The sequence below is a fragment of the Heptranchias perlo genome, chromosome 3 (genome assembly GCF_035084215.1).
Source record: "Heptranchias perlo isolate sHepPer1 chromosome 3, sHepPer1.hap1, whole genome shotgun sequence".
In the NCBI taxonomy this organism is placed as follows: Eukaryota; Metazoa; Chordata; class Chondrichthyes; order Hexanchiformes; family Hexanchidae; genus Heptranchias; species Heptranchias perlo.
In genome coordinates, this window is record NC_090327.1 from 2409632 (window position 1) to 2691467 (window position 281836).

The window sequence follows — 281836 nt, forward strand, 5'->3', positions numbered from 1 at the left end:
AGGAGCCAAGAATATCATTCATTTTTTTGCCTTTCATAAAACTTATCGGCATCCTATTGTACCTTCATTTTATTTGAATAATAAACTTTTTCACTTTCTTATTTATTTTTTGTATGAATGTTTGCTTCAAACCTGCTGTTCAATTTAACTATGTCAGTGCCTGGCTCTCTCTTGTCCCCAATTTCCCTCAACCCCCTTCCCCCTCCCGGAAGGAGTTGATTCTGGCTGGGTTAACATTCCTCAGGCACCAGGCAACTCCCTGCTCCGTAATTGGGATTGGACGAAGCCAAGTACAAGTGTTTCCCATCCTGCTACACACACTCACACACTCACACACATGTGCATATACACACTCACGAGTCAATGTCCTCGAGAAAAGAACTCACTATCATCGAATCATAGTAGATACGGCACAGGAGAAGGCCATTTGGCCCATCGTGCCTGTGCTGGCTCTTTGAAAGAGCTATCCAATTAGTCCCACTCCCCTCCTCTTTCCCCATAACCCTGTAAATTTTTTCCCGACGAGTATTTATCCAATTCCCTTTTGAAAGTTATTATTGAATCTGCTTCCACTGCCCTTTCAGTCAGCGCATTCCATAAGACCATGAGAGATAGGAGCAGGAGTAGGCCATTCGGCCTCTCGAGCCTGCTCTGCCATTCAATGAGATCATGGCTGATCTGATTTTTACCTCAACTCCACTTTCCTGCCTTTTCCCCATATCCTTTGACTCCCTTGCTGATCAAAAATTTGTCTAACTCAGCCTTGAATGTATTCAATGACTCGGCCTCCGCAGCTTTTTGGGGTAAAGAATTCCAAAGATTCACGACCCTCTGGGAGAAGAAATTCCTCCTCATTTCCGTCTTAAACGGGCGACCCCTTATTCTGAGACTATGCCCCCTAGTTTTAGGTTCCCCCATGAGGGGTAACACCCTCTCAGCATCTACCCTATCGAGTCCCCTCAGAATCTTGTATGTTTCAATAAGATCTCCTCTCATTCTTCTAAATTCCAATGAGTATAGACCCAACCTGTTCAATCTTTCCTCAAAAGACAACCCTTCCATACCCGGAATCAACCGAGTGAATCTTCTCTGAACTGCCTCCAATGCAAGTATGTCCTTCCTTAAATAAGGGCACCAGAACTGTACGCAGTACTCCAGGTGTGGTCTCACCAGCACCCTGTACAGTTTTAGCATGACTTCCCTGCTTTTATACCCCATCCCCTAGAAATAAAGGCCAATATTCCGTTTGCCTTCTGGATTACCTGCTGCACCTGTATGTTGACTTTTTGTGTTTCATGTACGAGGACACCCAGATCCCTCTGTACCGCAGCATTTTGTAGTATTTCTCCATTCAAATAATATTTTGCTTTTTTATTTTTCCTCCCAAAGTGGATGATTCACATTTTCCCACATTATATTCCATCGGCCAAATTTTTGCCCATTCGCCTAACCTGTCAATATCCCTTTGCAGACACATTGGGCCCGATATTACCAGGGAGGCAGGAAGGCAGCGTGGGTAACCCGCCCAGTGAAATCCTTCCATTGCCCACGTGATCGCGGGTAAATTGAAGCCACTTACCGTGGCTTCCGGGCTTCCCGTCGTCAACCTGCGCAGCGTGCGGTCTGCGCACCCGCGTCACAGGCTGTCAGCTAGAGGACCCCTATTTAAAGAGGCAGTCCTCCAATGACTGATCCTGCAGCAAACAATGACACAGGACCATGGAGCAGACCAGGGTAAAGGCTGCTCCCAGGTTTAATGATGCCTCATTCCAGGTCTTACTGGATGGGGTGAGGAGGAGGAGGGAGATCTTGTACCCGGTGGACGGGAGGAAGTGGCCTGTCTCTGCCACCAACAAGGCCTGGCTCGAGGTGGCAGAGGAGGTCACCAGCAGCAGCAACGTCTCCCGCACCTGGATCCAGTGCAGGAAACGCTTCAATGACCTAACTAGGTCAGTCAAAGTGAGTACACTTACTCATTCTCCTACACTCCATCTTCCACATCACCGCCCCCACCCCACAACTCCTTCTGCACTGTCAACACTACTCTATCACATCACTCCTCACACCCACTCAAACCTCATCCTCATCTTACCTGCACTTCCTCACCTCCCCAGTACTCATCCCACCACTACCACTCAACCCACTCCTCATACAATCTCATGGCTCTGTCTCATTCTCACCCTCTGATGCATCTCTTTCACGGTCAGCCTCACCCAAACCAATGCATTCAGCGGTTGGCCACGTCACCATCACTCACTCACGCCTCTCTACTTTCTCCCCTTATAGGAGAAGAGAGCCCAGAATGCACGGGAGAGGGCGAAGACCAGAGGGGGGGGCCGCAAGATCAGACCGTCCTCTCGGACGCGGATCAGGAGGCTCTCGAATTGAGTCGCACCCTCGAGTGCCTGTCTGTGGGGGATGCCGAGACTGCCACCCGACAAACGGCTGGTGACAGATCTTTAACATTCAGCACTCACAATAACAAATGATGTTAACATGCCTTGCCATCTTCAGCACCTCAACATCCGTCATCATGCTTGATATTGCCTTCTGTTCTTTTACAGGGCCTTTAGCGACCGCCGTGACGGCGGAGGGAGATTCCTCAGAGGACCTGCCGGCCTCTGAGGGGGCACCGTCACATCTGAGCGAGCCATCCACCAGCGCAGATACACACTCCTCGGTGGGTCCCCGTCCTAAGTTAGTTGGGGTCACACATGGTGAGTCACCACACACACGTGAGCACGAGCAGACACTGGTGGCAGGGGCAGCTGTGGAGAGTCCGTGTCGGTGGGAGCACTCTTCCCCAGGCTCTGCTCAGCTGGACACAGATGCTGAACCCTGGGGGCCATCCTTTAAAAGGAGAATGATCGAGGGGCAGCAGCACATTTGCGAGGTGCTGGAACAGGTGCCACGCGCACTCTCCACAATCGCACAGAGGATGGAGGAGTCCAACTCCTGCATCAGTGGAATAGTGGCACAGGTACAGGAGGGAATCTCTGAGATACTGTCACAGGGACGTGAGGGCATCTCTGAGATAGTGTCGCGGGTAAGTGCGGGAATGTCTGTGATGGAGAGAAGGCTAGCCTCCATCGAGCTCCAACAATGAGTCCATTGAGGCCCTGACAATGGTCCTTCAGACTCAAGGTGAGCAACTTTCTGCCTCCATAAACAGGCAGGCAGATACTCTGGCACTGGCCTTACAAGGCTTCACACATCCTCCAAACTGTCGTCCAGCAGAGTGGTAGGAGTGATGTGGGCCTGGCCCAGGGGAGGGAAGATGGCGAAAGGGGTTATGGAAGTGGGGACGCCACTCAAAGCGCTCCCACGTCTCACCCGTTGCCCCCCTCTGAACCAGTACCCGCAATGCTGCCTCCTCTCCGGGTGGCCGAGTCTGCCCCTGCACAGGTGCAGGTGGAGCAGTCTTTGGAGGGGCCCTCACGAGCACCGAAACCCAGAGGGTGTAGACCCAAAGCATCTAATCGGTCAGGGCATGACCAAGAGCAACCTGCCACTACCTCTGCTGCAGCCACAGGGGATGCACCACGTAGGAGTAGTCGGAAGTGAAAGGCAAAGGTTTTGTGAACACAAAAGGGATGCACAAGGGTGTTTGACGGTTTGTCATATTTTTTATTTATATTTCGTTTTTGTTCAACTCACATTAAATATTATTATTGTCACCACTACTGCCACGTCTTGGCCATTCTTGACTGGCTTGTGTAATAAGTCCCTTTCATGAGGTTCACCATGAACACCCACACTTGATGCCACCCATTGGGTCACCCTACAGTGGGTGTGTGTGTAGTTGCGGGACTATTTTGTGCAGGTGCCTGTGGTGCAGCACTGTGTTGTGGAGCTCCACGTGGCGGAGGTGGACGGCGTGCCTGGCGAGGCCGGTGATGTTGTTCGTCCTCGGATGAATTGATGAATGCAGCTATGGCGACCCCCATCCTGATGGTGTGAGTTTGAGGGGGTCCGCAAAGTAGGTAAATGTGTTTGCACAGCAGAGTTTAGGGTATAAATTAATAATTTTGAGTGGAAAGACAAAGGTGTTGCAGCCAAAACTTTGTCTGAAGTGACAGATTGCCCTAAATGAGGTTTTCCCCCCAACTGTCAAATAATCCTTTGCATCTCCCACTGGCTGCTGGCTGAAACACGTCTGCTCCAACAGGGAGTGTTTCCCACAGCACGGGAAACACGCTGAGGATCCTTCAAAATTGCACCCCTGCCGAAATCTCCACTCAATGAGTTCTCTCAAGTACCTCAACTGGGTAAATAAGTATCTAAATTATCATCCCGCCGGCTTTAATTCCTTCATCCAAGTCATTGATATATATTGTAAATAGTTGAGGCCCCATTACTGAGCCCTGCGACACCCCACTAGTTACAGATTGCCATTTTGAAAATGACCCTTTCATCCCGACTCTTTGTTTTCTGTTAGTTAGCCAATCCTCTATCCATGCCAGTATATCTCCCCCAACACCATGAGCTCTTACCTTGTGCAGTAATCTTTTATTTGGCACCTTATCGAATGCCTTTTGGAAATCCAAATATACTGCATCCATTGGTTCCCCTTTATCCACCCTGCCTGTTACTTCCACAAAGAACTCTCTAATAAATTTGTCAGACATGATTTCCCCTTCATAAAACCATGTTGACTCTCCTTGATTGTATTATGAGTCTCCAAATGTCCTGCTACTACTTCCTTAATAATGGATTCTATCATTTTCCCAATGACAGATGTTAGGCTAACTGGTCTATCGTTTCCTGCTTTCTGTCTCACTCCCTTCTTGAATAGGGGTGTTATGTTTGCAGTTTTCCAATCCGCTGGGACCTTTCCAGAATCTAGTGAATTCTGGAAGATTACAACCAATGCATCCACTATCTCTGTAGCTACTTCCTTTAAGACCCTTGGATGCAAGTCATCAGGTCCAGGGGACTTGTCAGCCTTTAGACCCATTAGTTTACCAAGTACTTTTTCTCTAGTGATAGTGATTGTTTTTAGTTCCTCTCTCCCCTTTGCCCCTTGATTTTCCATTATTATTGGTATGCTGAATTCCAGAGGTGAGGTGAGAGTGACTGCCCTTGACATCAAGGCAGCATTTAACCGAGTGTGGCACGAAGGAGCCCTAGTAAAATTGAAGTCAATGGGAATCAGGGGGAAAACTCTCCAGTGGCTGGAGTCATACCTAACACAAAGGACGATGGTAGTGGTTGTTGGAGGCCAATCATCTCAGCCCCAGCGCATTGCTGCAGGGGTTCCTCAGGGCAGTGTCCTCGGCCCAACCATCTTCAGCTGCTTCATCAATGACCTTCCCTCCATCATAAGGTCAGAAATGGGGATGTTCGCTGATGATTGCACAGTGTTCAGTTCCATTCGCAACCCCTCAAATAATGAAGCAGTCCGAGCCTGCATGCAGCAAGACCTGGACAACATCCAGGCTAGGGCTCATAAGTGGCAAGTAACATTCGCACCAGATAAGTGCCAGGCAATGACCATCTCCAACAAGAGAGAGTCTAACCACCTCCCCTTGACATTCAACGGCATTTCAATCGCCGAATCCCCCACCATCAACATCCTGGGGGTCACCTTTGACCGGAAACTTAACTGGACCAGCCACATAAATACTGTGGCTACGAGAGCAGGTCAGAGGCTGGGTATTCTGTGGCGAGTGACTCACCTCCTGACTCCCCAAAGCCTTTCCACCATCTACAAGGCACAAGTCAGGAGTGTGATGGAATACTCTCCACTTGCTTGGATGAGTGCAGCTCCAAAAACACTCAAGAAGCTCGACACCATCCAAGATAAAGCAGCCCGCTTGATTGGCACCCCATCCACCACCCTAAACATTCACTCCCTTCACCACCGGCGCACAGTGGCTGCAGTGTGTACCATCCACAGGATGCACTGTAGCAACTCGCCAAGGCTTCTTCGACAGCACCTCCAAAACCCGCGACCTCTACCACCTAGAAGGACAAGAGCAGCAGGCACATGGGAACACCACCACCTGCACGTTCCCCTCCAAGTCACACACCATCCCGACTTGGAAATTAATCGCCGTTCCTTCATCGTCGCTGGGTCAAAATCCTGGAACTCCCTTCCTAACAGTTTTGTGACATCTGCAAACTTTGAAATTATCCCCTATATACCCAAGTCCAGGTCATTAATATATATCAAAAAGAGCAGTGGTCCTAATACTGACCCCTGGGGAACACCACTGTAAACTTCCCTCCCGTCTGAAAAACAACCGATCACCACTACCCTCTGCTTTCTGTCCCCGAGCTAATTTCCTATCCACGCTGTCACTGTCCCTTTAATCTCATGGGTTTTAATTTTGCTAACAAGCCTATCATGTGGCACTTTATCAAATGCCTTTTGAAAGTCCATATACACATCAACCGCACTACCCTCATCAACCCTCTCCGTTACTTCATCAAAGAACTCAAATCAAGTTAATCAAACACAATTTTCCTTTAACAAATCCGAGCTGATTTTCATTTATTAGCCCAGACTTTTCCAAGTGCCAATGAGGATTGGAAGATTGTGGCCAGAGCCTCCGCAATTTCCACCCTTACTTCCCTCAGTAACCCGGGATGCATCTCATCCGGACTTTTCTATTTTGAGTACTGCCAATTTTTTAAGTACCTCCTCTTTATCTATTTTTATCCTCTCCGATATCGCTACGACCTCCTCCTTTACTGCTACAATGGCAGCATCCTCTTCTCTAGTGAAGACAGATGTGAAATATTCATTTAGTGCCTCAGCCAAGCCCTCAGCCTCCTCAAGAGGATCTCCTTCCTTTTTTGACCCTACTCGGTCCCACACTTCCTTTGACTATCCTTTTACTATTTATATGTTTATAAAAGACTTTTGAGTTCCTCTTTATGTTGGCCACTAATCTATTCTCATACTCTCTCTCTGTGCCCCTCTTATTCCCTTTAAGATCTCCTTGGTACTTTCTGTATTCAGCCTGGTTCTCTACTGTATTATAAGCCTTACATAGGCCTCCTTTTTCTATTGCATTTTAATCTCTATCTTTAGTCATCCAGGGAGCTCTAGCTTTGGATGCCCTTCCTTTCCCCCTCATAGGGGAAGAGTCTACTCTGTACCCGAACCAACTCCTCCTTAAAGCCTCCCATTGTTCAATTACTGTTTTGACTTCCAATTTTAGATTCCAATCCACCTGGGCAAGATCCCTTTTTAAACTCACTGAAATTTGCCCTCCTCCAGTTAAGTATTTTCACATTTGATTGTTCCTTGTCCTTTTCCACAACTATTCTAAACCTAATGATATGATGATCACTGTTTCCCAAATGCCCCCCCACCGAAACATGCTCCAACTGCCCCACTTCATTCCCCAGAACTAGATCCAGCACTGTTTCCTTCCCAGTTGGGCTGGAAACACATGGGGCCTGATTTTGCCAGGGGTGCGGGTTCCCGGCGGGTGGGCAAGCAGGCGCGTGGGTAACGCGCCCGGTGAAATTAGTGGGTTTCCCGCGCGATCATAGCAGGCAACGCACTAATTGGATCCACTTACCTGGTCCTCCGGGTTCCCCGCTGCTGATCTGCGCGTCGGGCGGGCTGCGCATGCGCAGTAAGATCTGTCAGCTGGAGGCGCTCAATTTAAAGGGGCAGTCCTCCACTGACAGATGCTGCAAGAAATAGCAAAGATGACTGCATGGAGCAGCCCAGGGGGACGGCTGCTCCCAGTTTAATGATCCCTCACCCCAGGTATCAATACATGGGGTGAGGAGGAGGGGGAGGACAGAGATCTTCCACCCGGCGGGCGGGAGGAAGCGGCCTGCCTCTGCCACCAGGAAGGCCTGGCTCGAGGTGGCAGAGGGGGTCACCTGCACCATCAACATATCGCCCACCTGCATACAGTGCAGGAGGCGCTCCAATGACCTCAGTAGGTCAGCCACGGTGAGTACACGTAGTCTTTCCCCTACATTCCGTCTGCCACATCACTGCCCCCACCCCACATCTCCTTCGGCACTGCCAACACTACTCTGTCACATCACCCCTCACACCCACTCAAACCCCATCCTCATCCTCATCTTACCTGCACTTACTCACCTCGCCAGTACTCATCCCGCCACTACCACTCAACCCAATCCTCATACAATCTCATGGCTCTATCCCATACTCACCCTCTCGTGCATCTCTCTCACGGTCAGCCTCACTCAACCTGCCACCACCTGTGCTGCAGCCACAGGGCATGCATCACATACGTGCAGTAGGCAGCGTAAGGCAAACGTGTCGTGAGCATGAAGGGGATGCACAAGGGTGTTTGAGGGTTTGTCATGGTTGTTACTTCTATTGAATTTCAGAACAACTCACATCACACATTATATTGGCACCACTACTGCCATGTCTTCGCGAATCCTGTCCGGTTTGTGCAATAAAGCCCGCTCCTCGGTATCACTATGAGGACCCACCACTGATGCCACCCATTGTGTCACTACAGAGTGGTTGTAGGTGTATTTGCAGGGCTCTTCTGCGCAGACGACTGAGAGACATCAGCGATGTCCCCAGTGGCACCCTGGAAGGCTGTGGAGGAGAAGTTCGGGAGGGCAGTGGTGACTTTGACACCGACAGGTAGGAAGATGGTGCACGGGCCAGCCAGGAGCAGCTGGGCATGAAAGAGGCTGCAGATGTCCACGGCTACATGTCGAGTGACTCTGAGCCTCCGTGTGCACTGCTGCTCAGAGAGGTCCAGGAGGCTGAGCCTCGGTCTGTGGAACCTGTGGCGAGGGTAGTGCCCTCTGCGACGCATCTCTCTCTGCGGTAGCCCTCCCTCCTGCTGTACAGGTGGATGTGTCACAGCACTGTGTTGTGGAGCTCCATGTGTCAGAGGTGGACGGCGTGGATGGCGAGGCTGGTGAGGCTGGTGATGCTGTTCGCCCTCTGAGGAGGTCATGACTGCAGCTACGGTGGCCCCCATCCGCAAGATGTACATCTGAGGGGGTCCGCAAGGTAGGTACATGTCTCCGGACCCCGGGGTAAGTGTGCTGGTTGGTGACTTTGACCATCAGGAGGAGGGTGGTGGGGGCCAAACTTTGTCCCAAGTGACAGAGTGGCCTCCTGCAATGGGTGAGGGTCTCCCCCCCTCCACCTGTCAAATGGACCTTTGCAGCTGCCACAGGCTGACGGCTGCAACACGTCCATTCGAGCTGGGAGTGTTTCCCCCAGTGTGGGAAACAGTCCCATGTTGCTCAAAAATCACACACAGTCCCTTAATCAGGTCAGTTAATGACCTGAAATAGCAAAGTAAATAGCGTCAAGTGGAACCCCGCTGGCTTTAATTGCCTGCGGGATTCCCACCAGCGGGGGCTGCGCGCGCACGCCGGCGCGTCAGCGGGGAACCCAGAAGTGGGCGGGATCGAGGCGCGATCCGGTCCCGCTCCTGGATTTCGCAATTTTCGAGGCCCCCCCGCCGAGAGCGGGTGCTAAAATCGGGCCCACTGTTCCAGGAAGTTCTCTTGAGCACATTTCAGGAATTCCTCCCCCTCTTTGCCATTTACACTGTTACTGTCCCAGTCTATATTGGAATAACTGAAGTCCCCCATTATCGCTACTCTATAGTTCTTGCATCTTTCTGTAATTGGCCTGCAAATTTGCTCCTCTATCTCCTTCCCACTATTTGGTGGCCTATAATATATACCCAGTTGCGTAATAGCTCCTCTATTGTTCCTTAATTCTAACCAAATGGATCCAGTCTTTGACCCCCAACCACATCATCCCTTTCCAGTGCTATAATAGTTTCTTTGATCAATAATGCCCCCTTTTCTTTCCGTCCCTTTCTTTCCTGAATACCTTGCAGCCAGGAATATTAAGTACCCAATCCTCCCCTTCTTTGAGCCAGGTCTCTGTTATTGCCACTATATCATAGTCCCATGTGGCGACTTGAGTTTGCAGCTCACCAACCTTATTTACCACACTATGTGATTTACACACATGCACTCCAATCTCATTTTAGACTGCCTCGCATTCGTTCCCTGCCTGATCCCTCCTATTTCTGAACTATTCTTTACTCTAGTGCTACTTGTCCTCCCAGTCCTCTGTGCTCCTCGCTAACGTTTCCTCCTGGTGCCCATCACCCTGCCAAATTAGTTTAAATCGTCCCCCACAGCACTAGTTAACCTCCCCGTGAGGACATTGGTCCCAGCTCTGTTGAGGTGCAACCCGTCCATCTTGAACAGGTCCCTCCTGCCCCAGAACTGGTCCCAATGCCCCAGGAATCTGAAGCCCTCCCTCCTGCACCGTTGCTCCAACCACACATTAACCTGTCTTATCCCACTATTCCTATACTCACTAGCGCGTAGCACTGGGAGTAATCCAGAGATTATGATCCACGATAAGAGAAAACATTGGACAGACTCTTCAGCAACGACCCAGACACCATTTGAGAGCAAAACTCCGACGTTGTGAGAGCAGTCGACCCTAGGGACTGGTGCCCAGGTTGGGAGAGGTCCCTGTACACTTGACATAGAAACAGAGAAAATAGGAGCAAGAGTAGGCCATTCGGCCCTTCGGGCCTGCTCCGCCATTCAAAATGATCATGGCTGATCATCTAACTCAGTACCCTGTTCCCGCTTTTTCCCCATATCCCTTGATCCCTTTAGCATTAAGAAATCTATCTATCTCCTTCTTGAATACATCTAATGACTTGGCCTCCACTGCCTTCTGTGGTAGAGAATTCCACAGGTTCACCACCCTCTGAGTGAAGACATTTCTCCTCATCTCGGTTCTAAACGGCATTCCCCGTATCCTGAGACTGTGACCCCTGGCTCTGGACTCCCCAGCCATCGGGAACATCCTCCCTGCATCTAGTCTGTTTAATCCTGTTAGAATTTTATATGTTTCGATGAGGTCACCTCTCATTCTTCTAAACTCTAGTGAATATAGGCCTAGTCGAACCAATCTCTCCTCATACGTCAGTCCTGCCATCCCAGGAATCAGTCTGGTAAACCTTCGTTGCACTCCCTCCATGGCAAGGACATCCTTCCTCAGATAAGGAGACCAAAACTGCACACAATACTCCAGATGTGGTCTCACCAAGGCCCTGTACAACTGCAGTAAGACATCCCTGCTCCTGTACTCAAATCCTCTTGCAATTAAGGCCAACATACCATTCGCCTTCCTAACTGCTTGCTGCACCTGAATGCTCGCTTTCAGCGACTGGTGTACAAGGACACCCAGGTCTCGTTGCACCTCCCCTTTTCCCAATCTATCACCATTCAGATAATAATCTGCCTTTCTGTTTTTACAACCAAAGTGGATAACCTCACATTTATCCAGTTATACTGCATCTGCCATGTTCTTGCCCACTCACCCAACTTGTCTAAATCACATTGGAGCCTCTTTGCATCCTCCTCATAGCTCACATTCCACCCCAGCTTTGTGTCGTCAGCAAACTTGGAAATGTTACATTCCGTTCCCTCATCCAAATCATTGATATATATTGTGAATAGCTGGGGCCCAAGCACTGATCCCTGCGGTACCCCACTAGTCACTGCCTGCCACCCGGAAAAAGACCCGTTTATTCCTACTCTCTGTTTCCTGTCTGTCAACCAATTCTCAATCCATGCCAGTATATTACCCCCAATCCCATGTGCTTTAATTTTGCACACTAACCTCTTGTGTGGGATCTTATCAAAAGCCTTCTGAAAATCCAAGTACACCACATCCACTGGTTCTCCCCGATCTATTCTACTAGTTACATCCTCAAAAAACTCCAGTGGATTTGTTAAGCATGATTTCCCTTTCATAAACCCATGCTGATTTTGTCCAATCCTGTTAATGCCCTCCAAGTGTTCTGCTATCACATCTTTTATAATAGACTCTGGCATTTTCCCCACTACTCTGCCATCATTGAGGATGGGACATGCCTGGGCAATTTTCCACATTGTCGGGTAGATGCCAGTGTTGTAGCTGTACTGGAACAGTTTGGCTAGAGGCGCAGCTAGTTCTGGAGCAAAAGTCTTCAGCGTTACAGCGGGGCCCATAGTCTTTGCTGTATCCAGTGCACTCAGCCATTTCTTAATATCACATGGAGTGAATCAAATTGGCTGAATACTGGCTTCTGTGATGGTGGGGATATCGGGAGGAGGCCGAGATGGATCATCCACTCGCCACTTCTGGCTGAAGATGGTTGCAAACGCTTCAGCCTTGCCTTTTGCACTCACGTGCTGGACTCTGCCATCATTGAGGATGGGGATGTTTGCAGAGCCTCCTCCTCCCGTTAGTTGTTATAATTGTCCACCACCATTCACGACTGGATGTGGCAGGACTGCAGAGCTTTGATCTGATCCGTTGGTTGTAGAATCGCTTAGCTCTGTCTATAACATGTTGCTTCCGCTGTTTAGCATGCATGTAGTCCTGAGTTGTAGCTTCACCAGGTTGGCACCTCATTTTTAGGTACGCCTGGTGCTGCTCCTGGCATGCTCTTCTACACTCCTCATTGAACCAGGGTTGATCCCCTGGCTTGTTGGTAATGGTAGAGTGAGGACTATGCCGGGCCATGAGGTTACAGATTGTGCTGGAATACAATTCTGCTGCTGCTGATGGCCCACAGCGCCTCATGGACGCCCAGTTTTGAGCTGCTAGATCTGTTCTGAATCTATCCCATTTAGCACGGTGGTAGTGCCACACATAGAAACATAGAAAATAGGAGCAAGAGTAGGCAATTCGGCCCTTCGAGCCTGCTCCGCCATTCCATATGATCATGTCTGATCCTCTATCTCAATACTATATTCCCACTCTCTCCCCATACCCCTTGATGCCTTTTGTGTCAGAAATCTATCTAGCTCCTTCTTAAATATATTCAGTGACTTGGCCTCCACAGCCTTCTGTGGTAGAGAATTCCACAGGTTCACCACCCTCTGAGTGAAGAAATTTCTCCTCATCTCAGTCCTAAATGTCCTACCCCGTATCCTGAGACTGTGACCCCTCGTTCTGGACCCCCCCAGCCAGGGGAAACATCCTCCCTGCATCCAGTCTGTCTAGCCCTGTCAGAATTTTATATGTTTCAATGAGATCCCCTCTCATTCTTCTAAACTCGAGTGAATACAGGCCGAGTCGACCCAATCTCTCCTCATATGACAGTCCTGCCATCCCAGGAATCAGTCTGGTGAACCTTCACTGCACTCCCTCTATGGCAAGTATATCCTTTCTTAGGTAAGGAGACCAAAACTGCACACAATACTCCAGGTGTGGTCTCACCAAGGCCCTGTATAACTGCAGTAAGACATCCTTGCTCCTGTACTCAAATCGTCTTGCAATGAAGGCCAACATACCATTTGCCTTCCTAACTGCTTGCTGCACAAGAGGCCAGAATTGGAGGAGCGCAGAGATCCCGGAGGGTTGTAGGGCTGGAGGAGGTTACAGAGATAGGGAGGGGCGAGGCCATGGAAGGATTTGAAAACAAGGATGAGAATTTTAAACTCGAAGCATCACAAAGGCAGCATCGCCTGAATCGTCAAAGAGATTGAATGTTTCCAAACCCAGTTCCGCCCCTTCATGCTTTGACTAACAGTGTGTTCCCACATCCAGTCCATGGGCAGCAGAAACAGATCAGGGCCATACTTGCTCTCGAGGCAGTACAAAGAAGGTTCACTCGGTTAATCCCGGGGATGAGGGGGCGGACATATGAGGAGAGGTTGAGTAGATTGGGACTCTACTCATTGGAGTTCAGAAGAATGAGAGGCGATCTTATTGAAACATATAAGATTGTGAAGGGTCTTGATCGGGTGGATGCAGTAAGGATGTTCCCAAAGATGGGTGAAACTAGAACTAGGGGGCATTATCTTAGAATAAGGGGCTGCTCTTTCAAAACTGAGATGAGGAGAAACTTCTTCACTCAGAGGGTGGTAGGTCTGTGGAATTTGCTGCCCCAGGAAGCTGTGGAAGCTACATCATTAGATAAATTTAAAACAGAAATAGACAGTTTCCTAGAAGTAAAGGGAATTAGGGGTTATGGGGAGCGGGCAGGAAATTGGACATGAAGCTGAGTTCGGATCGGTCAATGCCCTGTGGGTGGCGGAGAGGGCCCAGGGGCTATGTGGCCGGGTCCTGCTCCGACTTCTTGTGTTCTTTAGATTTGTGGTTGGGATCAGATCAGCCATGATCTTATTGAATGGCGGAGCAGGCTCGAGGGGCCGATTGGCCTACTCCTGCTCCAATTTCTTATGTTCTTATGTTCTTATGATGTGTCCTTGTCGGTCCTCAGACCCAGATCACGGGTATCATTGCCTCTGCACACAACTGAATGGACTTCCCACATGAGTCGAACGAGTCGGACCAATTTATCCAGAGCACTCACTCAGATACACTCTCTCGCACACTCACTCAGAAAGACTCTCTCGCACACTCACTCAGATACACTCTCTCGCACACTCACTCAGATACACTCTCTCGCACACTCACTCAGATACACTCTCTCGCACACTCACTCAGATACACTCTCTCGCACAGTCTCTCCCACAATCACTCAGATACACTTGTATGCGTACATCGCACATACACATTCACACACATGCACACACACACACACTCACTCTCACACTTACTTATGTACACACACACACACACACACACAAAGATGTACACAACGGCGACTTGTATTTAAACGCACTCTCACACATACTCCGCCAAACACGCGCGAGGAAGTAGAGTGATTGTAAAATGATTAAGTGGAAAGCAGGAGCTGTTGGAGTGGCCGGAGTGATTAACAGGAGACGATGGGAAGCCTGGTACCAGAAATAACAAAATCATAGAACCATAGAAAGGTTACACCATGGAGGAGGCCATTCGGCCCATCGAGTCCGTGCCGCCTCTCTGCAAGAGCAATCCAGCTAGTCCCACTCCCCCGCCCTTTCCCCGAAGCCCTGCAATTCTTTTCCTTTCATGTACTTATCCAGTTCCCATTTGAAAATCATGATTGAATCTGCCTCCACCACCCCCTCGGGCAGTGCATCCCAGATTATAACCATTCACTGTGTACATACTGAGATAAAACAAACACACTCACAAATAAAACAAGACAGACTGGTATAACCTTGGTGAATCGACACTGTAGATCTACGTTTGGAGTAAGGATACACCCAGCAATTATAGCCCAGTCAGTTTAACCTCGGTGGTGGGGAAACTTTTTAGAAACGAAAATCCGGGACAGAATTAACAGTCACTTGGACAAGTGTGGATTGATTAGGGAAAGGCCAGCATGGATTTGTTAAAGGCAAATCGTGTTTAACTAACTTGATAGAGTTTTTTGATGAGGTAACAGAGGGGGTAGATGAGGGCAGTGCGGTTGATGTTGTGTAAATGGACTTTCAAAAGGCGTTTGATAAAGTGCCACATAATAGGCTTGTCATCAAGATTGAAGCCCATGGAATAAAAGGGGCAGTGGCAGCATGGATAGGAAATTGGCTCAGTGACAGGAAACAGAGAGTAGTGGTGAACGGTTGTTTTACGGACTGGAGGGAGGTGTACAGTGGTGTTCCCCAGGGGTTGGTGCTGGGACCACTGCTTTTCTTGATATATATTAATGACTTGGACTTGGGTGTACAGGGCACAATTTCAAAATTTGCAGATGACACAAAACTTGGAAGTGTAGTGAACAGTGAGGAGGATAGTGATAGACTTCAAGAGGATATAGACAGGCTGGTGGAATAGGTGGTCATGTGGCAGATGAAATTTAATACAGAGAAGTGCGAAGTGATACATTTTGGTAGGAAGAATGAGGAGAGGCAATATAAATTAAAGGGTATAATTCTAAAGGGTTGCAGGGACAGAGAGATCTGGGAGTATATGTGCACAAATCATTGAAGGTGGCAGGACAGGTTGAGAAAGCGGTTAAAAAAGCATACGGGATCCTGGGCTTTATAAGTAGAAGCATTGGCCCCGATATTAGGAGGGAGGCGGGTTGCCAGCGGGGGGTCGACTGGGCGCGTGGGTAACCCGCCCAGTAAAATCGGTGGGTTCCCCACGCGATCGCGAGTAAATTGAATCCACTTATCTTGGCTTCCGGGTTTCGCGCTGGAAAGCTGCGCAGCGGGCGGACTGCACACCCGCATCATCGGCTGTCAGCTGGAGGAGCCCTATTTAAAGGGGCAGTCCTCCAATGCTGCTCCTGCAGCAAACAGCCAAAATTACAGCATGGAGCAGCCCAGGGGAAAGGCTGCTCCCAGATTTACTGATGCCTCACTCCAGGTGCTACTGGATGGGGTGAGGAGGAGGAGGGAGATCTTGTACCCGGCGGACGGGAGGAAGTGGCCTGTCTCTGCCACCAAGAAGGCCTGGCTCGAGGTGGCAGAGGAGGTTACCAGCAGCAGCAACGTCTCCCGCACCTGGATCCAGTGCAGGAGGCGCTTCAATGACCTAACTAGGTCAGCCGAAGTAAGTACACTTACTCATTCTCCTACACTCCATCTGCCACATCACTGCCCCCACCCCACACCTCCTTCTGCACTGCCAACACTACTCTATCACATCACTCCTCACACCCACTCAAACCTCATCCTCATCTTACCTGCACTTCCTCACCTCCCCAGTACTCATCCCACCACTACCACTCAACCCAATCCTCATACAATCTCATGGCTCTATCTCATACTCACCCTCTGATGCATCTCTTTCACGGTCAGCCTCACCCAACCTACCACTACCTGTGCTGCAGCCACAGGGGATGCATCAGATATGTGTAGTAGGAAGCGTAAGGCAATGATTTTGTGAGCATGAAGGAGATGCACAAGGGTGTTTGACGGTTTGTCATATTTATATTTGATTTTGGTTCAACTCACATTAAATATTATTATTGTCACCACTACTGCCACGTCTTGGCCATTCTTGACTGGCTTGTGTAATAAGTCCCTTTCATGAGGTTTACCATGAACACCCACCCTTGATGCCACCCATGGGGTCACCCTACAGTGGGTGTGTGTGTAGTTGCACGACTATTTTGTGCAGGTGCCTGTGGTGCAGCACTGTGTTGTGGAGCTCCACGTGGCGGAGGTGGACGGTGTGCCTGGCGAGGCCGGTGATGTTGCTCGTCCTCGGATGAATTGATGAATGCAGCTATGGCGCCCCCCATCCTGATGGTGTGAGTTTGAGGGGGTCCGCAAAGTAGGTAAATGTGTTTGCACAGCAGAGTTTAGGGTATAAATTAATAATTTTGAGTGGAAAGACAAAGGTTTTGCAGCCAAAACTTTGTCTGAAGTGACAGAGTGCCCTGCTGCAATAAATGAGGTTTTCCCCCCAACTGTCAAATAATCCTTTGCATCTCCCACTGGCTGCTGGCTGAAACACGTCTGCTCCAACAGGGAGTGTTTCCCACAGCACGGGAAACACGCTGAGGATCCTTCAAAATCACACCCCTGCCGAAATCTCCACTCAATGAGGTCTCTCAAGAACCTCAACTGGGTAAATAATTATCTAAATTATCATCCCGCCGGCTTTAATTGCCGGTGGGAGTCCCGCATGCGGGAGCTGCGCGTGAACCCGAACACGTCACTGGGGAACCCGGAAGTGGGCGGGTTGGAGCCGGGCTCCGAACCCGCTCCGGGATTCCCCGATTTTACAAGCCCCCCACTCCGCCACGAAAGCACCCACTTGGCCACCCGCAAATCGACCCCATAGAGTACAAAAGGAAGGAGGTTATGATGAACCTTTATAAAACACTGGTTTGGCCACAACTGGAGTATTGTGTCCAGTTCTGGGCACCGCACTTTAGGAAAGAAGTGAAGGCCTTAGAGAGGGTGCAGAAGAGATTTACTAGAATGGTTCCAGGGATGAGGGACTCCAGTTACATGGATAGACTGGAGAAGCTGGGGTTGTTCTCTTATCTCCCTATTTACAAAACCCAGAGTAATTGCAGGAGAATACAATGTTTATTCCTCTCTTCATTTAAGGAAAGAAAGAAAGACTGACTTGCATTTCTACAGTGCCTTTCATGACCTCAGGACGTCCCAAAGTACTTTACAGCCAATGAAGTGCTTTTTGAAGTGTGGGCACTGTTGTGCCTCTTGTCCGACTGACCTTCTGACTGTTTCCAGCCTTTTCTGTTTTTGTTTTCAAATAAAAATTGAAATGTTTTAGAAGGGGGACCCCTTTCTCACCTGACCCCCCCCATCCCTAGTCCCAGTAAGAGTTAACCATGTAGACCACAAGACCATGAGAGATAGGAGCAGGAGTAGGCCATTCGGCCCCTCCAGCCTGCTCCGCCATTTAATGAGATCATGGCTGATCTGATTTTTACCTCAACTCCACTTTCCTGCCCTTTCCCCATATCCTTTGACTCCCTTGCTGATCAAAAGATAGAGTGGGACTTGAGTCATGTATAGGCCCAGTCCGGGCAGGGTCCCTTCCCTGAAGGACATTAGTGAAACCAGTTGGGTTTTTACGACCATCTGACAGCTTTGTGGTCAGGTAGACAGATTTTTGGATTCTAGGTGAATCAAGGGAAATGGGAATCAGGCAGGAAAGTGGAGTTGAGGTCAAAGATCAGCCATGATCTTATTGAATACTGGAGCAGGCTCAGGGGGTGGGGGGCTGTATGGCCTACTCCTGCTCCTATTTCTTATGTTACTTTATTTGATTACCAGGTTTAATGAATTCAATTTCTCAACATGGCATAGATGGGATTTAAACCCACTGCCTTAATATTGCTAGTCCAGTACCATAACCACTAGGCTACTGGACCCATTCGCTGGACAGACCATTGTCCCCCCACTCCTCCCCTCTCTCCCAGTGGGCCGATGAATGGCAGATGGAGTTTAATTTCGATAAATGTGAGGTGATGCATTTTGGTAGATCAAATCGGGCCAGGACCTACTCCGTTAATGGTAGGGCGTTGGGGAGAGTTATAGAACAAAGAGATCTAGGAGTACAGGTTCATAGCTCCTTGAAAGTGGAGTCACAGGTGGATAGGGTGGTGAAGAAGGCATTCAGCTTGCTTGGTTTCATTGGTCAGAACATTGAATACAGGAGTTGGGATGTCTTGTTGAAGTTGTACAAGACATTAGTAAGGCCACACTTGGAATACTGTGTACAGTTCTGGTCACCCTATTATAGAAAGGATATTATTAAACTAGAAAGAGTGCAGAAAAGATTTACTAGGATGCTACCGGGACTTGATGGTTTGACTTATAGGGAGAGGTTAGACAGACTGGGACTTTTTTCCCTGGAGAGTAGGAGGTTGAGGGGTGATCTTATAGAAGTCTATAAAATAATGAGGGGCATAGATAAGGTAGATAGTCAAAATCTTTTCCCAAAGGTAGGGGAGTCTATAACGAGGGGGCATAGATTTAAGGTGAGAGGGGAGAGATACAAAAGGGTCCAGAGGGGCAATTTTTTCACTCAAAGGGTGGTGAGTGTCTGGAACGAGCTGCCAGAGGCAGTAGTAGAGGCGGGTACAATTTTGTCTTTTAAAAAGCATTTGGACAGTTACATGGGTAAGATGGGTATAGAGGGATATGGGCCAAGTGCAGGCAATTGGGACTAGCTTAGTGGTATAAACTGGGCGACATGGACATGTTGGGCCGAAGGGCCTGTTTCCATGTTGTAACTTCTATGATTCTATGATTCTATGAGAACGCAGTCTCTCACCCTAATTCTCCCGTCTGCCTTTCCCACACCCAGTACTCTCCTGTGCTTGACTTTACTTCCATATAAGGGAGGGAATGCTCAGTGCACCTGCTGCTTACATTGGCACAAGCTCCTGCCCCCCGGGCACTCTCAGTGGAACAACTCACCCCTCCCGTCTCACTGACTCGGGTTCAGGCCTGTTTTACAGTCTCCAACTTTTCAACATCTGCGTGCAGCTGTCTGCAGGGTTTCTGGGTGGGGTGAGGAGAGGGAGAAGTGTAGGGGTGGGGAGAGGGTGCTGTTCAATCTGGGTCATTGGAGTGAATGACAGACATAAGGGAAGGAGAGAGAGAGAGAGAGAGAGAGATTGAGAGAAGGAAGCGGAAAGAAACAGTGAGTAAGAAAGAAGAGTAGCATAGTGGTTATGTTACTGGGCTAGTAATCCAGAGGCCTAGACTAAAATCCAGAGTCATGAGTTCAAATCCCGCCACGGCAGCTGGCGAATTTAAATTCAATTAATTAATTAAATTCAATTAATTAAATAAAAATCTGGAATTAAAATACTAGTATCAGTAATGATGGCCATGAAACTACTGGATTGTCGTAAAAACCCATCTGGTTCACTAATGTCCTTTAGGGAAGGAAGCCTGCCGTCCTTACCCGGTCTGGCCTATGTGTGACTCCAGACCCACAGCAATGTGGTTGATTCTTAATTGCCCTCTGAAATGGCCCAGCAAGCCACTCAGTTGTAAAATCTCGCTACGAAACGTCATAATAAGAATAAAACCGGACGGACCACCCGGCATCGGACCACTAGGCACCGGACACGACAACGGCAAAACACCAAGCCCAGTCGACCCTGCAAGGTCCTCCTTACTAACATCTGGGGACTTGTGCCAAAATTGGGAGAGCTGTCCCACAGACTAGTCAAGCAACAGCCTGACATAGCCATACTCACAGAATCATATCTTTCAGCCAATGTCCCAGACTCTTCCATCACCATCCCTGGGTATGTCCTGTCCCACCGGCAGGACAGACCCACCAGAGGTGGCGGTACAGTGATATACAGTCAGGAGGGAGTGGCCCTGGGAGTCCTCAACATTGACTCTGGACCCCATGAAATCTCATGGCGTCAGGTCAAACATGGGCAAGGAAACCTCCTGCTGATTACCACCTACCGTCCTCCCTCAGCTGATGAATCAGTCCTCCTCCATGTTGAGCACCACTTGGAGGAAGCACTGAGGGTAGCAAGGGCACAAAATGTACTCTGGGTGGGGGACTTCAATGTCCATCACCAAGAGTGGCTCGGTAGCACCACTACTGACCGAGCTGGCCGAGTCCTGAAGGACATAAGCTGCCAGACTGGGCCTGCGGCAGGTGGTGAGCGAACCAACACGAGGGAAAAACTTACTTGACCTCGTCCTCACCAATCTACCTGTCGCAAATGCATCTGTCCATGACAGTATTGGTAGGAGTGACCACCGCACAGTCCTTGTGGAGATGAAGTCCCGTCTTCGCACTGAGGACACCATCCAACGTGTTGTGTGGCACTACCACCAGTGCTAAATGGGATAGATTCAGAACAGATCCAGCAGCTCAAAACTGGGCATCCATGAGGCACTGTGGGCCATCAGCAGCAGCAGCAGAATTGTATTCCAGCACAATCTGTAACCTCATGGCCCGGCATATTCCTCACTCTACCATTACCAACAAGCCAGGGGATCAACCTTGGTTCAATGAGGAGTGTAGAAGAGCATGCCAGGAGCAGCACCAGGCGTACCTAAAAATGAGGTGCCAACCTGGTGAAGCTACAACTCAGGACTACATGCATGCTAAACAGCGGAAGCAACATGCTATAGACAGAGCTAAGCGATCTCACAACCAACGGATCAGATCAAAGCTCTGCAGTCCTGCCACATCCAGTCGCGAATGGTGGTGGACAATTAAACAACTAACGGGAGGAGGAGGCTCTGCAAACATCCCCATTCTCAATGATGGTGGAGTCCAGCACGTGAGTGCAAAAGACAAGGCTGAAGCGTTTGCAACCATCTTCAGCCAGAAGTGCCGAGTGGATGATCCATCTCAACCTCCTCCCGATATCCCCACCGTCACAGAAGCCAGTCTTCGGCCAATTCGATTCACTCCAGGTGATATCAAGAAACGGCTGAGTGCACTGGATACAGCAAAGGCTATGGGCCCCGACAACATCCCAGCTGTAGTGCTGAAGACTTGTGCTCCAGAACTAGCTGCGCCTCTAGCCAAGCTGTCCCAGTACAGCTACAACACTGGCATCCACCCGACAATGTGGAAAATTGCCCAGGTATGTCCTGTCCACAAAAAGCAGGACAAATCCAATCCGGCCAATTACCGCCCCATCAGTCTACTCTCAATCATCAGCAAAGTGATGGAAGGTGTCGTCGACAGTGCTATCAAGCGGCACTTACTCACCAATAACCTGCTCACCGATGCTCAGTTTGGGTTCCGCCAGGACCACTCGGCTCCAGACCTCATTACAGCCTTGGTCCAAACATGGACAAAAGAGCTGAATTCCAGAGGTGAGGTGAGAGTGACTGCCCTTGACATCAAGACAGCATTTGACCGAGTGTGGCACCAAGGAGCCCTAGTAAAATTGAAGTCAATGGGAATCAGGGGGAAAACTCTCCAGTGGCTGGAGTCATACCTAGCACAAAGGAAGATGGTAGTGGTTGTTGGAGGCCAATCATCTCAGCCCCAGGGCATTGCTGCAGGAGTTCCTCAGGGCAGTGTCCGAGGCCCAACCATCTTCAGCTGCTTCATCAATGACCTTCCCTCCATCATAAGGTCAGAAATGGGGATGTTCGCTGATGATTGCACAGTGTTCAGTTCCATTCGCAACCCCTCAAATAATGAAGCAGTCCGAGCCTGCATGCAGCAAGACCTGGACAACATCCAGGCTAGGGCTGATAAGTGGCAAGTAACATTCGCGCCAGATAAGTGCCAGGCAATGACCATCTCCAACAAGAGAGAGTCTAACCACCTCCCCTTGACATTCAACGGCATTACCATCGCCGAATCCCCCACCATCAACATCCTGGGGGTCACCATTGACCAGAAACTTAACTGGACCAGCCACATAAATACTGTGGCTACGAGAGCAGGTCAGAGGCTGGGTATTCTGCGGCGAGTGACTCACCTCCTGACTCCCCAAAGCCTTTCCACCATCTACAAGGCACAAGTCAGGAGTGTGATGGAATACTCTCCACTTGCCTGGACGAGTGCAGCTCCAACAACACTCAAGAAGCTCGACACCATCCAAGATAAAGCAGCCCGCTTGATTGGCACCCCATCCACTACCCTAAACATTCACTCCCTTCACCACCGGCACACTGTGGCTGCAGTGTGCACCATCCACAGGATGCACTGCAGCAACTCGCCAAGGCTTCTTCGACAGCACCTCCCAAACCCGCGACCTCTACCACCTAGAAGGACAAGGGCAGCAGGCGCATGGGAACAACACCACCTGCACGTTCCCCTCCAAGTCACACACCATCCCGACTTGGAAATATATCGTCGTTCCTTCATTGTCGCTGGGTCAAAATCCTGGAACTCCCTTCCTAACAGCACTGTGGGAGAACCGTCACCACACGGACTGCAGCGGTTCAAGAAGGCGGCTCACCACCACCTTCTCGAGGGCAATTAGGGATGGGCAATAAATGCCGGCCTCGCCAGCGACGCCCACATCCCGTGAACGAATAAAAAAAAAGGAATGGGAATGGGAATTGGAGGCTGTCGAGCTGAAACCAGCTTAGAGTGAGTCAGTAGCTGTTCTGTTTGTGGTCTGTAACACACAACAGAGTCTAGTTTACACACCAGGGTCTAGTTTACACACCAGGGTCTAATTTACACACCAGGGTCTAGTTTACACACCAGGCTCTAATTTACACACCAGGCTCTAGTTTACACACCAGGGGGTCGATTTTCGGATGGCCGAGCAGGTGTGTTCATTGCGGGGGGTTTCCTAAAATTGGGGAATCCTGGAGTGGGGTCCGGAGCCCAGCTCCAACCTGTCCACTTCCGGGTTCCCCAATGACGCGAATCGGTGCGTGTGCAGCCCCCGCATGCGGGACTCCCACCGGCAATTAAAGTCGGCGGGATGACAGTTTAGATAGTTAGGGTGGTACTTAAGGTCGTTGACAGACCTCATTGGGAAGAGATTTTAGCAGGGATGTGATTTTGGACTCTCCTCAGCGTGTTTCCCATGCTGTGGGAAACACTCCCTGTTGTTGCAGACGTGTTTCAGTCAGCAGCCATTGGGAGATGCAGAGATTCCTTGACAGTTGGGGGGAATAGCTCATTCATTGCAGCAGGGCACTCTGTCACCTCAGACAAAGTTTTGCCTGCCACACCGTTGCCTCCACACTCAAAATTATTACATCATACCCTAATCTCTGCTCCAAACACATTTACCTACTTTGCGGACCCCCTCACACTCACACCGTCAGGATGGGGGGGAGGGGGGGGGGTTCCACTGCTGCATTCATCACTCCATTGGAGGACGAGCAACATCACCAGCCTTGCCAGGCACACCGTCCACCTCCGCCACGTGGAGCTCCACAACACAGTGCTATGCAACAGGCACCTGCACAAAGTAGTCGTGCAACTACACATACACCCACTGTAGGGTGACCCAATGGGTGGCATCAAGTGTGGGTGTTCATGGTGAACCTCATGAAAGGGCCTTATTGCACAAGCCAGTCAAGAATGGCCAAGATGTGGCAGTAGTGGTGACAATATAATATGTAATGTGAGTTGATCAGAAATCAAATATAAGTAAAAACCATGACAAACCCTCAAACACCCTTGTGCATCCCCTTCATGCTCACGACACGTTTGCCTTACGCTGCCTACTGCACATATGTGATGCATGCCCTGTGGCTGCAGCACAGGTAGTGGCAGGTTGAGTGAGGCTGACTGTGAAAGAGATGCATGAGAGGGTGAGTATGGGATAGAGCCATGAGATTGTATGAGGATTGGGTTGAGTGGTAGTGGTGGGATGAGTACTGGCGAGGTGAGTAAGTGCAGGTAAGATGAGGATGAGGTTTGAGTGGGTGTGAGGGGTGATGTGATAGAGTAGTGTTGGCAGTGCAGAAGGAGATGTGGGGTGGGGGTGATGATGTGGCAGATGGAGTGTAGGGGAATGAGTAAGAGTACTTACTTCGGCTGACCTGGTTAGGTCATTGGAGCGCCTCCTGCACTGTATGCAGGTGGGCGATATGTTGGTGGTGCTGGTGACCTCCTCTGCCACCTCGAGCCAGGCCTTCTTGGAGGCAGAGGCGGGCCGCTTCCTCCCGCCCGCCGGGTGGAAGATCTCCCTCCTCCTCCTCCTGCTCCTCCTCCTCACCCCATCCAGTAGGACCTGGAGTGAATGATCATTAAACCTGGGAGCAGCCTTCCCCCTGGGCTGCTCCATGCTGTAATTTTGGCTCCTTTCTGCAGCAGCAGTCAGTGGAGGACTGCCCCTTTAAATAGGGCTCCTCCAGCTGACAGCCTATGATGCAGGTGCGCAGTCCGCCCGCTGCGCAGCTTTCCAGCGCGAAACCCGGAAGCCACGGTAAGTGGCTTCAATTTACTTACAATCGCGTGGGGAACCCACCGATTTCACTGGGCGGGTTACCCATGCACCCAGTCGACCCCCCCGCTGGCAACCCGCCTCCCCCCTAATATCGGGCCCCAGGCTCTAGTTTACACACCAGGCTCTAGTTTACGCACCAGGCTCTAGTTTACGCACCATGGTTTAGTTTCCATCCCCGCTGCCCCGAATTAACCCAGAGATACTGCGGCAGGTCTATGATGGACATCGGACTCTGGGCAATTCACAAAGTGAATTACAGGGGAATGTTTTAAAAGGAAAGGGGATTGGGTTTGCTGGCCTGCATCCCCTTTCAATCCCTGTGCCTTCTCTGCCACTCCCTTAGGTCAGTGACCAGCACCTCTTACACTCACTACCCAGGGTCGGGGAACGTTACAGATCTGGAACTCGCTCCCCAGCCGAAAGGCTGTGATTACTGGGGGACAATTCAATCTTTCAAGACTGAGATCGATGGATTTTTGTTGGGTTGGGTATCGAGGGATATGGAGCAAAGGCGGGTAAATGGAGTTGAGGAGCAGATGAGCGGTGATCTGTTTCTCCTGTGCCTCAGTGGGCTGCATTCTCACCGCACAGTCTCCAGTTTGTGGGTTCCAGCCCCACGACAGAGACTTGAGCACCTAATCCAGGCAGACCCTGCAGAGCAATACTGAGGGAGTGCTGCACTGTCGGAGGTGCCATCTTTGAGATGAGACGTTAAACCGAGGACCTGTCTGCCCCTCTCAGGTGGACGTAAAAGATCCCCCGGCCACTATTTCGAAGAAGCGCAGGGGAGTTCTCCCCGGTGTCCTGGGCCAATATTTATCCCTCAACCAACATCATTAAAACAGATGATCTGGTCATTATCACATTGCTGTTTGTGGGATCTTGCTGTGCGCAAATTGGCTGCCGCGTTTCCTACATTACAACAGTGACTACACTTCAAAAATACTTCATTGGCTGTAAAGTACTTTGGGACATCATGAGGTTATGAAAGGCAGTGTATGAATGTGAGTCCTTTCTTTTATGATCTAATTGAATGGGGGATCCGGTTCGAGGGCCTCCTCCTGTTTCTATGTACAGCGGAGCCCTCTTTTATCTCTTTTACCTCTTCCTCTTCCTCTCCTGTTTCATGGCTGTGACCTGCAGATGGAGGTTGCTGCTCTGGTCCCCAATGTCACCGGTGGCCGCTCTCCGGTCCCCATAGTCAAGCAGGTGTGAGCCTGGGCAGTGAGTGGCAGCGGGCTATTCGACTGGGGAGGGCCTTGTCCTGTCCTCGTCCAACAGCCAGTTGTGCAGCTCCCAACTGGGCTCACTGCATCCGAAAGGCTCAACGTCACCCCTCCCCTCCGAGTGGGAGGGAGGGCTCAGAGGCCAGTTGGAGTGACCCCCTAACACCCACCACCATCCCCGTTGGACACTGTTGAGAGCTCGTGACTTCCTGCATTTGTTGTGGGGCTGAATCACTCAACCTCATCCTCCTGCCTCTCCCTTCCCAATCTCCTCCTTCTCCTCCTCCTCCACATCCTTCTCTCCTCTCATAGGAACAATTGTAAACAATTTTACAACACCAAGTTATAGTCCAACGATTTTATTTGAAATTCACAAGCTTTCGGAGGCTTCCTCCTTCCTCAGGTAAATGCCAGGAACTCCTCGAAGCCTACGCATTTATGACATTTACCTGAGGAAGGAGGAAGCCTCCGAAAGCTTGTAAATTTCAAATAAAATCGTTGGACTATAACTTGGTGTTGTAAAATTGTTTACAATTGTCAACCCCAGTCCATCACCGGCATCTCCACCTCATAGGAACAGGAATAGGCCATTTACCTCGTCAAGCCTGTTCCACCATTCGATGAGGTCATGGTTGATCTGTGACCTAACTCCATATATCCACCTTAGCCCCATTTCCCTTAATACCTTTGGTTAACCAAAATCTATCAATCTCAGATTTAAAATTAATAATTGAGCTAGCATCAACTGCCGTTTGCAGAAGAGAGTTCCAAACTTCTACCACCCTTTGCATGTAGAAATGTTTCCTAACTTCACTCCTGAAAGTCCTGGCTCTAATTTTTAGACTGTGTCCCCCAGTCCCCGACTCCCCTACCAGCAGAAATAGTTTCTCTCTATCCACCCTATCAGTTCCCCTTAATATCTTGAAAACTTCGATCAGATCACCCCATAATCTTCTAAATTCCAGAGAATACAACCCCAATTTGTGTAATCTCTCCTCGTAATTTAACCCTTGAAGTCCGGGTATCATTCTAGTAAACCTACGCTGCACTCCCTCCAAGGCCAATATGTCCTTCCGAAGGTGCGGTGCCCAGAACTGCTCACAGTACTCCAGGTGCGGTCTAACCAGGGTTTTGTATAGCTGCAGCATAACTTCTGCCCCCTTGTACTCTAGTCCTCTAGTTATAAAGGCCAGCATTCCATTAGCCTTCTTGATTATTTTCTGTTCCTGTCCATCACATTTTAATGTTCTATGTCAGTGCTTTTCAAACTTTTTTTCTCGTGTCCCAGTGAAAGAGAAACACTTCCCCCCAGGGACCCAAAACAATAATATCTTCTGACTGGAGTTTTTCTAAAATCACAGTAAAGGGCAGTACATGTTGGTTTTAACCCCCTCACTTCAAATAATAACGAAAATTAGACAGCGACATTACTGGAAAAACAGTTTAAATACAATCAAAAGGGATCAGGTCGAGTTTCACTCAATGATGAAGTCAAATTATCCGGATCTTTTTTTAACTGTATTTATACTGTATTTAAATATGACGGGTGGGTCAGCCTGTTGTCCATGATCTGGTTCCAATCTGGATCACAGGATGGAAAGCACCACACGCAGATCAGGTGCCCTGTGGGCTCAGTTTCTTTCTTTTGTTTCTAACCTGGTCAAAGTCGAAAATCCCAGTTCGCACATGCAGGTTGTTGTGAACGGCAGTGACAGAAACACTCATCTCATCAACAGTGGAGAGTCTTGAAAGCACTGATCCAAAAAGATGCTGAACAGAAAGCCTTGTGACGTGTTTTCAGTGTGTTATCACAGGGTGAGCTGCACCAGCTGGTTTTATTGCCCAGGGATCAAGTTTAGCTTCATTATTGATTCAGGATTAATTTATTAAAGTATAGATTTTTTTAAATAACCCAGGTTTTCCGTGCTGCTGGACTGCATCGAACTTTCTCAGTGATAAACATAGCTCTGTGCCCACATTTGGATAGGCACAGGGAGAGCTCCGCTCTTCCCCAATCTGGGAGGTGCATGTGGGACAATAGTACTCGATACTGCCAACTTGCTGCAGTCTCAAATCTCCACCAGCACAAAGCAAGTACAGGGGAACTGCAATATAATAGAACAAATAAATTATAATAGAACAAATAAATTATAGTAACTGAGGCAACATTGATGGTGGAGACTTGGACAGTAACTTTCGAAATACTTTTTTGAAGGGGTGAGCGAAGGGTTTGACGAGGGACTATGACAGTAATTTCAACTTGTAAATGTCAGATATGTTCACGTTTGCCAGGTCCATGTGGAAGAACGAAGTTTCAGGTTGTCATAAAAACCCATCTGGTTCACTAATGTCCTTTAGGGAAGGAAACCTGCCGTCCTTACCCGGTCTGGCCTATATGTGACTCCAGACCCACAGCAATGTGGTTGATTCTTAATTGCCCTCTGAAATGGCCTAGCAAGCCACTCAGTTGTAAAATCTCACTACAAAGTCATAATAAGAATAAAACCGGACGGACCACCCGGCATCGGACCACTAGGCACCGGACACGACAATGGCAAAACGCCAAGCCCAGTCGACCCTGCAAGGTCCTCCTTACTAACATCTGGGGACTTGTGCCAAAATTGGGAGAGCTGTCCCACAGACTAGTCAAGCAACAGCCTGACATAGCCATACTCACAGAATCACACCTTTCAGCCAACGTCCCAGACCCTTCCATCACCATCCCTGGGTGTGTCCTGTCCCACTGGCAGGATGGACCGACCAAAGGTGGCGGTACAGTGATATACAGTCAGGAGGGAGTGGCCCTGGGAGTCCTCAACATTGACTCTGGACCCCATGAAATCTCATGGCATCAGGTCAAACATGGGCAAGGAAACCTCCTGCTGATTACCACCTACCGTCCTCCCTCAGCTGATGAATCAGTCCTCCTCCACGTTGAGCACTACTTGGAGGAAGTGAAGGGATTCGCAAAATTTCACATGTTCCCCCCCCCCCGCCCCCCCCGAAGATTGATTGGAGTTATGAAAGAAACCCTGGTGTGACTGTGTTTTTAAAAATCCAGGGTCTCTCAAAATGGCTGCGGTCAGACACATGGCCTAAAAGCCTGCAGCATTTCTCTAACAGCTTGGCAGGCTCCGTGTCTCAGACAGGTTTCTTTGAACAATGCAGTTGCATTCAAGCCCTGAGGCAAGCCATCAACGTTGCCGGCCTGCACATCAAAATTCGAGCAGGAGAAATCCCAGGACAAAAGGTGAACCATCCAGGGACATTCGGAACAATGGAAAACAGTTATGGAACAGATCGATACAGGAACCGGCCATTTATGTAAATGGGCCAGAGATCAGGACCCCTTTTGTCTTACGTTTTCAGCCCAAATCGGACAATGGAGCAAACTGATGAGGCGCAAAAATAACCTGTTACCGGGAGGGTATAACTGGGGCTTCCCGGTATCTCTCTCTCTCTCTCTTCTCTCTTCGCCTCTTGGCCCGGTGTCCTGTCTGCTTGCCAGCAACTAAGAAGGAAGGCCATCCAGTAAACCTCGCAACCACATGTCGATGGCAGCAGCAGGGCACGGAGGCCAGGCCGTTTCATCTGTTTCACCGGTGAGCATTAATTTTCTGGCCGCCACAAGACAACCTAGCTAGGTGTAAGGGTGGGGGTTAAAGGGGTATTGCTAAAATTGTGATTTTAGAATTTTCCCTCGATGTGTCCGTTTCTTCCACCCTGTTAAGTGTAAGACTGTATTGCATCCATGGCGATTTTCTTTTTATCTTCTGTATAATACTGTTTACCTTGTAGTTTTAGTTTTTTTATTAATAAACATTGGTTTTCCTTGTACCAATCCACTGGTCTGTTTGTCTGTCCTTGTTACCGCCCGATAAGTCCTCAGCTCAGAATCAGGAAGGGGTAAGCGATTCGCAACCGCACTGCGGGCAGGGCAGCTCAGGAAAAACATAACTGGCTGACCTATAATAAGCCCGAGAAACAGTAAAAACCCCTTACAGAAGCACTGAGGGTAGCAAGGGCACAAAACGTACTCTGGGTGGGGGACTTCAATGTCCATCACCAAGAGTGGCTCGGTAGCATCACTACTGACCGAGCTGGCCGAGTCCTGAAGGACATAGCTGCCAAACTGGGCCTGCGGCAGGTGGTGAGCGAATCAACACGAGGGAAAAACTTACTTGACCTCGTCCTCACCAATCTACCTGTCGCAAATGCATCTGTCCATGACAGTATTGGTAGGAGTGACCACTGCACAGTCCTCGTAGAGATGAAGTCCCGACTTCGCACTGAGGACACCATCCAACGTGTTGTGTGGCACTACCACCGTGCTAAATGGGATAGATTCAGAACAGATCTAGCATCTCAAAACTGGGCATCCATGAGGCACTGTGGGCCATCAGCAGCAACAGAATTGTATTCCAGCACAATCTGTAACCTCATGGCCCGGCATAGTCCTCACTCTACCATTACCAACAAACCAGGAGATCAACCCTGGTTCAATGAGTGGAGAAGAGCATGCCAGGAGCAGCACCAGGCATACCGAAAAATGAGGTGCCAACCTGGTGAAGCTACAACTCAGGACAACATGCATGCTAAACAGCGGAAGCAACATGCTATAGACAGAGCTAAGCGATTCCACAACCAACGGATCAGATCAAAGCTCTGCAGTCCTGCCACATCCAGTCGTGAATGGTGGTGGACAATTAAACAACTAACGGGAGGAGGAGGCTACGCAAACATCCCCATCCTCAATGTTGTAACTTCTATGATTCTCTATGAATGATGGCAGAGTCCAGCACGTGAGTGCAAAAGACAAGGCTGAAGCATTTGCAACCATCTTCAGCCAGAAGTGCCGAGTGGATAATCCATCTCAGCCTCCTCCCGATATCCCCACCATCACAGAAGCCAGTCTTCAGCCAATTCGATTCACTCCACGTGATATCAAGAAATGGCTGAATGCACTGGGTACAGCAAAGGCTATGGACCCCGACAACATCCCAGCTGTAGTGCTGAAGACTTGTGCTCCATAACTAGCTGCGCCTCTAGCCAAGCTGTTCCAGTACAGCTACAACACTGGCATCTACCCGACAATGTGGAAAATTGCCCAGGTATGTCCTGTCCACAAAAAGCAGGACAAATCCAATCCGGCCAATTACCGCCCCATCAGTCTACTCTCAATCATCAGCAAAGTGATGGAAGGTGTCGTCGACAGTGCTATCAAGCGGCACTTACTCACCAATAACCTGCTCACTGATGCAGTTTGGGTTCCGCCAGGACCACTCGGCTCCAGACCTCATTACAGCCTTGGTCCAAACATGGACAAAAGAGCTGAATTCCAGAGGTGAGGTGAGAGTGACTGCCCTTGACATCAAGGCAGCATTTGACCGAGTGTGGCACCAAGGAGCCCTCGTAAAATTGAAGTCAATGGGAATCAGGGGGAAAACTCTCCAGTGGCTGGAGTCATACCTAGCACAAAGGACAATGGTAGTGGTTGTTGGAGGCCAATCATCAATGGCCCAGGACATTGCTGCAGGAGTTCCTCAGGGCAGTGTCCTAGGCCCAACCATCTTCAGCTGCTTCATCAATGACCTTCCCTCCATCATAAGGTCAGAAATGGGGTTGTTCGCTGATGCTTGCACAGTGTTCAGTTCCATTTGCAACCCCTCAGATAACGAAGCAGTCCGTGCCCACATGCAGCAAGACCTGGACAACATCCAGGCTTGGGCTGATAAGCGGCAAGTAACATTCATGCCAGATAAGTGCCAGGCAATGACCATCTCCAACAAGAGAGAGTCTAACCACCTCCCCTTGATCTTCAACGGCATTATCATCGCCGAATCCCCCACCATCAACATCCTGGGGGTCACCATTGACCAGAAACTTAACTGGACCAGCCATATAAATGCTGTTGCTACGAGAGCAGGTCAGAGGCTGGGTATTCTGCAGCGAGTGACTCACCTCCTGACTCTACTGAGGGAGCACTGCACTGTCGGAGGATCAGTACTGAGGGAGCGCTGAACTGTCCGAGGGTCAGTACTGAGGGAGCGCTGCACTGTCCGAGGGTCAGTACTGAGGGAGCACTGCACTGTCGGAGGATCAGTACTGAGGGAGCACTGCACTGTCGGAGGATCAGTACTGAGGGAGCGCTGCACTGTCCGAGGGTCAGTACTGAGGGAGCACTGCACTGTCCGAGGGTCAGTACTGAGGGAGCACTGCACTGTCGGAGGGTCAGTACTGAGGGAGCGCTGCACTGTGGGAGGGTCAGTACCGAGGGAGCGCTGCACTGTGGGAGGGTCAGTACTGAGGGAGCGCTGCACTGTCGGAGGGTCAGTACTGAGGGAGCGCTGCACTGTCAGAGGGTCAGTACTGAGGGAGCGCCGCACTGTCGGAGGGTCAGTACTGAGGGAGCACTGCACTGTCGGAGGGTCGGTACTGAGGGAGCGCTGCACTGTCGGAGGGTCGGTACTGAGGGAGCGCTGCACTGTCGGAGGGTCGGTACTGAGGGAGCGCTGCACTGTCAGAGGGTCGGTACTGAGGGAGCGCTGCACTGTCGGAGGGTCGGTACTGAGGGAGCGCTGCGCTGTCAGAGGGTCGGTACTGAGAGAGCGCTGCACTGTCGGAGGGTCAGTACTGAGGGAGCGCTGCACTGTCGGAGGGTCGGTACTGAGGGAGCGCTGCACTGTCAGAGGGTCAGTACTGAGGGAGCGCTGCACTGTCGGAGGGTCGGTACTGAGGGAGCGCTGCACTGTCGGAGGGTCGGTACTGAGGGAGCGCTGCACTGTTGGAGGGTCAGTACTGAGGGAGCGCTGCACTGTCGGAGGGTCAGTACTGAGGGAGCGTTGCACTGTCGGAGGGTCAGTACTGAGGGAGCGCTGCACTGTCGGAGGGTCAGTACTGAGGGAGTGCTGCACTGTCGGAGGGTCAGTACTCAGGGAGTGCTGCACTGTGGGAGGGTCAGTACTGAGGGAGTGCTGCACTGTCGGAGGGTCAGTACTGAGGGAGTGCTGCACTGTCAGAGGGTCAGTACTGAGGGAGTGCTGCACTGTCGGAGGGTCAGTACTGAGGGAGTGCTGCACTGTGGGAGGGTCAGTACTGAGGGAGCGCCGCACTGTCGGAGGGTCAGTACTGAGGGAGTGCTGCACTGTCGGAGGGTCAGTACTGAGGGAGCGCTGCACTGTCGGAGGGTCAGTACTGAGGGAGCGCTGCACTGTCGGAGGGTCAGTACTGAGGGAGCGCCGCACTGTCGGAGGGTCAGTACTGAGGGAGCGCTGCACTGTCAGAGGGTCAGTACTGAGGGAGTGCTGCACTGTCGGAGGGTCAGTACTGAGGGAGTGCTGCACTGTGGGAGGGTCAGTACTGAGGGAGCGCCGCACTGTCGGAGGGTCAGTACTGAGGGAGTGCTGCACTGTCGGACGTCTTTCGATTGAGACGTTAAACCAAGGCCCTGTCTGCCCTCTCAGTCCCTGTCAGTATTTCGAAGAACAGGAGCGTTCTCAGACTGTGTGTCAATGGTTGTGATGCTCTCTGGGAAGTTGGGAAAGGCACATTATGAACATAGGACACATATTCTCTACATAAAGTAATCAAAAATAAAAGCAGTTCCTGAGGTGAAGGGGAGTTTGCTTTAGTTCTGAAGAATCACTATATTTCTCACCTTCCAAAAGTGGAAGCTGAAATTTGGGAATATCAATCATAGAATCATAGAAAGTTAATGCACAGAAGGAGGTCATTCGGCCCATCGTGTATGTGCTGGCCGAAGAAGAGCTATCCAGCTTAATCCCACTTTCCAGCACTTGGTCCGTAGCCCTGTAGGTTTCGGCTCTTCAGGTGCACATCCAGGTATTTTTTAAATGAGTTGAGGGTTTCTGCCTCTCCCACCCTTTCAGGCAGTGAGTTCCAGACCCCCACCACCCTCTGGGTGAAAACATTTTTCCTCAGCTCCCCTCTAATCCTTCTACCAATTACTTTAAATCTATGCCCCCTGGTTATTGATCTCTGTGCGAAGGGAAATAGGTCCTCCCTATCCACTCTATCTCGTCCCCTCATAATTTTATATACCTCAATTAAATCTCCCCTCAGCCTCCTCTGTTCCAAGGAAAACAACCCCAGCCTATCCAATCTCTCCTCATAGTTAAAATTCTCCAACCCTGGCGACATCCTCGTAAATCTCCTCTGTACCCTCTCTAGTGCAATCACATCTTTCCTGTAATGTGGTGACCAGAACTGTACACAGTACTCAAGCTGTGGCCTAACTAGTGTTTTATACAGTTCTAGCATAACCTCCCTGCTCTTATATTCTATGCCTCGGCTAATAAAGGAAAGTATCCCATATGCCTTTTTAACCACCTTATCTACCTGTCCTGCTACCTTCAGGGATCTGTGGACATGCACTCCAAGGTCCCTCACTTCCTCTACACCTCTCAGTATCCTCCCATTTATTGTCTATTCCCTTGCCTTGTTTGCCCTCCCCAAATTCATTACCTCACACTTCTCTGGATTGAATTCCATTTGCCACTTTTCTGCCCACCTGACCAGTCCATCGATATCTTCCTGCAGTCTACAGCTTTCCTCCTCACTATCAACCACACGGCCAATTTTTGTTTCATCTGCAAACTTCTTGATCATGCCCCCCACATTCAAGTCCAAATTATTAATAAATATCACAAAAAGCAAGGGACCTGGTACTGAGCGTTGTGGGACCCCACTGGAAACAGCCTTCCAGTCACAAAAACACCCATCAACCATTACCTTTGCTTCCTGCCAGTGAACCAATTTAGGATCCAACTTGCCACTTTCCCTTGGATCCCATGGGCTTGTACTTTTTTGACCAGTCTGCCATGTGGGACCTTGTCAAAAGCCTTGTTAAAATCTATGTAGACTACATCAAACGCACTACCCTCATCGACCCTCCTTGTTACCTCTTCAAAAAATTCAATCGAGTTAGTCAGACATGACCTTCCCTTAACAAATCCATGTTGACTGTCCTTGATTACTCCGTGCCTTTCTAAATGATGGCTTATCCTGTCCTTCAGAATTGATTCCAATAATTTGCCCACCACTGAGGTTAGACTGACTGGCCTGTAATTACTCGGTCTATCCCTCTCTCCCTTTTTAAACAATGGTACAATGTTAGCAGTCCTCCAATCCTCCGGCATCACACCTGTATCCAGTGAGGATTGGAAAATGATGGTCAGAGCCTCCGCTATTTCCACCCTTGATTCTCTTAGAGCCTGCGATACATTTCATCCGGATCTGGCGATTTATCTACTTTCAAAGATGCTAAACCCCTTAATACTTCCCCTCTCACTATGTTTATTATCCAATATTTCACACTCCTCCTCCTTAACTACAATCTCTGCATCGTCCCTCTCTTTTGTGAAGACAGACACAAAGGGGCCGATTTTAGCACCCGCTCTCGGGTGCGTTCTCGGTGGGGGGGGCCTCGAAAATCCCGAAATGGAGGAGCCCGACCGGATCGCGCCTCGATCCCGCCCACTTCCGGGTTCCACGCTGACGCGCCGGCGTGCGCACGCAGCCCCCGCTGGTGGGAATCCCGCAGGCAATTAAAGCCAGCGGGATGCCACTTGAGAGTATTTACTTTGCTTGTTCAGGTCATTAACTGACCTGATTAAGGGACTGTGTGTGATTTTTGAGCAACATGGGACTGTTTCCCACACTGGGGGAAACACTCCCAGATCGAATGGACGTGTTGCAGCCGTCAGCCTGTGGCAGCTGCAAAGGTCCATTTGACAGGTGGAGGGGGGGAGACCCTCACCCATTGCAGGAGGCCACTCCGTCACTTGGGACAAAGTTTGGCCCCCACCACCCTCCTCCTGATGGTCAAAGTCACCAACCTGCACACTTACCCCGGGGTCCGGAGACATGTACCTACCTTGTGGACCCCCTCAGATGTACATCTTCCGGATGGGGGCCGCCGTAGCTGCAGTCATGACCTCCTCGGAGGGCGAACAGCATCACCAGCCTCACCAGCCTCGCCATCCACGCCGTCCACCTCTGACACGTGGAGCTCCACAACACAGTGCTGTGACACATCCACCTGTACAGCAGGAGGGAGGGCTACCGCAGAGAGAGATGCGTCGCAGAGGGCACTACCCTCGCCACAGGTTCCACAGACCGAGGCTCAGCCTCCTGGACCTCTCTGAGCAGCAGTGCACACGGAGGCTCAGAGTCACTCGACATGTAGTCGTGGACATCTGCAGCCTCTTTCATGCCGAGCTGCTCCCGGCTGGCCCGAGCACCATCTTCTTACCTGTCGCTGTCAAAGTCACCACTGCCCTCAACAACTTCTCCGCAGCCTTCCAGGATGCAACTGGGGACATCGCCGATGTCTCTCAGTCGTCTGCGCAGAAGAGCCCTGCAAATACACCTACACCCACTCTGCAGTGACACAATGGGTGGCATCAGTGGTGGGTCCTTATAGTGATACCCAGGAGCGGGCATTATTGCACAAACCAGACAGGATTCGCGAAGACATGGCAGTAGTGGTGCCAATATAATGTGTGATGTGAGTTGTTCTGATATTCAATATAGGTAACACCCATAACAAACCCTCAAACACCCTTGTGCATCCCCTTCATGCTCATGACACGTTTGCCTTACGCTTCCTAATGCACATATGTGATGCATGCCCTGTGGCTGCAGCACAGGTAGTGGCAGGTTGAGTGAGGCTGGCCGTGAGAGAGATGCACGAGAGGGTGAGTATGGGATAGAGCCATGAGATTGTATGAGGATTGGGTTGAGTGGTAGTGGCGGGATGAGTACTGGGGAGGTGAGTAAGTGCAGGTAAGATGAGGATGAGGATGGGGTTTGAGTGGGTGTGAGGGGTGATGTGACAGAGTAGTGTTGGCAGTGCCGAAGGAGATGTGGGGTGGGGGCAGTGATGTGGCAGACGGAGTGTAGGGGAAAGACTTCGTGTTCTCACTGCGGCTGACCTACTGAGGTCATTGGAGTGCCTCCTGCACTGTATGCAGGTGGGCGATATGTTGGTGGTGCAGGTGACCCCCTCTGCCACCTCGAGCCAGGCCTTCTTGGTGGCAGAGGCAGGCCGCTTCCTCCCGCCCGCCGGGGGAAAGATCTCTGTCCTCCCCCTCCTCCTCACCCCATCTAATGATACCTGGGGTGAGGCATCATTAAACTGGGAGCAGCCGTCCCCCTGGGCTGCTCCATGCTGTAATTTTTGCTATTTGTGGCAGCATCTGTCAGTGGAGGACTGCCCCTTTAAATTGAGCGCCTCCAGCTGACAGATCTTACTGCGCACGCGCAGCCCGCCCGCCGCGCAGCTCAGCAGCAGGGAACCCGGAGGAGCAGGTAAGTGGATCCAATTAGTGCGTTGCCTGCTACGATCGCGCGGGAAACCCACTAATTTCACCGGGCGCGTTTTGAACGCGCCCGCTGGCCCACTCGCCGAGAACCCGCTCCCCTGGTAAAATCGAGCCCAAAGTATTCATTAAGAACCATAGTGACATCTTCTGCCTCCACCCATAGTTTACCTTTTTGGTCTCTAATAGGCCCAACTCTTTCCTTAGTTATCCTCTTGCTCTTTATGTATTTATAAAACGTTTTTGAGTTTTCCTTGATTTTACTTGCCAGTATTTTTTCACGCCCTCTCTTTGCTTTCCTTATTTCCTTTTTAATTTCACCCCTGCACTTTCTCTACTCCTCTAGTCTTTCTGCAGTATTGAGCTCTTGGGGGGTGATTTTAGGGGGTAAAGGTGGGTGCTTTGGGGGTCGGGGGGGGGGCTCCGAAAATCACATAAATCCCGTTGGGTTCAGAAGCCGGCTCCAACCCGCTGACTTCCGAGTTTCCCAGGGACCCACCTGTGTGCGAACGGGCGACCCGAAAACAGAAGTCCCGCCGGCAATTAAAGCCACCGGGGTGACAGTTAAAGAGCCCAATGTACCTCATTGAGGTATTAAGGTATTTCACCTGTGACAGATGAAGTGATTTGAATGATTTTTAACTTACCCGGGCGACTTGCCCACCGCCTCTGATTCACACCTGGTGAAACCAGACCTGAAGGGCCGGATCAGGGAACAAGAAACAAAATAAATTAACTAAAAAAACATGCAATGAAGTGAAAACACTAAATGAACCGACCTTTGAAACCTGCTCCGATGTCTGATGTCTCCCACTCCGAGGTCCCCCTCTTCACCCTCCCGATCTCTCACTCCTGATGTCCCCCCGATGTCCTCCTGATCTTCCCCTCTCCCCCACGATCTTCACCTCTCCCCCTCAATCTTCCCCACTCCCCCCCCGATCTTCCCCTCCCCTCCCCCGATGTCCCCTCTCTCCACCGATCTTCCCCCTCTCCCCCCCGATCTTCCCCTCTCCCCCCAGATCTTCCCCTCTCTCCCCCGATCTTCCCCTCTCCCCCCCGATCTTCCCCTCTCCCCCCCGATCTTCCCCTCTCCCCCCCGATCTTCCCCTCTCCCCCCCGATCTTCCCCTCTCCCCCCCGATCTTCCCCTCTCCCCCCCGATCTTCCCCTCTCTCCCCCGATCTTCCCCTCTCTCCCCCGATCTTCCCCTCTCCCCCCCGATCTTCCCCTCTCTCCCCCGATCTTCCCCCCGATCTTCCCCTCTCCCCCCCGATCCTCCCCTCTCTCCACCGATCTTCCCCTCTCCCCCCGATCTTCCCCTCTCCCCCCGATGTCCCCTCTCTCCCCCGATCTTCCCCCTCACCCCCCGATCTTCCCCTCTCCCCCCCGATCCTCCCCTCTCTCCACCGATCTTCCCCTCTCCCCCCGATCTTCCCCTCTCCCCCCTGATGTCCCCTCTCCCCCCCGATGTCCCCTCTCTCCCCCGATGTCCCCTCTCTCCCCCGATGTCCCCTCTCTCCACCGATCTTCCCCCTCTCCCCCGATCTTCCCCTCCCCTCCCCCGATGTCCCCTCTCTCCACCGATCTTCCCCCTCTCCCCCGATCTTCCCCTCCCCTCCCCCGATGTCCCCTCTCTCCCCCGATCTTCCCCTCTCCCCCCGATCTTCCCCTCTCCCCCCCGATCTTCCCCTCTCCCCCCCGATCTTCCCCTCTCCCCCCCGATCTTCCCCCTCTCTCCCCCGATCTTCCCCTCTCCCCCCCGATCCTCCCCTCTCCCCCCTGATCTTCCCCCTCTCCCCCCCGATCTTCCCCTCTCCCCCCCGATCTTCCCCTCTCCCCCCGATCTTCCCCCTCTCCCCCCCGATCTTCCCCTCTCCCCCCCGATCTTCCCCTCTCCCCCCCGATCCTCCCCTCTCCCCCCTGATCTTCCCCCTCTCCCCCCCGATCTTCCCCTCTCCCCCCCGATCTTCCCCTCTCCCCCCGATCTTCCCCCTCTCCCCCCCGATCTTCCCCTCTCCCCCCTGATCTTCCCCCTCTCCCCCCCGATCTTCCCCTCTCCCCCCGATCTTCCCCTCTCCCCCCGATCTTCCCCCTCTCCCCCCCGATCTTCCCCTCTCCCCCCGATCTTCCCCTCTCCCCCCGATCTTCCCCTCTCCCCCCCGATCCTCCCCTCTCTCCACCGATCTTCCCCTCTCCCCCGATCTTCCCCTCTCCCCCCCGATCTTCCCCTCTCCCCCCCGATCCTCCCCTCTCCCCCCAACCCCGGTGACTTCTCGCTCTCTCTTTCTCTCCCCCACCCCCTTGCGTTGCAGCTCCTGACGGGAGCCAGACTGTCAATCAGACTGACTGCTGGGCGTGAAACCCGGAGAGGATATTAACCGCTATCAATCAACGTGCGATTGCGTCGGAAACGGTAAGTTTGGTTCATGCGGGTTTGCCACGTGCCCAATCGCCCCCCCCCACCCCCGCTGCCAACCCGCCACCTGGCTAATATCGGGGACTTGGTGTCTGACATGAGTTTCCCTTTTCTGCTTTTTCTTACCATGTATGCTCCTTGTCATCCAGGGGGCTCTAGATTTGGCAGTCCCACCCTTTTTCTTTGTGGGAACATGTTTACTCTGAACCCCTTGAATCTCCCCCTTGAATGCCTCCCACTGCTCTGACACTGATTTACCTTCAAGTTGCTGTTTCCAGTCCACTTTTGCTAAATCACTTCTCAGCTTAGTAAAATTGGCCTTTCCCCAATTGAGAACTTTAACTCCTGTTCTATCCCTATCCTTTTCCATAACTATGCTAAATCGAACTGAATTATGATCACTATCACCAGAATTTTTTTTTTTTTTTTTTTTTTTATTCGTTCACGGGATGTGGGCGTCGCTGGCAAGGCCGGCATTTATTGCCCATCCCTAATTGCCCTTGAGAAGGTGGTGGTGAGCCGCCTTCTTGAACCGCTGCAGTCCGTGTGGTGACGGTTCTCCCACAGTGCTGTTAGGAAGGGAGTTCCAGGATTTTGACCCAGCGACAATGAAGGAACGGCGATATATTTCCAAGTCGGGATGGTGTGTGACTTGGAGGGGAACGTGCAGGTGGTGTTGTTCCCATGCGCCTGCTGCCCTTGTCCTTCTAGGTGGTAGAGGTCGCGGGTTTGGGAGGTGCTGTCGAAGAAGCCTTGGCGAGTTGCTGCAGTGCATCCTGTGGATGGTGCACACTGCAGCCACAGTGCGCCGGTGGTGAAGGGAGTGAATGTTTAGGGTGGTGGATGGGGTGCCAATCAAGCGGGCTGCTTTATCTTGGATGGTGTCGAGCTTCTTGAGTGTTGTTGGAGCTGCACTCATCCAGGCAAGTGGAGAGTATTCCATCACACTCCTGACTTGTGCCTTGTAGATGGTGGAAAGGCTTTGGGGAGTCAGGAGGTGAGTCACTCGCCGCAGAATACCCAGCCTCTGACCTGCTCTCGTAGCCACAGTATTTATATGGCTGGTCCAGTTAAGTTTCTGGTCAATGGTGACCCCCAGAATGTTGATGGTGGGGGATTCGGCGATGGTAATGCCGTTGAATGTCAAGGGGAGGTGGTTAGACTCTCTCTTGTTGGAGATGGTCATTGCCTGGCACTTATCTGGTGCGAATGTTACTTGCCACTTATCAGCCCAAGCCTGGATGTTGTCCAGGTCTTGCTGCATGCGGGCTCGGACTGCTTCATTATCTGAGGGGTTGCGAATGGAACTGAACACTGTGCAGTCATCAGCGAACATCCCCATTTCTGACCTTATGATGGAGGGAAGGTCATTGATGAAGCAGCTGAAGATGGTTGGGCCCAGGACACTGCCCTGAGGAACTCCTGCAGCAATGCCCTGGGGCTGAGATGATTGGCCTCCAACAACCACTACCATCTTCCTTTGTGCTAGGTATGACTCCAGCCACTGGAGAGTTTTCCCCCTGATTCCCATTGACTTCAATTTTACGAGGGCTCCTTGGTGCCACACTCTGTCAAATGCTGCCTTGATGTCGAGGGCAGTCACTCTCACCTCAGGAATTCAGCTCTTTTGTCCATGTTTGGACCAAGGCTGTAATGAGGTCTGGAGCCGAGTGGTCCTGGCGGAACCCAAACTGAGCATCGGTGAACAGGTTATTGGTGAGTAAATGCCGCTTGATAGCACTGTCGACGACACCTTCCATCACTTTGCTGATGATTGAGAGTAGACTGATGGGGCGGTAATTGGCCGGATTGGATTTGTCCTGCTTTTTGTGGACAGGACATACCTGGGCAATTTTCCACATTGTCGGGTGGATGCCAGTGTTGTAGCTGTACTGGAACAGCTTGGCTAGAGGCGCAGCTAGTTCTGGAGCACAAGTCTTCAGCACTACAGCTGGGATGTTGTCGGGGCCCATAGCCTTTGCTGTATCCAGTGCACTCAGCCGTTTCTTGATATCACGTGGAGTGAATCGAATTGGCCGAAGACTGGCTTCCGTGATGGTGGGGATATCGGGAGGAGGCTGAGATGGATTATCCACTCGGCACTTCTGGCTGAAGATGGTTGCAAACGCTTCAGCCTTGTCTTTTGCACTCACGTGCTGGACTCCGCCATCATTGAGAATGGGGATGTTTGCAGAGCCTCCTCCTCCCGTTAGTTGTTTAATTGTCCACCACCATTCACGACTGGATGTGGCAGGACTGCAGAGCTTTGATCTGATCCGTTGGTTGTGGAATCGCTTAGCTCTGTCTATAGCATATTGCTTCCGCTGTTTAGCATGCATGTAGTCCTGAGTTGTAGCTTCACCAGGTTGGCACCTCATTTTTCGGTACGCCTGGTGCTGCTCCTGGCATGCTCTTCTACACTCCTCATTGAACCAGGGTTGATCCCCTGGCTTGTTGGTAATGGTAGAGTGAGGAATATGCCGGGCCATGAGGTTACAGATTGTGCTGGAATACAATTCTGCTGCTGCTGATGGCCCACAGCGCCTCATGGATGCCCAGTTTTGAGCTGCTAGATCTGTTCTGAATCTATCCCATTTAGCACGGTGGTAGTGCCACACAACACGTTGGATGGTGTCCTCAGTGCGAAGACGGGATTTCATCTCCACGAGGACTGTGCGGTGGTCACTCCTACCAATACTGTCATGGACAGATGCGTTTGCGACAGGTAGATTGGTGAGGACGAGGTCAAGTAAGTTTTTCCCTCGTGTTGGTTCGCTCACCACCTGCCGCAGGCCCAGTCTCGCAGCTATGTCCTTCAGGACTCGGCCAGCTCGGTCAGTAGTGGTGCTACCAAGCCACTCTTGGTGATGGACATTGAAGTCCCCCACCCAGAGTACATTTTGTGCCCTTGCTACCCTCAGTGCTTCCTCCAAGTGGTGTTCAACATGGAGGAGGACTGATTCATCAGCTGAGGGAGGACGGTAGGTGGTAATCAGCAGGAGGTTTCCTTGCCCATGTTTGACCTGATGCCATGAGATTTCATGGGGTCCAGAGTCAATGTTGAGGACTCCCAGGGCCACTCCCTCCTGACTGTATATCACTGTACCGCCACCTCTGGTGGGTCTGTCCTGCCGGTGGGACAGGACATACCCAGGGATGGTGATGGAAGAGTCTGGGACGTTGGCTGAAAGATATGATTCTGTGAGTATGGCTATGTCAGGCTGTTGCTTGACTCGTCTGTGGGACAGCTCTCCCAATTTTGGCACAAGTCCCCAGATGTTAGTAAGGAGGACCTTGCAGGGTCGACTGGGCTTGGTGTTTTGCCGTTGTCGTGTCCGGTGCCTAGTGGTCCGATGCCGGGTGGTCCGTCCGGTTTTATTCTTATTATGACTTTTCGTAGCGAGATTTTACAACTGAGTGGCTTGCTGGGCCATTTCAGAGGGCAATTAAGAATCAACCACATTGCTGTGGGTCTGGAGTCACATATAGGCCAGACCGGGTAAGGGCGGCAGGCTTCCTTCCCTAAAGGACATTAGTGAACCAGATGGGTTTTTACGACAATCCGGTAGTTTCATGGCCATCATTACTGATACTAGTATTTTAATTCCAGATTTTTTTTATTTATTTAATTAATTGAATTTAATTAATTAATTGAATTTAAATTCGCCAGCTGCCGTGGCGGGATTTGAACTCATGACTCTGGATTTTAGTCCAGGCCTCTGGATTACTAGCCCAGTAAAATAACCACTATGCTACCGTACCCCACTGATACTCCTTCCACCTGCCCAGCCTCATTCCCTAAAACTAAATCCAGAACTGCCACCTCTCTTGTTGGGTTTGCTCCGTTCTGGCTAAAAAAGTTCTTCTGAATGTAATTTAAGAATTCTGTACCCTCTATACCTTTTGCACTGATTGTATCCCAGTTAATATTCGGGTAGTTGAAATTCCCTACTATTACTGCCCTATTGTTCTTGTACTTCTCAGAAATTTGCCTACATATTTGTTCTTCTATCTCCCTCTGACTGTTTGGGGGTCTATCGCACACTCCTAGCAGTGTGACTGCCCCTTTTTGGTTCTTTAGCTCAACCCATATGGCCACATTGGATGCTCCTTCGAACATATCATCCCTCCTCACAGCCGGAGCTGTTTCTTTAACCAGTTGCTGTTCCATTGCTCAGCCGGCAGGTGGTGATGTTTGACCATGGCGAGCTCCTTCGATGTCCCTATAGGACATGAGCTTAACTGCAAGGAACCTGCTTCTGGCCAAACACAAATGGTGCTCGAATCTCCGGTCTAAGTGAACCTGATTAACTACGAACAACTCCATGTGCAAACTCAGACAGATCGAGGGAAAAGGCACGTGGTAGAGGAGAGGAAAATTGCATGCAAGTGAAATTTGAAGGAAAGGGGCAATTAAAGGGGAGTGTCAGAATGGGGGACAATTAATCAGCAGGTTTTTGGAGAGCCTTAAAAGGCACCTCAACCCACCAGCAGCTGGAGGGACAGGGATTAAGGAAAAGGAGAATAAATCTCAGGATTATCTCCCAGGGTCAATTGACACCCTAAAGTAGGAGCTGGATTGATAAATATTGAGGAGGTGCATTGAAGGTTAAACTTCGAGCAGCTGTCCAGTGAAGTTGGCGGTATCAGTCTTCATTGTTCCTTTCTCTCAATTACTATTTGACATCTCTTTCTCCTCTCTGAAGTGCCTTGGGGCATTTACGATGCGAACGGTGCTTTATAAACACACGTTATCTTGTGCAAATTCTTTAACTAAACCTGGGAAAAAACGTCATTCTCAATTCTTATTGAAAATGGAAGTTCTTCAATCTTCTGGGTACGGAAGGGTTAACACTGTGCTGATTGGTTGTAACCTTAACATCTGTGATTGAAAGAAAACCCATTTGTTTTTTGGCAAGTTATGTGGTGAATAGTATCGATACATTTAAAGAGAAGCACATGAGGGAGAAAGGAATAGAAAGATATGCTGATCGGGTGAGATGAAGTCGGGAGGGAGGAGGCTCGTGTGGAGCATAATCGCCAGCATAGACCAGTTGGGCCGAATGGTCTGTTTCTGTACAGTAGACCCGATGTAACTCGATGTATTGAGAGTTTGAGAGTTAAACACTGCCAAAATTAAACCTGTTGGGACACATTTTGCTGTAGAAGGGCATCGAATGGTGTCTGCCGTTAGTTAGACTCGCCCTTGCATGTTTAGGTTTTTAATTTTTTTGGGTGGCAAGTTGCTGAAAGTGCGAGCTGGTAACGGGGCAGTGAGGGTAAACAGGGCATCTGGGACCTGAGTGAACAGGGCAAGCAACTGGGTATCTCCTCAACCAATCGGAGTGAAGGATTGTGAAATGAACAGAGCAAGGGCTGAGAATGAAGTGTAAATTAGAGAGGGTGAATTCAATGTCAAATCAGGTACCGGAAGAGAAATAAAGAGAGGGAAAGGAAGATTGGATTAAGAGAGAGAGAGAGAGAAAAAAGAGACAGAAAGGAAAAGTTTAAAAAAGCTTTATTTTAAATTTAAAATGTCCAACAACAATTAAAACCTGAAGGAATGAGACTCCACATTGGTAATAGTTAATTTTCAGTGCCAGAGGTTGATTGTCAGTAATTAACAATTATCATGCCGTTAAAAGGGTACGGAGACTTGAAATGACTTGATAACTTTCTGTGCTGAGTTTAGTCCGTATCCACCTCGCAAATACAGCAACTTCACACCATCCAATCCATTTCAGTGGTGAGCAGACAGTGAGATGCCGTTCCCGTGAAGTTACCAGTGGAGTGGCCCGTCTCGGACAGCATCTTCTGGATATTCGCATTTAACGGCGCATCTGCCCCTCGCCTGAAGTTGCTGCAGCATTTTTCGTACAAATGCCGGTGAGCACCATTCGACTCACTGTTATTTTGACAGCAAATCCTGGCCCATCATATCCCAAGTTAATTCCTGTACCCATTAATGTGCAGCCTTTCTGTTCATTAAACTGTTATTTAGACCCACTTGTGCCTCAGGAGTCAGTGAATATTCAACAGGGTTCACATTCTGCACGTTTGTTTTTCTGCCGCCCATGTTTTAATATATAAACGGCATGGGTCACACAACTCGGGTTACCAACTCTGGTCGGACATATTCCTGGAGGTTTCATCACATGACGTCCTGCCTCCAACTGCCTCACTCGGTCAAACAGCCTTTTCTCCCCCATCTCCAATATTTTTATAACTAATAGTGTTCAAAGAAAATGGAAAAAAAGACAGTTTTATTTCCCGGGTTGTTCACAACAATGTCCAGGAGATTAATCTTTAATTCCTGGAGACTCCAGGACAATCCTGGAGGGTTTGGAAACCCTCTACACAACGCTGCCTCTTAATACGTGGTTGGGTAAAGATGCCAATCTTGTCTTGTTCCCCCCACTCAATTCTTCACCCCCAACTCCTTCCCACTAGTGTTTTATTTGTACCAATTCACTGCCTTTTTGTTTAATTGGACTCTGGAGTTTTTCCTTGATGGAGCCTGGGACTCTGAAAGTGCCACTGGTTCTTTGGCCAAATTCAGGTTTTACTGACCTGGGATTTTGGGATTTTGGGATTTAATTCCTGGAACTTTGGGGATCACATTTCAGAATTTCATCCACTTATAATTCCATCCACTGTAACTTTCAAAAGGGAATTGGATATATACTTGAAATGGAAAAATATGCAGGGCTATGGGGACGACGACGACAACAAGAACAACTTGCATTTATATAGCGCCTATAATGTAGTAAAACGTCCCAAGGCGCTTCACAGGAGCGATTATCAAACAAAATTTGACACCGAGCCACGTAAGGAGATATTAGGACAGGTGACCAAAAGTCAAAGAGGTAGGTTTTAAGGAGCGTCTTAAAGGAGGAGAGACAGGTGGAGAGGTTTAGGGAGGGAATTCCAGAGCTTAGGGCCCAGGCAGCTGAAGGCACGGCCGCCAATGGTGGAGCGATTAAAATCGGGGATGTGTAAGAGGCAAAAATTGGGGGAACGTAGCGAGGGTTGTAGGGCTGGATGGAGGAGGTTACGGAGATAGGGAGGGGCGAGGCCGTGGAGGGATTTGAACACAAGGATGAGAATTTTAAAATGGAGGCGTTGCCAGACTGGGAGCCAATGTAGGCCAGCGAGCACAGGGGGTGATGGGTGAACGGGACTCGGTGTGAGTTAGGATACAGGGCAGAGTTTTGGATGAGCTCAAGTTTATGGAGAGTGCAAGATGGGAGGCCGGCCAGGAGAGCATTGGAACGGTCGAGTTTAAAGGTGACTAAGGGATGGATGAGGGTTTCAGAGAGTGGTGAGAATGTGGAACTCGCTACCACAAGGAGTAGTTGAGGTGAATAGTGTAGATACATTTAAGGGGAAGCTGGATAAACACATGAGGGAGAAAGGAATAGAAGGATATGCTGATAGGGTGAGATGAAGTAGGGAGGGAGGAGGCTCGTGTGGAGCATAAACACCGGGATAGACCTGTTGGGCCGAATGGCCTGTTTCTGTGCAGTAGATTCTATCTAATTCTATGTAAGGTCCTGCACACAGCACCGTAGGTGGGGGGAAGCCCATTTATCAGCAGTACTTTGAGTAACAGTATTTGTTCTGCTTTATTCCATGAATTCATCCATTTTCTTTTTAAATTAATTTTTTTTCTTCTCACTCAAGCTTCGTTACTGGGGACCACATTGGGGTTGTCAGACGTTGATGTCCAGATGTGAGAAGATTCTGACCACTGGGATTGCAATCAGCTGGGATGAGAGGTCAGTACACTTCACCTCTTGGAAATATATCGCCGTTCCTTCATCGTCGTTGGGTCAAAATCCTGGAACTCCCTCCCTAACAGCACTGTGGGAGAACCTTCACCACACGGACTGCAGCGGTTCAAGAAGGCGGCTCACCACCACCTTCTCAAGGGCAATTGGGGATGGGCAATAAATGCCGGCCTCGCCAGCGACGCCCACATCCCGTGAACGAATAAAAAAAATCCATTGAGCTTGTGTCACCCTGAGAAACCGTTCTGTTCTCACTGGGATCTCTGTCCCCCGAAGGAACAATGGAACCATCGGGGGAGACTTTCCTCCAGGTTCTTCCTAATGGCGGTGGGAAGTTTGTGGCAAATTGGGCAGTGACCCCGTTTACCCTCCCCGGTTTCCGCAGGTCTTTATCTTCAAGTGGGGCTCAAGACTACAAAGGAAGCTTTTCTGCCTGTTCTGTTCTCACGGACTTTCCCCTCGGAAGAACTTGTAATCAGTTAATTACAGATCTCTGCTGGGTGCACGAGGATATCTTTTAATCATGTTTATTATCTAAACTGACCATTGCTTCAAGGCCAGTGCACCTATATTAAACATACACAGATATAATCTTATGATTACACTTTCTTTCTTCTAAATGAGACTTATGAGACTCACTGAACAGGCGAAAGTTAAAAGTTAATATTACTACAATATGAAGATTGAGCCTCTCCTTATATTGTGGGACTTTGTTCGGTTGTCCACTTAAACAGCGATAAAAACACTCGATGACCATGTGACAGAAGCAGGGCTCCGTCACACCCCAACCACAAACTCTTTGTTCTGGGGTTTCTTAGAATCAGCAATGTATAGACTGGAGTTGGGGAGCTATATTCTTAAAGAGAGAAAGAATTTGCATTTCTATAGTGCCTTTCACAACGGCAGGACGTCCCAATGCGCTTTACAGCCTGTACTTTTGAAGTAGAATCATAGAATCATACAGCACAGGAGGTGGCCATTCAGCCCATCGTGCCTGTGCTGGCTCTTTGAAGGAGCTTTCCAATTAGTCCCACTCCCCTGCTCTTTTCTTGTAGCCCTGCGAATTTTTCCCTTCGAGTATTTATCCAATTCCCTTTTGAAAGTTATTATTGAATCTGCTTCCACCGCCCTTTCAGGCAGCGCATTCCAGATCAGAACAACTCGCTGCGGCCAACCTGCAGGGGAACGCTTCCACCCACTTCGAAAACACATCTACCGCCACTAGACCACCTGGTGGTCGGCAGCGGCCCGATGTAATCGATTTGCAGGGACCGCCATGGCCCCTCTAGCCTTCTAACGTGGCCCAAAACTGCCTTCCTTCGCTGGGGGTCGGGGTTGTTCACCGCACGCACCTAACAGTGCGTGCAGAGCTCCCGTACGTCCCCTCTAAGGTGAGGCCGCCACCCGGCCTCTTCTACCTGCTTCCACGTTGTCTCTGGCCCGGGGTGCCCCGCTCCTGGTCCCCCGTGTGCCAGCTGGAGGAAATCCTCCCGGTGCTGCTCCGGGACCACCCATTTGACCCCCTTAAACAGCATTCCTTGCTTCAACATTACATCGGCCCCTCCATACGGCCCTTGTATATTTGTTCCTTCTTTCAACGCCGCTATGACCGCCTTGATCTCGGGGTCCTGCTCCTGCACCCGGTGCAGGTCTGGGGCTAACACTAACCCCCGTGTCCCTCCTTTGTCTCGAATCGCCCCTCCCGGGCCTACCGGGTAGGGGTCCCATACGTCTCCCTCTCTGGCCCCCTTCTTGGCCAGCTCCTCTGCCCTAGAATTCTTTGAGTGGGCCTTATCCTTATGGATATAAAACCCTTCCTTCCCCTCAACGGCGCTCCGGGTTCTCACTCTGCAGCCCGGACCCAATCCTCAGTCTCCAGTCCCTCGTTTTCCCAGTCCACCCGAGCTTCCCTCGGGATAACTAAGCTGACCATCCCTCTGGCTTTGGACAGGGCCTGTTTTAAACTGTGGATCTTTTCCTCGCAGGGTCCGTGGTCTAAATCCTCGCACCCCCTGTTCCTGCCCACCCTGTAGGCTATTCTCATGTCTTTCAGCTGACCCTCTAACCCGTCAACTTCACCCGTTAAACGAGCGTTTCCTTCCCTTACAGCCTGTTCATTGAGCTGGTCCTCGGTGACCTGGCCCTGCAGGTACTCCCTGGTGTGACGGGACGTTTCTTCTTGCGAACGTCTGTCCTGCCTTTCCTCGTGCAATTCCTCCACCAACCTGTTACACACTATCCCCCTCTCGTCTGACTTTTCTTCTGACTCCTTGAGCTCGGCCTGCAGCTTTCCAACCTGCTCCCTGAGCAGCTGGACCTGTTTCTGCCAGCACAGGAGCCAAATTGCCTTTTCTTTGGGGCTTTTATGGTCGTTGGACCCCATCCACACTCTGTTGTGGGCAGCTGGAGTGTACCAAGTCCAGAACCCACTGCTTAGCCACATTAATCTTCGTGTAGGCATAGCCGTTAATCCGCCTTTCCATCCCTTCCAATTCTACTGTGCTATGACTCAGTGATCCAACGGGCACACTGCCTGTTTCTCCTGGCTGGCTCGCCACTTCCTGTAGGGTGTTTTGGGGTTGTTCTCACCCTATTGATCGGTGCAGATATCTGGGTCCCCGGTCTAGCCAAGGAACAATTATACCTCACGGATCGGGGGTTCAGGAAAACGGGACTTATGCTAATGCACCTGGTGATGGATCATGTAGAATAGCACAGAGACCACACAAACTCGGTGTTTGAATTGAATTGGGATGTTGGTTTTATTATACCGTCAACACAAAGAAAATAACGATACAAACAGTCCTACACAGTACATTGAGTTACACACACCCACTACAGTACTTTATCCCGCTAAACTAAGAGGTTGGTGGGGACCCTGGAGACACCTATCACACACACACACACACGTATGGTCGAGGCTCACCAATCCTTTGCACTTGCAGGTCTGGCTGACCGGTTCTCTCACGTAGGGTTTGTTGGTTTCGCTGGAAGCTGCTCTCCTCCCTGGAGAGCTCGGGTGTAAAAAAAAAGAAAGAAGAGAGAGAGAGAAAGAGCTGGAAAAGAGGTAAGAGCTAAGAAGCAAGAACCAGAGACAGCAAAAGCAAGAGAAAAAAACAAGAGAGCAGAACAAGAGAATAGAACAAGAGAGCAGAACAAGAGGAGCAGAAGAAGAGAGAGTAAAAGCAAGACTCCAAAAAACAAGAGGGAGAGGGGTTTCGAGCTTCCACTTATATATCCCTCTCTGACAATGGTCTTTGTCGTTAAATGAGGCACTTCCATGTCTGTTTAAACAGTTCTTACAAAGTCCTTAAGAATCTTTGATGGCTTTTGATGGTCTCTCATCATGTTTCAATTGCTTCTCTCGATGGGCCATTGTTCATTCCGATTTGTTGAGCACTTGCCACACAAGGCTCCCTTTTCATCCCACGTCCTAGGTGTTGATCGGTTTTGCATCAGAACCGAGACATGGCCCCACCATGTCTGGAGCAGTTGCCTCTCTCAATGGCCGACTGCCTCTCTGATCATTGACCACCTGCTGTAGGTTTTGCATTAAAACAGAGACATGTCCGAAGCAGTAATTCTCCCACATTCCACTGTGTGTGTTGTTGATTCGTCTGGTGACCTCTCACCTATCCTTCCATCTTTAGGATTTTGGTCAATGGCCAAAGTTTTACATCCTCAGGGAAAAGGTGGAATTCCCAGAATTCTTACAATGATGAACATTTATAAAACACTGGTTCGGCCACACCTGGAGTATTGTGTCCAATTCTGGGCACCGCACTTTAGGAAAGATGTGAAGGCCTTAGAGAGGGTGCAGAAGAGATTTACTAGAATGATTCCAGGGATGAGGGACTTTAATTACGTGGATAGACTGGAGAAGCTGGGGTTGTTCTCCTTGGAACAGAGATGGTTGCGAGGAGATTTGATAGAAGTATTCAAAATCATGAAGGGTCTAGACAGAGTAGGAACATAGGAACAGGAGTAGGCCATTCAGCCCCTCGTGCCTGCTCCGCCATTTGATAAGATCATGGCTGATACCTTTGGTTGCCAAAAAGCTATCTATCTCAGATTTAAATTTAGCAATCGAGCTAGTATCAATTGCCATTTGCGGAAGAGAGTTCCAAACTTCTACCACCCTTTGTGTGTAGAAATGTTTTCTAATCTCGCTCCTGAAAGGTCTGGCTCTAATTTTTAGACTGTGCCCCCTAGTCCTAGAATCCCCAACCAGCGGAAATAGTTTCTCTCTATCCACCCTATCTGTTCCGCTTAATATCTTATAAACTTCGATCAGGTCACCCCTTAACCTTCAAAAAGCCAGAGAATACAACCCCAATTTGTGTAATCTCTCCTCGTAACTTAACCCTTGAAGTCCGGGTATCATTCTAGTAAACCTACACTGCACTCCCTCCAAGGCCAATATGTCCTTCCGAAGGTGCGGTGCCCAGAACTGCTCACAGTACTCCAGGTGCGGTCTAACCAGGGTTTTGTATAGCTGCAGCATAACTTCTGCTCCCTTGTACTCTAGTCCTCTAGATATAAAGGCCAGCATTACATTAGCCTTATTGATTATTGATTATTTTCTGCACCTGTTCATGACACTTCAATGATCTATGTACCTGTACCCCTCAGTCCCTTTGGACATCCACTGTTAGATAGAGAGAAACTTCCCATTGGTGGAAGGGTCAAGAACCAGAGGTCATAGATTTAAGGTCATTGGCAAAAGAACCAAAGGTGACATGAGGAAAAACTTTTTTACACAGCGAGTGGTTAGGATCTGGAATGCACTGCCCGAGGGGATGGTGGAGGCAGATTCAATCATGGCCTTCAAAAGGGAACTGGATAAGTACTTGAAAGGAAAAAAATTGCAGGGCTAAGGGGGATAGGGCAGGGGAGTGGGACTAGCTGGATTGCTCTTGCATACAGCTGGCACGGACTCGATGGGCTGAATGGCCTCCTTCTGTGCTGTAACTTTTCTGTGATTCTATGAATTGCCAATGTCACTCCATTATTTAAGAAGTGTGGGGGAGAGATAAACCAGGAAATTATAGAGTTATTAGTCTAACGTCTATTGTGGGGAAGTTATTAGAATCTGTCATTTGGAACAGAGTGACTGAGCATTTGGACAAATAGGAACTGATCAGAGAGAGCCAGCATGGATTTGTAAAGAGTACTTACATTCCAGGAGTATGAGGGAACTGAATTAACGTATGTAGTTGATGCTGAATAGCCTGTGTTTGTAACAACAACTTGCATTTATACAGCGCCTTGAATGTAGTAAAACGTCCCAAGGCGCTTCACAGGAGCGATTACCAAACAAAATTTAACACCAAGTCACTTAAGGAGATATTAGGACAGGTGACCAAAAGCTTGGTCAAAGGGGTAGGTTTTAAGGAGCGTCTTAAAGGAGGAGAGAGAGGGAGAGAGGCGGAGAGGTTTAGGGAGGGAATTCCAGAGCCTGGGAACCAGACAGCTGAAGGCACGGCCGCCAATGGTGGAGCGATGGGAGTCGGGGGATGCACAAAAGGCCAGAATTGGAGGTGCAGAGTTCCCAAAGTAGGTGTAGCTGGATCTACACTTCTAATAATGTAGTTGTCAGGAGTTAACTCCTTGACTGTAATACCCCTGATTACAGCACTTGTGTGGTAATAAGCACAGGCCTGCTCGATATATGGAGTCAGTAATACAGAGACAGACATAGAAGTTTCGCACTTTTAGGTTCACAGCAGTGCTGTGGCTTCATTTTCAAACTGTATTAACTTATTCCCAAAAGGAATTTTTAATACTGAAATTGAAACAGCCAATCATTTTTAATGAGCAACCCTTTAAAAACCAAAATTACAAAGAATTATGATAAACGTCTTTTTCAGTCAATTACTTGGAATTTTTTCCTTTAAACAATTTGAAGTCCTGGTTTGGGTTACTGAGCCTGGTGCTACGAGGGAGCTGAATCATCCTGGGTTTATAAATGCTTTGCTTCTAATGATAATTCAGCTTCCACACCGCAGTCAGTAACTCACTGTAAAAAAAAAATCAAGGTACAAAATGAATAGGACATTTTTTTTAAGATAGGTTTTTGTAAGTTTGATTTTATAAAAGCGATTCAGATGGCGAGTCTCCTGGCTGGGTTTTATGAAGATATGAAATGCCGTTTTTCTTTAATTATTAAAAAACAGGTTGCAGATGTAAACTCTACTCTATTTCTACATTGGCAACGCCTCGATTTTAAAATTCTCATTCTTGTTTTCAAATCCCTCCATGGCCTCACCCCTCCCTATCTCTGTAACCTCCTCCAGCCCGACAACCCTCTGAGATCTCTGCACTCCTCCAATTCTGGCCTCTTGTGCATCTCTGATTTTCATCGTTCCACCATTGGCGGCCGTGCCTTCAGCTGCCTGGGCCCTAAACTCTGGAATTCCCTCCCTAAACCTCTCCGCCTCTCTGTCCTCCTCAAAGACGATCGTAAATAGTAAACGGGTAGTAAGAGGAGGGGTGGGACTGATTAGGGACCAAAAAGGAGATCTACGCATGGAGGCTGAGGTACTAAATGAGTACTTTGCATCTGTCTTTACCAAGGAAGAAGATGCTGCCAGAGTCTCAGTAAAAGAGGAGGTAGTTGAGATACTGGATGGGCTAAAAATTGATAAAGAGGAGGTACTAGAAAGGCTGACTGTACTTAAAGTAGAAAAGTCACCCGGTCCAGATGGGATGCATCCTAAGTTGTTGAGGGAAGTAAGGGTGGAAATTGCGGAGGTACTGGCCATAATCTTCCAATCCTCCTTAGCTATGGTGCCAGAGGACTGGAGAATTACAAATGTTACACCCTTGTTCAAAAAAAGGCATAAGGATGAACCGGAGAACTACAGACCACTCCTATTTTTGATATATATTAATGACAGACTTGGGTGTACAGGGCAATCTCAAAATTTGCAGATGACACAAAACTTGGAAGTGTGGTAAACAGTGAGGAGGATATTGATCGATTTCAAGACGTTAGACAGGCTGGAGGAATGGGCGGACACTTGGCAGATGAAATTTAACATAGAAACATAGAAAATAGGAGCAAGCGAAGGCCATTCAGCCCTTCGGGCCTGCTCCGCCATTCAAAATGATCATGGCTGATCGTCTAACTCTGTACCCTGTTCCCGCTTTTTCCCCATATCCCTTGATTCCTTTAGCATTAAGAAATATATCTATCTCCTTCTTGAATACATCTAATGACTTGGCCTCCACTGCCTTCTGTGGTAGAGAATTCCACAGGTTCACCACCCTCTGAGTGAAGACATTTCTCCTCATCTCGGTTCTAAATGGCATACCCCGTATCCTGAGACTGTGACCCCTGGTTCTGGACTCCCCAGCCATCGGGAACATCCTCCCTGCATCTAGTCTGACTAGTCCTGTTAGAACTTTATACATTTCGATGAGATCACCTCTCATTCTTCTAAACTCTAGTGAATATAGGCCTAGTCGACCCAATCTCTCCTCATACATCAGTCCTGTCATCCCAGGAATCAGCCTGGTAAACCTTTGTTGCACTCCCTCCATGGCAAGGACATCCTTCCTCAGATAAGGAGAACAAAACTGCACACAATACTCCAGATGTGGTCTCACCAAGGCCCTGTACAACTGCAGTAAGACATCCCTGCTCCTGTACTCAAATCCTCTTGCAATGAATGCCAACATACCATTCGCCTTCCTAATTGCTTGCTGCACCTGAATGCTCGCTTTCAGCAACTGGTGTACAAGGACACCCAGGTCTCGTTGCACCTCCCCTTTTCCCAAACTATCACCATTCATATAATAATCTGCCTTTCTGTTTTTACAACCAAAGTGGATAACCTCACATTTATCCAGTTATACTGCATCTGCCATGTTCTTACCCACTCACCCAACTTGTCTAAATCACATTGGAGCCTCTTTGCATCCTCCTCACAGCTCACATTCCACCCCAGCTTTGTGTCGTCAGCAAACTCGGAAATGTTACATTCAGTTCCCTCATCCAAATCATTGATATATATTGTGAATAGCTGGGGCCCAAGCACTGATCCCTGCGGTACCCCACTAGTCACTGCCTGCCACCCGGAAAAAGACCCGTTTATTCCTACTCTCTGTTTCCTGTCTGTCAACCAATTCTCAATCCATGCCAGTATATTCCCCCCAATCCCATGTGCTTTAATTTTGCACAGTAACCTCTTGTGTGGGACCTTATCAAAAGCCTTCTGAAAATCCAAGTACACCACATCCACTGGTTCTCCCCTATCTATTCTACTAGTTACATCCTCAAAAAACTCCATTAGATTTGTTAAGCATGATTTCCCTTTCATAAACCCATGCTGACTTTGTCCAATCCCGTTAATGCCCTCCAAGTGTCCATTTATCACATCCTTTATAATAGACTCGAGCATTTTCCCACTACTGATGTTTGGCTAACTGGTCTGTAATTCCCTGTTTTTTCTCTCCCTCCTTTTTTAAATAGTGGGGTTACATTTGCCACCCTCCAATCTGTAGGAACTGTTCCAGAGTCTGTGGAATTTTGGAAGATGATCACCAATGCATCCACTATTTCCAGGGCCACTTCCTTTAGTACTCTGGGATGTAGATTATCAGGCCCTGGACCTTTATAAAACACTGGTTCTGCCACAACTGGAGTATTGTGTCCAATTCTGGGCACCGCACTTTAGGAAGGATGTCAAGGCCTTAGAGAGGGTGCAGAAAAGATTTACTAGAATGGTACCAGGGATGAGGGACTTCAGTTATGTGGAGAGACTGGAGAAGCTGGGGTTGTTTTCCTTACAGCAGAGAAGGTTAAGAGGAGATTTGGTAGAATTGTTCAAAATCATGAAGGGTTTAGATAAAGTAAATAAAGAGAAACTGTTCCCATTGGCGGAAGGGTCGAGAACCAGAGGACACAGATTTAAGGTGATTGGCAAAAGAACCAAAAGCGACATGAGGAAAAAATTTTTTTAAGGCAGCGAGTAGCTATGATCTGGAATGCTCTGCCTGAAAGGGTTGTGGAAGCAGACTCAAACATGAATTTCAAAAATGAATTGGATAAATATTTGAAGAGAAAAAAATTGCAGTGCTACGGGGAAAGAGCGGGGGGAATGGGTCTAACTGGATTGCTCTTAAAAAGAGCCGGTATGAGCTTGATGGGCCAAATGGCCTCCTTCTGTACTTCAACCATTAGAACCATAGGAAAGATACAGCACAGAAGGGGCCATTCGGCCCATCGTGTCCGTGTCGGCTCGAAGAACAACCAGGTGCCCATTCTAATCCCACCTTCCAGCACCCGGTCCGTAGCCCTGCAGCTTACAGCACTTTAGCTGCAGGTCCAGGTACTTTTGAAAGAGTTGAGGGTCCCTGCCTCTATCACCAATTCGGGCAGCGAATTCCATACACCCACCACGCTCTGGGTAAAAAAGTTTTTCCTCATGTCTCCTCTAATCCTTCCACCAATCAGCTTAAATCTCTGTCCTCTAGTTCTTGAACTCTCCGCTAGGGGAAACAGGTACTTCCTGTCTACTCTATCTGGGCCCCTCATAATTTTGTACACGTCAATCAAGTCACCCCTCAGCCTCCTCTGCTCCAAGGAAAACAACCCCAGCCTATCCAATCTCTCCTCGTAGCTGCAATTTTCAAGCCCTGGCAACATTCTTGTAACTCTTCTCTGCACTCTCTCCAGAGCAATTACGTCCTTCCTGTAATGTGGTGACCAGAACTGTGCACAATACTCCAGCTGTGGCCTTACCAGCATTTTATACAGTTCCATCATTACATCCCTGCTTTTGTATTCTATACCTTGGCTAATAACGGAGAGCATTCCGTATGCCTTCTTCACAACCTTATCTACCTGTACTGCCACCTTCCCTTTTACTGTTTGCCCTCCCTAAGTGCATTACCTCACACTTCTCCGGGTTGAACTCCATTTGCCACTTTTCCGCCCACTCCACCAACCCATTGATATCTTCTTGGAGTCTACAGCTATCCTCTTCACTATCAACTACACAGCCAATTGTTGTGTTGTCTGCAAATTTGCCAATCATGCCCCCTACATTCAAGTCCAAATCATTAATATATACCACAAACAGCAAGGGACCCAACACTGAGCCCAGTGGCACACCATTGGAAACGGATTTCCATTCGCAAAGACATCCATCGACCTTTACCCTTTGTTTCCTGTTACTGAGCCAATTTTGGATCCAATTCGCCACATTTCCCTGTATCTCATGGGCTTTTACTTTTCTGACCAGTCTGCCATATGGGACCTTGTCAAATGCCTTACTAAAATCCATGTAGACAACATCCACTGCACTACCCTCATCAATCCTCCTTGTCACTTCCTCAAAGAATTCAATCAGATTTGTAAGGCATGACCTTCCCTGTACAAATCCATGCTGACTATCCCTGATTAAACTATGCCTTTCCAAGTGACAGTATCTATCAGTATTGATTCTAATAGTTTGCCCACCACCGAGGTAAGACTGACCGGCCTATAATTGTTCGGCCTTTCCCTCGTACCCTTTTTAAACAATGGTACTACGTTTGCAGTTTTCCAGTCCTCCGGTACCTCCCCTGTATCTAGTGAGGATTGGAAAATGATCCTCGGAGCATCCGCTATTTCCTCCCTGACTTCCTTCAATAGCCTAGGAAACAATCCATCCGGCCCTGGTGACTTATCAACTTTCAAGGATTCCAGTCCCTCTAGTACTTCCCCTCTCGTTATGTTTTCCTTATCCAATATTTCACACCTCTCCTCTTTAACTACTACGTCCGGATCATCCCTTTCCTTTGTGAATACGGAGACAAAATATTCATTTAAAACCCTACCCACTTCCTCTGCTTCTACACAAGTTACCCTTATCATCCCTGATAGGTCCCACCTTTTCCTTAGCTATCCTCTTGTTCTTAATGTACTGATAAAACATCTTTGGGTTTTCTTTAATCTTACTAGCTAATATTTTTCCTGCCCTCTCTTTGCTTTCCTTATTTCCTTTTTTGCATCATCTCTGTACTCCCCTAGGCTTTCTGCAGTATTTAGTTTTCTGTGACAGTCATATGCTTTCTTTTTCTGTTTTATCTTGTCCCGTATACTTCTAGACAACCAGGGGGCTCTAAATTTGGCAGTGCCACCCTTTTCCTTTGAGGGGACGTGTCTGCATTGTACCCGTAGAATTTCACTTTTTAGTGTCTCCCCACTGATTTCTCCTCAAGTAGTTGTGTCCAGCCCACTTCTGCCAAATCACCTCTTAGTTCTGTAAAATTTGCCTTCCCCCAATTTAAAACATTTACTCCTGATTTAACTCTGTCCTTTTCCATAATAATGCTAAAACTAACTGAATTGTAAACAATTTTACAACACCAAGTTATAGTCCAGCAATTTTATTTTAAATTCTCCACATCATAACTGAATTGTGGTCACTATCCCCAATATGGTCACCCACTGTCACTTCACCCACTCGCCCATCTTCATTTCCCAGGACTAAATCTAGAATTGCATCCCCTCTTGTTGGGCTATGATCCATTCTATGATCCTAACTGTGCTGGTTGATATTTTCATAGAATCATAGAATCATAGAAGTTACAACATGGAAACAGGCCCTTCGGCCCAACATGTCCATGTCGCCCAGTTTATACCACTAAGCTAGTCCCAATTGCCTGCACTTGGCCCATATCCCTCGATACCCATCTTCCCCATGTAACTGTCCAAATGCTTTTTAAAAGACAAAATTGTACCCGCCTCTACTACTGCCTCTGGCAGCTCGTTCCAGACACTCACCACCCTTTGAGTGAAAAAATTGCCCCTCTGGATCCTTTTGTATCTCTCCCCTCTCACCTTAAATCTGTGCCCCCTCGTTATAGACTCCCCTACCTTTGGGAAAAGATTTTGACTATCGACCTTATCTATGCCCCTCATTATTTTATAGACTTCTATAAGATCACCCCTTAACCTCCTACTCTCCAGGGAATAAAGTCCCAGTCTGTCTAACCTCTCCCTGTAAGTCAAACCATCAAGTCCCGGTAGCATCCTAGTAAATCTTTTCTGCACTCTTTCTAGTTTAATAATATCCTTTCTATAATAGGGTGACCAGAACTGTACACAGTACTCCAAGTGTGGCCTCACCAATGCCCTGTACAACTTCAACAAGACATCCCAACTCCTGCATTCAATGTTCTGACCAATGAAACCAAGCATGCTGAATGCCTTCTTCACCACCCTATCCACCTGTGACTCCACTTTCAAGGAGCTATGAATCTGTACTCCTAGATCTCTTTGTTCTATAACTCTCCCCAACGCCCTACCATTAACGGAGTAGGTCCTGGCCCGATTTGACAATCTTTATTCCTGTACTTCTTCCCATTAAACAATCTTGACTTACTGGACAACCTCTGTACTTGACTTATTGGCCAAGACCCTCAACGAGCCCCTTCTCCCTCCTCCAAATGCAAATAAGACAACGGAGACTGATTTAAGAGTGAATCAGTGGTATTAGGTTACTGGTCAGAAGTGGTCTCCCAGCTGGTAAGCAGAGCAACAGGGACATCTATTGTTCCTGGGTACTGTTGACAATCTCATCCAAAACAGGTTCCACTCCCAGTCTGAAGATAGAGCAGATTCTGTTACATATCAAACATCCGTTGATGGTTGGGAGGCCTGGGTATGAAAATGGGTCCTTGCAGATCATGAGGGTATTGCTATGACCCATCGTAGTTGGAAGATACTTTTAGAATAGAGTCTAAAATTATTAAAGCTCATATCGCACAGAAGACAGCTTTATCCCTGCTGAGATTGTCCTGGACTCTAATCTCAAATACTATCCTCCAGAAACAAAAAAAAAAGTGAGAATAGGCACCAAACCCAGACTTAATCTTTGTATTTAAAGAAAGACAGACAGACTTATTTATACAGCACCTTTCGCAACCAATGAAGTACTTTTTTTTTGAAGTGTAGTCACTGTTGTAACGTAGTACATTCTGTCTCAGTGTTCCCCAGTACCAGATCCTGCATCAAATTATCATACACAATACAAAGCTGTCAGTTATAATTAGGACTACCAAAAAAAAACTTTGGATATAACCCTCGAATTCTATTAAGCAGCAATTTAACATTTTCTTTAGTAGCTGACAGTAACTCGCTATTTGTTCATGGCCATATTATGATCTGGAATGCACTGCCTGAAAGGGTGGTGGAAGCAGATTCAATAGTGACTTTCAAAAGGGAATTGGATAAATACTTGAAAAGGAGAAATTTGCAGGGCTATGGGGAGAGATCCAAGTTTGCTGACAATACAAAGCTTGGTTGGAAAGTAAGCTGTGAGGAGGACACAAAAACTCTGTAAAGGGATATAGACAGATAAAGTGAGTGGGCAAGAAGGTGGCAGATGGAGTATAATGTGGGGAGATGTGAAATTATGCACTTCGGTAGTAATAGAAGAGCAGAATTTTTTTTTTAAGGTGACACATAGAAATGTTGGTATTCAAAGGGATTTGGGGGTCCTTTTACATGAATCACAAAGTCAGCATGCAGGTCCAGCAAGCAATTAGGAAAGCAAATGGTATGTTGGCCTTTATTGCAAGGGGGTTGGAGTACAAAAGTAAGGAAGTCCTGCTGCAATTGTACAGGGCTTTGGTGAGACCTCACCTGGAGTACTGTGTACAGTTTTGGCCTCCTTATCTAAGGAAGGATATACTTGCCTTAGAGGCGGTGCAACAAAGGTTCATCGGATTGATTCCTAGGATGAGAGGGTTGTCTTATGAGGAAAAAGATTGAACAGAATGGGCCTAAACACTCTGGAGTTTAGAAGAATGAGATGATCTCATTTAAAATATATAAAATTCTTGAAGGTTTGACAGGGTAGATGCTGAGAGGCTGTTTCCCCTGGCGGGAGAACCTAGAACTAGGGGTCAGCCATTTAGGACAGAGATGAGGAAAAATTTCTTCAGAGGGTTGTGAATCTTTGGAATTCTCTACCCCAGAGGACCGTGGATGGTCATTGAGTCTGTTCAAGACTAGAATCAGAGTCGGAATGACTATAGCACAGGAGGCCATTCGGCCCATTGCACCTATGCTAGCTCTTTATAACAGCAATCCAGTTGGTCCCATTACCCCACTATTTCCCCGTGCCCTGCAAATTTTTCCCCTTCAAGTATTTATCCAATTCCTTTTTGAAAGCCACGATTGAATCTACTTCCACCGCCCTTTCAGGCAGCACATCCCAGATCATAATTACTCGCTGCATAAATAACGTTTTTCCTCATGATGCCTTTGGTTCATTTGTCAATCACCCTAAAAATTGATAGATTTTTGGACACTAAAGGGAATCAAGGGATATGGGAAATGGGTTGGAAAGTGGAGCTGAGGTAGAAGATCAGCCAGTCTTACTGAATGCCAGAGCAGGCCAAGGGGCCGGATAGCCTACTCCTACTCACGTTCTTAAGGATGGCCCGGGGGGTGGTGGAAAAGAGATATGGGACTAATTGGATAGCTCTTTTAAAGAGCTGGCAAAGGCATGATGGGCAGAATGGTTGCCTTCTGTACTGTATGATTCCATGTTTTAAAAATCACTTTAAAAGGTTGAGTGATTCCAGCTACTGGGAAATTGATGGGGGCTGAAAGATTTCTCAAAATACTCCCTATGATTTACTAATTTACGTACCAGAAAGCTACCCTCAAGATCATTTCTTCAGTAGAAAACACAGCAGCGTCCATCGACAAGGAACCACTTCCCCTTGTGCTTAGCACATTTCAGATTTTCCTATCCTATTTTAACTCCTGTATAAAAAGTCAAGTTTTTTTATGCACCAAACATAGCAAAAAACAAATGAGTCACCATCATTTTAAACACAGAAAAACTGATCAGTTGAAGGGATCCCTGATTCTTAGGGGCTTGAGGACTGAATATGTATTTATATTTACTTGTATACATTATACACGTGCACACCTAAGAGATGCAGTAGGATAATTGGAGTTGAGGCCAGTAAAAGCAATCCATGTACATTGTTTTTCTTCATTTACTATGTAGGAATGCTCAGCTCGGTTCCAGTCATGTTGGTTACTCAATCTTATATTAAAAAAAAAAGTTTTTTGATGAAAGGCCTCGACCGGATGGGTTAACCATAACTGAAGTGATATCACATATGTCAGTTTTGAAAGCTGTTTGGGAAAGGCTGCTCACTGATGCTATTTGGAAGAAAGTTCTCCTCCTACGGATCAGCATGAGGGATGAATTGGTGCGTGCTGGCCCTCCCGTATTCTGAATGTACAATAAAATTGCTGATCTAGTTGCAATGTCACAATCCATTAAAGTATTCATTTTAGATAGGAATGTAGGAGGTCAGTCAGCCCCTCGAACAGGTCAAAGAGGCCATCCCCTATGGACAGGCCCTGCGAATACACAGGGTCTGCTCAGACGAGGAGGAACGCGATGGACACCTACAGACGCTGAAAGACGCCCTCGCAAGAACGGGGTATGACGCTCGACTCGTCGATCGACAGTTCCGACGGGCCACAGCGAAAAATCGCATAGGCCTCCTCAGAAGACAAACACGGGACACAACAGAGTACCCTTTGTCGTCCAGTACTTCCCTGGAGCGGAGAAACTACGCCATGTTCTCCGCAGCCTTCAACATGTCATCGATGACGACGAACACCTCGCTAAGGCCATCCCCACGCCTCCACTACTCGCCTTCAAACAGCCACCTAACCTCAAACAGACCATCGTTCGCAGCGAATTACCCAGCTTTCAGGAGAACAGCGTCCACGACACCACACAACCCTGCCACGGTAACCTCTGCAAGACATGCCAGATCATCGACACAGATACCACCATCACACGAGAGGACACCACCCACCGGGTACATGGTTCATACTCCTGTGACTCGGCCAACGTTGTCTACCTCATACGTTGCAGGAAAGGATGCCCGGAGCATGGTACATTGGCGAGACCATGCAGACACTGCGACAACGGATGAACGGACAACGCACAACAATCGCCAGACAGGAGGGTTCCCTCCCAGTCGGGGAACACTTCAGCAGTCAAGGACATTCAGCCACCGATCTTCGGGTAAGCGTTCTCCAAGGCGGCCTTCGAGACACACGACAACGCAAAATCGTGGAGCAGAAATTGATAGCCAAGTTCCGCACCCATGAGGACGGCCTCAACCGGGATCTTGGGCTCATGTCATGCTATATGTAACCCCACCAGCGAACAAAGTTATCTGTTTTTAATACAACTGGTCATTCTCCCTCTCTTTCGGGTGTCTCTCTCTCTCTGTGTTCTGACCGCTTGTGCATTCAGTAGTCTGGGATGTAATGTTTCTCTGTCCGAACACCATCCACTCCTTTGATTATATCTCTGCCGAGGTGTGATAACGGGCAGTTGGAAAGATTATCTGTAATCACCAGGCATTGTTCTCTGACTATATATGCTGTGCCTTTACGGAATCCTACACTCACCTGACGAAGGAGGAAAGCTCCAAAAGCTTGTGATTTCAAATAAAGCTGTTGGACTATAACCTGGTGTTGTAAGACTCCTTACATTTAACCATTCAATTAGATCATGGCTGATCTGTATCTTAATTCCATTTACCTGCCTTAATCCTCTTACCCAACAAAAATCTATCAATCTCAGTTTTGAAATTTTCAATTGACCCCCAACCTCAGCTTTTTGTGGGAAGAGAGTTCCAGATTCCCACTCCCCTTTGTGTGAAGAAGTGCTTCCTGACATCACCCCTGAACGGCCTGGCTCGAATTTTAAGGTTCTGCCCCCCTTGTTCGGGATTTTCTCACCAGAGAAAATAGTTTCTCTCTATCTACCCTATCAACTCCTTTAATCATCTTAACACCTCAATTAGATCACCCCTTAATCATCTTTACTCAAGGGAAGACAAGCCAAGTCTATGTTTATGCCATACTGAAAACATTCTGGATGCACTTGGCTTGGGAAGCAGGCTTTTTTTTAATTTCAGTTTACAAACACAGAATGAAGTTTCCCATTTGACATTTGATCCCAAATATCCTTACTCTTTTTTGTTACACTTTAGATTCATTAGCAATCTTTTGAATACAAGCAGAATTTCATTATGTATTGTATAAACAAAATTTGTGCTGAGTGCTAATAATTCAAATAAACCTGCCAATCACCGAATATGGTATTACAATTAACAGGACTGTGATTAGTTTGTAAACAATTTTTTTTTTAAAAAGTAAAATTAAAAACCATATTACTCTTTGCTTTAAATTACATTTTGTTCCCATCAGAATTCACGAAAGTCTCAGTAAATTTAGTTTAAACAGGTTATACCTGGGCACCAGGTGTTCAACTCCAATGGCACCATTCCGAACACATCAAAATGGTAAAAGGAAGAACCTTTTCATAGAATAACGCATCAACTATATGCGTTACTCTGACCCCATTTCAATGTAGCAATATAAAATATGCAACATTTTACAGTTTTATTAAATGTGAATGTACAGCTTGCACTCAAAATGTAGTTTAAAGTCAAGTTGTGCCTGTTTAGATTGGTTTCCCGTTAAACTTCGCTAACACAAGAGATTCCAATCAATTCTCTGCAACACCCATGTCAAATTAACATACATGGTGTAGACAGAGACCACACCGGTCTGATTTGTCATAATAAATACCCATTAGACAAATCTATTTATACTCATTTTTAATTTTAAACCAGATTAAATTGCACACTGTTTTCTACCCCACAGTCAAATTTCCAGCTCTGAAATCCTAGCTCGCCATGTTATCTCTTCCCCACTCCCTCTGCAAATATCAGTCTACGTAACATATTTAAAAATCATTCCTTCTTCAATCATCTGTTGGATGTTCATCGTCATTTGCGATTGCCACACGTTTCCCACGCCTTTGGACGTGATCTTCATTAATTTTTTCCAAAGCTTCAATCTATAAGATTTTTTTTTAAGAAAGGAACATACATTTTATGACAGTCCATGTACTAAAATTAATCTTGAATAGCTACTTAGCACTCTAAATCTAAAATCATGCAAGATCAGTTTCAATGCAATTTTAGCACTGAAAGGATCACCAAGATAAAAATACAAAATAATTATTAAAAAGTTGGTACGTGATAAATTGTTTCAAAATTTTTTTGGTTCATAACACTGAGCGCCAACAACAAAAAAGGGACTGACTTAGAAGAGCTACTGAGCCTGGCAGTGAGGGGGTTTAAGTAATAAAAAAACCAAAAAACTTGCAATTATATAGCGCCTTTCACAACCTCAAGATGTCCCAAAGTACTTTACAACCAAATGTACTTTTTAAAAAAAGTGCAGTCACTGTCATAATGTAGGAAATGCAGCAGCCACAAAAGCTCCCACAAACAGCAAATGACCAGATAAACTTTTTTTTAATGATGTTGATTGAGGGATAAACATTGGCCAGGACACCAGGAAGAACTCCCCTGCTCTTTGAAATATTGCCAAATTATGTCAATGAAATGCCGTAAGTTAGTATCGAGCTCAGCCTCAGCAATTTCTCCATCAATTTCCACCCCCCATTCCGTGATGACATCAAATATTTTTGAAAACAGAACCAACGTGAAAAACAATTCTCACTGTAATTCTAACAGTTTCATTTTCCTCCATGATCTTATCACTTCACTAAGACAAAGGCTCACAGGTACTTGTTGCTCTCTGGTATCTCGCCCAAGTAGCTATTTTTTTTTATTAAATGTGAACGCTGTGAAATTGGGGTCATCAGAGCTAAGCCCTGATCTTGTTTCACACATACACTTTATAACAATTAGGAGCAGGAACCTTGGCTGTCCCCCACTCTTCATTTTTAGTAAAGTTAGAGTGTTGTGGGGGGGGGGGGGGGGGAGAAGAGAGAAAGAGAAGATTCTCTCCAATGTAAACCTGCTTATAAACTTTGCACTTCAAACTATTATATGCTGTCAGTTTTCTCAATTAAATGCTTGTTCTTCAATTGATACAAGTTGAAACTGCATTTTGTTTTAAAGCCAGGATAACCATGTTCATTAAAACCACCTGGAACATTTGCAAACTTCTGTAAACACCTTGGAAAAATAATTTTTTGGATATAGTCAAAAGATTTTACGCTACTGCAAATTGATTCCTTCATTCTTGCCCAGCCAATTACTTTTCCCCTTGCAGCGACATATTATTGGAAAATGCAGTCCAGGTTGCTCTTTCATCTAATGGAGTTTTACAAAGTGAACCCTCAAAATACTGAGATTTTAAAAACAAGCCACGCTTTATTGCATTAAAAAAGGTTATACCTCAGCAATGAAGTCCACTTCATTATCCGCTGTAATACCTAAACCAGAGACAGCATTGAAAAGCTCCCTCTCACTCATTGCATCTGCAACTCCTGACTTCTGGAAGAACTGCAATAAAGAAAGCAGTATAAAAGGACATGTATGTGGCTTAAGAAAACCATAAGTTAAGCACACACCTTCGACTTTAAAAGTACCAATTTCAAAAAGAAAAAGATTTGCATTTATATAGCACCTTTCACAACCTCAGGATGTCCCAAAGCGCTTTACAGCCAATGAAGTACTTTTGAAGTGTAGTCACGGTTGTAAATGTAGGAAATGCACCAGCCAACTTGCACACAGCAAGGTCCCACAATGATCAGATAATTTTTTTTTAAAAAAAGCGATGTTCGTTGAGGGAAAAATATTGTCCAAGATACTGGGGAGAACGCCCCTGCTCTTCAAAATAGTGCCACGGGATCCTTTACGTCCACCTTAGAGGGATGGCACCTCCGACAGCGCAGCGCTCCCTCAGTACCGCAGTGGACTGTGCTGCCTGGATTATGTGCTCAAGTCTCGAGTGGGATTTGAACCCACGACCTTCTGCCATGGAGGCAAGTGCGCTACCCACTGAGCCACGGCTAAACCCAGCCTACCATTAGTCCCGTATTTTCGATAGGGGGCCTCAGTCCAGTCACGTGCGCTCCTGCAGACAACACATTTGTTTTTGCCATAATTGATTCTAAATCTCAGAGCAGTGACGAGAACAGACCCACGAAATACAAACAGATCAACCCAGCGGCACTACCAGTCTGAGAAACAACATGTATTCATGTACTGCTCCTGGTGTGCAGAAAAACATCTCGGACTGCATTACAATAAGAGGAAAAGGCTTTGGTGGATACAAAGCACAAGTGAAGGGGGTAAAAAGGTGCTAGGATGGAGAACAAAAGGCATGTCCAAAAGAGGACGTTTTTGAAAGTATGGAGGGAGGTGTCCTGGTGGAGGGAACTTAATAGATACGTTCTGGTGGAGGGAGGGTCCAGTGTCAAATGGAAGGGGTTATGTATTGAGACAAAACAGGAGACGGCAAAGGAAGGGCAAGAATTTGGGGGGAAAAAAAAAATCAGCATTTTGGGGCGCTGGAAACTAATGTAACTCAGAGAGGGTGGAGTCAAAGATTGTGGGTGAAGATGCAGTCTGTGGTATCTTGGACAAATTGAAGCTTCAACATCACAGTAATTACAAATGGCACTGTCTGCAGAAGGCCAAGTCATTAAAGCAGGGAGGCCTTTGAATAATAATGCATCGTTTTGGTAGGACAGGGTTTGGAACAGTGAGGTACTTCTGTAACACTAGAGCTACCCTAGAGTAAACCCTGGTTTAAATTAGTGATATGATATTTTACTGCACAAACTTGTTTTTTTAATATACTGCAGCAAATAATGGTGTATAATATAGAATTTACAGCACAGAATCAGGCCATTCGGCCCAACTGATCTATGCTGGTGTTTATGCTCCACACGAGCCTCCTCCCATCAACATATCCTTCTATTCCTTCTCCCTCATATACTTAACTAGCTTCCCCTTAAAATGCATCTATGCTATTCGCCTCAACTACTCGTGGTAGCGAGTTTCGTGTGGAGCATAAACGCCACGCCGACACAGACCAGTTGGGCTGAACGGCCTGTTTCTGTGCTGTGTAATCCCACATTCTCACCACACTGAATAAAGAAGTTTCTCCTGAATTCCTTTTTGGATTTATTGGGGACTATCTTATATTTATTTACACAAGAGTACTGTGCACAGGATACAGAAGCACTGGAGAAAGTGCAAAAATGAATTACAATGTCGATACCAGAGCTGGGAGGTTATATTTATCAGGAAAGACTGAACAGGCTGGGGCTCTTTTCTCTAGAAAAGAAAACGCTGAGGGGTGACCTAATAGAGGTCTTTAAGATTACGAAGGGTTCGATAGGGTAGACAGAGATAATGTTTCCACTTTTGGGGGTTCCAAAACTAGGATTCATAAATATAAGATAGTAAAATATAAGAGAGGAGGCTCGTGTGGAGCATGAACACCAGAGACCTGTTGGGCCGACTAGACTGTTTTTGTGCTGTACATTTTATGTAAAGCTGCACTAATTCAATGCCAAGGTACGTTGCGTAACGTGGATCTGTAACAGCAAAAAGTGACGCAATCGCTACCTGAGACACATTTCTGCAATCTCTGAACAGGAACTCTAGTCCATGAGGATGGGTGGGTTCCACAGACTGGCTGACATCAATCAACCAAACCTGTAAAGAAAGAAAACACACACCTATTATAGGAAAGGTCAGATCACGTCGAACGTGTAAAAATCATAGAATCATAGAAGTTACAACATGGAAACAGGCCCTTCGGCCCAACATGTCCATGTCGCCCAGTTTATACCACTAAGCTAGTCCCAATTGCCTGCACTTGGCCCATATCCCTCGATACCCATCTTACCCATGTAACTGTCCAAATGCTTTTTAAAAGACAAAATTGTACCCGCCTCTACTACTGCCTCTGGCAGCTCGTTCCAGACACTCACCACCCTTTGAGTGAAAAAATTGCCCCTCTGGACCCTTTTGTATCTCTCCCCTCTCACCTTAAATCTATGCCCCCTCATTATAGACTCCCCTACCTTTGGGAAAAGATTTTGACGATCTACCTTATCTATGCCCCTCATTATTTTATAGACTTCTATAAGATCACCCCTTAAACTCCTACTCTCCAGGGAAAAAAGTCCCAGTCTGTCTAACCTCTCCCTATAAGTCAAACCATCAAGTCCCGGTAGCATCCTAGTAAATCTTTTCTGCACTCTTTCTAGTTTAATAATATCCTTTCTATAATAGGGTGACCAGAACTGTACACAGTACTCCAAGTGTGGCCTCACCAATGCCCTGTACAACTTCAACAAGACATCCCAACTCCTGTATTCAATGTTCTGACCAATGAAACCAAGCATGCCGAATGCCTTCTTCACCACCCTATCCACCTGTGACTCCACTTTCAAGGAGCTATGAACCTGTACTCCTAGATCTCTGTTCTATAACTCTCCCCAACGCCCTACCATTAACGGAGTAGGTCCTGGCCCGATTCGATCTACCAAAATGCATCACCTCACATTTAACTAAATTAAACTCCATCTGCCATTCAGCGGCCCACTGGCCCAATTTATCAAGATCCCGTTGCAATCCTAGATAACCTTCTTCACTGTCCACAATGCCACCAATCTTGGTGTCATCTGCAAACTTACTAACCATGCCTCCTAAATTCTCATCCAAATCATTAATATAAATAACAAATAACAGCGGACCCAGCACCGATCCCTGAGGCACACCGCTGGACACAGGCATCCAGTTTGAAAAACAACCCTCTACAACCACCCTCTGTCTTCTGTCGTCAAGCCAATTTTGTATCCAATTGGCTACCTCACCTTGGATCCCGTGAGATTTAACCTGGTGTAACAACCTACCATGCGGTACCTTGTCAAAGGCTTTGCTGAAGTCCATGTAGACCACGTCTACTGCACAGCCCTCATCTATCTTCTTGGTTACCCCTTCAAAAAACTCAATCAAATTCGTGAGACATGATTTTCCTCTCACAAAACCATGCTGACTGTTCCTAATCAGTCCCTGCCTCTCCAAATGCCTGTAGATCCTGTCCCTCAGAATACCCTCTAACAACTTACCCACTACAGATGTCAGGCTCACCGGTCTGTAGTTCCCAGGCTTTTCCCTGCCGCCCTTCTTAAACAAAGGCACAACATTTGCTACCCTCCAATCTTCAGGCGGTGGATGATTCAAATATCTCTGCTAGGGGACCCGCAATTTCCTCCCTAGCCTCCCATAACGTCCTGGGATACATTTCATCAGGTCCCGGAGATTTATCTACCTTGATGCGCGTTAAGACTTCCAGCACCTCCCTCTTTGTAATATGTACACTCCTCAAGACATCACTATTTATTTCCCCAAGTTCCCTAACATCCATGCCTTTCTCAACCGTAAATACCGATGTGAAATATTCATTCAGGATCTCACCCATCTCTTGTGGTTCCGCACGTAGATGACCTTGTTGATCCTTAAGAGGCCCTACTCTCTCCCTAGTTGCTCTTTTGCCCTTTATGTATTTGTAGAAGCTCTTTGGATTCTCCTTTGCCTTATCTGCCAAAGCAATCTCATGTCCCCTTTTTGCCCTCCTGATTTCTCTCTTAACTCTACTCCGGCAATCTCTATACTCTTCAAGGGATCCACTTGATCCCAGCTGCCTATGCATGTCATATGCCTCCCTTCTTCTTTTTGACTAGGGCCTCAATCTCCCGAGTCATCCAAGAATTCCTACTTCTACCAGCCTTGCCCTTCACTTTGTAAGGAATGTGCTTACCCTGAACCCTGGTGAACACACTTTTGAAAGCCTCCCACTTACCAGACGTCCCTTTGCCTGCCAACAGACTCTCCCAATCAACTTCTGAAAGTTCCTGTCTAATACCATCAAAATCAACTTGAAATTTCTTCTTTATTTCATCAGAACTCCAGTTGGTGTCGTAAAGACTTTTAATGGAAGGAATGAGTTTATTTGGCATATGTCCCTTCAACATTAATGCTGGGGGGGGTAGGGGGAGGAAAACATAGGAACAGCAGGAGTCCATTCAGCTCCTCGATCCAGTTCCTCCATTCAGTTGGATCATGGCTGATCTGTAACTTAATTCCATCTACCTGTCTTGGTTCGATAACCCTTACCTAACAAAATCTCTCTCAGGGAAGAGGGCGATTTTTATGAAGTGGCAAGATCTGCTAGTATCTGAATCACCATCAGGAATTAAGACAAAGCAAAATGATTTTTTTTTAAAATTCTGTAATAGGATGCAAATAATACTGTTGTATTACAAGTAGATTAATTTAGAGTTTAAAATGATGGCTGAATCTACCTTCAGCCTTCTGAAAGGACCCAACACTCCATTCCAAGGACTTCCATTTAGTCTCTGGTAGTCGAAGCTTCTCGTTCTACTCCACTCCCAGTAAAATTATCACTCAACTTTCTTACCTCCTACACACTTAAAAGTATTCTTACCTTCCCCATATACCACAGCAGGTTGTATGCACTCAGGTCAGCATGAACAAGCTGGCATTCATTATAAAGTTGTTGCATCATCTATAAGATAAGACAGACCATCAACTAATAGCGTTAAGAAAGCCTTAGTTTAGGAAATATTGATCAATTTGGTTTCCTCAACATTTGCTAAAAGGAGCAGGGGAGTGGGATTAATTAGACAGCTCTTTCAAAAGGCACAGGCACCGAATGGACTCCTATGCTTTAACATACCATGACACGATGGCTGAATTGGTGCACACAATGTCCCCCTGAAACGGTCAAGACTTGGTGCATTTTTAATTCTTTTGGATTACACAACAATTTCTGACAGTCACAGCACTATTAGAAACAAAGTATTTTCATTGCAAATTGAGCTTATGCCCAGAGAAAAAATATCTTACATGCAAAACCTGGTAGTAGGCCTGTTTCATATCTTCAGTGCTGAGTTTAACATCCTTTAATTTAGGAGCTGGAACTTGATCCTGGCCTATGAAGGACATCACCAGAATATGCTTCTTAAGGACAACCACCTCTGGACAGAGAATTCCGACTTTCTGCATTCTGCAGAACAGAAAACAACTTGCATTGATATAGCGCCTTTAACATAGTAAAATGTCCCACCTGACACCGAACCACATCAGGGGATATTAGAACAGGTGATCAAAAGCTTGATCAAAAAGGTGGGTTTTAAGGAATGTCTGAGAGGGAGGGAGGGTTTAGGGAGGGAATTCCAGAGGTCTGGAGGACAGCAAATGTTACACCCCAGTTAAAAAAAGAGGGATAAACCCAGCAATTACACGCTAATCAGCCTAACGTCAGTGGTGGGGAAACTGCGAGACAATAATCCAGGAATTGGCACTAGGAAAAATATGGCCCAATAAATGAGTCACCACGGATTTGTTAAAGGAAAATCTTGTTTGACTAACTTGATTGAGTTATCTGATGAAGTAACGGAGAAGGTTAATGTGTATATGGACTCTCAAAAGCATCTGATAAAGTACCACATAATAGATTTGTTAACAAAATTAAAGACCCTGGAATTAAAAAGGGACAGTGGCAGCGTGGATTCAAAATTATCTAGGGGACAGAAAGCAGAGAGTAGTGGTGAACGGTTGTTTTTCAGACTGGAGGGAAGTTTACAGTGGTGTTCCCCAGGGGTCAGTATTAGGACCACTGCTCTTTTTGATATATATTAATGACCTGGACTTGGGTATAGAGGGGATAATTTCAAAGTTTGCAGATGACAAAACTTGGAAATGTAGTAAACAACATGGAGGATAGTAACAGACTTCAGGAGAACATAGACAGACTGGTGAAATGGGCAGACGAAATTTAACACAGAAGTGAGGGGTGATGCATTTTGGTAGGAAAAATGAGGCAATATAAACTAAATGGTACAGTTTTAAAGGGGGTGCAGGAACAGAGACCTGGGGTTCACATACACAAATCTTTGGCAAGATAAGTTGACAAGACTGTTAAAAAAGCAAATGGGATGCTTGTCTTTATTAATAGAGACATGGATTACAAAAGCAAGGAAGTTATGCTAAACTTTTATAAAACACTGGTTAGGCCTCAATGGAGTATTGTGTCCAATTCTGTGCCCCACACTTTAGGAAGGATGTCAAGGCCTTAGAGAGGGTGCAGAGATTTACTAGAATGGTGCCAGGGATGAGGGACTTCAGTTATGTGGAGAGACTAGAGAAGCTGGGGTTGTTCTCCTTGGAACAGAGAAGGTTAAGGGGAGATTTGATCGAGGTGTTCAAAACACTTCATGATTTTGATGAGTAAATAAAGAGAAACTGTTTCCAGTGGCAGAAGGGTCGGTAACCAGAGGACACAGATTTAAGGTGAGTCAGACTTAAAGATTCAACATGCAGTTTATTGGACAAAGCTTTGGGAGAAGGCTGGGCATTCCGCAACACCGCAGCTCCCTTCTCAACTTTAAAATGGTTGTCATGCTTTTTTATACCTTTGAAATACAGATTTCAGTAGCTTTTACATCGTAAATCTTGATTACACACATTTATTGTATTCTCAGACTGCAAGCCAGTTCTGGAATGTACAAACTCAACACTTTTAACTGTCTTTCCCACAGTCACAGAATCCATGTTTTTTTAATAGTGTCCCTTTGTTAATAGAATCCATTTTGTTTAATTAAGTGTCCATTTTATTAGTAGTCAAGCGTTATATTTAAGCCTTTAATTAAGGTTAGTCTAATCTACACAAAGCGCATTTCAATGTGGTTTTAGGGTAAATACCACTGTTATGTACCCATTAGTCACTTCATCGTTGCCCTTAATTCAACAGTCCAAAATCCACGCTAACAAGGTGATTGGCAAAAGAACCAGAGGCGATATGAGGAAACTTTTTTTTTTTTTTACACAGCGAGTTGTTATGATCTGGAATGCACTGCCTGAAAGGGCGGTGGAAGCAGATTCAATAGTAAGCAACTTTCAAAAGGGAATTGGATAAATACTCGAAGGGAAAAAAATTACAGGGCTATGGGGAAAGAGCTGGGGAGTGGGACTAACCGGATAGCTCCTTCAAAGAGCCGGCCCAGGCACAATGGCTTCCTTCTATGCTGTATCATTCAATGATCACTTAGGGCCTAGGCAGCTGAAGGCACGGCCGCCAATGGTGGAGCGATGAAAATCGGGGATGTGCAAGAGACTAGAATTGGAAAGGTGCAGAGATCTGTAAGGGTTATAGGGCTGGAAATTAGGAGGTAGGGACCTTGTAGGAAGGGCATGCACAGAAACGAAAGTCATTTCACTCTTTGCTCATCTGGAATTATTTTAAATTTGCAAACAGATGCACCGTAAAGCTTAGAATGGTATTCAGAATCATGAATATAAATTACCCCTAAAGGGCAAGAGCTCTACTTGTGTAACTAAACAACCTTGTTCAACAAAAGAAGCAAGAAATAGTATAAAATCAAAGGAAAGGGCTTATACAAATGCAAAGAATATCAGAGATCCCACAGACTGGGAGAGATATAAAGAACAACAAAGGGAAACAAAGAAAGTAGTTAGTTATGCAAAAATGGAAGCTGAGAAAACTTGCAAGGGATATAGAGGACAATACAAAAAGGTTTTGCAGGTATATTGAGAGAAAGAGGGTGGCTCAGGGTAATGTGAACCCTTAAAGACACAGACAGATACAGGTGATATTGTAATTGAAAGTAAGGAAATGGCAGACTTACTAAATAATTGCTTTGTATGGGCCTGCACAGTAAAGGAAGAGGATAAAATAGCAGAGATACAAGGAAAACTAAAAATAATCAAAGGGGAGGAACTCTGACAAATACAAAAAATAATCAAAAAGGCTAATGGAATGTTGACCTCTATTTTAAGGGGGCTGGAAGTTATGCTAGTTGTATAAAGCTCTGGCCAGACTGCATCTGGAGTACCGTGTTCAGTTCTGGACACCGCACCCCCATCCATCAGCCAGGACTACAGCAACCGGTATCCAAAAAGTATCGGTGGGAGCAACTGTTGATATGAACATTGGATTACCAGGGCTCAATTATGAGATTTTACATACAGTAGGTTTGTATTCCCTGGAATATAGAAGGTTAAGGGGTGATTTGATTGAGGTTTCTTGGATTTTGAAAAGGAATTGATAGTGTAGATAGAGAAACCTTTTCCATTGGTGGTGGTGGTGGGTGGAAGTCTAGGACAAGGAACATAACCTTAAAATCAGAGCCAGGCCATTCAGGAGAGAAGTGAGGAAACACCTCTTCATGCAAAGGGTGGTAGAAGTGTGGAACTCTCTCCCACAAAAAGCAGTAGATGCTAGCTCAATTAATAATTTTAAAATCTGAGAGATAGACTTTTGCTAGCCAAGGGTATTAAGGGATATGGAACCAAGGTGGGTAAATGGGAGTTAGGATATTGATCAGCCATGATCTCAGTGAATGGCAGAACAGGCTCGAGGGGCTGAATGGCCTCCTCTTGTTCCTATGACTGATCGCACAAACTGCTGCAATGAAGACAAAGCTGCAAACAAGATTGCAAGTTGGTCTGTAATGAAAGGACAGAATTAAAAATGCACAATAAGCAAGTACTGGAGTGTGGTAGCACAGAAGTATACAAAGACTTTCCAGCACAACCAGTTCCAATCAACATTCAAAAGCAAAATACTGTGGATGCTGGAAATCTGAAATAAAAACAGAAAATGCTGGAAAAGCTCAGTAAGTGAGGCAGCAATGTGGAGAAAAAGAGTTCACGTTTCAGGTTGAAGATCTTTCATCACTTCTGACGAAAGGTCTTTGACCTGAAACATTAACTCTTTCTCCACAGATGCTGCCTTACTTGCTGAGCTTTTCCTGATCAACATTCAGGTCAACCTATTAACTATAAAAAGAGAGAGACTATACCTGGCTAAGTTATGCATTTCCTTTTCTGCCCACATACGGATGATTCTGCGAGGATTCAACTTGCTAAAGCGGTCTTTGAATCTGTAATCGTCCTTGATGTACTTATCGCGGTTTCTGAACTCATTAAGCGTTGTCTTAAAAACTTTGATGGCACACTCTCTGGGAACTATTTTGTCATCCATACTTCAGAAGGAGAAAGAGGGGTAAACTACAATGAATTTGGGCAAATATTGATTTCAGCCTTAAAAAAAGGGAAGAAAACTTGGACATACATGTTAAACGTGTGCTGCAACACCCATCAGGAAACGTAGTTATCATTATTCTTTTGATTGAAAGAATAAACATCTCTTGCTAGTAATTTCATTTACTGTTATCAAAATATTCAATGGCCAAGTCACTACTCAAATTTACAGGAACTGCAGCTTTATCTGGAGCAAAAATGCACCGCCAACTAAACAAGAAACCAAATAGAAAAACACTTCAATCCTTGTGTTATAATCCAACATACAGCACAGAAACAGGACATTCGGCCCAACTGGTCCATGCCGGTGTTTATGCTCCACACGAGCCTCCTCCCACCCTATCCTTCTTTTCCTTTCTTCCTCATGTGTTTATCCAGCTTCCCCTTAAATGCATCTATGCTATTCACCTCAACTACACCTTGTGGTAGCAAGTTCCACATTCTAACTAATCTCTGGGTAAAGAAGTTTCTCAATTCCCTATTGGATTTTTTCCTAAAAAATTGGTTCTTGGGATGTGGGCGTCGCTGGCGAGGCCAGCATTTATTGCCCATCCCTAATTGCCCTTGAGAAGGTGGTGGTGAGCCGCCTTCTTGAACCACTGCAGTCCACGTGGTGAAGGTTCTCCCACAGTGCTGTTAGGTAGGGAGTTCCAGGATTCTGACCCAGTGATGAAGGAACAGCGATATATTTCCAAGTCGGGATGGTGTGTGACTTGGAGGGGGAACGTGCAAGTGGTGTTGTTCCCATGTGCCTGCTGCCCTTGTCCTTGTCCTTCTAGGCGGTAGAGGTCGTGGGTTTGGGAGATGCTGTCAAAGCCTTGGCGAGTTACTGCGATGTATCCTGGAGACGGAACACACTGCAGCCACGGTGCGTCGGTGGTGAAGGGAGTGAATGTTTAGGGTGGTGGATGGGGTGCCAATCAAGTGGGCTATTTTGTCCTGGATGGTGTCGAGCTTCTTGAGTGTTGTTGGAGCTGCACTCATCCAGGCAAGTGAGAATATTCCATCACACTCCTGACTTGTGCCTTGTAGATGGTGGAAAGGCTTTGGGGAGTCAGGAGGTGAGTCACTCGCCGCAGAACACCCAGCCTCTGACCTGCTCTTGTAGCCACAGTATTTATGTGGCCGGTCCAGTTAAGTTTCTGGTCAACGGTGACCCCCAGGATGTTGATGGTGGGGGATTCGGAGATGGTAATGCCGTTGAATGTCAAAGGGAGGTGGTTAGACTCTCTTGTTGGAGATGGTCATTGCCTGGCACGAATGTTACTTGCCACTTATCAGCCCAAGCCTGGATGTTGTCCAGGTCTTGCTGCATACGGTCATGGACTGCTTCATTATTTGAGGGGTTGCGAATGGAATTGAACACCGTACAATCAATCATCTTCGAACATCCCCATTTCTGACCTTATGATGGAGGGAAGGTCATTGATGAAGCAGCTGAAGATGGTTGGGCCGAGGACACTGCCCTGAGGAATTCCTGCAGCAATGTCCTGGGGCTGAGATGATTGGCCTCCAACAACCACTACCATCTTCCTTTGTGCTAGGTATGACTCCAGCCACTGAAGAGTTTTCCCCGATTCCCATTGACTTCAATTTTACGAGGGCTCCTTGGTGCCACACTCGGTCAAATGCTGCCTTGATGTCAAGGGCAGTCACTCTCACCTCACCTCTGGAATTCAGCTCTTTTGTCCATGTTTGGACCACGGCTGTAATGAGGTCTGGAGCCGAGTGGTCCTGGCGGAACCCAAACTGAGCATCGGTGAGCAGGTTATTGGTGAGTAAGTGCCACTTGATGGAAGACGACACCTTCCATCACTTTGCTGATGATTGAGAGTAGACTGATGGGGCGCTAATTGGCTGGATTGGATTTGTCCTGCTTTTTGTGGACAGGACATACCTGGGCAATTTTCTACATTGTCGGGTAGATGCCAGTGTTGTAGCTGTACTGTAATAGTTTGGTTAGAGGCGCGGCTAGTTCTGGAGCACAAGTCTTCAGCACTACAGCTGGGATGTTGTTGGGGCCCGTGGCCTTTGCTGTATCCAGTACACTCAACCGTTTCTTGATATCACATGGAGTGTATCGAATTGGCTTCTGTGATGGTGGGGATATCAGGAGGAGGCAGAGATGGATCATCCACTCGGCACTTCTGGCTGAAGATGGTTGCAAACGCTTCAGCTTTGTCTTTTGCACTCATATGGTGGACTCTGCCATCATTGAGGATGGGGATGTTTACAGAGCCTCCTCCTCCTGTTAGTTGTTTAATTGTCCACCACCATTTACGACTGGATGTGGCAGGACTGCAGAGCTTTGATCTAATCCATTGGTTGTGGAATCACTTAGCTCTGTCTATAGCATGTTGCTTCTGCTGTTTAGCATGCATGTAGTCCTGTGTTGTAGCTTCACCAGATTGGCACCTCATTTTTAGGTATGCCTGGTGCTGCTCCTGGCATGCGCTTCTACACTCCTCATTGAACTAGGGTTGTTCCCCTGGTTTGTTGGTAATGGTACAGTGAGGAATATGCCAGCTACAATTGTGCTGGAATACAATTCTGCTGCTGCTGATGATGGCCCACAGCACCTCATGGATGCCCAGTTTTGAGCTGCCAGATCTGTTCTGAATCTATCCCATTTAGCACGGTGGTAGTGCCACACAACACGTTGGATGGTGTCCTCAGTGTGAAGACGGGACGTCGTCTCCACAAGGACTGTGCGGTGGTCACTCCTACCAATAGAGTCATGGACAGATGCATCTGCGACAGGTAGATTGGTGAGGACGAGGTCAAGTAGGTTTTTCCCCTCGTGTTGGTTCGCTCACCACCTGCCGCAGGCCCAGTCTGGCAGCTATGTCCTTCAGGACTTGGCCAGCTCAGTCAGTCGTGGTGCTACCGAGCCACTCTTGGTGATGGACATTGAAGTCCCCCACCCAGAGTATTCTGTGCCCTTGCTACCCTCAGTGCTTCCTCCAAGTGGTGCTCAACATGGAGAAGGACTGATTCATCAGCTGAGGGAGGGCGGTAGGTGGTAATCAGCAGGAGGTTTCCTTGCCCATGTTTGACCTGATGCCATGAGATTTCATGGGGTCCGGAGTCAATGTTAAGGACTCCCAGGACCACTCCCTCCTGACTGTATATCACTGTACCGCCACCTCTGGTGGGTCTGTCCTGCCGGTGGGACAGGACATAACCCAGGGATAGTAATGGAAGAGTCTGGGATGTTGACTGAAAGATATGATTCTGTGAGTATGGCTATGTCAGACTGTTGCTTGACTGGACTGTGGGACAGCTCTCCCAATTTTGGCACAAGTCCCCAGATGTTAATGAGGGCGACTTTGCAGGGTCGACTGGGCTTGGTTTGCCTTTGTTGCGTCCGGTGCCTCGTGGTCCGTCCGATTTTATTCTTATTATGACTTTTTGTAGTGAGACAGTACAACTGAGTGGCTTGCTAGGCCATTTCAGAGGGCGATTAAGAATCAACCACATTGCTGGAGTCACATATAGGCCAGACCGGGTGAGGACAGCAGGTTTCCTTCCGTAAAGGACATTAGTGAAGCAGATGGGTTTTTACGACAATCCAGTAGTTTCATGGCCACCATTGCTAATACTATTTTTTTTAAATTCCAGATTTTATTTTAATTAATTGAATTTAAATTCCCCAGCTGCCGTGGCAGGATTTGAACTCATGACTCCAGATTATTAGTCCAGGCCTCTGGATTACTAGTCCAGTAACATAACCACTATGCTACCATACTCAGGTTCCCTAGTTTTAGACTCCCCAAGTGGAAACATCTTCTCCACATCTACCATATCAAACCCGGTCATAATTTTAAAGACCTCTATCAGGTCACCCCTCAGCCTCTCATTTCTGGAGAAAAGAGTCCCAGCCCGTTCAACCTTTCCTGATAGGTGTAACCTCAGAGGAAACTTAATGTCTGGGCTGGTTTATTTTTGGACGAGTACATACCTTCCTCCATTAGCATGAAAGACCACCGACTCTTTGCCTGTGCTGATGCAGCCATTGATGTTTTCCAATATCCCAGCGTTCACCATTTTAAAGAGCAGCAAGCGGGTATTAGAGTCTACAGCTTGGTCCTGAGATGGCAACGAAAGTAAAAAAAAAGGCACCAAATGGGAACTTAGGTACAATTGTTGAATTCGAGTTTGAAGCTTCGGTTCAAGTCAGTCAAAAAAAATAACATTTCTAATCAACTTACTTTCCACGGTGCTTGTGGTGGGGACCAGAACAGTGTAGATTGAAACTACGTTGATGACCTGCTCGCATGTTGGACATCATTTTAAGCACCTTGTTTTTGGACACTAAGGGAATCAAGGGGTATGGGGATAGAGCAGGAAAGTGGAGTTGAGGTAGAAAATGAGCCATGATCTTACTGAATGGTGGAGCAGGCTCGAGGGGCCATATGGCCTACTCCTATTTCAGTAAGGCCTTCGATAAAGTCCCGCACAGGAGACTGGTCAAGAAGGTACGAGCCCATGGAGTCCAGGGTGCCTTGGCACTTTGGATACAAAACTGGCTTAGTGGCAGAAGGCAGAGGGTGATGGTCGAAGGTTGTTTTTGTGACTGGAAGCCTGTGGCCAGTGGGGTACCACAGGGATCTGTGCTGGGGCCCTTGCTGTTTGTGGTCTACATTAACGACTTGGATATGAATGTAAAAGGTATGATCAGTAAGTTCGCTGATGATACAAAAATTGGTAGGGTGGTAAATAGCGAGGAGGATAGCCTCAGTCTGCAGGACGATATAGATGGGTTGGTCAGATGGGCGGAACAGTGGCAAATGGAATTTAACCCGGAAAGGTGTGAGGTGATGCACTTTGGAGGGACTAACAAGGCAAGGGAATACACAATGAATGGGAGGACCCTAGGCAAGACAGAGGGTCAGAGGGATCTTGGTGTGCAAGTTCACAGATCCCTGAAGGCGGCGGAACAGGTAGATAAGGTGGTAAAGAAGGCATATGGGATACTTGCCTTTATTAGCCGAGGCATAGAATATAAGAGCAAGGAGGTTATGATGGAGCTGTATAAAACACTGGTTAGGCCTCAGCTGGAGTACTGTGTGCAGTTCTGGTCGCCACACTACAGGAAGGATGTGATCGCTTTAGAGAGGGTGCAGAGGAGATTCACCAGGATGTTACCAGGGCTGGAGCGCTTCAGCTATGAAGAGAGACTGGGAAGATTGGGTTTGTTTTCCTTGGAGCAGAGGAGGCTGAGGGGGGACATGATTGAGGTGTACAAAATTATGAGGGGCACAGATAGGATGGATACTAAGGAGCTTTTTCCCTTCGTTGAGGGTTCTATAACAAGGGGGCATAGATTGAAGGTAAAAGGCGGGAGGTTTAGAGGGGATTTGAGAAAGAACTTTTTCACCCAGAGGGTGGCTGGAGTCTGGAACTCACTGCCTGAGAGGGTTGTGGAGGCAGGAACCCTCACAACATTCAAGAAGCATTTGGATGAGCACTTGAAATGCCATAGCATACAAGGCTACGGACCAAATGCTGGAATATGGGATTAGATTAGACTGGGCTTGATGGCCGGCGCGGACACGATGGGTCGAAGGGCCTCTATCCGTGCTGTATAACTCTATGACTATTATGTTCTTAAAACAGACTGGCAATACTTGTGAAATACAGTCATGCCTTGACTCAGCATTAAAACTTTCTTCTAATGAAAAGTATTAATATCAATGAAATCATGCGGGCTGTTGATAGTTCAGTCAACAACAGACGTTTTGTACAAACGGAAAACAAAAGGATTTCAATTATGTTTGCACGTCACTCTGCTTTTTAAGAAAGGAGAGAGAGAAACCAGGGAATTATAGACCAGTTAGCCGAACATCTATTGTGCAGAAAATGCTGGAGTCTATAATTAAGGATAGGGTGACTGAACATCGAGAATTTTCAGTTAATCAGAGAGAGCCAGCATGGATTTGTGAAAGGTAGGTAGTGCCTGACAAACCTGATTGAATTTTTTGAAGAGGTGACTAAAGTAGTGGACAGGGGAATGTCAATGGATGTTATTTATATGGACTTCCAGAAGGCATTTGATAAGGTCCCACATAAGAGACTGTTAGCTAAGATAGAAGCCCATGGAATCGAGGGAAAAGTACGGACTTGGTTAGGAAGTTAGCTGAGCAAAAGGCGAGAGTAGGGATAATGGGTAGATACTCACATTGGCAGGATGTGACTAGTGGAGTCCCGCAGGAATCTGTCTTGGGGCCTCAATTATTCACAATATTTATTAACAACTTAGATGAAGGCATAGAAAGTCTCATATCCAAGTTTGCCGATGACACAAAGATTGGTGGCATTGTAAGCAGTGTAGATGAAAACATAAAATTACAAAGGGATATTGATAGATTAGGTGAATGGGCAAAACTGTGGCAAATGGAATTCAATGTAGACAAATGTGAGGTCATCCACTTTGGATCAAAAAAGGATAGAACAGGGTACTTTCTAAATGGTAAAAAGTTAAAAACAGTGGATGTCCAAAGGGACCTAGGGGTTCAGGTACATAGATGTCATGAACAGGTGCAGAAAATAATCAATAAGGCTAATGGAATGCTGGCCTTTATATCTAGAGTACAAGGGGGCAGAAGTTATGCTGCAGCTATACAAAACCCTGGTTAAATCGCACCTGGATTACTGTGAGCAGTTCTGGGCACCGCACCTTCGGAAGGACATATTGGCCTTGGAGGGAGTGCAGTGGAGGTTTACTAGAATGATACCTGGACTTCAAGGATTAAGTTACGAGGAGAGATTACACAAATTGGGGTTGTATTCTCTGGAGTTTCGAAGGTTAAGGGGTGATCTGATTGAAGTTTATAAGATATTAAGGGGAACAGATAGGGTGGATAGAGAGCAACTATTTCCGCTGGTTGGGGATTCCAGGAGTAGGGGGCACAGTCTAAAAATTAGAGCCAGACCTTTCAGGAGCGAGTTTAGAAAACATTTCTACACAAAAAGGGTGGTAGAAGTTTGGAACTCTCTTCCGCAAACGGCAAATGATACTAGCTCAATTGCTAAATTTAACTCTGAGATAGATAGCTTTTTGGCAACCAAAGGTATTAAGGGATATGGGCCAAAGGCAGGTATATGGAGCTAGATCACAGATCAGCCATGATCTTATCAAATGGTGGAGCAGGCAAGAGGGGCTGAATGGCCTACTCCTGTTCCTATGTTTGAAAAGATACAGACAAGGTCTGGCTTAATATTGCACAGCATTTTTTAAAATCAAGCTACTAATTATAAACCTTCAGCTGCTGATCGATCAATTTAGACAGTAGGAATTTCAGCATTGGACTACATATGGGCATTTCCAACATACTTACACTGGTCCTTCTTTCAAAAAAAAAAGTCCAACAATTACAGTAGCACACAATCATCTCAAAATATGGAACAGTAAGATGAGAAATTTACATAAGTATTTTTTTTAAATAGTTGATTAAAATAAAGATACAATGTTCATCCAGAGATGTAAACCTGTGGACAAGTTGAGAAGGCAGTTTTAAAAAAGCATACAGGATCATGGGCTTTATTAATAGAGGCATAGAGTACAAAAGCAAGGAAGTTATGCTAAACCTTTATAAAACACTGATTAGGCCTCAGCTGGAGTATTGTTCAATTCTGGGCACCGCACTTTAGGAAGTAACGGTGGAACTGTTACAGAAAGTTAATGCTGAAATCCATGAAAGTAGAATCTGAGAAAATGATTCATACATTGCAGGGCTATGGGGAAAAAGGAGGGGAGTGGGACTAATTGGACAGCTCTTTCAAAGAGGTGGCACAAGCACAATGGGCTAAATGGCTTCCTTCTGTGTTGTAAAGATTCTATAAGTACTAGTCGTATTTCATAATTGTCAACAAAATGAGACTTACAGAAGTAGAATGTTCTTTCTTCTCGTGAATCTTGGCACTGCGACGCCGTTCCGAGTACGAATGTTGCTTTAACTCATTAAAAACACGATTAGATAGTTTCAAGTCCATTCCGATTCCATCGCCAACTTGGAACTCTGGAACAAACTAAAAAAAGGAAAAACTTTTTGGATTATTAAATGTAGACAATAAGCATATGTAGCACTATCTAGGTCATGTTTTCATCATAGTGTCGTTGGGTCTTATCTCCTTTACAGGTTAGCAAATAGTTCTCAGCTATTCTCACTCACAAATTAAAGGCAAGCAATTTTCACATTTTTCCAAGTATCACAGTAGGTACAGCACAGGAGGAGGCCATTCAGCCCACTGTGCCGGCTCTTTGATAGAGCTATCCATTTAGTCCCATTCCCCTGCTCTTTCCCCATAGCCCTGTAAATTTTTTCACCTTCAAGCATTTATCCAATTCCCTCTTGAAAGGGTCTATTGAATCTGCTTCCACCCTTTCAGGCAGTGCATTCCAGATCATTACAACTTGCTGCGTAAAAAAATGCTTCCTCATGTCGCCTCTGGTTCATTTGCCGATCACCTTAAATCTGTGTCCTCTGGTTACTGATCCTTCTGCCAGTGGAAACAGTTTCTCCTTATTTACTCTGTCAAAACCATTCGTGATTTTGAACCGCTCTATCAAATCTCCCCTTAACCTTCACAGTTCGAAGGAGAACAATCCCGGCTTCTCCAGTCTCTCCACATAACTGAAGTCTCTCATCCCTGGTACCATTCTAGTAAATCTCTTCTGCACCCTCTCAAAGGCCTTGATATCCTTCCTAAAGTCTGGTGCCCAGACTTGAACAATACTCCAGCTGAGGCCTAACCAGTGTTTATAAAGGTTTAGCATAACCTCCTTGCTTTTGTACTCTCTGCCTCTATTAATAAAGCCCAGGATCCCATTTGCTTTTTTTAAAAAAAAAATTAGCCTCCTCAACTTGTCCTGCCACCTTCAAATATTTGTGTACATACACCCTCCAGGTCTCTGTTCCTGCACCCCCTTTAAAACTGTACCAGTTTACATTGCCTCTCCTCATTCTTCCTAGCAAATTGTATCACTTCACACTTCTCTGCGTTAGATTTCATCTGCCATGTGTCTGCCCATTTCACCAGTCTATCTATGTCCTCCTGAAGTCTGTTACTATCCTCCACATTGTTTACTACATTTCCAAGTTTAGTGTCATGTGCAAACTTTGAAGTGATTCCCTCTATACCCAAGTCCAGGTCATTAATATATATCAAAAAAGAGTAGTGGTCCTAATATTGACCCCCTGTGGAACACCACTGTAAACTTCCCTCCAGTCTGAAAAACCACTGTTCACCACTACTCTCTGCTTTCTGTCCTCTTGCCAATTTTGTATTCACGCTGCCACAGTCCCTTTAATTTTGCTAACAAGTCTATTATGTGGTACTTCATCAAATGCCTTTTGAAAGTCCATAGACGTGACCCTCATCAACCCTCTGTTACTTCTTCAGAAAAGCTCAATTAAGTTAGTCAAACAAGATTTTCCTTTAACAAATCCATGCTGACTTTCATTTATTAGTCCATATTTCTCCAACTGCCAATTAATTATCCCCACCACTGACGTTAGACTGACTGGCCTGTAAATGCTCGGTTTATTCCTCTCCCCTTTTTTTTTTGATGTGGAGATGCCGGTGATGGACTAGGGTTGACAATTGTAAACAATTTTACAACACCAAGTTATAGTCCAACAATTTTATTTTTAATCCCACAAGCTTTCGGGGGCTTTCCCCTTCCTCAGGCGGTGTCATATGTCATTTCCACACCGCCTGAGGAAGGGGAAAGCCCCCGAAAGCTTGTGGGATTAAAAATTAAATTGTTGGACTATAACTTGGTGTTGTAAAATTGTTTACTTTTTTTTTTGAACAGGGATGTAACATTTGCTTTTCTCCAGTACTATCCCCATATCTAAGGAGGATTGGAAGATTATGGCCAACACCTCCACAATTTCCTCAGTAACCTAGGATACATCCCATCTGGACCAGGTGACTTTTCGACTTTGAGTATTGACAATCTTTTAAGTACCTCCTCTTTATCTATTTTTATCCTATCACTACCACCTTCTCCTCCGCTACAATGGCAGCATCCTCCTCTTTAGCGAGGACGAATATGAAACATTCATTTTAGATCCTCAGCCTCCACAAGAGGATCTCCTTCCTTTTTTGACTCTAATTGGTCCCACCCTTCCTTTGACTACCCTTTTACTATTTATATGTTTATAAGACTTTTGGTTTCCCTTTTATGTTAGCCACTAATCTATTCTCATACTCTCTCTCTGTGCCCCTCTTATTCCCTTTAAGATCTCCTTGGTACTTTCTGTATTCAGCCTGGTTCTCTACTGTATTATGAACCTTACATAGGCCTCCTTTTTCTATTGCATTTTAATCTCTATCTTTAGCCATCCAGGGAGCTCTAGCTTTGGATGCCCTTCCTTTCCCCCTCATAGGGGAAGAGTCTACTCTGTACCCGAACCAACTCCTCCTTAAAGCCTCCCATTGTTCAATTACTGTTTTGACTTCCAATTTTTGATTCCAATCCACCTGGGCAAGATCCCTTTTTAAACTCACTGAAATTTGCCCTCCTCCAGTTAAGCATTTTCACAATTGATTGTTCTTTGTCCTTGTCCACAACTATTATAAACCAAATGATATTATGATCACTGTTTCCCAAATGCTCCCCCACTGAAACATGCTCCAACTGCCCCACTTCATTCCCCAGAACTAGATCCAGCACTGTTTCCTTCCCAGTTGGGCTGGAAACACACTGTTCCAGAAAGTTCTCGAACACATTTCAGGAATTTCCCCCCCTCCCCCCTTTACACAGTTACTGTCCCAATCTAAATGGGGGACTTCAATTATCGCTACTCTAGTTCTTGCATCTTTCTGTAATTTGCCTGCAAATGTTCTCCTCCATCTCCTTCCTGCTATTTGCTGGCCTCTAATATGTTATATACTTAATATTAATGTCTATTTTTCTGCATTTGCACTTTGCAAGAATAGAAAAAGGTAGTTAAACTAATATAAAAAGCATCACCCCACCCAAAAAAAAGTTCAAGAACCACCAAAAGATTACTAAGAAAAAGACAAATGCTTACATTTTCCATTCGGGCAGTGTTCCTTCTGCCACATGTCACCTCGTCGTGCTTGGTGGTGATCTCTTTGCCTTTTCGCACAAATCCTCGTTTTGGATTTGTCGAAGGTTTATCTGTCAGCACATTTTAGAAAAAATCATTCATAACTAAAAATACTTCAGACCAAACCTTAGACATTTGAAACAAAACCCCCCCCAAAAAAACTTATTCTATACCTCTATGCTTCATGTGCCAAAAATTGTAACATTCAACATGTGTAAAGGGTCACACTACTATATCAATCACCAGCTCTCTACAGTTAAATGAGACCTATTACTAAGGAATGACAAATATCATTGCGTTCTTCATGCAGCAATGAAGTATATTAACAGGTACTTCCTGAATCCACTCTGACCTAGGATGACTATTCATGCACTCCCATGTGTGACAACGCCCGAGAAACAACACTTTACTAGAATCACAGCACAGGAGGCGGCCATTTGGCCCATCGTGCCTGTGCCAGCTCTTTGAAAGAGCTATCCAATTAGTCCCACTCCTCTGCTCTTTCCCCATAGTCCTGCAAACTTTTCCTTTTCAAGTATATATCCAATTCTCTTTTGAATGGGAATGTTGAATCTGCTTCCACCATCCTTTCAGACACTGCATGCCAGATCATAATTCACTGCATTATAAATTTCTTCTCTGATTCTTTTGCCAATTATCTTAAATCTGTGTCCTTTGGTTACTGACCCCCTGCTAGCGGGAACAGTTTTTCCTTATTTACTCTGAACACCGCTATTAAATCTCCCCTTAACGTTCTCTGCTCTAAGGAGAACAATTCCAGCTTCTCCAGTCTCTCCACATAATTGAATTCCCTCATCCCTGGTACCATTCTAGTAAGTCTCCTCTGCACCCTCGCCAAGGCTAGAAGCTTAAAAATATAGAATGAAGTCATTTTATACACAAAATTAGTGAACATAACATTAGAGGGGAGCTGAGGAGAATTTTTTTCCCCACCCAGAGGGTGTGGGGGGGGGGTCTGGAACTCACTGCCTGAAAGGGTGGTAGAGGCAGAAACCTTCAACTCATTTAAAAAGTACTTGGATGTGCACCTGAAGAGCCGTGACCTACAGGGCTACGGACCAAGTGCTGGAAAGTGGGATTAAGCTGGATGGATCTTTTTCGGCCAGCACAGACACGGTGGGCCAAATGGCCTCCTTCTGTGCCGTAACTTTCTATGATTCTATTCTATGATCAGTAAAAGAAGTCGATATGCTACAAGATCCCCCCCCACAATTGATTTGTTAAAAAGTGTCAACTGTTAACAGCAGACCAAAGAAATTAGTACCTGAGGCTTACTGGCAGAGAGACTTGTGGGGGTTCAGGTACACAAATCTTAACATCAGGACACACTGTTAAAGCTTTTTTTAAAAAAAAGGGCAAATGGGATCCCAAGTTTTAGAAATAGGGACATAGCACAAATGCATAGAGCTAATTCTGAACCTATACAAATCAATCATTGGTTCGGCCACAGTTAGAAGTCACTGTCCAATTTTAGGGCTCCTACTTCAAGAACATCAAGGCCATGGAGAGGGTGCAGAAGAAATTCATCGAGACACTCCAGTTATGAGGAAAGACTGGAGAAAATGAAGCTCTTTTCATTATTCTGAATGAATGAATCAGAGGTGTTCAAAATATGAGGAGCTTTGATAACAAATAGGGAAAAAACTACTGCCACTAATCAATGAGTCAATAACTCGCGGCCATAAATTTAACATCATCACCAAAAGAACGAAGGGAGAGGATGGAGGAAAAATCACTTTTTAAAAAAAAATCACAACGCCCACCAGAAACAGCGGCGAATCCGTGATAGCTTTTAAAAGTGGGTAAGTATTTGAAAATGAAATATTTAAAATTGATATGAGAAATGGCAAGGGAATGGAACCCAAGTAGATAGTGGTTTCACAGAGCCAGCACAGCTGTGATTTTTTTAAAAATTCATTCTCAAGATGTGGGCATCACTGGCAAGACAGCATTTATTGCCCATTCCCACTTCCTAAGCAGCTGACTCTTAATTACCCTCCGGTGTGGGACTGGAGCCACTTAAAGGCCCAGACCGGGTAAGGATGGCAGGTTTCTTCCCCTAAAGGACACTAATGAAGCAGCTGGGTTTTTAACTACAATCATGGTCACTTTTACTGGTACCAACTTATTTTCAGATTTATTTATTTTTCTTTTTTATAAACTGAACTCAAATTCTCAAACTGCCATGGTGGGATTTGAACTCGCGTTCTCAGGATTATTAGTCCAGGCCTCTAGATTGCTTGTCTGCGATGGGACAAATGGCCTCATTTGGAGCTGTAAAATTTCATAATTCTAAGTTTTTCTCTCCTACCTCCCCCAGACAATTATGATTTTCTAAAATATATACAAAGAGCAGAAGCATTTCTTAAGTAGGAAGGTGACAATGACTTCAGGTAGTCTTCCTTATTAAGAATAATAAATCTCATGCATAAAGTGCACAGAAGGCCAGGACTAAATTAATATGCTCGGAAACACCAGCTCATCAGTCCCATCAAGTTAACATAGGGAATAGGAACAGGAGTAGGCCATACGGCCCCTCGAGCCTGCTCCGCCATTCAGTAAGATCATGGCTGATCTTCAACCTCAACTCCACTTTCCCAATCGATCCCTATATCCCTAGAGTCCAAGTTAGCCATTACCAGGTCCATAAGGATCGTGGCGTGTATCTTGCCAATCAACTTCATCCTCGGAGCTGTCACTGTCTTCAAAAGGATGCACCATTCGGAAATTCTCAAAGGAAATAGAAACTGAGTGGAAAGAAAGATAGATAATACATTATATATTTTATATGGCTGCATACAGCGACACCTCAAGTCCCGGCCCGAATGGAGATGATGGGGGAATTACCCCGTCAATCACGCCTGGAGACTGCACTGCTGTTAAGTGACTGGGACTGATTTTACACACGGAAATTGTATTATGCAACTACCCTCCACCTCACTGGAGAAATAACCTTGCGTTCATCAGGAGACGTTGCTGTAGTTTCAGTCACGAGTTTGTTATGCTGCAGTTTGTAGAGACTGTTTAATTAGACTTTGTTTGCTGTAATAAGTCCTGCCTTAAGTCTCACTCCGCCTCCAACTCATTATTGACACCACCGTGTGCCAGCCACTCACTTTGATTTTATATATGTTAAATGATTTAGTATTTATGTACCTATACATTTAAGGCAGTTGTCTTATTTGCAGTAGTAACTTTACTGACATATTTGCTGAACCTATTAGAGCCAGGAATCAATACCAGATAACTCAGTTCAGTGTTTGAATGGAGCATATGAACTGGAAGCCCAAACCCTATAATGGTCTTTTTTCTAAAAGGAAGTAAAAAGTTAGCAACTATTACACTAAAGGCTTTCTATTTAGAGTACATCAGTACTACATGCTGGAACTTTGTAAAATAATATTAGAGTTAAAAAAAACACACATTCCTCTGCCCGCCCGAGGAATTCTAAACTTAGCTACCCTAATGGCAAATCTTATTTATTCAATACATGAAATGCTGCTTCAGGACTGCAAATCACTTTCCCGCAAGGTACACAGATAAGAAACTGAAAATATGAATTAAAATTTAATTTCTGTCAGTATTCGAAAAAAGAAGACAAGTTGATTCCACAGTTCATTCTATAATGGGGGACGATGGTGTCATGACATTATATATTTTTTGATTGATACATGACTAGCTGTATTCTTGAGTTATTTTGTCTTTGCGAGAAGGACAACACAAAAGTGAGATATTAGTTTTGAAACAAAAGCAAAATGTTGCGGATGCTGGAAATTGAAATAGTATTACAGAATTTTACAGCACAGAAACAGGCCACTCAGCCCAACAGGTCTATGCTCCACTCGAGCCTCCTCCTCCCACACTACTTCATCTAACCCTATCAGCATATCCTTCTATTTCCTTTCTCCCTCACGTACTTACATAACTTCCCCTTAAATGCATCTACGGAATTCGCGAGTTCTACATTCTCACCACAAATAAAAACAAAAAATGCTGGGAACACTCAGCAGCTCAGGCAGTATCTGTGGAGAGAGAAACAGCGTTAATGTTTCCAGTCAATGACCTTTCATCAGAACTCTGGCCTGAAACATTTGTTTTTCTCTCTCTACAGATGCTGCCTGACCTGCTGAGTGTTTCCAGTATTTCCGATCAGTTTTGGGGGTTGCTGGCCATCAATTGGCAGTACCACTGCCCAGTCAGTGCCTAATTGGGTCGGTCCTGCTCACTTTGGGAATTTGAATGCATGAGGCATTCCAAATTATGTTTGTTTTGGCCAGATAACAAGACTGCCAACAGGCTGCTGTTCATACCTTAGTGGTAGAAATAATTAATATCCTGATTGAAGAACAAAAAGGATGCTTTCTCAATAGTCAGACAAAGAAGCCTGCCTCCACTTCAAAGAACACAGGAATGTACTTGGACAATTTTCAGTCCCTTGTTTTGACTGCCATGTTGGAGGTGGCAGAAGGGGCTCTGTGGAGTCAAATGTCCATGTAACGTTTCAAAGACTCCGTTTAGAAGTTATTGGAATTAACTTAAATATTCAGCACAATATTGTTTTGAAACAATTTTAATGGAGTAAGCCAAGTACTGGATTGTTAGTTTTACTGTGTCAGCCTTGGCTCAGTGGGTAGCACTTTCGCCTTGGAGTCAGAAGGTCATGAGCTCAAGTCCCACTCCAGGGACTTAAGCACCAAATTGAGGCCGACACTCCAGTGTAGTACTGAGGGAGTGCTGAACTGTCGGAGGTGCCGTCTTTCGGATAAGACGTTAAACCGAAGCCTCCTCTGCCCTCAGGCGGATGTAAAAGATCCCACAGCATTATTTCAAAGATGAGCAGGAGAGTTCTCCCCAGCATAGATGCCTTTAAGGAGCAGCCAGACAAACATGAGGGAGAAAGGAATAGAAGGATATGATGATTGGGTGAGATGAAGTAGGGAGGGAGGAGACTCGTGTGGAGCATAGACCAAGTGGCCTGTTTCTGTGCTTTATATTCCATGTAGTGTACTTTAAGGCTTCAGCTGTTAGCAAATGCCAAAATTTTGATGGACAGGCACACACACTAACTCATACCTTTGCTGTCGCCATTCAATTTATTCTCTTCACGGAGAAGCTGTGCATCATATTCTCGGTCAAATTCCATTTGTAACATTTGGGCTAAGAGGAGATCACTGGAGGTTTCAGTCCCCTCTCCAACGAGAGCTGTCGTATCAATGCTGTACAACACAAGAGGAGGTATTGACTTATAAAAATTTTCAACAACTTGCATTTATATGGCACCTATAACGTAGGAAAAGGTCCCAAGGTGCTTCACAAGAACAGAATCAGACAAATATTGACACTGAGCTAAGGAGATGTTAGGATGGGTGACTATAAGGTTGATTAAGGAGGTAGGTTTGAAGTGGGGGGGGGGGGGGGTCTTAAAAGTGGAAAGGTAGTGAGATTTAGGGAGGGAATTCCAGAGCTTAGGGCCTCGGCAGCTGATGGCACGGCCGCCAATAGTGGAGTGATTAAAATTGGAGATGCACAAGAGGCCATAATCGGGAGGAGCGCAGAGATCTTGGAGGTTTGTAGGAGGTTACAGAGATAGGGAGAGGGGCAAAGCCATGGAGGGATTTGAAAACAAGGATGAGAATTTTAAAATCAAGGTGTTGGTGGACTAGGAGCAAACAGAGGTGACAGGTGACCGGGACCTGGTGCAAGTTAGGATAGGGCCAGCAGAGGTTTGGATGAGGGTGGAAGATGGGAGGCCGGCCAGGAGAGCATTGGAATAGTCAAGTCTAGAGGTAAAGGCATGGATGAGGGTTTCAGCAGTAGATGGGCTGAGGCAAGGGGCAGAGACGGGCGATGTTATGGAGGTGGAAGCAAGTGTTGTTTGTGATAGAGAGGACATGGGGTGGGGTTGTCAAAGCGCATCTCGGTCAAATAGGAAGCCACGGATGCGAACAGTCTGGTTCAGCCTCAGAAAGTGGTCAGGGAGAGGGATGGAGTCGGTGATGAGGGAACGGAGTTTATAGTGGGGACCCAAGACAATGGCTTCAGTCTTCCCAATATTTAATTGGAGGAAATTGCAGCTCATCCAGGACTGGATATTAGACAAGCAGCGTGACAACACAGACAATGGAGGGGTAGAGAGGGGTCATGGTGAGGTAGAGGTGGGTGTTGTCAACATACACCATGTCTTCAGATGATGTTGCTGAGGAGCAGCATGTAAATGACAAACAGGAGGGGGCCAAGGATAGATCCTTGGGGAACTCCAGAGGTAACGGTGCTGGAGTGACAAGAGAAGCCATTGCAGGTGATTCTCTGGCTATAACTGGATAGAAAGGATAGGAACCAGGTAATGGCAGTCCCACCCAGCGGGACAACAGAGGAGAAGCGTTGGAGGAAGGTATAGTCACCGACGTCAACAGCTGCAGACAGGTCGAGAAGGGATAGTGCACCAAGGCCACGGTCATAGAGGATGTCATTTGTGACTTTGATAAGGGCCATTTCAGTACTGAGGCAGAAACCTAATTGGAGGGGTTCAAACATGGAGTTGCATGGATTTGGGAGGTGACTACACATTCAAAGACTTGAGAGGAAAGGGAGATGGAGTGGTAGTTTGCAAGGATCAAATGGATCAAGGACTGGTTTTTGAGGAAGGGGTGAAGACGGCAGATTTGAAAGGGAGGAGGACAGTACCCGAGGAGAGGGAACCATTTTACAGTATCAGCTAGCACGAGGGCCAAGAAGGGAAGTTGGACGGCCAGCAGTTTAGTGGAAATAGGGTTGAAAGACCAGTAGGTGGTTCTCATGGACAAGATGAGCTCGGAGAGAGCATGAGGGGAGATAGGAGAGAAACTAGAGGAAGATGAGAGTTCAGGGCTAGGGGAAGGGAGGGAAGTGGCAGAGGCAGCTGAATGGATGATCTCAATCTTAGTGACAAAGAAGTCCATGAGCTCCTCATACTTGTTGTTGTAAGTGAGGGTGGAAGAGGCAGGAGAGAGTGGTTTAAGAAGACAGTTTGTAGTGCATTCCAGGACGATCCTAGGGTAGTGAGCAGTTCTGGCAGAGGAGAGCAGGACCCAATAGTGCTTGATGTGGCCCAGCCAGATCAGGCGATGAATGTCTAAACCAGTTGTGTGCCATATATGTTCGCGTCTGCATTCTTGTACTTAAAGGAGCGAAGATGGGGAGCCATACCAGGATGGGAAGAAAGTAAGGGTATTATGGAGGACAAGGGCAGTAAAGGCGAAGGTGTGATTGAGCAGATCTGTTGCTGCAGAAATACCGTGGCGAATGGAGGGTCAAACTCTAGACAGTTGGAAGTTTGAAAGCACCGTTGTAAATAACTTTGTGGGGGGGGGGGGGGGGGCAGGGGGGAAGGAAAGAGTTTTTTCCAGGTGCGGATGCAGAAGGAAGTAGGATTGGAAGGGGGATGCAAGTGGTGAGATACACAAGGAATATATGATCAGATATGGCCGTGCAATTTTAATAGTCAGCTGCTGTGGGACAACCTAGGCTTTAGGGCTACTATCATTTTCTGCAGCACTATTGCATCAAGACAATTTTAATTTTAAATTATTCCCATTTGAAGGCTCTGTGGCCAAGTGTGTAAATGCACACCACACACCGTTATCCGGCCATACCAGCTAGGAAAGAGCCAGGTTTGATCTCTGGTCTGTGCAAAGTTGACAAATCTCAGCCTGTGGAGGAACTGTTGTTGGCATCATGATCCTTTGGCTAGAACAAAAACAAAACCTACAGTCCCTGCTCTTGACTGCTGTCCAGCAAACCCTGGACTCTAGTTTTGGGTTCAAAATTGAATTACTGTCCTGAGTGAAATTAATGAGGAAATGTAGTAAACAATGTGGAGGATAGTAACAGACTTCAGGAGGACAGAGACAGACTGGTGAAATGGGCAGACACACAGCAGATGAAATTTAACACAGAAGTGTGAAGTGATGCATTTTGGTAGGAAAAATGAAGAGAAACAATATAAACTAAATGGTACAATCTTAAAAGGAGTGCAGGACCAGAGAGACCTGGGGGTGTATGTATGCACATCTTTGACGGTGGCAGGACAAATTGAGAAGGCTGTTAAAAAGCATATAGGATCCTGGGCTTTATTAATAGAGGCATAGAGTACAAAAGCAAGGAAGTTATGTTGAACCTTTATAAAATACCGGTTAGGCTTCAGCTGGAGTATTGTGTTCAATTCTGGGCACCACACTTTAGGAAGGATGTCAAGGCCTTAGAGGGTGCAGAAGAGATTTACTAGAATTGTACCAGGATTAGGGACTTCAGTTATGTGGAGAGACTGGAGAAGCTGGGGTTGTTGTCCTTACAGCAGAGAAGGTTAAGGGGAGATTTGATAGGTGTTCAAAATCATGAACGGCTCTGAAAGAGTAAATAATGAGAAACTATGTTTCTATGTCCACTGGCAGAAGAGTCAGTAACCAGAGGACACAGATTTAAGGTGATTAGCAAAAGAACGGAGGAGAGATTACACAAATTGGGGTTGTATTCTCTAGAGTTTCGAAGGTTATGGGGTGATCTGATCGAAGTTTATAAGATATTAAGGGGAACAGATAGGGTGGATAGGGAGAAACTATTTCCGCTGGTTGGGGATTTTAGGAGTAGGGGGCACATATGGATATGGGCCAAAGGCAGGTATATGGAGCTAGATCACAGATCAGCCATGATCTTATCAAATGGCGGAGCAGGCACGAGGGGCTGAATGGCCTACTCCTGTTCCTATGTTCCTAACCAGAGGCAACATGAGGAAACATTTCTTTTAAACACAGAGTTGTAATGATCTGGAATGCACTGCCTGAAAGGGTGGTAGAAGCAGATTCAATAGGAGCTTTCAAAAGGGAATTGGATAAATACTTGAAAGTGGAAAAATTTGCAGAACTATGGGGAAAGAGCAGGGGAATGGGACTAATTGGATAGCTCTTTCAAAGAGCCAGCACAGGCACAATGGGCCAAATGGCCTCCTCCTGCACTGTACCTACTATGATACGATAATTTTTAGCCCCCTCCCCTCCAATGTAACTCATCACATACCCAATGAGGTGAGGGAATGCTTTATTTTCCTCCTGTTGCTGCAATTCCTTGACAAGCTCTTCACTCATAACATCAGAAAGGGAGCAGGGAGTTACCGTGGAAGGAGGTGCTCCCCAAGGACACTGCGAAGAAAATCAACGGCGTCAAAGCAGGCATCTGGTAAACAGACTCTCAATCAAACATTAATATGCAGCAGTGACAAAAAAGTGTTAACGGCAATCCTATAAGCTCCTCCTCAGGTCATTCCATCTGACTCATTCATACAAGTAAAAGTCCCCATATCCGATGATTAAGTGCGCCTGCATCAATATATCAAATCATTTTATAAATAGAAGCTAACAGCAACCAGAACTTCCCCCAATGCAAATACTAACATGCTGTTCAAAACTAGTAATTCCCCTAAAGAGCTACATTAATGCAATTTTGCTGATCCTACTTTAACTGGAGGGGTAAGATTGAGCCAAGGAACCTACGGACACTTTGGGGGGAGAAAAAAAAAGCACAGCATAAATTTATTTCAGTGAGTCAATCAACAAATTAATAACCCCATGTTAAATACCATTTCTTAAACGGACTGAAACAATGCAACAATACAGCATAACCCAAGTATTGGAACTACTGTACTACAAATAAATCCAAGTATTGGATCTATTACAAATAAAGCAGATAAAGCACCCTATTTGGGGACAGACTGACCTTTTAACATTTAAAACTAGTTTACAACAGAACATTTAATAAACAACTTTTTAAAAACATATTCTCTCAGGACATAAGAGGTAAGAAAGAAATAACTTATATTTATGCAGCATCATTCACAACCTCAAGACGTCCCAAAGCACTTCACAGCCATTAAGCACTTTTGAAGTTGTATCACTGTTGTAATTTAGGAAACGTAGCAGCCAATTTGCACACAGCAAGATCCCATAAACAGCAATGTGATAATGACCAGATAATCTGTTCTTATACGTGATGTTGGTTGAATGATAAATATTGGCCAGGACACCGGGGAGAACTCCCCTGCTGTTCGAAATAGTGGCCGTGAGATCCTCCGCCAGCAGTGCGGCGCTCCCTCAGTACCGACCCTCCGACAGTGCGGCGCTCCCTCAGTACTGACCCTCCGACAGTGCGGCGCTCCCTCAGTACTGACCCTCCGACAGTGCGGCGCTCCCTCAGTACTGACCCTCCCACAGTGCAGCGCTCCCTCAGTACTGACCCTCCCACAGTGCAGCGCTCCCTCAGTACTGACCCTCCGACAGTGCAGCACTCCCTCAGTACCGACCCTCCGACAGTGCGGCGCTCCCTCAGTACTGACCCTCCGACAGTGCAGCGCTCCCTCAGTACTGACCCTCCCACAGTGCAGCGCTCCCTCAGTACCGACCCTCCGAACCGACCCTCCGACAGTGCGGCGCTCCCTCAGTACCGACCCTCTCACAGTGTGGCGCTCCCTCAGTACTGACCCTCTCACAGTGCGGCGCTCCCTCAGTACTGACCCTCCGACAGTGCAGCGCTCCCTCAGTACTGACCCTCCGACAGTGCAGCACTCCCTCAGTACTGACCCTCCGACAGTGCAGCACTCCCTCAGTACTGACCCTCCGACAGTGCGGCGCTCCCTCAGTACTGACCCTCCGACAGTGCAGCACTCCCTCAGTACCGACCCTCCGACAGTGCGGCGCTCCCTCAGTACTGACCCTCCGACAGTGCGGCGCTCCCTCAGTACTGACCCTCCGACAGTGCAGCGCTCCCTCAGTTACTGGGGCTCGAGTCTCTGGAGCGGGCCTTGAACCCACAGCTTTGTAACCGGGAGGCGAGAGGGAGCGCTGCCCGCTGAGCCACGGCTGACTCTGTGGATCAGAGCAACAAAAAGAACTAAGGTTGGGAGGGGGGGGGGGGGGGGACGGGACAGGACGGGGCCCGATCGCCGATCGCCCCCAGTTACAGACGGCAAACAGCAGCTTCAGCCCGAGGGAGGGAGGGAGTTTGTACCTTGGGTTTCCACGGCTGCGGGTCGGCGGCCGGGCCGGGCGGTGCGACCTGTTCCATCCTCTTCAAACCCGCCGCGGGCCGCAGTCGCTTCGCTGGGTCGTGTCGGACGGCGGGCTCCAGACAAGGTAGGCCCCAAACCCCTCAGCCACTTAAATATACAAATAAAAATATATATATATATAAATAAATAAAACCCGGGAATACGGCGAGACTAACGACCGCGACGGAGAGTAACCAGAGACCGAGGCCTTTGGCCTGGGACGTGCCGAGACAAGTCCCCTCCTCCCCCGCCCTGCGACGCCGCTCAGGCGGCAGCGACTCTCTGACGGACGCCCGGCCCCGCCTGAAATGGCCGTCGCCGAGTGCGCATGCGCGCGGTGGGCGGGGCGGAGTGGGGGGGGTCAAAGGTTAAGCGGCGAGACGCTGCGCATAGAGGGCTTTCCCGTGACGTCACAGGACGTCGCGCGGCGTCCGCCATATTGGATGGCTGTCACAACAACAACAACAAAAACAACAACACACACACAATTCCTGTCCCTCAGAGCAAATAAGAAAAAAAAAGAAAGAGAAAGGAAAAACTTGTGCCCCTCACGGCCTCAGGATGCCTCAAAGCGCTTTAAAGCCACTTGAGTACTTTTTTGAAACACAAGAAACATAAGAGATAGGAGCAGGAGTCGGCCATTCGGCCCCTCGAGCCTGCTCCACCATTCAATAAGGTCATGGCTGATCTTTGACCTCAACTCCACTTTCCCGTCCGATCCCCATATCCCTTGACTCCCTTAGAGTCCAAAAATCTACCTATCTCAGCCTTGAATATACTCAATGACTGAGCATCTGCAGCCCTCTGGAGTAGAGAATTCCAAAGATTCACAACCCTCTGAGTGAAGAAATTCCTCCTCATCTCAGTCCTAAATGGTCGACCCCTTAGATAAGGTAGATAGCCAAAATCTTTTCCCAAAGATAGAGGAGTCTATAACGAGGGGACATAGATTTAAGGTGAGAGGGGAGAGATACAAAAGGGTCCAGAGGGGCAATTTTTTCACTCAAAGGGTGGTGAGTGTCTGGAACGAGCTGCCAGAGACAGTAGTAGAGGCGGGTACAATTTTGTCTTTTAAAAAGCATTTGGACAGTTACATGGGTAAGATGGGTATAGAGGGATATGGGCCAAGTGCAGGCAATTGGGACTAGCTTAGTGGTATAAACTGGGCGACATGGACATGTTGGGCCGAAGGGCCTGTTTCCATGTTGTAACTTCTATGATTCTATGATTATCCTGAGACTCTTGTCGAAAACTTAATTACCTATTATACACAATGCATTAACTTCAAACACTTAATTCAGACAAGTAAGAATTTATTAAGAAACTTGTACAAGTTAGAAGCTGTGTCCAAGCAATGGTTGGAACCACCTCTTCGATTCAAACAAAGAAACGTTTATCTTTTTATACACTTGGTTCAGAAATGTCAGTCTATCATTGAATATGGGCGTACATGAACACTCTCAGTGGTCAAGTGGTTAGTCAATCAAAAATAGGGAACCTCCTCCTCTGGACTCCATAGCTTATTCCTACTTTGGCACGTAGGCTTTGCAGGCATGAGAGAACACTAACTCCCTAAATTCCGAAGCTAGCTGATCACAGGGATGAAGTCAGTATCAAGGCTACATGGCCTCTTCAAGAACTGTATTCTCATTATTTTATAAGCCAGCATGTCCTTATCTACAGGGGGGGAGGGAGGGAGGCCAGACTTTACCAGGCACCTGCACAGCCTTAATTATCAACATACTAAGGACAATTGTGTCTTTCTGTGAGTGTGCGTGAAATTGTAACTACCCCATGTATGGGAGTCAAGGAGTTAACATTGGTCAAATACCCATCATGCTTTTCTCTTTTTTTTTTGGTCAAGTAACTGTTCATGTATTTCTACATTAATGTGGTCTTTATAGTTTTCCACATTCCCTCCTTTTGTCCTACATATATATATATATATATAAGGACAATACTCTAATAGAGCATTATTTCCCCCAGACGTTCAAACTCCTCCTGGACCTCATCCTGTGTCACCCGTACTTGTACCATTAAATTTGTGGGCGGTATATGTGTACCCAGATTGGACATCATAGCACAGCAACATTTAAGTAAGCAATAAACTATAAGAATTATAACAAGGAATATGACTAGTCCCTGAACTAGAGAAGTCCCAATAGAACACAGACATGTTTCATCAATACGCCTTTGTACTCTTATCTCTTCTCAGGAACAGACTCCTTCTAAACATTTCTCAAGCTGCGAATGTCCTTGGTCAGCTAAACCTATTCATGTTAGTTTGAAAAGGGCTAACATAGTCAAATATCCCATGGTGCTTTATATTTTGTTTCCAGCCTAACTAGACTGAATGGTACCTTTCAGACCATTTTATACCTGTGAATTGGGGCCCTCCCCTTTATATCCCTTAATCCAAATTTTATCCCTACAATATCCCGTTAGATGCTGTACCTCATCTTAACCAGGTTCCCTTCGTGTTGGCCACCAGTCCGGGTGGAAGAGAGGCAGAGCATCTGATAATCCTATCAAACTATGATTGTCTTCCCTTTTACATGCACCTTACCCCAGCGGGTGCTACTCCCGGTACCATTAAGATGTGTTCTTAGTTGAAACCACAGAGACAATGGGGACATTCTCACCCAGGCTCTGTTTTACTACCTTTGCCAAACCCTTCATCCTCTGCTTACATTTATTACATGCAATGAAAATAAAAAGCACATTACAACAACTGCACTACGACTAATACATATGAAATTAATCTAATCCAAAGATGGATCTGTATATTCAGTCCCAAATTCCAGAGGTCATTTCACCAGGTGGTGACTTTAATTTGGTCAATGTCATGCTTAATGTTTTTATTGTCCTGTTGTAGGTTATAATAAACCTTCTGGGAGAGTCGTATCTCCATTCGCAATGCTTCCAAGTATTTAGGCAACAGGGGTGTCAGATACCCAAATGTGTCCTGATATGCTTTTAAGTCCTTTCTGACATTCTCAGAAACTTGTAAGGTGGTGAGGTTATGCCGGTGTATCTCTACCAGTTCCTTGGGTCCAATCCGAACCAGGACTTCAGGAATGGAGTAGAATTCTGTACTTAAAATATCACAAGTTAGATTGGCATATTTAAACATTTTCAAATTAGTTGTAACACAGTATTCGCCCTCTCCGGCATATACCACTTAAGTGGGTTTTAGATCCACCTCTAGGCCCTCCATGGTACAGTTAATATCCCGATTGGTACCGGTATTAAACCCACACTGTGCTTCTAGGCTGTGTCCAACACTATGTGGACACACAGTGACAGCATGTCTAGTAACACATCCCTTTAATTTTTTCCAGCCAATCAGCTTAAATCTACGTCCTCTAGTTCTTGAACCCTCTGCTAGGGGAAACAGGTACTTCCTGTCTACTTTATCTGGGCCCCTCATAATCTTGTAATTTTGTATCCATCGTGCGGATATCTTCTAAATATTGTTTCTCCCAATTTCACTGTTAACTGATGGGAACCTAACCCTGAATTTTGGAAATCCAAATTACTGTGTCCCTCTTTACTTTAATTTCAGTCCTTTTGATTGATACCAGTGTTTCCTGACTGTTTCATTAATTAGTTGGTTTCTCTATGGACCATGTGTCAGTGCCTTGTTTAAAAGGATTTCTCACTCGCCTGGACCACATTAACCATTTCATGTTGTGCTGTTGTCAAGTAACTGAGCCTGTCTGAGACTCATTCTTCACTGTATCTTCTTCATGTATCTCCGCATACTAGCAGCATCTCATAGGAATGAGCTTAGTGTTCTTGGATATTAACTTTCTGCTGGTCAGTCTCTTCTTCCTCATGGTATTTCCGAACTTTTTCCATAGCACACATCATATGTCCTGTAGGATTCAGTCCCGTAAAAGCAACTGGTTTGTTTAAAGAGTGGTTGCAATAGCTCACCAGGCCATAGGCCTTTGTAATCATGTTCTTCATCCTGATCTCCGTTTCAGATGAAGGCAACATACATTTGTATCTTTTATGTCCACTGTAGCCATTCTTAGGTTTTCAGGTTATCTTATCAAAAAGATCAGGGGTGTCTCGAGTGCTTATCTCCCCCTGCATGGTCCCGATGTCAGGGTAGTGGCCAGGCTATTGAGTGTAGCTTTCTCATTATTCATTATAGGCAAGGACACAAATATTTCCACGAGAAAGCTATCAATTTACTATTCTCAACTACACTTTCCTGACTTCACTAGATTGTATATTTATGCCAGATTGATTTTTTTTTAATCATGCCCAATTCAATGACTTTAGAGAAATTCCCATTTGTTGTAATTTCTCTGTTTCTTTACTTTAATTTTCAATCACTTCCTCTCATCTAATTTTACATAACCCATTATATTACCTATCATGAGCCCTGGAGGAACGTTACTGTCCGATACAATATTTACAGTCAGCTCCAATATCCCAAAAGTTATTTTATTTTACGTAATTTTTCTTGAACCGCTTTTCATTTCCCAAAATATCCCACTACATTGTGCCCGAGTCCCTTCTGTCATTTCACAATTATCCCAACTTGAGAGCAGTATTGTTGGACTGACAGGACTTGTCAATGTAAAATTTTCTTCCCTCTCGAAAAGAATTCTTCCTTGATACACAGCATTCAATAGGAACCATTTAGACTGGACTTCTTTTATTTTTAAATATAATTTGATTATCCCCTTAAATTACAAGTAAATTATTATTATTTTTTTCCGAGTGCTTGAATAGCAACTCATATAAATTTTTCTTATCAATTCCAATTTCAGAAACATATTATGTCCAGGCTTTGTGGTTTTGTTATAGTCGAGATGAAGCGCCCGTAATTAATTTTGGATGTAACTTCCATATCTTCCCACCTCGAGCACTCTGTCTCAGAAGACAATAAATAGGTTAAAACAAAACAAATCAAAATGTTTTCAAAGGAAGAGCATCAGGTTGATATCACCACGTTGTGACATTTGGTATCTGCTGATGTCTGCAGCTAAAGTCTTAAATCTTTAACACCACTGGATCGTTTCCTGGACCAAATTTCTCCAGCAAAGGTTGCACCGTGACTTTGTAAAGCCATTTTATGTCAAAGAACTACTCTTGGTAATCCTGCACCATCAACACTCACGTGGTCCCAATAACCAGGGTCACCTGTTTTAAAATAAACACAGAAAATCTATTGCGGCTCTTCTTGAGAGCCCAAGTGATTAATTTGTCAAATCATCATTTATTATTTATTTTGTCCAAAGGAATAATCCCTTTACCCAAAACAAATCCAGAAAATAAAACAGGAGAGAGAAATTGGCTAGTCTCTCTCTCTCTCTCTCTCTGGAGCTCGCAGCCTGTCTGAGATAAACACTGTCTCTCCCACATACAGATGTACGTAGGACTGTAGACTGGAATTCCCAACTCCAAATCCTAATCTCCGTGCTTTCAAGATGTAACCACATTAAGCAGATGACATTAGCAGCCGCTTGCTAAGATACGTTATAGTCCTCTTTTATTAATTTATTAATGGTGTTTCTAGCACTGTAGCTATCCTTTGCAAATGTATGGTCAGCATTTGATCCTCAGACAATTCCTTATCTGTATTTTCATTTATTTTTTTAATATATCTTTAATGCGAGATCGTAAATCTCTGACCTTTTGATCTAATGTTGCCAAATCAATGTTACTAACAACTGAGGCCCCCGTATTAAAGGCAGTTGTTATATGATTTATCACAGATCTTTACGTCTCCATATTTGTCTATCTCTTTTACGATGTCCACTTCCATTCCATGTCTCGCTTTGTTTTAACACTTGAGTTAGGAGGTGTTGATCTAATTGTTGAGTTTTCTTAGCATTCTCAATGCGAGTTATATAATTTGTCAGGGAAGGTCTCCCCTCTTTGGTCAGATCGAACTTCCTTATCATACTGTGGCGGGGTAAAACTGATAGGCGTTTAGTACCCTGTGTCAGTACATAGCTCAAGTAATGGACTTCCAATTGTCTAACCTATGCTTTCTTTTCATATGATTTGTTTTACATTCCTTTCTTATCAATTTTTTTCACTGTAGCATTGTCTGTGTGTAAACTTATATTTCAGTCAATTGTAGCCTTTGGCATTTCCGAGTAATTGGGTCAATTTTAATAATATAACCTATACCAATTGTTACCTCATGTTCAACCTGTGTAATGGTTAGCCTCAGACAGTTCTCAACCGACTGGGTCATTTCTATCTGTTGAACTGCTCTTGGCAGTCTGGCTTCTTGGGATGGAAGGGGTTAATCTTAACTTGCTCTAGATTTTTTGCACACTATTTTTGAAATTTCTTTTAATCATAGTGTTTAATCAATCACAATAGCACAAAAATGCTTCGAAGATCAGTTTAATTTATAAGTAGAGATGATCTTGCAACTGTAACTTGTAATTCTTTAAATCTGTACTTTATCTTTTTTTTTACAATTAAACCTCATTTTGTCTTGGTGAATTGAAAACAGATGTCGGTGTCCTTGGAAGGGTTAACTTTTTAACAAACCGACGGAGTCAGATATCAGATTCATGCAGTGTTCTCAGCATACGTCAATGTAATTTTCACAAATTCTTTTTTTTTAAATAACATCTCCCATCGTACATTTTAGTTTATAGTTAGTCTTCGTAAGTTTTATAATTTGCTCGTCATACATAACTATAGGTTTCCGATTCATTTTTTTTCCACATACTTTTAGTGGGTGTGATTATAATCAACGCTCCGAGCTGTTCCAGCTTTCCGACTTTTCCTATCACGGTGATACCAGATGGCTTTCTTTTTTCTTCTTTATCTGTCCCATTAATTTTTTTAAAGCTCTTTTTAAACCACAGCCAATCACAAGATAAAAATTCAAAATGCCAATTTTTCTTGAAGTTCCCATGTCTGGAATTTAACATGCTCACATTTTATAAGAACCAGAATTTAATAGGTCACTTAACCTCAATAACTCCAATTTTAATTCAGCAATATCAGAATTAAACACAACACAAGACAAGACAGATACATCACACAAAAGAAGAAAACACTTAAGACGCAGTAAGAAGGGGGCTTGGCCCACAACACCGACAAAAAAAACACTGATCGGGACAGGCTTTTTAAAGGGACAGTACACTGGAACAACAGAGCCTTTCTTTTTCGGGTCTCTGTCTTTTAAACATTTTTCTAGTCACTTAATTCTATCCATTTTTCAATGTACCGTCTTCGGGAAAGGGATATTTCTTAGTTCTGGTCCATTTGGACCAAACTATCAACTCGTCAGTTGTTTCTTTTCCAAAGTTTCTGTACATGTAAGCAGCAGGTGTTCCCTTTTTTTTTAGGGATTTTGCTTATAGTTCCTCCACACTGTAATTACACAACAATCAAGGCCTATGTTAACTATCACAATTCTATACTTGATAATTCAGCTGATTGGACAAGACGTCATGTGTTCTCTACACCTACTTTAACCAGCTCAGGCCAGGTGCGTGAGAGAAACGTCTGCACTTAGTTGAATCAGCTGACTTATGCAAGACTTTTTTTTAAAAAAGTGCTCCTTCCCTTGAGCAGTATCAGTGTTTCGACCTAAACACTTAATTCAGGTAAACCAGAATTTCAAACTTTTCCGAATCCACGACATCCACACCAGTCTGCGTTTGTCGCCACTACAGACCTGCAATTTCACACTTTTCCGAATTACGCAACATCTCGTCTGCGCTTGTCCAAATTACAACTTCACACTAAGAATTTTTAAACAAGTCTGTAAACTGGTTTACCTCTTTTCTGGCGCCTCTATCCACTAGGAGATGACAGTCTGTCGGTCCCATACAGCAACCTCAACTTCACTCCTAGTATCACCGGTATCACAGATCTACTCCGTTATTGCTCTCTCTCAGCCCGTTACGACAACACCGCAGCTGACAATATCGAGTAATCTGTCACGCGTCTCTCTCTCTTTTTTTTCTTTCCTTGTCTATACGAAACACATTTCCTATGATCGCCTTCCAATTTCTAAAGGCAAACAGAAGAATTAGTCACGTCAGTTAATGCATACACCTTTCAATCGCTGTGTGTCTGGGTTTGTACAGACAACTTGTGTCTGCACTTACCGGGGATCACAAGCGATCTCAGTGGGACCTCCAAGAAACTGTCGAAAACTTAATTACCTATTATACACAATGCATTAACTTCAAACACTTAATTCAGACAAGTAAGAATTTATTAAGAAACTTGTACAAGTTGGAAGCTGTGTCCAAGCAATGGTTGGAACCACCTCTTCGATTCAAACAAAGAAACGTTTATCTTTTTATACACTTGGTTCAGAAATGTCAGTCTATCATTGAATATGGGCGTACACGTACACTCTCAGTGGTCAAGTGGTTAGTCAATCAAAAATAGGGAACCTCCTCCTCTGGACTCCATAGCTTATTCCTACTTTGGCACGTAGGCTTTGCAGGCATGAGAGAACACTAACTCCCTAAATTCCGAAGCTAGCTGATCACAGGGATGAAGTCAGTATCAAGGCTACACGGCCTCTTCAAGAACTGTATTCTCATTATTTTATAAGCCAGCATGTCCTTATCTACAGGGGGGGGGGGAGGGAGGGAGGCCAGACTATACCAGGCACCTGCACAGCCTTAATTATCAACATACTAAGGACAATTGTGTCTTTCTGTGAGTGTGTGTGAAATTGTAACTACCCCATGTATGGGAGTCAAGGAGTTAACATTGGTCAAATACCCATCATGCTTTTCTTTTTTTTTGGTCAAGTAACTGTTCATGTATTTCTACATTAATGTGGTCTTTATAGTTTTCCACACTCTACTCCCTAGTTCTAGACTCTCAAGCCAGGGGAAACAACCTTTCAGCATCTACCCTGTCCAGCTTCCTCAGAATCTTATATGTTTTAATGAGATCACCTCTCATTCTTCTAAACTCCAGAGAGTATAGGCCCATTCTACTCCATCTCTCCTCATAGGACAACCCTCTCATCCCAGGAATCAATCTGGTGAACCTTCGTTGTACCGCCTCCAAGGCAAGTATATCCTTCTTTAGGTAAGGAGACCAAAACTGTACACAGTACTCCAGGTGCGGTCTCACCAAAGCCCTGTATAATTGCAGCAAGACTTCCTTACTCTTGTATTCCAAACCCCTTGCAATAAAGGCCAACATTCCATTTTCCTTCCTAATTGCTTCCTTTATCTAGAATTATAGCATCATAGAACCATAGAAAAGTTACATCACAGAAGGAGGCCATTTGGCCCTTCGAGTCCGCGCTGGCTCTATACAAGAGCAATCCAGCTAGTCCCACTCCCCCATCCTTTCCCCGTAGCCCTGCAATTTTTTCCTTTCAAGTACTTATCCAGTTCCCTTTTCAAGGCCATGATCGAATCTGCCTCCACCACCCCCTTTGGGCAGTGCATTCCAGATCCTAACCACTCGCTGTGTAAAAAAGTTTTTCCTCATGTCACCTTTGGTTCTTTTGCCAATCACCTTAAATCTATGACCTCTGGTCCTTGACCCTTCAGCCAATTCTACCCAGCTAGTTACATCTTCAAAAAACTCTAATAGATTTGTCAAACATGATTTCCCTTTCCTGCAGCCATGTTGACTCTGCCTAATCATATTATGATTTTCTAAGTGCCCTTTTACCATGTCCTTGACAATGGATCCCGGAATTTCCCCGATGACTGATGTCAGGCTAACTGACCTGTAGTTCCTTGTTTTCTCTCCCTCCTTTCTTGAATAGCGGTGTTACATTTGCTACCTTCCAATCGACTGGGACCATTCTAGAATCTAGGGAATTTTGGAAGATCACAACCAATGCAGCCACCTCTTTTAGAACCATAGGATGTCGGCCATCAGGTCCAGGGGATTTGTCGGCTTTTAGTCCCATTAGTTTCTCCAGTACTTTTTCTCTACTGATTATTAATTACTTTAAGTTCCTCACTCTCATTAAACCCTTGGTTCCCCATTATCTCTGGTTTGCTTTTTGTGTCTTCTACTGTAAAGACAGATACAAAATATTTGTTTAACGCATCTGACATTTCTTTCGCTAATCTCTTCCTTTTTACATGAGCTCTTACAATCTGCTTTTATATTTCTTGCTAATTTACTCTCATATTGTATTTTCTCCCTCTATCAATTTTCATTAGGTCATCTTTGCTGGTTTCTAAAACTCTCCCAATCCTCAGGCTTACTACTCTTCTTGACATTCTAAGCCTCTTCTTTTAATTTAATACTATCCTTAACATTTTTAGTTAGCCACGGGTGGATCACTTTTCCCGTGGGGTTTTTATTCTTCAATGGAATATATATTCGTTGAGAATTATGTAATATTTCTTTAAATGTTCGCCATTGCTTATCTACCCCCCCCTCCGTCATATCTTTTCATCTAATTTCCAAATCAACTTTAGCCAACTCGCCCCTCATACCTAAGGAATTGGCTTTGTTTAAGTTTAAGACTCTAGTTTCGGACTTAAGTACGTCACTGTCGAACTCAATGTGAAATTCTATCATATTACGATCACTTCTCCCCAGAGGATCCCTTGAAGTGTCGTCACTGTTGTAATGTATGAAACATGGCAGCCAATTTGCACAGAGCTGGCTCCCTCAGTTAGCTACGTGATAATGACCAGATCATCTGTTTTGTTTTTAGTGATGTTGGTTGAGGGATAAATATTGGGCCAGGACATCGGGGAGAACTCCCCTGCTCATCTTTAAAATATTGCCATGGGATCTTTTACATCCATCTGAGAGGGCAGATCGGGTCTTAACGTTTCATCCAAAAAGGCAGCATGTCCAACAGTACCTTAGTAAAGTGTCAACCTAGGTTTTGCATTTAAGTCTCTGGAGTGGGACTTGAAACCACAACCTTCTGACTCAGAGGTAAGAGTGCTGCCCACTGAGCCACAGCTAACACCTGCATAAAGTGTATGTTAATAAGAGGTTAAGTACCCTGCCACTTCTGCATTTTCTCTATCGCTCAGCACTTTAGATGATTGTGTCCTCCACCATCAACTTTCTTTACTCCGGGGAAAATAAGGACTGTAAACTTTTAATGCTGGAATACACAGCAGGTTACAGATAAGGTGGTAAAGAAGGCATATGGGATACTTGCCTTTATTAGCCGAGGCATAGAATATAAGAGCAAGGAGGTTATGATGGAGCTGTATAAAACACTGGTTAGGCCACAGCTGGAGTACTGTGTGCAGTTCTGGTCGCCGCACTACAGGAAGGATGTGATCGCTTTGGAGAGGGTGCAGAGGAGATTCACCAGGATGTTACCAGGGCTGGAGCGCTTCAGCTATGAAGAGAGACTGGGAAGATTGGGTTTGTTTTCCTTGGAGCAGAGGAGGCTGAGGGGGGACATGATTGAGGTGTACAAAGTTATGAGGGGCACAGATAGGATGGATACTAAGGAGCTTTTTCCCTTCATTGAGGGTTCTATAACAAGGGGGCATAGATTCAAGGTAAAAGGCGGGAGGTTTAGAGGGGATTTGAGAAAGAACTTTTTCACCCAGAGGGTGGTTGGAGTCTGGAACTCACTGCCTGAGAGGGTTGTGGAGGCAGGAACCCTCACAACATTCAAGAAGCATTTGGATGAGCACTTGAAATGCCATAGCATACAAGGCTACGGACCAAATGCTGGAATATGGGATTAGATTAGACAGGGCTGATGGCCGGCGCGGACACGATGGGCCGAAGGGCCTCTATCCGTGCTGTATAACTCTATGACTCTATGACACTCAGCAACTGAGAAAAACGGGTTTAACGTTTCAGGAGCAGACCCTTCGTCAGAACTCAGAGCTTCTGATTTTCTGTTTTTATTTCCGATCGATGACATTTGTAGTTTTTTTATTTTCATTTCTAAAATAAGCTAAGCTGCTTGTTCTAATGTGGTTGATAAGGTGCCCTGTAAGAGACTTGTTCCAAAAAATAAGATACGTGGGATTAAAGGGAATGCAGCAACATAGATGGCTGGGAACAGAATGCAAAGCCTGGTGGGAAATTAATCTCTTTTCAATTGGTAGGATCTGTGCTGCGACCTTTTTTTAACTTCCATTTATATATGCGCAAGAGGAATTATATCAAAGCTGTTGATTATATCAATTCAGTAGGCATAGCAAACTGTGGGGAAGAAAGCAATATATTGCAGGAGAACATGGACAGATCAACAGAATGGGAAAATAGGTGGAAGGTGCAGATTGGTGCAAAAAATGTTTTTTTTTCATTCTTGGGATGTGGGCGTCGCTGGCAAGGCGGGCATTTATTGCCCATCCCCAAATGGCTGGTTTTCATTTGATTGAGTGGCTTGCTAGGCCACTTCAGGGGGCAATTAAGAGTCAACCATGTGTTGGTATAGGACTGGAGTCACATATAGGTCAGACTGGGTAAGGGTGGCAGGTTTCTTTCCCTAAAGGACATTATTGAACCATAGTGGGATCTGAACTCACGTTCTCTGGATGACCAGTCCAGTAATATAACCGCTACATGTGAAGTGTACATTTTGGGGAAAAGAACTGTGAAAGAAAGTTCTTCCATCACCTTCAAGTTCCCCTCCAAGTCACACGCCATCCCGACTTGGAAATATATCGCCGTTCCTTCATTGTCGCTGGGTCAAAATCCTGGAACTCCCTACCTAACAGCACTGTGGGAGAACCGTCACCACACGGACTGCAGCGGTTCAAGAAGGCGGCTCACCACCACCTTCTCAAGGGCAATTAGGGGTGGGCAATAAATGCCGGCCTTTATAGTGACGCCCACATCCGGAGAATGAATTAATAAAAAAACAATTGGCAGTGGTAAACAAAAATGGCAGTAATATGAAGGATTTTCATGCTGGTACTATGATTGTAGTGGTATGAAAGCAACATAAATGTAGAGTACAGCAGTGATGTTAAAGACTTATTTCAGATGGGCAAGTGAATAAATAAAATGTAAGGTATGATGCCCAGGATTCCAAGTGGAAGGAACTTATATTGAATCGGGGACAGGGACTCGATAAAATTAACATAAGTAAAGCAACAGTAATGAAGAAAATAATAGCACGAAAGAGTGACAAATCCCCAGGACCAGATGGTTTCCATCCCAGGGTTTTAAAGGAAGTAGGTGAGCACATTACAGATGCCCTAACTATAATCTTTCAAAGTTCTCTAGATTCAGGAACTGTCCCTCCAGATTGGAAAATTGCACATGTCACTCCACTTTTTAAGAAAGGAGAGAGAGGGAAACCGGTGAATTATAGACCAGTTAGCCTAACATCTGTTGTGGGGAAAATGCTGGAGTCTATAATTAAGGATAGGGTGACTGAACACCTCAAGAATTTACAGTTAATCAGAGAGAGCCAGCATGGATTTGTGAAAGGTAGGTCGTGCCTGACAAACCTGATTGAATTTTTTGAAGAGGTGACTAAAGTAGTGGTCAGGGGAATGTCAATGGATGTTATTTATATGGACTTCCAGAAGGCATTTGATAAGGTCCCACATAAGAGACTGTTAGCTAAGATAGAAGCCCATGGAATCGAGGGAAAAGTACGGACTTGGTTAGGAAGTTGGCTGAGCGAAAGGCGACAGAGAGTAGGGATAATGGGAAGGTACTCACATTGGCAGGATGTGACTAGTGGAGTCCCGCAGGGATCTGTCTTGGGGCCTCAATTATTCACAATATTTATTAACGACTTAGATGAAGGCATAGAAAGTCTCATATCTAAGTTTGCCGATGACACAAAGATTGGTGGCATTGTAAGCAGTGTAGATGATAACATAAAATTACAAAGCGATATTGATAGATTAGGTGAATGGGCAAAACTGTGGCAAATGGAATTCAATGTAGACAAATGTGAGGTCATCCACTTTGGATCAAAAAAGGATAGAACAGGGTACTTTCTAAATGGTAAAAAGTTAAAAACAGTGGATGTCCAAAGGAACTTAGGGGTTCAGGTACATAGATCATTCAAGTGTCATGAACAGGTGCAGAAAATAATCAAGAAGGCAAATGGAATGTTGGCCTTTATATCTAGAGGACTAGAGTACAAGGGGGCAGAAGTTATGCTGCAGCTATACAAAACCCTGGTTAGACCGCACCTGGAGTACTGTGAGCAGTTCTGGGCACCGCACCTTCGGAAGGACATATTGGCCTTGGAGGGAGTGCAGCGTAGGTTTACTAGAATGATACCCGGACTTCAAGGGTTAAGTTACGAGGAGAGATTACACAAATTGGGGTTGTATTCTCTTGAGTTTCGAAGGTTAAGGGGTGATCTGATCGAAGTTTATAAGATATTAAGGGGAACGGATAGGGTGGATAGAGAGAAACTATTTCCGCTGGTTGGAGATTTTAGGAGTAGGGGGCACAGTCTAAAAATTAGAGCCAGACCTTTCAGGAGCGAGATTAGAAAACATTTCTACACACAAAGGGTGGTAGAAGTTTGGAACTCTCTTCCGCAAAAGGGAATTGATACTAGCTCAATTGCTAAATTTAAATCTGAGATAGATAGCTTTTTGGCAATCAAAGGTATTAAGGGATATGGGCCAAAGGCAGGTATATGGAGTTAGATCACAGATCAGCCATGATCTTATCAAATGGCGGAGCAGGCACGAGGGGCTGAATGGCCTACTCTTGTCCTATGTTCCCATTCACCACTGGGAATGCTAAACTTGTGCAAAGCCAGCAGATAAATGTTTTTTTGACCTTGGTCAGTCGAATGCAAACCCTCTTCAGTAAACAGATTGTGTCAATAACTGATTGACAATGATTACATGTCATGAGAAAATATGCCAAAGAACACAGATTTCTTCATTCGTGCTGTAAGTTATAAATGGCTCGCATTGTGCCTTTTGTATCACAGAAAGAGACTCCACCAGTGAGTAATGGTGACTTTCATTTGTATTACAGCTTATTGTCTCTGTAACCTTCTCCAGCCCTACCACCCTCCGAGATCTCTGCGCTCCTCCAATTCTTGCCTCTTGTGCACCCCCCCGATTTTAATCGCTCCACCACTAGCGGCCGTGCCTTCAGCTGCCTGGGCCCTAAGCTCTGGAATTCTCTCTAAACCTCTCTACCTCTCTCTCCTCCTTTGAGACGCTCCTTAAAACCTACCTCTTTGATCAAGCTTTTGGTCACCTGTCCTAATATCTCCTTATGTGGCTCAGTGTCAAATTTTGTTTGATAATCGATCCTGTGAAGCGCCTTGGGACGTTTTACTCCGTTAAAGGCGCTATATAAATGCAGGTTGTTGTTGTTGTAACATAATTTGTTCATTGTGACATGTGGAAACAGAGAGATTTGATAATTTTACATGGGATAAATAAGGATTATAAAAAAGTTTATTTTTATACTTATGTATTCAGATGTGCTTGGTTGCTAATTTTTACCTTTTGGATAAACATGCAATGCTGAGTGTACGGTACATTAGGGGATATATTCTTCCACCAGTAACTAAGTTCTGTATGTTAACCGGGTTCACCAGTTACCAGTAACTACCCGACTGATAATTTCAACAAATTCTCAAATGTAATAATAAAATTAAAAAACTCACATTGATTAAAACCCTGTTTTTTTTTGTATCTTTCTCTTTACCATTTCTAATATGAGTTTGGGTTATTTTCTGCCAATTTTACCTGCAAAATCAAATGGAGCAAGCTTTCTGATTGTGTTAGGGACCGATGAGATTACTCTGCTTTGACAAAATGCAATTTTCATGAGTTTGGTACATGGTGTGTACATAGTGTGTACATGGTGTGTACATAGTGTCTACATAGTGTGTACACGGTGTGTTATTTTTGGCACCCACTGCACTATAGAAAATGCCTAAATTCACAAATAAAGGGGGGTTACACATTGGAGAAGCCGTGTGCTGGAAACAGGGCTAAAACATCATAGCCCCAATTTTCTGACCTGCGCTCCCCAGGGTGTTGTTTCCTGATTTGTGGAATCATCCCTTTAGTGCATACTTCACAAATTTAAAAAAAATCCAGTGTAACTTGTTAAAACCTTAGCAGCACTTTATTACATCAATTTGGTGCACATATCAAATGTGTGGTCAGTGAATGTGAAATATTTGATATTATTTGGAACTATTGTAGCACAAAGTGTCAGTCGTAGCTTTAAAGGCAGTGCCCTTGTTAACGTCAGCTGTGGCTCAGTGGGTCTCACTCTTGCCTCTGAAGTCGTGGGTTCAACTCCCGCTCCAGAAACTTGAGCATAAAATCTAGGCTGACGCTCCCAGTGTCAGTGCTGAGGGAGCGCTGCACTGTCTGAGGTGCCGTCTTTTGGATGAGACGTTAATCTGAAGCCCCGTCTGCCCCTCTCAGGTGGACGTAAAAGATCCCACGGCCACTATTTCGAAGAAGAGCAGGGGAGTTCTCCCCGGTGTCCTGGCTAAAACCTATCCCTCAACCAACACCTAAAACAGATTATCTGGTCATTGACCTCATCGCTGTTTGTGGGATCTTGCTGTGCGCAAATTGGCTGCAGCGTTTCCTACATTCCAAGAGTGACTACACTTCAAGAGTACTTCATTGGCCATGAAGCGCTTTGGGACGTCCTGAGGTTGTGAAAGGTGCTATATAAATGCAGGTTCTTTCTTTTTGTGTTTGTTTGAAGGGGAAGAGAATCAGAAGGTTATTTTCAACAATATTTTCACATGCAACAATGTAGTAATTATGTCATCAAATATGGTTGTAAACAAAAAACATTTTTCACGTAAACACTGCTCTTTGAAAGCTGTCTACAGTGTATGTAATAAGCAACCTCTTATCTCTGTTTTAGGCAACCATGGTAACAATCAGACAACTCCTGATCTTTCTCCTCGTCACACAGCTCACGTCTGCGTGCCCAGAGAAATGTTTTTGCAATTCAAAAATTGTCGACTGTCGCAGCATTGCTCTGCAGAGCGTCCCACGTGACCTCGACCCTGACACGGAAACATTATTCCTGGATGAAAACTCTCTGATCAGAATCCCTCCAAATGCCTTCAAAAATTTACAAAACCTAAGCTATTTTGGTTTATCGAGTAATCACCTCCTCCTCCAAAACTACACCTTTGAACTCCTGCTAAAACTCCGGGCGTTGGATCTGTCTGGAAACCACCTGTTGGAACTCCAGGCGGATCTATTTGGAAACCTTCCAAATCTCACCTGGTTAAACCTGGCCAACAGCAATTTGAAAATTCTTCACGGGGGAAGCTTGAGGCCACTTGCCAAACTGACCTATTTGGACCTGTCTAACAATGAGCTCACACTGCTGGAAGAAACGTTCAAACATTCGCCTCAGCTAGACACTCTATTCCTCAACGATAACCAACTGAAAGAGCTCCCAGCAACAATTTTTGACCGATTATTTCTCCTTGAAGTTCTTGACTTGTCGAACAACGAGATGAGCTCCTTGCCTCCCCAGTTCTTCAGGAACCAGCACAAGCTGACAGATTTGCGCCTTGACCACAACAGACTCAAAAACCTCACAGCAACTTTATTTGCCCATCAGCGTAACGTACAGTATCTGACCATCTCTAGAAACAGCATTGCTAGTTTCTCACCACAGCTCTTTGATAACTTGACAAGACTATCAAAACTTGATTTGTCGAACAATTCATTAACTCATCTACCCGACAATTTTCTCTCCAGTCTGGGAGAGTTGCAAATGTTGAACCTTTCTGATAACTTCATTGGCCAATTGGTAGTTGATATATTCAGATATAATCCAAAACTGGCCTACCTGCATTTGGACAGCAATAACCTCAGCAGCCTTCCTGTATTTGAAGGACTCCCACAGTTAGAGGAGCTGACCCTCTCCTTTAACAGACTCGTTGGATTTCCAAGAGGATTTGCTGACAACCTTGTAATGCTGAAATGCCTGCAAGTCACCGACAACCTCATAAGGCAATGGGACACTGGAGTGTTTCGAAACATTGCAACTGTCCTCTTAAAGAACAACCCGATCTGTTTGACCGAGGTGGAGTCAGCGCCAGTGCAATCCACAAACATTGACTGCCGAAAGAAGCATTGCTAACAAACTGGTCAGTTTGAAAGAATTTTCCTTTCAGTCATGTTTTAGAAAAGGTATCAGAGGAATTACAATTAACTGGAAGCAACAGGACTTGGCTATCTGAAAACACATTGCATTATTTTCATAGACGCCATTGTTTTCAGTTTAAAGTTTCGGTATTTCCATCCCCCCCTCCCCCCGTTTTTCTCAAATTACCCAAAGACAGGCAACATAGACTCTGCAAATATTGCATGGTAAGTGACCGTCCATCAATGTTATGTAGGCCCATTTTCCCTGTGCTTCCCTTTCACTCCCATGAAAGAAAAGAAAGAAAAGAATTGCATTTCTATAGCGCCTTTCACCACCTCAGGATGTCCCAAAGCGCTTTACAGCCAATTACGTACTTTTGAAGTGTAGTCACTGTTGGAATGTAGGAAACACGGCAGCCAATTTGCGCACAGCAAGATCCCACAAACAGCAATGTGATAAATGACAAATGTGATAAATCTGTTTTTCCTGATATTGGTTGAGGGATAAATATTGGCCCAGGACACCGGGGACAACTCCCCCGCTCTTCTTCAAAATAGTGGCCATGGGATCTTTTACGTCCACCTGAGAGGGCAGATGGGGCCTCGGTTCAACGTCTCATCCAAAAGACGGCACCTCCAACAGTGCAGCACTCCCTCAGTACTGACCCTCCGACAGTGCAGTGTGTTAATTGTATCCATGTGATTCATATCAATTCGTGTTAATTGTATTCAGGTGGTATCAATTGGGGACTCTCTTGTCTCCATTTATATGAGAGCTTAGCGAGGGTAATGGTTCTATGTGAAGAAAGGCTTGGAAACAACTGAAGACCAGGCTGTAGTATTCTATCCCTCACCACCTGGCTATCCAGTGTATTACACAGCGCTGCTTCAGTACTGACCCTCCGACAGTGCAGCGCTCCCTCAGTACTGACCCTCCGACCGTGCAGTGCTCCCTCAGTGCTGCCCCACCAAAAGTGCAGCGCTCCCTCAGTAATGCCCCTCCGACAGTGCGGTGCTCCCTCAGTACTGCCCCTCCGACAGTGCGGCGCTCCCTCAGTACTGACCCTCCGACAATGCAGCGCTCCCTCAGTACTGACCCTCCGACAGTGCAGCGCTCCCTCAGTACTGACCCTCCGACAGTGCAGCGCTCCCTCAGTACTGCCCCTCCGACAACGCAGTGCTCCCTCAGTACTGCCCCTCTGACAGTGCAGCGCTCCCTCAGTACTGCCCCTCCGACAACGCAGTGCTCCCTCAGTACTGCCCCTCCGACAACGCAGTGCTCCCTCAGTACTGCCCCTCTGACAGTGCAGCGCTCCCTCAGTACTGCCCCTCCGACAACGCAGTGCTCCCTCAGTACTGCCCCTCCGACAACGCAGTGCTCCCTCAGTACTGCCCCTCCGACAACGCAGTGCTCCCTCAGTACTGCCCCTCTGACAGTGCAGCGCTCCCTCAGTACTGCCCCTCCGACAACGCAGTGCTCCCTCAGTACTGCCCCTCTGACAGTGCAGCGCTCCCTCAGTACTGCCCCTCCGACAATGCAGTGCTCCCTCAGTACTGCCCCTCTGACAGTGCAGCGCTCCCTCAGTACTGACCCTCCGACAGTGCAGCGCTCCCTCAGTACTGCCCCTCCGACAGTGCAGTGCTCCCTCAGTACTGCCCCTCTGACAGTGCAGCGCTCCCTCAGTACTGACCCTCCGACAGTGCAGCGCTCCCTCAGTACTGACCCTCCGACAGTGCAGCGCTCCCTCAGTACTGACCCTCCGACAGTGCAGCGCTCCCTCAGTACTGCACTGGGAGAGTTGGCCGAGATTTTATGCGAAAGAGGAGACAGACTCAGTAAACAATAAACACCCTACTCCTTCCAGGCACCGAGCATTCCCCTTTCGGCCAGCAGATTTCCCGCTCCGTCTTAACTGTTCCCTGCGGACCATGGGGCCAGGAAGCGGCGGACTCTGGATGCCAGACTGAGGTGAGTGAAGTCAGAGTGAAGTGGCTCCCTGCTCTGGGCAGCTGGCCTGTGGCTTGGAGCTACTGATGTGCGTGGCTCGGGAGTACTGTCCCACCGACACGGTGCTGGGAGACCAGAGCCCTGGTAACTCCATGTGAGGCAGCAGCAGCTGGCTCTTGGACCGCACCTGGTCCACTTCCAGATGTTCCAGTAGGCCCCATTTATCAACTTGTATTTATATAGCGCCTTTAACGTAGTAAAACATCCCAAGGTGCTTCACAGGGGCGATTATCAGGCAAAATTTGACACCGAGCCACATAAGGAGATACTAGGACAGGTGACCAAACGCTTGGTCAAAGAGGTAGGTTTTAAGGAGCTTCTTAAAGGAGGAGAGAGAGGTAGAGAGGTGGAGTGGTTTAGGAAGGGAATTCCAATACTGAGGGCCGAGGCAGCTGAAGGCACAGTGGGGAAAGGTGGGGCCATGGAAATCGGGGGTGCATAAGAGGCCAGAATTGCCATCGGCAAGATGGCTACCGTCAAATCCTTCCTGGTCCGAACAGCCGCATTTGCAACAGACTCGAAGCCACGATTTAAGATTTATGAAGGGTTTTGATAGAGTAAATAAAGAGAAACTGTTTCCACTGGCAGGAGGGTTGATAACCAGAGGGCACAGATTTAAGGTCCTTGGCAAAAGGAGCAGAGGGGAGATGAGGAGATTATTTTTTTTACGCAGCGAGTTGTTATGATCTGGAATTCGCTGCCTGAAAGGGTGGTGGAAGCAGATTCAATAGTAACTTTCAAAAGGGAATTGGATAAATACTTGAAAAGGAAAAATTTGCAGGGCGACAAGAAAAGAGCAGGGGAGTGGGACGAATTGGATAGCTCTTTCAAAGAGCCGGCACAGGCACGATGGGCTGAATGGCCACCTCTTGTGCTGTATGATTCTATGATTCTACTTCAAAAGTACAGGCTGTAAAGCGCATTGGGACGTCCTGCCGTTGTGAAAGGCACTATAGAAATGCAAATTCTTTCTCTCTTTAAGAATATAGCTCCCCAACTCCAGTCTATACATTGCTGATTCTAAGAAACCCCAGAACAAAGAGTTTGTGGTTGGGGTGTGACGGAGCCCTGCTTCTGTCACATGGTCATCGAGTGTTTTTATCGCTGTTTAAGTGGACAACCGAACAAAGTCCCACAATATAAGGAGAGGCTCAATCTTCATATTGTAGTAATATTAACTTTTAACTTTCGCCTGTTCAGTGAGTCTCATAAGTCTCATTTAGAAGAAAGAAAGTGTAATCATAAGATTATATCTGTGTATGTTTAATATAGGTGCACTGGCCTTGAAGCAATGGTCAGTTTAGATAATAAACATGATTAAAAGATATCCTCGTGCACCCAGCAGAGATCTGTAATTAACTGATTACAAGTTCTTCCGAGGGGAAAGTCCGTGAGAACAGAACAGGCAGAAAAGCTTCCTTTGTAGTCTTGAGCCCTACTTGAAGATAAAGACCTGCCTGAGAAAGTTGAGGAGTGTAACCAAGTCGGGGAGCTGTACCGGTCAATGGAAAAAGAGCTTGTTAAAACTGAAGTTATTGATAAGGGACAAGGGAGGAGGCGAATTGGAATACAGAAATCTGTGGTTTGTCATGTAGAATGGATGGAAAAAAGGTATAAAAAGTGGGTGTTAGGACAAATACTTCAGAATTCTGATCATCCCAGTACACCGAGCTCGGGACTGTAACGGATTTTGAATTTCTTGGCTAAAACTCGCAAGGTTTTGCTGTAATTGCTGCTTTGGTGTTTCTGTTTAATTATTGTTAATTATTATTATTGTATGCTTAATAAACATTTAATGCTGTGAACACTATTATTTCCCAATCTATCACCATTCAGATAATAATCTGCCTTTCTGTTTTTACAACTAAAGTGGATAACCTCACATTTATCCACGTTATACTGCATCTGCCATGTTCTTGCCCACTCACCCAACTTGTCTAAATCACATTGGAGCCTCTTTGCATCCTCCTCACAGCTCACATTCCACCCCAGCTTTGTGTCGTCTGCAAACTTGGAAATGTTACATTTAGTTCCCTCATCCAAATCATTGATATATATTGTGAATAGCTGGGGCCCAAGCACTGATCCCTGCGGTACCCCACTAATCACTGCCTGCCACCCGGAAAAAGACCTGTTTATTCCTACTCTCTGTTTCCTGTCTGTCAACCAATTCTCAATCCATGCCAGTATATTCCCCCCAATCCCATGTGCTTTAATTTTGCACACTAACCTCTTGTGTGGGACCTTATCAAAAGCCTTCTGAAAATCCAAATACACCACATTCACTGGTTCTCCCCTATCTATTCTACTAGTTACATCCTCAAAAAACTCCAGTTGATTTGTTAAGCATGATTTCCCTTTCATAAACCCATGCTGACTTTGTCCAATCCCATTAATGCCTTCCAAGTGTTCTGTTATCACATCTTTTATAATCGACTCTAGCATTTTCCCCACTACTGACGTTCGGCTAACTGGTCTGTGATTCCCTGTTTTTTTCTCTCCCTCCTTTTTTAAATAGTGAGGTTACATTTGCCACCCTCCAATCTGTAGGAACTGTTCCAGATTCTATAGAATTTTGGAAGATGATCACCAATGCATCCACTATTTCCAGGGTCACTTCCTTTCGTACTCTGGAATGTAGATTATCAGGCCCTGGGGATTTGTCAGCCTTTAGCCCCATTAATTTCCCCAGCACTATTTTTTACTAATACTGGTTTCCTTCAGTTCCTCCCTCTCACTAGACCCATGGTTCCCTAACATTTCTGGCAGGTTATTTGTGTCCTCCTTTGTGAAGACAGAACCAAATTATGTGTTTAATTGTTCTGCCATTTCTTTGTTCCCCATTATAATTTTCCCCATTTCTGACTGTAAGGGACCTACATTTGTCTTCACTAATCTTTTTCTCTTGACATATTTATAGAAGCTTTTACAGTCAGTTTTTATGTTCCCTGCTAGTTTACTCTCATACTTTATTTTTTCCTTCTTAATCAATCTCTTTGTCCTCCTTTGCTGAATTCTCAACTGCTCCCAATCCTCAGGCTTGCTGCTTTTTCTGGCAATTTTATATGCCTCCTCTTTGGATCTAATACTATCCCTAATTTTTTTTGTAAGCCATGGTTGAGCCACCTTTCCTGTTTTATTTTTGCGCCAGACAGGAATGAATAATTGTTGTAATTCCTGCACACATTCTTTAAATATTAACCATTGCCTATCCACCGTCATCCCTTTTAGTAAAGTTTCCCAATCTATCCTAGCCAACTCACACCTCATACCTTCATAATTTCCTTTATTTAGATTCAGGACCCTAGTTTCGGATTCAACTACTTCACTCTCCATCTAGTTGGCTCCTCAACGTATTGGTCTGGAAAACTATCACATGCACACTCCAGGAATTCCTCCCCCACAGTATTATTGCTAATTTGGTTTGACCAATCTATATGTAGATTAAAGTCACCCATGATTCAGGTTGTACCCTTCTTGCATGCATCTCAGATTTCCTGTTTAATGCCCTCCCCTACATCTCCACTTCTGTTTGGGGGCCTATAGACAACCCCCCACCAATGTTTTCTGCCCCTTGGTGTTTCTTAGCTCCACCCATACAGATTCCACATCGTGATTTTCCGAGCCAATATTCTTCCTCACTGTCCAGTCTAACCCCCATCAAGCTGGGACAGTCTGCAGAGCGAGAAGGTCAGGACCAGATAAATGGTGGCCTAGGACACCATGGAAATTCCCCTGCTCTTGTTCGAAATAGTGCTCTGGGATATTTTACATCCACCTGAGAGCACAGACAGGACTGTGGTTTTAACATCTCACCTGAAAGACGGCACCTCTGACTGTGCAGCACTCCCTCAGTACTGCACTGGAGTACCAGCCTGGATTTTGTGCTGAAATCCCTGGAGTGGGACTATGAACCTCCAATCTTCTGACTCAGAGGCGAGAGAGCGACCCATCGAACCACAGCTGAGACCTTAATAACACCCAAACCACACGGAAAAAGCCTCCAGGAATCAATGCAGGGATGATTTTATGGGAATGATCGATGGTGCAGTGAAGAAGCTGAGGGTTATCATTGCTCTCCAGAATGACCCTGGAACAGTAGGCGGTCTTGGCAAAGAAGGGTGAGGCCTGAAAGTGCTTGATGCTGTCCATCCTGATAAGGCGATGGATGGTTCAGCGTGTTGTGCAGCGGATACACCCAGGCCTGGGCCCCTTGGGCTCGTTAAAAAAATACTTTTTATTCATTCATGGGATGTGGGCATCGCTGGCGAGGCCGGCATTTATTGCCCATCCCTAATTGCCCTTGAGAAGGTGGTGGTGAGCCGCCTTCTTGAACCGCTGCAGTCCGTGTGGTGAAGGTTCTCCCACAGTGCTGTTAGGTAGGGAGTTCCAGGATTTTGACCCAGTGACGATGAAGGAATGGCGATATATTTCCAAGTCGGGACGGTGTGTGACTTGGAGGGGAACGTGCAGGTGGTGTTGTTCCCATGTGCCTGCTGCCCTTGTCCTACTAGGTGGTAGAGGTCGCGGGTTTGGGAGGTGCTGCAGTGCATCCTGTGGATGGTACACACTGCAGCCACGGTGCGCCGGTGGTGAAGGGAGTGAATGTTTAGGGTGGTGGATGGGGTGCCAATCAAGCGGGCTGCTTTGTCCTGGATGGTGTCGAGCTTCTTGAGTGTTGTTGGATCTGCACTCATCCAGTGGAGAGTATTCCATCACACTCCTGACTTGTGCCTTGTAGATGGTGGAATGGCTTTGGGGAGTCAGGAGGTGAATGACTTCCCACAGAATACCCAGCCTTGCAGGAGTGAAGATATGGATAGATCAGGGGAAGGAAGGAAAGAAATAAAGGAACCAAAACACAGGAGCCAATTTGCAGACTTCAAAGTCCCACAAACAGCAATGAGGTTGTGTTAGAGAAGTGTGAGGAGGGGCCAAATGGCCTCCTCCTGTTCCCATGTTCCTCAGCCATCGTCCAATTGAATGGCGGAATGGGCTTGAGGGGCTGAATGGCCTCCTTCTGTTGATGTAAATATGTACAACTATTAAACATCATTGGTAGAAGGGAAACTATCCCATCGCTGCCCATCGCCCGCGCACCCTGTTCTCTGGGCCGTGACCACATGGAAACCTGTTACTGCACTCCAGCAAATCAAATCATTGGAACCCAAATGAGACCCAAAGGTTTTTGCCAAACATTTTAATCCGGGTAAGATCCCTTTAACTGGACGGGTCACACCGTGAGGTCACAGAGCAAGCCTCACCCTCACACTGCGCATCACAGTGAGATCAGACATCACAAGAGGTTTGTGAACTGGGTCAATTTGAGGCAGAAGGCTGGACAAGCAGTTTAAGTGAAGGAAAGGGAGCTGCACTGACTGGGACTAACTGGCTGATCTATCGAGGAGTGAATACGGTCGGGTAGAAGATCAGAACAGGTTTGTGAAGGGATCAATGGAAATATCGCTCGCCAGCTGAGAGTCGGAAGGTTGTTGCTGTAGAAGGTTTGTTTCGACCTGTAGTTCCAGCTAAAGTCAAACTGAGTATCTGTAAAATCCACTGTAGTGACCGTGCAGATAGAAAGGCTGAAATCCTGGAAACTGGAACCAGGTCAGGAGATGATGGATATTCTGATCAGCATGTCCTGGACCCCGGGATAGTCTGTGGGACCCCGGGATAGTCTGTGGGACCCCAGGATAGTCTGTGGGACCCCGGGATAGTCTGCGGGACCCCGGGATAGTCTGTGGGACAGCTCAGCTCAGCGACCATTAAAACAGAGGGAGGCACTGTACCAATTCCTTGCATTGTTTTGAGCTGTCGGCAATATTTGAAACACAGAAAATACTGTATTCAGGGGGCGGGGGGAGGAGATAGTAGCTGTTTTTAACAGAAACACTGTTCCTGAAGGAGTCGGGGAGAAAGCCTTGACCCAGGGGTTACTGGTGTGGTCTGGACCTCCCAATCCCTGGGTCCTTGCCAAGGCCCTCCTGGGTCAAGCTCCTCTTGTGCCAGTGATCCTGGTTCACCTGAAGGCATGGCAGCCATTCTGGACCTTCTCTCTGATTCTGAAGAAGGTGTCAATTGTCCAACTCCAGAACCGGTGGAATCTTCTGCCTTTAATACTCAGGTGGCATCAGAATCTGTGGCCAGTAACGTCACAAGAAAAGAAACAAGTCGATAAGTTTTGCCCCCAACATCTGCATTAAGCATTTCCAGGTTAAATGGTTTACTATACGTGGGGAGCTATACAATGCCTGTCGTTGTCCTTGTTGCAATCCAGTGATATTTATGTGTAATTTCTTCTTCTGCCACAGGTACACGGTTGGTGTTGGGATGAGTGAGATGAAATGGACGTTTTTATCAAACCACCCACAGGCTAAAGTTGTGAGTAAGAAAACCACAAAGACAAGTGGATCTAATACTAGAGAGAGCACATCCCTAGAGAGAGTACATCTAGTATTAAATCAATGCCAACAGAGATCCCACAAAGGAGGGAGCAGTGCAACTGGAATTCTCCTCACGCCGTCCCTCTGTGTCCTGTCCATTTCTCAGTGCCAACTCTACATCTTTTAATTTGTTTTTTAATTGACGGCCAACAATCAACCCCCCAAAGACCCATCTGAACACGCAGCCAATGACTGGAGATGGTGTTAAACCCACTCTCTCCCTTCTGTCCCATTTCTTTCCCATCCCAGACTTGCAGTTTTAGCAAAATCTAAGGGACGACCCACCAGGTCTACTTTGTTCACCTCCCCGGATTAACAGGACAAATAGATGTCAGAGTAAGAAACTAAAACTGAAACTTAGGAGCTGGTTCATTGATTCCGATGATTCCAGCAAAGAAAGTGCCCGGAGAGAAACTTGGTCCCTTCCTCGATTGGTTGTGCCTCATCTACAGGCCCATCTGAGGAGTCATTGAAGGGTTAGCCAACAATTTACACTGATCACTAAGAGTGAGAAGTCTGTGGGTCTGTAGTTTGGAAACTAAGGTCACCGGGCCTGTTATCCCTACCAGCTCCGCCTTGACTTATTCTGACATCTATTTGTATTGTTAATTTGCTCCCCTCCTCCCCACTCCCCTGGGCTGGACCTCCACGTCCAGCCATCTTGTCCCTGCATCGGCATCAAGCACCAACCCTGCTCCAACTCCAGGCTCAGTTCGGCACCGCTCGGGGTTAACTGCACCGGCACTGGAGAGGGCCCAGTCCATACAGTCATCTCCGACCGATGTCGGCCGGAGCTCCACCTTGGGACTGAACAGGAAAGTCTTGAGGGGGGAAATGCTCCGGTTGTTGCCTCGATGGTGTAGAGTGAGACGGGCTGGTTAAGGCCACTTGCCAACCAGTCCCTGCTATCCCAGTCCACACCATCGAGTGAAGCCCCGGTACCAACTTGTACCGAGGCCTCCCGGGATAAAGAGGAAGAGTCCTCCTCTGGCACCAGCTGGCTCTGAGGTGTCCGTGCCGACTGGTGCTAGAATCAGGCTGGTTCCCCCAAGCGCTGCCAGCTACTGTTGGTGAGTCCTTCACCAGAGGCATCCGTCGTGCCCTCTGGTGACACCAACCCAGCCCCGGGACATTGGTCTCCAGTTGGCGCCAGCTCATTTGGGGGCACCACCCTCGGAGGACTCGACCCCGCTCAGGGTCACCTATGCTGCGGGTGAGTTCCACTTTGGTGAGGGCAGTCACAGGTCTCCGTTCACTTTTTATAGATCTGTGTATCCCCCCCCCCCACCACTGTGAAGCCACCTTCAGCCGCTCCCTCCAATTCCTGAGGGGCATCCAGGTTCCAAGGGCTCTCTCTCCCAGGGAGGTTACGTGGGCCTCAGTGGCACCTCCCCCGAGTGGCAGGGGCTCATGTCTCGAGGGTTTATCTCGATCGGCGCTTGTATTCACGAGCCCGTTGCTGATACAGCCGCCCTCATCCCTGTTCCCAGGGGCTAACTATCAACCTTCCCTGTCGGTTCAGCCCGAGGAAGCTGCCCGGAGGCTTCCCACCTTCGGAAGCCCAGCTGGGAGCCTGAGTCAGACCACGACCTCCGGTCACTGAGGCTTCTTCATGTATTCAACACAAGGGTGACCCAGAGTCTGAAAGTGTCGGTTCCGGAAGTCCCTGTCCTTCTGTTGGTTATGGCCAAGGTGGACAGTGTCCATAGTGCCTCCGCCACCCTGCTTCACACCTTGCAGTTCACTGATCCAGCTGGTGAACTGCAGTCGTGAAAATATCAGAAGGAAGGTCACTGCCCTGGAAACTGGTCCTGTTTCACCCACCACAATCCAAATGGTGGGACATGTGGGTCTGGTGGACCTTCCTGCAGGGTTTGGCGCATATCCCATATTCCCTGCCACCAAATCCACTGGGGCCGGCTTTACTCGCCAGCAGGCAAATGTCTCGCAGGTGAGTTGAGGGAGCAATCCCTGCCACAGAGTGAGGACCACCTTCAGAGAGCATCCACTGCAGCAGCAGGCCGTGTGGGTGCCCTCGATGTAGGGGCAGCGTCCATCGTCCAGTGGATCGTGTATCGCCAATTAGCTTGTCTGCACACCTTGGGGTTCCTTCAGGAACTGCAGCAGCAACTACTGCAGCTGTCGTTTGATGCTGAGGGCTTCTGTGGCGAGCAAGTGGAGGAGCTGCTGCAGGGCTACAAGCATCTCCAGCAGAACCTTCAGGCATTCCCGGATTGGCACTCATTGTCTTATTTTGTAGCTTAGCCCACACCCCCATCTACAAGCCCCTTCCACTCACCACCACCAATCCACTCACCGCCACCAGCCTTTTCAAGGCTTTACCCGGACTGCAATGTCCTTTGTACCAGGCCAGCCCGTCATTCCAGATTAGGACCTGGAACGCAGGGAGCTCGCGACAAGTCACCTTCGAGACCCTGTCCAGCTCCACATCCCCAAGCAGTGATCCTGCCTTGATGGCCCACCACAGATCTGGATGGTGGGCCATTTCCAGACCTTCCATGTGGAAGTGGATCACTCTGGACACTTGGGTCCAGGAGACCAGGAGTAGTGAGTATCCTCGGCGTTAGCAGCTTGAGCCTCCATGTTTTTCACAATGTGGTTTGGTTTGACCATCAGAGGAACTATCTACTAGTGGGCATACTGGCAGGTGACATCATGATCTTCTACCATCCACACTGAGAGTGAGTGAGTGATAGTCATCCAGAAGGACCAACTGTTGGGGATATTTCTCCAGTTGAGCCTTGCTCCGCCAGTAATGCTTCCACAGGTCTCCGTTATCACAGCATCTGAACTAGAGCTGGTGGTCCTGGGAGCACAGTGTTCTCCAGGGGTTGGTGCTACAGCCATCAGGCTCTTCAGCTAATGCTCTGATATATGGGTGGAGGTCACATTCAGGATGAATGGGCTTCTAGGCCAGTGGACATGCATAAGTTCACTTGGCATTTGAACAGGCTCGAGGTGTGAACATTAGGACATTATCCACTTTCAGACTCGGTGCGGGGTAAGTCACTGTGTCTCCAGACAGACAATATGACAGTCGTCCGGTTTGTCTACAAACAGGGTGGGACTCCCTCCTGGGTCCTTCTGTCAAGATGACACGTTGCTTCCCATTGGTGCTTGAACGACGGGGTGACACTCTTGGTGCCACATTTGGCCGGCGTGGACAACACTACAGTCGGCACACTCAGCTGCTCTGTAGTCCACCCTGACGAGTGGATGATCCACACTGAGGTAGTCCAGAATATCTTCAGGACTTGGGGGGGGTGACCAGATCGATCGACTTGCTCGGATCACCGGACAATCACCAATCTGCTCGAGGACCTCAGACAGTCAAGGTGGAGGCTGGGACAGTCTTTCGTTCTTTTGTTTCTAGATTCTGTTGCTCAGGGTTGCCTGATCTCCAGGATGCTGCAGAAAATTGCAGCAGATGGTGGTTCTGGTTAACCCTTTACTGACCTCACAAACCGTGCTTCTCAGAACCCCGGTATTGAATGCTGCCAATCTGCCCACGGGAGAACGCCAAGTCATTTGAAGATTAAAGACGTCACTAATTTTGAGGGAATCTTTATGCTTCATTCCGACATCCTCCACACACTGCTGGACACTGTCCAACTGGTACTCAGGGTGAGAAGGGTGGACCCTGCAAGGGAACAGAATCCGGCTCCCAGGACAAATCAGTCAAAGTGAGTGTGATTCATGGGCGCTCGATCCAAACAGTGAGCTGAAGTGTCAGGATCTGGATCTGGATCCGGCCAGCTGCTGATTGATGGCCTGGCTGTTGAGATGGAATGCCTATCAGATTAGGGTATACCAGCAGCGTGGCATTCATGGGTAATACTCACTTTATCATGTCTGTCCTGGTCACTTAAGTCTCCGTTCCCCTACAAGTACCTCCATCCTCCTTGTCCTCAGTGCTACTTGGTTAGTCCCCAGCAGTGTGTGAAGAATGCCTGAATGACCATCAGCTCCCTTGTAAGCTGACCCTTGGTAAGCTGCTCCCTTGTAAGGTCCTCTTCATTCTTCAATTAACATGGCATTTTCCACCCACCTGGTTGTCTCTTGGGTCTTGTGGGGAGTGTTTGGTTTGTGTCTTTTCCTCGTTCTGGGTTGCCTTTGGGTGTCAGCAAACTGAGTTCTGGAGTGTGCTAAAAGTGAACACTGCACGGGAGCCGGGGAGGGAGGGGAAACATGTGGGCACGTTCTCCAAAGTTAGGACATCTAAAAATGCCTTAAAATGGAGGTCATGCCTTATGAGATTTTCCCCAACAAATTGTGCCGATGCTTCCCGATAATTAGGTCCACATTCCCCCCCATTCGGCCCATCAATGTTCAGGAGCTAATGTTTCATCCAATCACTGCTGGCCCAGTAACTGAATTCCAATCCACTGAGTACAGCCCGGCCAAAAGGAATGGGATCGGATCCCAGATAATTAAAGGAATGGGATCGGATCCCAGTCAATTAAAGGAATGGGATCGGATCCCAGTCAATTAAAGGAATGGGATCGGATCCCAGATAATTAAAGGAATGGGATCGGATCCCAGTCAATTAAAGGAATGGGATCGGATCCCAGTCAATTAAAGGAATGGGATCGGATCCCAGTCAATTAAAGGAATGGGATCGGATCCCAGTCAATTAAAGGAATGGGATCGGATCCCAGTCAATTAAAGGAATGGGATCGGATCCCAGTCAATTAAAGGGTGTTACAGTTGGCACTTTAAACCAAAGAATGGGACAGTTTTGGTTCAAGCTGTTACGAGACAGAAGTGGGAACTCTGGACAAGGCACCGACCGGATTTAAATCATCGTTGAGTGTTCGGGGAGTGACTGCTGGGACAGAGCTGGACTGGAGATCGTTGGAGACCAGGCTCCGAGGCAACTGTGTTCAGATGGTGTCAGCAAAGTAGAAGTGGGAAACCAATTGTGTGTAATACATGTCCTTATCAGGGCCAGAGTGATCGCCCAGACTAGTTTCCATCGACTAAGGGGGATCGGAGAGGAATTTCCCAGATTTATTTTTCCCAAATTGGCCTGTGTTTTTAACCTGTTTTTTGCCTCTCCCGGGAGATCACATGGTCTGGGGTGGGGGTGGGGGAATGAATATCTTGTGATGCACAGTTGTGTGGGACAGGCTGGATTGGACCAGTGGGTCTGTTCCTGTCTTGTCATTTTTTCTATGTTTTAAGACCCATGTTATGTCAACAACTTAAATGTGAGAAGTTTAACATCTGGAAATAAACACGGATGGAAAATTAACAAATTACTGTGTGTTTTGTGATTTGTGGACTGGTCAAAGCAAGAAACAGAAAGGGGAAGAGCTGAGTTCTCCGATGGGGGATTGGAGAATGCGGATTGTCCCTGGGCTCAGCTACTGACTAGGTGAACTCTCTGAGCCACACACAAGGGAGGGCCCAGAGACAATCCCCAATCATACAAAAAGGGCAAATATAGACTATCAGGCTTATCAAGCTCGCCCCATCCAGTAGACAGTATAACCTCGCACGCTGCCCTCCAACCTTATAGTGGTGCTGTCTGAGCACATGTTGCATACGTTTGTTCCAGAGGGCGATGACTCTGCGACAAGTCATCGAATCAGACAGCACAGAAGGAGGCCATTTGGCCCATCGTGCCTGTGCCGGCTCTTTGAAAGAGCTATCCATTTAGTCCTTCTCTCCATAGCCCTGCATATTTTTCCATTTCATGTATTTATCCAATTCCCTTTTGAATGTTACAGTGGATGGAATTATAAGTGGATGAAATTCTGAAATGTGATCCCCAAAGTTCCAGGAATTAAATCCCAAAATCCCAGGTCAGTAAAACCTGAATTTGGCCAAAGAACCAGTGGCACTTTCAGAGTCCCAGGCTGCATCAAGGAAAAACTCCAGAGTCCAATTAAACAAAAAGGCAGTGAATTGGTACAAATAAAACACTAGTGGGAAGGAGTTGGGGGTGAAGAATTGAGTGGGGGGAACAAGACAAGATTGGCATCTTTACCCAACCACGTATTAAGAGGCAGCGTTGTGTAGAGGGTTTCCAAACCCTCCAGGATTGTCCTGGAGTCTCCAGGAATTAAAGATTAATCTCCTGGACATTGTTGTGAACAACCCGGGAAATAAAACTGTCTTTTTTTCCATTTTCTTTGAACACTATTAGTTATAAAAATATTGGAGATGGGGGAGAAAAGGCTGTTTGACCGAGTGAGGCAGTTGGAGGCAGGACGTCATGTGATTGTTGGCCGGGGGCTGCAGAAACGACTGAGTTTATTCCGAACTGCTGACACACAGGCAAAAGCAACTTTCGAACTGAAGTAAGCTGAGTTCATGAATTAGCTAAGTTTCATGAAAGACAAAGGAGATGTGATAAGACACAAATCCTTATTTAGAAAAGGAGTAATGAGGTAATGCTACCTAAGTCCTTGGGACAGAGCCAATGAGGAGAAGACACGGACTAGGCGAGCAAGCTGAAACCAATGGGAGAGAGAGAGAGCACCGCTTGAAGAGATAAGATTCAGAATAACAATGAAGAATCTCGGGCATGGAGCCAGCGAAGACTCCGGAGACCAACCATCGCGGAAGTGGAAGAACCCACGTCAGGGACGTAGAGACGACGTCGAAAGAGAGAGAGAGAACGGAACGCCTGGCCAGCGTCAGATCTCCCATTCGGCCCAACTGGTCTATGCTGGCGATTATGCTCCACACGAGCCTCCTCCCTCCCGACTTCATCTCACCCGATCAGCATATCTTTCTATTCCTTTCTCCCTCATGTGCTTCTCTTTAAATGTATCGATACTATTCACCACATAACTTGCCAAAAAACAATTGGGTTTTCTTTCAATCACAGATGTTAAGGTTACAACCAATCAGCACAGTGTTAACCCTTCCGTACCCAGAAGATTGAAGAACTTCCATTTTCAATAAGAATTGAGAATGACGTTTTTTGACACCTTCCCAGGTTTAGTTAAAGAATTTGCACAAGATAACGTGTGTTTATAAAGCACCGTTCACATCGTAAATGCCCCAAGGCACTTCAGAGAGGAGAAAGAGATGTCAAATAGTAATTGAGAGAAAGGAACAATGAAGACTGATACCGCCAACTTCACTGGACAGCTGCTCGAAGTTTAACCTTCAATGCACCTCCTCAATATTTATCAATCCAGCTCCTTCATTAGGGTGACAATTGACCCTGGGAGATAATCCTGAGATTTATTCTCCTTTCCCTTAACCCCTGTCCCTCCAGCTGCTGGTGGGTTGAGGTGCCTTTTAAGGCTCTCCAAAAACCTGCTGATTAATTGTCCCCCATTCTGACACTCCCCTTTAATTGCCCTTTCCCTTGAAATTTCACTTGCACGCAATTTTCCTCTCCTCTACCACGTGCCTTTTCCCTCGATCTGTCTGAGTTTGCACATGGAGTTGTTCGTAGTTAATCAGGTTCACTTAGACCGGAGATTCGAGCACCATTTGTGTTTGGCCAGAAGCAGGTTCCTTGCAGTTAAGCTCATGTCCTACAGGGACATCGAAGGAGCTCGCCATGGTCAAACATCACCACCTGCCGGCTGAGCAATGGAACAGCAACTGGTTAAAGAAACAGCTCCGGCTGTGAGGAGGGATGATATGTTCGAAGGAGCATCCAATGTGGCCATATGGGTTGAGCTAAAGAACCAAAAAGGGGCAGTCACACTGCTAGGAGTGTGCGATAGACTCCCAAACAGTCAGAGGGAGATAGAAGAGCAAATATGTAGGCAAATTTCTGAGAAGTGCAAAAACAATAGGGCAGTAATAGTAGGGGATTTCAACTACCCGAATATTAACTGGGAAACAATCAGTGCAAAAGGTATAGAGGGTGCAGAATTCTTAAATTACATTCAGAAGAACTTTTTTAGCCAGAACGAAGCAAGCCCAACAAGAGAGGTGGCAGTTCTGGATTTAGTTTTAGGGAATGAAGCTGGGCAGGTGGAAGGAGTATCAGTGGGAGAGCATTCTGGTGATAGTGATCATAATTCAGTTCGATTTAGCATAGTTATGGAAAAGGATAGGGATAGAACAGGAGTTAAAGTTCTCAATTGGGGAAAGGCCAATTTTACTAAGCTGAGAAGCGATTTAGCAAAAGTGGACTGGAAACAGCAACTTGAAGGTAAATCAGTGTCAGAGCAGTGGGAGGCATTCAAGGGGGAGATTCAAGGGGTTCAGAGTAAACATGTTCCCACAAAGAAAAAGGATGGGACTGCCAAATCTAGAGCCCCCTGGATGACAAGGAGCATACATGGTAAGAAAAAGCAGAAAAGGGAAGCTCATGTCAGACGCCAAGGCCCCGGTATTAGCCGGGTGGCGGGTTGGCAGTACTGACCCTCCGACAGTGCAACGCTCCCTCAGTACTGACTCTCCGACAGTGCAACGCTCCCTCAGTACTGCCCCTTCGACAGTGCAGCGTTCCCTCGGTACTGACTCTCCGACAGTGCAACGCTCCCTCAGTACTGCCCCTTCGACAGTGCAGCGTTCCCTCGGTACTGCCATTCCAACAGTGCAGCGTTCCCTCAGTACTGACCCTCCGACAGTGCAACGCTCCCTCAGTACTGACCCTCCGACAGTGCAGCGTTCCCTCGGTACTGCCATTCCAACAGTGCAGCGTTCCCTCGGTACTGCCATTCCAACAGTGCAGCGTTCCCTCAGTACTGACCCTCCGACAGTGCAACTCTCCCTCAGTACTGACCCTCCGACAGTGCAACGCTCCCTCGGTACTGCCCCTCCGACAGTGCTGCGCTCCCTTGTTACTGACCCTCCGACACTGCAGTGCTCCCTCAGGACTGCACCACCGACAGTGCGACGCTCCCTCAGTACTGCCCCTCCGACAGTGCAGCGGTCCCTCAGTACTGCCCCTCCGACAGTGCAGCGCTCCCTCAGCACTGCCCATCCGACAGTACAGCGCTCCCTCAGTACTGCCCCTCCGACAGTGCAGCGCTCCCTCAGTACTGACCCTCCGACAGTGCAGTGCTCCTTCCGTACTGACCGTCCGACAGTGCAGCGCTCCCTTGGTACTGCACTGGGGAGAGGCAACCTGGATTATGAGTCTCAAGTCTCTGGAGCTCAATGTCGGGATTTTGAGGATTTTGACCCAGCGACAATGAAGGAACGGCGATATATTTCCAAGTCGGGTGGTGTGTAACTTGGAGGGGAACGTGCAAGTGGTGTTTTTCCCATGTGCCTGCTGCTCTTGTCCTTCTAGGTGGTAGAGGTCGCGGGTTTGGGAGGTGCTGTCGAAGAAGCCTTGGCGAGTTGCTGCAGTGCATCCTGTGGATGGTGCACACTGCAGCCACGGTGCGCTGGGGGAGGAGGGAGTGGGTGTTTCAGGTGCCAGATGGAATCTGACTCCTCTGTGACCCAGCACATCCTGAGGTTTAACCTGCAGAGGGCAGCCTGAGAACAGAGAGCAGAATCGATCCCATCGGTCGACACTCTGACCCAACAAGGAATCCTCGGGAACAGCTTTCAGTCTCTGAACTTTCTCCTCCAGCCTCTAATGCACCACTTATGATTGGGCGCTCCCGCAGTACTGACCCTCCGACAGTGCCGCGTTCCCTCAGTACTGACCCTCCGACAGTGCAGCCCTCCCTCAGTACTGATCCAACCGACAGTGCAGCGCTCCCTCAGTACTGCCCCTTCGACAGTGCAGCGTTCCCTCGGTACTGACCCTCCGACAGTGCAACGCTCCCTCAGTACTGACCCTCCGACAGCGCAATGCTCCCTCAGTACTGACTCTCCGACAGTGCAACGCTCCCTCAGTACTGACCCTCCGACAGTGTAGCGCTCCCTCAGTACTGCCCCTCCGACAGTGCAGCGCTGCCTCAGTACTGACCCTCCGACAGTGCAGCGCTCCCTCAGTACTGCCCCTTCGACAGTGTAGCGTTCCCTCGGTACTGACCCTCCGACAGTGCAACGCTCCCTCAGTACTGACCCTCCGACAGTGCAACGCTCCCTCAGTACTGCCCCTCCGACAGTGCAGCGCTCCCTCAGTACTGACCCTCAGGTTGAAGTCAATGGGTACTGCCATTCCAACAGTGCAGCGTTCCCTCAGTACTGACCCTCCGACAGTGCAACGCTCCCTCAGTACTGACTCTCCGACAGTGTAGCGCTCCCACAGTACTGACCCTCCGACAGTGTAGCGCTCCCTCAGTACCGCCCCTCCGACAGTGCAGCGTTCCCTCGGTACTGCCATTCCAACAGTGCAGCGTTCCCTCAGTACTGACCCTCCGACAGTGCAACTCTCCCTCAGTACTGACCCTCCAACAGTGCAACGCTCCCTCGGTACTGCCCCTCCGACAGTGCTGCGCTCCCTTGTTACTGACCCTCCGACACTGCAGTGCTCCCTCAGTACTGACCCTCCGACAGTGCAACGCTCCCTCAGTACTGACTCTCCGACAGTGCAACGCTCCCTCAGTACTGCCCCTTCGACAGTGCAGCGTTCCCTCGGTACTGACTCTCCGACAGTGCAACGCTCCCTCAGTACTGCCCCTTCGACAGTGCAGCGTTCCCTCGGTACTGCCATTCCAACAGTGCAGCGTTCCCTCAGTACTGACCCTCCGACAGTGCAACTCTCCCTCAGTACTGACCCTCCGACAGTGCAACGCTCCCTCGGTACTGCCCCTCCGACAGTGCTGCGCTCCCTCAGTACTGACCCTCTGACACTGCAGTGCTCCCTCAGGACTGCACCACCGACAGTGCGGCGCTCCCTCAGTACTGCCCCTCCGACAGTGCAGCGCTCCCTCAGTACTGCCCCTCCGACAGTGCAGCGCTCCCTCAGTACTGACCCTCCGACAGTGCAGCGCTCCCTCAGTACTGACCCTCCGACAGTGCAGTGCTCCTTCCGTACTGACCCTCCGACAGTGCAGCGCTCCCTCGGTACTGCACTGGGGAGAGGCAACCTGGATTATGAGTCTCAAGTCTCTGGAGTTCAATGTCGGGATTTTGAGGATTTTGACCCAGTGACGATGAAGGAATGGCGATATATTTCCAAGTCGGGTGGTGTGTAACTTGGAGGGGAACGTGCAAGTGGTGTTTTTCCCATGTGCCTGCTGCTCTTGTCCTTCTAGGTGGTAGAGGTCGCAGGTTTGGGAGGTGCTGTCGAAGAAGCCTTGGCGAGTTGCTGCAGTGCATCCTGTGGATGGTGCACACTGCAGCCACGGTGCGCTGGGGGAGGAGGGAGTGGGTGTTTCAGGTGCCAGATGGAATCTGACTCCTCTGTGACCCAGCACATCCTGAGGTTTAACCTGCAGAGGGCAGCCTGAGAACAGAGAGCAGAATCGATCCCATCGGTCGACACTCTGACCCAACAAGGAATCCTCGGGAACAGCTTTCAGTCTCTGAACTTTCTCCTCTAGCCTCTAATGCACCACTTATGTTCCTCAATCACCAAATGGTGCCCGCAGGAGGAAGGGAAGAGGCAAGCAACAAATTCACCCACAGCTTGACCCTCAGGTTGAAGTCAATGGGAATCAGGGGAAAAACTCTCCAGTGGCTGGAGTCATACCGAGCACAAAGGAAGATGGTAGTGGTTGTTGGGAGGCCAATCATCTCAGCCCCAGGACATTGCTGCAGGAGTTCCTCAGGGCAGTGTCCGAGGCCCAACCATCTTCAGCTGCTTCATCAATGACCTTCCCTCCATCATAAGGTCAGAAATGGGGATGTTCGCTGATGATTGCACAGTGTTCAGTTCCATTCGCAACCCCTCAGATAATGAAGCAGTCCGTGCCCTCATGCAGCAAGACCTGGAAAACATCCAGGCTTGGGCTGATAAGTGGCAAGTAGCATTTGCACCAGGCAAGTGCCAGGCAATGACCATCTCCAACAAGAGAGAGTCTAACCACCTCCCCTTGACATTCAACAACATTACCATCGCCGAATCCCCCACCATCAACATCCTGGGGGTCACCATTGACCAGAAACTTAACTGGACCAGCCATATAAATACTGTGGCTACAAGAGCAGGTCAGAGGCTGGGTATTCTGCAGCGAGTGACTCACCTCCTGACTCCCCAAAGCCTTTCCACCATCTGCAAGGCACAAGTCACGAGTGTGATGGAAGACTCTCCACTTGCCTGGATGAGTGCAGCTGCAACAACACTCAAGAAGGTTGACACCATCCAAGATAAAGCAGCCCGCTTGATTGGCACCCCATCCACCACCCTAAACATTCACTCCCTTCACCACCGGCGCACCGTGGCTGCAGTGTGTACCATCCACAGGATGCACTGCAGCAACTCGCCAAGGCTTCTTCGACAGCACCTCCCAAACCAGCGACCTCTACTACCTAGAAGGACAAGAGCAGCAGGCACATGGGAACAACACCACCTGCACGTTCCCATCCAAGTCACACACCATCCCGACTTGGAAATATATCGCCGTTCCTTCATCATCGCTGAGTCAAAATCCTGGAACTCCCTCCCTAACAGCACTGTGGGAGAACCTTCACCACACGGACTGCAGCGGTTCAAGGCGGCGGCTCACCACCACCTTCTCAAGGGCAATTAGGGATAGGCAACAAATGCCGGCCTCGCCAGCGACGCCCACATCCCGATAATGAATAAAAAAACCCACAGCCTGACCCACAGGTTAAACAGAAGATTGAGGGGTGATTTCATTGAGGTGTTTAAAATATTAAAGGGATTTGATAGGGTAGATGGAGAGAAACTATTTCCTCTGGGGGGGAAATCGAGAACGAGGGGGCATAATCTTATAATTGGACTCCCCCCTCCATAAAAAGGCTGTGGGTGCTGGTGGTCAATTGGACCTTTCAAGACTGAGATCAGTGGATTTTTGTTGGGTGAAAGGATATTGATGGATACGGAGCAAAGGCGTTGATACAAATCAGCCATGATCTAATGGAATGGTGGAACAGGCTCGAAGGGCTGAATGGCCTCATCCTTGACACACAGAGATTCGGAGAGGGACCCTCGACACACGGGCGGTCGGGGAGCGACCCTCGACACACGGGCGGTCGGAGAGGGACCCTCGACACACGGGCGGTCGGAGAGGGACCCTCGACACACGGGCGGTCGGAGAGGGACCCTCGACACACGGGCGGTCGGAGAGGGACCCTCGACACACGGGCGGTCGGAGAGGGACCCTCGACACACGGGCGGTCGGAGAGGGACCCTCGACACACGGGCGGTCGGAGAGGGACCCTCGACACACGGGCGGTCGGAGAGGGACCCTCGACACACGGGCGGTCGGAGAGGGACCCTCGACACACGGGCGGTCGGAGAGGGACCCTCGACACACTTGCGGTCGGAGAGGGACCCTCGACACACGGGCGGTCGGAGAGGGACCCTCGACACACGGGCGGTCGGAGAGGGACCCTCGACACACGGACATGGACGAAGTGCCCTGCCCCCTAGGGGGAAGGGGAAGGGGACAGACCCCTGAAGATCTGCGGAGGCTGGTTTGTTGTACCTGTGGACGTCCTCACTGCCCGGTGCTGGCATAGATGGTGCACAACTTGAGGGACATCTCGATCACCGCATTATCATCCTGAGGGAGAGAGAGAGACGTGAGTCACATCTCACACAGACAGAGGGCCACTTCCCATCACCGAGCCTGGCCAAGGGTGTAAGAATTCTGGGAATTCCACCTTTTCCCTGAGGATGTAAAACTTTGGCCATTGACCAAAATCCTAAAGGTGGAAGGATAGGTGAGAGGTCACCAGACGACTCAACAACACACACAGTGGAATGTGGGAGAATTACTGCTTCAGACATGTCTCTGTTTTAATGCAAAACCTACAGCAGGTGGTCAACGATCAGAGAGGCAGTCGGCCATTGAGAGAGGCAACTGCTCCAGACATGGTGGGGCCATGTCTTTGTTTTAAAGCAAAACCGATCAACACCTAGGACGTGGGATGAAAAGGGAGCCTTGTGGGGCAAGCGCTCAACAAATCGGAATGAACAATGGCCCATCGAGAGAAGCAATTGAAACATGATGAGAGACCATCAAAAGCCATCAAAGATTCTTAAGGACTTTGTAAGAACTGTTTAAACAGACATGGAAGTGCCTCATTTAAGTGACGAAGACTATTGTAAGAGAGGTGTATATAAGTGGAAGCTCGAAACCCCTCTCCCTCTTGTTTTTTGGAGAGTTGCTTTTACTCTCTCTTCTTCTGCTCCACTTGTTCTGCTCACTTGTTTTTTTCTCTTGCTTTTGCTGTCTCTGGTTCTTGCTTCTTAGCTCTTATCTCTTTTCCAGCTCTCGCTCTCTCTCTTCTTTCTTTTTTTCACCCGAGCTCTCCAGGGAGGAGAGCAGCTTCCAGCGAAACCAACAAACTCTACGTGAGAGAACCGGTCAGCCAGACCTGCAAGTGCAAAGGATTGGTGAGCCTCGACCATACGTGTGTGTGTGTGTGTGTGTGTGTGTGCGTGTGAGATCGGTGTCTCCAGGGTCCCCACCAACCTTTTAGTTTAGCGGGATAAAGTACTGTAGTGGGTGTGTGTAACTAAATGTACTGTGTAGGACCGTTTGTATCGTTATTTTCCTCGTGTTGACGGTATAATAAAACCAACATTCCAATTCAATTCAAACATCGAGTTTGTGTGTTCTCTGTGCTACTCGGCTACGTGATCCATCACCGGGTGTATTAGCATAAGCCCCGTTTTCCTGAACCTCCGATCCGTGAGGTATAATTGTTCCTTGGCTAGACCGGGGACCAGATATCTGCACCAATTAATAGGGTGAGAACAACCCCAAAACACCCTACATCATGACTTCCCTACTTTTGTACTCTATGCCTCTATTTATTAAGCCCAGGATCCCGTATGCTTTTTTAACCACTTTCTCAGCCTGCCCTGCTACCTTCAATGATTTGTGTACATATACCCCCAGATCTCTCTGTTCCTTTACCCCTTTTAGAATTGTTCCCTCGAGTTTATATTGCCTCTCCTCATTTTTCCTATCGAAATTAATCACCTCGCATTTTTCTGCGTTAAATTTCATCTGCCAAGTGTCCGCCCATGCCACCAGCCTGTCTTTATCCTCTTGAAGTCTATCACAATCCTTCCAAGTTTTGTGTCATCTGCAAATTTTGAAATTGTGCCTTGTACACCCAAGTCCAAGTCATTAATATATATCAAGAAAAGCAGTGGTCCCAGCACCAACCCCTGGGGAACACCACTGTACACCTCCCTCCAGTCCAAAAAACATCTGTTCACCACTACTCTCTGTTTCCTGTCACTTAGCCCATTCTGTATCCATGTTGCTACTGCCCCCTTTATTCCATGGGCCGCAATCTTGATGACAAGCCTACCATGTGGCACTTTATCAAACGCCTTTTGAATGTCCATATACACCACATCAACTGCATTGCCCTCATCTACCCTCTCTGTTACCGCATCAAAAAACTCTATCCGGTTAGTTAAACACGATTTGCCTTTAACAAGTCCGTACCGGCTATCCTGAATCAATCCACACTCACCCTGTTAATTCTGTCCCTGATTATTGTTTCTAAATGTTTCCCCACCACCGAGGTTAAACTGACTGGCCTGTAGTTGCTGGGTTTATCCTTATACCCTTTTTTGAACAAGTGTGTAACATTTGCAATTCTCCAGTCCTCTGGCACCAGATGATGATTGGAAGATTGGAAGATTATGGCCAGAACCTCCGCAATTTCCACCCTTCCCTCAGCAACCTAGAATGCATCCCATCCGGACCGGGTGACTTATCTACTTTAAGTACAGCTAGCCTTTCTAGTACCTCTTCTTTATCAATTTTTAGCCCATCCAGTTTCTCAACTATATCTTCCTTTACTGAGACTTTGGCAGCATCTTATTCCTCGGTAAAGACAGATGCAAAGTGCTCATTTAGTACCTCGGCCACACCCTCTGCCTCCATAAGTAGATCTTCTTTTTGGTCCCTGATCGGCCCCACCCCTCCTCTTACTACCCATTTACTGCTTACATGCCTGTAGAAGACTTTTGGATTCCCTTTTCCAATCGAAAGGGACAATTCCTGAATACGAACATACGAATTAAGAGCGGGAGTAGGCCATTCGGCCCCTCGAGCTCGCTCTGCCATTTGATAAGATCATGGCTGATCTGATTGCGACCTGAACCCTACTTTCCCGTCTACCTACTACAACCTTTGACTCCCTTGTTAATCAGGAATCTATCTAACTCAGCCTTAAAAATATTCAATGGCCCTGCCTCCTCCGCTCTCTGGGAAAGGGTGTTCCACAGACTCACGACCCTCAGAGAAAAAAATTCTCCTCATCTCTGTCTTAAATGGGAGACCCCTTATTTTTAAACTGTGGCCCCTAGTTCTAGTCTCTCCCACAAGGGGAAACATCCTCTCAGCATCTACCCCTTCTAGTCCCCTCAGGATCTTATATGTTTCAATAAGATCACCTCTCATTCTTCTAAACTCCAGTGTATACAGGCCCAACTTGTCCAACCTTTCCTCATAAGATAACCCCCTCATCCCAGGAATCAGTCGAGTGAACCTTCTCTGAACCGCCTCTAAAGCAGTTATGTCCTTTCTTAAATAAGGAGACCAAAACTGCACACAGTATTCTAGACGTGGTCTCACCAATGCCCTGTACAACTGTAGCAAAACATCTCTACTTTTATATTCCATTCCCCTTGCAATAAATGACAACATTCCATTTGCCTTCCTAATCACTTGCTGTACCTGCATACTAACTTTTTGTGATTCATGTACTAGGGCACCCAGATCCCTCTGTACCTCAGAGTTCTGCAATCTCTCTCCATTTAAATAATATACTGCTTTTCTATTCCTCCTGCCAAAGTGGATAAGTTCACATTTTCCCACATTATACTCCATCTGACAAATTTTTGCCCACTCACTTAACCTATCTATATCTCGAGAGTTTTAAAATTTGATTTATGTGTATAAAGTAAAATTAAACAACTGAACCTCCAGAAGTTGTGCCTGTTACAACAATATGCATTTCTATGACACTCCTCTTGTAAAGAAAATATCAGAGGCAGAAAAAAAAAGGTAGACACCAAGCAGGAGAAAAAGAATTTTGGGAAGGCAAGGGGAAAAAGCGGTCAAAGGTTTCCCTGCACACAGCCACCGTCCCCCTAAACACTGAATTTATTGCTTGTTTCCCCCCTCCCTAGAATCATACAGCACAGAAAGAGGCCGCTCAGCCCACCATTCCTGTGCTGGCTCTTTGAAAGAGCTATCCAGTTAGCGGCTTTTAAAAGCAGAGAGTTAACAAGGCAAAAAAAGATTTTGGGTGAGAATTCTAAGAAGGTAGCGGTTAAAAGAACGGCCACTGATTTGCCGGGCTGAGGGGCTAACTGGATAGCTCTTTCAAAGAGCCGGCACAGGCATGGTGGGCTGAGCGGCCTCTTTCTGTGCTGTATGATTCTAGGGAGCTGGGAACGAGCAATAAATTCAGTGTTTAGGGGGGAACGGTGGCTGTGTGCAGGGAAATTTACAGCTGCAGGCCATTACTCTGGTACAGCAGAACTAGGGCCAATGGCCTTGAGGTCGATTCACTGGGGCACAGGGGGAGCCAGAAGAGACAATGCAGGAAGAGCATGCATGCTGAGATGTTCTGAATAAGGTGCAGTTTTGGGAAGTGGGGATTCATAGAATCGCACAGCAGAGAAGGTGGCCATTCAGCCCATCATGCCTGTGCCGGATCTTTGAAAGAGCTATCCAATTAGTCCCACTCACCTGCTCTTTTGCCACAGCCCTGCAAATTTTCTTTCATTGGCTGTAACGTGCTTTGGCACGACCAGAGGTCATGAAAGGCGCTATAGAAATGCAAGTCTTTCTTTCTTTTCAATATTTATCCAATTCTGCTTTTTAAGGTTATTATTGAATCTGCATCCACCACTCTTTCAGGCAGCCCATTCCAGATCATTATAACTCACCTGGAAGCTCCTCTTGGTGGTTTTGTGCCCAAATCATGGAATCATAGAATAATACAGCACAAAGGGAGGCCATTTGGCCCATCAAGCCCATGCCGGCTCTTTGAAAGAGATACCCAATGAGTCCCTCTGCCCTTCCGGTGAGCCTGACATCTGTAGTGGGTAAGTTGTTAGAGGGTATTCTGAGAGACAGGATCTACGGGCATTTGGAGAGGCAGGGACTGATTAGGAACAGTCAGCATGGTTTTGTGAGAGGAAAATCATGTCTCACAAAGTTGATTGAGTTTTTTGAAGGGGTAACCAAGAAGATAGATGAGGGCTGTGCAGTAGACGTGGTCTACATGGACTTCAGCAAAGCCTTTGACAAGGTACTGCATGGTAGGTTGTTACATAAGGTTAAATCTCACGGGATCCAAGGTGAGGTGGCCAATTGGATACAAAATTGGATTGACGACAGAAGACAGAGGGTGGTTGTAGAGGGTTGTTTTTCAAACTGGAGACCTGTGACCAGCGGTGTGCCTCAGGGATCGGTGCTGGGTCCGCTGTTATTTTTTATTTATATTAATGATTTGGATGAGAATTTAGGAGGCATGGTTAGTAAGTTTGCAGATGACACCAAGATTGGTGGCATTGTGGACAGTGAAGAAGGTTATCTAGGATTGCAACGGGATCTTGATAAATTGGGCCAGTGGGCCGATGAATGGCAGATGGAGTTTAATTTAGATAAATGTGAGGTGATGCATTTTGGTAGATCGAATCGGGCCAGGACCTACTCCATTAATGGTAGGGCGTTGGGGAGAGTTATAGAACAAAGAGATCGAGGAGTACAGGTTCATAGCTCCTTGAAAATGGAGTCACAGGTGGATAGGGTGGTGAAGAAGGCATTCAGCATGCTTCGTTTCATTGGTCAGAACATTGAATACAGGAATTGGGATGTCTTGTTGAAGTTGTACAAGACATTAGTTAGGCCACACTTGGAATACTGTGTACAGTTCTGGTCACCCTATTATAGAAAGGATATTATTAAACTAGAAAGAGTGCAGAAAAGATTTACTAGGATGCTACCGGGACTTGATGGTTTGACTTACAGGGAGAGGTTGGATAGACTGAGACTTTTTTCCCTGGAGAGTAGGAGGTTAAGGGGTGATCTTATAGAAGTCTATAAAATAATGAGGGGCATAGATAAGGTAGATAGTCAAAATCTTTTCCCAAAGGTAGGGGAGTCTATAACGAGGGGGCATAGATTCAAGGTGAGAGGGGAGAGATACAAAAGGGTCCAGAGGGGCAATTTTTTCACTCAAAGGGTGGTGAGTGTCTGGAACGAGCTGCCAGAGGCAGTAGTAGAGGCGGGTACAATTTTGTCTTTTAAAAAGCATTTGGACAGTTACATGGGTAAGATGGGTATCGAGGGATATGGGCCAAGTGCAGGCAATTGGGACTAGCTTAGTGGTATAAACTGGGCGACATGGACATGTTGGGCCGAAGGGCCTGTTTCCATGTTGTAAACTTCTATGATTCTATTCTATGATTCCCCCACAGCCCTGCAAATATAAATATTACTTTTACATGCAGGAGTGACCAAAAATATGTGTAAATAAGTTACAACTAACTTAAAGCTTGGGCCATCTCCACTCGACAGGTTTTGCTCACCCCGCTTGGCTCTTGACGTAAAGTGCGTAGGGGGTCAAGAGGCCGCGCGTGCGCAGTGGCGCGGGGCGCCTGATGTAAACAGCGGGCGGGCGGCTGGTGTTTGAGCGGTCATGGCGCAGGGACATTACCTGGAGCTGTGCGACAGCCCCGTGCAGTTCGAGAAAGTCTCCGCCGTCAATAATGTCTTTTTTGATGAAGCCAATAAACAGGTGAGAAAGGGCGCGAACCGAGCTCCGGGTGATTGTCGCTGTCAGACAGTGAAGGCCCCCCCCTCATTATATAGCAATCCCCCTCCCCCATTATATAGCAATCCCCCTCCCCCATTATATAGCAATCCCCCTCCCCCATTATATAGCAATCCCCCCCATTATACAGCAATCCCCAACCCCCCCTCCCCATTATACAGCAATCCCCCACCCCCCTCCCCCATTATACAGCAATCCCCCAACCCCCCTCCCCCATTATACAGCAATCCCCAACCCCCCCTCCCCATTATACAGCAATCCCCCACCCCCCTCCCCCATTATACAGCAATCCCCCAACCCCCCTCCCCCATTATACAGCAATCCCCCAACCCCCCTCCCCCATTATACAGCAATCCCCAACCCCCCCTCCCCATTATACAGCAATCCCCCACCCCCCTCCCCCATTATACAGCAATCCCCCAACCCCCCTCCCCCATTATACAGCAATCCCCCAACCCCCCTCCCCCATTATACAGCAATCCCCCAACCCCCCTCCCCCATTATACAGCAATCCCCCAACCCCCCTCCCCCATTATACAGCAATCCCCCAACCCCCCTCCCCCATTATACAGCAATCCCCCAACCCCCCTCCCCCATTATACAGCAATCCCCCAACCCCCCTCCCCCATTATACAGCAATCCCCCAACCCCCCTCCCCCATTATACAGCAATCCCCCAACCCCCCTCCCCCATTATACAGCAATCCCCCAACCCCCCTCCCCCATTATACAGCAATCCCCCAACCCCCCTCCCCCATTATACAGCAATCCCCCAACCCCCCTCCCCCATTATACAGCAATCCCCCAACCCCCCTCCCCCATTATACAGCAATCCCCCAACCCCCCTCCCCCATTATACAGCAATCCCCCAACCCCCCTCCCCCATTATACAGCAATCCCCCAACCCCCCTCCCCCATTATACAGCAATCCCCCAACCCCCCTCCCCCATTATACAGCAATCCCCCAACCCCCCTCCCCCATTATACAGCAATCCCCCAACCCCCCTCCCCCATTATACAGCAATCCCCCAACCCCCCTCCCCCATTATACAGCAATCCCCCAACCCCCCTCCCCCATTATACAGCAATCCCCCAACCCCCCTCCCCCATTATACAGCAATCCCCCAACCCCCCTCCCCCATTATACAGCAATCCCCCAACCCCCCTCCCCCATTATACAGCAATCCCCCAACCCCCCTCCCCCATTATACAGCAATCCCCCAACCCCCCTCCCCCATTATACAGCAATCCCCCAACCCCCCTCCCCCATTATACAGCAATCCCCCAACCCCCCTCCCCCATTATACAGCAATCCCCCAACCCCCCTCCCCCATTATACAGCAATCCCCCAACCCCCCTCCCCCATTATACAGCAATCCCCCAACCCCCCTCCCCCATTATACAGCAATCCCCCAACCCCCCTCCCCCATTATACAGCAATCCCCCAACCCCCCTCCCCCATTATACAGCAATCCCCCAACCCCCCTCCCCCATTATACAGCAATCCCCCAACCCCCCTCCCCCATTATACAGCAATCCCCCAACCCCCCTCCCCCATTATACAGCAATCCCCCAACCCCCCTCCCCCATTATACAGCAATCCCCCAACCCCCCTCCCCCATTATACAGCAATCCCCCAACCCCCCTCCCCCATTATACAGCAATCCCCCAACCCCCCTCCCCCATTATACAGCAATCCCCCAACCCCCCTCCCCCATTATACAGCAATCCCCCAACCCCCCTCCCCCATTATACAGCAATCCCCCAACCCCCCTCCCCCATTATACAGCAATCCCCCAACCCCCCTCCCCCATTATACAGCAATCCCCCAACCCCCCTCCCCCATTATACAGCAATCCCCCAACCCCCCTCCCCCATTATACAGCAATCCCCCAACCCCCCTCCCCCATTATACAGCAATCCCCCAACCCCCCTCCCCCATTATACAGCAATCCCCCAACCCCCCTCCCCCATTATACAGCAATCCCCCAACCCCCCTCCCCCATTATACAGCAATCCCCCAACCCCCCTCCCCCATTATACAGCAATCCCCCAACCCCCCTCCCCCATTATACAGCAATCCCCCAACCCCCCTCCCCCATTATACAGCAATCCCCCAACCCCCCTCCCCCATTATACAGCAATCCCCCTCCCCCATTATACAGCAATCCCCCTCCCCCATTATACAGCAATCCCCCTCCCCCATTATACAGCAATCCCCCTCCCCCATTATACAGCAATCCCCCTCCCCCATTATACAGCAATCCCCCTCCCCCATTATACAGCAATCCCCCAACCCCCCTCCCCCATTATACAGCAATCCCCCAACCCCCCTCCCCCATTATACAGCAATCCCCCAACCCCCCTCCCCCATTATACAGCAATCCCCCAACCCCCCTCCCCCATTATACAGCAATCCCCCAACCCCCCTCCCCCATTATACAGCAATCCCCCAACCCCCCTCCCCCATTATACAGCAATCCCCCAACCCCCCTCCCCCATTATACAGCAATCCCCCAACCCCCCTCCCCCATTATACAGCAATCCCCCAACCCCCCTCCCCCATTATACAGCAATCCCCCAACCCCCCTCCCCCATTATACAGCAATCCCCCAACCCCCCTCCCCCATTATACAGCAATCCCCCAACCCCCCTCCCCCATTATACAGCAATCCCCCAACCCCCCTCCCCCATTATACAGCAATCCCCCAACCCCCCTCCCCCATTATACAGCAATCCCCCAACCCCCCTCCCCCATTATACAGCAATCCCCCAACCCCCCTCCCCCATTATACAGCAATCCCCCAACCCCCCTCCCCCATTATACAGCAATCCCCCAACCCCCCTCCCCCATTATACAGCAATCCCCCAACCCCCCTCCCCCATTATACAGCAATCCCCCAACCCCCCTCCCCCATTATACAGCAATCCCCCAACCCCCCTCCCCCATTATACAGCAATCCCCCAACCCCCCTCCCCCATTATACAGCAATCCCCCAACCCCCCTCCCCCATTATACAGCAATCCCCCACCCCCCTCCCCCATTATACAGCAATCCCCCACACCCCTCCCCCATTATACAGCAATCCCCCAACCCCCCTCCCCCATTATACAGCGATCCCCCACCCCCCTCCCCCATTATACAGCGATCCCCCAACCCCCCTCCCCCATTATACAGCGATCCCCCAACCCCCCTCCCCCATTATACAGCGATCCCCCAACCCCCCTCCCCCATTATACAGCGATCCCCCAACCCCCCTCCCCCATTATACAGCGATCCCCCAACCCCCCTCCCCCATTATACAGCGATCCCCCAACCCCCCTCCCCCATTATACAGCGATCCCCCAACCCCCCTCCCCCATTATACAGCGATCCCCCAACCCCCCTCCCCCATTATACAGCAATCCCCCCCTCCCCCCATTATACAGCAATCCCCCCTCCCCCTCCCCATTATACAGCAATCCCCCCTCCCCCTCCCCATTATACAGCAATCCCCCCTCCCCCTCCCCATTATACAGCAATTCCCCCTCCCCCTCCCCCTCCCCATTATACAGCAATCCCCAACCCCCCCCATTATATAGCAATCCCCAACCCCCCCACCCATTATATAGCAATCCCCAACCCCCCCACCCATTATATAGCAATCCCCATCCCCCCCCCATTATATAGCAATCCCCAACCCCCACCCCCCATTATATAGCGATCCCCTCTCCCCCTCCCCCAACCCATTTCCCCCTCCCCCCCCCCCCCCCAGTCCTTCCTTCCTCTTCCCCCTCACCCTGAAGATGTCATCCTTTGCTCTGTGGGTAGCACTTGCGTCTTGAGTCAGAAGGGTGTGGGTTCAAGTCCCAACTCCAGAGACTTGAGCACAAAACCCAGGCTGACAGTCCCAGTGCCAGTACTGAGGGAGAGCTGCACTGTCAGAGGGGCAGTACTGAGGGAGCGCTGCACTGTCGGAGGGTCAGTACTGAGGGAGAGCTGCACTGTCAGAGGGGCAGTACTGAGGGAGAGCTGCACTGTCAGAGGGGCAGTACTGAGGGAGAGCTGCACTGTCAGAGGGGCAGTACTGAGGGAGCGCAGTACTGAGGGAGAGCTGCACTGTCAGAGGGGCAGTACTGAGGGAGCGCAGTACTGAGGGAGAGCTGCACTGTCAGAGGGGCAGTACTGAGGGAGCGCAGTACTGAGGGAGAGCTGCACTGTCAGAGGGGCAGTACTGAGGGAGAGCTGCACTGTCAGAGGGGCAGTACTGAGGGAGCGCTGCACTGTCAGAGGGGCAGTACTGAGGGAGCGCAGTACTGAGGGAGAGCTGCACTGTCAGAGGGGCAGTACTGAGGGAGCGCAGTACTGAGGGAGAGCTGCACTGTCAGAGGGTCAGTACTGAGGGAGAGCTGCACTGTCAGAGGGTCAGTACTGAGGGAGCGCAGCACTGTCAGAGGGTCAGTACTGAGGAAATGCTGCACTGTCAGAGGGGCAGTACTGAGGGAGAGCTGCACTGTCAGAGGGGCAGTACTGAGGGAGAGCTGCACTGTCAGAGGGGCAGTACTGAGGGAGCGCAGCACTGTCAGAGGGTCAGTACTGAGGAAATGCTGCACTGTCAGAGGGGCAGTACTGAGGGAGAGCTGCACTGTCGGAGGGGCAGTACTGAGGGAGCGCTGCACTGTCTTTTGGATGACATGTTAAACTGAGGCCCCGTCTTCCCACTCGGGTGAATGTATAAGATCTCATGGCATTATTCAAAGAAGAGATGGGGCATTCTCCCTGGTGTCCTGGCCAATATTTATCTCAACCATCACTAAAAACAGATTCTCTGGTTATTTATCTTGGGGAATTAAGTTAGCTGATCCCAGCCTGGGCAGTGGCATTATTCTTATAATTGGCCTCAGCCCCTACCCCACCCATTCCTGTGCACCTTGCCAAAAAGTGCATGTGCTTGTACATCAACAACAACAACTTGTATTTATATAACACCTTTAATGTCCCAAGGCGCTTCTCAGGAACGATTTTCAAACAAAATTTGACACCGAGCCACATTAAGAGATATTAGGACAGGAAGAGGTAGGTTTTAAGGAGCATCTTAAAGGAGGAGAGAGAGGTGGAGAGGTTTAGGGAAAGAATTCTAGAGCTTTGGGCCCAGGCAGCTGAAGGCACGGCCGCCAGTGGTGGAGCGATTAAAATCGGGGATGCACAAGTGGCCAGAATTGGAGGAGTGCAGAGATCTCGGAGGGTTGTAGGGCTGGAGGAGGTTACAGAGATAGGGAGGGGGGAGGCCATGGAGGGATTTGAAAACAAGGATGAGAATTTTAAAATCGAGGCGTTCCCAGATCAGGAGCCAGGGTAGTTCAGTGAGCACAGGGGTGATGGGTGAACAGGACTTGGATACGGGCAGCATATGAATAACATGCTCAGCGATGGCTATATTGCCCATCCCTCCCCTTCCATTATAACTGCCTAAACCTACGCAAAGTGACTCTCTGTGCAGGCTCTTTAGATATACCTAAGCAGAAGAAACAACGAACTTGCATTTATATAGCGCCTTTCACAACCACTGGCCGTCACAAAGCGCTTTACAGCCAGTAAAGTACTTTTGAAGTCTAGTCATTGTTGTAATGTAGGGAAATGTGGCAGCCAATTTGCACGCAGCAAGGTCCCACAAACAGCAATGTGATAATGACCAGATAATCTGTTTTGGTTGAGGGATAAATATTGGCTAGGACACTTAGGAGAATTCCCCTGCTCTTCAAAATAGTGTCAGGGGATCTGTTACGCCCACCTGAAAGGGCAGACGGGGCCTCGTTTTAAAGTCTCATCCAAAAGACGGCAGCTCTGACAATGCAGCACTCCTTCAGTACTGCACTGGAGTTTTAGCCTGGATTATGTGCTCTAGTCTCTGGAGTTGGACTTGAACCCGCGACCTTATGATTCAGAGGAGACAGTGCTACCCACTGAGCCACGGCTGGCACCTTGTTCTATGCTTATGAAACTTTTTACTCCAGAAAATGTAGCTTTCTGGGTGATTTGATTGAAGTATTTAAAATAATGAGGGAATTGTCTGAGCTTGTCCAAACCATTTCACACAAAACCATTCCAGTTTAGAGTAAGAGGAGATTTCTGTCCCATCAGTCTGGAAACATCAATTACTGGACAGGGCACAATCTAATGTACTACTAGTGACTAGAATCACAGAATAGAATCATAAAATGCTACAGCACAGGAGGAGGGCATATGGCCCATCGTGTCTGTGAAAGAGCTATTCAATTAGTCCCACTCCCCTGCTCTTTCCCCATAGCCCTGCAAATTTTTCATCTTCAAGAATTTATCCAATTCCCTTTTGAAAGTTACTATTGAATCTGCTTCCACCGCCCTTTCAGGCAGCGCATTCCAGATCATAACAACTCACTGCGTAAAAAATTCTCTTCACATCGCCTCTGGTTATTTTGCCAATCACCTTAAATCTGTGTCCTCTGGTTATCGACCCTTCTGCCACTGGAAACAGTTTCTCCTTATTTACTCTATCAAAACCCTTCATGATTTTGAACACCTCTATTAAATCTCCCCTTAACCTAAGGAGAACAACCCCAGCTTCTCCAGTCTCTCCACATAACTGAAGTCCCTCATCCCTGGTACCATTCCAGTAAATCTCCTCTGCACCCTCTCTAAGGCCTTGACATCCTTCCTAAAGTGCGGTGCCCAGAATTGAACTCAATACTCCAGCTGAGGCCTAACCAGTGATTTATAAAGGTTTAGCATAACTTCCTTGCTTCTATATAAGCAAGCAATATACAGTTGGTAACACGATTATCACAAATGTAGCCATAACTTGATTTTATAGTTAGTGTCACAGCTTCCGCTGGGTTCAATTTAGTGCAACATAAGTAAAATTCTATTTCAAGGTCACTGTTCATGCTTGGCAAAGTTAATCTCTGATATGTAGAAAGCTAACAGGTAGAAATTCTAAGCTTCCAGCCCTTAGTCTATAACTTGGATGATAATATAGAGACATATGACTTATTGGTTTAGTTAGCAGATTTTGTTTCTAACGTACGTTTTCCATTTGCTGGTCGTAGGTGTTTGCTGTTCGTTCAGGCGGAGCCACAGGTGTGGTGGTTAAGGGGCCCGATGACAAGAGCTGCATCTCTTTCAGGTAAGACATGCTGCAAAGCCACAGTGCAGGTATTTAAGATCACACATGCTGGAAACACCAAGTAGAAATTGGAAGGACATTTTATAAACACGATCTCCACTCACTTTAGCAAACGGGTCTTAAAGACTTGGTGTCTCATCATTGGAGACTAATCTTAAAAAAAAAACCTCCTGGCTTTGCAAAAAATGTTGATGTATTATAGCATGGCAAAAACACATTATGTGTTCACTTGAGGACATTAACGTTAAACATTATACACGTGACGTGGTGTTGCATTTAATGGGATCCTGCTTCTTTATATGCAGGCAAAGGTTATTAGAATAGTCTTATTCTATTTTAGCCAGTAATTGTATTATGTGCATTTGTAATGGGGTCTGAACAGCATGTAGTTATGATTGTCTATCAGCAAGTGTGTTAGTAGGTTTTATGTCACTGTTTCAGGATAGTACTGCATCAGGTAGGTATTCATATAGGGTTTATTCCACTTGTAAAATGAAAAGTTGTGTAATGAAATTGTTTGAGCCAGTCAGTCTCCTTCCTTATAAAATAATTGTTATATGCAGCAACTTTCTCCACATACTGAATGAACAGATATCTTGGGGCAAAAATTGGATAAGGGGCTGTTTCTGGGCCGAAGTAGTGTGATCTGCTATTACCCCGCGCCCAATGATCCCTGCACAGGCAGGACGCAAGTCTCGGCCGGCCCGAGGACTCAACTGCAATCAGCGTTCCAATCCAGGCCTTGCACGTGGAATCAATGCAATTCTCACTTTTCACCACAAGGGGGAGCCCAATCTCTTAAAGGGAGGATGTTTCTTAGAAATCTCTTAAAGGTAGCTGGTACCTGTTACTTGCTGAAAATAACAGATTACTGTCTGCACGGAGTCTGAACAGAGATCAGACATTGCACACGTAAAACACAGATGAGTTATGTTAAAATATTGATTAAAGGTTGCGCACTACTAAATCCCGCACCCTCCAATCTGCACGTCAGACCTCACCAATCTGCCGATCTGAGTTGGTACCAGGCCTGCGAGAGTGCATGCACCAAGGTTCTCTGCTGATGCACTAGAGACCTTGGTGCAAGAGATGGACAGAGGGAGAAACATCCTATATCCGCGGGGGGAGGGGGGGGTAAGAGGCCCTCCAGACATGTACCCAAAAGGCAGCGGGGGACGAAGTCAATGCCAGGCGCACAGCATCATGAACATGGATGCAGTGCAGGAAGAAGTTCAATGCTTTGACATGAGTGGGCAAGGTGAGTGAGGTCAACTGTCAAGTGGCCTCTCCTACCAACTGCACCACACACTACACCCCCATCACCCACACACCAATAAACTCTTTCCATCAGTACTCAACTCTTCAAATCAGATGCTCCCTCTCACCCTTACACATTACCACTGTTTCAAGCCGCCCACCCACAACTCACAGGCCACACACACTGGCAGCTATTCAACCATGACAGGCACATCACCCAGACACATCTCCTCCTGCTTTCTTGCAGGAGAAGGTGGCACATATCAAGAGGCAGTAAGTGGCAGTGGCATTTAGCCCCTCGAGCCTGTTCCGCCATTCAATGAGATCACGGTGGACATGTGACCTAACTCTATATCCCTTAATACCCTTGGTTCACAGAAATCTATCAATCTCAGATTAAACATTCACAAGTGAGCTAGCATCAACTGCCGTCTGCAGACGAGCGTTCCAAACATCTCCCACCCTTTGCGTAGCATTTCCTAACTTCACTCCAGCACGTCCTGGCTCTAAATGTGAGGCTATGTCCCCGCGTCCTAGTATTCAAGTCTAGGAGACCTCCAAAAACAGTTACCAATGTCTCGGCAGCCAGAAGTAATAATCCAGCCACTAACCTGTAAATCCTGCATGGTCCCCTTTAATAGCGCCGGCGGGGGGGTCCTCCAGGCACTCTAAGACATGTCCAGATGGTCGGGGTTAAGACTGTGCATTGAGTTGAGCGTTAGACACCATTTTGGGACTTATCACTTTAAGTCAGCGTTGCACACTGATTGAAGCCATTTTCTTCCCACTTTACATGATTCCAGCATTCAGTATTTTCTCCTGCGCTAACTCCTATACCAAGATGGCGTCTGGCGCACGTCATGCTGGAAACGTGCGTGCGCGTCCAAGACGCCATCTTAGATGTCAGAGAGGCCATGTAGTGCCGAAACATCGGGCACTACACGGCCCAATTTAGTGCCCTTTGTATCTTCGAGCAAATTGGACCTGATTGGTGAAGTAGCTGTGAGAGCTTTAACATTCTACATTCTTTTACAACAAGATAGGACCTAAGAAACTCACCGGTTCCTCATTGTGGTTGTGCATTGCAGCAGGCCCACGTGGTAGTTCTTGACATCCGCATGTGGTAGTAATGGTTTAGTACTTCTCTTCCCACTTTGTGTCTCGAGCTATTAATAATAAAGGGACACAGTCTGTTGTGATGAAAAATGTTTGCCAATCCCTTTTTATCAATGTGATGACATAGATCTAATTAAAACCTATCATTGTGTCATTTGTTCTTGATGTTATAGTCCCCACCATTTATAATGGGCGTGTTTGTGCGAACGCGATTTCTGCGCTATATGCGATGGCTGGTATAACTGGGTAACGTTATGACAGTACTCTGCTATATACTGTTAACTATTTCTTTCTCCACAGATGCTGCCTGACTTGCTGAGTATTTCCAGTATTTTCTGTTTTTATTTCAGATTTCCAGCATCCGCAGTATTTTGCTTTTGATACTGTAAATCACTATTGCAGGCATGTTTGCCACTGCAATCTGTGCTTAGTACAAACTTAGAAGGGTTTAAGTGCACAAAAGGTAACCGGACCGTAACCGTTGAGTAGAATGGGCCTATACTCTTTGGAGTTTTGAAGAATGAGAGGTGATCTCAATGAAACATATAAGATTCTGAGGGGGCTTGACAGGGTAGATGCTGAGAGGTTGTTTCCCATGGCTGGAGAGTCTAGAACTAGAGGGCATAGTCTCAGGTCTCAGGTTGGCAATTTAAGACTGAGATGAGGAGGAATTTCTTCACACAGAGGGTTGTGAATCTTTGAAATTCTCTACCCCAGAGGGCTGTGGATGCTTAGTCATTGAGTATATTCAAGGCTGAGATCGATAGATTTTTGGACTATATGGGGATCGGGCTGGAAAGTGGAGTTGAGGTTGAAGATCAGCCATGATCTTATTGAATGGCGGAGCAGGCTCGAGAGGCCGAATGGCCTACTCCTGCTCCGATTTCTTATGTTCTTATGAGGCGCTGTTTACTTATATTTGTTGCTGCATTCAGTGCACCTTAATGAGGTGCGAACTAGTGAGTGAACACAGCTGTTTCTGCCCGAAATAAACGCAACACTTGAGAAGCTGTAATCGGCAACTTTGAAATTCACGTTAATGCAAATGGTGAATGGTTATCGCTTTCTGGCTGATATAAGCAACTGCCCGTTTTAAACGTGGATATTTTAATTGGTGGGGATTGTACTGTGAAGAAATGATCCATAGTGCTCCTGACTCTTCACCTCCCCAAATAACAAAGCAAAGTTTGCACTGCTGTTTATTATAGAGACAGTGCCATTTTAAACAATACGCCTCAGAACAATCGTAGCAATAGTTACCCCAGAATACTAAATTGTGTTTTTTAATAAACACAGTTAATTTGCCAGAAAATACAGAACATTGTTCTGCTTACAATTTACAAGAATTTGCTTACTTTATAAAAAAAAATCTCCAACATTACTGTAGAATAAAAACAGAAAATATGGAAACACTCAACAGGTCAGGCAGCATCTGCGGGGAGAGAAACCGAGTTAACGTTTCAGGTCGATGACTTTTCATCAGAACTGGAAGATGTTCAAGATTTAAGTTTTATAAACAAGTACTGAGCCAGGGGAAAAAGAGAAGTGGGGGGGGGGGGAGAACAAAAAGGGGAAGGGCTGTGATAGGGTGAAGGGCAGGAGTGATTAAATGACAAAAGGGTTGATGGTGCAGGAGGTGATAATGGGACAAGTAAAGATGGGTCCAGAGGAGGTGTAAATGGTTGCAGCAGAATATCAGAGGGGGAGGGAAGCATGGAAAATCTGGCAAAGCAGAGAGAGTTGCCGTGGCACGGGAATGTGGCGGAGGAAAGGCCATTAGACCCAGGAGTGAGGACCAGTCCCCGGCCGTGTACCGCTAGGGGATCCCCACCCCGAGCACCAGCCCACACCTCCTCCACCCTCTGGCCGTGTAGCGATAGGGGATCCCCATCCCGAGCACCAGCCCACACCTCCCCCACCCTCCGGCCGTGTAGCGATAGGGGATCCCCATCCCGAGCACCAGCCCACACCTCCCCCACCCTCCGGCCGTGTAGCGATAGGGGATTCCCCACCCCGAGCACCAGCCCACACCTCCTCCACCCTCCGGCCGTGTAGCGATAGGGGATCCCCACCCCGGGCTTGCCCACACCTCCCCCACCCTCCGGCCGTGTAGCGATAGGGGATCCCCACCCCGAGCTTGCCCACACCTCCCCCACCCTCCGGCCGTGTACCGCTAGGGGATCCCCACCCCGAGCACCAGCCCACACCTCCCCCACCCTCCGGCCGTGTAGCGATAGGGGATCCCCCCCCCGAGCACCAGCCCACACCTCCCCCACCCTCCGGCCGTGTAGCGATAGGGGATCCCCCCCCCGAGCACCAGCCCACACCTCCTCCACTCTCAGTGGCTCAGGTGCAGCCATCCTTCATTACCCACACCTTCTGTCTGAGAGAGAATGGGAGTGGTGGTTAAGATCTAAAGTGATTAAACTTAGTCTGGATCTGTTCAATTGAAGTATCTTTGAAGCTAATGGTATAAAAGTGAGGTGAGGTTGCAGTGGTTTGTTTAATGTACAGTGAAACCTGTACAAACAGACACCTGGCAAAACAGATGCTGATTGACCGTCCCAAATAACCTACATTGTAATAGATACAAGCTGCACCGGGAAACCACAAACATTCGCAAACTAGGAACTACAAACAGCCTTCAATGCACCAAGTCAGTTTACAACTTAAAGCGCAGATCACGTAGGTCAGCTCAAGTTGGCAGCGGGTTTTGTGAAAGAAACGGCTTTTGTGCACTGGACAGTTTTGTGCTGTACACGGCTCCGTCCCGGGGACCGAGCGAGTACGCGGCTCCGTCCCGGGGACCGAGCGAGTACGCGGCTCCGTCCCGGGGACCGAGCGAGTACGCGGCTCCGTCCCGGGGACCGAGCGAGTACGCGGCTCCGTCCCGGGGACCGAGCGAGTACGCGGCTCCGTCCCGGGGACCGAGCGAGTACGCGGCTCCGTCCCGGGGACCGAGCGAGTACGCGGCTCCGTCCCGGGGACCGAGCGAGTACGCGGCTCCGTCCCGGGGACCGAGCGAGTACGCGGCTCCCACCCCCTCCGGTTCTTGAAACTTGTCGTAAAATGGCTGCTGGCGCGAAACCACAAGCTCAACACAGGGGACCCGACCTTAGAAAGTATTAACATTTGTAGAAGTCATGTGGTCGAATGTCACTTGATCAGGCATCACATGGTCAGATGTCCTGTGACCAGGCATCCTTAGTAGAGAGGTCAATAGGAGCATAGATTTAAAGTAATTGGTAGAAGGATTAGAGGGGAGCTGAGGAAACATTTTTTCACCCAGAGGGTGGTGAGAGTCTGGAACTCACTGCCTGAAAGGGTGGTAGAGGCAGAAACCCTCAGCTTATTTAAAAAGTACCTGGATGTGCACATGAAGTGCCGTAACTTACGAGGCTACGGACCAAGTGTTGGAAAGTGGGATTAGGTTGGGTGGCTCATTTCCGGCTGTCACGGACACAATGGGCCGAATGGCCGCCTTCTGTGCTGCAAATTTTCCATGATTCTATAGCCTCCCCGTTATTTTTAAGAACTTGTTGGATTTGTGCATTATTTGCCCATTAAACTCGCTGCAGAAAGTTTATTAATAGCGTACGGGCAGGTTGAGAAAGCGGTTAAAAAAGCATACGGGATCCTGGGCTTTATAAATAGAGGCATTGAGTACAAAAGTGTGGAAGTTATGATGAACCTTTATAAAACACTGGTTCAGCCACAACTGGAGTATTGTGTCCAGTTCTGGGCATTGCACTTTAGGAAGGATTGAAGGCCTTAGAGAGGGTGCAGAAGAGATTTACTAGAATGATTCCAGGGATGAGGGACTTCAGTTATGTGGCTAGACTGGAGAAGCTGGGGTTGTTCTCCTTCGAACAGAGAAGGTTGAGAGGAGATTTGATAGAGGTGTTCAAAATCATGAAGGGTCTGGACAGAGTAGATAGAGAGAAACTGTTCCCATTGGCGAAAGGGTCGATAACCAGAGGACACAGATTTAAGGTAATTGGGAAAAGAACCAAAGGTGACATGAGGAAAAACTTTTTTACACAGCGAGTGATTAGGATCTGGGATGCACTGCCCGAGGGGGTGGTGGAGGCAGATTCAATCATGCCTTTTAAAAGGGAACTGGATAAGTACTTGAGGGGAAAAAAAATTGCAGGGCTACGGGGAAAGGGCGGGGGAATGGGACTAACTGGATTGTTCTTACACAGTCGGCATGGGCTCGACGGGCCGAATGGCCTCCTTCCGTGCTCTAACCATTCTATGTACCTTTTTAACGGTATGATAATTGTTAATACAATGCTAATCAACCTCCCTGCCTAGAAAGGGAACAATTTAAACGATTGAGTCTCATTCTCAGGTTATTAATTACTGTTAGAGATTTAAAAAATGTCACATTTTAATTTTAAAAATGTTTTTCTTACTTTTCCTTTCTGTTTCTCTTTCTCAATCCAATCTTTCTTTCCCTCTCTTTATTGTTCTTTCTGTACCTGATTTGACTCTAATTCACCCTATTTCCTTCTCCATTGTTTGTCTGTTTCTTTCTCAATCACACCTGGAGTATTGTGTGCAGTTTTGGTCTCCTTACCTAAGAAAGGATATACTTGCCATAGAGGGAGTGCAGCGAAGGTTCACCAGACTGATTCCTGGGATGGCAGGACTGTCGTATGAGGAGAGATTGGGTCGACTCGGCCTGTATTCACTCGAGTTTAGAAGAATGAGAGGGGATCTCATTGAAACATATAAAATTCTAACAGGGCTAGACAGACTGGATGCAGGGAGGATGTTTCCCCTGGCTGGGGGTCCAGAACGAGGGGTCACAGTCTCAGGATACGGGGTAGGACATTTAGGACTGAGATGAGGAGAGATTTTTTTCACTCAGAGGGTGGTGAACCTGTGGAATTCTCTACCACAGAAAGCTGTGGAGGCCAAGTCACTGAATATATTTAAGAAGGAGCGAGATAGATTTCTAGACACAAAAGGCATCAAGGGGTATGGGGAGAGAGCAGGAATATGGTATTGAGATAGAGGATCAGCCATGATCATATTGAATGGCGGAGCATGCTCGAAGGGCCGAAAGGCCTACTCCTGCTCCTATTTTCTATGTTTCTATGTAATCCTTAAATCTCGTTGGTGAAGGAGATAGACTGTTGGTCCCGTCGTTCACTAAGGTCCCAGATGCCCCGTTGCCCTCGCTGTGCCTGTTATCAGCTCGCACTTCCAGCAAGTTACAGGGCAAAAATTTTCAAGCTGAAGGGTGCAGAAAAAAGTCTAACAGCGCACGCTGCGAGATGCCCCGCTCCAGCAAATACTGGCCGATTATGCTTTTTAGTCTTGGGATGTGTGCGACACTTACAAGGCAGTATTTATTGCCCTGAGGGTATTAAAATTCGATCACAAATGCATTAGTTGAAGAAAATCTATATAATTAAAAATTGGAATTGTATTTTTCTTCAAGCTGTGTTATACATTAATGAGGATTACACATTGGATTTTTTTCAAAACTGATCTTGCCTGCTAATCTTCCTGTGTTCCCCTCCAATCAGAATATGTTCCCATTAAATTAGTGATAAAGGGAATGTTCTCTGATTGTCGGGATGTGGCAAGTGGTGTTCCGCAGGGATCTGTACTGGGGCCTCAGCTTTTCACCATATTTATCAGTGCCTTGGATGAAGGAATGGAAAGTTGTATATCCAACTTTGCAGATGACACCAATAAGTTAGGAGCCACAGTAAATTGTGTAGATGGGAGCAGGAAGTTACAGAGGGACATATTTTCAAAAAGCATTCGATCAGGTGCCACATAAAAGGTTCTTACGCAAGATAAGGGCTCATGGAGTTGGGGGTAATATATTAGAATGGATAGAGGATTGCCTTCACCATAAGGACTGCAGCGGTTCAAGAAGGCGGCTCACCACCACCTTCTCGAGGGCAATTAGGGTTGGGCAATAAATGCTGGCCTTGCCAGCGACGCCCACATCCCATGAACAAATTAGAAAAAAAAAGATTGATTTAAAGGACAGAAAACAGAGTCGGAATAAACAGGTCATTTTCAGGTTGGCAGACAGTAATTAGTGGGGTGCCTCAAGGATCAGTGCTTGGGCCTCAGCTATTTACAATCTATATTAATGATTTGGATGAAGGTTCTGAGTGTAATGTATCCATGTTTGCTGACGATACAAAGCTAGGTGGGAAAGTAAGCAGTGAGGAGGACACAGAGTCTGCAAAGGGATATAGCGAGTGAGCAAGAAGGTGGCAGATGGAGTATAATGTGGGAAAATGTGAGGTTATTCACTTTGGTAGGAAGAATAGAAAAACAGAATATTTTTTAAGTAGTGAGAAACTATTAAATGATGGTGTCCAAAGAGACTTGGGTGTCCTTGTACAAGAAACACAAAAGGTTAGCATGCAGGCACAGCAGGCAATTAGGAAAGCAAGTGGCATGTTGGCCTTTATTGCAAAGGGGTTGGAGTACAAGAGTAAGGAAGTCTTACTATAATTGCACAGGGCTTTGGTGAGACCTCACCTGGAGTACTTTGTACAGTTTTGGCCTCCTTATCCAAGGAAGGATATACTTTCCTTAGAGGTGCAATGGAGGTTCACTAGATTGATTCCTGGGATGAGAGGATTGTCCTAATGAGGAGAGGTTGAGTAGAATGGGCCTATACTCTCTGAAGTTTAGAAGAATGAGAGGTGATCTCATTGAAACATATAAGATTCTGAGGGGGCTTGACAGGGTTGATGCTGAGAGGTTGTTTCCTCTGGCTGGAGAGTCTAGAACTAGGGGGTGTAGTCGCAGGATAAGGGTCGACCATTTAAGACTGAGATGAGGAGGAATTTCTTCACTCAGTAGGTTGTGAATCTGAAATTCTCTACTCCAGAGGGCTGTGGATGCTCAGCCGTTGAGTATGTTCAAGACTGAGATCGATAGATTTTTGGACTCTAAGGGAATCAAGGGTTTTGGGGATCGGGCAGGAAAGTGGAGTTGAGGTCGAAGATCAGCCGTGGTCTTATTGAACAGCGGAGCAGGCTCGAGGACTGTATGGCCTACTCCTGCTCCTATTTCTTATGTTCTAAGATTAAATGAGTGAGCGAAACTGTGGCAGATGGAGTTCATTGTGGGCCATCCACCTTTGATCCAAGAAAGACAAATCAGAATGTTTTCTTAATGGCAAAAGACAACGAACTGTGGAAGAGGAAAGGGATTTGGGTCTGTAGGTACACAAATCACTCAAAACTCGTGCACAGGTACCAAAAGTAATCTGAAGTGTCAAATTATGAGGACAGGGTGAATAGACTAGGCTTGTATTCCCTCGAGTATAGAATTGTAAACAATTTTACAACACCAAGTTATAGTCCAGCAATTTTATTTTAAATTCACAAGCTTTCGGAGACTTCCTCCTTCCTCAGGTAAATGTTCAGGATCTCCTTGAAGCCTACGCATTTATACATATAGAACAATACATGGTGTTTACAGACTGCCCCTGCAACTGCCCGTTGCAGGGGCAGTCTGTAAACACCATGTATTGTTCTATATGTATAAATGCGTAGGCTTCAAGGAGATCCTGAACATTTACCTGACGAAGGAGGAAGCCTCCGAAAGCTTGTGAATTTAAAATAAAATTGCTGGACTATAACTTGGTGTTGTAAAATTGTTTACAATTGTCAACCCCAGTCCATCACCGGCATCTCCACATCTCGAGTATAGAAGATTAAGGGGTGATCTGATTGAGGGGTTTAAGATGACTAAAGGATTTGAGAGGGTAGATAGAGAGAGAAACTATTTCCTCTGGTGGGGGAGTCCAGAACAAGGGGGCATAACCTTAAAATTAGAGCTAGGCCATTCAGGGGTGATGTCAGGAAGCACTTCTTCACACAAAGGGGAGTGGGAATCTGGAACTCTTTCCTCTTTCCCCCCCCCCCCCCCCCCGGCCCAAAATAGCTGTTGAGCCTGGGGGGGTCAATTGAAAATTTCAAAACTGAGATTGATAGATTTTTGTTGGGTAAGGGTATTAAGGGATATGGAACCAAGGCGGGTTGATGGAGTTAAGATACAGATCAGCCATGATCTAATTGAATGGTGGAAGTGGCTCAAGGGGCTGAATGGCCTCCTCCTGTTCTTTTGTTCCTATGAATGTTGGCCTTTATCTCAAGGGGATTGGAATACAAAAGGGTGGAAGTTACACATGAGTTGTACAAAGCCTTGGTCAGACCCCATCTGGAGATACTGCGTTCATTCTGGGCACCGCACCTCAGGAAGGATAGATTGGCCTTGGATCGGGTACAGTGCGGATTCACCAGAATTACACCAGAACTAAAAGGGTTAGGTTAGGAGGACAGGTTGTATAAACTTGGCTTATATTCCCCTGAGTTTAGAAGATTGAGGGGTGATTTAATTATAAAAGGATATGATAGGTAGAATCAGAGATTCTATTTCCTCCTGGTGGGGGAATCCAGCACAGGGCACAATCTTAAAATTAGAGCTAGGCCATTAGGAATGAAATCAGGAAGCACTTTTTCACACAAACGGTAGTGGAAATCTGGAATTCCCCCCTCCCCCCCCCCCCCCCCCCCCCCCCAAATGTCTGTGGATGCTGGGGGTCAATTCAAACTTCCAAGACTGAGATTGATAGATTTTATATTAGGTGGGGGTGTCAAGGAATATAGAGCCATGATGGGTAAACAGAGTTGAGCACAGATCAGCCATGATTTACTTGAATGGTGGAGCAAGCTTGAGGGGCTGAATGGCCTCCCCCTGTTCCCATGTTCTTCCTGTCTTACTGGTGGACTGTTCCACAGGTGCCAGCCAACTTGCCCTCGTGACCATTATCCATATGCGAGCCTTGCTTTGTTACATAGAAACATAGAAAATAGGAGCAAGAGTAGGCCGTTTGGCCCTTCGGGCCTGCTCCGCCATTCAAAATGATCATGGCTGATCGTCTAACTCAGTACCCTGTTCCTGCTTTTTCCCAATATCCCTTGATCCCAGTTAGTGAGTGTCAGCAGGATAATCAAAATGGGGGGCATACCAGTTCCTAACCTCACCTGATATCCACAGATGCACGTTCTCAATAGGTTTTCCCAGATAGCAATCAGAAGCGGGAATGCCGGTTAACCTCGCCCTTCCCAAACCAAGAGTGCCACCTGTAGCTCAGTGTAGACCTGGTATCAAACCTGGCCCCCCTGACCGGTATGCTCACCTACTCTCCGAATAAACTGAGCCATCGAGAGAGGGAGCAATGAAAAAAACTTGACCAGCCTTTTATCCCCTCTGTGAATATATACTGGGTTCTATTGGAAAATGGTCAGCTGTCTGCATGTGTCCCATCTCCAGTCTTAACTCCCCCTTCCCCCAGTCTTTTTAAAAAAAAAAGAAACCACTGGATTTAAAATTTCATGAGTGTGCTTTTGTTGAACCTCGAACCAAGGAACATGGGCTGCCGTTTATCTTCTATCTCTTTCCCCCTGGTAACCATGATGTGGAGATGCCGGTGATGGACTGGGGTTAACAATTGTAAACAATTTTACAACACCAAGTTATAGTCCAACGATTTTATTTTTAATCCCACAAGCTTTCAGGAGCTTTCCCCTTTCCCCTTTCCACACCGCCTGAGGAAGGGGAAAGCCCCCGAAAGCTTGTGGGATTAAAAATAAAACCCCTGGTAACGACAGATTGCGTGCTTAAGCCAGATCTTTTACCCTAAAATTATTTTTATTATTCCTTTCAAAGAATGGAAGACAAAGGAGAAGTGAAATGCATCAAATTTTCATTTGGGAACAAAATTTTAGCTCTGCAGAGAACGCCAAAGGCTGTGGTAAGGAATTGTTTTACAGGCTGTATTTTAATGGTTTGGGGTTGGAAGGAAATACACTGTCACAATGCGTACTAAACTCTTGAATATTATTTGCAGGATTTTATTAACTTCATTCCTGACCTGCCCCAAACAGAATACACTCAAGAATGCAAGGTAATAATTATAATTAAAACTTGCGTGCTTTGAATCTAAAATGTAATTTTCTTGACCGTGTAATAATGTATCTTTTCATCTTACTTGCCTGTAGACCAAAAATGCCAACATCCTGGGTTTCTGTTGGACCAGCACGAATGAAATAGTATTTATTACTGATCAAGGCATTGAATTTTATCAGGTAAGTACTGTGTGTAAGGACAAGTACTGTGTGTAAGGACATCATGTGTAAGGGCAGGAAAAGGCCAAACAAGCTGTCAACTTCTCTCTCATAATCCCATTTAACCACCTTCTTGTCATATCCCTTTGGTCCTTTCTCTATCTGAAAACATAACTAATTGTCAAAAGGCTCGAATTCTGTAATAATCACGAGAAACCATTTTCAATTGGGAAGGTTTTTAATTCCAATTACACAGTAGTAAATTCTTCTATTTCGCAGTGAATTACTAACAAGTGAATACAGTTTTGTGGAGTCCAGGTTATTTCGGTAAATGTAATCGGCTGTGTGTACATTGCTGTTAAGATATTATATTTGCCCCTTGAATCTTAAGCATCTTCAAAAATTGTGGTTTTTTTTGCTTGTCATCACAGAAGCACAGTGATCCAAAAGAGAATGAGGTTGCCTCGACCATTATTGAGAAATTGCTTTTTGAATAAAAACTAGTGCAGGATACACATACTGAAATGCAAAAGCACTGAAAGTCACAATTGCACCTTGGCCTCAGGTATTGATGTTTTTGTTATTTCCAGGTATTACCTGACAAGCGTAGTTTAAAGCTACTAAAGAATCAGAGCATCAATGTTAACTGGTGCATGTACTGCCCAGAAACTGCTGTCCTCCTTCTGTCTACCACAGTACATGGGAATGTTCTTCAGCCGTTTTATTTCAGAGTAAGTTAGACGTTGTTCTCTAATCTCACCACCTGCGGTCTTTTCCACACTCTCGTTCTTTACGCACTTCAAAGTTTCTGAAACGTTTGTAGTTTATTATTTTCTTAATAGAAAATGTGTCTGAAATCGTAAATGCTGCGCACCCCCCGATTTCCCAAAATCTACTGCTTGGGATCGCCGGCTTCATGTTTTATTTTTATATAAATAGATAAATGAGAGCAGAAATATTTATTGATCAAAGTGCTGGGCTGGGAGGGTGAGGAACAATGTTCCCTCCAATTTTTTTTCGACCAGGTGTGGAATGAATTTGGGTTTGTGCACCGATATAAAGGCTGTGTGCATCACCGTAAAAAAAATCACAACCCCTTGAATAGAACATCGTTTTAGAAAACGTTATTCAGGGTAAATAACAAACAGAACAAATGCACAAAATAATGGATAATTGTAACAATTTAATGTTATATTGGCTGATAAATTTATATAATTTACGAAATGACTTTCTTAAGTTGCACTAGGATTGAGCAACTTCGTTATATTTTATTAGGAATTATTCCCACCAGATAACTTTTATCAGCTTTTTGATGAATCAGCTTAATGACTCTGAAGCAAACAGAAATAAATCATAGAATCATGGAATGGTTACAGCACGAAAGGAGGCCATTCAGCCCGTTGAGCCTGTACCGGCTCTGTGCAAGAGCAATCCAGTTAGTCCCACTCCCCCGCCCTTTCGCTGTAGCCCTGCAAATATTTTTTCCTTCAAGTCCTTATCCAATTCCCTTTTAGAAGCCACGATTGAATCCACTTCCACCACCCTTTCAGGCAACGCATTCTAGATCATAACCACTCATTGCCCAATAAAGTTTTTCCTCATGTCGCCTTTGGTTCTTTTGCCAATTGCCTTAAATCTGTGCCCGCTGGTTTTGCCAATGGGAACAGTTTCTCTCTATCTACTCTGTCTAGACCCCTCGTGATTTTGAACACCTCTATCAAATCTCCTTTCAACCTTCTCTGTTCCGAGGAGAACAATCCCAGCTTCTCCAGTCTATCCACGTAACTGAAGTCCCTCATCCCTGGAATCATTCTAGTAAATCTCTTCTGCACCCTCTCTAAGGACTTCACTTGCTCATAGGTGGTCAGATAAACAGAATAATAGATTCAAGCACTAGACTAAAGGAGACAGACTTCATCACTATCTGCATACAGACACTGTCCCTGCACCAAAACCAATGAGAACTCTGAAATAACCACCTGGAATCTATTTTTCACATCCTTCCTAAAGTGCGGTGCCCAGAATTGGACACAATACTCCAGCTGTGGCCGAACCAGTGTTTTATAAAGGTTCATTATATCTTCCTTGCTTGTGTACTCTATGCCTCTATTTATAAAGCCCAGGATCCGGTGTGCTTTTTTAACCGCTTTCTCAACCTGCCCGTACTCTATTGATTTTGAGCCCTAACTTTCTGTGGCGAATTTAATGGGCAATTAATGTGCAAATCCAACAAGTTCTTAAAAAAAAAACTTCCTTTCTCTGCAAGACGCGTGAATGCTTATGCCAAAAAAAATTATGCATTTTTATGTTTGCAGCTAAATTCTGAACATTTAGTAAATAGGACCAAGTCCACCAATGGGCAAGATTGTACACTCCTTTGAAGGTGGTTGTGCTGTTCATGGAGTGAACGGCTTTTTCTTGCTCTATAGAATCATAGAAAGTTACGGCACAGAAGGAGGCCATTCAGCCCATCATGTCCGTGCCGGCTGAAAAAGAGCTATCCATCTTAATCCCACTTTCCAGCACTTGGTCCGTAGCCCTGTAGGTTACGGCTCTTCAGGTGCACATCCAAGTACCCTTTAAATGAGTTTAGGGTTTCTGCCTCTACCACCCTTTCAGGCAGTGAGTTCCAGACCCCCACCATCCTCTGGGTGAAAAATGTTCTCCTCAGCTCCCCTCTAATCTGTCTACCAATTACTTTAAATCTATGCCCCCTGGTCACTGACTCCTCTGCCACTCTATCTAGGCCCCTCATAATTTTATGCTCCTCAATTAAATCACCCCTCAGCCTCCTTTGTTCCAATGAAAACACCCCTGCCTGTCCAATCTTTCCTTATATCTAAAATTCTCGTAAATCTCCTCTGCACCTTCTCCAGTGCAATCACATCTTTTCTGTAATGTGGTGACCAGAACTGTAAGCAGTACTCAAGCTGTGGCCTAACCAATGTTTTATACAGTTCTAGCATAACCTCCCTGCTCTTGATATTCTATACCTCGGCTAATAAAGGAAAGTATCCCGTATGCCTTTTTAACCACCTTATCTACCTGATCTGCTACCTTCAGGGATCTGTGGACATGCACTCCAAGGTCCCTCACTTCCTCTACACCTCATAGGGTATCCTCCCATTTATTGTGTATTCCATTCCCTTGCCCTCGCCAAATGGATTCAATTCCATTTGCCACTTTTCTGCCCACCTGACCAGTCAATTGATATCTTCCTGTAGTCTGCAGCTTTCCTCCTCACTATCAACCACACGCCCAATTTTTGTATCATCTGCAAACTTCTTAATCATGCCCTGTGTGCAATCAGAATTTTTAAATTGAATCAGAAATACAAATCAGCCAGTGTGAATTTTGGGATAGGGAACAGTTTAATTAAAGCTCCTTGTATTCAAATCTCTCCATTGCCTCGTCCCTCTCTATCTCTGTAACCTCCTCCAGCCTTACAACCCTCCGAGATCTCTGCGCTCCTCCAATTCTGGCCTCTTGCGCATCCCCGATTTCCTTTGCCCCACCATTGGCGGCCGTGCCTTCAGCTGCCTAGACCCTAAGCTCTGGAATTCCCTCCCTAAACCTCTCTGCCTCTCTACCTCTCCTCCTTTGAGACGCTCCTTAAAACCACCTCTTTGACCAAGCTTTTGGTCACCTGTCCTAATATAAGACCATAAGAGATAGGAGCAGGAGTAGGCGGCTCGGCCCCTCGAGCCTGCTCCGCCATTCAATGAGATCATGGCTGATCTGATTTTTACCTCCACTCCACTTTCCGACCTTTTCCCCATATCCTTTGACGCCCTTGCTGATTAAAAATTTATCTAACTCAGCCTTGAATATATTCAATGACTCAGCCTCCACAGCTTTTTTGGGGTAAACAATTCCAAAGATTCACGACCCTCTGGGAGAAGAAATTCCTCCTCATTTCCGTCTTAAACGGGCGACCCCTTATTCTGAGACTATGCCCCCGAGTTTTGGATTCCCCCATGAGGGGGTAACATCATGGGGGAATCTAATGCCTTAGCGCCTTTAATGTAGTAAAACATCCTAACGGGTACTATAGCATTGTGGTTATGTTACTGGACTAGTAATCCAGAGGCCTGGACCTAAATCTGGAGTCATGAGTTCAAATCCTGCCATGGCAGCTGGGGAATTTAAATTCAATTAATTAAATAAAATCTGGAATTAAAATACTAGTATCAGTAATGATGGCCATGAAACTACCGGATTGTCATAAAAACCCATCTGGTTCACTAATGTCCTTTAGGGAAGGAAACCTGCCGTCCTTACCCGGTCTGGCCGAGATGTGATTCCAGACCTACAACAATGTGGTTGATTCTTAATTGCCCTCTGAAATGGCCTAGCAAGCCACTCCGTTGTAAAATCTCGCTTAAAAAAAGTCATACTAAGAATAAAACTGGCTGGACCACCCGGCATCGAGCCACTAGGCACCGGACACGACAAAGGCAAATCAAGCCCAGTCGACCCTGCAAAGTCCTGCTCACTAACCTTTGGGAATTGTGCCAAAATTGGAAGAGCTGTCCCACAGACTAGTCAAGCAACAGCCTGACACAGCCATACTCACAGAATCATACCTTTCAGCCAATGTCCACAGACTCTTCCATTACCATCCCTGGGTATGTCCTGTCCCACTGGCAGGACAGACCGACCAGAAGTGGGGGTACAGTGATATACAGTCAGGAGGGAGTGGCCCTGGGAGTCCTTAACATTGACTCTGGACCCCATGAAATCTCATGGCATCAGGTCAAACATGGGCAAGGAAACCTCCTGCTGATTACCACCAACCGCCCTCCCTCAGTCCTTCTCCATGTTGAATACCACTTGGAGGAAGCACTGAGGGTAGCAAGGGACATAATGTACTCTGGGTGGGGGACTTCAATGTCCATCACCAAGATTGGCTCGGTAGCACCACTACTGACCGAGCTGGCCGAGTCCTGAAGGACATAGCTGCCAGACTGGGCCTGCGGCAGGTGGTGAGCGAACCAACACGAGGGAAAAACTCACTTGACCTCGTCCTCACCAATCTACCTGTCGCAAATGCATCTGTCCATTGGTAGAAGTGACCACCGCACAGTCCTCGTGGAGATGAAGTCCCGTCTTTGCACTGAGGACACCATCCAACGTGTTGTGTGGCACTACCACCATGCTAAATGGGATAGATTCAGAACAGATCTAGCAGCTCAAAACTGGGCATCCATGAGGCACTATGGGCCATCAGCAGCAGCAGAATTGTATTTCAGCACAATCTGTAACCTCATGGCCCGGCATATTCCTCACTCTACCATTACCAACAAGCCAGGGGATCAACCCTGGTTCAATGAGGAGTGTAGAAGAGCATGCCAGGAGCAGCACCAGGCGTACCTAAAAATGAGGTGTCAACCTGGTGAAGCTGCAGCTCAGGACTACATGCATGCTAAACAGCGGAAGCAACACTCTATAGTCACAGCTAAGCGATTCCACAACCAACGAATCAGATTAAAGCTCTGCAGTCCTGCCACATCCAGTCGTGAATGGTAGTGGACAATTAAACAACTAATGGGAGGAGGAGGCTCTGTAAACATCCCCATCCTCAATGATGGCAGAGTCCAGCATGTGAGTGCAAAAGACAAGGCTGAAGCATTTGCAACCATCTTCAGCCAGAAGTGCCGAGCGGATGATCCATCTCTGCCTCCTCCCGATATCCCCACCATCACAGAAGCCAGTCCTCAGCCAGTTCGATTCATTCCACGTGATATCAAGAAACGGCTGAGTGCACTGGATACAGCAAAGGCTATGGGCCCCGACAACATCCCGGCTGTAGTGCTGAAGTCTTGTGCTCCAGAACTAGCTGCGCCTCTAGCCAAGCTGTTCCAGTACAGCTACAAGACTGGCATCTACCCGACAATGTGGAAAATTGCCCAGGTGTGTCCTGTCCACAAAAAGCAGGACAAATCCAATCCGGCCAATTACCACCCCATCAGTCTACTCTCAATCATCAGCAAAGTGATGGAAGGTGTCGTCGACAGTGCTATCAAGCGGCACTTACTCACCAATAACCTGCTCACCGATGCTCAGTTTGGGTTCCGCCGGGACCACTCGGCTCCAGACCTCAGCCTTGGTCCAAACATGGACAAAAAAGCTGAATTCCAGAGGTGAGAGTGACTGCCCTTGACATCAAGGCAGCATTTGACAGAGTGTGGCACCAAGGAGCCCTCGTAAAATTGAAGTCAATGGGAATCGGGGAAAACTCTCCAGTGGCTGGAGTCATACCTAGCACAAAGGAAGATGGTAGTGGTTGTTGGAGGCCAATCATCTCAGCCCCAGGACATTGCTGCAGGAATTCCTCAGGGCAGTGTCCTAGGCCCAACCATCTTCAGCTGCTTCATCAATGACCTTCCCTCCATCATAAGGTCAGAAATGAGGATGTTCGCTGATGATTGCACAGTGTTCAGTTCCATTCGCAACCCCTCAAATAATGAAGCAGTCCGAGCCCGCATGCAGCAAGACCTGGACAACATCCAGGCTTGGGGCTGATAAGTGGCAAGTAACATTCGTGCCAGACAAGTGCCAGGCAATGACCAGCTCCAACAAGAGAGAGTCTAACCACCTCCCCTTGACATTCAATGGCATTACCATCGCCCAATCCCCCACCGTCAACATTCTGGGGGTCACCATTGACCAGAAACTTAACTGGACCAGCCACATAAATACTCTGGCTACGAGAGCAGGTCAGAGGCTGGGTATTCTGCGGCGAGTGACTCACCTCCTGACTCCCCAAAGCCTTTCCACCCTCTACAAGTCAGGAGTGTGATGGAATAGTCTTCACTTGCTTGGATGAGTGCAGCTCCAACAACACTCAAGAAGCTCGACACCATCCAGGACAAAGGATTGGCACCCCATCCACCACCCTAAACATTCACTCCCTTCACCACTGGCGCACAGTGGCTGCAGTGTGTACCATCCACAGGATGCACTGCAGCAACTCGCCAAGGCTTCTTCGACAGCACCTCCCAAGCCCGTGACCGCTACCACCTAGAAGGACAAGAGCAGCAGGCACATGGGAACACCACCACCTGCACGTTCCCATCCAAGTCACACACCATCCCGACTTGGAAATATATCGCCGTTCCTTCATCGTCACTGGGTCCAAATCCTGGAACTCCCTTCCTAACAGCACTGTGGGAGAACCTTCACCACACGGACTGCAGCGGTTCAAGAAGGCGGCTCACCACCACCTTCTCAAGGGCAATTAGGGATGGGCAATGAATGCTGGCCCACATCCCATGAACGAATTTTAAAAAATGTAAATGCAAGTTGTTTTAGCACTGTCCAGAATGAAAGGGTCACAAAAGTGAATCTTATGGCAGAAAAAGTTCATGGCCGTTAATTTTAAAAAAGTGAATCTGAATTTTAATGGAATAGAAATTTTCTGAAGTTAATGGATAAATGCTGTTTAGGTATGTGAAGATTTTAATAGGACTTTGCTGTGTGCTTTTATTTTAATTTTTAAAAATGGTAACTCACATATTTCTTTATTGTACAATTCTTACGACTGTTAAAATTCCATTCTAACTCTAATCAAATCTGGTGGCTTTGTTTTCAAACAGATGATAATAAGCTCACAGAGGCTGATTTCATGCCTATGGTCCCACCAAAGCTCAGCTTTGTTGCCACTCCATATTAGTAATTACAGGGCTGGTAAAATAACTGGTCAATCCACAGAGAACTCTGTTTCTGCTGCAGAGATAATGGGAAGGTATATCTCTGATCTCAGATTGCAGGCACAAATTTTCAACCTGTAAAAACCTGGGCAGGCATTGGCGAAAATGATGATGGGTCCATGTTCTTTCTCTGTTCGTTGGAATTTGTGAAGGATTTGGGGGATTGCATAATACATCATCATACAAATGGGTGCTTGTTATAATGTCATGCAAATGAGGGAATTATCTCATGTAATTCCTACATCACTTATATTTTTTTTAAAAACCCACAGACGATCTGGTCATTATCACATTGCTGTTTGTAGGAACTTGCTGTGCTCAAATTGGCTGCTGCGTTTCCTACATTACAACGGTGACTGCACTTCAGAAGTATTTAATTGGCCGTAGAGTCGTGAGATTGTGAAAGGAGCTATAAAAATGTTAGCTTTTTTTTTCTTTTTTCCTACCATTTGGACCCTAGTATCGCTGGGAGTAAGGAATGCTTGTGCATCGCTGGCATCCAGCGTGGGTAAGGGTATCGGGTGGGGATTTAAATGGCGACCCATTGCGATACAGCAATTTACCTATTTAGAAAACGGTCCAGTTTTGTTCCCTAATGCTCTTTGAGTGTGCACTCAGCCTCCTTATTGCGATAAGGTGCTGTGGCACAAGTGTTTGGATGCGTATTGAGACTTAACCGATTTGATTTTGCTTTCCAGAGTGGAACAATGTCCAAAATGCCAAAGTTTGAAATTGAGCTGCCTGCCTCTCCCAAATCTGGAAACCTGTCTGACAGGGATATTATAATGGCCACCATGTAAGTAAAAGGCTTTTCTTCATCTTAAAGCCCAACTGACTGATAATGATAATTGCAGATTGGTGTTTCCCTTCCATGCTTCGAAAGAGCATCTGTAACAATGCTGCCACACCGAGGCAGTGCTACTCCATAGTATGCATTTACAAAGAGCTCGAGCTGTGGGTGCAACTGACTGTTCATTTACTACATGTTCCGTAGGTGAAAGAATGCCAACCAATCCATTGCACTGTCATTTATTTACATTTATCCTGTTTCCCACAATCTATCCTAATGGCAGGGTTAATTTTAAGAATGTAATGGTAATTTTTTAATCTTTCTTTCTCACAAGATATGGACAACTTTACGTCCTTTATCTGAAGCACCAACCAAGAACTCCTAATAACCCGGGGGCAGAAGTAATCTTGTACTATTTACCTAGGTAAGACCAGGTGATTGGGATCACATTTAGTCACACCGTATTTTGGATTGATTTCCTAAATTTATGTTGCATTTTAATTGCAGGGAAGGACAGTGCAAGAAAATGCATATATTAAAACTAAATATCACAGGGAAATTTGCTCTGAATGTTGTTGATAACATGGTTGTGGTCCATCACCAGAGCTCTCAGGTAAGAAATCTACTCTGTGATCTTCTTTCCTACTTACTATTAGGTGATAATCTCAGTGGAAGGATAAAAATTAACAATGGCATCTACTTGCCCTATTTACATAGAATTACATAGAATGTACATCATAGAAACAGGCCATTCGGCCCAACAGGTCCATGCCAGTGTTTATGCTCCACACGAGCCTTAGCCTACCCTCTTCATATCCTTCTATTCCTTTCTCCCTCATGTGTTTATCGAGTTTCCCCTTAAATGCATCCATGTTATTCGCCTCAACTACTCCTTGTGGTAGTGAGTTCCACATTCTCACCACTCTCTGGGTAAAGAAGTTTCTTCTGAATTCTATATTGGATTTATTGGTGACTATCTTATATTTATGGCCCCTAGTTTTGGACTTCCCCACAAGTGGAAACATCTTCTCTATGTCTACACTATCGTACCCATTCATAATCTTAAAGGCCTCGATCAGGTCCCCCCTCAGCCTTCTCTTTTTTCTAGAGAAAAGAGCCTCAGCCTTTGCTGATAGGTTATACCTATTTAAATTCAAAGAATGTATTTGTTAAAGTTCTATTTCGAAGCATCTTCCTTTGATCCTCTATCAATCGCACACGACCAATTTTTTGTTGTTGCTGACTATATTTTGACAAATAGAGATCACAAACACCATTCTCGTCTCCTTACCGTCAAGTTTGTAGTCGCAAAATAAAACTTTTCTTCCTCGCGCCCACTTATGGCTCCCTTTACAACTGGCCTGATTTTCCAGGGGACAGCCGTAGCTCCCGTCTGAAACAGGCAGGAACTTTGTGAAGTGACATTGCTGTGAAGCCAATGCCGTTTTCCAACCTCTCCACTTGACTAACTTCCTGCTCCCGCCCACTTGGTTGGTGCAAGTCCTAAGTCACAATTTGAAACGCTATTTAAAGGAACCCACAATTGCTCCCGTGTTAAGCTCTATAGAGCTTTTGGACTTGTTTTGGGCATCGCTAGCAAGGCTGGCATTTATTGCCCATCCCTAGTTGCCCCTTGAGAAGGTGGTGGTGAGCCGCCGCCTTGAACCGCTGCAGTCCGTGTGGTGAAGGTTCTCCCACAGTGCTGTTAGGAAGGGAGTTCCAGGATTTTGACCCAGCGACGATGAAGGAACGGCGATATATTTCCAAGTCGGGATGGCTTGCAGTAACTCGTGGGTTTTTTGATCTCAAAGGGTTTGAGAGTGATTTAATTGTCGTGGTAGGTTCTGATCTGTTAAGGGGCTTCTGGCATTTCAGTTATTCTTTTGACTGGAATCACTGTAGGAGGATGAGTGGGAAGAATTGTCAATCCTGAAATGTGAGCTTGCAGTTTGTATTTTATTTATTCACAGACGTCGATGATTTTTGATATAAAACTGCGGGCAGAATTTGATGGAACTTTCACTATTCATCATCAGATCCTTCCAGCTCTATCCATCCACCCTTGCAAGATTCCTCGGGCAGGTATGTGAGTTTAGAAGTATCTTGAGTGCAAGTGAAATTTTGCATCATTTGCTGGTGACTTGATTAACAGTGAATGAGAACAGTTTCTATCACCATTGAAAACAGATCCCATTTAAAAAAAAAATGTTTTTCCTCAGCCTCCCTGCAATTGAGCTGTTGAGTAAAGGCACCGACCGGCCAGTGTAGCATTGTGATGTACAGACCAGTTAATCCCATATTTGACTCCCAATCTGCGATGAGGAGCTGAGCTAGAGAAGCCGTGGGGGGGGTGTTATTACTACCCATTCTCCCCCCCCCCCCCCCCCCCTCAAGGGGAACATTATCCAGGATTCTGGCTTCAGATTGCTCCAATGACCCATGCTGGGACAGGCGCATGCAAATGTTATGTGAAGTGCAAGATTGGCATCAGTTGTCATACCCCCTGTAGTCGAATAGTCTGCCAACACTGAATAACTTTCTAACATTCACTATCTAAGCTCACACGTGAAGAATGGCCACCTGGGTGAGGTAGCAGGCCTGCTGTTGCCTATCTCTGCAATCTCTTCCGGCCCTACAACCCTCCTCCAACTCTTGCCTCTTGCGCATCCCCTGCTCCATTCGCCCCCCCCCCCCATTGGCGGCCATGCCTTCAGCTGCCCAGGCCCTGAGCTCTGGAATTCCCTCGTTAAACCTCTCCGCCTCTCTACACCTCTCTCTCTTCCTTTAAGATGCTCCTTAAAACCTACCTCTTTGACCAAGCTTTTGGTCACCTGTCCTAAGATCTCCTTATGTGGCTCAGAGTCAAATTTTTGTTTGCTAATCGCTCCTGTGAAGCACCTTGGGATGCTTTACTACGTTAAAGGCAATATATAAATGCAAATTTTTGTTGTTGTTTGGAACCGTACACAAATCGTTAATGCCTTCAGGAGAAGATGGAAGAAAAAAGCAAAACTGCATAAATTCTCTACATAATGTGAAAAATAGATTCCAGGTGGTTATTTCAGAGTTCTGATTGGTTTCGGTGCAGGGACAGTGTCTGTATGCAGATAGTGATGAAGTCTGTCTCCTTTGGTCTAGTTCTTGGAATCTATTATTCTGTTTATCTGACTACCGATGTGCATTTAAAGACCCAATGATTGGAAAGATTGCTTCAGTATGAAATGAAGCTTGGACTCTTGCAGTGACAGTATTGTGAGTGCAGGTGACCCCACTGGTAGTGGTGGGGCTTTCAGAAGTGATGTAAGTGTCTGTAAGTCATGGTCGCACCAAATACTTGTCTTTGAGTCAGAAATGACCGGCTGCTGGTGAGTCATCAGAAGGTACATTGGCATTTAATGAATTGGTAGAGATAAGGCATGTATGCTCGACAATAAAATCATAGAATCAGACAGCACAGAAGGAGGCCATTCAACCCATTGTGCCTGTGCCGGCTCTTTGAAAGAGCTATCCAATTAGTCCCATTCCCCTGCTCTTTCCTCATAGTCCTGCGAATTTTGATTTTTCAAGTAGTTACCCAATTTCATTTTGAAAGTTATTATTGAATCTGCTTCCACCGCCCTTTCAGGCAGTGAATTCCAGACCATAACAACTCGCTGCGTAGAAAATTGTCTCCTCATCTCCCCCCTGGCATTTTTGGCAATTACCTTAAATCTGTGTCCTCTGGTTACCGACCCTCCTGCCACTGGAAACAGTTTCTCCCTATCTACTCGATCAAAACCCCTCATAAGTTTGAAAGTTTACTCTATTCATTTCATACTTGTTTTTTTTCCAAGACTGAGAATGTGTTCTTTTCTAAAGTTAAATCCTGATGTAGACACTGTATTTCAGCAAGAGTTTATTTAGTTCCATGTAATATTGTATTAATGTCTTGAAATTCTGTGTGCAGGTGCATCAGCTGTAACAACACAAAGCCCTATCCCGTGTGAACTTTGTATCCTTCAGAGTGAATTGGACGCCAATGTATGATGGCAATTAAAATTAATTTCTTGGGAATTTCAGGATAAGCTCTAAAACAAAAGCAAAATATTGCAGATGCTGGAAATGTGAAATAAGAAGGGAAAACGCTGGAAATACTCAGGTCAGGCAGCATCTGTGGGGAGAGAAACAGAGTTAACGTTTCAGGTCAATGACCTTTCATCAGAACTGGAAGATGTTCGAGATGAACAGCTTTTAAGCAAGTACAGAACCAGGGGAAGGGGGGTGGGGAGGAAAGAATAAAAGGGAAGGCCTGTGATAGGGTGGAGGGCAGGAATGATTAAATGAGATATCTGTAATCAAGGGTGGATCCGAAACATGAAGGGTGGAATTTAAGTTGGAATCCACGTGGAATAAGTCTGAGCCAGAGACAGTTGCTGAGGAGCGAGATGTGGCTGTGAAAGCGAGTTTTAGTGGACATCTGATCAAACATGTGAACGGAAACATTTACCATTGCTCAACTCTAAAACCATTTACCAATAAACTCAGTGATGATGTAGAAGCACTTTCTTGTCAATGGCATCCATGTTTTCTTTAACTTTTAGATTCTTCTTCCTGGAGTGTGTTTCAGCCTGATATCATAATTAATGCAAGTGAAGGTAAGTGGATCTTGGAAGGTGTGTGTTCTTGTAATGTTTGTACCCTGTGCATTTAAGACAGTGACCTGATTTTTGCGGCCAAATTGTTATGACCGTGGTGTTTCAATGTAAATCCCTAGGAACAGTGTGCAGTGGCACAATTGGGGATGAGCTTCATGGACCCATCCTTTCTCGCTCAGTCTCTTCTCCACCACCCCCCTCCCCCTCCCTCTTCTCCACCCTCCCCTCCACCCTCCCCTCCCCCCTCCCTCTCCCCAGTCATCTGCATGCTGCTATCTTGTAAATCTTCCAGCAATAAGCTCAAGAGCAGCATTTCATAGAATCATAGAAAGGTTACAACATTGAAGAAGGCCATTCAGCCCATTGAGTCTGTGCCAGCTCTATGCAAGAGCAATCCAGCTGGTTCCACTCCCCTGCCCTATCCCTGTAGCCCTGCAAATTTTTTCCTTTTAAGTATTCATCCAGTTCCAGTGTTGGAAAAACATGATCTACTTTCTTGGCCACAGGTCGCACATGGCAGTGGGAGATAAGCTGAACAAATAGAGTGATTTCATTTTTTAAAAACCTGCACTAAATATAACTCCTCGTTCTCATTATTATCCACAAATGCATTTCCTTTGGTAATTCTTAATTCAGTGTGTAGAAGAACCTATCCCTTAACTCGGTCACTACATCCACGTTGTTTGCCAAATTAAATACTCGTTTTGCAATTCTCTGCTCACTAACTAACTAATTCCCAATCACCTGACGCATATTTGTCATGCTAGTTTTTACACACAGGGACTTCAAAGAGACTTAGGAAAAGTAATGCTTGTAGCTTTGCTATAGATGTAACTCTCACTGCCTCTGAATAATGATTTTGCAGCATTTCTACAAAAATAAGTTCATGGATTGAAAAAACATGCAAATGTGGCAAGCTACTAACCTGAGGAAATTTCACGTCTTGGTGTGAGATTTTTTTTTGTAGCAGGTTCACCACTTTCCGCTGCACTACTTGGGTTTTTTAGAACAAAATCTCTACTTGTGCTTGTTTTCACTGAACTAGTAATACTAATGAATTTCTACACAAGGATCAGAGACTCTTACAGCACGGAAGGAGGCCTTTCGGCCCACCGTTCATTTGTGCCTCTTTGAAAGAACTATCCAATTAGTGCCATGCCCCTGCTCTTCCCCTTTTTTGAAAGTTATTATTGAATCTGTTTCCACCACAATTTCAGGCAGTGCATTCAGATCATAACAACTCTCTGCGTTAAAAAAAAAATTCTCATCTCCCCTCTGACTGTTTCGCCAATTACCTTAAATCTGTGTCCTCTGGTTACTGACCCTCCTGCCAATGAAAACAGTTTCTCCTTACTTAGCAAAATCCCTCATAATTTTGAACACCTCTATTAAATCTCTCCTTAACCTTCTCTGCTCTAAGGAGAACAATCCCAGCTTCTCCAGTCTCTCCACATGACTGAAGTCCCTCATCCCACGTATCATAGATAGAATCATAGAAAGGTTACAGCACGGAAGGAGGCCATTCTGTCCATCAAGTCCGTGCCGGCTCTCTGCAAGAGCAATCCAGCTAGTCCCACTCCACCGCCCTTTCCCCAGTGTCCTGCAAAGTTTTTCCCTTCAAGTACTTATCCAGTTTCCTCTTGAAAGCCACAATTGAATCTGCCTCCACCGCTCCCCTCAGGCAGTGCATTCCAGATCATAACCACTGACTTGTGTTTAAAAAAAAGTTTTTCCTCATGTCACCTTTGGCTCTTTTGCCAATCACCTTAAATTTGTGTCTTCTGGTTCTTGACCCTTCTGCCAATGGGAACAGTTTCTCTCTATCTACTCTATCATGATTTGGAATACCTCGATCAAATCTCCTCTCAACCTTCTAAGGAGAACAACCCCAGCTTCTCCAGTCTATCTGCTAAAGTAGCTCATCCCTGGAACCATTCTGGTAAATCTCTTCTGCACCCTCTCTAAGGCCTTCACATTCTTCCTAAAGTGCGGTGCCCAGAACTCAACACAATACTCCAGTTGTGGCCGCACCAGTGTTTTATAAAGGTTCATCCTAACCTCCTTGCTTTTGTACTCTATGCCTCTATTTATAAATGTAAGGAATCTTACAACACCAGGTTATAGTCCAACAAATTTATTTTAAAATCACAAGCTTTCGGAGATTATCTCCTTCGTCAGATGATTGAATGAAAAGGTTCTCAAATCGCATATCTTATACGATGTTGGGACAGCATCACACCAATCAAAAGGTGTCGTTGTTATTCAAACAGGCCAGTCACGGAGAACAGCACGTCCCAGTACACTCGATATACATTGTGTCTTTTACACAGGCAGGCAGAAAGAAACTTAAAATGGCAGAGAGAGAGAGAGAGAGAGAATTTTTAAAAAATTCTATTTATAAAGCCCAGGATCCCGTATGCTTTTTTAACCGCTTTCTCAACCTACCCTGCCACCTTGAACAATTTGTGCACATATACCCCCAGATCTCTCTGTTCCTGCACCCCTTTTAGAATTGCACCCTGTAGTTTATATTGCCTCTCCTTGTTCTTCCTACCGAAATGTATCTCTTCACACTTTTCTGCTTTAAATTTCATCTGCCACGTGTCCGCCCATTCCATCAGCCTGTCTATATCCTCAAGTCTATCACTATCCTCCTCACTGTTTACTACCCTTCCAAGTTTTGTGTCATCTGCAAATTTTGAAATTGTGCCCTGTACACCCAAGTCCAAGTCGTTAACATATATCAAGAAAAGCAGTGGTCCCAGCACTGACCCCTGGGGAACACCACTGTAAACCTCTGGAAATTTACCAGAATGAAATTACTAGAGTCTATAATTAAGGATAGAGCGACTGAACACAGTAATAATTTTCAGTTAATCAGAGAGAGCCAGCATGGATTTGTAAAGGGTAGGTCATGTCTGACGAACCTGATTGAATTTTTTGAAGAGGTGACTAAAGTAGTGTTGAGGAGAATGTCAGTGGATGTTGTTTTTATGGACTTCCAGAAGGTATTTGATAAAGTCCCTCATAAGAGACTGTTAGCTAAAGTTGAAGCTCATGGAATTGAGGGCAAATTATTGACCTGGTTGGGAAATTGGCCGAGCGGCAGGAGACAGAGAGTAGGGATAATGGGCAGGTACTCAAATTGGCAAGATGTGACTGGTGGTGTCCCACAGGGATCTGTGTTGGAGCCTCAACTATTCACTGTATTTATTAACGACTTAGATGACGGGATAGAGAGCCACATATACAAGTTTGCCAATGACGCAAAGATAGGCAACATTGTAAGCAGTGTAGATGGAAGCATAAAATTAGAGAGAGATATTAATAGGTTAAGCGAATGGGCAAAACCGTGGCAAATGGATTTCAATGTAGGCAAGTGTGAGGTCATCCACTTTGGACCTAAAAAGCATAGATCAGAGTACTTTCTAAATGGTGAAAAGCTCAAAACAGTGAGGTCCAAAGGGACTTAGGGGTCCGTGTACATAGATAATTAAAATGTGATGGACAGGTACAGAAAATAATGAAAAAAGGCTAATGGAATGCTGGCTTTTATATCTAGAGGACTAGAGTACAAGGGGGTAGAAGTTCTGCTACAGCTCTACAAAACCCTGGTTAGACCACACCTGGAGTACTGTGTTCAGTTCTGGGATGTTAGGAAGGATATATTGGCCTTGGAGGGAGTACAGCGTAGATTTACTGGAATGATACCTGGACTCCAAGGGTTAAATTACGAGGAGAGATTACACAAACTAGGGTTGTTTTCCCTGGAATTTAGAAGATTAAAGGGTGATTTGATCGAAGTTTTCAAGATATTAAGGGGAACTGATAGGGTAGATAGAGAGAAACTATTTCCGCTGGTAGGGGACATAGCCTAAAAATTAGAGCCAGTTCTTTCAGGAGTGAAGTTAGGAAACATTTCTACACCCAAAGGGTGGTAGAAGTTTGGAACTCTCTTCCGCAAACAGCAGTTGATAACTCAATTGTTAATTTTAAATCTGAGATTGATAGATTTTTGTTAACCAAAGGTTTTAAGGGATATGGGGCTAGGGCAGGTATATGGAGTTAGGTCACAGCTCAGCCATGATCTCATTGTATTGCGGAACAGGTTCGAGGGGCTAAATGGCCCACTCCTGTTCCTATCTTCCTACGTTCCCATGACATCCTTCCCAAAGTGTGGCGCCCAGAATTGGACACACTATTCCAGCTGGGGCCTAACTAGTGATTTTATAAAGGCTTAGCATAACTTCCTTGTTTTTGTAGATTTTTAATTGACTGGTTCATGTGGATTCTGGATAGGTTACTTGTGGTGTCTCCAGGTAAAGCTGCAGCCTATAGTGCATATGCTCCAAGACAAGGGGCGGCTCATGGATTTCCTCCTCCAGCGGAAGGACTGCAAAATGGTCATCTTGTCCGTGTGCTGTCACAGTAAGTACCACACTTGGAATGAATCGTAACTGGTAGTGTTATTCTTAGTTTTGAATATATGTAGATTATAAAAGAGAAAGTTTCTCATTTTTAAAATGAACCTTTTACTATTTTGTTCGTTATTTTTGTCACTGGTCAAATCACTTTCTAGCATTTGTTCACGCAAGGAGCAGTGTGGTTTTGAAACCGTAAAACAGGAAGTTCCTGCTGAGGAATCGCTGCTAGCTTTGTAATATCCACTCTTACTTCAGTAGTGATAATAAACGTAGGGGCTGAGAGGGTTAAATTACGAGGACAGGTTGCACAGACTAGGCTTGTATTCCCTCGAGTAAAGAAGATTAAGGGGTGATCTAATTAATGTGTTTAAGATGATGAAAGGATTTGATAGGGTAGAGAGAGAGAAACTATTTCCTCTGGTGGGAGAGTCCAGAACAAGGGGGCATAACCTTAAAATTAGAGCTAGGCCATTCAGGATGATGTCAGGAAGCACTTCTTCACACAAAGGGGAGTGGGAATCTGGAACTCTCTCCCCCAAAAAACTGTTGAGGCTGGGGGTCAATTGAAAATTTCAAAACTGCGATCGATTAAATTTTTGATAGGCAAGGGTGTTAAGGGATGTGGAACCAAGGCGGGTAGATGGAATTGAGATACAGATCAGCCATGAACTAATTAAATGGCGGAACAGGCTCGAGGGGCCGAATGGCCTCCTCCTGCTCCTATGCTCCTAATGCCACGTTGCATGGGACTTTGCTAAGTATTGTTTATCAGTATGCCGAGGTTGCAGTAATTTTATTGCCTCTTTTAATTTCAGTGCTGAGCGCAGCAGGACGAAGTAGTTTGCCCGTGATTGCCATCATATTTGATAAACTCAATCAAGTCTACAAGGAATACCTAGAAGCTGAGCAGAACTATACCTTGGTGAGAACTGCATGCAGGTTTCACCATCCACAACACTTCACGTAAACTTTTGAAGAATGTAGTGCTTTGTTTTTTTTTTAGAAGAAACTTTTCATATCCCTTTGTCATGAATGCTGTTCTCTGGAAGGGAGTTGAACTTACTGCTGGAAGACAGAGAGAGAGCGGTGCAGGAGAGAATAGGAACTGGAGTAGGCCATTCGGCCCCTCGCGCCTGATCCGCCATTCGGCCCCTCGCGCCTGATCCGCCATTCGGCGAGATCTTGGCTGATCTGTGACTTAACTCCATATACCCGCCTTAGCCCCATATCCCTTAATACCTTTGGTTAACAAAAATCTATCAATCTCAGACTTAAAATTAACAAACGAGCTAGCATCAACTGCCGTTTGCGGAAGAGAGCTCCAAACTTCTCCCACCCTTTGTGTGTAGAAATGTTTCCTAACTTCACTCCTGAAAGTCCTGGCTTTCATTTTTAGGCTGTGTCCCCTAGTCCTAGACTCCCCAACCAGCGGAAATAGTTTCTCTCTATCAACCCTATCAGTTCCCCTTAATATCTTGAAAACTTTGATCACATCACCCCTTAATCATCTAAAGTCCAGGGAATACAACCCTAGTTTGTGTAATCTGTCCTCGTAATTTAACCCTTGGAGTCCAGGTATCATTCTAGTAAATCTACACTGTACTCCCTCCAAGGCCAATATATCCTTCCTAACGTCCCAGAACTAAACACAGTGCTCCAGGTGTGTTCTAACCAGGGCTTTGTATGGCTGTAGCATAACTTCTACCCCCTTGTACTCAAGTCCTCTAGATATAAAAGCCAGCATTCCATTAGCCTTTTTTCATTATTTTCTGTACCTGTCCATGACATTTTAATGATCCATGTATATGGCCCCCTAAGTCCCTTTGGACCTCCACTGTTTCGAGCTTTTCACCATTTGGAAAGTATTCTGATCTATCCGTTTTTGGTCCAAAGTGGATGACCTCACACTTGCCTACATTGAAATCCATTTGCCACAGTTTTGCCCATTCGCTTAACCTATTAATATCTCTCTGTAATTTTATGCTTCCATCTACACTGCTTAAAATGCTGCCTATCTTTGTGTCATTGGCAAACTTGGATATGTGGCTCTCTATTCCGTCATCTAAGTCGTTAATAAATACAGTGAATAGTTGAGGTCCCAACACAGATCCCTGTGGGACACCACCAGTCACATCCTGCCAATTTGAGTACCTGCCCATTATCCCGACTCTCTGTCTCCTGCCGCTCGGCCAATCTCCCAACCAGGTCAATAATTTGCCCTCAATTCCATGAGCTTCAACTTTAGCTAACAGTCTCTTATGAGGGACTTTATCAAATGCCTTCCGGAAGTCCATGTAAACAACATCCACAGACAATCCCCTGTCCGCTACTTTAGTCACCGCTTCAAAAAATTCAATCAGGTTCATCAGGCATGACCTGCCCTTTGAAAATTTCCAGCTGATCAGGGAGAGCCAGCATGGATTTGTAAAGTGTTCAGTCACTCTCTCCTTAATTATAGACTCCAGTAATTTCCCAACAACAGATGTTAGGCTAACTGGTCTATAATTCCCTGGTTTCCCTCTCGCTCAGCAGGAGGGAATCTCTCTGCTCTTTGATTCCTCTATAACTGGCAACCCTCCTGTGAGATTGAAAGCATAACAGGGTTACCAAATGGCTGAATTGCTCAAATATGTAAGAACATAAGAAATAGGAGTAGGCCAATCGGCCCCTCGAGCCTGCTCCGCCATTCAATAAGATCATGGCTGATCTGATCCGAACCTCAAATCTAAATTCACGTCCAATTTCCGGCCCGCTCCCCTAATTCCCTTTACTTCTAGGAAACTGTCTATTTCTGTTTTAAATTTATTTAATGATGGGGCAGCATGTTGATAAATGTTTGTACATATCTTTTTAAAAGAAAGAAAGAACTTGTATTTATATTGCGCTTTTCATGACCTCAGGACGTCCCAAAGTGCTTTACGGCCAATGAAGTGCTTTTGAAGTGTCGCCTCTGTTGTAATGTAGGGAAACGTGGCTGCCAATTTGTGCACAGCAAGATCCCACAAACAGCATTGTGATAATCTGTTAGGGATAAATATTGCCCAGGACACCGGGAGAACTCCCCTGCTCTTCAAATAGTCCCGTGGGATCTTTTACCTGGGGAGGGTTTAAACTAATGTGGCAGGGGGATGGGAACCGATGCAGGAAGTCAGTGGGAAATAAAGTGGTGACAGAAACAAAAGGCAGTAAGGGAGAGTGTACAGAACATGACCGGACAGATGGTCTGAGAAAGCAGGGCAAAGACCAAGGGAAGTCTAGATTAAACTGCATTTATTTCAATGCAAGAAGTCTGATGGGCAAGGCAGATGAACTCAGGGCATGGATGGGTACATGGGACTGGGATGTTATAGCTATTACTGAAACATGGCTAAGGGAGGGGCAGGACTGGCAGCTCAATGTTCCAGGGTACAGATGCTATAGGAAAGATAGAGCAGGAGGTAAGAGAGGAGGGGGAGTTGCGTTCTTGATTAGGGAGAACATCACGGCAGTAGTGAGAGGGGATATATCCGAGGGTTCGCCCACTGAGTCCATATGGGTAGAACTGAAAAATAAGAAGGGAGAGATCACTTTGATAGGATTGTACTACAGACCCCCAAATAGTCAACGGGAAATTGAGGAGCAAATATGTAAGGAGATTACAGACAGCTGCAAGAAAAATAGGGTGGTAATAGTAGGGGACTTTAACTTTCCCAACATTGACTGGGACAGCCATAGCATTAGGGGCTTGGATGGAGAGAAATTTGTTGAGTGTATTCAGGAGGAATTTCTCATTCAGTATGTGGATGGCCCGACTAGAGAGGGGGCAAAACTTGACCTCCTCTTGGGAAATAAGGACGGGCAGGTGACAGAAGTGTTAGTGAGGGATCACTTTGGGACCAGTGATCATAATTCCATTAGTTTTAAGATAGCTATGGAGAAGGATAGGTCTGGCCCAAAAGTTAAAATTCTAAATTGGGGAAAGGCCAATTTTGATGGTATTAGACAGGAACTTTCAGAAGTTGATTGGGAGAGTCTGTTGGCAGGCAAAGGGACGTCTGGTAAGTGGGAGGCTTTCAAAAGTGTGTTAACCAGGGTTCAGGGTAAGCACATTCCTTATAAAGTGAAGGGCAAGGCTGGTAGAAGTAGGGAACCTTGGATGACTCGGGAGATTGAGGCACTAGTCAAAAAGAAGAAGGAGGCATATGACATGCATAGGCAGCTGGGATCAAGTGGATCCCTTGAAGAGTACAGAGATTGCCGGAGTAGAGTTAAGAGAGAAATCAGGAGGGCAAAAAGGGGATATGAGATTGCTTTGGCAGATCAGGCAAAGGTGAATCCAAAGAGCTTCTACAAATACATAAAGGGCAAAAGGGTAACTAGGGAGAGAGTAGGGCCTCTTACGGATCAACAAGGTCATCTATGTGCGGAACCACAAGAGATGGGTGAGATCCTGAATGAATATTTCACATCGGTATTTACGGTTGAGAAAGGCATGGATGTTAGGGAACTTGGGGAAATAAATAGTGATGTCTTGAGGAGTGTACATATTACAGAGAGGGAGGTGCTGGAAGTCTTAACGCGCATCAAGGTAGATAAATCTCCGGGACCTGATGAAATGTATCCCAGGACGTTATGGGAGGTTAGGGAGGAAATTGCGGGTCCCCTAGCAGAGATATTTGAATCATCCACCGCTACAGGTGAGGTGCCTGAAGATTGGAGGGTAGCAAATGTTGTGCCTTTGTTTAAGAAGGGCGGCAGGGAAAAGCCTGGGAACTACAGACCAGTGAGCCTGACATCTGTAGTGGGTAAGTTGTTAGAGGGTATTCTGAGGGACAGGATCTACAGGCATTTGGAGAGGCAGGGACTAATTAGGAACAGTCAGCATGGTTTTGTGAGAGGAAAATCATGTCTCACGAATTTGATTGAGTTTTTTGAAGGGGTAACCAAGAAGATAGATGAGGGCTGTGCAGTAGACGTGGTCTACATGGACTTTAGCAAAGCATTTGACAAGGTACCGCATGGTAGGTTGTTACATAAGGTTAAATCTCATGGGATCCAAGGTGAGGTAGCCAATTGGATACAAAATTGGCTTGACGACAGAAGACAGAGGGTGGTTGTAGAGGGTTGTTTTTCAAACTGGATGCCTGTGTCCAGCGGTGTGCCTCAGGGATCGGTGCTGGGTCCGCTGTTATTTGTTATTTATATTAATGATTTGGATGAGAATTTAGGAGGCATGGTTAGTAAGTTTGCAGATGACACCAAGATTGGTGGCATTGTGGACAGTGAAGAAGGTTATCTAGGATTGCAACGGGATCTTGATAAATTGGGCCAGTGGGCGGATGAATGGCAGATGGAGTTTAATTTAGATAAATGTGAGGTGATGCATTTTGGTAGATCGAATCGGGCCAGGACCTACTCCGTTAATGGTAGGGCGTTGGGGAGAGTTATAGAACAAAGAGATCTGGGAGTACAGATTCATAGCTCCTTGAAAGTGGAGTCACAGGTGGATAGGGTAGTGAAGAAGGCATTCGGCATGCTTGGTTTCATTGGTCAGAACATTGAATGCAGGAGTTGGGATGTCTTGTTGAAGTTGTACAGGGCATTGGTGAGGCCACACTTGGAGTACTGTGTACAGTTCTGGTCACCCTATTATAGAAAGGATATTATTAAACTAGAAAGAGTGCAGAAAAGATTTACTAGGATGCTACCGGGACTTGATGGTTTGACTTACAGGGAGAGGTTAGACAGACTGGGACTTTTTTCCCTGGAGAGTAGGAGGTTAAGGGGTGATCTTATCGAAGTCTATAAAATAATGAGGGGCATAGATAAGGTCGATAGTCAAAATCTTTTCCCAAAGGTAGGGGAGTCTATAACGAGGGGGCATAGATTTAAGGTGAGAGGGGAGAGATACAAAAGGGTCCAGAGGGGCAATTTTTTCACTCAAAGGGTGGTGAGTGTCTGGAACGAGCTGCCAGAGGCAGTAGTAGAGGCGGGTACAATTTTGTCTTTTAAAAAGCATTTGGACAGTTACATGGGTAAGATGGGTATAGAGGGATATGGGCCAAGTGCAGGCAATTGGGACTAGCTTAGTGGTATAAACTGGGCGACATGGACATGTTGGGCCGAAGGGCCTGTTTCCATGTTGTAAACTTCTATGATTCTATGACTTCTATGATAAGGTCCCACACCTGCCTCTTATGCATAATCTTTTCTCTTCTCTTCTCTCCAGCCAATATTAAAAGTAATTGTTTTGAGTTTTAATTGCCTGTGATGCGGTAATTGAGGGTTTTCTCTTTTGCCTAGGCTATGGAGTCGGGAGCAAGCCGCAATAGCTCAACTCAGAAGAAGCCAGTGCGTACGCAGTCTGTCATTGACCAGTCTGACATGTATACGCATGTCCTGTCTGTGTTCACCGAGCAAAAGGTTAGCACTGCTCAATGAGATTCGCCTGACTTTGGAAAAGGAAAAACTGACACAAGAAATATTAAGAGAAGCTCATTCTAATCCATTGATATGATGAGACTGTTGCAAAATTGATCACAGAGAGAAGTAATATCAGTGGGAATGATCTGAGAAGCCTACTCTGCAAATCTTTGATTCTGATATGCAACGCCAATCTAATTGGTTTTGCCTAAATTTAGGTTGAGTACCAAGTGGTAGATGTGTTTTCTCATCTAATTTTACAAATATATACCACACTTTGAGAAAGGAACCACGTTACTGGCTGGAATTCTGCTCTTGTAGCTTGTGGATAATTCCCAATAGCCCCACCCTGCCCCATACGATCAGTCCGTGTAAAGCCTTGCTGAATATAATTTGTATCGGTCTCTGTTGGTTGGAAAAGTTTGACTGCGCACAGTTCATGTGAACGGCTTTAGATTGTGACCCACTGCTTTTGGTGTGGTTCTGGTTATTCATAGGAACAAGATAAGGCCATTCAGCCCCTCAGGCCTGTTCCATTAGATCATAGACTCATAGAAAGGTTACAGCATGGAAGGAGGCCATTCAGCCCATCGAGTCCGTGCCAGCTGTATGCAAGAGCAATCCAGCTATTCCCACTGTCCCGCCTTATCCCCGTAACCCTGCAAATTTTTTTATTTTCAAGTACTTATCCAGTTCCCTTTTGAAGGCCATGATTGAATCTGCCTCCACCACCCCCTCGGCAGTGTATTCCACTCATTGTGTAAAAAAGTTTTTCCTCATGTCACCTTTGGTTCTTTTGCCAATCACCTTAAATCTATGTCCTCTGTTTTTTGACCCTTCCGCCAATGGGAACAGTTTCTCTGTATCTACTCCGTCTAGACAGATGGTTCCATAATCCTTAATTCTCTTGCCTAACAAACATCTGTCAATCTCAGTTTTGAAATTTTCAATTGACCCCCAGCCTCAACAGCTTTCTGGGGGAAAGAGTTCCAGATTTGCACTATCCTTTGTGTGAAGAAATGTTTCCTGACATCACCCCTAAATCTCTCTGTTCCTCCACAGTTCCTGCTTCTCGCCATTTAGAGAATAATCTGATCTATCTTTCTTCGGTCCTAAGTGGATGACCTCACTTTCCCACATTAAACTCTATCTGCCACAGTTTTGCCCACTCACTTAATCTATCGATGTCCCTTTGAAACTTTCTGCTCCCATCTACATTATTTACTGTGCCACCTAACTTAGTGTCGTCAGCAAACTTGGATCTTCACTGCTTTAGATTGAATGGAGGTTTTTGTTTAAGTAAAGGTGATTTAAAAATGACCAGGATGATTCCAGGACTACTTCTAATAAGAGTCAGACAGAAATGAATAAGTCTCCCAAGAAGATTAGCTATGATTGAGGATTTAAAATACTGTAGGTGTGGGCAGAAGCAGGTTATTGAACTGTGATTGAAGGTCTAGAGGACACAAGTACAAAACTGCACAGCTCGATATTTGTTGTCAATGTGTTTTACGAGTTTTAAGGAAAGCCAAGGATGAGAAAGACTATTCACCTTGTCCCTCCAGGACATCAACTCTCCATGGTATCTGATTTAACTTTAAATAACTAAAGACAGATTCCTGCCAAATAACCTGAATACATGGCCAAGAGTACATTACGTAGAATTACATAGAATCTTACAGCACAGAAACAGGCTATTCGACCCAAACGGTGTTTATGCTCCACACGAGCCTCCTCCCTCCCTGCTTCGTCTCACCCTATCAGCACATCATTCTAAACCATGGGATCAATGGAATGTAAACAGTGGGTACGGTGGTGCAGTGGTTATTGTTACTGGACCAGTAATCCAGAGAACGTGAGTTCAAATCCCACCCTGGCAGTTTGAGAATTTGAATTCAGTAAATCTGGTCTCAGTAAAAGAGATCATGAAGCTGTCGGATTGTCGTAAAAACCCAACTGGTTCACTCATGTCCTTTTACGGAAGGAAACCTGCCGTCCTTACCCGGTCTGGGCCTATATGTGACCCCAGTCCCCACACCAACGTGGTTGACTTTTAACTGCCCTCTGAAGTGGTCTAGCAAATCATTCAGTTGTATCAAACCATTAGGGATGGGCAATAAATGCCGGCCTTACCAGCTACATCCACTTCCTGATAATGAATATATTTTTTTAAAAATCAGTTGAATTATAGATTGTAATCCTGGAGTTTCTGTTGGTCAGAGTAGTATTTTAAGCGTTTTATCCTGGATGCTTTTCCTGTAGTTATTTGTAAGGAATCTTACAACACCAGGTTATAGTCCAACAGTTTTATTTGAAAATCACAAGCTTTCGGAGATTATCTCCTTCGTCAGGGAGGGAGAGAGAGAATGTCCAGTTGTATTTAGGGCAGATAACTTTTTTTTTCCTGCTGGTGGGGTTACGTGTAGCGTGACATGAACCCGTGGCTAACCTGTCTGAACACCAACGACACCTTTGATTGGTGTGATCGTGTCCCAGCCTAATATGATATGCGATTTGAGAACCTTTCACTCACTCACCTGACGAAGGAGATAATCTCCAAAACCTTGTGATTTTCAAATCAAACAGTTTGACTATAACCTGGTGTTGTAAGATTCCTTACATTTGTCCACCCCAGTCCATCACCGGCATCTCCACATTGTAGTTATTTAGCATAGGTTAGAGTGAGTCCACAATACTGCAGGTTTTACATGGGCTGCCAAAAGTGGGCTTGATGGGCTGAATGGTCTCATTCTATATTGTGTTCTGATGCAGTTCTGCCATGTGATTTTCTACAACTTCCTTTAGCAGGATCTTCCCCACAAGTTTATTAGCGCAGTATTGATGGAATACATCCGGTCCCTCAATCAGTTCCAGATCACAGTCCAGGTAATCGGTCCCCTTCACTTCAAGTAAAAATGTTGACGTTTGTGTACTTTGATTCACTTGTTTGCTTGTTTTAAAACTTTGTATTTTATTTCAGCATTACGTGTATGAATTGGTCATAAAGACTCTTGTGCAGCACAGCCTGTTCTACATGCTGCACCAGTTTCTACAGTACCACGTGCTCAGTGACTCCAAACCACTGGTGAGATACTGAACTTTCAGAAGTATTCACAAGACTGTTGAACTGACCTTTAACTGAGTGAATCAAATGTTTAAAATTGCATTTCTCACCTTTCTATGTTGTAATAAAGATATCCTGGAAAATATTTCAGATGTAAAGGCAAGAATATCCATATCATAGCAAGTTAGAATTGCAGTAGGGTCAGAGTTAAACACTAAAGGTAAAAGAATAAGAAAGAAAGACTTGCTTGATCAAGAAGTTTGCAGATGATACAAAAATTGGCCGTGTGGTTGATAGTAAGGAGGAAAGCTGTAGAATGCAGGAAGATATCGATGGACTGGTCTGGTGGGCAGAAAAGTGGCAAATGGAATTCAATCGGGAGAAGTGTGAGATAATGCATTTGGGGAGGGCAAACAAGGCAAGGGAATAGACAATAAATGGGAGGATACTGAGAGGTGTAGAGGAAGTGAGGGACCTTGGAGTGCATGTCCACAGATCCCTGAAGGTAGCAGAACAGGTAGATAAGGTGGTTAAAAAGGCATACGGGATACTCTCCTTTATTAGCCGAGGCATAGAATAGAAAGAAGAGCAGGGAGGTTATGCTAGAACTGTATAAAACATTGGTTAGGCCACAGCTTGAGTACTGTGTACAGTTCTGGTCACCACATTACAGGAAAGATGTGATTGCACTAGAGAGGGTGCAGAGGAGATATACGAGCTTGTTGGAGAATTTTAGCTATGAGGAAAGATGGGAACGGCTGGGGTTGTTTTCTTTGGAACAGAGGAGACTGAGGGAAGATTTAATTGAGGTGTATAAAATTATGAGGGGACTAGATAGAGTGGATAGGAAGGACCTATTTCCCTTAGCAGAGGGGTCAGTGACCAGGGGACATAGATTTAAAGTAATTGGTAGATGGATTAGAGGGGAGCTGAGGAAAAATGTTTTCACCCAAAGGGTGGTGGGAGTCTGGAACTCACTGCCTGAAAGGGTGGTAGAGGCAGAAACCCTCAACTCATTTAAAAAAAGTACCTGGATGTGCACTTGAAGTGCCGTAACCTACAGGGCTACGGACCAAGTGCTGGAAAGTGGGATTAAGCTGGATAGCTCTTTTTTGGCCGGCATGGACACGATGGCCTCCTTCTGTGCTGTAACTTTCTATGATGCTCTTTTATGATTCTATGATTTATATAGCACCTTTCACGACCTCAGGACATCCTAAAGCCCCTTTACAACCAATTATGTACTTTTTGAAGTGTAGTCACTGTTGTAATGTAGGAAACGCAGCAGCCAATTTGCGCACAGCAAGATCCCACAAATAGCAATGTGATAATGACCAGATAATCTGTTTTAGTGATGTTGGTTGAGGGATAAATTACTGACCAGGACACCGGGGAGAACTCCCCTGCTCTTTGAGACTATGAGTTTCTTTGCCCTTTAATGTTTAACTCTGACCCTCAAGTTTAGCCGAGAGCACTCCTTCAATGTTAATATTTGAAAACAAAATGTAGTACACTTTGTGGTACATGTTTTCTATGGGCCAGGTAGTCTGGATATGCTTTTGGGCCATTCCAGTCTGAGTACTTTCTGATATCACAAAAGGGAAGACCTGAAATGGTGGGTCTCCTTTCGGGTAGGAAATTTAAAAAAATTTAATGGAACAAAGTTAACTATTTTTACACTGATATTGGGAAATATTCTGAATCGTTTTTAGAATTGTCATCCTTGTGTTCGAATCCCTCCATGGCCTCCTCCCTCCCTATCTCTGTAACCCCCTCCAGCCCTACAACCCTCGGAGATTTCTGCGCTCCTCCAATTCTGGCCTCTTGCGCATCCCCGATTTTCATCGCCCCACTAGTGGCGCTGTATCTACAGCTGCCGAGGCCCCGAGCTCTGGAATTCCCTCCCTAAACCTCTCCGCCTCTCTCTCCTCCTTTTTAAGATGATCCTTAAAACCCACCTCTTTGACCAAGCTTTTGATCACCTGTCCTAATAACTCCTTATGTGGCTCGGTGTCAAATTTGCCATGATAGTCGCTCCTGTGAAGCACCTTGGGACGTTTTACTACATTCAAGGTGCTATATAAATGCAAGTTCTTGTTATAGTTAGTACTCTTCTTATGACTCCTTAAAGTTTGAGGATGATTCTCCCTCTCTTGCATTTCTACCCTGTGTCACACACCGTCTGCTCGAGAACAGGTGGGTGACCTATTGCAAGGCCAGGTGCTACTCTGATTTCGACCTTTGGGAGCTGTGCCAGAGCGGCCCCATTTAATAAATCACACAACAATCAGCTCCTCAGCTGCAGGCAGATATATTGATTTTAAACGTGCTTTTATCTTCCAGGCCTGTCTGCTTCTATCCTTGGAGAGCACCTACCCTCCTGCACATCAACTGTCTCTTGACATGCTGAAGGTAGGAACTCACTTGCATGAAGTGCCACAATCGTGTTCCTGTTCACTTGCCAGGAGTCTTAATGTCTCCACAGGTGAAATAATCCCTGAACGCTTTCTGCAAGCATCTTACCGGCTTAATTGTGTGTGTGTGTGCACGCGTGCCACAAAAACCATTTGTAGCACTAAAAGATGGGATGGTGTTTATTTGTTACAAAGCATGACTAATGCTATTTGATTGGTCTGTTACCACTGAACGATTGCTGTAGAAAGTTGTTTTGTTCAAAATGGATTGTGTCCTCATACCCAATCTCTAAAGCAGCCATTTGCACAATCAATGATAGAATTGTACAGTACAGAAGGAGGCCATTCGGCCCATCATGCTTGTGCCGGCTCCTTGAAAGAGCTACCCAATTAGTCCCACTCCCCTGCTATTTCCCCATAACCCTGCAAATGTTTCTTTTTCAAGTATATATCCAATGCAGTGCCTATATGACTACCATGGACTTTGACTTCTCTGTGATAGCACAAGCGAACTCTTCAACATTGGGTCAGATACCAAAAAAAACTCTAATGACCCACTGAGTAAAGCAATGCCGGGTTGTAGAAACTGAGCCATACAGACCTGGAAAGGCCTGGGTTCAATCCCGAGAGCTTGCAGCTCTCAAGTGGGGCAGTGGTCTGGCATTATAATTGACTTCAGTGCTTCTGGAATGTAACTGTTCACTGACCCACTACATGTATGTGAACGTGAGGTGAGGGTAGGTTATGTTTGGTTGTTCTTCACCCCTCTCAAGCAATGCATTGGATTGCAAACACACATGGTCTAAGCTCACACGTGCAAAATAGTCACTTGGATGAAGTACTGATGGATAGTCCACGTCTCCAGCACAAGTCAGCCGATTTCAGGACAGAACGGAAGAAAAATTAGAGAATAAAACCTTCACACTATGAAGAACTAACTAATTGTGTTTAACTAATGTGATAGTTTTTTTGATGAGGTAACAGAGAGGGTCGATGAGGTGTATATGGATTTTCAAAAAGCGTTTGATAAATTGCCGCACAGTAGGCTTATCAAGATTGCGGCCCATGGAGTAAAAGGGGCAGAAGCAGCATGGATACAGAATTGGCTAAGTGACAGTAGTGGTGAACGGTTGTTTTTTTGGACTAGAGGGAGGTGTACAGTGGTGTTCCCCAGGGATCGGTGCTGGGACCACTACTTTTCTTGATATATATTAATGGCTTGGATTTGGGTGTACAGGGCACAATTTCAAAATTTGCAGATGACACAAAACTTGGAAGGGTAGTAAACAGCAAGGAGGACAGTGATAGACTTCAAGAGGACATAGACAGGGTGGTTAAAATTTAATGCAGAAAAATGTGAAGTGATACATTTCAGTAGGAAGAACGAGGAGCGGCAATATAAACTAGAAGGCACAACTCTGTTCCTGTACCCCTTTTAGAGAGATCTGGGGGCATATGTGCACAAATCGTTGAAAGTAGCAGGGCCGGTTGAGAAAGCAGTTAAAAGTGCATACAGGATCCTGGGCTTTATAAATAGAGGCATAGAGTACACAAGTATGGAAGTCACGATGAACCTTTATAAAACACTGGTTCGGCCACAACTGGAGTATTGTGTCCAGTTCTGGGCACCGCACATCAGGAAAGATGTGAAGGCCTTAAAGGGTGCAGAAGAGATTTACTAGAATGATTCCAGGGATGAGGGTCTTTAGTTATGATAGACTGGAGAAGCTGGGGTTGTTCTCCCTTGGAACAGAGTTAAGAGGAGATTTGATCGAGGTGTTCAAAATCATGAAGGTTCCAAACAGAGAAACTGTTTCCATTGGTGGAAGGATCAAGAACCAGAGGACAGAGATAATCTGTCTGCCTTGCCTACATGAATGTTAAGTTAAATGGTGACATTGCTAATTTACTACAAAGCCCAGTTGGAGACTGCATGGATTGTACTTGGATGGTAATGTGATTGATTGCTGCTCTATGATCCTGTCCTGTTTGGAAAAGTGATTTTTGAAAAAACAGCCTCTCCAATTTCACTATTGCAGCGACTTTCCACAGCCAATGATGAGATTGTGGAAGTTTTACTATCGAAACACCAAGTTCTGGGAGCACTGCGGTTTATTCGCAGCGTTGGCGGTCATGACAATATATCCGCCCGGAAATTCTTGGATGCAGCAAGACAGACAGGGGATGCAATGCTATTCTATACCACCTTCAAGTTTTTTGAACAGAGGAATCAGAGGTTACGAGGAAGTTCACACTTCACACCAGGCGAGTACAGACCAGAAGTGCTTTGAAGGCAAGTGGTGGGACAGTAGGGAGAAGATAAACAAAGTTCCCATTACTGAGTTACTGCAATACTATTGGAAGCTACACTTGTGGGTTACCCACTCTTGCCGATTAAAAAAAATTTCAGCACAAGATCACAGAAAAATGTTTTCCACATGGGAGTGCTTTAGTAGTAAGTCTTTTAATGAACAATAATTCACATTACAAAATTGTAAACTTTACAAGTATATTCACATTCTGCATAAGAAATGAGAGTAGGCCATTTGGCCCCTTGAGCCTGCTCTGCCAATCAGATCATGGCTGATCTTTGACCTCAACTCCACTTTCCTGCTTGATCCCCCATAGTCCAAAAATCTCCCCACCTTGAATATACTTAACCACTCAGCATCCACAGCACTGGGGTAGAGAATGCCAAAGAGTCACAACCCTCTGAAAAAATAAATGCAATCTTAGTCTTGAATATTGACTCCTTATCCTGTGACTACAGTAGAGGAAACAATCTATCCCATCAAGTCCCCTCAAATCTTGTTTCAATGAAACCACCTCTCCTAAATGAGGGCACAGGCCCATTTTACTTAACCTCAGGAATTTAGTGAACCTTTGTGGCACTGCCTAAAGCAAGTACATAGTTAGATAATGTGGCCAAAACTATACACAGTACGCCAGGTGAAATCTCACAGAAGCCCTGTACAATAGTAGTAAGACTTCCTTACTTTTGTACTCTAACATGCCATTTACTTTCCCAATTGCCTGCTGTACATTCATACTAAACTTTGTTTCTTGTATGAGGACTCCCAAGTTTGACCATCAACATTTAATTTTTTTAAAAAAGAGAAACTATTGTCAGTCAAGAACTGGAACTCGCTACTTTTCCCTATCCTTTTTGGATCCAATGTTAGAGGTCTCATCTTTCTGTGTGCTGGTGAATATTTATCCCTGAACCATCAGATTCTCTGGCCATAAGAACATAAGAAATAGGAGCAGGAGTAGGCCAATCGGCCCCTTGAGCCTGCTCCGCCATTCAATAAGATCATGGCTGATCTGATCCTAACCTCAAATCTAAATTCATGTCCAATTTCCTGCCTGCTCCCCGTAACCCCTAATTCCCTTTACTTCTAGGAAACTGTCTATTTCTGTTTTAAATTTATTTAATGATGTAGCTTCCACAGCTTCCTGGGGCAGCAAATTCCACAGACCTACCACCCTCTGAGTGAAGAAGTTTCTCCTCATCTCAGTTTTGAAAGAGCAGCCCCTTATTCTAAGATTATGCCCCCTAGTTCTAGTTTCACCCATCCTTGGGAACATCCTTACCACATCCACCCGATCAAGCCCCTTCACAATCTTATATGTTTCAATAAGATCGCCTCTCATTCTTCTGAACTCCGATGAGTAGAGTCCCAATCTACTCAACCTCTCCTCATATGTCCGCCCCCTCATCCCCGGGATTAACCGAGTGAACCTTCTTTGTACTGCCTCGAGAGCAAGTATGTCTTTTCTTAAGTATGGACACCAAAACTGTATGCAGTATTCCAGGTGCGGTCTCACCAATACCTTATATAACTACAGCAATACCTCCCTGTTTTTATATTCTATCCCCCTAGCAATAAAAGCCAACATTCCGTTGGCCTTCTTGATCACCTGCTGCACCTGCATACTAACTTTTTTGATTTTCTTGCACTAGGACCCTCAGATCCCTTTGGGCTGCAGTACTTTCCAGTTTCCTGCCATTAAGATAATAACTTGCTCTGATTTTTCCTGCCAAAGTGCATAACCTCACATTTTCCAATATTGTATTGCATCTGCTAAATTTCCGCCCACTCACCCAGCCTGTCTATATCCCCTTGTAGGTTTTTTATGCCCTCCTCACTCTCTACTTTCCCTCCCATCTTTGTATCGTCTGCAAACTTTGATATGTTACCCTCGGTCCCCTCCTCCAAATAGTTAATATAGATTGTAAAGTGTTGGGGACCCAGCACCGACCCCTGCGGAACACCACTGGTTGCCAGTCCGAGATTGAACCATTTATCCCAACTCTCTGCTTCCTGTTAGATAACCAATCCTCCACCTATGCCAGAATATTACCCCCAATCCAGTGATTCTTTATCTTGAGCAATAATCTTTTATGTGGCACCTTGTCAAATGCCTTCTGGAAGTCTAAATACACTACGTCCACTGGTTCCCCTTTATCCACCCTGTACGTTATGTCCTCAAAGAACTCAAGCAAATTTGTCAGACATGACTTCCCCTTCATAAAGCCATGCTGACTTTGTCCTATTAAATTATGTTTATCCAAATGTTCTGCTACTGTCTCAATAATAGACTCCCAAATTTTACCCACCACAGATGTTAGGCTAACTGGTCTATAATTTCCAGCCTTCTGCCCACTACCCTTTTTAAATAAGGGTGTTACATTAGCAGTTTTCCAATCTGCCAGGACCTTTGCAGAGTCCAGAGAATTTTGGAAAATTGCCAAAGCATCCACAATCCCTACTGCCACTTCCCTCAAGACCCTGGGATGTAAGCCATCAGGTCCAGGGGATATATCCACCTTGAGTCCCATTAATTTACTGAGTACCAATTCCTTAGTGATTTTAATTGTATTAAGCTCCTCCCCCCACTAGAGCCCCCTGTTTGTCCAGTGTTGGGATATTCTTAGTGTCCTCTACCGTAAAGACTGAAACAAAATATTTGTTCAGCATTTTTGCCATCTCCATGTTTCCCATTAATTTCCCGGTCTCATCCTCTAAGGGACCTACGTTTGCCTTAGCCACCCTTTTTCGTTTTATATAACTATAGAAACTCTTGCTATCTTTATTTTTTTGCTAATTTATTTTCATAATCTATCTTCCCTTTCTTAATCAATCCTTTAGTTACTTTTTGCTGTCTTCCCAATCTTCTATCCTCCCACTAAGTTTGGCTACCTTATATGTCCTTGTTTTTAGTCAGATACTATCCTTAATTTCTTTACTTAGCCATGGATGGCTGTCATTTCTTTTACACACTTTTTCCCCTCAGTGGAATATATATTTTTTGAAAGTTGTAAAATAACTCCTTGAATGAACACCACTGCTCATGTACCGTCTTACCCTTTAATCTATTTTCCCAGTCCACTTTGATCAATTCCGCTCTCATACCATCATAGTCTCCTTTATTCAAGCTCAGTACGCTTGTTTGAGAACCAACCTTCTCACCCTCTAATTGGATATGGAATGTAACCATGTTATGGTCACTCATTCCAAGGGGATCCGTAACTAGGACATTAATAATTAATCCTGGCTCATTACACAGGACCAGGTCCAAGGTTGCCTGCCACTTGTAGGATCAGTTACATACTGCTCAAGAAATCCATCCCTAATACACTCAATAAACTCTTGCTCAAGGCTGCCCTGCCCAATTTGATTTGTCCAGTTAATATGATAGTTAAAATCCCCCATAATTATAGTTGTTTCCTTATTACATGATTAATACTTCCAGCAGAGTTGCAACTATTAGGAGGCCTATATACTATGCCCACTAGTGTTTTTCTCCTTATTATTCCTTATCTCTACCTAAACTTTCATTGTCCTGATCTTTTGTCCCAATATCATTTCTCTATCAGTGATTCCTTCCTTTATTAAAATACCACCCCACCTCCCCTTCCTGCCTGTTAAATATCCTGGCATATTTAATTCCTAGTCATTGTCACCCTGCAGCCATGTTTCTGTAATGGCCACAAGATCATACCCATACGTAGTTATGTGCCGTTAACTCGTGCATTCAGATAAAGAACTTTCAAATATATGTTTTGTGACACTTAGTTCCTGCTTTTCCTTTTTGAAAACTACCTTTTACTCCATACCTTCTGTCCCTTCCTGACACGCTTGCCTGTCTCCCTGCTCCAGTTCCCATCCCCCTGCCGCTCTAGTTTGAACCTTCCCCAACAGCACGAGCAAACACCCCTGTGAAGACATTGGGCGGTCCTGCTCGGGTGTAACCCGTCTCGCTTGTACAGGTCCCAATGTCCCAGGAATCTAAATCCCTCCCTCCTACACCATCCCTGCAGCCACGCATTCATCCTGTCTATTCTCCTGTTCCTATACTCACTAGCATGTGGCACTGGTAGTAATCCTGAGATCACTACCTTTGAAGTCCTGCTTTTTAAATTTATCTCCTAACTCCTTAAAGTCACCTTGCAGGACCTCATCCTTTTTTTAAAACCTATGTCGTTGGTTCCAATATGGACCATGACTACTGGCTGTTCACCCTCCCCCTCCAGAATGCCCTGCAGCCGCTCAGTGACATCCTTGACCCTAGCACCAGGGAGGCAACATACCATCCTGGAGTCACGTTTGCGGCCGCAGAAACGCCCGTTCCCCTTACAATGGAATCCCCTATCACTATAGCCCTGCCACTCTTCCTCCCCTCCTGTGCAGCAGAGCCACCAGTGGTGCCCCGAACCTGGCTCTTGCTGCTTTCCCCTGATAAGCCATCTCCCCCAACAGTATCTAAAGCAGAATCTGTTTGAGGGGGGAGATGGCCCCAGGGGACTCCTGCTCTACCTGCCTAGTCCTTTTACTCTGCCTGGCGGTCACCCATTTCCCTTCTGCCTGCGTAATCTTTACCTGCGGTGTGACCACCTTACTGAATGTGCTATCCACGATAGTCTCAGCATCGCGGATGCTCCAGTGAGTCCACCCGCAGCTCCAGCTCCGAAAGACGGTTAGCCAGTAGCTGCAGCTGGACACTTCCTGCACTGGTAGTGTCCATGACTTCCCACAGTGCAGGAGAAGCATATCATGGGTGAGTGTGGTACTGCCATGACTTGCCTTAGACTCACTCTCCTCCCGCTCTAGGTCTCCTTTTATACTCTGCTCACCTCAGACTCTCCTGCCTCACCTGTGAGGTCGCACAGTAATTGTCTCTTGTTGCAGGTCTGCTGCTGCTTTTATTCCCCACTCTCAGTCTTCTCTCTGGTCCACTGCCGCTCTGGGGAAAAAGTTTGGAAAAGCAACACCTCCTTCCCCCACTTCACCGAACTCCCACACGTACCAAACTCAGCAGTTCACACTGTTGTCAGCACACCGTGCTGTCATGTGGGACTGTGTTGCTCTATAAGAGTGATTGTGCCTCAAGACATTGCAAAGTGCAATGTTATTTCTCCTAGTAATTAGCTAGCTTCTTAGCAGACTGAAAATATGCAAAGTCAATCATTTAAAAAAAGACAATTTCTTTAAAGCTTGAGCTCTGCTGGTATTAATTTGAATAAACTGTTCAAAGTGTGGCTGTTTCTAAAACAGAGTTCTTCAGTTTAGGTTGAAGGCTCAGCTGGAAGTATTGATCTGTTAAGCATCAACATTTAAGCCAGCTTGATGTTGCCCTTCAATGTCCTTTTGCATTTCTCATCAGCATGAGATTATACAAAGTTTAGTTTCTAAATGAGTCCTTACTTCCCTGGATATGAAAAAAAAACTTGACCAGGAGCAAGTATTTACTTGATCATTTCTTCCCACATTCTCAGTTGCTGGGCTTGGTTAGAGCCCTTTAAGGGAGAGGATGTCCTAGCTCTCCTTTGCTATCAACTCTTTCCAATGGCAGTGGCGTGTACTCAAGCACCATTAATGAGGATTTCTCTTTCCCCCCCCAGGAGAGCACTGTGAAGAACATATTGCCCATTTCAAAAGCCTCTTTGGAGAAGCAGCACTTCTGAAGCCTATGACGGTGTGAAAGATCAGGACTTAACAGAAAAGCAACACCATTAGTTATTGAATGTCTAGAAACTTTATTAATGTGCATTATAAAATGACCATAAAAATTCTCTATACAATTTGGCATGTATTAAAATATGCATGTATCACTTCCCAGTGTCATTTTTTAATATAAACTTGTCAACAGGCAAGAGTAAACTTGCATTTACCAGTTACACAGATCCAATAAAACTGGAAACAATTGGGAACTTTAAATAAATCAAGTAGTCTGTCCTGTAGAAAACTAGCCAATTTCCTGAGTTCAAATACCAAGATATTTCTGCATTAAACTGCAAAGACAGTAGTTCAAAATCCTTTGAATTTCATCAGGATCTAGTGTCAATAGTCAGTCTGTAGCTCTTGGTCAGTGTTGGGTTTATTGCAACAGTCGTTCCCGTTCTGTGCCAATGTGCTGGTTGTAAAGTACAGAAACTTTACCTTTGTTTACAGTTGGTCCTAAATCCAAAAAAAAGTTAGCAATTAAAGACAATCCCTTTTGTAAAATAGTATAATACCCAACTGGGATGTACAGGAAGTGCATGGAACCAGGTGTGAGTAGTTGTCGATTTGCAGCAATTAATTAAATCAGAATATTGGAGCTCAAACTACAATTGTCTGATCCTTTTCTACCAATGTAGAAAGAAAAACAATGTCACTTAGAATTGGTTACATGGAAGCCACGTTTCAGGAAAGGCTCTGATGGTGAGCACTTATAAAAGTTATGCCTTTATTTCCTTAATCTCCTGTGGCATAGCTCATGAAGTAGTCTTCAAAGCCAGAGCACAATGGTGATCTTCAGCTGCTAAAATTAGAGTTGTGCTAATCTGGTCTGTAAATTAATCTTTCCCCAGAGGCCTGTTGCAGCTGCTTTCAAGGAAATTCTGTGTACACTATCTTACAACCAAGATCTGTGTTCCTCCAATTCTGGCCTCATGCATTGGATTTTCACTATTAGTGCCTAGGCCCTAAGCTCTGGCATTTCCTCCCTAAACTACTTCATTAAAACCTACCTCTGACCAAGCTTTGTCACTTGTCCTAATATCTTGTGGTTCAGTGTCAAATTTTGTTTGATATAGCTCCTGTGAAACACCTTGGGATGTGTCACTCATAGTAGGTAAAGGCAGGAGGGGCCAATCATGCCTGCTCTTGGAATGAGCTATTCAATTAGTCCCATTCCCCTACTCTTTTCCCCATAGCTCTGTAAATGATTACCCCTCAAGTTGCTATTGAATCTACTTCCACTGCCCTTTGAGGCAGTGCATTCCAGATCACCACAAAAAAGTTTCCTCATGTCACCTCTGGCTCTTTTGCTGATCACTTTAAATCAGTGTCCTCTGGTTTTGGAGTAAACCAGTCATGATCTTGACCACCTATCAAATCTCCCCTTAACCTTCTCTGCTCAGAGAGCAACCCCAGCTTCTCCACATAAGTCCCTCATACCTGGTACCATTTTAATAAATCTCTTGTGTACCCTCTAAGGCACAGACATCCTTCCTGAAGTGTGGTACCCAGAATTGGACAATACTCCAGCTGAGGCCTAACCAGTGTTTTATAAAAGGTTAAACATAACCACCTTGCTTTTTTACTCTGCCTCTATTTATAAAGGCCAGGATCCTGCATGCCTTAACTTCTATCACCTTCAAAGACTTGTGTATGTGCACTGCCAAGTCTCTGTTCCTGCACCCCCTTTAAAATTGTACCATTTAGTTTATATTGTCTAATTAGTGTCTGCATTAAATTTCATCTGCCATGTCTGCCCATTTCACCACTGCATCTACATCCTCCTGAAGTCTGTTATGTTAAGGGTGCTATATAAATGCAAGTTATTGCTGCTGTGATGCCCAGCAGGAGCAATTTTGCTTAAGCTTGAATAATTGCTGGTAACAGCCAAATTTTAAAAATAACTCATTAAATTAAATGCTCTCCTTGCTGTCAGATCAGTGCCAGAATTGACAATTTGTTGAATTAAACATTAAATAAAACTCAAATAATCAATGACAGCCAGTTATTTTGAGCCACAGCTTGAATTTGCTTTCATATAAACAAAGAATTGTGCAAACAACCTTACCTATATAACTAAGTAATACTGGAAGGAATATGAGACCATGAGCAGCTCCTAAAAGCACAATCGCCACGTACATCCTGAAGTAGAAGATCTTGAAAATCTGAGATTTGGCAAATGCCAAGACCACAATACCTCCAAACTTGGTCAGTGTGATGCCACTAAACACCTAGAGAGAGAAAAGTTTTAAAGTCCAGATGCTGATAGATACATATGAGCAGCACATTACCCACCTAAAAGGTGGGTAGCATCAATGAGACAGGGTAGACTTCTGTGGTGGGCCAAGTTAATTTCCAGTTGTACTTGTTTTCAAATTCCTCCATGGCTTCACCCCTCCCTATCTCTAACCTCCTTCAGCCCTACAACCCTCAGACCTCTGCACTCCCATTTTTGCCTCTTATGGATCCTGCTTTTAATTGTTCCACCATCAGTTGTGCCTTCGGCTGCCTAGGCACTCAGCTCTGATTCTCCCTAAACCTCTTCCCTCCTTAAAATCCACCTCACTTGTCCTAATCTCATGTGGCTCAAATTTTGTTTGATAATTGCTCCTGTGGAACATTTTACTACATAAAGGCACTTTATAAATGCAAGTTGTTCATTTCTAGTTGTATCTAAAGTACATTGGCAAGATTTTTGAAGCTATTGCCCTTTGTCCCCTAGGATGGCAAAGTTCTTAATAGAATCAGAAAGGTTGCAGCACAAAAGGAGGCCATTTGGCCCATTGAGTCCATGCCAGCTCTATGCAAGAGCAATCCAACTAGTCCCACTCTCCTGCCTTTTCCCTGTAGCCTTGCAAATTTTTTCCAAGTACTTATCCCAGTTCTCTTTTGAAGGCAATCATTGAATCTGCCTCCACCAAACCCTCAAGCAGTGCATTCTAGATCCTAATCAAAGTCTCATATCACCTTTGGTTCTTTTGCCAATCATCTTAAATCTATGGCCTCTGGTTCTTGACCCTTCTGCCAATGGCAACAGTTTCTCTGTCTAGAGATGTCAAGATTCTGAACACCTCTATCAAATCTCCTCTCAACCTTCTGTTCCAAGGAGAACAACCCCAGCTTCTCCAGTCTATCCATGTAACTGAAGTCCCTCATCCCTAGAATCATAGTAAATCTTTTCTGCACCCTCTCTAAGGCCTTCACATCTTTCCTAAAGTTCAGTGCCCAGAACTGGACACAATACTCCAGTTGTGTCTGAACCAGTGTTTTATAACTGTTCATGACTTCCTGGCTTTGTACTCTGACTGTATAAAGCCCAGGATCCTGTATTTTTTTTTTTAATTGTTTTCTCAACCTGCCCTGCCACCTTCAAAGATTTGTGTACATGTACCCCCAGGTCTCTGTTCTTTTAACCCCTTTTAGAATTGTGCCCTCTAGTTTATATTAGATTTCAGTAAATGAGGAAAGGCATCACCTTTCATTTTACTGCATTAAATTTCATCTGTCACATGTCCACCCATGCCACCAGCCTGTCTTTATCCTTGATGTCGTTCACTACCCTTCCAAGTTTTGCCTCTTCTGCAAATTGAAATAGTGCCCTGTACACCCAAGTCATTAATAGCAAGAAAAGCAGTGGTCCTAGTACCAACCCCTAGGGAATACCACAGTTTACTCTCCAGTCCAAAAAACAACTGCTCACTGCTTCTGTTTCCTGTCACTTAGCCAATTCTGTATCCATGCTGCCACTACCCCCTTTTATTCCATGGGCTTCAATCTTGACAAGCCTATTATGCAGCACTTTATCAAAACGCCTTTTGAATGTCCAGATACACATAACCCACTTTTTGATGAGTTAACAATCAGGTTAAACATGATTTGCCTTTAACCAAATCAGTGCTGTTTTTCCCTAATCAATCCACACTCATCCAAGTGGCTTAATTCTCTCCTGGGTCATTTAAAAATTACCCCACCACTGAGATTAAACTAACTGGCCTGTGGTTGCTGAGTTTATCCTTACACCTTTTTTGAACAAGAGTGTAACATTTGCAATTCTCCAGTCCTCTGGCACCCCCCCTGTATGTAAGGATGTTTGGAAGATTATGGTCAGTACCTCCTCAATTTCCACCCTTACTTCAGCAACCTAGGATGCATCCCATCTGGACCGGGTGACTGCGACCAAGTACAGCCAGCCTTTCCAATACCTCATCTATCAATTTTTAGCCCATCCAATATCAACTACATCTTCCTTTACTGAGAATCAGGCAGCATTTTCTTCCTTGATAGTTACTTACCGAACTACCCATATTTGCCAATGCCTCCTCAGCACGCTCCACTCTGGTTTTCTTCATACTAACAGAAAATGCTCGAACTATATGGCTACAGAACTCAACCGAAATGCCACAACTCTACAAAAAAAAGAAATAAAGTCTGTTAATGCCAATAAATCAATAGCCATTCTGTTGTCCCAGATTGCAAAACCAGTGGCCATTATTCCCTTTAAACCAAAAATCAGACATCAGTTCTACTACACCATCTCTAGTATATGGTCATTAACAGACTATGAATGCTCACTCACTGCACTTTGTACTCCTATAAACACCAATAGCTTTCCAACCCAGGTCCAATGTTACAGGCAATGATGGAGGGTGTGCACAAAAGACCTCCAGATGACAACTTATCCATCCCTCCACTGACTAGAGCAGGCTGGAGGCAAATGCAGATTAAAAGCACCAGGAGCAGTTGAGTTACAAGAAAGAAAATAGGGGTTGGTTGGGGAAAAAAGTCAGTTGGTCAAAAGAATGAGCGAGCAAGAGGAACAGATTAAAACAAAAAAAGTGTGACACCAAGAGGGTCAGACATGAAAGAGAAAACTAAGGGCATCAAACCTGCACACATTTACCAAGTACCATCAAGATGAGTCACAGCCACAACAGCTCTACACTGCAGAGAATATAAATTCAACCTGCAATAGAACAGTCCCACTCTGGTAAATAAATCTCACCAGACTGAATACAAAATACAGAATGCTGCATTCTAAACTCCTGTGGGCCAGCTAGTTGTATTCATTTTGTAGAGTTAAAATACAAGGCCAGTTAAGCAGGCACGATCAAAACTGTTGAGAATGTACCTTGAAGGATTACTGCAAAGAGCATTTTCCTTTTGTGGTGTGCTGCATTGAGACGTGGCTACTAGTGAAATTAGTTACCCAGCTCCAACTCTACTGCAGCCTCTGATGAGAAGTTGAGAATGGCTCCATTTGGAAAATGCTTGCTAAATTCTCACCCCAGTGCATCAGAACATGATGCTAGCTATAGAGCAGCTTGTAAATGCAAGAAGTAACTCACCATAACCAGGTTTACTAGTGAGACTGCATTAAGGCTGATGTTCCATAACCACATTACTCCAAACATGTTAGTGATTATCATAGAAATAGTGATGCACACCATCACTGCAGACCAGACTTCGCAGCCCAACAGGATTGTAGTCACGATAAACACGGCTCCCAGCGACATGCAGAGGTTGAAAATCGTGTCATTCACAATTGTGAAATATTGTTCATAAAACACATAAAACACACTGTAAACAAGAGAACAATTAATTAAGAAAATCTTCCAACATTAGTATGTGCCATTTGCTAAACAAGAATCTTACAAGTGTGGGTTGGCATTTAAAGATGAAGTAAATTGAGAATGCAGTTTTTACCCTGTTCTATAACCAGAGGCTGGAAATCAAACAAAAAGCTGAAAATGCTGGAAGCACATTGACCCAACACCTCATGCATACCTTTTAGAACTCATTGTTAAAAGGTAACATTAATACATTTAGTAAAACAAAGTGTATCTGATCTGTTACATTACTACAGTGAAAGTGGACAGAAGAAAAATGTGAAAATAGTTAAGGAAGTGGGATCCCTGAGGAAATGAGAACATCACAGACTTAAGCACCAGTAAAAGGCCATTCAGCCCAACAGGTCTATGCTCCACACAAGCCGCCTCACCCTACCAACATATCCTATTCTTTTCTCCCTCATGTACTTAGTCATTGATGCATTTAAGGGAAAACTAGACAAGATGGAAAATCTGGGCTTCAAATATGAAGCTAAAATGGTGGCTAGTGCCAAAGCCTGAAGTCAACATTCAGACCAGAAGGCTGCAGAGTGCCTAGAAAAGGAGATATTGTTCAAGCTTGGGGGGGGGGGGGGGGGGGGGGGGTGTCCATCTGACTCCTCCCTATCTCCAACAATGAGTTTCCCACTAACATCTATAAGCCCACCAACCCCCACAGCTAGCTGGGGTATTCCTTTCAACCAGAGCTTTTGAAATATCCTCCATATTTTTAAGCCAAGGATACTTTCTATTGCAGTCGAGGTCCTCGACTGAGTCAGCTCCATTTTCTGCACTTCTGCCCCAACACCCTCCTCTTAACCATGAGAACAATCCCAGTTCTCACCTTCCAACTCTCCAGCCTCTACATTTGCTAAATCTAGTGCTACAATCATGATACCCCACCCCTTTCAGAGGGACCATTCCTCAACACCCTGATTCACTTCCACCATCTATACTTCCAACTGACTTTCCAATGTAAACACAGGAGATGCAATTGTCTGTTCACTTGCTCCCACAACTGTTCAAAGCCCCAGAACAGTCCAATGAGATAGCAACTTGTGCACAGCCTCTAATCCAGTGGAGTGTATTCACAGCTCACTGTGCAGTCTCCTCCATAAAGAGTTGATCACCTCAGTTCTGCCCACCAGCCACTTATAGCTCACCATTACTCTCCCATTTCCAGTCTGACCCTTTTCCAACAGATCAGGAATTGTCTAAATTACAAGATCCCAGTAATTAAAATGGAGGACAGTAGTAAAAGCAAGTGACTGAACTCTGATCACTGGTCTGGTTATCATTGCCAAGGGGCTTTGTTTTATATACAAATGAAGTTCTTGTACATTTGCAATTATAGATTCCTGCTCTTCCCTGAAAAGGTTGGGAAATGAATTTAAATGCATCCCGAGTGCAAGTACAGTTAGTTACCTGTATGGAAAGACACGATAACCTTTGTGTGAAATGCCCATGGATTGGGTTATGTTTTCAGCTAGAACACGTGCCTCCCTGGCAGCAGCAATGAAGTCTGTAGATGTTTTCAGTACTGTATGATAAGTCATAAAATAAGTAGCTCCCACAGCTGTATTGTTATCAAGCAAGTTCACCGCAGAGCCGTAAGCTGCATGTCCACTACAGAGGAGAGAAATTTAGGTTAGCAGCATTAAGTCATTTTCTATTGACTACACATCCCCACAAAAACATTTAAATATGTTCAATTCCCTTGCAACTGGCCTCTTGAGAATCCAGAACAAGGGGCATAACCTTAAAATTAGAGCTAGGCTGTTCAGGGGTGATTTGGGGAAGCACTTTGCAAATGTTAGTGGAAATCTGGAACTCCCAAAAAGCTGTTAAGGCTGTTGGGGGGGGGGGGGGGGGTCAGTTAAATTTCAAACCAGATTGATTGATAGATTGATTGATTGATAAGGGTATTGAGGGTTACAGAACCAAGATAGGTAGATGGAGTTGAATTGCCTTCTCTGTTCCTAGTGATATTCCCATGTATGGCTTGTCTAACTGCAGGAACAAAAATTAAAGCAGCCAATTTAGCTGCAGTATTAATAGGACTGTTTCTACTAGAAACAAAGCATTAGAGGGTTTGACAGTGACTCCCAACAGGGGGAATATTCAGTGACAAGGGGTCAGTGTAAAATATTAAGAGGATGGGATTAGGGAAACTTCTTTCCTACATTAAGATAGTGACTATACTTCAAAAAAGTACTTCATTGGCTTTAAAGCACTTTGGAAAGTGCTGGGTCATGAAAGGCACTATATAAAATGCAGACATGAAATGCTTTGCCACAGGACTAGGGGGGTAGAGGAGAGCAATGCATTCTTAAATAAAAAATTTCAAACAGAGGAGGCAGCAAGGTTGTGAGGACAGCACTGCAGTGAGATTAGCTTGACCAAATAACTTTCTTCAGTGCTGAAAAATTGAGACTCAGTGGAAAGGAAAAAGTCAAACACTTAAAGTATATTACACATAAAATTCCAGCTCATCACATGCAGCTCTGTCAAAAGCTGGTTATTTCAAGCCAGCCTGAGGAACTGATCAGACCCAAATAGAAACAGACCAACCAGTCCATGTTCATCCTTCACATAAGGAAGTGTGCTCATTGCTTGTGCCCACTATATTCCCATATCCCTTTATCACCCTTTCCTTTAACCACCTATCTAACCTATGGCACTACTCCAGGGCATTAGAGTGGCTGAACAGTAAGGAAACTAGTTGTTGAGACAGTAAATGGGTCATAAATTTTGGTAAATAAAAATGGGCAAGAACTGAAGTAGACTCATTGCATAGGAGGCCATTTGGTCCATTGTGCCAGCTCTTTGAAAGAGCTGGCCAATTAGTCCCACTCCCCCTGCTCTTGCCCCTTCAAGTATTTATCCAATTCCCTTTTGAATCTGCTTCCACTGCCCTTTCAGGCCGTGCATTCCAGATCAGAACTAAACCTCATTCCCAGTACTCCTAAAAATCATTGCTTCTCTACCACAACAATGGATTGAGTGTTAAAACTGCTCCATTGCAATCACAATCATTTATACTTGATGTTCTGCAATGGCTCATTTATTTAACAGGAGTTTGATTTGCCCTCGTGATGTCAGTAGACACTTGCCAGGAGCAAGACACCAGTGACAAGTCAACTGGTTCACTGTGGGAGTGAAAAGATAAACAAGCATCGGTTACGCTTGGAGCATCCATTATATCCACATCTTGGCAATAGCATGCACTACATCAACCCTGGACCAGGTTTATGTTAATCAGCCACACAGGTAGAGGAAAGCCACTGAATGTTTAAAGTTTGACCAACATTAGCCTCTAATTGAGCACAGAATGCACTCAAGGAGCACCTTCAATATGGGAGTGTTCAACAGATTAAAAAGATCACATTTTTGCATGTCACACTGGCTTTAAAAAGGATAGCTGTATTAAACCTGTCCAATTAGAGCTTTTCTCCATGCAGTCCTTGTACATCTATTGAAGGCACATCAAAAAAAACCACTCCTAGTTATAATACAGCAGGCAAACCAGCAAGTCACACCTGCTAGATTAGAAGCTGTTCCCCAAACAAAATTGATTCAAAAGGCAACAGTACTAAGGCTTCCAACATCAGCAAAATCCAGCAATGCCCATTTCAGAAAACTTAGCAAAGCCACAGATTTAATTTATGGGAAAAAAATTTCCAAGTCTTGGAATTCAATTAACAGACAACCACTAAAAAAAAAAGTGGTCTTGCTCAAGGGTCACCAATGATTTAACAATCCATTAAACTCAAATCTTGGTATTTGAAACAGGACTGTAGTTGCTTACCCTTTACCACATTTTGGATTTGGGTTGTCAGACAGAAACATGGGAAGAAATGTCATGAAGTCTTCTCCATATGGTCTTTGTTTCCCCTCTTGAGTTAGTGGACGGCAGCGAACACACAATGGATCAACAACTACAAGAATGGAAGAAGAACAAGTCAGTTTTTCCCCCTCTCCTTTCCAAGAAACTTGAGGTTCAGGTGGAATCCTGATTTTTTCCACCTCCTCCCCCCTACATGAGAAGGTGTGCATACCTGGGCAGCAAGTTATACAACCTGCAAACACTGTCACAGCTAAGGCTTATCCCATGAATATCTATAACAAAACTTCCAGGAGAGGGCCCCAAAATAGCATCAAATAGGAACCTTGGCCAGTGTTCTTGGGGTTCCATCACCCACTCTTCATTTTCCCTCTCCCAATGATATACATCAGATTATGTATGACAATTGCTTGATGCAGTCTAGACTAGCATACTTGCAATTATTTTGTTTTTAGGAACAGGACATTCAGCCCCTCAAGCCTGTTTGACCATCCAATTAGATCATGGCTGATCTGTAACTACCCACCTTGGTTCTGCAACCCTTACCCAACAAAAATCTAACCATTTCCCTTGTACCATAGACTGCTAGTCCCTCTACACATCCATCACCACCAGGATGGCCTGCGGACCCTCTGCTACTTCCTTGGAGGCCTAACCAGTCCCCATCCACCTCCCTCTGCCTGGCTGAACTTGTTCTTGTTGAACTTCACTTTCTCCAAATAAAAAAGGTGTCACTATGGGTCCCAGCTATGCTGGGCTTGGAGGAACATTTTGTTCCAGTCCTATTCAGGTCCCCCTCCCTCACCTCTTTCCAGTACATTGATGACTATTGGTGGTGTTTCCTGCTCTTGCCCTGAACTGGAAAATATCAACTTTGCTTCCAATTTCCACCTTTCCCACTCATTGTCCATTTGTGACTCTTCCCTTCGACTTCTCTAGCTCCATTTCTGGCAATAGGCTGTCAACCAATTATAAGCCACCAACTCCCACAGCTACCTTGTTATACCTCCTCCCACCCTGCTTCCTGTAAGGACCATTGCTTCAGTTTCTCCATCTCATTGGTTCTAAACACCACCTTTCACATTAGTGCTTCCGCTAGGTCTTTCCTTCAACTGAGGATTCCCTTCCATTGTAGTTGACAGGGCAGCTCAACTGTGGCTGTCCTATTGCCCACACTTCTGCCCTCACCCCTCCCAGAACCATAAGGGACCCCCTTATCCTCACCTTCCACATTAAACATATCATCCTCTGCCATTTCCAGTGCAATTCCAAACATATCATCCCTCAGCATTCATACGCTCTCCTCTGCATGGCACCTTTGTGAGCAGAGGAGATGCAACACCTGCCCTTTCACCTTCTCCCATCCTACCATCCAGGGCCCCAAACACTCCTTCCAGGTAAAATAGCAATTTACCTGTACTTACAGTATACTAAACTGAAATTTGCTGCTCAATGCAGTCTCCTCTACATGGGAGAGAAGAAATGCAGATAAGAACATAAGAAATAGGAGCAGGAGTAGGCCAATTGGCCCCTCGAGCCTGCTCTGCCATTCAATATCATGGCTGATCTGATCCTAACTTCAAATCTAAAGAGCACAAGAAGTAGGAACAGGACCCGGCCACTCAGCCCCTGGGCCCGCTCCGCCGCCCACAGGGCCTTGACCGATCCGAACTCAGCTTCATGTCCAATTTCCTGCCCGCTCCCTGTAACCCCCAATTCCCTTTACTTCTAGGAAACTATTTGTTTTAAATTTATTTAATGATGTAGCTATCACTTTACTGAACACCACTGCTCAGTCTGCAAGTGTGACCCTGACCTGCTGGTCACTTGTCATTTTAATTTCCTGTCCTACTCTGTTCTCTTACACAGATCCAATGAAGTGTGAGGAACAGCACTTCATCTTTCGATTAGGCACATTACAACCTTCTGGAGTCTGATTTCAATAACTTCAGACCATAACCACTGCTCCTTGTTTTGTGGGACTGCAGCTGCTGGTAAATGGTTCTGCTGTTGCCATTTGCAACTCCTCTAGATCCATCTTTCTTCCTCCAGAAAGACTGACTTGCTGAGTATTTCCAGCATTTTCTGTTTTTTTCAAAACAGAATTTTGAAATTTTTAATGACCCCCAGCCTCAGCTTTTTTTTTGGGTGGGGGGGGGGGGGGGGAAGGGAGGGGAAGCAAGTGTTCCAGATTTCCACTACCCAGAATGGCCTGGCTCTAATTTTAAGGTTATGCCCCCTTGTTCTAGACTCCACTAGAGGCAAGTTTCTCAATCGACCCTATCAAATCCTTTATATTTTTTCCCACTTCCACTTATTGTTTTTGTCCTATCGGCTCTGGAGAACCAACTCAAACAACTGGTTAAACAATGCAGTGTCACCTGTTGCGTTGCAGAACTTCTCGGAACCATTGTAGACTCTGCAGCAGGTGGACTGCGGCTTCACCCAGTCAAAGTAATCGTCAATCCATGATGACGACGGGAAGCCAATTCTTGTACTGAGAAGGGAACAGGTACAAACCCAGTTAAAGAAAGATAAGCACTGGACCTTTACAGCACATATCAGTTACAAGTGGTTTTGAAAAAGTGGCAGGACAAGTTGGGAAGGCTGTTAATAAAAGCATTTGGGATCCTTGGTTTAGAGGCACGAGTAGAAAAGCAAGGAAGTTATGTTAAACCTTTATAAAATCACTTGGGCATCAGCTGGAGTCCAATTCTGGGCTGCACACTTTAAAGATGTCAAGGCCTTAAAAAGGGTGCAGAGGAAATTTACTAGCATGGTGCCAGAGATTAGGTACTTCAGTTATGTGGAGAGACTGGGGTTGTTTGTCTTAGAGCAGAGACAATTATGAAGGCTTTTGATAGAGTAAACAAATAAGAAACAGTTTCCACTGGCAGGAGTGTCAGTGACTGAGTACACATTTAAAAAAGGTAATTGGAAGAACCAGTGTTTTTTTGGGGGGCAGTATTTTTTCCCCATATAAATGCAGTGAGTTATGATCTGGAAGCAGAGTCAATGGTAACTTCCATATTTAAAAAAGGAAAAGTTTTAAGGGCTATGGGGAAAGAGACTAATTGGATAGCTTTCAAAGCTGGCACAGGCACAATGGGCTGAATGGCCTCCCTCTGTGCTGTATCATTCTATGATGTTTTATTGATGCAAGATGGCTTGAACAATCATTGTTATACAAATGTTACTGAACTTGTGTAAGATACTGCTACTAAATCAGCATCATGTTACAACAAAACAAGCATTAAATGATTATAGGAACATTGCTGAAAGGCAATTTATACAAGTTTGTGTCTTCAGGACATCCCATACCATTTTACAGCCAATTATTTGAAATACACACCACCAATCTTGGCTACAGCAAGAGATCAGTGCCTGGTTGGCTACAGTGCAATAATGACCAGGACACTAGAACAAAGTAATAAATGTTAAGCTTTCTGCAGCCAAAAGCTTAGGTAGACCACCTGCCCAATTAGTAGGTGGCATGGGCCAGCTTCTGGTCAAGTTGACCACCTCTCCAACCATGACTCAGTTTCTGATCTGCCAAGCAATTATGGTGAGCCATTGACAGTGGGGCAGTGCATGTCCAAACTAAACTGATACAATCCCTACATTTGTCTGAATAGGACCCACATTCATTCTAGTTTAAAAAATCCAAGATGCAGATTAGTGCAATCCAAGACCAGATTATGTCCAGTCCATACACTCAATGTCAAAACTTACACTGCCTCCAGTTCATATCTGGACATTCAGAATATTGTCTGCACTGCATTTGGTGGGTGTGTTTGTGCCAATGTAATTTGCCTGCTATATGCAGCAGATAAAACCACCTGAACCCTCCTTTGTCTTATCTACACGTGGCCTCTTGGCAACATCTGAACATGTCAATGTGGAACCTGAACAACACCCAGCTCTCACCATGACCCCTACACTGCCTGATTTGTTATGCTGCTTGTCTGACATCCAGTATGGGATAAGAAATTTCCTCCAACTAAATATTGGGAAGCCTGAAGTCAGTCTTTGGTCCCTGCTGCAAACTCTGTTTCTGGGCCACTGACTCCATCCCTCTTCCCTGAACCAGACCATTTGCAACCTTGGTATGCTATTGACCCAGATGAGTTTCTGACCATATACCTGCTCCATCACCAAGACCACCTACTTTCATTGTCGATCGTCCCAGCTCATCTGCTGAAACCCTTGTCCATGCCTTTGTTACCTTTGACCTGACTATTCAATGCTCTTCTGCTGGTCTCCCACCTTCCATAAACTTGAGCTCATCCAAAATTCTGCTGCCTGTATCCTAACTCACACCAAGTCCTATTCACTGACCTATGCTGGCTCTGGGAATGCCTTTATTTTAAAATTCTCATCCTGGTTTACAAATCCTTCCATAGCCTCACTGCTCCCCATCTCCAATGCTGAGATCTCTGCATTAGGGTTCTTGCCTCTTGCACATCCCTGATTTCCTTCACCACCACTGGCAGCTGTGCCTCCAGATGCCTAGGCCCCATCTCTGGAATTCCCTCCCTAAACCTCTACTTTTCCAAGACACTCCTTAAACCCTACTTTTGACTAAGCTTTGTCATTTGTCCTAATTGGAGGCTCTTTCAAATTTTGTTTGATAACACTGAAGTTTTACTATGTTAAAAGTAACTATATAAATGAAAGTTGTTGAAGCTGCCTGAAGTCTCCCACTTTGACTACCTCCCATGTTAAGTGTTAATCTGACATGCCCTGAAATTAATGGAGCTTTTAAAAAAATCAGCAAGTACCTGTACAGAATGGCACAATAGCCAGCATGTTTGATATGGTTTAAGTGGCACTGTTGTAACTGATGTCTATGGTGATGGCAAATGGTCAGTGCCATTTGCCTGATATAGGCCATAACGGCTATGAGCAGGAATAGTGCAAGTGGTGGGGACTGTATCTACCTTTTAAGAAAGTGTCCCAAGGTAAAACCAGTCATGTTTGGCAAGCTATTAAGTGGTATTAGAAGCACTACAGAAACACAATGCTGGTGTTCCTGATGGAACTTACTAGTTGTCCAGCAGAGCAGCAGTGTAAACTTGTTGGACGAGAGAGTCATTGTTGCAGCCAACACCACCACACACGGCATTCTGTCCTTCAAGAGAAGTGTAGTTATGCCCTTCTTCTACCACAAAGTATACAGGAGGGCCTGCATGCAGGTACTCTGCCATCGATTCAAAATAGTGCAGAACGTAAGAATCCTGGGAGGGAGGAAAAGATAATTCACTTGGATCAGAAATGTGCTACAATAGCAGTTACATTGAGAGAGTCACATGGTGTTTTGTACTTACATCTGGCACTGAATAAGTTGGATTCAATCCAATTTCAACTTTGTTCACCACTGCAATACTGAATGACAAGATGCCAACAAATACAGATATCTATGGAGGAAAAATTAAATTTAGTTCCAATAGGTTTGGACAGAAATGATCAGATTACAAGTCAAGATTAGTAAATCCAAAATATCAAAATCAACATTTGCCATGGTTCAGAGAATCAACTGACTATTATTAAAATTTAGTCAAGTTGGAAACCATTACCAATGGTCAGGTTGAACTAGACTATTGAACTCCCCTCCTGGTTACAGACTCAGTTCCAAGCCAGCAAGGGCTCCATTTAATATCCAATTCAAATCATTGCATTTGATTTCCTTGTGTCTCAGAAGTATAGCCATCTTTTCCAAGATTTTTCTCTTTAAAAAAGGGACATTAATCTGCTTAACAGTATTCAGAATCATAGTAGCACATTACAGCAGTGCTCATTCTTAATTGGAGCCATTAACTTCAAGCCTATTTTAAGCTTTGTCCTATAACCTTGCACTTGTTTCCTGGTCCCAATAGCATGCTGTGTTTTAATACACAGATAACAGTAATTGACCCAGTGATGACCCTCATTAAGTCAATAGCAGGTTAGTGCAGCACTGGAGACTGCACATTTCTATACCTACATAGAGACCTGATTCCCAAAGCTGTCCCACTGAAGTTTCCCTCTGCTCGTGTCTGGGACTGTTGTAGACCAATAGAGAGATTGATTGCTATGAATTGTCTGTCAACAGCTCTGTTATTGTATTGTGACTACCAGGATGGAAAAGAAACAATTTTTGTCTAGCAATTCTATTTGTACTATTAGTAAATCTTCCCTTTCCACAACTTCAATATCCTTACTATAAATGGGTACTAGAGCTCCATACAATATTCTAAAGTGGGAACATTTAGGATCTACTTACAGTTCTCATCTTCTCCCAATCCCTCCCACAAGCAGAAAAGCTACTAGATTTTTTGCATTTACACATGCCTAAACAAAAAACCATGTACCCTATTCTTTGCCCACTGAATCATAAGGGCAACTAAACCTCCGATGCAACTTGTATTAGAATACTGACTTCTCTATTGAGGGGGTTTGTGAAATTTAATGAAATGTTCCTTTTTTTAAAAGGAAGAAGATTTTGAAACCAGTGTGGGAGAGTTAAGTTAACCCAGTGAAGGCCAGAAAAATCTGAATGGTAGACAATTAAACTAAAAAAGGGAAGAGACTCTAAACACCCCCATCCTCAATGATGCCAGAGTCCAGCATATGAATGGAAGAGACAAGGCTGAAGCGTTTGCAACCATCTTCACCCAGAAGTGCCAAGTGGATGATCCATCTCTGCCTCCTCCCAATACCTCCATCTCAGAAGCCAGTCTTCAGCCAATTAGATTCACTCCATGTGATAAAGAAACAGCTGAGTGCACTGGATACAGCAAAGGCTATGGGCCCCGACAACATCCCAGCTGTAGTGCTGAAGACTTGTGCTCCAGAACTAGCCGGGCCTCAAGCCAAGCTATTCCAGTACAGCTACAACACTAGCATCTACCAGACAATGTGGAAAATTGCCCAGGTATGTCCTGTCCACAAAAAGCAGGACAAATCCAATCCGGCCAATTACTGCCCCATCAGTCTACTCTCAATCAGCAAAGTGATGAAGGTGTTATCGACAGTGCTATCAAGCTGCACTTACTCACCAATAAACTGCTCACCGATGCTCAGTTTGGGTTCCGCCAGGATCACTCTGCTCCAGACCTCATTACAGCCTTGGTCCAAACATGGACAAAAGAGCTGAATTCCAGAGATGAGGAGAGAGAGTGACTGCCCTTGACATCAAGGCAGCATTTGACTGAGTGTGGCACCAAGGAGCCCTAGTAAAATTGAAGTCAATGGGAATCAGGGGGAAAACTCTCCAGTGGCTGGAGTCATACCTAGCACAAAGGAAGATGGTAGTGGTTGTTGGAGGCCAATCATCTCAGCCCCAGGATATTGCTGCAGGAGTTCCTCAGGGCAGCGTCCTCGGCCCAACCATCTTCAGCTGCTTCATCAATGACCTTCCCTCCATCATAAGGTCAGAAATGGGGATGTTTGCAGTGTTCTATTTGCAACCCCTCTGATAAGTGTCTGGTGCAAATGTTACTTGCCAAGTGCCAAGCAATGACCATCCCCAACCTCCCAGGATGCACTGCAGCAACTTGCCAAGGCATCTTCGACAGCACCTCCCAAACTTGGAAATATATCGCTGTTCCTTCATCACCGGGTCAAAATCCTGGAACTCTTCCTAACAGCACTGTGGGAGAACTGTCACCATGGACTGCAGTGGTTCAAGGTGGCTCACCAAGGGCAATTAGGGATGGGCAATCAATGCCAGCCTCACCCACATCCCATGAATGAATAAAAACCCTGTGACCTCTACCACCTGGGAGGACAAGGGCAGCAGGCACATGGGACCACCACCACCTGCACATTCCCCATCAAGTCTCACGATCCCAACTTGGAAATATAATTGGCATTCCTCCATAGTCACTGGGTCAAAATCCTGGAACTCCCTACCTTGTGGGAGAACCTTCACATGGGCTGCAGCAGTTTAAGGTGGCAGCTCATCACCTTCTCAAGGGCAATAAATGCTAACCTTGCCAGTGATGCCCACACATGAATGAATTCTTTTATTAGAAAAATCACTTGCAGCCTGGAATAGTTTGAATGTCACTTGAGCCACTCCCACTTATGTAATGAATGAACAGTTTGATAGTCCTATCCTCTTATAATAGGGAGGATTCTTCCTATTACAATAGAGCCCAAACTACAACAGTAGTCCAACTGTGGAGTTAGATTTTATATAGAATCACCATTACATTACACTTCTATTCCATACCTCTTGCTGTAAAATCCAGTATGCCATTAGTTTTATGATCCTATCCATTTGCACCTCATTAACAAACTCCCAATTATTCCCTTATCAAGGCTTAAGGATAGGATCTTCCTCCACCCCCCCCAAAATTCAGTAAACTTGACTAAAACATCTAATAACTGAATTCACCATCACAATGATCAGCAACCAAAAACCCATGTAAAACAAATGAAATTGAAGAGCACGACAACTGGGCTGCTGATTTCACAGCACAAATGAGTTCTAACAACCCATATAAAATTCCAATACTTACCACAATGGGCCGCACCCAGTTTGTTAGTAAAAATGGTGCGTAGATATGTTTGAAGCATTTAAAGAGGAGTTCTTCTGAATGACCTGTATCAACTTTTTCCTGTTTCACACAACACATGATATCCATACGATTACTCTGCAAGCAATGAAAATACATGAACTTGTAGGACAACTTTCATCTCTATACACCATTACATAGTAAAACATCAAGGATCTTCACAGGAGTGGAGACAAAATTTGACACCAAGCCACAAGGAGATATGCCAGGTGACCAAAAGGTAGGTTAAGGAGCAAGGTGTAGATGGGCTTAGGGCCTAAACAGCTGAAGGCACAGCCACCAACAGTGGTGTGAAGGAAATTGGGGATGCATGAGAGGCCAGAATTGGAGATCTTGGCGGATTGTAGGGCCGGAAGAGGTTGGAGATAGGGAGGGGTGAGGCCATGGAGGAATTTGAACACAAGAATGAGAATTTTTAACACATTGCCAGACCAGGGGCCAATGTAGGTTAGCAAGCATGGGGCGATGGGTGAACAGGACTGCGAGAGTTAGGATATGGACAGTAGAGTTTTGGATGAGCTCATGTTTATGGAGCGTGGAAGGAGAGAGGCCAGCCAGGAGTCAAATGGAGCTCCATGCCAATATGCCAAATCCACAGCAGACTCAACTTACCTCTTGCCGCTGGATGTCCAGCCCAAAGAGACTTACAAAGCAGGTTATCTGGAGCATGAAATCTATAAATACAGCCATTCCTGCAAAAAGGGAGAAGGTGCGGACTGCTGGCATTGCCGATAAAGAACCTAAAAAAAAAGTTAAATATACATTATAGAATTTACAGCATAGAAACAGTCCTATGCTGGTGTTTATGCTCTACGTGAGCATCCTCCTACCTTACTTCATCTAACCTGATCAGCATACTCTTAATAGAACATATAGGAGATAACCATACAGCCCCTCAAGCCTGCTCTGCCATTCAATAAAATCTACTTTAGCTCCACTTTCTCCCTCATGTACTTATATAGGTTCCCTTAACCACTCCATGTGGGTTACGTGAACTCCACATTCACACCACTCAGTAAAGATTCTCCTGAATTCCTTATTGGATTTTAGTGATTATATTTATGGCCCCTAGTATTGGACTCACAAATAGAGAATTGTAGTTAGTGACCAAAGGATGTACAGTTTAAACCATGTACATGTCTACTTCTAAAGGTCTCTGCTCATTCCTCAGCAAAACTTGCAGCTGCTATACCCATTGGTACACACTGCTTTAATCTGCATGCAGACATGTAAATGGATAATGCAAAGCTCCAGATGTTTGAAAATATTTACTCCTTCCACAAGATGTTTTGATTCAATAAGTCTTAAGAGGCATCAAGCAAAAAAACTTCACAGGTATTATGCAAGTGGGTGAACAAAAAAGAGAAATCTTAGCATATATCCAATTTGACAGCAATTTTTGCTAGAAAGTGTCCACTTAGCTTGAGAAGGAACACCTTGTTTCATTTTCAGTTGCTGACTAACAAGAGCTATAAATGAAACATTAGTTCCCTACAGATACTAACTTGTTTCCAGTGCTATTATTGTTTGATTTTTATTTCAAAACTAATCCATTTGTACTTTGAATTACAATTTTGAAATGTCATTTCTTGTAACAGCCACCTGTAGCATTCCCCCCCTCAAATTCACGAGAATGTATTTTCCAATCAATGCACACATACCCAGAAAGAATGCCACAGTCTCAGAGAAGGACGACAGGAATATACTTGGTGCTACCTCCCCCAGAACCCTGCCAACTTGTTGGTCGAGTGTCTCATTTGGTAAACGTTTGTCTCTCTGGATAGGGGGAAAAAAAAAAAGTGTATTCTTGCATTTGCTTAACTTGGGCAGTATGCACAGTGAAAACATTCAAAGCACATGTAAAGCAATATCATCAATACCCGAAATGTCTGAACGATGATAAAGATGTTGTCTACGCCAACTGCCAACACTAAAAAGGGGATAACTTCAATCACGATCAGTGTGAGGGGAACACCGGCATAGCTGAAAAGGCCCAGTGAGCAGGCCACTGAGCTCAGAACAATCAGGATACCAGCAACTCCCAGAGAAATCTTTGAGTACACCTACAAAAGATTGAGACATAAAAAGACAGCTAAATTGTTTGACAAGGCAATATGCAAAACTCAGCAAGAGTTTTGTTCACATCAATACAGATTAGAATGCAGTAGAAGTAAAGAGCCAGTTTTTCCCCACTGGAGTCAAATCCCTCATCCAGGTGCTTGGTATAATCTGACCAAAATCCCAATCCTAAAGTATCTGGTCTTGAGGACCAGTGGCTTTTAAACTCATTCCAAAATTCTAGTCACACGTGGTGGCAACAGAGTGAAACATTTTCTGTAGTTATTTTGAAGAATTGTACTCTGAATGCAAGACAGTTTGCCATCCTTTTGTTCCACAACCACTTTCTGGAAATTCAGAACCAAGCATTTCAGTTTTATTAATTTAGAACCATGAAATCTAGCTGTGTTCAAGTAGACAAGTTAATTACAGCACTTGTTAAATTTATGTTTTAAAAAATGAAAGCATTTCCATTAGTTATTAGTTGCTGATACAAGCAACTAAAATTCCAAGTTGTGGTCAAGTTAGTCCTCAAATTATTGATCATACTTTCAGGCAAGAACTGTCAACCAAATGTGGTGTAATTATGGTCTAATACTTAAATATCTCCTGCAAAAAATAATCAATTCTATTAACAGGCAAAGCTTAATGAGTGGGGTTTTAACTAAAACATAAAATACATATCTGACTATTTAGTTACTGAAGATGGATGGCTTTAGTAAATGCAACATGTGGTCTCAGTCCTTCCATCACCTCCCACTTATTTGTCCCTACGTCAATCACCTCAGTCTGGCTCCTGCCCTTCTCAGCACAAACAGGCCTAACCAAAGTCACAACTAACATCCTTGGAGTGTGATGCCTCATCCCTCCTCAACTTTGACTACATCTCGATCAGAAAATGCTGCTAACACTCAGCATCTGTGGCTAGAGAGAAAAATGGTTAATGTTTCAGTTTGACAAAAAAAAAGTCATTGACCTGACATTACTCTTGTTTCTCACCACAAATGCTGCCTGATTTGCATGTTTCCAGTATTTTCCTTTTGACAGGAGTGGTTGACTAGAGAACACCAGCTAGTGTTGGAGGAGCATAGCTTGCCTGCCTCAGATCTGCTTGTTGGTTTTACCAGGAGGAGCAAAGCAGAGTGCAGCTGCTGGAAACTCAACCTGCCAGTTCCATTATTGCCAGCTACTGATCTAGCACCCAGTGATATCCAATAATTTAACTTGTCTCCCTTTAACCAACACAGTAGACAAGTGGCATCAAGTCAGCTGATCTCCATTGGGGTGGCTGTCTGGGGCACTGATTAGTATCAGTATCCTTAGATTTGTAGGAAAGAAAAGTGGATTTATGTTTGGCTCTACATCCATCCATCCACTGACTTGTATTAGGTGCACAATACTTCCCCCTGGTTCACAGAATGGTCACTGGGTAAGATGACTACTGGCAGAGAAACCATAACTTCATGCAAGGAAAGAAATTTAGAGACCAATGTTGCAACAACCCTCAAAGGCTGAATGTTGCACTTTAACAGTGTGGCAATACAGCATGGTGTTAGGGAAAGGGAGAAATGGAGACAATGCACTGAAGTTAACTGCTGGCTCAAGGGCCCACACATGGGAATATCAAGTATGTCAGCTTGGTCCAGTTATACTCTTGCTTCTCAGTCAGAAGATGGAGTTTTGGCCTCACTAGGGTTTGAATACAATATAGGCAAGATATTGTAGTGTAGGAGTGAACTCTCCAGATGAAATGTTGAGGTGATGGATATTAAAGGATCTGGCAACACCCTGAAAAGCAGTTTTTTTTAAAAAAAACAGCATCTTGCTAATCTTTCTTCCTCCCAATAGGGTAGTTGAAATCACTATTACTACCCTAATATTAACTGGGATACAAACAGTGTGAATGTTAGAGGGCACAGAATTCTTAACTTGCACATGGGAGAATTTTTTTTAAGCTAGTGTATAGCAAGCCCAACAAGAGGTGGGGGGCAGTTCTGGATTTAGTTCTAGGAAATGAGGGGCAGGTGGAAGAAGCAGCAGTGAGAGCATTTTGGTGGTAGTGATCATAATTCAGTTAGTTTTAGCATAGTTATGGAAAAGGACAAAGACAGAGCAGGAGTTAGAGTTTAATTGGGGAAGGCCAATTTTACTAAACTGAAGTGATTTAGCAGAAGTAAACTGGAAACAGCTACTTGAAGTTAAATCAGTGGGAGACATTCAAAGGGGAGATTCAAGGTAAACATGTTCCCACAAAGAAAAAAGGGAGGGGCTGCCAAATCTAGAGCCCTGGATGTTGTCAAGAAGCATTCAGGCTAAGGCAGAAAAAGAAAGCCTGACAGACACTGGGAACTCAATACTATGGACAGTATACAAAGTGCAGGGGTGAAGCTTAAAAAAATTAGGAAAGCACAAAGATAGTATGAAAAAATATTAGCAGGTAAAAATCAAAGAAAACCCAAAGATGTTTTACAAATACATTAAGAGCAAGAGGATAACTAAGATAGGGCCTATTAGAGACCAAAAAGGTAAACTATGTGTGGAGGTGGAAGATGTGGGTATGGTTCTTAATGAACACTTTGCATCTGTCTTCACAGAAGAGGGGGATGATGCAGAGATTGTAGTTAAGGAGGAGGAGTGTGAAATATTGGATGGGATAAACTTAGAGGCAGTATTAAGGGGATTAGCATCTTTGAAAGTAGGTAAATCACCAGATCTGGATGAAATGTATCCCAGGCTCTAAGAGAATCAAGGGTGGAAATAGTGGCAGCTTTAACAATCATTCTCTAAACTTCACTGGATATATGGGTGTAGTGCCAGAGGATTGGAGGACTGCTAATGTTGTACTGTTTAAAAAGGGAGCAAAGGATAGACTGTAATTACAGGCCAGTCAGCCTAACTTGGTGGTGGGCAAATTATTGGAATCAATTCTGAGGGACAGGATAAATTGTCACTTGAGTAATCAAGGACAGTCAACATTGATTTGTTGAGGGGAGGTCATTGTGTCTGACTAACTTGATTGAATTTTGAGGAAGTGACAAGGAGGATTGATGAGGGTAGTGCAATTGATGTAGTGTATGTGGATTTTAGCAAGGCTTTTGACAAGGTCCCACATGGCAGACTGGTCAAAAAAGTAAAAGCAGCAAATTGGATCAGTGGCAGGAAGGGTAATGGTCAATGGGTGTTTTTGCAACTGGAAGGCTGTTTCCAGTGGGGTGTTTCAGGGCTCGGTACTAGGTCCCTTGCTTTGTGGTATATATTAAGGATTTGGACTTAAACATAGGGGGCATGAATAAGAAATTTGCAGATTACAAAGATAGGCCATGTGGTTGATAGTGAGGAAGAAAGCTGTAGAGTGCAGGAAGATATCAATGGACTGGTCAGGTGGGCAGAAAAGTGGCAAATTGAATTCAATCCAGAGAAGTGTGAGGTAATGCATTTGGGGAGCAAACAAGGCAAGGGAATACACAATAAAGGGGAGGATACTGAGGTGTAGAGGAAGTGAGGGACCTTGGAGTGCATAGCCACAGATTCCTGAAGGTAGCAGGGGAGGTAGATTAAGGTGGCATATGGGATACTTTCCTTTATTAGCTAAGGCACAGAATGTAAAAGCAGGGGTGTTATGCTGGAACTGTATAAAATACTAGTTAGGCCACAGCTTGAGTACTGCACACAGTTCTGGTCACATTACAGGAAGGATGTAATTGCACTAGAGAGGGTGTGGAGGAGATTTACGAGGATGTTGCCAGGACTGGAGAATTTTAGTTATGAAGACAGATTGGCTAGGCTGGGGTTGTTTTCTTGGAAAAGGAGGCTGAGAGATGATTTGATTGAAGTGTACAAGATTGAGGGGCCTAGATAGAGTGGACAGGAAGGACCTACTTCCCTTAGCAGAGGGAGTCAATAACCAGGGGGCAGAGATTTATAAAGTGATTGGTAGAAGGAAGAGTAGAAATGAGGAAAAATGTTTTCACCCTGAGGGTGGTCTGGAACTTACTGCCTGAGAGGGTGGTAGAGGCAGAAACCCTCAACACATTTTAAAAGTAACTGGTTGTGAACCTGAAGAGCAGTGATCGGCAGGGCTATGGACCAAATGCAGGAAAGTGGGATTGGGCTGGATGGCTCTTAGCTGGTGCAGACATGGTGGGCTGAATGGCCTCCTACTGTACTGTAAATTTTCTATGATTCTTTCCAACAGCAGATGGTTTCTCTCAATAGAAGCATTATATTCCACTGCTCAAAAACAAAACCCTTTTAAATAGTACATTCCAGCTACACCCACCAGGCAATTCATGCAGCTGTTGATGTGCCCCAAGGCAATGGAGATGTACAAAAACATGATCGCATAACTAAGAAGAATGGTTTTGATGTCACTGCTACTTTCACGATTTATTTCATCTTCAATGCTTCGCTCAGAGGAGAAGGAAATGGTCAAGTTGGAATCATTATAATTTTTCAGAAAATCAATAAACCTGGAGAAGAAACAAAGTCAATCTTTGCAGGTTTTTATATAATCTAATGTTCCACAAGTTTTTATTATAATAAAATCTGACCAAGTTAGCAACTACTGGTTTACATGTGTTAGTCAAAAGCACAATATGTATTCTTCCCAAAAAATCATTACTTACGTGGCCTCCCAAGCCAAAGCTTTGTTCAGTTTCTCAGTGTCATTGTGATAATTATTTACAGGAAAAGTGATCACCAGTGCTGTAGCATTGTTATAATCATCATCTGTGGGGTCAGAAAAAGTGTTACTACTGTGCTATAAAATCAAAAATCAGCAAAGTTGCAATATCCAATTGTTTGCAGTCACACAACTATCTGGGATTCTAACATTTTTGAAGCAATTGTTCACTTCCCACTGGTTGTTGTTCCTCCCCCACTCCCATATTAAAAAATTCTTCCTCCATGCCCAATTAAAACACTGATATCAGAAGGTCCTTCTGTTCCTGGAGAAGTTGGGTTGGAGACGGGAATGTTTTTCCTGCTAAATTGCAGGAAAACAAAGTGCAATTTAAGTTTCCTCTTAACTCTTCCAACTTTGGTCTTTCCTTCCCAAAAACCCTTGCATTGGCAAATAAGTCAATAGACTTGCTTAGACTCAGACCACTTACTAGCCAGTGATCTTGCTCATTCCTTTGAAATGGGCAGGAACAGAAAACCTAGAGAGTCTATGTAACTGAAATGCAGATAGAATCCAATTTATTCTACACCTGCTTTCTCAGTCACTTAGCTTAAGGAAAAAGATGGCTTCATTAGTTTTCCCATATGGAAAAATGCCTCAATTATTTAAGCCAATAAATTCCTAAATTGTGACTGCAGTGAGTATCCATCCACTATTGAAAGATCAGTTTGGCTCAGTTAGTGGCACTCACCTTGGGGGGGGGATGGTGGGGGGCAGGGTCAGGCATTTGTGGGTTCACCCCGCTGCAGGACTGGAGTATATAACCCAGGCTGACTTCAATGCAGCCTGGGAGGGAGTTCTGCATAGTCAGTGAAAATGTTGAGGTTAATGTGTGGTCCTACCTGCTTGTTTCAGTAGCATTCTTTGAAAAATTAGAATTACATTTTTGGCCAACAATCCTTCCTCAACCAATAAAGATTAACTGCTTAATTCATCTCATTTGATGCTTGTTTGGGCACAGCATGCAAATTGACTGCCACAGTTGCCTACTGAATTTTAAATTGTTTGAAGCACTTTGGATGACCTAAAAAGTATATTTTTAATTGAGTTTTTGAAATGCACTTAGGTTATTAAACTGGAGTAAACAATCCCAATGGTGGGAAGGAAATCTAGGCATGGACCAAGTTCCCTTTCATTCTCCTAATTTCACTGGGAGAAAAATGCCTTCCATCCTCAACTTTTCTTCAGCTTACTGCTGGTGAACAGCTAGCACCTCAATTTATTACACTAGGAGAATTTAAACTCTTAACACCACCCTGCCCCCTGCTTAGTTTACCACCAAATTAGATCTGAACTGAGTGAAATTGAAATGGATCACTGCTTCAAAAGCATTTCACACCTAAATGACATTAGGAAGAAAATGTGTGGTTCTCGGAGAGGCCCTGAAGGGAGAAAAACAGCAGCTGAAACAGCACATCAAAAAAGGGAACCTGTCCCAGCATAAGACCAGCCAATGCATAGCAATTAAGTGAGGCATCAAATATGTTGCAATTCCAGATTTACTTACTGTTGTATCCTCCTAGAACCAGCCATGGAAAAATGGGTCCACCAAATGTGCCCAAGCAGGGATCATGAAGCTTAGTTGTATCATTAAGGGACATTGGAGCCCTGTTTAAAAGTAAACATTGGTTAATCTGAGTTGCAGCAGACATTTGAGCTGAATTGGAACTGTTCTGACCAATATTACCACTAAAAAACCTGAATCTGATCAAACCATACAAGGTAAAATCATTATTTTTTTTAAAAAAAGCAAAGTTGTGCATTTTGGTTAGCTACAAGTATGAGCCAATAGCACCATGTCATTCACTGAGCACAAGAAATCCACTCATTTAGAAAGAGGTGTTGCACTTTTAACTCCCTCCCTTCAGTTACAGCAGAGAGGATGCAGTTAAGTGGAGAACTAGTTATGAATGGATAAATGGCAGTAACTGAAAAAGTACTGTACATGGGGAGCAGGCAGGGGGGGGGGGGCAGGAAGAAGAGAAATGGTGACACAGCACAGGGACCTGGTTAATAGTAAAACCTTAAGACCAGAATGGTGAAGCAAATCAAGCCATGGCTTGAATAGTGGATATGAGTTTACAGATTATGACCAGATTTTACAATGCACTGGTCAGAACATGTCCAGTACTTGCCAAGAGTGAAACTCAGCCTGTTCCTTTTGATTATGCCACAGGCCTCCAGAACCCATTATATGCCAGCTAGTACAACCCAAAGAACAAATTTAAAGGATCCTCTGTAGCTTTCAGGACCACCCTAGCTAGGATCCTTTTAAAAAAAACTGCAAGTGTGCTCTTTAATAAAGGATATACACATCTCAATCTTATTCACCAAGAAAATCTGGTGGTCCTTGATAGATCAGCAATTTGTACAGCAGGCAGCCACAATTGGTCCCCATTATGCTGTCTCAACTCTGAAACAGCTATCCAATTTAGACCCCCTCCCCATAACACTGCAATTTTCTTCAAGTATATCAAATTCCTTTCTGAAAGTTACTACTGAATCTGTTTGTCACCCTTAGTGCATTCCAGATCATAATGTGCTCTATACAAAAACTCAACTCTCCTTGTGAACCAATTATTTTAAATTGGTGTCATCTGGTTACTGACCCTCCTGCCAGTGGAAACAGTTTATTTACTCGATCATAGTTAGCTTTAGCAACTTACAGCAGTTTGGCCTCCCATGAAGTCACCAGCACAGATTTGTATTATTCAAAAAAAACCTTGTATTACTGATACTTTTGCATCCCAAGTGTCAGCAATCAACAACGATGTGAGGCCCCTCCCAAGTCAATGCAGTGAGGAATCTACAAATACAAAAATTACTTTGCAAGATTTGGATGCCTTGAATTTCCACTGGGGAAATAGTGGTAAAGTCAGTAGAAACTCCTGAAGTGATGGCAGGAGATCTAGAGAACCTTGACTGTTTAGGCCTGGAACATTACACCCTAATTAATGGTCACCTACCTAGTACAGTACAAGAAGTGACTATGGTAGTCTGCATACACAAAGAAGTCATCACCAACAGAATGATCAAGAACAGCATGACTATTTTGGAAGTAGTTTAAGACGCTCATGATGGTACAGTTATTGTTATATGGAGCCAAAGGTGCCAAGCAGAGATCCTGCAGCTTCACAGTTTCATTCTTGTAATAGGCTTCCAAATCTTCAATTGCATTCTGCAAATCCAGCACCTAAATCAAAAATACTTAGTCTTAATTTAGGAGCAATGTTGTCTTCACATTATGGCAGCAAAAAAATTCAGTTACAGAATAAGGCCATTTGGCCCATCATACTGGCTGAGCTATCCAATTAATCCATACCCTGCTCTTCCCCATAGCCCTGTAATTTTCTCCCTTTTCCAGGTATTTATCCAATTCCCTTTGGAAAATTACTATTGAACCTGCTGCCAGCACCCTCAGGTAGTGCAATCTAGATTATAACTAAAAATGCTCATCCCTCTGGCTCTTTTGCCAATTACCTTAAAATTTGTGTCCTCTGGTTACTGAGCCTACTGCCAATGGAAACAATTTCTCCTTATTTACTCCATCAAAACCCTTCATGATTTTGAACACCTCTTAAATCTCCTTAACCTTCTCTGCTCAGAACAATCCCAGCTTCTTAACATAACTGAAGTCCCTCATCCCTAGTAAATCTCTTCTGCACCCTCAAGGCCTTGACATCCTTCCTAAAGTGTGATGCCCAGAATTGGGCACAACACCCCAGCTGAGGCATAACAAGTAATTTATAAAGGTTTATCATAACTGCTTTGATTTTGTACTCTATGCCTCTATAAAGCCATGGATCCCATACTTTAACAGCCATATCAATTTGTACTGCTACCTTTAAGATTTCTGTATGCAAACTCCCAGGCCTGTTCTTGAATCCCCTAAACACTTGCCGACAAGACACCGATTGCCAAACCCGTACCACCTCCTAGATCTAAGCTTGCCATTTTCTACTATGCATTTACCATTTCTTCCAAGTGTCTTGTGACCAATTGGAAATTTGTTAAAAATGGTGTTAATATAAAGAACTTCCTAAAGTAAATGGTTCTAAAACAAACCAACCATCAGAACAAACCTGGTGTAGGATGCCTTTGTCCAATGGAGGGCCAAATGGCACATCTGACCCAGATGGATAAGGTGAGTACGTGCTCCATGAGCTATTTGGGGCTGTAATAATCAGCTGCTCAGTGCGGAAAAAAGGTCCAAAGTGAGTGTCAAAGTAATACTTCTCCTTGCGAGCTTGGCTGGTCGGGGCAGACCAGATTTCAACCGGATCAGTAGTTATCTTCATGAATACCAGGCCCGAGGAGCAGACTGCTACGGCAATAAGTGTCAGCATGATAACGGGAACAGGATTTCTCACACAGAAGGACCCCCATTTGGTGAACAGACGCCGCAAGAGGGCCTCAGATTTTGCACCAAGCCGTTCACAACAAGATAGCTTATCTAAAAAAAAAGCAGCAAGTCATCATACTGGGTAAGAAAAACCAAACTCCTCCCCCAAATAAAAAAGTTAATATTTCCAATTAAAGGCTAGCTATAGAAGCAGGTTGGTTAATGAGTCCCACCACCCATTAAAGAATCAACTATACAAACAATGGCAGCTTCAGCAATAGATTCCACAATTCATATTGAATTGGTTACAATTCATGTGCCAACACTAGCAAAGTGAATAACCTACCTAGATCGTGACTGATTTTGACTGAATGATTTACACTGGTATCAATAATTGGTGTGTATTCAGAAACAAAACGTGTTTTTCTGTAGAAAAACAGTGAATAAAATTTAAATTCAGAAATTCAGCTAGTAAATGCACATGTAGACATTGTTTGAAAAACCTCTAGTGACAATTCCTTCTCACAAGTTTGTAGCCTGCATTTACACAAATATAACTATGCTATGAGAGATGACCACAAAAATTGTTTTGTCAAGTACTTAAATAGTAGTAGTTTATCAATAAGAAAAACTTAATTGCTGCATTGCAAGTCTCCCAATAGTTAACAGTCGCAAGTGAATTTTTAGAAATATGTATTGTTCAGGCTTCAAGATTATTACCTGCAATACCACACATTAATGACTGCTCCCCCAAAGGCAGCCAAGAAGACTAGATAGACGAGCCACATGATAACAGCCATAGCATCCAAACCAAAAATAGTCCATGGGGCAGGAAGTGGTGGGGGTACTGGCTTTGGGCCACAAACCAGTAAGCAGTCCTGGCAACTACATGGTGGCGAACCATCATCCAATGTCTCATTGCAACCTTTAGTTTCGTTATCCATAGGGATCATTCTTCCAATTGGAAGATCTACCAAAAAGAGAAAGTCACTAGTCAGTACTATATTACATGTCTTCATTACAATTCCACTTCCTTGTGGAACAGACTTAAGTGGTTGACTAACCTACTCTTGTTCCTACATTGACAATGCATATGCTTCTAGTGAGAAACTGGAATAGGGAAGGCCCTCTCACCATTGAGGTTAGGCTCAAACAACTAGCATCTTGTGCACTGCCCTAACTCACATTTACCTCTGTCCCCTGCACAGAAATTTGCACTGTCATGTCATATCCCATGAGATATAGATTAAAGCAAAATTGTTTGCAGTGCTCAAGTATAGCCTGCTTGAAAATTCAAGGCAATGAAGTCTAATGAAATGTTTAAGCCACATTAGGAATTACTATTTAATATGGGCCACAATATAAACAGGGGGGGGGGGGGGCTTTCCTACTGCCAGTAATTTTCTAAATTTTGCTTCTAGCTAGTTTCTTCACTACAATAGCACATCCCTCCCAACTTCACACAAGTAGAAGTTTTAAAAGACATCAAAATTTAGCAATTTATGAAAGCTGAAGATCTGGACTTACTCCAGTCATCAAGGTCAAGGCTACTTTGAACAGGTTGGTATCCTGTTTTGCTGATACAATAAATTTTCATCCATTAAAGTCCTTGATAACTTGTTCAACCAGTGGTAAAAGTGATCAGAAACAGCCAAGAGGCAGCACATTAACTTTTATAATCAATCTGATTCACAAATGTTCTTAAGGGGTTTAAATGGTTGAGCAAATATGGTCACTCAAGGAAGTATTATGAAGTGAGTTCCTACTGTACTGTATCCATATAAACACCAGTCCTAATAAGATTAGTTCTTTCTAAAACCATTCCTTTAATGAGGTGGAAAAATTATCTGTAATCACCAGGTATTGTTCGGACTATAAATGCAGTAACGTTCAAGGAATCCCACACTTCACCTGACGAAGGAGAAAGCCTCCGAAAGCTTGTGATTTTCAAATAAAACAGTTGGACTATAACCTGGTGTTGCAAGATTCCTTACCTTTTAATGAGGACCATGATCATGTTTATAACATGGGCACTTGGCAAGTTAATGCTACTTATGTAGCAGAGATAAACACTAAGCCAAATTCATTTAACACCAATAGTTTTTTACAAAATGAATTATGGATAATACAACAAAGTGTTTGTTCAGGAAGCTGTCTGCCAACACAGCAAGCAACAGTTGCACAAGAAAGTTGTGCTTGTCCAGAAAGTGCAAGCATTTCAATCGGTGTTTAAATTGTAAAACATGCAGCATTTTTTTTTTTTAATATCACTGATTAGTCAGTTACTGTGCAAGTGACACCTTTACCTCCTCAAAACAGGAGTGACCAAAAACACAGTATGTGCACTTTCCATTGCTAAGTAAAGCAGACAACTCAAATTTTTCCAAAGGCTTACCACCAAAGATGGGAATAATGTTGAAGGGAGTCTGGGCATTACGTATGGAACACATGTACTGAATCCAGTTGGTTGCATTACAATCTTTTGCATCTTTTCCACAAAGCAGCCCCAGAGCCTTGTCATTACTTGAAGGAGACTGAACATCTTTACAGGCATTGTACATGGCTGAAAGAAAGACCCACACAATTAACAAGGTGCACTCATACAATATACGAAAGGGCATGGTCAGTCTCAAAATTGGGAGTGTTAAAAATCCCATCTTCACAATACGAGGTTACTGATGTTTGCAACAGTTTTCTCAACTTATGAATTTGCACTCCTAGTACTGTAACCCACATCAAGAATTGGGATGTGTAGCTCATGGGCAATGCCAAGATTTTCCATCCATTAAAATTCAGGAATGGAAAATCCAGCAAGGAATGACAACCTCCAATCTAGAATGCCAGATAAGTGCCAGGCAATGACCATCTCCAACAAGAGAGAGTCTAACCACCTCCCCTTGACATTCAACGGCATTACCATCACCGAATCCACCATCAACATCCTGGGGGGGGGGGGGGGGGGGGGGGGGGGTCACCATTGACCAGAAACTTAACTGGACCAGCCATATAAATACCGTGGCTACGAGAGCAGGTCAGAGGCTGGGTATTCTGCGGTGAGTGACTCACCTCCTGACTCCCCAAAGCCTTTCCACCATCTACAAGGCACAAGTCAGGAGTGTGATGGAATACTCTCCACTTGCTTGGATGAGTGCAGCTCCAACAACACTCAAGAAGCTCGACACCATCCAAGATAAAGCAGCCCGCTTGATTAGCACCCCATCCACCACCCTAAACATTCACTCCCTTCACCACCGGCGCACTGTGGCTGCAGTGTACACCATCCACAGGATGCACTGCAGCAACTCGCCAAGGCTTCTTCGACAGCACCTCCCAAACCCGCGACCTCTACCACCTAGAAGGACAAGGGCAGCAGGCGCATGGGAACAACACCACCTGCACGTTCCCCTCCAAGTCACACACCATCCCGACTTGGAAATATATCGCCGTTCCTTCATTGTCGCTGGGTCAAAATCCTGGAACTCCCTTCCTAACAGCACTGTGGGAGAACCGTCACCACATGGACTGCAGCGGTTCAAGAAGGCGGCTCACCACCACCTTCGAGGGCAATTAGGGATGGGCAATAAATGCTGGCCTTGCCAGCGATGCCCACATCCCGTGAACGAATAAAAAAAATGCAAATCCTCAGGTAAAAGCAAAATTTAAAAGTCATGTTTTACAGGGCATGAAGCAGTTATTACAGCTTATATACACCAATAAACCTGTACTAAGATTTATTAAGGAATAAAGGTATGTCACTCCCCTAGGGGCAGGGTACAGACAAAGCCACCCACCCAAACCTGCTCAGTGCATTGACCCTGGAAACTAACAAAAGTTCATTCAAAAAAAGTCAGCCTGCAGTCAAATGAACTATTTTCTTTGTTTAAAATTTGTTCATGGGATGTGGGCATCACTGGCATTTATTGCTCATTCCTAATTGCCCTTGAGAAGGTTCCATTCCATAGGCATGAAAGAATTAGCTCACATTATAATGAGTACTCAACAAGTAAACAGTTGGATAGATGCCCATTGCTGTTGTGGGAGTGCCATCACCTCAAGGCTGGAAGTGGTTAAATGAGGTCCACCATCACTGCCAGCAGCCCCCCCCCAATCCCAAAAACAAATAAGAAAGCCACATGGGAGTCCACAATGGAGAGATGCAGATCAGGAAGAACCCAGGGCAGTCCCTGGCCCAAAGCAAGAGTTGGGCTTAAATATGTTAGTGACCATGGGGGAATATCTGAGTCATGAAACAGGCATGTAGAGTAGGAATGGCTACATGGGCAAGGTACTAGTTACCATCAGATGATCAGCTCACTAGTGGCTGCAGCATTGGAGAACTTCAAATGCTATAGTTTACCACTATACTAGGACAGTCAAGAAAAAGTGTCTTTGTTCACCCCAATCAAAACAAACGTACCTTCCACTTTTTCATCTGATTTTTATTTCCAAAGAGAAATGCATCTTTTTGAATCTTTAAAAAAGGAAAAAAATTGGAATTCTCACCATTTGCAAAACTTGATCCAATGTAATATTCCACCTCAGTGATGCTGGTTTGGTTCTGATCATATGATTCAAATTTGGTGGCATTGAGAAACAAGCTTTGAGTAGGACTGCAAGTCAGTTCACAGTAAAAGGTCAAGAAATTATGAAAACAAGATGGACATCTGCAAATCAAACATTTAGGCATGTGTAAGTTGTTTTTTTTTAAATATAAAGGCAAATAGTAAATGCTACAAACAACCAGCTTTTGTTTTGTAAAAATATTCAATTCAGCATGGTGTAGTCAGTAATATGAACAAACTGTTTGTCAGCTTGGTCTTCAGGCATAGGGACAGGAGGAGGCCATTCAGCATCTCAAACCTTCATTGTACTGCCTCTAAAGGCAAATATATCCTTCCTTAGGTAAGGAGGCCAAAACTGTATTCAATACTCCAGGTGAGGTTTCACCAAAGCCCTGTACAATTGTAGCAAGACTTACTCTTATACTCCAACCCCCTTGGAATAAAGGCCAACATGCCATTTGCTTTCCTAATTGCTTGCTGTACCTGCATGCTAACTGTTTCTTGTACCAGGACACCCAAGTCTGAACAACATTCAATAGTTTCTCACCATTTAAAAGATATTCTGTTTTTCTATTCTTCCTACAGATGTGAATGACATCATACTCATCTGCCACCTTCTCGCCCACTTAACCTGTATATCCCTTTGCAGACTGTCCTCACAGCTTACTTTCCCACCTAGCTTTGTAAGACATTAAAGTCCACTGGCATCCCAAATAGCCTGGTAGCCAACAAGATACAATGGAATGGAATTAGTCCTAGATCAGATGTGTAAGGGTAGGAAAAGGAGAGAGACTTAATCAGAGGATGATATACACATCACAAAGATGAAGTACAGCTTGTATTCTCTGATCTGCTACAGCTCAACAAACAAACAGCTTTAAAAGCAAGCCCCAAGTTAATACAGCAGCTAAAACAATGTTTCACAGCTGAACCTCAAAAGAAACAAGAGACTTTAGTGTTGTAGTAAAGGCCAACTTTCACCTGGACACTTTGCAATCTTTGTGCATCTGTCTTGCTACAGAAAGGTCTGTCAAAAGTCATTAGCAATATTCATGGGCCTCCTGGCATAAGCCTCTAAGGGATAATAGGAACTTGTATCTGGATCAGAACATGTTTTAAAGCAAAAAAGACAAAGAATGAGGATACCTGGACAAGAACTGTAGTGGTAGCTGCATATTATCCTTAAGTGTGTGCAGTTGTTGAACATCACAGCAGAGATTAACGTTTCCATAGAAATAATTGGGGCACACTTCCTGGAGGGGACAGAATTACAAAAGTGAAAGGCTACATAGCACTAGTTTTGAAATTCAGTCACTTTGAAAACTGCATCCATTAATTTTCAAATATTTTCTTCAAGAACCAAAACTTGTGGAAAATTGCCATGATGCAAGAGCAATTGACAAGGAATGGTTTTGTATCTTTTAGAAAAGATACAGCACCAGTTTGTCATTAGATTCAAGGCTCAGCAAGACAGGAAAATCTTAACAGAAAATGCTGAAAGTACTCCAGCAAGTCATAGAGTCAGAGTTATACAGCACGGATAGAGGCCCTTCGGCCCATCGTGTCCGCGCCGGCCATCAAGCCCAGTCTAATCTAATCCCATATTCCAGCATTTGGTCCGTAGCCTTGTATGCTATGGCATTTCAAGTGCTCATCCAAATGCTTCTTGAATGTTGTCAGGCAGCATCTGTAGAGAAAGAAACATTAACTTTCTCTAGATGCTGCCTGACTTTGAGTACTTCCAGCATTTTCTGTTTTTATTTCAGATTTCCAGCATCCACAGAATTTTGCTTTTGACTAAAATCAGCTGGGGCATTATAGGATGAGTATACTACCAATGCATCTTTGATTCAAGAGATCATGGCAGGCTAACTCAGATCTCAACATGTAGCTTGAGCTGTTATGAATCATTGAGGCTGAGTTTTTTGATGAAGATAGTGGGGTAGTTGCAGGTTGGGAAACAAACATCACATACCAAGTACTTACTAACAACCAGCTCAGACTGGGGGCATGAGTTGTTTTCTGCAATATTGCCAGAGACCTTAGATCAGTTTCTCCCAAATGCTGGAGAACCTGAAATACCCGTCAACATTTAGATTCATCTTAACACTGCCAAAAACATTGCAGGGAAGCAGCAGCGCCCAGGGATGATCTAGAATGTGGGGGGGGGGGGTGGAAAAAGGGAAAGCAGATTCAATTGTAATTGTCAAAAGGGGGCTGGATATTCATTTGAAAAGGAAACATTTGCAGGGTTTATAGGACTAAATGGATAGTCTTTCAAAGAGCCAGCATAGGCACAATGGGCCAAATGGCCCCCGTGCTGTATGTTTGTTTTCATAGAACCAGTCAGCTGGCAGATCAGCACAGGGGGTGGGGGGACACAGATAATCTGCCAGTCATGCTGAACAAGCTGACGTTCCCACTTGCTGCATAGAAGAAATAACACATTCTATCCCAATTTTGCACTTAAAGTTAAAATTGCTGCTATTTCTGGGCAAAAACAAAAACCCCCACAATCCTCATGGCATGTTGTAGAACTAGCCATTGAGATTTTTTTTAAAAATATTTTCAGAGAGGCAGTTCAGGCATAATGGGCTCCCTCTGCTATATGATTCTATACAGCTGGACACAAATTTATTCTGCTCAAGATACTCAACTTAAACCTTCCCATTTTAAGTTTAAAAATGTTTTCCATTATGAGACTGATTCTAATTTGTGGCTCTTTCAAAGACACACTGAAAGGCTGTAGACAAACAAACAGTCAGTGATCTGTTTAGCTTGCAAGAAATGTCGCCAACCAGAAAATCCTTTTTTTTAAAAACTAAAAATAACCTTCAGTAGATTCCTTGTTGACCAATCAAGATTTAAAAACCATGGCGATCACTTACTTTAATTAATTCATATCCTGCTTTAGGCAATGGTTTTGGTGCACCATCATATTTACAGTTGTACCGCTTGTGTGTGGTTGTATCCGTCCCACATTCTCCGTACCAAACACAAGTTGCATTTTGTGCAAATACCTAGAGATAAAAAAGTTACTAGGTTTATATTCAGATTGTGTGTCAAATAGCAACGCTAGTCAACAGAAGTGGTTTGTACAGAGTATTAGGGCATGCTATGCTGTAGGTACCAAAGTTTAGAAGAAGGAGTTTTCCTTCTGAGAGCAGAGGCTCATGTAGAATTTGGCCACTCCTTACCCAAGCTGCCATTCATTCCCCTTGGTCAGCCCAGGTAGTGAGCACTAACATGTCTCTAGAAGTGCGAGGAGTGACCTGGTAGGGGGTCTTTAAAATTATGAAAGGGGTTGGATAGGGCTGATGTAAAGATGTTGCCACTTGATAGAGTCCAAATCTAGGGTCACAATATATATATATATATATATATATATATATATATATATAAGTCACTAATAAATGAGGAATTCAGGAGAAACATCTTTACTCAGTGGTTAGAATGTGGAACTTGCTACCACAAGGAGTAGGTGAGGCAAATAGCATTAAGGGGAAACTAGATGAACATGGAGGGATAAAGAAATGGAAAGATATGCTGATCAGAAGCTCACATGGAACATACAGAACTGTTGGACCAAGTGGCCTGTTTCTGTGCTGTAAAATTCTATGAAGAATCAGGAAAGAAAGACATCAACTAAATGTCAAAAAAACACTAAAGTTTGTAGCATGTGCTGCAGTGGTTTTTTTATTCTTCAGGTACAGATGAGGCCACCAAATGCTGTGGCAGTTTATTTCATTGTAGTTACTGGACAAATGTGAATGTGGAAGTAGGAGTTTTAGGAAATAAAAGCAACAGTTATAATTAGAAACATGACAGTAGCATGATCTGAGGACATCTGATTTTGTAAAGTATTGACTTTTTTTAAAAAAGGCCACTAGTTCAAGGTCTTTAGCAGTTGAAGCACTTTTGACAAGGCTACAGATTCCCAATACAGAGAGCCCCCATCCACAGCTCTATACCAAGTACTGTGCCAACCAGAGGCTAGACACAGGGAAACTAGCCCCACCTGGGGAAAACCTGAACAGAGAGGGAATGGTTCATTAGCACTTTTTTTGGACATCTAAAGTGTTTCATGAAAATTAAAGCATTTGTTTTGATGGCAATTGCTTAAAGCACAACATCCTTAGCCTCTACTCTGCTTGTTCTCAGAACCATAGAAAAGGTACAGCACAGAAGGGGGCCATTCAGCCCATCATGTCCATGCCAGCTTGAAGAACAACAACCAGGTGCCCATTCTAATCCCACCTTCCAGCACCCAGTCTGTAGCCCTGCAGCTTACAGCACTTTAGGTACATATCCAATTCTCAAATTCACTGTTTAATTAAGTGTCTGAAATTAAACTATGTATTTAGTGTGTTTTTAAATTGTTGAAAAATCCTAAAATATATGTGTTAAGCAATATTTAAAAAATTAGCAGCTCCAAAAATCAACTCATGGGTACAGGTAAACAAGTACTTTCATTGAATCTTACATCTGGCTGCATGCAACCAAAACACTGCAGTACTAAATGCTAAAAAAAGTACAAGTTCAGCTAACTCTGAGCAGCTGTCACTTGACTTTGCAGGTAACAACCCACTCAAATCCTGTCAAAGCCACTCTGATCTAGGCCAGGCAACAATGCACAGCAAAAATGTGATTAGACCAAAAGTCTCATCCCATGAACAAAAAGGCAAGGGGAAGGGGGGGGGCAGGGGAAAACAAAGGGATGGGGTTGAGGTGAGAAATTATCTTGGTTACTGAACATCTGTTGCAGCCAACCCATAGATTTTTCCCTCCAAATATTCTCTCCCTTTATCACCTGAAGCCATTGACCATCTCCCAAGTGGCCAGTCATTTGGCTGATTGCATTCTCACCCAACTACTTGACCACACAGGGCAGAGAGAAGTCAAATCCCACTCAGATGGCCACACTGTTGCCTGCAGGGGTTTATTGGATCATTAAGAACAGGAATCTTGACTTTCAGGGCAAACTTCCCTTCCTGAGAAGCAAGATATCCTCCCATATCTGAGGGGATTGGTTAGCAATTTCCTAGGCAATGTTGAACAGTGGTAACCTACAGGATGGAGGCTGGGTCAAAGTCATTTCTTAAGGCTTGTTAGATCTTAACAGGATGTGAAGATAACAAATAGTCATGATTAATCTCAACTGGGAAAATGTTAAAAAGCCCTTAAACATTAAGAGGAAATACTATAATAAATTGTATTGAGACACTAATTACACATTTCTCAAGTCTACTTGTTCAAATATTGACAATGCTAAGATCAGATCTGGTCTTAGCATTGTCAATATTTGAACAAGTAGAATTTGAACACTCAAATCTGATAAAATTGGGATTTTTTGTAGGGGAGAAAGCAGCCACAGGAAGATTAAAGTAGGATCTTAAAAGATTACACCACTAAATAGAGTAAATAAGGAGAAACTTTCCACTGGCAGAAGGGTCAGCAACCAGGCAACAGATTTAAAGGTGATTGGCTAAAGAGCCAGAAGCAAGAATTTCTTTATAAAAATATAGCAAATTATGATCTGGAATGCACTGCCTAAAGGGTGGTGGAAGCAGATTCACTAGAAACTGTCAAAAAGGGAATGGGACATATACTTGAGAAAAAAAAAATGCAGGATTATGTTTGGGAGGGGGGGGGGGGGGGGAGAAGAAAGGAAGTCATCAGACTAATTGGTTCAAAGAGCCAGCACAGGCACAGTGGACCAAATGACTTCCTTCAGTGCTACAAGATTCATGATCAGAAAAATATGCAGACCATGAAATGTAATACACCACTTGACAACCATTCGTGAAGTGCACTCTAAGCTTATCAGTAACTACAGAAAGCTGCTTTTTGCTAACTAAACAAGTTTTCATTGTTGGCAAATAAAACACATGATCTCACCCTTGAGCTACAAGGACACAAAACAATTTAAAAACAAACAGTATGTTTTTTTAAAAAAAGAGGAAGACACTGCAAGACTGGCCAAGAGTCTAGTCTAGGTCAATCATCCTCAGATACACATTGTGCATGTTTCTGCCCCTCTTTATCTGCAATGATAGCTTTAGTGACAGCTGAGGAGAGGTTGAGTAGATTGGGACTCTACTCATTGGAGTTCAGAAGAATGAGAGGCGATCTTATTGAAACATATAAGATTGTGAAGGGGCTTGATCAGGTGGATGCAGTAAGGATGTTCCCAAGGATGGGTGAAACTAGAACGAGGGGGCATAATCTTAGGATAAGGGGCTGCTCTTTCAAAACTGAGATGAGGAGAAACTTCTTCACTCAGCAGGTCATAGGTCTGTGGAATTTGCTGCCCCAGGAAGCTAAATCATTAAATAAATTTAAAACTGAAATTGATAGTTTCCTAGAAGTAAAGGGAATTAGGGGTTACGGGGAGCGGGCAGGAAATTGGACATGAATTTAGATTTGAGGTTAGGATCAGATCAGCCATGATCTTATTGAACAGCAGAGCAGGCTCGAGGGGCCGATTGGCCTACTCCTGCTCCTATTTCTTATGTCCTTATGATGCATGTTTCGGCCCCTCTATCTGCAATGATAGCTTTAGTGACAGCTCAAAGGTCACGAGGAAACTATCAGCGCGCAGGCGCAGTAGCCACAGAGCCCGATCGGACCACGGCTCGGGTGACAAGATGTGAGTCACGTGGGGACAGGAACGGCAGGGCCCCCATCGCCCATTCCACCCCCTTCACACCGGCCAGACCCCGGGGGGGGGGGGGGGAAATCTATAAGCCACCCCGACTACAACCTGGGTATCAAGCGCAGTCCCCACGGCAGATACATCCCAACAACCCCCCCCTCCCTCCCTATTCATAATCGATCTTTCCACCCAACCCCTCACTATCGAGGCACAGGGGGTCGCGACGACAGATCGTCCGGTTGCGATGCCGGGAGGAGGGGGGAAATAAAACACACGACAGCCTCCCCCGTACCCCGAGCGCCCACACACACACACACCCGCCCCCCGCCTCATCAGCCGGCTAACTCCACACCCCGGTTCGGTCTGTCTCCCGGCCTCCCCGGGTGAGGATACAAGGAGCGAGCCGGTCGGTCGGTCGGACGACCGTTGGATTCAAACTGTCGCTCGCGCCACTCACCGAACGTTCGGGAAGCTTCAGGATCAGCAAGAGGAGCGCGGCCGCGGCTCCCAGGCTCCAGTTCTTCATCGTGTGGCGGCGGCGGCGGCACCAGGGGGGGGGGAAAAGGGTAAGTCCGACCGACTGTACGGGCGATAGATAGGCCGCTAAATCTCACTACTCCTCTTCCGCCGCGCCGTCATTTTATACCCTAATACCGGCTCTGCCTCCGCCCGAAAAAACGCTCGCAACCCGCCCCCTACTTTTCTTACTCGTTGCTTCGGCCGCTCAGACCCCGCCCCTCCGCCCCCCAAATCAACCCCACCACCCCCCTCCCCCCGCGGCGTCACTCGGGGACGATCCATCCACAGCTCCTCCCTTCTCCTCCCCCAACACTCTGTGCCAACCGCAGATGTCAAGACAAACACTGCCTTTTTGTTTAGAAACCCATAGTCGGGATAAAAGGGTCATTCTCAACATGGCAATCTGTAACTAGCGGGGTGCCGCAGGGATCAGTGCTGGGGCCTCAGCTATTTACAATATATATTGTAAACAATTTTACAACACCAAGTTATAGTCCAGCAATTTTATTTTAAATTCACAAGCTTTCGGAGGCTACCTCCTTCGTCAGGTGAACGATGTGAAAATGAAATCCTCGAGATGAAATCGCATTTATTTCATTTTCACATCGTTCACCTGACGAAGGAGGTAGCCTCCGAAAGCTTGTGAATTTAAAATAAAATTGCTGGACTATAACTTGGTGTTGTAAAATTGTTTACAATTGTCAACCCCAGTCCATCACCGGCATCTCCACATCATGACTACAATATATATCAATGACTTGGATGAAGGAACAGAGTGTCTTGTGGCCAAATTTGCTGATGACGCAAAGATAGGTGGAAAAGCAAGTCGCGATGAGGACACAAAGTGTCTGCAAAGGGATATTGACAGGTTAAGCGAATGGGCAAAAATTTGGCAGATGGAATATAATGTGGGAAAATGTGAAGTCATCCACTTTGGGAGGAAAAATAAAAAAGCAAAATATTATTTGAATGGAGAGATACTACAAAATGCTGCGGAACAGAGGGATCTGGGTGTCCTCGTACAAAAAGTCAACGTACAGGTGCAGCAGGTAATCCGGAAGGCAAACGGAATATTGGCCTTTATTTATAGGGGCAATGGGGTATAAAAGCAGGGAAGTCATGCTACAACTGTACAGGGTGCTGGTGAGACCACACCTGGAGTACTGCGTACAGTTCTGGTGCCCTTATTTAAAGAAGGACATACTTGCATTGGAGGCAGTTCAGAGAAGGTTCACTAGGTTGATTCCGGGTATGGAAGGGTTGTCTCATGAGGAAAGATTGAACAGGTTGGGTCTATACTCATTGGAATTTAGAAGAATGAGAGGAGATCTTATTGAAACATACAAGATTCTGAGGGGACTCGATAGGGTAGATGCTGAGAGGGTGTTACCCCTCATGGGGGAACCTAAAACTAGGGGGCATAGTCTCAGAATAAGGGATCGCCCATTTAAGACGGAAATGAGGAGGAATTTCTTCTCCCAGAGGGTCGTGAATCTTTGGAATTCTTTACCCCAAAAAGCTGCGGAGGCCGAGTCATTGAATACATTCAAGGCTGAGTTAGACAAATTTTTGATCAGCAAAGGAGTTAAAGGATATGGGGAAAAGGCAGGAAAGTGGAGTTGAGGTAAAAATCAGATCAGCCATGATCTCATTGAATGGCGGAGCAGGCTCGAGGGGCCGAATGGCCTACTCCTGCTCCTATCTCTCATGGTCTTATTATGGTCTTATAAGGAGGCAATGAGTTGCCCCCAGTGTCATAGAATCGTAGAATGGTTACAGCACACAAGGAGGCCATTCGAGCCCATGCTGGATCTTTGTAAGAGCAATCCAGTTAGTCCCAATCCCCCGCTCTTTCCCTGTAGCTCTGCAAATTTTTTCCCTTCAAGTATTTATCCGATTCCTCTTTGAAAGCCACCTTTGAATCTGCCTCCACCACCCTTTCAGCAGCGCTTTCCAGATCCTAACCACTCACTGTGTAAAGAAGTTGTTTCTCACATCGCCTTTGGTTCTTTTGCCAATCACCTTAAATCTGTCATCAAAAACCAAAACAAAATCAAACGCCTTTTTACAGGGGCAAAGCTAATAGAAACCCAAATCATAAAAAAAATAAAGAAAACTTATCAAATTTAAATAATAATGTTGCCACCCGTATCCAATATGCCCTCCAGTCAGATACCAAGTGCTTCTTTTCCAGGGCACTGCCCTACAATTCTCCCTTGGCGTTTTTTTTGTACAATTTGTAGGGGTAACACTGTTTCCCCCAGTGCCACCACATAAATATGATTGACAAACAATAAAAATTAAATCGCAATGTGATTGTGAGCGTCGATTATCCCCTCCAATCCCTGCAGTGCTCACTGGCCGCGGAAGCAACTCTTGCTTGGAATGAGGCTTGTCCTTTTAATTCAAAAATATAACCTGGTGTGGAGGCACTGGAGAAAGTGCAAAAAAAGATTTACAAGGATGATTTTTTTTTATTCGTTCACGGGATGTGGGCGTCGCTGGCAAGGCCAGCATTTAGATATCAGAACTGATAGGTTGTAACTATTAGGAAAGACTGAACAGGCTGTGGCTCTTTTCTCTAGAAAAGCACCTTTCTCTAGAATAGCACCATTCACGACCGCAGGATGTCCCTAAGTGCTGTACAGCCGATGAAGTGCTTTTGAAGTGTAGTCACTATTATAATTAGGAGAAAGTGAAGGCTGAGAGGTGATCTGATAGAGGTCTTTAAAATTATGAAGGAGTTCGATACGGTAGACGTAGAGATGTTTCCACTTCTACTAGGGGCCATAAATGTAAGATAGTATTTAATAAATCCAATAAGGAAGTCAGGAGAAACTTCTTTACTCAGACAAGTGGTGAGAATGTGCAACTTGCTTCCACATGGAGTGGTTGAGGCAAATAGCATAGATGCATTTAAGGAGAAGCAAGATGAGTACATGAGGAAGAAAGGAAAAGAAGGATAAGTTGATAGGGTGAGATGTAGTAAAGTGAGAGGAGGCTCATGTGGAGCGTAAACACCAGCATAGACCAATTGGGCTGAATGGCTGTTTCTGTGCTGTAAATTCTATGTAATATGTAATTCATTGCCTTGGATGTCAAGGCCTTGGAGAGGGTGCAGAGGAGATTTACCAGAATGGTACCACTTATGAAGGACTTGAGTTATGTGGAGAGACTAGAAAAGCTGGGATTGTTCTCCTTAGACCAGAGAAGGTTAAGGGGAGATTTAATTGAGGTTTTCAAAGTTATGAAAGGTTTTGAAACTTTCCACTGGCGGAAGTAACCAGAGGACTCAGATTAAAGATAACAGGCAAAAGAACCAGAGGAATTACATAGAATTACATAAAATGTATAGCACAGAAACAGGCTATTCAGCCCAACAGGTCCATGCCGGTGTTTGTGGTCCACATGAGCCTCCTCCCTTCCCTGCACGGAGAGATGAGGAGAATTCTTTTTAGGCAGCGAGTTGTTATGATCTGGAAAGCACTGCCTGAAAGGGTGGTGGAAGCAGATCCAATAGTAAGTTTCAAAAGGCAATTGGATATATACTTGAATAGGAAAAAATTGGGGAAAGAGCAGGGGAGTGGGATAAAGAGCTGGCACAGGCATGATGGGCCGAATGGCCTCCTTCTGTGCTGCATGATTCTATAAATCTATAATTTGATGCATCCTACTCTGAAAAATAATAGCACTCTTGTGTAAATAGTGTATGACTATCCTTCTGTGAGTACAGGTATCCTCCTGGGGGTGGTAAGTGGGTTATCTTTGGGGTCAAGTTGAATCCAAGATGACATGTCCGATGACAGTACTGAGGAAGTGCTCCATTGTCCTTTGGATGAGATATTAAACCAAGATATCTGCCTGTTTCACTGGTTCAGATGGATGTCAAAGAACCTATGGCATTATTTGAAAAGGAGCAGAGAGGTCATGTGTCTTGGCTAACATTTCTACCTCAACCAGTACCACCAAAAACAAGCAATCTTGTCACGCATCTAATTTCTCTTTGCAGAATCTTGATGTCCACAATATGGCTTCCATGTCTGCATACATAAAAACAGTAACTTATTAGTATAGATTTTGACTTTGTGCGATAGTGTACAATAGGTGATAGCAGGTAGGCAGCCTGTTTTACATCTCTCCCGACTAGAAATAAAAATTACACCATCGCACAAAGTCAAGATCTTTCTGAAATCCATATTAAGGCGTCATCTAAATGCAAGTCTTTCCTTCTTCATTTAACCAAGAAATTGTTATTTTATCTCCCTCATCTTCACTTTTGAAAGGTATTAAACCTGATTGAATTTTTTGAAGAGGTGACTAAAGTAGTGGACAGGGGAATGTCAATGGATGTTATTTATATGGACTTCCAGAAGACATTTGATAAGGTCCCACATAAGAGACTGTTAGCTAAGTTAGAAGCCCATGGAATCGAGGGAAAAGTACAGACTTGGTTAGGAAATTGGCTGAACGAAAGGCGACAGAGAGTAGGGATAATGGGTAAGTATTCACATTGGCAGGATGTGACTAGTGGAGTCCTGCAGGGATCTGTCTTGGGGCCTCAATTATTCACAATATTTATTAACGACTTAGATGAAGGCATAGAAAGTCTCATATCTAAGTTTGCCGATGACACAAAGATTGGTGGCATTGTAAGCAGTGTAGATGAAAACATAAAATTACAAAGGGATATTGATAGATTAGGTGAATGGGCAAAATTGTGGCAATTGGAATTCAATACAGACAAATGTGAGGTCATCCACTTTGAACCAAAAAAGGATAGAACAGGGTACTTTCTAAATGGTAAAAAGTTAAAAACAGTGGATGTCCAAAGGGACTTAGGGGTTCAGGTACATAGATCATTGAAGTGTCATGAACAGGTGCAGAAAATAATGAAGAAGGCTAATGGAATGCTGGCCTTTATATCTAGAGGACTAGAGTACAAGGGGGCAGAAGTTATGCTGCAGCTATACAAAACCCTGGTTAGACCGCACCTGGAGTACTGTGAGCAGTTCTGGGCACCGCACCTTCGGAAGGACATATTGGCCTTGGAGGGAGTGCAGTGTAGGTTTACTAGAATGATACCTGGACTTCAAGGATTAAGTTACGAGGAGAGATTACACAAATTGGGGTTGTATTCTCTAGAGCTTAGAAGGTTAAGGGGTGATCTGATCGAAGTTTATAAGATATTAAGGGGAAACGGATAGGGTGGATAGAGAGAAACTATTTCCGCTGGTTGGAGATTTTAGGAGTAGGGGGCACAGTCTAAAAATTAGAGCCAGACCTTTCAGGAGCGAGATTAGAAAACATTTCTACACACAAAGGTTGGTAGAAGTTTGGAACTCTCTTCTGTAATCGGCAATTGATCCAGCTCAATTGCTAAATTTAAATGTGAGATAGATAGCTTTTTGGCAACCAAAGGTATTAAGGGATATGGGCCAAAGGCAGGTATATGGAGCTAGATCACAGATCAGTCATGATCTTATCAAATGGTGGAGCAGGCACGAGGGGCTGAATGGCCTACTCCTGTTCCTATGTTCCTATGTATTTACTTGTCCCATTACCACCTCCTTTTGCCTTGCACCATCATCCCTTTTGTCATTTAATCACTTCTGCCCTCCACCCTATCACAGCCCTTCCCTTTTGTTCTTTCCTGTCTTTACCCCTCCCTCCTTTTCCCCCTGGCTCAGTACTTGTTTATAAACTGTTAAATCTCAAACTTGTTCCGGTTCTGATGAAAGGTCATCAACCTGAAGCATTTCTCTCTCTCCACAGATGCTGCCTGACCTGCTGAGTATTTCCAGCATTTTCTGTTTTTTTTCCCCTCAGAGCATTGTCTTATTATTTGCAACATTCTGAAGCATTTTGTCAATTTTAGCAACTTTTTGTTTCGTATGACCTTAATCTGTAGGCTGCCTCCTTTCTAAATAATGAATCTCCAAATGGCTGATACAGTGAATATTCCTCTGTTATCATATTTGCAACAGATAAACCCAATGGTCCTGTTTAAAGTGGTACCTCCATGAAAAGAACTTCAGCTGTGACTTCCTAGTAAAACAAACATTCAATAAAGACCGCCATCCAATAGGGAATTCAGGAGAAACTTCTTCACCTAGAGAATGGTAATAATGTGAAACTCGCTACCACAAGGAGTAGTTGAGGAGATTAGCTTAGATACATTTAAGGGGAAGCTAGATAAACACATGAGGGAGAAGGGAATGGAAGGGTATGTTGATAGGGTTAGATGAAGGGAGGGAGGAGGCTCACATGGACCTGTTGGGCCGAATGGCTTGTTTCTGTGTGAAAAGCTTTCATCCACTGAGAACACTTCTAACTATCACCCTCGACCAGAAAAATTCACTATCACCCTCACCCACAAATGTTTGCCACCCACCAAAAAAAATCCAACTGTTGCCAACCCCTCCCACTGGATTCAACTGTCATTGTTATCCAATAAACTTGAATTGCCACCTCCAGTAAAAAAACAAACTCTTACCCTCCAGAACAAACTTAAACCATCACAACATCCTGTGCCAAAGATACAGTTTTGACAATCAATTGCAAAATTTGCAATTGTCAACTAATTTCCCCCACCAAAGAGACAGAATCATTGTGCATATTTATCCTATTATAAATTAAATATAGATCAATAAAACATGTCAGATGATGAAGAAATGTAACAGGCTTTGCTTCGTTTCTGTCTTAGTCTTTCTTCTGTTTCTTTGCTTTTTATAAATAACATGCATTAGCTTTTGGCTGCACAACGGTAGCCCTGCAAATTTTTTCCCTTCAAATATTTATCAAATTCCCTTCTCAAGGTTATTATTGAATCAACTTCCATATTCAAAGTTGACATTTCTATATAGCAACCTCAGCTGTAGTGTTGAAGATTTGTGCTCCAGAACTAGCCGCGCCTCAAGCCAAGCTATTCCAGTACAGCTACAACACTGGCATCTACCCGATAATGTGGAAAATTGCCTAGGTATGTCCTGTCCACAAAAAGCAGGACAAATCCAATCCGGCCAATTACCGCCTCATCAGTCTACTCTCAATCATCAGCAAAGTGATGGAAGGTGTCGTCGACAGTGCTATCAAGCGGCACTTACTCAACAATAACCTGCTCACCGATGCTCAGTTTGGGTTCTGCCAGGGCCACTCAGCTCCAGACCTCATTACAGCCTTGGTCCAAACATGGACAAAAGAGCTGAATTCCAGAGGTGTGCAATTGTAAACAATTTTACAACACCAAGTTATAGTCCAGCAATTTTATTTTAAATTCACAAGCTTTCGGAGGCTACCTCCTTCCTCAGGTGAACGATGTGGAAATTTCCACATCGTTCACCTGAGGAAGGAGGTAGCCTCCGAAAGCTTGTGAATTTAAAATAAAATTGCTGGACTATAACTTGGTGTTGTAAAATTGTTTACAATTGTCAACCCCAGTCCATCACCGGCATCTCCACATCCAGAGGTGTGGTGAGAGTGACTGCCCTTGATATCAAAGCAGCATTTGACCAAGTGTGGCACCAAGGAGCCCTAGTAAAATTGAAGTCAATGGGAATCAGGGGGAAAACTTTCCAGTGGCTGGAGTCATACCTAGCACAAATGAAGATGGAAGTGGTTGTTGGAGGCCAATCATCTCAGCCCCAAGACATTGCTGCAGGAGTTCCTCAGGGCAGTGTCCGAGGCCCAACCGTCTTCAGCTGCTTCATCAATGACCTTCCCTCCATCATAAGGTCGGAAATGGGGATGTTCGCTGATGCTTGCACAGTGTTCAGTTCCATTTACAACCCCTCAGATAATGAAGCAGTCCGTGCCTGCTTGCAGCAAGACCTGGACAACATTCAGGCTTGTGCTGATAAATGGCAAGTAACATTCGCGCCAGACAAGTGCCAGGCAATGACCATCTCCAACAAGAGAGAGTCTAACCACCTCCCCTTGACATTCAACGACATTACCATCGCCGAATCCCCCACCATCAACATCCTGGGGGTCACATTGACCAGAAACTTAACTGGACCAGCCACATAAATACTGTGGCTACAAGAGGAGGTCAGAGGCTGGATATTCTGCGGCGAGCGACTCACCTCCTGACTCCCCAAAGCCTTTCCACCATCTACAAGGCACAAGTCAGGGGTGTGATGGAATATTCTCCACTTGCCTGGATGAGTGCAGCTCCAACAACACTCAAGCAGCTCGACACCATCCAGGATAAAGCAGCCCATTTAATTGGCACCCCATCCACCACCCTAAACATTCACTCCCTTCATCACCGGTGCACCACGGCTGCAGTGTGTACCATCAACAGAATGTACTGCAGCAACTCGCCAAGGCTTCTTCGACAGCACCTCCCAAACCCGCGACCTCTACCGCCTAGAAAGACAAAGGCAGCAGGCACATGGGAACAACGCCACCTGCACATTCCCCTCCAAGTCACACACCATCCCGACTTGGAAATATATCGCCGTTCCTTCGCTGGGTCAAAATCCTGGAACTCCCTACCTTATAGCACTGTGCGAGAACCTTCACCACACGGACTGCAGCAGTTCAAGAAGGCGACTCATCACCACCTTCTCAATGGCAATTAGGGATGGGCAATAAATGCTGGTCTTGCCAGCGACGCCCACATCCCATGAATGAATAAAAAAAAACTGTTTACCGAACTGAAGCCAGAGGGGTAGATTCTAACCATCAGGCAGGAGCTCAATCCTGCCAGCAAGGGACCTGGCCCATTTTGAAGATGCAGCCTCAATACCATGCCAACGGCAAGTTGTGGACGCCAAACAGGCACCCCGCTACAGCTCAATGGCTCCAGGCTAGTATAAACCGGCCGGCAGGAAGGTAGATCCGGGCGGCGGGACGGGGGCGGTTGTGATCTCGGAGAGCAGGAGCCCAGTCGACAGGGGCCCACATTATTCTTGTGGAGCTCGGAGGAGCACTCCTGGCCCCACAAAAATAATTTTAACATTTCTTTTTCTGAGCCTCTTCTGCTGTACCATCGGGTTTTACTGAGCAGAGTTCCACGATCCATCATTAAAATTGCATTGGGGCGCAATTAATGTAATAGGGCCCTGATATTCATAGAATAATAGATAAATCCCGCCTGATTCGGGCGGGTTCCTTGGCCACCCGGCAGTAACCAAAATGGCGGTGGAGCAGTAAGTCTTCCACCTCCATTTTAACTCCTAGCTTCACGTTTCAGCCAGGCGAAGGAAGTTAAAATTTCCCATCAGATTGTTGCTCTTAGTCTGGAATTTCTGGTGTTTAACCATCTGCTGATGTAATATGGCCTGATGAGCAAAGCTGTTGAAATATGGGAGGAGCCTAATGATTGAAATTTTAAAAAAGTGAGTTAGTTACATAGTCTCACTTGTTATCTCAGTAATGACATTTGAAACAGTGAAAAGTATGTTGCAGTGTTTGTTTTGTAATACAGCCGTAGGAGGGTGAAGAAGCACTTGTAGATAGCAGCATTAATGCCTGGTAAAAGCCTACATTCTCAGAATGAACAAAACTGGTGCAGCTCCATATGATATCACTATCTACAGGTATTTCTCTAAACACTGCAGTGTATTTTATTTTAGAATGGAGTACATTAATCGGCTCCATGTCCCCATACTATTTTTTTAAAGTTGGAAAAAATGTTTACAAACATTCTGTGCACTAACTATTTAAAGTTAATGGTTCACATCTTAACCCCGCTCCCATTCTCTCTTGGACAGCAGGCATTGGTAATGGAGGATGGCTGCACAAGAGCCAATGGGAGTAAGAGAGGTGTGGGCTGGGGAGTCCCTATTGGTACAAGGCAGGGGAGTGGGGGAGGTGTGGGCTGGTGCTCGGGGTGGGGATTCCCTATCGGTACACGGCCGGAGGGGTGGGGGAGGTGTGGGCTGGTGCTTGAGGTGGGGATTTCCTTTCGGTACATGGCTGGAGGGGTGAGAGAGGTGTGGGCTGGTGCTCGTGGTGGGGATTCCCTGTCGCTACACGGCCGGGGAGTGGAGGAGGTGTGGGCTGGTGCTTGGGCTGGGGATTCCTTTTCGATACACAGCCGGGGACTGGTCCTTACTCCTGGGTCTAATGGCCTTTCCTCCGCCACATTCCCGTGCCACGGCAACTCTCTCTGCTTTGCCAGATTTTCCATGCTTCCCTCCCCCTCTGCTATTCTACTGTAACCATTTACACCTCCTCTGGACCCATCTTGCCCCATTATCACCCTCTTTTGCCCTGCACCATCATCCCTTTTGTCATTAATTTACCCCTGCCCTCCACCCTATCACAGACCTTTCTCTTTTGTTCTTTCACTGCCCCCCTTTTCCCTAGCTGCAATTGCTTAAAAGCTGCCTATCTCTAACATCTTCCAGTTCTGATGAAAGGTCAGAACTGGGAAGGCTTGAGATAGGCAAGAGATTGTCAGTCTAGTAGTAACCATGTTTTTGGATGCTGCAGCCATCTTTTTCTGTCATATCTTTGTGAAACCATGCAATGGCACAAATGAGGCAGTTTTATAAACAGGATGGAGAAACTCCCAAATGCACTTAGCTGTTCCTCAGTAAGCAGTCAATAGAATCATAGTATCAGTACATCAATGAATAAGATCAAATCAGGGAAAAATGATAAAAAGTTAAAATTAAAGGCGCTTCACCTGACTGCACGAAGCATTCGTAACGAGATAGATGAATTAATAGCACAAATAGAGATAAATGGGTTTGATCTAATAGCCATTACAGAGACAGGTTGCATGGTGACTAAGGTTGGGAACTAAATATTCCAGGGTACTTGATGTTTCGAAAAGTGGAAATGGAGGGGGATGGGGGGGGGGGTTGCCTTGATAATAAAGAATGACATAAGGACAGTAGTGAGAAAGGATCTTGGCTCAGAAGATCAGGAAGTAGAAGCAATATGGGTGGAGGTAAGAAATAACAAGGGGCAGAAAACACTGGTCTTAGTAGATTATAGGCCCTCTAACAGTAGCTATATTGTTGGACAGAGTATTAATCAAGAAAGAAGTTACGAAGGTGATGCAATAATCATGGGGGACTTTAATCTTTATATAGACTGGGCAATCCAAATTGGCAAAAGTAGTTTGGAGGACGAGTTCATGGAATGCATTTGAGACATACATCATGGAACCAACCAGGGAACAAGCTAGTTTAGATCTTGTCTTGTGTAATGGGACAGGGTTAATTAGTAATCTCATAGTAAGGGATCCTCTGGGGAAGAGTGATCATAAAATGATAGAATTTCACGTTGCATTCGAGAGTGACATACTTAAGTCCGAAACTAGAGTCTCAAACTTAAATAAAGCCAATTATATATGTACGAGGGGCAAGTTGGCTAAGGTAGATTGGGTAATTAGTTTAAATGGTATAACGGTAGATAAGCAACGGCGAACATTTAAAGAAATATATAATAATTTTCAACGAATATATGTTCTATTGAGAAATAAGAACTACATGGGAAAAGTGATCCATCCGTGGCTAACGAAAGAAGTTAAGGATAGTATTAGATTAAAAGAAGAAGCTTATAAAGTTGCCAAGAAGAGTAGTAAGCCTGAGGATTGGGAGAGTTTTAGAAACCAGCAAAGGATGACCAAAAAATTGATAGAGGGAGAAAATACAATATGAGTGTAAACTAGCAAGAAATATAAAAACGGATTGTAAGAGCTTCTACAAGTATGTAAAAAGGAAGAGAGTAGCGAAAGTAAAAATGGGTCCCTTAGAGGCTAGGACAGGAGAAATTATAATGGGGAATAAGGAAATGGCAGAGACGTTAAACAAATATTTTGTGTCTGTCTTCACAGTAAAAGACACAAAAAACATACCAGAAATAGTGGGGAACCAATGGTCTAATGAGAGTGAAGAACTTAAATTAATATTAGTAAAGAAAAAGTACTGGAGAAATTAATGGGACTAAAAGCCGACAAATCCCCTGGACCTGACTGCCTACATCCTAGGGTTCTAAAAGAGGTGGCTGCAGAGATAGTGGATGCATTGGTTGTGATCTTCCAAAATTCCCTAGATTCTAGAATGGTCCTGGTGGATTGGAAGGTAGCAAATGTAACACCGCTATTCAAGAAAGGAGGGAGAGAGAAAACAGGGAACTACAGACCAGTTAGCCTGACATCAGTCGTCAGAAAAATGCTGGAATCCATTATTAAGGAAGTGGTAACCAGGCACTTAGAAAATCATAATATGATTAGTTAGGCAGGGTCAACATGATTTGAAGAAAGGGAAATCATGTTTGACTAATCTATTAGTGTTTTTTGAGAGTGTAACTAGCAGGGTAGATAAAGGGGAACCAGAGGATGTAGTATATTTGGATTTTCAAAGGCATTCGATAAGGTGCCACACGAAAGATTGTTACACAAGATAAGGGCTCATGGGTTTGGGGGTAATATAGAAGTTGGATAGAGGATTGGTTAAAGGACAGAAAACAGACAGTAGGAATAAACGGGTCATTTTCAGGTTGGTAGGCTGTCATAAGTGGGGGCCACAAGGATCAGTGCTTGGGCCTCAGCTATTTACAATCTATATTAATGATTTAGATGAAGAGACCGAGTGTAATGTATCCAAGTTTCCAAGTATCCAAGTTTGCTGATGATACAAAGGGAGATGGGAAAGTAAACTGTGAGGAGGACACAAAAAGTCTACCAAGGGATATAGACAGGTTAAGTGAGTGGGCAAGAAGGTGGCAGATGGAGTATAATGTGGGGAAATGTGAGATTATTCGCTTTGGTAGGAAGAATAGAAGAACAGATGGATAGATTTTTGGACTCTAAGGGAATCAAGGGGATCGGGTGGGAAAGTGGAATTGAGGTTGAAGATCAGCCATGATCTTGTTGAATGGCGGAACAGACTTGAGGGGCCTAATGGCCTAACTCCTGCTCCTATTTCTTATGCTCTTATCATAGAATGATACAGCACAGAAGGAGGCCATTCGGTCCATTGTGCCTGTGCCGGCTGTTTGGAAGAACTATCCATTAGTGCCACACCTGTGCTCTTTCCCCATAGCCCTGCAAATTTATCCCCCTGAAATATTTATCCAATTCCCTTTTGCAAGTTATTATTGAATCTGCTTCCACCACCCTTTCAAGCAGTGCATTCCAGATCATAACAACTTGCTGCATAAACATTTTTTTCCTCATGTCGCCCCTGGTTCTTTTGCCAATTATGTTAAATCTGTGTCCTCTGGTTACTGACCCTCCTGCCAGGTGGGGACAGTTTCTCCTTATTTACTCTATCAATAATGAGCCTTGGTGGTAGGGATACAATGTTTGGCCTCAGCATCCCTGAACTTGGGAGAGGAAAATTATCCAGGGCTCCTACTCCTGATTGATGTTCAGTGATCCTTCTGGATAGTACATGTGTGTGAGCATCAGGTGAGGAAAGATTTGATCTATCCATAGTTGAATTGCCACCCAACACCAGTTCACAAATGAAGAATGACCATTTGGGCAAAATACCAGCGAGTGAGTGGTTGGTGCCTAAATACTAGAATTGGAAAATTAGACATCTTAAATGATTTATTATGCCAAAATTAGGTGCTTAATTAGATGATGGAACCAGAGGCATGAAAATTATGTTTATGAGCTGTGTGTGGGAGTGGTGCACTTGGACAAGTGTGGATTAATTAAGGAAAGCCAGCATGGATTTGTTAAAGGCAAATCGTGTTTAACTAACTTGATTGAGTTTTTTGATGAGGTAACAGAGAGGGTTGACGAGGGCAGTGCGGTTGATGTGGTGTATATGGACTTTCAAAAGGCGTTTGATAAAGTGCCACATAATAGGCTTGACAGCAAAGTTGAAGCCCATGGAATAAAAGGGGCAGTGGCAGCATGAATACGAAATTGGCTAAGTGAGATGAAACAGAGAGTAATGGTGAACAGTTGTTTTTCAGACTGGAGGAAGGTATACAGTGGTGTTCCCCAGAGGTCAGTACTAGGATCACTGCTTTTCTTGATATATATTAATGACTTGGACATGGGTGAACAGGGCACAATTTCAAAATTTGCAGATGACACAAAACTTCGAAGTGTAGTGAAAAGTGAGGAGGATAGTGATAGACTTCAAGAGGACATAGGCTGGTGGAATGGGCGGACACATGGCAGGTGAAATTTAATACAGAGAAATGCAAAGTGATACATTTTGGTAGGAAGAACAAGGAGAGGCAATATAAACTAAAGGGTACAATTTTACAGGGGGGTGCAGGAACAGAGAGACCTGGGGGTATATGTGCACAAGTCGTTGAAGGTGGCAGAGCAGGTTGAGAAAGTGGTTAAAAAAGCATATGTGATCCTGGACTTTATAAATAGAGGCATAGAGTACAAATAGTCAGGGCATGTAATAAGGGAACAGCTATAATTATGGGGGATTCTAACTATCATATTAACTGGACAAATCAAATTGGGCAGGGCAGCCTTGAGCAAGAGTTTATTGAGTGTATTAGGGATGGATTTCTTGAGCAGTATGTAACTGATCCTACAAGGGGGAAAGCAACCTTGGACCTGGTCCTGTGTAATGAGCCAGGATTAATTAATAATGTCCTAGTTAAGGATCCCCTTGGAATGAGTGACCATAACATGGTTACATTCCATATCCAATTAGAGGGTGAGAAGGTTGGTTCTCAAACAAGCGGACTGAGCTTGAATAAAGGAGACTATGATGGTATGAGAGCGGAATTGATTAAAGTGGACTGGGAAAATAGATTAAAGGGTAAGACGGTACATGAGCAGTGGTGTTCATTCAAGGAGTTATTTTACAACTTTCAAAAAATATATATTCCACTGAGGAATAAAGGGTGTAAAAGAAATGACAGCCACCCGTGGCTAAGTAAAGAAATTAAGGACAGTATCCGACTAAAAACAAGGACATAAAAGGTAGCCAAACTTAGTGGGAGGATAGAAGATTGGGAAGTCTTCAAAAGACAGCAAAAAGTAACTAAAGGATTGATTAAGAAAGGGAAGATAGATTATGAAAATAAATTAGCAAAAAATATAAAAACAGATAGCAAGAGTTTCTACAGTTATATAAAAAGAAAAAGGGTGGCTAAGGCAAATGTAGGTCCCTTCGAGGATGAGACCAGGAAATTAATGGTGGGAAACATGGAAATGGCAAAAATGCTGAACAAATATTTTGTTTGTCTTTACGGTAGAGGACACTAAGAATATCCCAACACTGGACAAACAGGGGGCTCGAGGGGGGGAGGAGCTAAATACGATTAAAATCACTAAGGAATTGGTACTCAGTAAAATAATGGGACTCAAGGCGGATAAATCCCCTGGACCTGATGGCTTACATCCCAGGGTCTTGAGGGAAGTGGCAGTAGGGATTGTGGATGCTTTGGTAATAATTTTCCAAAATTCTCTGGACTCGGCAAAGGTCCCGGCAGATTGGAAAACTGCTAATGTAACACCCTTATTTAAAAAGGGTAGTAGGCAGAAGGCTGGAAATTATAGACCAGTTAGCCTAACATCTGTGGTGGGTAAAATTTTGGAATCTATTATCAAGGAGACAGTAGCGGAACATTTGGATAAACATAATTTAATAGGACAAAGTCAGCATGGCTTTATGAAGGGGAAGTCATGTCTGACAAATTTGCTTGAGTTCTTTGAGGACATAACGTGCAGGGTGGATAAAGGGGAACCAGTGGACGTAGTGTATTTAGACTTCCAGAAGGATTTGACAAGGTGCCACATAAAAGATTATTGCTCAAGATAAAGAATCACTGGATTGGGGGTAATATTCTGGCATGGGTGGAGGATTGGTTATCTAACAGGAAGCAGAGAGTTGGGATAAACGGTTCATTCTCGGACTGGCAACCAGTAGCCAGTGGTGTTCCGCAGGGGTCGGTGCTGGGTCCCCAACTCTTTACAATCTATATTAACGATTTGGAGGAGGGGACCAAGTGTAACGTATCAAAGTTTGCAGATGATACAAAGATGGGAGGGAAAGTGGAGAGTGAGGAGGACATAAAAAACCTGCAGGGGGATATAGACAGGCTGGGTGAGTGGGCGGAGATTTGGCAGATGCAATACAATATTGGAAAATGTGAGGTTATGCACTTTGGCAGGAAAAATCAGAGAGCAAGTTATTATCTTAAAGGCGAGAAACTGGAAAGTACTGCAGTACAAAGGGATCTGGGGGTCCTAGTGCAAGAAGATCAAAAAGTTAGTATGCAGGTGCAGCAGGTGATCAAGAAGGCCAACGGAATGTTGGCTTTTATTGCTCGGGGGATAGAATATAAAAACAGGGAGCTATTGCTGCAGTTATATAAGGTATTGGTGAGACCGCACCTGGAATACTGCATACAGTTTTGGACTCCATACTTAAGAAAAGACATACTTGCTCTCGAGGCAGTACAAAGAAGGTTCACTCGGTTAATCCCGGGGATGAGGGGGCGGACATATGAGGAGAGGTTGAGTAGATTGGGACTCTACTCATTGGAGTTCAGAAGAATGAGAGGCAATCTTATTGAAACATATAAGATTATGAAGGGGCTTGATCGGGTGGATGCGGTAAGGATGTTCCCAAGGATGGGTGAAACTAGAACTAGGGGGCATAATCTTAGAATAATGGGCTGCTCTTTCAAAACTGAGATGAGGAGAAACTTCTTCACTCAGAGGGTGGTAGGTCTGTGGAATTTGCTGCCCCAGGAAGCTGTGGAAGCTACATCATTAAATAAATTTAAAACGGAAATCGACAGTTTCCGAGAAGTAAAGGGAATTAGGGGTTACGGGGAGTGGGCAGGAAATTGGACATGAATTTGGATTTGAGGTTAGGATCAGATCAGCCATGATCTTATTGAATGGCGGAGCAGGCTCGAGGGGCCGATTGGCCTGCTCCTGCTCCTATTTCTTATGTTTCTTATGTTCTTAAAAGCAAGGAGGTTATGATGATCCTTTATAAAACACTGGTTCGGCCACAACTGGAGTATTGTGTCCAATTCTGGGCACTGCACTTTAGGAAGGATGTGAAGGCCTTAGAGATGGTCCAGAAAGGATTTACTAGAATGGTTCTGGAGGGACTTCAGTTACGTTGATAGACTGGAGAAGCTGGTGGTGTTCTACAGCAGAGAAGGTTGAGAGGAGATTTGATAGAGCTGTTCAAAATCATGAGGGGTCTGGACAGGGTAGATAGAGAGAAACTATTCCCATTGGCGGAATGGTTGAGAACCAGAAGATACAGATTTAAGGTGATTGGCAAAAGAACCAAAGGTGACATGAGGAAAATCTTTTTTACACAGTGAGTGGTTATGATCTGGAATGCAGTGCCTGAAAGGATGGTGGAGGTAGATTCAATTGTGGCTTTGAAAAAGAAAAAATTTGCAGTGCTATGGGGAATGGGCGGGGGAGTGGGACTAGTTGGATTGCTCTTGCAGAGAGCCGGCATGGGCTCGATGGGCCGAATAGCCTCCTTCTGTGCTGTAACCATGCTATGATTCTATTCTATGATTAATCCATGATTTAATACATTATTTGCAGCCTGTGAAACCCTCTGGCCTCAACACTGACGTTAATTACTTCAGATCTTAAGTATAACCTCATTTTCTTTACAATAGACGATGTTGGTGTCCGGGCGGTGGGGGGGGGGGGGGGGGGATGGGCGGCGGGGTGTGGAGGGAGGTTGTTGGGGAGATAGATTGATGCTTGGGGTGGAAACACAGTTTTGGTGGAGGGGTCTGCGCTGTAGGTGTTGATCTGTGTTTCTTTTTCTTAGGGCTGGTGGAGCATATTTTGCCTGACTCTCCTGTTTTAATTTCAGACCTGTCTCCCATCTTCTTGTCTTTACCTTGAGTAAAAACCCACTACCTTAGCTATTATTTCTCTAATGTCTTTAATTTTTTTTATGTGTCTTTCCATTGTCTGATGTAAAGATCACCTTGGTCGTCTGTCCATCTCCTGTTTTTCTTTTAAGCTGGTTGCAGGTAATTCTATCAATACTTCCTCTCCATTATTTCATTTTTTTAGTTTTGCATGCCTAAAATGTTAATTTATTTGTTCTCTCCACAGATGCCAACTGACCTGCTGTGTGTTTCCAGCAATTGCAGTTTTTTGATTACTATTATTAATCTATTGCTGATGTTTAAAGACAATGGTGTATAATTTGAAGACAATTCAGGTAGGTAACCCTTACATTCAAGTGTAGTTCTAATATTTAGGAAATAGTACAGGATTAATATATGATTTAAAAAAATTACAACCCAGCAGGCTATTAAGACAATACATGTAAACAAGTTAATTTAACAATAGATTGGAGAAGACAAATGCATTTCAAAACAAATTAGGTGAGATTGACAATTATGTGTAAATTTCCCTAATGTACGCAAGTTGTAAGCTAAAGATCAGTCCCAAAATTCCAAGATGTTTTCAGCGTTTCTGGGGCCTAAAATGGAGGTAACTCACTTGATTGGGGCGTAATCCACTTGCGCCCCAACAACAACACCCAAATTTTCAAACGCAATTTGGCCCTCTTACCACTGAGTCCCCATGCACCTAATTGCCATATATTAAAATAATGGCCAGTGGTGCTGCATCCCTGAATTTCCTCTATTTACGCTCGCAGTGCACTGGGGTAAGTGAGAGTGAGAATTATGAAGAACTGCTGTTGCCAGCATCAACTGAGACTGGCAGAGATGAGGAGTTTTGAGCTTGAAAACTGCTGAAAGTTTGAGTAGCAATTACTGCAGCTCAGAATAATATTTGCAGCGATTTTTTTTTTTTTTGGCATTCAGCCTAGAGAACCATATACTTACTTTTGACTGCCGATGGGAGTGCGAGACCAACGGGAGATCTTGATACCTCCCCCCAAACACAGAGCTGTTCAGGAGCAGGTACAGAAAGAACTTGCATTTATATAGCACCTTTCACAACCTTAGGATGTCCCAAATCACTTCACAACCAATCAATTACTTTTAAAGTGTAGTCACTGTTACAGGGAAACATAATTTGCACACAGCATGATCCCAAAAATCAACTGTAAGATAAATGAGCAGATAATCTATTTTAGTAATGTTGGATGAGGGATAACTGTTGGCCAGGGCACCAGAAGAACTCCCCTGCTCTTCTTTGTAATAGTGCCGTGGGATCGTTTACATCCACTTGAGAGTTTAACATCCCATCTGAATGACAGCACCTCTGACAGTGCAGTACTCTCTCAGCTTGGATTATGTGCTCAAGTCCCTGGAGTGGGGCTTGAACCCACGACCTTCTATCTCAGAGGCAAAGGGCAAAAGAGTAACTAGGGAGAGAGTAGGGCCACTTAAGGATCAACAAGGTCATCTATGTGTGGAACCACTAGAGATGGGTGAGATCCTAAATGAATATTTCGCATCGGTATTTACGGTTGAGAAAGGCATGGATGTTAGGGAACTTGGGGAAATAAATAGTGATGTCTTGAGGAGTGTACATATTACAGAGAGGGAGGTGCTGGAAGTCTTAACGCGCATCAAGGTAGATAAATCTCCGGGACCTGATGAAATGTATCCCAGGACGTTATGGGAGGTTAGGGAGGAAATTGCGGGTCCCCTAGCAGAGATATTTCAATCATCGACAGCTACAGGTGAGGTGCCTGAAGATTGGAGGGTAGCAAATGTTGTGCCTTTGTTTTAGAAGGGCGGCAGGGAAAAGCCTGGGAACTACAGACCGGTGAGCCTGACATCTGTAGTGGGTAAGTTGTTAGAGGGTATTCTGAGAGACAGGATCTACAGGCATTTGGAGAGGCAGGGACTGATTAGGAACAGTCAGCATGGTTTTGTGAGAGGAAAATCATGTCTCACAAATTTGATTGAGTTTTTTGAAGAGGTAACCAAGAAGATAGATGAGGGCTGTGCAGTAGACGTGGTCTACATGGACTTTAGCAAAGCCTTTGACAAGGTACCGCATGGTAGGTTGTTACATAAGGTTAAATCTCACGGGATCCAAGGTGAGGTAGCCAATTGGATACAAAATTGGATTGACGGCAGAAGACAGAGGGTGGTTGTAGAGGGTTGTTTTTCAAACTGGAGGCCTGTGACCAGCGGTGTGCCTCAGGGATCGGTGCTGGGTCCGCTGTTATTTGTTATTTATATTAATGATTTGGATGAGAATTTAGGAGGCATGGTTAGTAAGTTTGCAGATGACACCAAGATTGGTGGCATCGTGGACAGTGAAGAAGGTTATCTGGATTGCAACGGGATCTTGATAAATTGGGCCAGTGGGCCGATGAAAGGCAAATGGAGTTTAATTTAGATAAATGTGAGGTGATGCATTTTGGTAGATCAAATCGGGCCAGGACCTACTCCGTTAATGGTAGAGCGTTGGGGAGAGTTATAGAACAAAGAGATCTAGGAGTACAGGTTCATAGCTCCTTGAAAGTGGAGTCACAGGTGGATAGGGTGGTGAAGAAGGCATTCAGCATGCTTGGTTTCATTGGTCAGAACATTGAATACAGGAGTTGGGATGTCTTGTTGAAGTTGTACAGGACATTAGTTAGGCCACACTTGGAATACTGTGTACAGTTCTGGTCACCCTATTATAGAAAGGATATTATTAAACTAGAAAGAGTGCAGAAAAGATTTACTAGGATGCTTCCAGGACTTGATGGTTTGACTTATAGGGAGAGGTTGGATAGGCTGAGACTTTTTTCCCTGGAGAGTAGGAGGTTTCGGGGTGATCTTATGGAAGTCTATAAAATAATGAGGGGCATAGATAAGGTAAATAGTCAAAATCTTTTCCCAAAGGTAGGGGAGTCTATAACGAGGGGGCATAGATTTAAGGTGAGAGGGGAGAGATACAAAAGGGTCCAGAGGGGCAATTTTTTCACTCAAAGGGTGGTGAGTGTCTGGAACGAGCTGCCAGAGGCAGTAGTAGAGGCGGGTACAATTTTGTCTTTTAAAAAGCATTTGGACAGTTACATGGGTAAGATGGGTATAGAGGGATATGGGCCAAGTGCAGGCAATTGGGACTAGCTTGGTGGTATAAACTGGGCGACATGGACATGTTGGGCCGAAGGGCCTGTTTCCATGTTGTAAACTTCTATGATTCTATGATTCTATAAGAGTGGTACCACTGAGTCAAGGATGTCACCTTAAGGGAAAAGTGGTGTCCTGTGCCTCAGCAGCAAAATATCAAGGTGCAAGATGTACACATAAGAACATAAGAGCGTAGCCTATGTAGCCCCTTGAGCCTGCTCCGACATTCAATAAGATCATGACTGATCTTCTACCTCAACTCTACTTTCCTGCCCTATCCCTATATCCCTTGATTCCCTCAGTGTCCAAAAATCTATCAATCTCAATCTTGAATATACTCAACGACTGAGCATCCACAGCCCTCTGGGGTAGAGAATTCCAAAGATTCAAAACCCCCGAGTGAAGAAATCTTTCCTCATCTCGGTCCTAAATGGACGACCTCTTATCTTTAGACTATGACTCCTAGTTCTAGACTCTCCAGCCAGGGAAAACCACCTCTCAGCATCTACCCTGTCAAGCCCTCTAAGAATTTTATACATATTAATGAGATCACCTCTCGTTCTTCTGAACTCCAGAGAATATTCATCCATTTTACTCAATCTCTCCTCATAGGTCAACCCGCTCATCCCAGGAATCAATCTAGTGAACCTTCCTTACACCCCCTCTAAGGCAAGTATATCCTTCCTTAGGTAAGGAGACCAAAGCTGTACACAGTACTCCAGGCATGGTCTCACCAGAGCCCTGTATAATTACTCTTATACTCCAACCCCCTTGCAATAAAGGCTAACGTACCATTTGCTTTCCTAATTGCTTACTCTACCTGCTGTACTTTCTGTGCTTCGTGTACAAGAACACCCAAATCCCTCTGAATACCAACATTTCTTAGTCTCTCACCTTTTAAAAAATATTCTGCTTTTCTGTTCTTCCTACCAAGGTAGATCAATCCAGAGAAATGTGAGGTAATGCATTTGGGGAGGGCAAACAAAGCAAGGGAATACACAATAAATGGGAGGATACTGAGAGGTGTAGAGGAAGTGAGGGACCTTAGAGTGCATGTCCACAGATCCCTGAAGGTAGCAGGACAGGTAGATAAGGTGGTTAAAAAGGCATACGGGATACTTTCCTTTTATTAGCCGAGGCATAGAATATAAGAGCAGGCTGGTTATGCTAGTTAGGCCACAGCTTGAGTACTGTGTACAGTTCTAGTCATCACATTACAGGAAAGATGTGATTGCACTAGAGAGGGTTCAGAGGAGTGTTGCCAGGACTGGAGAATTTTAGCTATGAGGGAAGATTGGATAGGCTGGGGTTGTTTTCCTTGGAACAGAGGAGGCTGAGGGGAGATTTAATTGAGGTGTACAAAATTATTAGGAGCCTAGATAGAGTGGATACGAAGTACCTATTTCCCTTAGCAGAGAGGTCAACAACCAGGGGGCATAGATTTAAAGTGATTGGTAGAAGGATTAGAGAGGAGTTTAGGAGAAATTTTTTCACCCAGAGGGTGGTGGGGGTCTGGAACTCACTGCCTGAAAGGGTGGTAGAGGCAGAAACCATCAACTCGTTTAAAAAGTACGTGGATGTGCACCTGAAGTGTCGTAACCTACAGGGCTACGGACCAAGTGCTGGAAAGTGGGATTAGGGTGGGTGGCTCATTTTCAGCCAGCGAGGACACAATGGGCCGAATGGCCTCCTTCTGTGCCATAAATTTTCTATTATTGTATGTTTTTGACGTAAGGATGTCTTTTTTTCGGTTTCCCATCCGACTGGCCAGCCTGATTGACAAGCTGGTCTCAGTCGGATGGGAGCAAAGCATGAAAGAGGACGTGAAAAGGTAAGTGTTCAGGTAGGTCTTAGATTTTATGGATTGGTGGGGGGGTGCATGGGTGGGCACCGGAGTATCGGTGGGCACGGGTGTCACCGGGAAGGGTCAGTCATCAAGGCAGTGGAGGGGAGGTCCATCATCAGATGTCAGTCAGTCATGGGGGGAGGGGTCAGTCATGGGGTGGGGGGGAATTGGGTGTCAGTCACCGAGGGGGGAGGGGGGGGTCGGGATCGGGGGTCACGCGGGGGTCTGAGATCGTTGGGGGGAGGGGTCCCGATCATTGGCGGGGGCGTCAATGATTATTGGGGGGTCGCTGCAGGTAGGCTTGTTGGGCCTGGGGGGAGAGTACTCCTGCTCCTCCAGGCCCATAAACTGTGCTAGAAAGGTACTTGACTGCAGTTTCGGGCCTTCTCACCTCCTCTCACACGGCATGAAGGAGAAGGTCCGGGAATCCCGGCCCCCAGGAGTTGAAATCGCAAAACCTTTCAAAATGGAAGCTCACAGCCTACTTGGAAGGTTTTAGTGACCAACCCGCCTCCTGAGAGCGGTTGGTTACCAGCCCCTCATCCCACCCCGGTGAAAACCGGAAATGAGCGGGTTGGAGGCAGGTTGAAATTGTTGTAATTTTCAATGCTCCCCCCCGTCCCCAATCCACCTGTTTCTCCCAGTTAAAATCCTGCTGCTGGTGTGAGGGCCCAGTTGTCGCGTTCATAGAGGTGACCACACGCTCCATGGTAGACTGCAGACCGCTAATGCTTTGCACCAGAAAGCCACATGAGCTGGAAGCGGACTCCTCCAGACTCTCATACATGGTGCGGCAGCTCCTAGGCAGACTGTTAAGTATCGCAAACAATTGCTAATGCACAGAAAGCAGTTTTGTTTTCAAGGCTGGGCCCTAAAGTCAGCCCCTGTTGTGAAGGCAGAAGGCAGCAGCAACAGGTGAGTGGAATGAGAAGGAGTGTCCCCAAGTTTGGTGGAGAAAGAAAGGAAGAAAGACTTGCATTTATATAGCGTCTTTCATGACCTCAGGACGTCCCAAAGTGCTTTACAGCCAATTAAATATTTTTGAAGTGTAGTCATTGTTATAATGTAGGAAATGCGGCAGCCAATTTGCGCACAGCAAGGTCCCACAAACAGCAATGTGATAATTACCAGATGGGTTGAGAGATAAATATTGGCCACAACACCAGGGAGAACTGCCCTGCTCTTCTTCGAAATAGTGCCATGGGATCCTTTACGCCCATCTGAGAGGGCAGACAGGGTCTCTGTTTAACGTCTCAACCGAAAGATGGCACCTCCAACAGTGCAGCAGAAAAGCCTGTGGAGCAGGGGAAGGAAGTATTTGTGGGGGGGAGGCGGGGAGTGCTGTGGCCAGGTATAATGCAGTGAAATAGAGATAGAGATAGAGAGAGATGATGCTTATCCTTGCTGCCCAAGAACATTCATGGAAGCACATGTGTCCTGAGAGTGATGCTGCAAGCATTGACATTTTCTGCCACTTCTCTCCAGACCTGCTGAGACTTCTGTTTGACCTTCCTACCATCTGAGGGGAACAGGACCAGCCCTGGGTGTCTTCACCTGCTCAGCAAGCACCCCTTCTGCTGTGTCTGAGATTCGAGGTGCTCTTGCCTGCGACATGTTGCAGTCCAGAAACCTCCCAGTAGTGGCACAGAGTTGAATGGCACCTCAATTTAAGAGATGCATTCGCTCTTTAAATGGGAGCTGGGCCTCTCCAATTGGGCAGGCTGCCCGTCATCGCTGGAAACACATGGGCAGCCTGTCCAATGAAATGTAAATGGAGCATGACCATAAAAATGGTGTAGGCCTCAAATTGATGACAGCAGGTGGGCAGCCCAATCACCCCACCCACTGCCTGCCCATAGTAAAAATTGGCCCTCTGGATTCAGAAACGCAATGTAAAGTGGGCAAACTTGAGAAATTATACCAATCTAGGAGTGCCAGTGGAATCGGAAGAGGCAGCTCAGAAATTTCACAATGAGTTGGACAGGATATGGCAGTTGAAATTTAGCACAAAGTGTTAAGGTGCTACATACAGGAAGAAAAGATAGATGACACATATACTTCTTGAACAGTGTTGAAATAACTAAGGATGAAACTGAAAGAGACCTCGGCATTTTAGTATACTCAACACTAAACGCATCCAACCAATGCAAGGCAGCAGTCAGCAAAGACAATAGAATGTTGAACTACATAACCAAAACAGTAGAATACAAGTCAGAGGAGGTAGTGGTCTAGTCAGACCACACTTTTAATACAGTCCCAACTACTTAAAATGTCCACGTTTAAAATGGGCAGTTGTTTATATCAGTCAGAAAGCGATAACTATTAGCCATTTGCTTTGATTAAAAAAGTTGCCGGTTATAGCATCTTAAGTGCCTCGTTTATGAAAGGCAGAAATAGCTGTGGTTACCCACTACTTCGCACCACATTAAGGTGTACTAAATGCAAGAAAAAACATAAGTAAATAGCACTGGAGAGGGATGATGTCGTTTTGGGATCAAAGACAGAATCTATTTGGTTGGAAGTAAGGAACAATAGAGGAGCTATTATGTGACTAGGTGTATACTATAGGCCACCAAATAGTGGGAAGGAGATAAAGGAGAGATAGAGGAGCAAATTTGCAGGCAAATTACAGAAAGATGCAAGAACTATAGAGTAGTGATAATGGGGGACTTCAATTATTCCAATATAGACTGGGACAGTAATAGTGTAAAGGGCAAAGAGGGGGAGGAATTCCTGAAATGTGTTCAAGAGAACTTTCTGCAACAGTGCGCTCGATGTTACCAGGGCTGCGGGTTCGCGGCGGGGGGGCTATCGGGCGCTTGGGTAACGCGCCCGGTGAAATTAGTCAGCCACCCGCACGATCACAGCCCAATTGGATCCACTTACCTGGTCTTCCGGGTTCCCCACTGCTGATCTGCGCGTCGGGCGGGCTGCGCATGCGCAGTAAGATCCGTCAGCTGGAGGAGCTCTATTTAAAGGGGCAGTCCTCCACTGACAGATGCTGCAACAAATAGAAAACATTACAGCATGGAGCAGCCCAGGGGGAAGGCTGCTCCCAGTTTAATGATGCCTCACTCCAGGTATCAATACATGGGGTGAGGAGGAGGGGGAGGACAGAGATCTTCCCCCCGGCGGGCGGGAGGAAGCGGCCTGCCTCTGCCACCAAGAAGGCCTGGCTCGAGGTGGCAGAGGAGGTTACCTGCACCACCGACATATCGCCCACCTGCATACAGTGCAGGAGGCGCTCCAATGACCTCAGTAGGTCAGCCAAAGTGAGTACACTTACTCATTCCCCTACACTCCATCTGCCACATCACCGTCCCCACCCCACACCTCCTTCTGCACTGCCAACACTACTCTGTCACATCACCCCTCATACCCACTCAAACCTCATTCTCATCTTACCTGCACTTACTCACCTCGCCAGTACTCATCCCGCCACTACCACTCAACCCAATCCTCATACAATCTCATGGCTCTATCTCATACTCACCCTCTTGTGCATCTCTTTCACGGTCAGCCTCACTCAACCTGCCACTACCTGTGCTGCAGCCACAGGGCATGCATCAGATATGTGCATTAGGCAGCGTAAGGCAAACGTGTCGTGAGCATGAAGGGGATGCACAAGGGTGTTTGAGGGTTTGTCATGGTTGTTACTTCTATTTAATTTCTGACCAACTCACATTACATATTATATTGGCACCACTACTGCCATGTCTTTGCGAATCTTGTCTGGTTTGTGCAATAATGCCCTTTCCTGAGGATCACTATGAAGACCCACAACTGATGCCACCCATTGTGTCACTGCAGAGTGGGTGTAGGTGTATTTGCAGGGCTCTTCTGTGCAGACGGCTGAGAGATGTCGGCGATGTCCCCGGTTGCACCCTGGAAGGATGCGGAGGAGAAGTTGTTGAGGGCAGTGGTGACTTTGACAGTGGTGACTAGGGCCAGCCAGGAGCAGCTTGGCATGAAGGAGGCTGTAGATGTCCACGACTACATGTCGAGTGACACTGAGCCTCCGTGTGCACTGCTGCTCAGAGAGGTCCAGGAAGCTGAGCCTCGGTCTGCGGACCCTGTGGCAAGGGTAGTGCCCTCTGCGACGCATCTCTCTCTGCGGTAGCCCTCCCTCCTGCTATACAGGTGGATGTGTCAGAGGTGATGCTGTTGGCCCTCCGAGGAGGTCATGACTGCAGCTACGGCGGCTCCCATCCGGAAGATGTACATCTGAGGGGGTCCGCAAGGTAGGTACATGTCTCTGGACCCCGGGATAAGTGTGCAAGTTGGTGACTTTGATTGTCAGGAGGAGGGTGGTGGAGGCCAAACTTTGTCCCAAGTGACAGAGTGGCCTCCTGCAATGAGTGAGGGTCTCCCCCGCCCACCTGTCAAATGGACCTTTGCAGCTGCCACAGGCTGACAGCTGCAACAGGTCCATTTGAACTGGGAGTGTTTCCCCCAGTATGGGAAACAGTCCCAGTTTGCTATAAAATCCCACCCCTCCTCACATAATCCCTTAATCAGGTCAGTTATTGACCTGAACAAGCAAAATAAATAGCTTCAAGTGGAACCCCGCTGGCTTTAATTGCCTGCGGGATTCCCACCAGCGGGGGCTGCACGTGCACGCCGGCGCGTCAGTGGGGAACCCGGAAGTGGGCGGGTTGGAGTCGGGCTCCCGACCCACTCCGGGATTCTCCGATTTTCGGAGCCCCCCCGCCAGGAACGCACCTGCTAAAATGATGCCCAGTGTGTTTCCAGCACAACCAGGAAGGAAACAGTGCTGGATCTAGTTCTGGGGAATGAAGTGGGGCAGTTGGAGCATGTTTCAGTGGGGGAGCATTTGGGGAACAATTATTGAGTGATTGTAATATCATTAGGTTTAGAATAGTTATGGAAAAGGACAAGGAACAATCAAATGTGAAAATGCTTCACTGGAAGAGGGCAAATTTCAGTGAGTTGAAAAGGGAACTTGCCCAGGTGGATTGGAATCAAAAATTGGTAGGCTCTAGCCACAATCTTCTAATCCTTCTTAGATATGGGGATGGTGCCGGAGGACCGGAGAATTGCAAAAATTACGATTCAAAAAAGGGGAGACGGATAAACCCAGCAATTACAGACCTGTCAGCCATACGTCGGTGACGGGGAAACTTTTAGAGACAATAATTCGGGTAAAAATGAATTGGCACTTGCAAAAGTATGGGTTAATAAATGAAAGTCAGCATTCATTTGATAAAGTACCACATAATAGACTTGTTAGCAAAATTAACTCGGAGACCGAGTGCAACATATTGAAGTTTGCAGATGATACAAAGATGGGAGGGAAAGTAGAGAGTGAGGAGGACAGAAAAAACCTGCAGGGGGATATAGACAGGCTGGGTGAGTGGGCGGAGATTTGGCAGATGAAATACAATATTGGAAAATGTGAGGTTATGCACTTTGGCAGGAAAAACCAGAGAGCAAGTTATTTTCTTGATGGCAAGAGACTGGAAAGTACTGCAGCACAAAGGGATCTGGGGGTCCTAGTGCAAGAAAATCAAAAAGTTGGTATGCAGGTGCAGCAGGTGATCAAGAAGGCCAACGGAATGTTGGCGTTTATCGCTAGGGGGATAGAATATAAAAACAGGGAGGTATTGCTGCAGTTATATAAGTTATTGGTGAGACCGCACCTGGAATACTGCATACAGTTTTGGTCTCCATACTTAAGAAGGAGTCACAGGTGGATAGGGTGGTGAAGAAGGCATTCAGCATGCTTGGTTTCATTGGTCAGAACATTCAATACAGGAGTTGGGATGTCTTGTTGAAGTTGTACAAGACATTAGTTAGGCCGCACTTGGAATACTATGTACAGTTTTGGTCACCCTATTATAGAAAGGATATTATTAAACTAGAAAGAGTGCAGAAAAGATTTACTCGGATGCTACCGGGACTTGATGGTTTGACTTATAGGGAGAGGTTGGATAGACTGAGACTTTTTTCCCTGGAGAGTAGGAGGCTTAGGGGTGATCTTATAGAAGTCTATAAAATAATGAGGGGCATAGATAAGGTAGATACTCAAAATCTTTTCCCAAAGGTAGGGGAGTCTATAACGAGGGGGCATAGATTTAAGGTGAGAGGGGAGAGATACAAAAGAGTTCAGAGGGGCAATTTTTTCACTCAAAGGGTGGTGAGTGTCTGGAATGAGCTGCCAGAGGCAGTAGTGGAGGCGGGTACAATTTTGTCTTTTAAAAAACATTTGGACAGTTACATGGGTAAGATGGGTATAGAGGGATATGGGCCAAGTGCAGGCAACTGGGACTAGCTTAGTGGTATAAACTGGGCGACATGGACATGTTGGGCCGAAGGGCCTGTTTCCATGTTGTAAACTTCTATGATTCTATGATTCTAAAAGACATACTTGCTCTCGAGGCAGTACAAAGAAGGTTCACTCGGTTAATCCCGGGGATGAGGGGGCGACATATGAGGAGAGGTTGAGTAGATTGGGACTCTACTCATTGGAGTTCAGAAGAATGAGAGGCGATCTTATTGAAACATATAAGATTGTGAGGGGGCTTGATCGGGTGGATGCGGTGAGGATGTTCCCAAGGTTGGGTGAAACTAGAACTAGGGGGCATAATCTTAGAATAAGAGGCTGCTCTTTCAAAACTGAGATGAGGAGAAACTTCTTCACTCAGAGGGTGGTAGGTCTGTGGAATTTGCTGCCCCAGGAAGCTGTGTGAGCTGCATCATTGAATAAATTCAAAGCAGAAATAGACAGTTTCCTAGAAGTGAAGGGAATTAGGGGTTACGGGGACCGGGCAGGAAATTGGACATGAATTTAGATTTGAAGTTACGATCAGATCAGCCATGATCTTATTAAATGGCGGAGCAGGCTCGAAGGGCCGATCGGCCTACTCCTGCTCCTATTTCTTATGTTCTTATGTTCTTAAAGCCCATGGGATTAAAGGGACAGTAGCAGCGTGGAAACAAGATTGTCTAGGGGACAGAAAGCAGAGAGTAGTGGTGAACGGTTGTTTTTCAGACTGGAGGGAAGTATGGAATGGTGTTCCCCAGGGGTCAGTATAAGGACCACTGCTCTTTTTGATATCTATTAATCACTTGGACTTGGGTATAGAGGGTATGATTTTAAAGTTTGCAGGTGACATGAAAGTCGGAAATGTAGGAAACAATGTGAAGGATAATAACAGACTTCAGGAGGACAGAGACAGACTGGTGAAATGGGCAGACACAGGCAGACGAAATTTAACGTAGAGAAGTGTGAAGTGATGCATTTTGGTAGGAAGAATGAGGAGGGGCAATAAACTAAATGCTACAATTTTAAATGGGGTGCAGGAGCAGAGAGACCTGGGCGTGCACATACACAAATCTTTGAAGGTGGCAGGACAAGTTGAGAAGGCTGTTAAAAAAGCAAATGGGATCCTGGGCTTTATTAATAGAGGCACAGAGTACAAAAGCAAGGAAGTTATCCTAAACCTTTAAAACACTGGTTAGGCCTCAGCTGGAGTTCAGTTCTGGGCACCACACTTTAGGAAGAATGTCAAGACCTTAGGTAGAAGAGATTTACTAGAATGGTGCCAGGAATAAGGGACTTCAGTTATGTGGGAGAGACTGGAGATGCTGGGGTGGTTCGTCTTAGATCAGAGAAGGTTAAGATTTAATAGAGGTTTTTAAAATCATAAACAGTTTTGACAGAGTAAATAAGAAAAAACTATTTCCAGTGGCGGAAGGGATGGTAGCCAGAGGGCACAGATTTAACGTGATCGGCAAAAGAGCCAGTGGGACGAGGAAACATTTTTTTACACAGCGAGTTGTAATGATCTGCAACATACTGCCTGAAAGGGTGGTGGAAGCAGATTCAATAATAACTTTCAAACGGGGATTGGATAAATACTTGAAGGGAAAAAATTTACAGGGCTATGGGGAAAGAGCAGGGGAATGAGCCGAATTGGATAGGTCTTTCAAAGAGCCGGCACAGGCACAATGGGTCGAATGGCCTCCTCCTGTGCTGTACCTACTATGATACCTTTATGGTATCATAGAATGTAATAGAGCCTTATTAAAGCAGACTTCATTGTAATATTTTATGTTTTCGTCAAAACCTGCATGTGCAGGGGATTTCCCCTATCAAGGACTGACCAAAGCAAAGAAAGAACTCTTATCATTCCAGTCAATTTGTTCCTACAGTCCATCAGCTGTATTAAATGGCCCAGATTTGAGACCTATCCAGTAATTATAGACCTCTGGTAACACCGGGCTATTTTTGTCACATTTCTCTCTTGTTTTTATTGATGTTTCACATGCTGCAGGGTGAATTTTAAATGTCCACTTTTTGGCTGTCTTTAAAACTGTGAAATACAAATTCTACTCAGGAGCCACTCAAGGCAAATTAACTGGAACTGAAACGATTTTTCATTTTATTAGCGCTACCGCGTTATACCGGCCTTCACATATAGCAGGCGGATCGCAAGGAACAAGAGAGATATTGAAGCACTGGAGAGAGTATAGAGAAGATACAAGACTGATCCTTAAAAGCCGATTTTAACTTACGCCGGGTTACATCGAAACTACAGCATGGAAACAGGCCATTCGGCTCAACTGGTTTATGCTCCATATGAGCCTCCTCCCTCCCTACTTCATCTAATCCTATCAGCATACCCTTTTATTCCTTTCTCCTTCATGTGCTTATCTAGTTTCCCCTTAAATGTATCTATGCTATTTGCCTCAACTACTCCTTGTGGTAGCACGTTCCACATTCTTACCACTCTTTGGGTAAAGAAGTTTCTCCTGAATTCCCTATTGGATTTATTAGCGACTATCTTATATCTATGACCTCTAGCTTTGGACTCCCCCACCAAACATTTTTTCTACGTCTACCCTATCAAACCCGTTCATTATCATAAAGACCTCTATCAGATCACCCCTCAGCCTTCCCTTTTCTGGAGAAAACAGCCCCAGCCTGTTTAGCCTTTCCTGATAAGGATATCCTCTCAGTTCTGGTATCATATTTGTGAATCTTTTTTGCACCGTCTCCAATGCCTCTATATCCTTTCTATAATATGGAGACCAGAACTGTGCACAGTACTCCAAGTGTGGTCTAACCAAGGTTCTATACAAGTCTAACCTAACTTCTCCACTTTTCAATTCTATCCCTCTAGAAATGAATCCCAGTGCTTGATTTGCCTTTTTTTTGGCCTTATGTGGGGCATGTTTGGGACGGGACGTGTGGCCGGGGAGTTGAACGTGAGGCCCAGATTATTTTAACACCCAAGTCTCATTAGCATTTGTCAGATCTGAAACCAGTGGGAGTGACGACACAGCCCGGCAGGTGTGAGCCCGAATTCGGTGGGATCCCAACCATGCTGGGGACCCAAGGGAAAGGGTTAGTTCTGGGAGCGGGGTGGCGTTTGGAAGATCCCGGCACTGGGAGGTAGAGGCAAGGCAGGAACTGGGGAGGACCAAAGCGGATGGAAGGTGGGAGGCTGGCTAGGAGAGCATTGGAAGAGTCGAGTCTGGAGGTAACAAAAGCATGGATGAGCTGGGGAGGTCCAAGGACTCCTTGCGGGGCCCCGGGGAGCACTCCTGCTCCTCCTGGCCTACGAGGAATCCTCAAAAAAGTTAAATAAAAATACTTACCTTGGCCTCTTCTGGCCACTCTGCTGACTGCCGCCACGTCTGGCTGTCAAGGCTCTATGCAGGCCTATCGATTTTCTGAGTTAAAGTTGTGTGGTATCCGCCAATGACTTCATCGGGTTGCTACTTTTGAAAGTAGGCCCCTGGCTGTCCTGGGCAGGCGGCCCTCCCATGCCTGTTTTGAGATGGGTAGAAATGGGGGCAGGTAGGAACGTGTTGGTAACACAATGCAAACCCTCCAATCGCCATTTTAATGACCCACACGCCATGTTTGTGCCAGGAAGGCTGGGTTAAAATCTGGGCTGTAGTGTCAGGGGTCTGCCTCAGCCCATCTGCTGCTGAAACGTCATCCATGCCTTTGTTACCTCCAGACTCGACTATTCCAATGCTCTCCTGGCTGGCCTCCCATCTACCACCATCCATGAACAGTGAGGAGGATAGTGATAGACTTCGAGAGGATACAGACAGGCTGATGGCATGGGCAGACACGTGGCAGATGAAATTTAACGCAGAAAATTGCGAGGTGATACATTTCGGTAGAAGAATGAAGAGAGGCAATCTAAACTAAAGGGCACATTTCTAAAAGGAGTTCAGGAACAGAGAAATCTGGGTGTATATGCAGACAAATCATTGAAGGTGGCAGGGTAGGTTGAGAAAGCAGTTAAAAAAGCATCGGTGATCCTGGGCTTTATAAATAGAGGTATAGAGTACAAAAGCAAGGAAGTCATGATGAACTTTTATAAAACACTGGTTCGGCCACAACTGGAGTATTGTGTCCAGTTCTGGGCACCGCACTTCAGGAAAGATGTGAAGGCCTTAGACATGGTGCAGAAGAGATTTACTGGAATGATTCCAGGGATCAGGGACTTTAGTTATGTGGATAGACAGGAGAAGCTGGGGTTATTCTCCTTGGAACAGAGAAGGTTGAGAGGAGATTTGATAGAAGTATTCAAAATCATTAAGGGTCTAGACAGAGTAGATAGAGAGAAACTGTTCCCATTGGTGGAAGAGTCAAGAACCAGAGGGCACAGATTTAAGGTGATTGACAGAAGAACCAAAGGTGACATGAGAAAAATGTTTTACACAGTGAGTGGTGAGGATCTGGAATGCACTGCCCGAGGGGGTGGTGGAGGCAGATTCAATCATGGTTTTCAAAAGGGAACTGGACAAGAACTTGAAAGGAAAAAAATTGCAGGGCTATGGGGATAGGACGGGGGAGTGGGACTAGCTGGATTGCTCTTGCATAGAGCCGGCACGGACTCGATCGGCCGAATAGCCTCCTTCCGTGCTGTATGTCCTTTCTATGATTCTTTGAAACTTCAGATCATCCAAAATTCTGCTGCCACATTCTAATTCGCAAATAGTTCCATTCACCTGCTCGCTGACCTACACTGGCTCCAAGTCAGGCAATGTCACGGTTTTAAAATTCTCATCCTTGTGTTCAAATCCCTCCATGGCCTTGCCCCTCCCTATCTCTGTAACCTTCTCCAGCCCTACAACCCTCTGTAATCTCTGCACTCCTCCAATTCTGGCCTCTTGCACATCCCCGATTTTCATCGCTCCGCCACTGGCAGCCGTGCCTTCAGCTGCCTAGGCCCTAAGCCCTGGAATTCTCTCCCTAAACCTCTCCACCTCTCTCACTTCCTTTAAGTTGCTCCTTAAAACCAAGCTTTTAGTCACCTGTCCTAACATCTCTTTATGTGGCTCAGTGTCAAATTTTGTCTGATAATGCTCCTGTGAAGCGCCTTGGGATGTTTTTACCACGATAAAGGCACTATGTAAATGCAAAAGCAAAATACTACGGATGCTGGAAATCTGAAATAAAAACAGAAAATGCTGGAGAAGCTCAGCAAGTGAGGCAGCATCTGTGGAGACCGTTCTTCAGAACTGGAAGATGTTAAAAGAATTAGGGTGCTAAATTGGGCCGTGTAGCGCCCTTTATTTCGGCGTTACACGGCCTCTCCGACATCCAAGATGGTGTCTTGGATGCGCACGCACGTTTCCTGCGTGACATGCGCCAGGCGACATCTTGGTATAGGAGTTTGCGTAGGCGCAGTTAAGAAATGCTGGAATCTTGTAAAATAGGGAGAAAATGGCTTCAATCATTGTGTAATGCTGATTTAAAGTGATGGACACCATTTTGGGACTTAACGCTCAACTCAACCCCGATCATCTGAACGTATCTTAGGGTGCCTGGAGGACCCCCCACCGGCGCTATTTAAAGGGACCATGTAGGATTTACAGGTTAGTGGCTGGATTATTGCCTCTGGTTTTTGGAGGTCTCCTAGACTTCAATTCTAGGAGGCGGGGACATAGCCTAACATTTAGAGCCAGGACGTGCAGGAGTGAAGTTAGGAAATGCTTCTACACGCAAAGGGTGGGAGACGTTTGGAATGCTGTTCTACAGACGGCAGTTGATGCTAGCTCACTTGTGAATGTTAAATCTGAGATTGATAGATTTCTGTGAACCAAGGGTATTAAGGGATATGGGGCTAAGGCAGGTATATGGAGTTAGGTCACAGGTCCACCATGATCTCACTGCATGGTGGAACAGGCTCAAGGGGCTAAATGTCACTGCCACTTGCTGCCTTTTGATATACGCCACCTTCTGCAAGAAAACGAGACGTGTGCCTGGGTGATGCGCCTGTCATGGTTGAATAACTGCCAGTGTGTGTGGCCTGTGAGTTGTGGGTGGGCGGCTTGAAACAGTGGTAATGTGTAAGGGTGAGAGGGAGCATCTGATTTGAAGAGTTGAGTACTGATGGAAAGAGTTTATTGGTATGTGGGTGATGGGGGTGCAGTGTGTGGTGCAGTTGGAAGGAGACGCCACTTGACAGTTGACCTCACTCACCTTGCCCACTCATGTCAAAGCATTGAACTTCTTCCTGCACTGCATCCATGTTCATGATGCTGTGCGCCCGGCATTGACTTCGTCCCCTGCTGCCTCCCACTGTCTTTTGGGTCTATGTCTGAAGGGCCTCTTGACCACGCCAATGTACCATGCTCCAGGGCATCCTTTCCTGCAACGTATGAGGTAGACAACGTTGGCCGAGTCACAGGAGTATGAACCATGTACCTGGTGGGTGGTGTCCTCTCGTGTGCCTCATACGTTGCAGGAAAGGATGCCCCGGAGCATGGTACATTGGCGAGACCATGCAGACACTGTGACAACAGATGAACGGACACCGCGCAACAATCACTAGACAGAAGGGTTCCCTCCCAGTCGGGGAACACTTCAGCATTCAAGGACATTCAGCCACCGATCTTCGGGTAAGCGTTCTCCAAGGCGGCCTTCGAGACACACGACAACGCAAAATCGTCGAGCAGAAATTGATAGCCAAGTTCTGCACCCATGAGGACGGCCTCAACCGGGATCTTGGGTTCATGTCACGCTACACGTAACCCCACCAGCGAAAAAAAATTATCTGTTTTTAATACAACGGGTCATTCTCTGTCTTTCTCTTCCTTTTGGATGTTTCTCTCTCTCTCTCTCTGTCTGTCTTTTGTTCTGGCCGTTTGTGTATTCGGTGGTCCTGTAGGTAACATCTCTCTGTCTGAACACTTTGATTGCCTTGACAACGGGCAGTTGGAAAGATTATCTGGAATCACCAGGTATTGTTCTCTGACTATAAATGCGGCAACCTTCCATGGAATCCGAATCCCACACTCACCTGACGAAGGAGAAAGCCTCCGAAAGCTTGTGATTTTCAAATAAAACAGTTGGACTATAACCTGGTGTTGTAAGATTCCTTACAAGGAGATATCAGGCCAGGTGACTAAAAGCTTGGTCAAAGAGGTAAGTTTTAAGGAGCATCTTAAAGGAGGAGAGAGAGGTAGAGGGGTTTAGGATGGAATTTCAGAGCTTGAGGCCTAGGCAGCTGTTGGCACGACCGGGGGGAGATGTTAGGATCTCTCTGAATGGAAGAATTGAGATAGATCGAATAGCCCTCCTCATCCATAATTATATAATGATCTTGAGGACAGCCTGAGGTTTTCTTCACTGTCATTGCCACTCTATGCATTTGTCTTAGCAGCTCCACTGCCACACTTGCTGGGTTTCTGTTTCAGGCCACTTTAACACTTTTCGGTTCCTTCCGCTGCTGTAGCACCACTTCTAAACAGACGTCAGTAACACCTTCTCTATTAAATGTCAAGCCAAAGAAACTCAGGGAGAACCCTTTCAATTTCTCCTTAACAAGTCTTTAACAAACAAAGACAACAGCATCAGTGAATCAACCTGCTTAGCTCTCAGAAATATTTGTGTCAGCAAACATTAGGACCCTCTCCATTACCAGTAATTTGGAAAATTACACTTTACAATCATAGAATCTTACAGCACAGAAGGAGGTCATTCAGCCCGTTGTGCCTGTGGCAGCTCTTTGAAACAGCTGTCCAATTTAATCCCACACTCCAGCTTTTTCCCATAACCGTGCAAATTAGTCCTCTTCAAGTACATGTCCAATTGCCTTTTGAAAGTTCCTATGGAATCTGATTCCACCACCCTTTCAGGTAGCATGTTCCAGATTTTAACAAACCTCTGAAAAAATTTCTTCTCATTTCCCCTCTAGTTCTTTTGCCAATTATTTTAAATCTGGTTACCGACCTACTTGCCAGAGGAAACAGTTTCTCCCTATTTGCTCTAACGAAACCCCTCATTATTTGGAATACCTCTATCACATCTCCCCTTAACCTTCTCTGCTCTAAGAAGAACAATCCCAGCTTCTCCAATCTCTCCACATAACTAAAGTCCCTCATCCCTGGTATCAAAATGGTAAACCTCCTTTGTACTCTATCCAAGGCTTTGACATCTTTCCTAAAGTGCGGTGCCTAGAATTGTACACAATATTCCAGCTGGGGCCTAACCAGTGATTTGTAAACGTTGAGCATGACTTCCTTTTTTTTGTATTCAATGCTCTTATTTATAAAACCAAGTTTCCCATATGCTTTCATAACCGCCTTATCAACTTACCCTGCCACCTTCAAAACTTTGTGAATATACACCCCCAGGAGCCTCTGCTCTTGCAAAATAGCACCATTTACATTCTATTGTTTCTCCACGTTGTTCCTCCCAAAGTGCATCACTTCCCATTTATCTGCATTAAATTGCATCAGCCATGTGTCTGCCCATTTCGCTAGTCTGTCTGCATCCTCCTGAAGTCTGCTACTGTCCTCCTCACTTCCCATGTTTTGTATCATCCACAAACATTGAAATTGTACTCCTTATACCCAAGTCCAGATCATTTATATATAACAAGAAAAGCAAAGCCCCTAATACTGACCCCTGGGGGACCCCACTGCATACTTCTCTCCAGTCAGAAAAACATCCATTCACCTCATGAATAAAACTTAGCATATGCGCTTGTTCTAAAACACAGAATAAATTAACTCACTTAGTGTGTTACTGGTCATTATTCTTTATAGGAAAGAAAGGTTTTAAAAAATCTAAATAGTTCAAGTGTGGAAAGACAACTTTACTTGTACTTGCAAATAAGAAAATATGAGGCACTGCAGATTCAATGAAAACCGCTAAGTTAACAGCAGATTTAAGGTAATTGGCAAAAGAACATGATGAACCTTTATAAAGCTGGTTTGGCCACAGCTGGGGTATTGTGTCCAGTTCTGGGCACCGCAATTCAGGAAAAATGTGAAGGCCTTAGAGAGGGTGCAGAAGAGATTTACTAGAATGATTCCAGGGATGAGGGACTTTAGTTACGTGGATAGACTGGAGAAGTTGGGGTTGTTCTCCTTGGAACAGAGAAGGTTGCGAGGAGATTTGATAGAGGTGTTCAAAATCATGAAGGGTCTAGACAGAGTAGATAGAGAGAAACTGTTCCCATTGGCGGAAGGGTGAAGAACCAGAGGACATACATTTAAGGTGATTGGCAAAAGAACCAAAGGTAACATGAGGAAAAATGTTTTTACACAGTGAGTGGTTAGCATCTGGTATGCACTGCCCGAGGGAGTGGTGGAGGCAGATTCAATCGTGGCCTTCAAAAGTGAACTGGATAAGTACTTGAAAGGAAAAAATTTGCAGGGCTACAGGGAAAGGGTGGGGGAGTGGAACTAGCTGGATTGCTCTTGCATAGAGCCGGCGCGGACTCGATGGGCCGAATGGCCTCCTTCCGTGCTGTAACCTTTC

General features: G+C 45.5%; 4 protein-coding genes and 2 long non-coding RNA genes across 10 annotated transcripts; 2 read left to right on the top strand and 4 right to left on the bottom strand.

The window, feature by feature from the left end:
- Positions 1 to 64902: 64902 nt before the first annotated feature.
- On the bottom strand, positions 64903 to 99426 carry riok3 (RIO kinase 3 (yeast)). Its single transcript, XM_067977653.1, has 13 exons — positions 99086 to 99426; positions 97103 to 97224; positions 93125 to 93267; positions 90691 to 90798; positions 87992 to 88101; positions 84834 to 84977; positions 80908 to 81035; positions 76706 to 76888; positions 72729 to 72888; positions 72307 to 72387; positions 69417 to 69506; positions 67233 to 67340; positions 64903 to 65878 (listed from the first exon to the last, which is right to left on the bottom strand). Exons 1-13 carry the CDS (start codon positions 99140 to 99142, stop codon positions 65783 to 65785), a joined length of 1530 nt encoding a protein of 509 aa, XP_067833754.1. The 5' UTR covers positions 99143 to 99426; the 3' UTR covers positions 64903 to 65782.
- Positions 99427 to 100421: 995 nt separating this feature from the next.
- On the bottom strand, positions 100422 to 139122 carry LOC137309469 (uncharacterized). 3 transcript variants are annotated; one of them, XR_010959840.1, is made up of 2 exons: positions 139048 to 139122; positions 100422 to 107132 (listed from the first exon to the last, which is right to left on the bottom strand). It is a non-coding gene; the product is annotated as an uncharacterized lncRNA (long non-coding RNA). The 3 variants fall into 3 exon arrangements; XR_010959839.1 differs by lacking the exon at positions 139048 to 139122 and adding an exon at positions 107288 to 107870; XR_010959838.1 differs by lacking the exon at positions 139048 to 139122 and adding an exon at positions 107231 to 107870.
- LOC137309457 (leucine-rich repeat-containing protein 15-like) lies at positions 115896 to 130866 on the top strand. The gene is made up of 2 exons (XM_067977662.1): positions 115896 to 117135; positions 125456 to 130866. Exon 1 carries the CDS (start codon positions 115896 to 115898, stop codon positions 117126 to 117128), a length of 1233 nt encoding a protein of 410 aa, XP_067833763.1. The 3' UTR covers positions 117129 to 117135; positions 125456 to 130866.
- A 204-nt stretch (positions 139123 to 139326) lies between the features above and the next one.
- On the bottom strand, positions 139327 to 145155 carry LOC137305888 (uncharacterized). Its single transcript, XR_010958774.1, has 2 exons — positions 145097 to 145155; positions 139327 to 139942 (listed from the first exon to the last, which is right to left on the bottom strand). It is a non-coding gene; the product is annotated as an uncharacterized lncRNA (long non-coding RNA).
- Positions 145156 to 145190: 35 nt separating this feature from the next.
- On the top strand, positions 145191 to 202574 carry rmc1 (regulator of MON1-CCZ1). Of its 3 annotated transcripts, none has more exons than XM_067977682.1 (20): positions 145191 to 145345; positions 152446 to 152522; positions 164619 to 164703; positions 164800 to 164856; positions 164951 to 165037; positions 165607 to 165747; positions 173427 to 173524; positions 173853 to 173942; positions 174026 to 174131; positions 175489 to 175600; positions 177465 to 177509; positions 178099 to 178152; positions 182452 to 182580; positions 183392 to 183498; positions 188859 to 188978; positions 191784 to 191864; positions 191959 to 192063; positions 194386 to 194454; positions 196496 to 196721; positions 202363 to 202574. In XM_067977682.1, the coding sequence occupies exons 1-20, from the start codon at positions 145247 to 145249 to the stop codon at positions 202440 to 202442; spliced, it is 1968 nt and encodes a 655-aa protein (XP_067833783.1). In that variant the 5' UTR covers positions 145191 to 145246; the 3' UTR covers positions 202443 to 202574. The 3 variants fall into 3 exon arrangements, with proteins under 3 accessions (XP_067833783.1, XP_067833784.1, XP_067833785.1); XM_067977683.1 differs by having other exon boundaries at positions 191787 to 191864; XM_067977684.1 differs by lacking the exon at positions 177465 to 177509.
- Positions 202474 to 243448, bottom strand: npc1 (Niemann-Pick disease, type C1). The gene is made up of 25 exons (XM_067977681.1): positions 243229 to 243448; positions 239005 to 239136; positions 237263 to 237369; positions 236058 to 236218; positions 233950 to 234117; positions 232275 to 232524; positions 231901 to 231980; positions 231295 to 231665; positions 230179 to 230405; positions 228720 to 228820; positions 227157 to 227259; positions 226811 to 227000; positions 222354 to 222536; positions 222135 to 222249; positions 221086 to 221213; positions 220417 to 220551; positions 217240 to 217329; positions 216959 to 217149; positions 214294 to 214409; positions 211877 to 212006; positions 209494 to 209694; positions 207808 to 208039; positions 206755 to 206868; positions 204531 to 204693; positions 202474 to 202918 (listed from the first exon to the last, which is right to left on the bottom strand). The coding sequence occupies exons 1-25, from the start codon at positions 243295 to 243297 to the stop codon at positions 202839 to 202841; spliced, it is 3837 nt and encodes a 1278-aa protein (XP_067833782.1). The 5' UTR covers positions 243298 to 243448; the 3' UTR covers positions 202474 to 202838.
- Positions 243449 to 281836: the final 38388 nt, after the last annotated feature.

What these genes read in the sequence shown, in the direction of transcription:
- rmc1 (XM_067977682.1), top strand. Translation starts at nt 145,247, where the DNA reads ATGGCGCAGGGACATTACCTGGAGCTGTGCGACAGCCCCGTGCAGTTC. An exon ending in CATAATTAATGCAAGTGAAG is followed by an intron (nt 178,153 to 182,451) that starts GTAAGTGGATCT and finishes GATTCTGGATAG; the next exon opens with GTTACTTGTGGTGTCTCCAG. An exon ending in CTTGTCCGTGTGCTGTCACA is followed by an intron (nt 182,581 to 183,391) that starts GTAAGTACCACA and finishes TTTTAATTTCAG; the next exon opens with TGCTGAGCGCAGCAGGACGA.
- npc1 (XM_067977681.1), bottom strand. Translation starts at nt 243,297, where the DNA reads ATGAAGAACTGGAGCCTGGGAGCCGCGGCCGCGCTCCTCTTGCTGATC. An exon ending in CCACTACAGTTCTTGTCCAG is followed by an intron (nt 236,219 to 237,262) that starts GTATCCTCATTC and finishes TTTGATTTGCAG; the next exon opens with ATGTCCATCTTGTTTTCATA. An exon ending in TCATCGTTCAGACATTTCGG is followed by an intron (nt 222,250 to 222,353) that starts GTATTGATGATA and finishes CCCCCTATCCAG; the next exon opens with AGAGACAAACGTTTACCAAA.
- riok3 (XM_067977653.1), bottom strand. Translation starts at nt 99,142, where the DNA reads ATGGAACAGGTCGCACCGCCCGGCCCGGCCGCCGACCCGCAGCCGTGG. An exon ending in CCACGATCCTTATGGACCTG is followed by an intron (nt 88,102 to 90,690) that starts GTAATGGCTAAC and finishes ATGTGCTGACAG; the next exon opens with ATAAACCTTCGACAAATCCA. An exon ending in TGCTGTGGTATATGGGGAAG is followed by an intron (nt 69,507 to 72,306) that starts GTAAGAATACTT and finishes CTTTCTTTACAG; the next exon opens with GTTTGGTTGATTGATGTCAG.
- LOC137309457 (XM_067977662.1), top strand. Translation starts at nt 115,896, where the DNA reads ATGGTAACAATCAGACAACTCCTGATCTTTCTCCTCGTCACACAGCTC.